The 288,358-nt window shown below is 36.6% G+C and overlaps 15 protein-coding genes across 41 annotated transcripts in view; 8 read left to right on the forward strand and 7 right to left on the reverse strand.

Annotated features, from left to right (window-relative positions):
- The window catches only part of LOC109072297 (cytochrome P450 4V2-like), a 6,766-nt gene extending 935 nt beyond the window's left edge, over positions 1-5,831 (reverse strand). Inside the window, exons 1-11 of the mRNA XM_042716681.1 lie at positions 5,589-5,831; positions 4,675-4,787; positions 3,855-3,940; positions 3,262-3,452; positions 3,035-3,104; positions 1,985-2,111; positions 1,729-1,902; positions 1,266-1,368; positions 995-1,129; positions 168-347; positions 1-48 (exon numbers count right to left, since the gene is read on the reverse strand). The exon at positions 1-48 is cut by the window's left edge and continues 935 nt beyond it. Coding sequence (XP_042572615.1) covers positions 1-48; positions 168-347; positions 995-1,129; positions 1,266-1,368; positions 1,729-1,902; positions 1,985-2,111; positions 3,035-3,104; positions 3,262-3,452; positions 3,855-3,940; positions 4,675-4,787; positions 5,589-5,781 — 1,420 coding nt within the window. The 5' untranslated portion in view covers positions 5,782-5,831. The remainder of the gene's footprint in view (positions 49-167; positions 348-994; positions 1,130-1,265; positions 1,369-1,728; positions 1,903-1,984; positions 2,112-3,034; positions 3,105-3,261; positions 3,453-3,854; positions 3,941-4,674; positions 4,788-5,588) is intronic.
- Positions 5,832-35,830: 29,999 nt separating this feature from the next.
- LOC109073253 (toll-like receptor 3) lies at positions 35,831-42,030 on the reverse strand. The gene is made up of 5 exons (XM_042716682.1): positions 41,810-42,030; positions 41,147-41,624; positions 40,451-40,645; positions 38,082-39,931; positions 35,831-36,140 (listed from the first exon to the last, which is right to left on the reverse strand). The coding sequence occupies exons 2-5, from the start codon at positions 41,585-41,587 to the stop codon at positions 35,912-35,914; spliced, it is 2,715 nt and encodes a 904-aa protein (XP_042572616.1). The 5' UTR covers positions 41,588-41,624; positions 41,810-42,030; the 3' UTR covers positions 35,831-35,911.
- A 3,721-nt stretch (positions 42,031-45,751) lies between these two features.
- Positions 45,752-117,435, forward strand: LOC109096659 (sorbin and SH3 domain-containing protein 2-like). Of its 8 annotated transcripts, XM_042716685.1 has the most exons (26): positions 45,752-45,889; positions 46,968-47,593; positions 83,582-83,637; positions 86,322-86,348; positions 86,682-86,806; positions 87,143-87,718; positions 88,825-89,211; positions 90,797-90,917; positions 92,733-92,908; positions 93,946-94,012; positions 94,119-94,169; positions 96,014-96,206; positions 96,469-96,583; positions 99,001-99,084; positions 101,173-101,229; positions 103,221-103,267; positions 103,907-104,082; positions 104,538-106,223; positions 107,065-107,126; positions 107,437-107,483; positions 108,252-108,366; positions 108,466-108,594; positions 108,705-108,875; positions 113,958-113,995; positions 114,104-114,210; positions 115,045-117,435. In XM_042716685.1, the coding sequence occupies exons 3-26, from the start codon at positions 83,628-83,630 to the stop codon at positions 115,104-115,106; spliced, it is 4,629 nt and encodes a 1,542-aa protein (XP_042572619.1). In that variant the 5' UTR covers positions 45,752-45,889; positions 46,968-47,593; positions 83,582-83,627; the 3' UTR covers positions 115,107-117,435. The 8 variants fall into 8 exon arrangements, with proteins under 8 accessions (XP_042572619.1, XP_042572620.1, XP_042572618.1 ...); XM_042716686.1 differs by lacking the exons at positions 45,752-45,889; positions 46,968-47,593 and adding an exon at positions 63,357-63,865 and having other exon boundaries at positions 108,469-108,594; XM_042716684.1 differs by lacking the exons at positions 45,752-45,889; positions 46,968-47,593 and adding an exon at positions 63,360-63,865.
- LOC122135877 (inverted formin-2-like) lies at positions 108,882-113,951 on the forward strand. Its single transcript, XM_042716692.1, has 2 exons — positions 108,882-109,817; positions 110,836-113,951. Exons 1-2 carry the CDS (start codon positions 109,176-109,178, stop codon positions 111,817-111,819), a joined length of 1,626 nt encoding a protein of 541 aa, XP_042572626.1. The 5' UTR covers positions 108,882-109,175; the 3' UTR covers positions 111,820-113,951.
- Positions 117,436-119,831: 2,396 nt separating the features above from the next.
- LOC109096650 (PDZ and LIM domain protein 3-like) lies at positions 119,832-125,831 on the forward strand. The gene is made up of 7 exons (XM_019110279.2): positions 119,832-120,043; positions 123,145-123,296; positions 123,515-123,599; positions 123,684-123,871; positions 124,029-124,162; positions 125,195-125,306; positions 125,408-125,831. The coding sequence occupies exons 1-7, from the start codon at positions 119,951-119,953 to the stop codon at positions 125,574-125,576; spliced, it is 933 nt and encodes a 310-aa protein (XP_018965824.2). The 5' UTR covers positions 119,832-119,950; the 3' UTR covers positions 125,577-125,831.
- A 1,410-nt stretch (positions 125,832-127,241) lies between these two features.
- On the forward strand, positions 127,242-128,096 carry LOC122135755 (uncharacterized protein PFB0765w-like). The gene has a single exon (XM_042715969.1). The coding sequence runs from the start codon at positions 127,242-127,244 to the stop codon at positions 128,094-128,096; it is 855 nt and encodes a 284-aa protein (XP_042571903.1).
- A 663-nt stretch (positions 128,097-128,759) lies between these two features.
- Positions 128,760-139,521, forward strand: LOC109096625 (ufm1-specific protease 2-like). 15 transcript variants are annotated; one of them, XR_006153724.1, is made up of 12 exons: positions 128,760-129,124; positions 132,623-132,794; positions 133,150-134,650; positions 134,752-134,889; positions 134,970-136,939; positions 137,025-137,075; positions 137,936-138,096; positions 138,302-138,380; positions 138,519-138,702; positions 138,815-138,875; positions 138,963-139,117; positions 139,329-139,519. XR_006153724.1 is itself a non-coding variant. In XM_042716695.1 (9 exons), exons 3-9 carry the CDS (start codon positions 136,910-136,912, stop codon positions 139,393-139,395), a joined length of 627 nt encoding a protein of 208 aa, XP_042572629.1. In that variant the 5' UTR covers positions 133,152-134,650; positions 134,752-134,889; positions 134,970-136,909; the 3' UTR covers positions 139,396-139,521. The 15 variants fall into 15 exon arrangements, 1 of the variants encoding a protein (XP_042572629.1); XR_006153723.1 differs by having other exon boundaries at positions 134,970-135,935; positions 136,021-137,075; XR_006153728.1 differs by lacking the exon at positions 137,025-137,075 and having other exon boundaries at positions 134,970-135,935; positions 136,021-136,117.
- A 511-nt stretch (positions 139,522-140,032) lies between these two features.
- LOC109096587 (cilia- and flagella-associated protein 97-like) lies at positions 140,033-153,259 on the forward strand. 3 transcript variants are annotated; one of them, XM_042716693.1, is made up of 7 exons: positions 140,033-140,179; positions 140,617-140,781; positions 140,858-140,982; positions 144,324-145,299; positions 145,374-145,648; positions 149,502-149,649; positions 152,675-153,259. In XM_042716693.1, exons 4-7 carry the CDS (start codon positions 144,366-144,368, stop codon positions 152,764-152,766), a joined length of 1,449 nt encoding a protein of 482 aa, XP_042572627.1. In that variant the 5' UTR covers positions 140,033-140,179; positions 140,617-140,781; positions 140,858-140,982; positions 144,324-144,365; the 3' UTR covers positions 152,767-153,259. The 3 variants fall into 3 exon arrangements, with proteins under 3 accessions (XP_042572627.1, XP_018965759.1, XP_018965749.1); XM_019110214.2 differs by lacking the exons at positions 140,033-140,179; positions 140,617-140,781; positions 140,858-140,982 and adding an exon at positions 143,267-143,422; XM_019110204.2 differs by lacking the exons at positions 140,033-140,179; positions 140,617-140,781; positions 140,858-140,982 and adding an exon at positions 143,299-143,498.
- A 1,226-nt stretch (positions 153,260-154,485) lies between these two features.
- Positions 154,486-156,891, reverse strand: LOC109096573 (ADP/ATP translocase 1). Its single transcript, XM_019110184.2, has 4 exons — positions 156,683-156,891; positions 155,399-155,885; positions 155,171-155,311; positions 154,486-155,074 (listed from the first exon to the last, which is right to left on the reverse strand). The coding sequence occupies exons 1-4, from the start codon at positions 156,791-156,793 to the stop codon at positions 154,917-154,919; spliced, it is 897 nt and encodes a 298-aa protein (XP_018965729.1). The 5' UTR covers positions 156,794-156,891; the 3' UTR covers positions 154,486-154,916.
- Positions 156,892-158,332: 1,441 nt separating this feature from the next.
- On the forward strand, positions 158,333-186,224 carry LOC109091438 (EF-hand calcium-binding domain-containing protein 6-like). The gene is made up of 18 exons (XM_042716696.1): positions 158,333-158,958; positions 160,044-160,138; positions 162,511-162,611; positions 162,684-162,761; positions 162,861-163,001; positions 165,036-165,173; positions 165,292-165,419; positions 165,933-166,075; positions 166,165-166,361; positions 168,183-168,290; positions 168,719-168,784; positions 170,081-170,191; positions 179,092-179,191; positions 180,081-180,205; positions 183,797-184,040; positions 184,144-184,316; positions 185,354-185,501; positions 185,583-186,224. Exons 1-18 carry the CDS (start codon positions 158,640-158,642, stop codon positions 185,844-185,846), a joined length of 2,679 nt encoding a protein of 892 aa, XP_042572630.1. The 5' UTR covers positions 158,333-158,639; the 3' UTR covers positions 185,847-186,224.
- Positions 186,225-190,113: 3,889 nt separating this feature from the next.
- On the reverse strand, positions 190,114-192,193 carry helt (helt bHLH transcription factor). Its single transcript, XM_019112034.2, has 4 exons — positions 191,768-192,193; positions 191,034-191,138; positions 190,832-190,928; positions 190,114-190,653 (listed from the first exon to the last, which is right to left on the reverse strand). The coding sequence occupies exons 1-4, from the start codon at positions 191,795-191,797 to the stop codon at positions 190,205-190,207; spliced, it is 681 nt and encodes a 226-aa protein (XP_018967579.1). The 5' UTR covers positions 191,798-192,193; the 3' UTR covers positions 190,114-190,204.
- A 4,748-nt stretch (positions 192,194-196,941) lies between these two features.
- LOC109091432 (acyl-CoA synthetase long chain family member 1a) lies at positions 196,942-218,095 on the forward strand. Its single transcript, XM_042716698.1, has 21 exons — positions 196,942-197,031; positions 205,587-205,808; positions 207,814-207,928; positions 208,056-208,120; positions 208,283-208,384; positions 208,645-208,744; positions 209,477-209,652; positions 209,761-209,793; positions 209,933-209,984; positions 210,458-210,531; positions 210,966-211,043; positions 212,392-212,526; positions 212,629-212,763; positions 213,894-213,989; positions 214,097-214,169; positions 214,292-214,380; positions 214,635-214,751; positions 215,580-215,723; positions 215,957-216,058; positions 216,177-216,248; positions 217,103-218,095. The coding sequence occupies exons 2-21, from the start codon at positions 205,614-205,616 to the stop codon at positions 217,241-217,243; spliced, it is 2,094 nt and encodes a 697-aa protein (XP_042572632.1). The 5' UTR covers positions 196,942-197,031; positions 205,587-205,613; the 3' UTR covers positions 217,244-218,095.
- Positions 218,096-218,703: 608 nt separating this feature from the next.
- On the reverse strand, positions 218,704-225,423 carry casp3a (caspase 3, apoptosis-related cysteine peptidase a). Its single transcript, XM_019110173.2, has 7 exons — positions 225,261-225,423; positions 224,613-224,819; positions 223,531-223,664; positions 222,695-222,823; positions 221,454-221,629; positions 221,207-221,315; positions 218,704-219,969 (listed from the first exon to the last, which is right to left on the reverse strand). The coding sequence occupies exons 2-7, from the start codon at positions 224,654-224,656 to the stop codon at positions 219,740-219,742; spliced, it is 822 nt and encodes a 273-aa protein (XP_018965718.1). The 5' UTR covers positions 224,657-224,819; positions 225,261-225,423; the 3' UTR covers positions 218,704-219,739.
- A 573-nt stretch (positions 225,424-225,996) lies between these two features.
- On the reverse strand, positions 225,997-228,871 carry LOC109096551 (nascent polypeptide-associated complex subunit alpha, muscle-specific form-like). Its single transcript, XM_042716699.1, has 4 exons — positions 228,768-228,871; positions 226,667-227,975; positions 226,400-226,504; positions 225,997-226,247 (listed from the first exon to the last, which is right to left on the reverse strand). Exons 2-4 carry the CDS (start codon positions 227,873-227,875, stop codon positions 226,134-226,136), a joined length of 1,428 nt encoding a protein of 475 aa, XP_042572633.1. The 5' UTR covers positions 227,876-227,975; positions 228,768-228,871; the 3' UTR covers positions 225,997-226,133.
- Positions 228,872-230,127: 1,256 nt separating this feature from the next.
- LOC109091422 (protocadherin Fat 1-like) overlaps positions 230,128-288,358 on the reverse strand; it is an 87,763-nt gene continuing 29,532 nt past the window's right edge. For 2 of the 4 annotated variants that reach the window (XR_006153735.1, XR_006153734.1), the window contains exons 4-19: positions 275,703-275,764; positions 267,240-267,569; positions 266,502-266,712; positions 266,049-266,117; positions 264,751-264,890; positions 256,668-256,943; positions 256,194-256,404; positions 251,369-255,439; positions 250,524-250,720; positions 249,916-250,069; positions 246,806-247,039; positions 245,276-245,665; positions 244,795-245,009; positions 244,266-244,404; positions 244,032-244,175; positions 243,055-243,192 (exon numbers count right to left, since the gene is read on the reverse strand). Coding sequence is in view for 1 of the 4 variants with exons in the window: in XM_042716700.1 (XP_042572634.1) it covers positions 231,077-231,756; positions 232,677-232,712; positions 233,148-233,210; positions 235,818-235,952; positions 236,071-236,717; positions 237,255-237,365; positions 238,173-238,326; positions 238,406-238,862; positions 239,610-239,767; positions 240,211-240,342; positions 240,433-241,255; positions 242,995-243,192; positions 244,032-244,175; positions 244,249-244,404; positions 244,795-245,009; positions 245,276-245,665; positions 246,806-247,039; positions 249,916-250,069; positions 250,524-250,720; positions 251,369-255,439; positions 256,194-256,404; positions 256,668-256,943; positions 264,751-264,890; positions 266,049-266,117; positions 266,502-266,712; positions 267,240-267,569; positions 275,703-275,764 (10,454 nt within the window). In the remaining 3 variants the exon portion in view is untranslated. Of the gene's footprint in view, positions 231,757-232,676; positions 232,713-233,147; positions 233,211-235,817; positions 235,953-236,070; positions 236,718-237,254; positions 237,366-238,172; positions 238,327-238,405; positions 238,863-239,609; positions 239,768-240,210; positions 240,343-240,432; positions 241,256-242,994; positions 243,193-244,031; positions 244,176-244,248; positions 244,405-244,794; positions 245,010-245,275; positions 245,666-246,805; positions 247,040-249,915; positions 250,070-250,523; positions 250,721-251,368; positions 255,440-256,193; positions 256,405-256,667; positions 256,944-264,750; positions 264,891-266,048; positions 266,118-266,501; positions 266,713-267,239; positions 267,570-275,702; positions 275,765-288,358 lie in introns of those variants that run through there. The other 2 variants (XM_042716700.1, XR_006153736.1) reach the window with 2 other exon arrangements.

The following is a 288,358-nucleotide window of genomic DNA, read 5'->3' on the forward strand; positions in this document are numbered from 1 at the left end:
GAATAGAAGCGAGAATAACCTTTTCCTCCATTATAGCAAAACGCTGACCTGAATACACAAACATAAAACTGTCAGCTATTATAAAAAAATTAATAAAAAAAAAAACCTGGAAGAGTATAGAATGACACATTATTTCCATGTATAATGTTTATGCCTGTAAGTCTCACCGATGCAGTTGCGAAGGCCGGCAGAGAATGGAATGAAGGCATAAGGATGTCGACCAACGCAGTTCTCTGGCAGGAAACGCTCAGGACGGAACTCTTCAGGGTCAGGGAAGTAGCGAGGGTCACGGTGAAGGGAATAAGTTATGATGATGACATTTGCTCCTTTAGGAACTTTATAGCCATCTATAGAAGACACAGATAAATATCATGTCAAATGATACAGTTAATTAATTATAATAGCTTACCAAAACATTAAAATTCTCTCATTACTTATTATTATTTATGTTGTTTTAAATGTGGGTTGTGTTATTTCAGTTGAACGTAAAATAAAAAAAAAAAAATAGAGGATAACCTACAACCTACTTTTTGTTACTGCATGATAAAAATCTAAGTTAAGATCATTTTTGTGTGTGTGTGAGACAGAGAGTGTGTGCGTGTGCGTGTGTGTGTGTGTGTGTGTGCCATAGATTGTGATGTCAAAGCCAGTTTTACCGTGTGTGTGGAAAGAACAGCACTAGAATTTGCAATGATATTTGGGGTGAGTAAATAAGAACAGAATTGAAGTTTGGGTACAGCTACCAGTACAATATTTTTAAAAGAATAATTTATTAAATCATTTATTAAATTTCTCTTATTGAAGTTCACAGAAAGTACAAGGTCATACTGATTCGGGCCTCTTTGTTTGTGAACTATTGCGGTAACTGATGAACATAAAGTGGATGAAAAAAATACTAAACTGTGTAAATTAACAAAGTACCACATTACTCAATGCATGCATGACCCAAGGAATGAATGAATATGTAACAAGTAGACTAATATAAGGAACTCACTGATCTTTGTATCCTCACAGATGGTTCGGGCAAAAAATGGAACAGAAGGGAAGAGACGCAGAGACTCCTTTATCACACACTCCAGATAACGCAGTTTCTTTAGATCCTCTGTGTTAATTGGCCTCTCAGACTCGCCTGACACACACAAAAACATTGCACAATTATTAAAATGAGTTCCAAACAGTTTCAGGCTCTTCAACAAAGTAATGATTTAAACACCTATTCTTGGTGTTTAACTGAATAACATGAACCACAAGTGGGCTTAACGCACCAAAAACCTCAAATAGTTCTTGTTGCGCCTTCCTTTGGACTTCAGGATGGGAGCCTAACAAGTGTATGGCCCAGTTCATGGCAGCCGCTGTTGTGTCATGACCCTGCAAAATGTAGCAAAAAAAGCTACATAAAGGTTTCCTCACCAAGTTACCTTGGTTTCAAAACATTAAAGTTTTATAATTGAGATTCTTTTTAATTAAAAGAATTTTAATACAGTAATCCAGAAAATGAGGATGATAATGACTTAGTTTGCCAAGGCTTGCCTAATAACACACAAAACAAGCACTTTACATTAATAAAAGAACAAACTGTTACAGGACCTTCATATTTAATGGGAATATATATATATTTTTTTTTTTCTCAGAGTTATCATAGCATAGTTTAACCCGCAAGTGCCACTAGCCTGTGTGGTTTTGAGCAGTGAATCATGTTGTTCCTCTCATCATTTTAACAGTTCCTACCTCAAACATAAAGGTGTCCACTTCCTCCTGGATATCTTTGTGAGTTAACTTTTTCCCGTCCTCATCTGTTGTTTTTAACAGCATGTCCAAGAAAGCCCGTCTTTTTCTCATCCCCTGGTCTGATTCACTGTCAGATTCAATGTAGGTAATGTACTCTGTCCTCTCGTTAATCACCTACATGACAGAAAGACACTCAGGTGATCAGAATGCAGCCTTGAACAGACTGAATGTGGTCGGATATTACATAAACACTCACACTCTCTGTGAAGGAGTGAAGGACTTTCAGACTACGGTTGTGTTCTCTGCCTTCACCAAAATAGTTATACACAAAATCAGGCCAGTACCAGGGCATCCTCTGGCGCTTGGTGATGATGTCACTCATTCTGTACCAATCAGAATAATAGAAATTGCAAGTTTTAGTAAATATCATATTCATTCATTGGTAACACTTTATTATAGCTTTCAGTAATGAATCATTAACAAACATTACGCTTAACAGAGCATTAGTTAATACATATTCACAGAGCTTTGCTAATGTACTAATGTATAGATTATTATTTCATGTAAACTGAAATGCTTTCAAATGTCACTAAACTTTTAATTCATGCAATCATGCACTTTTTAAAAATCTTCAAAAGATTTTGACAGATGGTTTACAATGATTAAAAGCTTCTTAATCTACTTTTGAGTGCTAACAAATGTCATTAAACTTCAGTTCACATATTACATAATGCTCTTATTTACATTTACAAATGTTGTTCAAATATAGCTTAATTAGTAATTTTAAGCACTTCACAAATTATTCATGTTAACTCATAACCACAGTCTGTAAATGTCATGAATTCGGTCCTCATTTGTTGCGTAGACTATTTGTTGTGACTACTATTTTCACATCTTAACAGGAGGGGAAAAAACTAGTTTATCATTTATCAAGACAATGTTATATAAACAGACTGAACCATGTTCCCTCATAGTAATCAAACTGACCCCTGTACACTGTTGACCCCTTAACCATCTATTTAGAACTGGAATTATTTTGAAGTATTTTGAAACTTTCAGAACACTAAATATGATGACTGTAGACTGTTTTATAAACACACAAAGTCATCTGTTGCATGGCCTTTGGAATAAACCATGACCAAGGACTGAAAGCTAACTCACCAAGCCAGTTAAACACACACAGTTATTTGCAGAGTTTCAAACCAGTATTGATTTGTACTCGGATGCATAAACCTTAAATCTGTCTAGCATCCACCCTAAAAATGTTTCTTCCATATTAACATTAATAAATGTAAAAAGCACTTACCTGTATACACTGCGCACATACTCAGAATCATGGTTGCTCTGTGCATAGATCTTCTTTCCCATGGCAGTCTCTGAAATGTAACAATTCTGTTTTGAATTTTGATACTTGTCCACATCCTCAAACAAACTAATTTGCATTGCCACCCTCACTAAAAACCAAAACCACCATAAACACACAAACAAAAGATATGTAAATAGACATTCATATGTACAGAAAACTACACAAACCACATATGATGTCTAGGGCACAGAGAGTGATGTAGTTAAAGCAGTTGAAAGGGCCTTTTCCAGCTTGTTTCTCAAGTTTCTCTATGAGCACCTCTGCCTGTTCATTCATCACCTCCAGGAACTCAGTTAGTATAGAGAAATGAAATGTTGGCGTCAGCATCTTACGTCTGTGTCTCCACTTATCCCCAGTACTAACAAAAGAAAATACAGAAGGGAATTTAAGACAGGTGTCTTAGTTATTTGCAAAGGGATAATTATTTGTCTGCTCTTTATTATTGAGCTAAATAGAATCAATATTGAACTGTCTCAAGCTCAATCACAATTCTACTGTCTTCAGTTTAGCTGCCAATCACTGAAATGAACTTGATTTATAAATGATGAACTTTACTCAGTTATTGAATTGAACCCAATCAATACTGACCTAAGCTGCTTTACAGAAGAATGTGGATTAGTCTTATATTGATGAAGCTGGCATCACTGGTTCTGATCTGATACTAACTGACCCTGTTTAATACTGTGAAGTTGCTTTGAAATGTTCCCTACAACTAGAAATTATTTAAAATTAGCCTTTATTAAGTTGGTACACAGTTTACCTTGTGAGTAGTCCTGTTCCCAGCCAGGGGTGCAGAAATTTGTATGCGTAGGCCTTGTCCATGTGAACAGGGTTATTCAGCACTGTCTGTATAAGTGGTAGGATTTGCCAAGAGTGACAAAAAAACAAAACAAAATTGAGGACTTGTAAAGTTGTCTTTGTTACTACTAGGGTTGATGATATATTAAGTATTGTAATAAGTATTCATATGCTTGCAATGTAAAAATGTGAAGTACAATTTTGTTAGGAATATAGAAATAAGCAACATTGTGTTGAATATTACAACACTAGTTTCAAAATCCTTTCTTGTCTCGCAGGTGTGAAACTGTTAAAACAGATGTGTTTAACACATTTTTTATTGTATTTTATTCCTTACATTAAACATTTTAAATCAATTTGGCAACAATGGCTGCCAAACTGAAATAAACTGAAATAATGGTTCCTCTGATCCAGAACTTTACTATCACCACCAAAACTAGTCTTCAATCTGCTTAAACGTTTTCCTTATCCTGTTCTTGAGCTTAATTTACACTTTGCAGCATTGGACTTTAACATACTGAATACTATCTTTGAATATTCTTCTAATCTTTAACGTCTTATGTATTTCTTTGTACATAGATACCATACATATAATATCTTTTTCTTTTAACTAATGCACAGTCATCAACTTTTGTGGTGCCACTAAAAAGAGTTCACTCACTAAGATTATCTTGATCTTCAAACATCCGCTCATATTGTGTAATATACTGTCACTATAGGCCAGAGACCCTGATCACAAGTGAGTGTGCGCGTCTTTCTGTCTACATGCAAGTGGACAATACCTCGATAGTCTCAGCATGGTATAAGATGAGAAATGGGATAGGTCCAATCCATAATTTAAACAGAGGAGCATCCCAGAATTCTTTTGTGTAGCCAACCACCTGACAAAAGAAATCTGAAAGACAGTTTTCAAATTTTATACTTCACTGCATTTGAAGGGTTACTTTAATTCAAGTCACACACTGTGACTTGTTCACAGTTCACAATAACTTGAACTTTCTATGTTAAAATTAAAGACAGGGAATAGCTGTCACATAAGAAACTATATGTTTTGATGTTGTTTTAATTTTAAGAATAGAACAAATTAGAATATATTCTTATACACTTTTTGATGGTCTCTTTTGAACATTGAGTTGAAAATAAGTTGCACTTATGTGTCAGCTATTTCTCATTAGAGAATTAGTATAGACTATGAATAATATCTGATATTGTGATGGTCTTTGCAAGTACATTTCAACTTATTCTAATTCTAGCTCTACCTGTCTACTAATACTCACTCTAATGAGAGTTACTAGATATGTAGCTGGAACGTTACAACAGAATGTGATAAAGGGACCATCGAAATAAAGTGAATCGAAATCTAATTTTTAGAATAGAAATGTAAAAAATATAGATTTAGAATATAACATTAAATTAATGTCATAAACTGCGTCAGCTGCACTGATTTATTGAACAATTAGAAATAGCCTATTCTTTTAAAGAATCATAGCATGTAAAAGTGCACACTTACATTGCTTTTATTGTTCTCATGTATAAGGCCTATTCGTTTTATTTTTGTCATTCTCTAATAATTTGTTTTGAAAAATTATCGTGTATAAATTATATGTGTATTTTATATTTATTGACGAGATTAGAGCAAAAAAAACAACTTAAAGATGCTGGGAAGAAAAATAGACCGATATATTGCTCTTCTCACCTCCCGCGTTCGATTTAAACTGCAGCGCGTCCCCGATGAACGGATATGTGTTTCCAATGCCCGGGACTGGCTTCAGTTCTTTCCAGTTGTGCAGGTAGTTTTTCAGCAGCTGGTAGGTGATATATGTCAAAAGAATAACGCAAACGGTCGTGGCTACGAACCCAAAACTATACACACCGACGAACGGGACCATCTTGCCACTGAGAGGCACGGCGATGCGTGTGTGCCTCTATGAGCTTCCCAGTGTTTTATAATGAATTTGCTACTGGACTTTGGACCATCCTGACAAGTTGCCAAACGCAAGTTCCACAAGCACTGCTACAAATGAATTTACTAAAGAACCGCAGAACCTCTGAAATGGGAAAATTTGGCTGCTGTGTTTATGTTGGGAATTCGTGGAAAGACTACTATAGGCTATGGCTGTTTGTGGCCTGTAAGAAACCTGTATAATCTACATCCCAAGTTAAATCACACACACACACAAACACACACACACAAGTTATCAGAGACATTCATGCTTTTTCGTCATTGGACGGTAGAAAGAAAAGGTAGTCTATACTTTATCATAGTTTGCATAATGTTTACATAATCATGAAAGAATGGTGTTCAGTAAAAAAAAAATCAAAAGTAATGTGTAATTAAATACTCTGAGAGACAGTATTTTGTATTTGAAATACTCAAAAAGTAGTTTATACTCTCAGATAATACAATATCTTTCTTCACAAAAAACAACAACACTATGCTTTTAACACGAAGCTTCTTATTTACATTTCCTTGCATTTGTACATAACACACCTGTACACACAAATACCATATTATATATATATATATATATATATATATATATATATATATATATATATATATATATATATATATATATATATATACATATTACACATAACACACTAATATGCTTCTAATATCCAAATCCGTTAAAGGATTTTTAGGCTGCATTAATTAGGTAAACCGGAACCGGGGACACTTTCCATAATTCAATTAAATTTTTCAATTCAAGTTTATTTGTATAGCGCTTTTTACGATACAAATCATTGCAAAGCAACTTTACAGAAAATTAAGTTTCTACAATATTTAGTAGTAGCTTATCTGCGATGACTGTCAGTTTATGTGCATACGGCAGAAATGTTCAGAAAAATCAATAAAAGGCGTAAACAAACAGACGATTAACACTATTAACACCAAACTTATAGCAAAATGTGGTAGTACTGTATGTTGTCTCTGGGTTAGCATCATCTGAGGTCCTCTGAGGGGTTGGCATCATCTCTTCTCTCTACTCATGAATCCAGAATCCAGACTGTGTAAATCCTAGTTACTACGGGTAAATCCCGTGTCAAAACAGAGAAACAAATAAAGACATAATTAGCGTAGCTGCTGTTCCAAGTAAAATTAATTAGTTTAACCCAAGCTAAAGAATAATAATGTGCATTTTATCAGATATAATTGCAGTCCAAAATTATTAGATGCATTATTTTAATGCTTGGCCAAAGAGGTGTGTTTTTCATCTAGATTTAAACAGAGGAAGTGTGTCTGAACCCTGAACATTATCAGGAAGGCTATTCCAGAGTTTGGGAGCCAAATGCGAAAAACCTCTACCTCCTTGAATGGAATTTGCTATCCATAGGTACTATCAAAAGTCCAGCGTTTTGTGACCTTAATAGGTAGCCAGTGCAGAGACTGTAAAATTGGGGTAATATGATCATATTTTCTTGACCTGGTAAGGACTCTAGCCGCTGCATTTTGGACTACCTGTAGCTTGTTTATTGAAGATGCAGGACAACATACATGCATTACAATAGTAATAACACCCGATGTACTTGCTACATCGTTAGAAGAATGGCATATACGCTAATATATATACAGGTGCTGGTCATATAATTAGAATATCATCAAAATTCCATTCAAAAAGTGAAACTTGTATATTATATTCATTCATTACACACAGACTGATATATTTCAAATGTTTATTTCTTTTAATTTCTATGATTATCACTGACAACTAAGGAAAATCCCAAATTCAGTATCTCAGAAAATTAGAATATTGTGAAAAGGTTCAATATTGAAGACACCTGGTGCCACACTCTAATCAGCTAATTAACTCAAAACACTTGCAAAGGCCTTTAAATGATCTCTCAGTCTAGTTCTGTACTCTACACAATCATGGGGAAGACTGCTGACTTGACAGTTGTCCAAAAGATGACCATTGACACCTTGCACAAGGAGGGCAAGACACAAAAGGTCGTTGCAAAAGAGGCTGACTGTTCACAGAGCTCTGTGTCCAAGCACATTAATAGAGAGGCGAAGGGGAAGGAAAAGATGTGGTAGAAAAAAGTGTACAAGCAATAGGGATAAACGCACCCTGGAGAGGATTGTGAAACAAAACCCATTCAAAAATGTGGGGGAGATTCACAAAGAGTGGACTGCAGCTTGAGTCAGTGCTTCAAGAACCACTACGCACAGACGTATGCAAGCCATGGGTTTCAGCTGTCGTATTCCTTGTGTCAAGCCACTCTTGAACAACAGACAGCGTCAGAAGCGTCTCCCTTCAAAAAGGACTGGACTGCTGCTGAGTGGTCCAAAGTTATGTTCTCTGATGAAAGTAAATTTTCCATTTCCTTTGGAAATCAGGGTTCCAGAGTCTGGAGGAAGAGAGGAGAGGCACACAATCCACGTTGCTTGAGGTCCAGTGTAAAGTTTCCACAGTCAGTGATGGTTTGGGGTGCCATGTCATTTGCTGGTGTTGGTCCACTGTGTTTTCTGATGTCCAAGGTCAACGCAGTCGTATACCAGGAGGTTTTAGAGCGCTTCCTGCTGCTGACGAACTTTATGAAGATGCAGATTTCATTTTCAAACAGGACTTGGCACCTGCACACAGTGCCAAAGCTACCAGTACCTGGTTTAAGGACCATGGTATCCCTGTTCCTAATTGGCCAGCAAATTCGTCTGACCTTAACCCCATAGAAAATCTATGGGGTATTGTGAAGAGGAAGATGCGATATGCCAGGCCCCAAGAATGCAGAAGAGCTGAAGGCCACTATCAGAGCAACCTGGGCTCTCATAACACCTGAGCAGTGCCACAGACTGATCGACTCCATGCCACGCCGCATTGCTACAGTAATTCAGGCAATAGGAGCCACAACTAAGTATTGAGTGCTGTACATGCTCATACTTTTCATGTTCATACTTTTCAGTTGCCCAAGATTTCTAAAAATCCTTTCTTTGTATTGGTCTTAAGTAATATTCTAATTTTCTGAGATACTGAATTTGGGATTTTCCTTAGTTTTCAGTTATAATAATCAAAATTAAAAGAAATAAACATTTAAAATAAATCAGTCTGTGTGTAATGAATGAATATAATATACAAGTTTCACTTTTTGAATAGAAGTAGTGAAATAAATCAACTTTTTGATGATATTCTAATTATATGACCAACACCTGTATATAGTATATAGTGTTCTTTCAATTTTTTTTTATATATTATTATTTCATATTTACTTATTCTATTTTTATCAAGTCAAGTCACCTTTATTTATATAGTGCTTTCTACAAAACAGATTGTGTCAAAGCAACTGAACAACATTAATTAGAAAAACAGTGTCAATAATGCAAAATGACAGTTAAAGGCAGTTCATCATTGAATTCAACAACCACCCAATAAAGCATTACAATAATCTAACCTTGAGGTCATAAATGCATGGATTAATTCATTGTTATAAATTGAAGCAACACCTCCCCCTTTTCCTTTTGGATGCGGCTCTTAACAGTAATCTTGGGGGGTAGACTTATTTAAAATAATGTAATCATCAGGTTTTAGCCAGGTTTCTGTCAAACAGAGCACATCTAGGTTATGATCAGTGATCACATCATTTACAAAAAGTGCTTTTGTAGAAAGGGACCTGATATTCAATAAGCCAAGCTTTATCATTTGTTTATCCGTATTGCATCTGTTTTTTATTTGTTGAATTAAATTGTTACTCTTAAATTGGTTCGGACATTTTTTTGTATTTTCTAGTTTGGGAAACAGACAAAGTCTCTATAGTGTGATATCTAGGTGAAAGAGTTTCTGTGTGCTGAGAATTAACTGACTTCTGTGATGTGAGGCGGCTAACAGACGGTCGGTTTAGCCAGTCCGTCTGCTTCCTGACCTGGGCCCCAGTTAGTCAAGTACAAACTCTAAGACTATGTGCCATATTTCTAGTGAGAAGAGTGGCACCACCCCAGGAGGGATAAAGACCATCTCTTTTCAACAGGTCAGGTCTGCCCCAAAAGCTTGTCCAATTGTCTATGAAACCTATGTTATTCTGCGGGCACCACTTAGACATCCAGCTATTGAGCGATGACAATCTGCTGTGTATCTCATCACCACGGTAAACAGGGAGGGGACCAGAGCATATAACAGTGTCCGACATTGTGCTTGCAAGTTCACACACCTCTTTAATGTTATTTTTAGTGATCTCTGACTGGCGAAGTTGAACATCATTAGCGCTGGCATGAATAACAATCTTACTGTATTACTAGAGCACTTTCATCAGACATTTTTAAATTTGCCAAGATGTCGCACTATGGCTCCCGGTAAACATTGGACTATAGTGGGTGGTGTCTCTATTTTCACATTCCATACAATAGAATCGCCAGTTACTAGAGCACTTTCATCAGATGGTGTTTTGACACACTATACATGTGGCAAGCGGTGCAAATAACAATAGCAAGAGAAGCCATTAAGTGGTGTTTTGACTCTCGACTATGCCACCTCACAGTCACCCAGTCGCCCTGCTGCAGAGGCACTGTTACCGGAACCGAACAATGCACAGGAATCCCTGAGCTAGTCGCATCCAAATCCGTATTCATCACTCACAAAATAACTTCACACAATAAAACCCTGCATTCGTTTCTCTAATTCTGAAATCTTCTCTGTCAGCCTAACTATTTCCCTGCATTTATCACATGTGAATCCCTCGTCGCCAACAGAGAGATATAAACTATACATATGGCAAGCCAAACAAAAAAAAAAAGAAAAACAATCAATCACACACACTGACTAAAGAAAGTAACCACACCACATTTGATTAACTAATCAAAAAAAAAAAAAAACAGAGCGAGAGAGAGGAGAGGAGAGGAAAGGAGAGGAGAGGAGAGGAGCAGAAGAGGAGAGGAGAGGAAATGAGAGGAGAAGAGAAAAAGAAAAGAAAAAAGAAAAAAAAAGCTAACAAATGCTAACATACTGCAGGTGCGCTGCACTCATGGATTTATAAAAAAAAAACCAGCGAAAGGCACAAATGGAAACACTAATGACAAGCTAACAAATGCTAACGTGCTGCAGGTGCGCTGCACTCATGGATTTATAAAAAAAAGCGAATGATAAAATTAATCAGATTAGATTGATAATATTATCTTTGTCTTGTTTTGTCACTGTCATTCTGTGTGTGCTGTGGAAGCCTCTGTTACTATAACATATTCCTTGTATGAGTAAACATATCTGGCAATAAAGCGCTTTCTTCACCTGTGTTAATAGTACTGCCAACTATAGCGTATCATAGTTTTTTGATAGATGCAAGTGAATTAAGACATACTGTTGGATCTGGATAAGTTCAACCCCCCCATTAAGAATATCATTAAGTAATCCATTTTATTAAGTACATGAGTACTTTTTTGCAAAAATAAATAAATAAATAAAAAAAATAACACAATGCAGATTAATATTTTCATAAATAAATCCTGTAATTCGTGTATGGTTCCAACTGGAAAAAAATGAAAGAAGTTCTTTTGGTGCTCAGTTCAAACTGGCTAACTATGTATTAAAATATATACTTTCAGATATAGCTCACAGAATGTTATTACAGGACAGAAGAAAAAGTTGCTTTAGAACTTTATTTGCTAGCTGACAAGTGACGTTAGCTTACTTGGCAAAAGTTAGCTACTTGGTTTTATAGACAAACTGAAAATTTTCAAGTATTAAATTAAAATAAATATTATTGCCAATGTCTGAACAGCATGTAACAAAACTTGAAAAAAACATGAAAAACATGAAAAAAAGCCTTATAGACTAATTATTATTATGTGAATGACTTTTGCTGGGAAAATCCAAAGGAAAGTGTCATTACAGTGTAATTTTAATGAACCTCATCTGCTGACATGATGTCGGGGAATCCCACTGGCTGTTAGGTCTACTATTGAGTGTATGCAAGAGCATAAGCAATAAGTTACTGATCACAGCACAATTATCGGCCACCGGTGTCACTAATAACAATAACTCACTTGTTATGATCAGGGTCTCTGGCCTATAGTGACAGTATATTACACAATATGAGTGGGTGTTTCAAAATAACCTTAGTGAGTGAACTCTTTTTAGTGGCACCACAAAAGTTGATAACTGTGCATTAGATAAAAGAAAAAGATACTATATGTATGGTATCTATGTACAAATAAATATATAAGACGTTAAAGATTTGAAGAATATTCAAAGATACCATTAAGTATGTTAAAGTCCAACGCTGCGAAGTGTAAATTAAGCTCAAGAACAGGATAAGGAAAACATTTAAGCAGATTAAAGACTAGTTTTGGTGGTGATAGTAAAGTTTTGGATCAGAGGAATCATTATTTCAGTTTATTTCAGTTCAGCAGCCATTGTTGCCAAGTTGATTCAAAATGTTTAATGTAAGGAATAAAACACAATAAAAATAAAAAAGTTATCTGTTTTAACAGTCTCAAACCTGCGAGACAAGAAAGGATTTTGAAACTAGTATTTCAATATTCAACACAATGTTGCTTATTTCTATATTCCATAGCCCGCAGGAGTCTCTGAGTCACCCGCCAAGCATGTTCTATAAATCAGAATCAGAATGATCAGAATCAGAATGAGCTTTATTGCCAGGTATGTTTACACATACAAGGAATTTGTTTTAGTGACAGAAGCTCCGCAGTGCAACAGAATGACAGCGACAGAACAAAAAACATAATAAAAGAATAAAAAATACAAAAAATACAAATAAGTAGGTAAGGAATGACAATATACAAATTGACAATTGTATGGCAGGTATATTACAAAGAGCAGTTATGTATGTACAGGTATATTATGTGCAAAAAATTTAAGTGTACACTAAGTATGTGTGTTAGATAAATAAGTGTATGTGTATGTAAATATAAATAGTGTAGTGTGTTCCACAGTTATTATTAAGTGTTCATTAGATTGATTGCCTGAGGGAAGAAACTGTTCCTGTGTCTGGCCGTTCTGGTGCTCAGTGCTCTGTAGCGTCGACCAGATGGCAACAGTTCAAAGAGGGAGTGTGCTGGATGTGAGGGGTCCAGAGTGATTTTGCCAGCCCTTTTGCTCACTCTAAATAAGTACAGTTCTTGAATAGAAGGGAGGGTTGTACCGATGATTCGCTCAGCAGTCTGGACTACCCTCTGTAGTCTTTTGAGGTCAGATTTAGAAGCTGAGCTGAACCAGACAGTTACTGAAGTGCAGAGGATGGATTCAATGATAGTGGAGTAGAACTGTTTCAGCAGCTCCTGTGGCAGGTTAAGCTTTCTCAGCTAGCGAAGGAAGTACAACCTCTGCTGGGCCTTTTTCACAATGGACTCAATGTGAATGTCCCACTTCAGGTCCTGAGAGATAGTGGTACCCAGGAACCTGAATGACTCCACTGCAGTCACAGTGCTGTTCATGATGGTGAGTGGTGGGGGGGGGGGGGGTTTCTTCTGAAGTCCACTGTTTTGAGCGTGTTAAGCTCCAGGTTGTTGAGAGTGCACCAGACAGCCAGCTCTTTAACCTCCTGTCTGTAAGCAGACTCGTCACCGTCCTGAATGAGGCGACGAATAAGTGTGGTGTCGTCTGCAAACTTCAGGAGCTTGACAGAGGGGTCCTTAGATGTGCAAGGTTTTGGATATGCTAAGGAATTGGGATAAATCAGGAAGATTACTTACAAAGCAGTCATATGTGGTAGAAGTGATGGTTCTAACATACTTGTAACAAGGAGTAGAATTTACAGTTTTAGCTGAGATATCATCGCTTGGCTGCATAATTAACACCATCAACATCAATTCCATGTGACAGTATTAAATCTAGAGTATGATTTCGACAATGAGTAGGTCCTGAGACGTGTTGCCTAACCCCAATAGAGTTCTGAATGTCTATGAATGCTGATCCCAATGCATCTATTTTTATTATCAACATGGATATTAAAATCACCAACAATTAAAACTTTATCTGCAGCCAGCACTAACTTGGATATAAAATCAGCACATTCTTTAATAAAGTCTGTATGGTGCCCTGGTGGCCTGTATACAGTAGCCAGTACAAACATCACAGGGTATTTATCATTAACGTGTTTCTCTGGATAATGTTATATGAAGCACCATTACTTCAAACAAGTTATACTTGTAGCCTGCCCTCTGAGAAATACTGAAAACTTTGTTATAAACTGAAGCAACAACACCCCCTTTACCTTTTGGATGTGGCTCATGTTGATAACAGTAATCTTGTGGGGTAGACTCATTTAAAATAATGAAATCATCAGGTTTTAGCCAGGTCTGTCAAACAGAGCACATCTAGGTTATGATCAGTGATCATATCATTTACAAAAAGTGCTTTTGTTGAAAGGGACCTGATATTCAATAAACCAAGCTTTATCATTTGTTTATCCATATTACATCTGTTTTTTTATTTGTTGAACATCAATTAAATTGTTACTTTTAAATTGGTTTAGACGTTTTTTTGTATTTTCTAGTTTGGGAAACAGACACAGTCTCTATTGTGTAATATCTAGGTGAAAGAATCTCTATGTGCTGAGAATTAACTGATTTCTTGAACATGAGGCGGCTAACAGACGGTCGGTTTAGCCAGTCTGTCTGCTTCCTGACCTGGGCCCCAGTTAGTCAAGTACAAACTCTAAAACTATGTGCCATATTTCTAGAGAGAAGAGCGGCACCACCCCAGGAGGGATGAAGACCATCTCTTTTCAACAGGTCAGGTCTGTCCCAAAAACTTGTCCAATTGTCTATGAAACCTATGTTATTCTGCGGGCACCACTTAGACATCCAGCCATTGAGTGATGACAGTCTGCTGTGTATCTCATCACCACAGTAAGCAGGGAGGGGACCAGAGCATATTACAGTGTCTGACATCGTGCTTGCAAGCTCACACACCTCTTTAATGTTATTTTTAGTGATCTCAGACTGGTGAAGTCGAACATCATTAGCGCCGGCATGAATAACAATCTTACTGTATTTACGTTTAGCATTAGCCAGCACTTTTAAATTTGCCAAGATGTCAGGCGCTCTGGCTCCCAGTAAACGTTGGACTATGGTGGCTGGTGTCTCTATTTTCCGTACAATAGAATCACCAATAACAAAAGCACTTTGATCAGGTTTCTCAGTGGGTGCATCACTGAGTGGGGAGAACCTGTATAATGTTTTAATCGGAACAGAAGAGCGGTGTTTTGACCAACGACTATGCCACCTCACAGTCACCCAGGCTCTGTAACCGGAATCAAACAATGTATAGGACTCCCTGAGCTAGTTGCATCCAAAGCCGTATCTACAGATTGTGTATACACAATAAAACACATCCTTTGAAACAAACAAAGAGATAATTGTGTAGACACAATAGAGCCCATGCTGTGTAAGGTACTAGCGTTTTTTGTTTGTTTGTTTGTTTTTTTACATATTTTTTATGCTCAAAGAGATCTCTTCAGACAAACGTTTGTGACCATAACAGTTTCATTTATTCTGCCCTTTAACAAAATACAGTGGAGCAGTGTGGGTAAGAAGCTTTGTTATTTTCTCTTAGGTACTAATTATTTGAGAAAACATGAGTTTTATACTACTTAGTACAAACTTAGGGTGCACAATGTCTATTTTCTAAAGTCTGCATTAATGCTAAACGGTGTAAATGTCTTTTGTTTGAGTATTTAACCAATTGAAATATTTTGTACAATGCAGCCATCCAGTGGTCATTTATTTAACAAGATGAAAACTAATCTTATTTGCTCTGTTTTTTTGTTTTGTTTTGTTTTTTTACTGTATAGGGGAGACCAGGGCAAGTTGACACCTTTTACGCCACTGAATATTTCTTAGCATCAATTTTTTATTTTTTAAGTCTAATGAACATATGGAGATATTGCCATATGTGACAACTATGTGAAAACTAGTCTTGGTCTCCCATATAATGTATAAAAAAAATATCAGTGCTACAAGAAGTCTTTATGATTTATTCTATTTCATGAAACATTAAATGAACATTGTGGTCAAAAGTTTTTTTTTTTTCTGCTTTTATTTCGTTGTGCAGAATAAACAGCAAAACAAAAGTCATGGTGTGTATTTGAAAGTCTAAGCAAGCACATCCCATGGCTTAAGGGAGGAGTACCACACATTTTCAAGTTCCCATTTAACAGGCAAGGAGCTCCTTTAAAACCTACTACAGATCTAACAAAACGTAAAAAATGTTAGTTGCTGAACTGTTGAACGGATCGGTGGTTTTTGTCTCACTTCTACTTGTGCTGACTTATAACATATCAGTTGCTTAAAGATTACATGTATAAATGAAGAGAACTGAAACCTGTCCTAATTTTCAATATACATGTTGCCCCTTATTATTAGAAAATACAGGATTAGTTTTCACTGTTATGCTGATGATACTCAACTATATATATCTCAACAAGACCAGATGAAACTTCTAAATTATCTAAGCTAACAGACTGTTGAAAAAGTAAAAGATTGGATAACCAACAATTTTCTCCTATTACATTCGGATAAGACAGATATATTACTTATTGGACCAAAAAACAGTACACAGAATCTCTTTGCAATTACAAATTGCAACTAGACAGATGTACTGTTACTTCCTCTACAGTCAAAAATCTGGGTGTTATATCACACAGTAACTTGTCTTTTGAAAATCATATTTCCCATGTTACAAAAACAACATTCTTCTGTCTTAGAAACCTTGCCAAGCCACAAACACGTTACCTGTTTCTGATGCAGAAAAGCTATAGTTCATGCAATCATGACCTTTAGACTGGACTATTGTAATGCACTGCTAGCTGGTTGTCCTGCATCTTCAATAAACAAGCTACAGGTAGTCTAAAATGCAGCGAGTCCTTAACAGGTCAAGAAAATATGATCGTATTACCCCAATTTTACAGTCTCTGCACTATTAAGTTCCATATCAGTTACAAAATATTATTACTTACCTACAAGGCCCTTAATAGTTTAGTTCCTGCGTACCTCACTAGTTTTCCACCATGCTACAATCCATCACGCTACCTAAGGACGCAAAACATCTCAGTTACGTATGTAACCACGGTTCCCTGAATAGGGAACGAGATGCTGCGGTGACGTCACCGTATGGGAACACCTTTCGGTGTGACGAATGTCTGAAGCCCTATACCATCCCGCCAATTTTATTGGCCAAATAGCGCTTGGCACCGCCGTACGCATGCGTACGCATAGTATACCTGAGTGCCGCACGCTATTTCGCTCAGATTTCATGAACTGAAGAAATGCTATCAAGGTACGGAACGGCCCGGACCGCAGCATCTCGTTCCCTATTCAGGGAACCGTGGTTACATACGTAACCGAGATGTTCCCTTTCATAGGTCACTTCGATGCTGCGGTGACGTCACCGTATGGGAAACCCTATACCATAACGCCTGACGTACCTGATAGTTGGGATCCAAGGAAAGTATCTGCTCAAGCGGATAGAACCCGGGAGCCAGGAGCCATCCTTCCATCCAGACTGTAAAACTTGACAAAAGTGCTCGGTGAGGACTATCCTGCCGCAGCACAGACATCATATATAGAAAATCCACTGAGAAAAGCTTTCGATGAAACCACTGCTCTTGTGGAATGAGCTCTAATTCCTAAGGGCTAAGCGAGTCTGCGCGCCTCATAGGCTAAAGATATAGTCTCCACCATCCAATGGGACATGCACTGCTTTGTGACAGCATGGCCTCTATTTTTGTGTCCTAACAGACAACAGCTGGTCGGACTCACGCCATGGAGCTGTTCGATCAACATAAGTCTTCAGCGCTCTGACAGGGCAAAGACTCAGATCTCCTAACCCCGCCTCTGAGCCTCCAAGACCACTTGCTGAAAGTGAAAAGGGTTTGAGGCGACCTTAGGGACATAATTAGGCCTCGGTCGCAGCAGTACTTTCACAAACCCTGGTGAAAAGTCCATGCACGAGGGCGAAACAGAAGAGCCTGCAAATCCCCAACTCTCATGAGGGAGGATAAAGCCACAAGAAGAACTGTCTTTAAAGTAGGATTTATTTAATTTTTTACAATTTCCAAGGGCTCGAACGGATGTTCTGATAGACCTTGCAACACAATGAATAAATTCCATGAAGGAACTCGTGCAGGGCGGAAAAGGCCTTAGCCGTCCCAATCCCTGTATAAGCGAGAGACCAGTGGATGATGGCCCACTGAAGTACCACCTATATATTACGTTAGCTGAAAAGGCTGCCACGTAAACTTAAAGAGTGGCTGGTGTTACTTCATCAGAAAAACGGCCTTGAAAAAACTCCAGTACTGAAGCCACGGGGCAGTAAACTGGATCTAAATTATTAATTCCACACCAGGCCGTAAACAGTTTCCATTTGAAAGCATAAAGCGTCTCGTAGAAACTGCCCTAGAATTCATTATAGTCTCGGTGATTCCAACTGAAAAACCGGGACATATTAACTCACTCCGTTCAGAGGCCACGCCAACAGCTTCCATAGATCTGGCCTTGGGTGCCAAATCATCCCTCGTGCTTGCGATAGTAAGTCCTGTCTGAGGGGAATCTCCCACGGAGAGCCAGCTACAGATTGACCAGATCCGCAAACCACGGCTGTGTGGCTCCACACTGTCCAGCCAAATTCTGGATAGCACTGCTGGAATTAGTCGAATTGGAGGAAAAGCATAAGATGGTCCTGGGCCAATCGTGAGCTAACGCATCCAAGCCTAGGGGCGATGGCGGGCATAGGGAGAACCATAGCAGGCAATGTGTAGTCGTGCTCGACACAAATAAGTCCACTTTCACTTCTCCAAATACTTGCCATATAAGGCTACCGTTTGGGGGTGCAACCTCCATTCCCCTTGCTCCAGGCTCTGTCTGGAGAACAAACCTGTTCTGAAGTTCAAGTGCCCAGGGACATGAACCACTCGGATCGACAGAAATCTGTTCTGAGACCAAAGAAGAATAATCCTCGCCAGTCTCCACAGGGGGTGAGAGCGTAATCCTCCTTGCTGATTCAGATACGACACAACCGCTAAAAACTGCCAGCAATTCCAACCTGTTTATCCGATCAGCAGATTCAAGAAATACTGGAGAGCTAGAAAAACTGCCAGCAATTCCAACCTGTTTATATGCCAGCCGCGTTGTGTCACTGTCCATGCTCCGTGGCGTCCTTGACAAACAGTTCCCCAACTGGTCAAAGACGCGTCCGTCGTGCTACCCTTACGAAAAAGAAGTTTATTCAAGTGTGCTATTAGTATACTTCTTTTAACCTAAAAATAGGAAAGTATGCTTTAGTTTTACTTTTTATGTACTTCTCAGAAATGGGCTTTATTTACTTCTCAGAAATATACTTAAAATGACATTTAAGTATACTTGACTTATGCTTACAAAAAGTCTAAATATACTTGAACTTTAGTTAAGTATACTTAATAAAATAAACTTGAAGTATACTACTTTTTGGTAAGGGTAGTCTCGCGGGAAGCACAAATACCCAGCTGAACTCCAGTTTGAAGGAATTTATCTGACATCCATGGTTTTATCGACATAACACACCTCCGTGTCACCGAAATCGTACAATGCGGAAAACAACGGGGTGAAATGTTTTGGCTTTTCGTCCACCCTGAAAATGGGCGCATGTGAAGCAAGCCCAGACGGATTACAGGGGATGCCGCTACCATTAGGCCCAGAAGTCTGAGGCACAAACTCACCGTCACTGCGCAACCTGCTATGAAATGGCGCAGGCATAACGTGAGAGACTGAACGCGCGGGAGAGATAGTCTTGTTTTCATCGCGTGAGAGTCCAAGTCTATTCCCAGAAGGTTATCCGCTGAGAGGGAATTAAAACACACTTCTGGAAATTTGTGCATAAGCCCAGGCTGTTTAGATGATTCAGCACAAGATCCCGATGGAAGTGTGCTTGAGTCTGCGATTGTGCTAACACCAGCCAATCGTCCAGGTAATTCAATACACGAATGCCCTGGAGCCACAACGGGGCCAGAACTGTGTCCATGCATTTCGAAAATACTCGATGAGCCAAGGCTAAACCGAAGGGAAGAACACAGTATTGATACACTTTGCCCTCTAAAGCGAATTTGAGGAACTTCCTGTGTCTCTTGATGAGCAAGATTCAAACGGCGTAAAAACACATTTATTTCGTGACAAACCAAATGTTTGGTTGAATCTGAGACAGAATAGACTTTACCGTTAACATCTTGATTTTGCTCATCCTGTGTGCAAGATTCAAACGGCGTAAATCGCCACTTTTTTTTTTACTTCAAGTTTATTTTATTAATGTAAACCCTTACCAAAAAGTAGTATACTTCAAGTTTATTTTATTAAGTATACTTAAGTAAAGTTCAAGTATATATTTGAGTTTTTGTAAGTATAAGTCAACTATACTTAAAATGTCATTTTAAGTATATTTCTGAGAAGTAAATAAAGCCAATTTCTGAGAAGTACATAAAAAGTAAACTAAAAGCATACTTTCCTATTTTTAGGTTAAAAGAAGTATACTAATAGCACACTTGAATAAACTTCTTTTTCGTAAGGGAAACCTGACTCCATCTGAGAGGGGTGTACTTTTATAGCCCCTATTCCCAGCAGAGATGGCATCTAATGCTGCAGCACCACGATTTCCTTTGGTTTAACAACCATGGGAAGATTTCCGTGGCAAAGAGGCGGGCCTTTCTGAACTGAATGGTGTATCCGTGATGAATTGTGCATAACACCCATAGTGAAAATGCCGGGCAAGCGCTACCCTGCGGCCCGGAAAACGTAGTGGTTTCCAAGCCTCCGCCTGCAGCGTTCCCACATGCATTAATGTCCGAGCATGGAAAGCTCACAGCGTCCGTAAGCAAGGAAAGCGCATGTGTCAAAGTCACTACGTTTCGTTGTGTATAATCCTGAAGTGTATCCACGGCAGGATTTAATCCAACAAGATAAACATCAGGCCACACCACTAGCGAGAACGTGGCAGCTGTGTGAGCCGTCATAAACGGGCAGTCTTTGTCAGCCTCTTGTGCTGTCCCTCAAACTCTGAAGGCTGGATTGTGCAGAGTGTCTGAGGGGGCGCTCAAGTGATAGCTCGATCCAATGATGCTCGAGGTGCCTTTGCTGCGAGACAGTCAATGTTAGAGCGTGGGGACTGCAGTGAGAGGGTTGGATGTGCATTAGCAGTCCAACAGCACTCTCTAGTGGAGGGCACAGTCCCTGACGAACAGCAGAAGTATCAGGAACTGCTGTAAGGGGATTGAGGACGAGAGGCTTTTGCCGTCCAACTCAGGTTTTCTGGAATGTCGGCGAGATTATCCAAGGTGGCGCTCGACCGTTAACATCCCCGTCACAGAACGGTTCACTGCTCAGGCAGAATGTTTTGGTAGCACTTAGCGCCAAATCTGTTGCCCCCCGCAGCTTTTTCACCGGTTGTGATATCTTTCTCGTTAAGAACCGCCATCAAGTGAAGTATATTTGCTGAGATTAGACGCGACGCGACACACCTTCGAGAGTGGGCGAGACTTTAGGCCGCGGCCGAGTTCGGCTAGAAAGTTCGTGCACCGGCGGCACCGCTGAATAACCGCGGTCCGCCATGTCAGCAATGGTGGCGAAACCCGCGGCGTTCGTGACGCGCACTGATTAAGGCTGCTTCCAAGACCTCGAAACCTCTTGGTGGAGGTCCGTGAAGAAGGGTAGCGGCTCATGGGGGGGGGGATAGTTTATCAACCACGCGGGTAACCACATTCAACAGCTCACTGAGAAAGGGGAGGCGCGTTTCTCCTGTCCACTCGGAGGGAGAGAACCGCATGTGCTGGCCAAAGCGTACTCTGAGTCCGAAGCCGCGGTGGACAAACATAGTTTGTAAAGCAAATCTGCTGATTTAACACACTTAAGTGGGAGAGAGAGCGAAGTGGAAAAACTCCAGCGCATCACTGTCCTCATAGTCCAAGCCGCACACATCGCCCCAAACCACCGCCTCTTGCGGCGCCTCGGCGACCGCAGAAGCGTAACGGCGGGGGTAGATGCGAGGCAACCTAGAGAAAATACACTCCCGAGCGCAGAACTGTAGAACAACATGTAGAGAGGCTGCTAAACGAACCTCTCATGAGTGCCTCCCCGTGATAAACCCGTATACGGCTCTTACCTTACATTGATTCATCGCGTCCGCGAAGAGGAGTTGAACACTGCTCGAAGAAAAAAATGCTGAGAACGCGAGATGGTTTCCTTAGGGCACAGATGATTCGCTTTCCTGAAGGAAATGAAATCTGAGCGAAATAGCGCGCGGCACTCAGGTATACTATGCGGACGCATGCGTAAGGTGGTGCCAAGTGCTATTTGGCCAATAAAATTGGCGGGATGGTATAGGGCTTCAGACATTCGTCACACCGAAAGGTGTTCCCATACGGTGACGTCACAATAGAACGCTCCACAGCAACAGTTGCCCCATGTGGACCTAGGTAGTACCTAGGATAGCAAAGTCCACTAAAGGAGGAAAAGCTTTTCGCATTTGGCTCCCAAACTCTGGAACAGCATTCCTGATAACGTTCGGGGTTCAGACACACTCCCTCTGTTTAAATCTAGATTAAAGACTCATCTCATTGTCCAGGCATTCAAATAATGCATCTCATAATCTTGGACTGTTATGTCTGATCAAATGTGCATTATTATTCTTTAGCTTGGGTTAAACAAATAAATTTTACTTTGTTAGAACAACAGCTAATTACATGTATGTCTCTATTTGTTTTTGCCACGGGATTGACATCCAGGCCCGCATTCAGTGCCAAGCAAGGAGGGGGCCAGTGATTGGCGGTGATTGGATCAGTAGCGCCAATCGCCAAATCCCCACCATGCCCCTCACTTTTTAGCGTTTTATTTAGTGGAATTTTTCCTTAAATTCCATGCATCACCATTAAAGATTAAAACGTCACATTTGAATTTGGTTTACCAATTAAATGCATTTTGACTTTTGAACGAACTGTGGACATAGCCCATCATCAAAGAAAACGTGTCAGATAAAGTGACGTGACAGCCGACAAAAGGGGACGCTAATGCAATCTATTTTTGCTTATAAGAAACCGAAACTGCCGTATACGGCCCGCAATGTCTTTAGTATGGCCCCCTGGATCATTTTAGACTCGGATCATCGATTTTAAAATATTTGAAATGTAAGTCACTTAAAGATTGCTTACAGTTTATGATGTTAATACTAACGTCGCTAGTTTCCAGCCGCTCCCCGTATTCACCCCATATTAATATCAAATGAACTCTAATGTAAACAACATTCCCTAACATTAGCAAATAATAAATGAAAAACTAACCGTGAAAACACCATTTTCCAGTCAAGATGCTACGCACAAACAACTTTTACCAAGTTCAAGAGGATACTTATATGTTTGGAGTGTTTGGACATGTGTTATTTAAATCGTCATCACACCACTACGCACAAACAACAGGGATGTCAGAGTTGCACTTGCCTCAAATTTCAAAGGTAAAATGCATTGTCAACATTAGTTTTTTGCCAAGTGCATGACAGAAATGTTTGCACTGAACTATGTTCTTAGGGTTTCCGCGGGTCCTTAAAAAGTCTTCAGTTAAATCGTTTAAATTTAAGGCCATGTAAACTCTAAAATTATACAGATTTTTTTTTTTATTATAAGAGATCTTACATTTGGGGATAGAAAATCAAGAATTGCAATATAGATTATTATGTAGATTAAACTTCAAAAGGCTATGATTTCACTGAATAAACTTGAGCACTGCACGTTTCAAAGTCAGGCGCGCTGCTTTGTTCTGCCGTTACCGGGGAAACTGTTAACGTTAGTTCCGAAAGTGAAACTTGCTGACAGAGAAAGAATTTGCTTTTTCATTAAGACAGTCTGCTATTTTTGCTACATATTTAAAAAATGTGAACCAGTGGATCGACAAAAATCTAATGCATTATAAAAATCTAAACAATTATGACACTAAGATATATTTATGTAATTTAATATAATAATTGATTAATAATAGCCTAATTGTTTACATTGATATAATAATTGATACTTTTGACTCTTCCCTTCTCTTAAAAATTGTTTAAAGGCTGAAATGTGAAGTGCAGGTCTTAAAAGGTTTTTAAAGCTCTTAAATTTTATTTTTAAAAATCCTGCAGTTACCCGGTTATTTTATGGTACCAGTTGGAATAACTATTTATTTATTTATTTATTTTTAATAAGCCCTTTTAAACTGTCCTCTTATGTTGTTTTGAGAATGTTCTGTAATAAAAAAACAGGACCTCTGTAAATTTGTTAGTTGCAAATTTACAGACAATGCAACTGAGATGTCTAAATATCGTTATTACACCCAAATAAAAAAACAACAAAATTAACCACCCAACCTCATGTCGCTGCACAAGTTTTATAGTTAATAAAATCTTTCAAAACAAATGACATAAATTATACTTTAATTTCCTTCAATAAAATGGAAATTGAGTAAGACGATGTAAAAGGTGTGTGAACGTGGATTAGTAATCTGGCCTTTGGTAATTATTTTAAAATCCCAGGTCACCCCTACTCATCAAAGTTGAGCATTATTTTAAAATCCCAGGACACCCCTAGTCCAAACATTCACTGCTATTTATTACTATGCATTGTCTGACATGAATTTCCATTCATTCATAAAGAGCAGCGATTCTACAATGGGTTACATTTGGGAGATAGGCATATTGAGTTAGAAAATAGAGTAAATGAAATCACCTGTAAGGTGATAAGTCTGATTAACAAGTCACACAGAGAGAGAGAGAGAGAGAGAGAGAGAGAGAGAGAGACATGTGAATACTAAAATTGAAGAATTCTGTTGTTTCAGGTTTCTAGATTTTATGCTTTCTAGATTTTCATATACATTTTGCATCCTGCTCTTTTTCTATAGATTTCAAGTATTTTAGTTCATGCAATAATACATTTATTTCAATCTCCTGAACAAAAATAGAAACCATCACATAATTTGTAATGGTTTTACTAGTGATAATTAAATTGTATTGGTTTTAATGGAAACTGTAATGGTGCCTGTTGGTGTCTACTGTTAATTGATGGCCTTCTGTTGGTGGCTTTTGTTAAAACCATTAAATCCTATGTAATATTTCCCAAAAAACACACTACATGATACCATTATTTAATGGTTTTAATGGTTAAAAGTTGATGGTTTGTAGTGGTATTTGTAGTGGAAATCATTAGAATTTATGTGATAGTTTCTATTGTTTTTGTCAGCAGGGTCACCATGGGTTTTGTGATGTTATTTGCCATAAATACAACAGAATTGCTGTAATATTGTGATATAGTAGTTTTGGTGGGCCTATTCGGGAGAAATCCAGGGCCGTTTTTCACTCCCAGTCCGTCCCTGATTTATCAGGTGATCGCTGCGCCTAATGTCTGCATTCACCTCTCTTCACTTCATTCTGGTGTAAAAATGTCTACTATTCTAAAAAAAAAAAAAAAAAAAAAAAAAAAAATGGTGAGAAAAAAAATGAGGAGAGTGGGGAAAACATGAGTTAGTGATGATGGATTGGGACCGAACTGGAAAAAAATGAAAGAAGTTCTTTTGGTGCTCAGTGCAAACTTCTGAATGTTTTGTAAATGTTCAAACCATCCAGTTGGCTAAGTATGTATTAAAATATATAGACTATCAGAAATTGCTCACTGAATGTTATTACAGGACAGAAGAAAAATTTGGTGCTCAGTGCAAATTTCTGAATGTTTTGTAAATGTTCAAACCATCCAGTTTTTTTAATGTAGGAAGAACATTCTTCTGAATGTTTTGTAAATGTTCAAACCATCCAGTTTTTTTAATGTAGGAAGAACATTCTAATCTACCATTGTCGTAACATTTTGAGAACCTTATATTTAAATGTTCTCTCTATGTTTGAAACACCTATATTTTATGTTATGAATTTTTTTTTTTTACTGATTATACAAACATTGGACAAACGTTCCCTTTGATCTTTTATACCTTTTATGACATTATTTCGTAATGATTTGTAAAAATCCAAAACGTCCAGTCTTTTTATTTTTTGAGTAACATTTTTTCTTGGTTATGTGAACTTTACAGGAACATACCAATCTACTATTGTCATAATGTTATGAGAACCTTATATTTGAATGTTCTCTCTTAATGTTATGTAAACATTAGAAACGTCCAGTTTTCTTAATGTTCGAGAAACATTTTTTACCATTGTCATAACTATCAGGAGTGCGGGTGAAAGACGAGGCAAGGACTCAGTAATGCAGAAGATAATATTTTATTAATAATAAAAATAAAAAAAAATATAACAAAAACTACCCCGTGAGGGGAAAATCTCAGCTGGCAATTTGACAGGCTGGATAGGATAGGATAGGATAGGATAGGATAGGATAGGATAGGATAGGATAGGATCATGACACAACCTAACGGCAACACAGGTAAAGCTGCCGCGTGCATCAATGAGTGCACACATGAGCAGCTTCAGCGCTCACCTGGAGCCCCTATTTTCTTTCTGGGTGATTTTAATCATTGCAAGCTAGAAACCGTATTAGCAGGCTTTGAACAATATGTGTGCCTTGACACCAGGAGAACAAAAATCTTGGACAAATGTTATGGCAGTGTCAAAAATGCATATGTAGCTAAGTCAAAGCCCCCTCTGTACAAATCAGACCATAATATTCTACATCTGATTCCTTCTTATAAGTCCATTTTTAAGACATATAAACCAGAGTTCAAAAAGGTTAATATATGGACAGAAGATTCTATGGAAACACTTAAGGGCTGTTTTTTTTTTTGTGCACAGATTGGTCCATATTTCACCAATTAGAGCTTGACGAGTCCACTGACACAATAACTTTATTAACTTTTGTGTAGATAATGTGATAGAAAAAAAGGATGTGGTTGTCTATCCTAACAACAAGCCATAAATTACAAAGGACATTAAAGAGTGCATAAATAATAAAAAGCTGTCATTTAGGAACAGGGATAAGGTAGGACTTTTAGTGGCACAGAAAGAATTAAAAAATTGAAAAAGGCAAAGGAACACAACAAAGCAATCTAACAAACACATTATACATACTTCTAACACAAGAAAACTTTGGGAAACAATGAAATTGGTCACTAACGTGAACCCTGCTAAAAACATGTTACAACATTAGACAACCTACAAAGAGCAAATGAGCTAAATGAGTTTTATTTGAGATTTGAAGCACAAAATGACTTAGAGAAATGTCATAGCATATTACAGTCATTGCCTGATACCAAAGATACCCTCTGGGTAGAAGTAGACCCATGTGATGTCCAGCACCTTTTCAGGTGCTTGCGCACCAACAAGGCTACTGGGCCAGATGGGTTACTAGCTTTCTTGTTAAAAAATAAAACCAATTCCTAAAAAAACCTGGTGTATCTTCAAAAAACGACATACATATCTCTTGATACCTACACTGTGCCAGCTCTGTGGAAAACGTCATACATAACACCAGTTCCTAAAAAAACCTGGTGTATTGTCAAAAAATTACCTTCGTCCTGTGGCTTTAACTTCAAATGTCGGGAAGTGTTTTGAGAAATTCGTAATCTCAGTGTTGGAAAAAGAAGTAGAGCCACTATTAGACACCTGTCAGTTTGCCCATATAGGCAGAAGTACTGAGGATACTGTTCTTAGCATTGTTCATCTTGTCTCTAAGCATCTTGAGAACACTAAAGCCTATGCTCGTATTTTATTTGTTGATTTTAGTTCAGCATTTAATACAGTGCAGACACATCTGCTTTCAGAGAAGCTGCATGGCATGGGTGTCAGTACTTTTTTTTTTTTAAGTAACAGAACTCAGCAGGTTAGGTTCAGTGGGACACTTTCTGAGGTCATATATAGCAGCACAGGAGTGCCACTAGGTTGTGTTTCATCGCCTGTGCTTTTTGCTTTATACACAAATGACTGCAGGAGCACATATATTAATAATTATATCATGAAATATGCTGATGAAACTGTCATTTTAAGTCTCTTACACAAAGACATGGACCTATCATCTTACCACAGTGAAATAGATACTTTCATTCAGTGGTGTGACAAGAATTGTCATGTGTTAAATGTAAATAAGACACAAGAAATGGTCCTTGACCCAATAATTGTATCTGAATACAAGCCTGTGATCATTAAAGACACAGTGATACAGCAATTGACATCTTACAGATACCTGGGGTTTTATATGGACAATGTTCTTTGTTGGAAAACACACATTGACAGTCTGTGCACACGACTACAACAGAGGCTTTATTTTGTTAAGAAGGCTGAGACTGTATGTCCGATAAGAACATATCTTGCGTGTTTTTTATCAGACCACGCTTGAAAGTCTTATTCGCTACGGAATCACAGTCTGGTTTGGAAACTTGTCTGTTCAACTGAAAGACAAATTGGCTCATATCCACAAAACAGCTAAGAAAATCATAGGAATAAAACAATATGAGCCCATACAAACTCTATATGAACAAGCAACGATGAGAAGAGCAATAAGTATCAGTACTGATGCCAAACATCTTCTTTTTAGCGAATACCAGACACTGCCATCGGGAAAGAGACTAAGAGTGCCAATGCGTAAAACTAATAGACTGAAGCTTTCATATGTTCCTGCCTCGATAAAAATGCTGAATTCTACCAAAAATAATGCTCATATAACATATTAGCACTTTGTGTTTTGCACTGTATGTATTTTACATCTTAGACTTATACAGTGTTGTATTTTTCTATTTTTTATTATTATTATTATTATTATTATTATTATTGTCTGTTCAGAACAACACTGTAGCACTTTGCCCAAGACAAATTTCCCTTCTGGTACAAATAAAGTTTATCCTATCCTATCCTAACATGCAGCTACTGAGAATACTCATAAGCCATGTGTTCACACAAGACATGACAACTTGAAAGCATGCAGCCAATGAAGAACACAAGCTGCGTGCTACACAGCACAAGACAAAACATAACATGAAAGCACGCAGCCAATAAAAACACAACACAACCCACATGGACAGAGAAGCGCACAGCCAGAGCGAACTTGAGACTGCACGGTCACAAGAAGACAGAACATGGAGCGTTAGAGTCCAAATCCCGACACAAAACGAAACTGAACAAGACATGAGTGCCAGGATCACAATAATAGTCATTCAGTTAACATGTTGTCTGATTAACTCATTACAGGTCCTTCTCAAAAAATTAGCATATTGTGAAAAAGTTCATTATTTCATTACAGGTCCTTCTCAAAAAATTAGCATATTGTGAAAAAGTTCATTATTTTCCATAATGTAATGATAAAAATTCAACTTTCATATATTTTAGATTCATTGCACACCAACTGAAATATTTCAGGTCTTTTATTATTGTTTTAATACTGATGATTTTGGCATACAGCTCATGAAAACCCAAAATTCCTATCTCAAAAAATTAGCATATCATGAAAAGGTTCTCTAAACGAGCTATTAACCTAATCATCTGAATCAACTAATTAACTCTAAACACATGCAAAAGATTCCTGAGGCTTTTAAAAACTCCCAGCCTGGTTCATTACTCAAAACCACAATCATGGGTCAGACTGCCGACCTGACTGCTGTCCAGAAGGCCATCATTGACACCCTCAAGCGAGAGGGTAAGACACAGAAAGAAATTTCTGAACGAATAGGCTGTTCCCAGAGTGCTGTATCAAGGCACCTCAGTGGGAAGTCTGTGGGAAGGAAAAAGTGTGGCAAAAAAACGCTGCACAACGAGGAAGAGGTGACTGGACCCTGAGGAAGATTGTGGAGAAGGGACCGATTCCAGACCTTGGGGGACCTGCGGAAGCAGTGGACTGAGTCTGGAGTAGAAACATCCAGAGCCACCGTGCACAGGCGTGTGCAGGAAATGGGCTACAGGTGCCGCATTCCCCACAGAGAAGCAGCACTGGACTGTTGCTCAGTGGTCCAAAGTACTTTTTTTCGGATGAAAGCAAATTTTGCATGTCATTCGGAAATCAAGGTGCCAGAGTCTGGAGGAAGACTGGGGAGAAGGAAATGCCAAAATGCCTGAAGTCCAGCGTCAAGTACCCACAGTCAGTGATGGTCTGGGGTGCCCTGTCAGCTGCTGGTGTTGGTCCACTGTGTTTTATCAAGGGCAGGGTCAATGCAGCTAGCTATCAGGAGATTTTGGAGCACTTCATGCTTCCATCTGCTGAAAAGCTTTATGGAGATGAAGATTTCGTTTTTCAGCACGACCTGGCACCTGCTCACAGTGCCAAAACCACTGGTAAATGGTTTACTGACCATGGTATTACTGTGCTCAATTGGCCTACCAACTCTCCTGACCTGAACCCCATAGAGAATCTGTAGGATATTGTGAAGAGAAAGTTGAGAGACGCAAGACCCAACACTCTGGATGAGCTTAAGGCCGCTATCGAAGCATCCTGGGCCTCCATAACACCTCAGCAGTGCCACAGGCTGATTGCCTCCATGCCACGCCGCATTGAAGTAGTCATTTCTGCAAAAGGATTCCCGACCAAGTATTGAGTGCATAACTGAACATAATTATTTGAAGGTTGACTTTTTTTGTATTAAAAAAACTCTTTTCTTTTATTGGTCGGATGAAATATGCTAATTTTTTGAGATACGAATTTTGGGTTTTTCATGAGCTGTATGCCAAAATCATCAGTATTAAAACAATAAAAGACCTGAAATATTGTCAGTTGGTGTGCAATGAATCTAAAATATATGAAATTTTAATTTTTTATCATTACATTATGGAAAATAATGAACTTTTTCACAATATGCTAATTTTTTTGAGAAGGACCTGTATATTTCTGAAAACTTTTTCTATCAACATTATGAGAATGTTTCTTAAATACATATGCTGTAAGAAAGTTTTATTTTAACATGATCAATTAACATGTACTTGAACATTCAAATATGTTCTGAGAATGTTGTTATAAGAACTTTTTTTTTTTTTTTTTACGTCAAGAACAATTATCAGGTACAAATCACATCAATCACATCAAAACAAATCACATGGCTAAGTTGGTAGCACTGTTGCCTCAAAGTAAGAAGGTTCCTGGTATGAGACTGGGTCAGGAGGTCTTTCTGTGTGAAGTTTGCATGTTCTCCCTGTGTCAGTTTTACTGTGTCAGTGGGTTTACTCCGGTTTCCTCCCACAGTCCAAAATAACATGCAGGTGAGGTTCACAGAAGATGTGAAATTTCCCTTCTCCCAACACGCGTGTGTCTAGATCAACTTGTGTGGATTAACTTGCATATAAATTAATTTGTTCTCGCCATGAATATACTGTAGCCATGCTGAAATGGGGTTAAAAAGAAAAACAAACAATAGGACATTCAGAGATAATTACATCAAAAGGTTATAGACCATATTCTCTTACCATTACGAGAACCTTAATCATGAACAAAAAGAAATGTTCTTGTTAAAGATATATGTGCTTGGATGCACTGGTTGGCCGACATCTAATCCTCAACCTCGATCAGAAGGTTTATAGGCAAAAATTCGAGACAGCTTCCGTTCTCAAGCATTGATTTATTCCAATAATCCAGCAGTTTGGGTTAGATACAGTTTGCATAACTGAGTGTTTGTGTGTGTGGTCTCTGAAATAAATAACAACAATAAATTAAATAAGCTTCTCAAATATCAAGTACAATGCTTGCAAATATATCACAATATATAAAGCAATACTAAATTGAGAACTGATGCATGCAGACTGAAATTACAAAAATGCCCACTAGGCGGAGCTCTTGCTCCACTAATAGAACAAACGCAACGACACGATATGGTGCTGAATACAATCAAATAAGTCTCGTTATACATATCGTAAACAACACAATCAAACTGTAATATTAATATAATAACAGCACAAAATATTCCAGCGATCCATTTCAGCATCATTAATATATGTATTTGCAGTGAACACCTAACTTTATCACGTATTTGTCCATCTGTTAATCTAAACTCTCTTAGCACGTGCGTAAATATCACGGCAAACAATATAGCATTGAATATGCATACAAACGTCTATATATATATATATATACACATTCACATAATAATGTATATTAGAGGCAAACTTACGTTGTCATGAACGCACACATATCAAAACAAACTATAATCTGTCTCGTTGCAGCGGCAGAACGGTCTTTTTACTGAACTTGTCTGTGCATGTTCCTGACTCCGCCCACATGTGATGTCACCAACTAATTCAAAATAAGAGTTCAACAGGGATTTTACACAGTTCTAGATTATTGTTCTAAGACCGTTTACTCTTAACATTACAAAAAACTCAATAGGTACAAATAATATCAAAAAAGTTCCGATATGTTGTTCTAAGAACGTTTTCTCTGACCATTACAAGAACCTCAATCGTGTACAAATATCAGAGACAAGAGACAGCGATAGTGTTTTTTCTCTGACCATTACAAGAACCTCAATCGTGTAAAAATAAAATAAAAAAACATTCTGAGAATGTTGTTATAATAATGTTTTCTCGTAACTTTACGAAAATGTAAATCAACCTTTAATAACTGTGAGAAACGAGACCAGGATCCAACTGCGGATGAACGAATTAAGAGTTTATTAGATCTGAGGATAACGAAACCGCCAGCACTCCGTCAGGAAGACTTCACCGGCATCAGCCAGACAGCGGCGAGGGAAAGTGACGAGCCCGCAGTGGAGTCCAGCGTCCAAGCCGAGAGAGAGGTGAGCCGAGTCGGCTGCTAGTTGGTGCTGGCCTCAGCAAGAGAGAGAACAGGGCAGACAAACTCCCCAGAGTCCTAGAGTTATCAGGCAGACAGAGAGGGCAAAAACAGGGACACCAGACCGACAAGACAGGGAAAAATCAAATGAATAAAGCAGGGTCAAAAAACCTCAGAAAGCAAGGTGAAGGTTAGCGCTTCTAACAATGCTTACGGACCGACACAAGACAGCAAACACCAGGGCATGATAAAGGGAAGATAATCAGCGTAAAACGGGGTGCAGGTGAGGGAGAATACGTTAACAGGGATAACAAGAGGGGCGGAGAAACATAACAGTGATCGTGAAACACCTGGCGAGCCACCAAAACAAAACCCATCCTATCCAAAAAAAAAATAACATAAGATCTCAATGTGATTCTTGCAATAACATAATTAGAACATCCTATAAACATTATTTTAAGAATGTTCTGTCCTAACCTTTAAATACCTTTGAAAAAATGTTAATGGAAGTTGTGGGAATGTTCCTTGTTAGCTGGGTTACTTGCTAGCTGACAAAAGTTAGCTATTTGTTTCTATAGACAAACTGAAATTTTTCAAGTATCAAATAAAAATAAATATTATTGCCAATGTCTGAACAGCATGTAATAAAACTTAACGATTGTAGTTATTATGTGAATAATAAGGTGGTTTTGCTGGGAAAATCCAAGGGAAACTGTCATTACAGTGTCATTTTAATGAACCTCATCTGTCGACATGATGTTGGGAATCCCACTGGCCGTTGCTCGCTGGCATTAGGTCTACTATGGAGTGTGTGCAAGAGCATGAGCAATAAGTTACTGACCACAGCTCAATTAATGGCCACCAGTGTCACTAATAACAAGGGTTTCTGAATTGTGCATAGAGTTTTATACATTTTCAGGAGTTAATCTTTACTGTTGACAAAGAAATAGCTTGAGCCAATCTTTTGAGTAGGATTAGGTGGCATGGCAATACAGTTTCACAGGACTGCTTAATTTTTGGCATGCTTATAAAGAAACGATAAAGGAGAGATAAAGAAATATGAAAAAATAAAGCGTAGAAATGCTTGGTGGTATTCAAGTAAAAATAAATTAGAAGAAATATGGATAAGTATATATTGGATATATTGTCTAGTGTTAGGGTTAACAAATATTGTTTGTATTTTTAAATTACAAATTACTTGTATTTTAATTAAATACATTTCTCACACCAGTATTTTTGTATTTTATTTAAATACATTTGATGAGGTTGTATTTATAATTTGTAACTAAATACTTTTTTATGTAATTGTGCCCATCTCTGTCAGTAGGGTGAATTATATTAATTTTAAGTGATTATATCCAAAAATCTTTCTCAAGCATTAGAAAGAGCAGACATAACTGAGAAATTACTTAAAGGTAGGCTTAGCAGGTGTACAATGAATTTTACAATTTCACTTCATTTTCCTGCTGAGGAGACAAATGTCAGGACATGAGTGAAAGCTAGCTTTTATTTAGCTATTCTGAACGGATGTCTGGATTTAAGAATGCGTCCATGTTTATAGCTTACATACATGCATGCAAAGCACAACATACAATGAAGTTAGGATAGGCTACCTAATGTAACTATCCAGAGTTTGGTTACTGTTTTTTTTTTGTTGTTGTTGTTGTTGTTTGTTTTCTTTTGTGTGTGTGTGTGTGGTGGTGGTGGGGTAGCATTCTCCCTTGTATATAGCCAGGTATAGTGGGAGAAGAAGTCAGTGTTGTTTGGTGAAGGGGAAGCATGGTTTTTCACCCTTGGTTCACCCAAACTGTTCAGAGTCCAGATTGAGAAACTTTGGTTTCAAGCTCAATTTTTTTATATTTTTTTATTATAAATGGTAAAATAACTCATTTTCAAACTGATCATAGATCATCTAAATAAAGCAGACACGTAAACCAAACCAGTTAAAATATATTCCATATTATTATATTTTTATATTATATCCTGTAACAGTAATATTGTTTGCACTTACCTCTTCTGTTAGACCTAAAGTTGAACGTGTTGCCTAGAAACGGGTAAATTGGACTAATCCCAGGGACAGGTTTCAGTTCTCTCCATTTATACATGGTATCTTTAAGCAACTATATGTTATGAAAGTCAGCACAAGTAGAAGTGAGACAAAAAAACCACCGATCCGTTTAACTGTTTACCAACTAGCATTTTTAAGGATTTGTTAGATCTGTAGTAGGTTTTAGAGGAGCTCCTCATCTGTTAAATGAGACTTGAAAATGTGTGGTACTCCTCCCTTAAGCCATGGGATGTGCTTGCTTAGACTTTCAAATACACACCATGACTTTTGTTTTGCTGTTTATTTTGCACAAGCAGAATAAAAGAAGAAAAACCAAACAATTTGATCACAATTTTCATTTAATGTTGCATGAAAATGAATAAATCATAAAGACTTCTTGTAGCGCTGATATTTTAGTAATGCTTTTTTATTTTTTTATTTTTATACATTATATGGGAGACCAAGACTAGTTATCACATGGGAAACTTGTCACATATGGCAATATCTCCATATGTTCATTAGACTTAAAAAATAAAAACCGATGCTAAGAAATATTAAGTGGCGTAAAAGGTGTCAACTTGCCCTGGTCTCCCCTATACAGTAAAAAAAAAAAAAAAAAAAATTATTAGTTTTCATCTTGTTAAATAAATGACCACTGGATGGCAGCATTGTACAAACTATTTCAATTGGTTAAATAAACAAAAGACATTTACACCGTTTAGCATCAACACAGACTTTAGGAAACAGACAAAGTGCAAAGTAGGTTTGTACTAAGTAGTATACATCTCATGTTTTCTCAAATAATTAGTACCTAAGAGAAAATACCAAAGTTTCTTACCCACACTGCTCCACTGAACAGAGAATGCAAGTAGGATTTTAGTACAAATATTGAGGACCTAGCACAAATTAAACAAGTATATATATATATATATATATATATATATATATATATATATATATGTGTGTGTGTGTGTATATGTATAGCATATAAACCGCTAGCATATAAACCGCTAGTACCTTAAACTGCGTGGGCTCTATTTATCTAGTTTGGAGGCGCAATGGTATTATTCTATGGTGATTACTACAGAGGATAAAAAGGTATAGTGAAACTTTTCATGTGAGTGCACATTTAGCTTTTTCCTTAAAAGGCCATTGGATGTCATGTCTAGTACTGTAAGTGGTGTTTGCTTGGAAGCAGCACTCTATAATCTCACTTGCACAAGTAGGATTTTAGTACAAATATTGAGGACCTAGCACAAAAAACAGAGAATGCAAGTAGGATTTTAGTACAAATATTGAGGACCTAGCACAAATTAAACAAGCTTTTTATATGAAAAAAAAAAATTCTAGTTGACCCTGTTGGTAGAAGTTAGTGCTGAGCAGAGTTTCTGATGGAAAGCTGGGATTCGTTCCCTGTGTAAAGGCCAGTTGAGGACACAGTGAGGTTTCAACATGCCACGACGAAGATACAGAGAACGGTTCAGATTGTAATCAGTTACATCTTGCAAAAAAATCAGAATCAGTGAGTCACGATTGTCCTCCATTACCTGGTGAAGTGCATGATGGGCTTTGAATCTGAAAGTAGGAGAAGGAGAAAGTGTAAATACTTCTCGAATTGGGTAAACCACCTGTGCATTTCAGTAAATTCCAGAAAAGGAAGCATGCATTTGGTGAAGGTGTTTTTTTGAGGATCTGAATGTACACCTTAAAGCTGTGTTCCCAAAGTGGGGGCCGCGACCCCCCGAGACCCCGGTGCAGGGGTCGCGAGATGATTTCTTTAAAAAAACGTGGAAAAAATATATAGGCCCTATATATTTTTGTTGCAATTAATTTAACCCTTTCGCACGTACGATCACACCGGTGTGATCAGTCTAGGCTGGTCCCTGGAGTGTACGATCACACCGGTCAGTGCATGATGTGAAATTCAAATGTGCTCTCCCGCGTTGGCTGGTGCTGAGCCAGAGACAGGCGCGCTCAGAGCTGTCATCACAACTTTTCAGTTTTTCAACCACATAATGTTTATTTTAGGTTTCAGACATATAAGTACTAAAAAAAAAACAATACATTTAGAGTTTGTAAAATACACACTGATGTCAAAGGAAGAGGCAATTATAATCCTTTCCATTATAATTAGACACGTTTTATTCATATAAGATACACATTGTGTAAGTAGCTTTAAACTTTACTCTATTATTCTCCCAGTTCACCAGCCACTTACTTTTATGTATTTCGGGAGAAGTGGATGAATTCACGTGTTGTAAATCCAATAGATCCGATTCTCTGAACTGCGTCTGCGGCACAAACTAAGATGGCGGCACCCATCGTGCATACAGCTCAACTAACGCGATCGTTATAAAGGTGTTTAAACAACAAAATCGAACAAATTTGTGAATATTTTGAATAAAAAAGGAAAAATGACATAAAAGCAGATCATCATTCATTCAGCTCTGTTGGGGGGGGGGGGTATTTTAAATTTACATGTGAAAGGGTTAATTCAATACTTGTTAAATGGTGTTTGCAGAAAAGTCTGATACAAATAAAAAAATATAAAATATATATATATATATTAATTCAATTTGTAATTTTGTCTCAGACATTACGAGATTACGTCAGCGTCAATCACAATCAAGTTAGTTTAGCATTTATTGTATACATAAATACTGAATCTGGATGGGTGCATTTAATCATTTAGCAGACGCTTTTATCCAAAGCGGGTGCATTGCAGATATGTTTGCATTTTATGAACCATTCATATTTTCAAAGCTTTAACTTGATAAATGCATCTTTGGCATTGCATTTTTCAGCTTTATGCACACTTAATATCTAATGCAAGCACATTTATATTATGTTATATTTTATTGTAGTGTTATAAATGCACACAAACACAAGTAGCTTCAAGATATTATGACATTATGACATTGAAATGTTTGTTGTAAATGAGGGGCATCGTTTTAATGTGTAAACCTGACATTGATATTGCATTATATGTGTGACACTGAGAGAAATGAGGAAGAATTATTCAGCATGACACAGAAATGCTTTACCGAGTAATTAGTGTTTCTGACACGTTGACCGTCGGATTAACATGAGCGTGTGTGTGTGAGCCGCTCAGAACTACTTGACTGGTTCCTGATGGCAGAATAATGACCGAGTTCAACCCAACATAGCTGCACAGTTACTTTCCGAGAGAGAACAGGTGGATATCGAACGGCTCATGCAGAATTGTAACACTGATTTTGCACGTAGAACAATAAAATATAACTTTGTGTGCTTTGAGACTGGGCATAAAATCGATTTGCTGTACATTTCACGCGACAGGAGGGGTTGTTGAGGTGGGATGGGGGAGGTGCGGGGTCGCGGGGCAGCAGTGCATTTATCATGGGGGTCGCGGGCTAAGAAGTTTGGGAACCCCTGCCTTAAAGAATCTAGACTGGTCAGTGGTTTGCACTGGTCACAACATATATTAGTAGATAGCTTTTTGAATCAGTTATAGATAATAAGGACAATTTTACTTACCGCCTACACCAAGGATCCTTCAGAAGCATTTCTGTAATGACAAAAATTATTTTCCTGGATTGTCCCATGTTTTCAACAATGGTGTCAAGTTGAGAAAAGCCAGGTACTGCATCTCTGTCTTCAAGAAAAAAATTGAATTTTTCATCTTCTAGGGGAAGCAAGCTTCGTTCCACCCATGGTCTGTCCTCAGCACTGTGGATGATATATGCATCATATGCATATCTACCCTCAGTAATGCTTTCATCCTTCAGTGACCCCAGCATACGGTTCACCATTATGCTCCAGAAGAACTGGATTCTCCATCCTTGGAAGTGTAGCAGGAAAGCTGTGAATAACAACATCAACACTGCTGTGCTACTCAAAATGTACAGGGCCTTAAAAGGTGTCATATCCTTGCAGGACAATGGGTCAAAGTCCATAACAGAGCGGTTAAAGTAGGCATTTGGGGTGTTACACATATAACTTTGAGGGAACCCAGGAACGCTGACATTGGTGGAGTTAAGCCACTCAGAGAACCACAGGATGCTCTCGCAGGTGCAGTCAAAGGGGTTGTGGTCCATGTAGAGATCTGTCAGGTTGGAAAGTGGCACACCAAACGTGACCCGTTGAACAGATGTTATAAGGTTCTTTTGAAGATGCAAATACTTTAAAGTCTGTAGGTCATCAAAAACAGAGGCATGCAGCTGATCCAAGAGATTACCACGGAGACTTAGCTCCTGTAACTCAAAGAAGCCGCGCAAAGCATTAAGTGGAATCTCATCTAAACCATTGTAATCCAGATTCAGAACAGACAGTTTTGTGGCATCCTTGAGGAACAACACTGGACCACCAGGGTTGGCCGTCTTCCACAACCTAGCCAAGTTGTTGTGCTGCATTTTCAGTACCTTCAGATGGTACAATCCTTTCAGCAAGCCAGCATTTATGTTTGCAATATTGTTATTACTGAGATCTAGAATTGTGAGGTTGACAAGTGGCCTAAACGGAGAAGGTTCCATATCTAGGGTACCTTTTAAGGCACGGCCAAGCTTTAGAGTCCTTAATGTAGGGACATGGATGAATGACGTATTGGTAAGGGAAATACTTTGCTGGTTTAAAGACATGTCAATCTCTTTAATGTTAGAAAGGCCCTCTAACTCATCTCCTTTCAGCTGCTGATTAATGAAATTGTGACTAAGTAGGAGTGTAGTGAGGTTGCCCAAACTTGAAAAGGCCCGAGGCGCCAACTTGTTGATACCCATGGCAGTAAGATTAAGAGTCTGAAGCTGTGGAGATTCTTGCAAAGAAGCAAATGTTGTGTTCGTGACTGTCTTCAACCCTGTGATGCTCCAACTCAAGTCCAGTGTCTTCAGGTGCAGAAGCCCAGAAAAGATATGTTCAGTTATCTCTCGGAATGCAGTATTTGCCATGCATAGATGCTCTAATTGGACTAAATGGTGGAAAGAGAAGTCTTCAATAACTGGTAAAGACGAACTATGACTTTTAATCAGTGCTTTCTGCAGGTTAAGCTGTCTCAGGTTTCCCAATCCAAGGAAGGTGTCCTTAGTTAGTTGTTTAAGGGAGTTATGCTCCAGGGATAAACTTTCCAGTCTGGGAAACCACTGAAAGGTGCCATCACCAATCTTCGTCATTGAGTTGCTGCTGAGGTCGAGCACTGTGATGTTAGTCTTGTCTAGACCTTGGAAAGTTGTGTTTGAGAGGGTGACCTGTTGAGTGTTCTTAAGGGAAAGGTTTCGCAAAGCTGTGCCAGCAAGCTCTTCACAAAGACTGGGGATAAACTGAAGGCTGATCTTGCTGTAGTCCAGCACTAAGTCAGAAAGTCTAGCAATAGTCTGGAAACAGCCATTCTCTACCTAGGTTAACAAAACAATTGAAAAAGAAGAAAAAGGTTTGTTGGAGTGAGAACGACAGAGCTAAACCAGGTTTAAGAAACTACACATTATAGCATTGTGTTGGTTCACATGCAAAGTTATACTCGATCTACAAATTATTGTAGATAATAACTTAATTGACTGTCCCTTAGGTTTAGTTCAAGTTGAATTTGTTTGTTAATCTAATGCTAAAAAAGCACCTGACAATACTACATTTCATAAATTAGCATGATGTTTTCAGGTCATGTCAGTAATCAGAGTAAAAAGTTATTCAATATTATTTCACAAAAAAACATCACAGCAAAGTCCAATTGTCTGAGCACCAAAAATAGAAATGTAGTCCAAACAGCTTTCCAAGAAAGATAAGGTTAGATGTGAGTAAACACACACTGTGGCAAACATGCATGGAAGTGTCTGAAATTCTGAAGGGGTTTTATATATAGATACTCATGTGCTTTCAGTGAAAGTAACCTGACATGTGTCACATTCTGTTCCTCTTACCTTTTTAAGAGACAGAGACGAGAGTATCAGAACCCGAAATGCAGAGGAATTGCTGAGGAATGAGAAGTCGTTTTTTTGCAGTACAGAAATTTCATTTCCAGAGAGAACAAGGGTCACCAGGTTTGGCAGCTGAGGTTGTGTGCCCAGTTTGGCCGATTTAAGTGTGTTACGAGATACATCCAACCACGTCAAACTCTACATAGAGAGGAAAATGTTAATGAAATGTATCATCTATAAGACCATAACAGACAAAAAAAAAAAAAAAAGTTTATTCTGGTTAGAGGCCACAGCACGAATCAGTTATTGGCTTTTCACTGTTAGTCAGAGTTTTACCAGTATGAAAACAAGGTTTAAATCTCTTCTTCTCTCATATGAACAGGCAACAGAGAAAGGGACAGAGCGTGTTAATTGTGAACAAACCAATGAGGCTGCACACAGTGTTTTCAGTTACACATGCATTATTATCATTCATATCATTAAATTATTATCATTCATATTCATGACAGTACTGATCGTGTCTCTATGGTTACACACACAATTAATCATAATAGCCTGTCCCTCTATGTAAATATTAGTGCTAGATAACACTGTAGCTAGGAGGCACCAAACTGAATTATACTGTAAACAAACACATAAAAAGCCACCTCAAACTTTTTACTGCATTTAATCATTACTAAAATGTCTTCATAAACATACCTTAAGAACAGAGAAGGGCTCCCCTTTTAGCTTCAGCCTATTGTCAGACAGGTCAAGTCGTATTAAATTAAAGCAGTTTTTCAGGTCTTTCTCGCTTATCAAATGCACTTCATTGTGTTGCATATTAAGACTTTGCAGGTGTGGCAGAGAAAGACATAGATCCTCTTCTATGACAGTTAAAGAGTTGTAGCTGGCATCTATATTCATCAGATTTGAATACAAATGCAGAGAAGACAGATTTTTTAGTCTATTGTGAGACACATCCAATGTGGTGATATTTTGGGGTAAGTCCGTTGGAACTGCATCCAGATTCATATGACTACAGTCTACTTTGGTATTCCCAATTGTACATTTTGACTTGTGTGGGTATGCAGTGCCTGCACAGTGGCCATGGAAACACATACAGAACAAGGGCAACAATATGAGCTTCATCAGTTCCATATATTTCCCCGCCTTCCTATTTTTTCCTCAAGTCAAGCTGTAACGAACATAACAGTAGCCTATTACTAACAACAATATTTCATTTACAGTTTATACACAGTGCCATTTGCTAGAAAATAATTCTGTTAATCAAAATAAAAAGTAATTCAACTGCATAATACTTTTTAACAACTGCGTTAACTGCGCAACTGAGTTTTAATGCGTGTGAGATCATGGACTTACATGAATTGTGACGATCTAAATTCCTTCGTTGAGCTCAAATATCAGCATGGTTAAAGTGTTTCAAGTGTGAAGCAACTCAAGACAGTCCTCTTGTATAGCTATATAATCTTTGCATGGGGAAAATAACCTTCAATGAGAAAGAGTTCCTCTTTTCTTAAGAAGTGAAACAAACGAAGAGGCGGATCCTCTCCCGCAGACGTGTCCTAGATATCAAACTTCGTCACTCAAATTCGACACAGAGCTCGAGTGATAACTTATATTTGATTACACGTTCCTCTCATTATTTGAATGCACATTCGATCGGATTTCAAAATTCTTCAAGACAACTGAAATCGCATCTTGCAGTTTCTTGTGTCAGCGACTAAAATAACCAACTACCTTATATTGTCAAATGAACGTGCGATACATTTTACATCACTTCTGCTATTCCTAATATAGTTTTGCATCTTAATATTTTTATTGGCCTCAAAAAAAAAAAAAAGGAACTGAGTAAACCGAGAGGGATTTTCCCTTTTTACCTTATACTTTGCAGACTCTCGAGCTCTCGAGACGTTAAAAATAATTAATTGCACTATATATTTTTAGTTCATTTCGATTATTTATTAATTAAAATATATAACAACAAAATAAATTAAATACATAATAAAAAAATCAGCTTGTCTTATATCAATATTCAAATGGAACGTCGCTTCAGCAGTAATTCAGCAAAATGTCCGGCTGGGGGCGCCACAGATTTCAAAATGAGAATAAATAAAAATAAACACACACACACACACACACACACACACACACACGTTTGTTTTTGTGAAAAGTGGGGACATCCCATAGGCGTAATTGTTTCGCCCTACACCAACACTACACCTAACCCTAGCCCTCACAGGAAACTTTGTGTCATATTTCAGATTTTCAATACACTCCATTCTGTGTGATTTCTATGCGTTTTGAAAAGTGGGGACATGGAGTAATGTCCTGAAAAGACACCTTCTCCTTGTAATACCTATGTTATACCCTTGTCATTATACAAATTTGTGTCCTGATATGTCACAAAAACACGCGCGCGCGCACACACACACACACACACACACTTAGGGCTTCCGTAATGTAATGTTTTATAATTAAAAAAATAAATAAATCTGTATTTGAATACGAATATGAAAATATGAATCTCGTAGCATTGCTTACTATTTAGCCTACTTGAATTAATAGTTTGTATAATATATTGGATAGTATAGCCTATAGTTAAACATGAAATGTTTAAATTCGGAAAATGTCATTAGAACTCAGCATTTGGTTTCATAAGACAATGAACACCTTGGTGTCAAGAGTTCAGCAAAGAAAGTGTCTTGAGGAAGGTCTGTGGTTCTTAAGAATTTGTATTCTGATGTGGGCTGTTACCTAGCAACTGCAGCAGGAAGTGGAAGGGCACTTGGAATCTGATGACTCATTGACAAACAGCAGGATACCACTCTCTGCATCAGTATAACTCATGGCATTGAGACAGAAGACCTTTCAGGATGTTTATTCCATCAGCATTTGTTAAATACAGATAAAATAATAAGAATAACACCAGATTTGTACTGGTCATGACAGTGTGTTTAATGCTCCTTTTTTTTAATTATTTTTTCAGCCGCATCAATATAACCTGTCTTTTCTTTTCCTTTTACACCAAATAACTCTCCATACTATAGTGACTGAACAATGCTGGAAAGGTATTTATGTGTGTGCATTTGTGTCCTTTCATGGTCAGCAATTATTCACTCCACACAAGTGATCAATATTCTGTGTGTGATGCTGGTCAACCTGTGCCTGTTTCGCTGATGCGGTTAACAGTAACATGCAGCTATTCTCATAGATAGTTACTGCAGGCAATCCATCCATTCAGACTTTAATGTATGCTCTGTGTGTATAGAATCAGTGGTATAATGCCTATACCATTAGAAATTTTGCATAATTTATGGAGTGTATGAATTTGCATGTAAAAGGATGAGGTTGAAGCTAGTTCATTTACCAGTGACTGTGCAGATCAGAGCTTATATTCTCTTGTTATAAGAGCATCGGGTGCAGTAATGAAACGGTGGAGTTTGTGTTAGCAGATGCATCCAGCTGATAACGTCATTTTTATATATACATAAAAAAAATCACTTATGGTCTCAGACTTGCAAACTCTTTTGACATATAGGCCTGCTTTATTTAGCATTATTATGTTATTAATAAAAGGATACAGGTTACACGTAGAGGCTGCATTCTCAGCTTGTGAATGTGAATAACAGTATTAGATCAATAACAGATTAATAACTGTCAATAATAGATAACATGGCCAGTACAAATGTTCATTATATCCATTTGTCATTATTTTATTTTAAACAATACTTTGGATTTACAACAGTCTTTTCCCCGTATGACTTAAATAATCTCCGAAGCTGCCTCTGTACCTGTTTAGTTCATGCATAATTGAAGTGATAACATAATATGCTTTCTTTCTCTTCATCTCTCTAGAAAGAACTCCTCTTTTGTGTCTTCCTTTTATCTCTTCTCTCAACAATCTCTTTCAGTGTGTTATTCCCAAGCATTCTCTTTCAAAGTTCAGAACAGAAAGATCTGACCCTTGATGACATTGAAGTAAAAAAGTCAAAATGCAATATGCAATGCTTTTTTTTATATATCTATACACTGTAAAAAAAAGTCTGTAGTTTTTACAAAATATATATATATATATATATATATACAGCCAATTAGCCAATAAGATATATATGACAATTGTAAGGTAATTTATAAGAAGAATAATTAAGAAGAATACGAATAATTAAGGAGAATAATTAAGATTAAGATTTTAAAGTATATTTTGCTAACCAAGGCTGCAAATATTGTGAAATAGTATTACAATAAAATAGATATATGTTTTCTATATCTATTTTAATATATTTAATATATTGATATAATATCTATTAACATCTATCTATACATTAAAATATTGGTAAAAAATATTTCACAAAATTAAAGTTTTTACTGTATTTTGACCGGTATTTTAACTGGTAGTGTATATATAATTACTGTATATATAATTTCATGGCATTGTATAGATTACCAATGAGAGTGGTGTATACTCCTCTGATAGCATCCCTCAGTTTATGTTGCTTCTCTCTCCCTAGGGGAAAAAGGAAAGCAAGTAGAAAATCACAAGAGAAGACGACTGAGTCGAGCCGAAAGGTGGTCTTCCTGTTATCAGCAGTCGTATGTCTCCCAGATTTGATCTGTTGCCATTTATCGGTACAAAGATCTGCACTGTGGCCTTTACAGATTGAGGGATGCAGATGAAAAATATTCCTACAGGGAGATAGGAAGAAAAGAGAGGTTTCGAGAAAATTGACGGACAATTAAGTAAGAGAGAAAAGAAACTGAGAGAGAGCAAGAGCAAACCTTGCAGAAATCAGCTGTGCACTGGAGTCAGCAATGGAGAGGAAGACGGAGAGAGCTGTTGTGGGAGAACATTACTGTTACATTCACAAGCCGGAATCTACTTATGAAGAAACACATACTTGGATACAGTAGGACATTTCTTTACGTCCACGTGTCAAAGTCCACTCATGTAGATGGAATAACCACAACGGCTACAAAGAAATCACAGTATGGTTCAGAAAGACAAACAAAGAGAGCTAATGAATGCCTTACAGTGGTTTTGAAGTAATCCCTCAATCTGAGTATCACATACAGTATACACACAGACAATACACTGTGTGCTGGTGCCAAGTCCTGTTGGAAAATGAAATCTGCATCTCCATAAAGTTGGTCAGCAGCAGGAAGCATGAAGTGCTCTAAACCTTCCTGGTATACTGCTGCGTTGACCTTGGACCTCAGAAAACACAGTGGAACAACACCAGCAGATGACATGGCACCTCAAACCATCACTGACTGTGGAAACTTTACACTGGACCTCAAGCAGCGTGGATTGTGTGTGCCTCTCCTCTCTTCCTCCAGACCCTGGGACCCTGATTTCCAAAGGAAATGGAAAATTTACTTACATCAGAGAACATAAATTTGGACGACTCAGCAGCAGTCCAGTCCTTTTTGTCTTTAGCCCAGGTGAGATGCTTCTGACACTGTTGTTCAAGAGTGGCTTGACACAAGGAATCCGACAGCTGAAACCCATGTCTTGCATATGTCTGTGCGTAGTGGTTCTTGAAGCACTGACTCCAGCTGCAGTCCACTCTTTGTGAATCTCCCCCACATTTTTGAATGGGTTTTGTTTCACAATCCTCTCCAGGGTGCGGTTATCCCTATTGCTTGTACACTTTTTTCTACCACATCTTTTCCTTTCCTTCGCCTCTCTCTTAATGTGCTTGGACACAGAGCTCTGTGAACAGCCAGCCTCTTTTGCAATGACCTTTTGTGTCTTGACCTCCTTGTGCAAGGTGTCAATGGTCGTATTTTGGACAACTGTCAAGTCAGCAGTCTTCCCCATCATTGTGTAACCTACAGAACTAGACTGAGAGACCATTTAAAGGCCTTTGCAGGTGTTTTGAGTTAATTAGCTGATTAGAGTGTGGCACCAGGTGTCTTCAATATTGAACCTTTTCACAATATTCTAATTCTCTGAGATACTGAATTTGGGATTTTCCCTAGTTGTCAGTTATAATCATCAAAATTAAAAGAAATAAACATTTGAAATATATCAGCCAGTGTGTAATGAATGAATATAATATACAAGTTTCACTTTTTGAATGGAATTAGTGAAATCAACTTTTTGATGATATTCTAATTATATGACCAGCACCTGTATATATAATTTCATATCATTGTATAAATTACCAATGATAGAGATGTAATAATTAAGATTTGTAATGTTAAGTATTTTATGCTAACCAAGGCTGCAAATATTGTGAAATAGTATTACAGTAAAATAGATATATGTTTTCTACATATATTTTAATATATTTAATATATTGATATAATATCTATTAACATCTATCTATACATTAAAATATTGGTAAAAATATTTCACAAAATTAAAGTTTTTACTGTATTTTGACCGGTATTTTAACTGGTAGTGTATATATAATTACTGTATATATAATTTCATGGCATTGTTTAAATTACCAATCAGAGAGGTGTATACTCCTCTGATAGCATCCCTCAGTTTATGTTGCTTCTCTCTCCCTAGGGGAAAAAGGAAAGCAAGTAGAAAATCACAAGAGAAGACGACTGAGTCGAGCCGAAAGGTGGTCTTCCTGCTGTCAGCAGTCGTATGTCTCCCAGATTTGATCTGTTGCCATTTATCGGTACAAAGATCTGCACTGTGGCCTTTACAGATTGAGGGATGCAGATGAAAAATATTCCTACAGGGAGATAGGAAGAAAAGAGAGGTTTCGAGAAAATTGACGGACAATTAAGTAAGAGAGAAAAGAAACTGAGACAGAGCAAGAGCAAACCTTGCAGAAATCAGCTGTGCACTGGAGTCAGCAATGGAGAGAAAGACGGAGAGAGCTGTTGTGGGAGAACATTACTGTTACATTCACAAGCCGGAATCTACTTATGAAGAAACACATACTTGGATACAGTAGGACATTTCTTTACGTCCACGTGTCAAAGTCCACTCATGTAGATGGAATAACCACAACGGCTACAAAGAAATCACAGTATGTTTCAGAAAGACAAACAAAGAGAGCTAATGAATGAATGCCTAACAGTGGTTTTGAAGTAATCCCTCAATCTGAGCATCACATACAGTATACACACAGACAATATACAAGCTCTCCGGATTTGGATTGTACTGCAACTTTAGACAAGGTAAGAGATCTCTATCTATCTATCTATCTATCTATCTATCTATCTATCTATCTATCTATCTATCTATCTATCTATCTATCTATCTATCTATCTATCTATCTATCTATCTAAATGTGTGTGTTTACACTTTTCCTAGAGTATTACATTGTGGTAGAAAGCCTGCATTCTATTTTGCTGACAATTGGTGTTTAGAGGTCATCTTACTCTATTGTATGTGTTTGTGAGTGTGCAGAGTGTTGATGTTGTGCTGAAAAAATGGAATTGCTGTGGGTTAATAGCGGTGGCCAGTTTCATTCGTACTGGTTAAGAAATGGTAATGAAATAGAGACAGGACATGTAAAGGCAGATCTACTGTGGATATCTAATAACTGAACATGCCTCAGCAGAGCATCAATCACCTGATAAAATGTCTTTTCATGGGAAGGTCAGGAAGACGTTGCAGTATATGGGCCATAAACCCCCATAGCTTTATATGTGGATAATTGGTAGAGTCGGTGCTTTGAGCTCATTGTGCTTTTTTTTTTTTTTTTTTTTTTTTTAAAAAAAAACAATAGCTCATGGTGCTTTTTTCACATCAGGAGCTGCAGTGTAAGCCAATCGCTGACTCAGCCACACAAACACACACACACACACACTCACTCACTCACTCACTCACTCACTCACTCACTCACACGCACATAATGTGCCCCCTGGGGCAGCAGGGCATCAATACTACACCCGGATCAGCAGCATAGCTCAGCACAGAACAGAGCAGAGCAGAAACACAGCCTCTAATACAACACAAAACAGCAAGAGTAACATTAAACTGTATAGGAGACACCAGTCAGATTTCATTGAAGGCTTTGCATGAAATGGTCTGACTTACAGAAAGACCCTTGAGTATCCTCACATCTAATTTTTCTGTTGAGACTGACTTTACTTTGTGTTTGGGGTCCCAGAGCCCCCAATAATGTGTGGGTAAAATAATAATAATAATAATTTTATTATATAAATTATAATTAACCAATACTACTACTACTACTACTGCTAATAAAGAACATCATCATCATCATCATCATTATTATCATCAGTTTTCATATAATACTATTTTTATTAGTGTTGTTGCTGCTGCTGTATTTAATAACTATATAAGTATAATTAATATTTTAATGTTAAAATTAAAATGTGTGCATTTTGTTAAATCAGTTCTCATAAAAAATTGAAGTCAAATAAAATAAAATAAAATATAAAATTAAATTAAATTAAATAATAAAGGGCATGATTATTGCTGTTGAATTTAATCATTATCAATTATTAATATACTAATTATAATAGATCATAACAAGTTCATATGTTTAGTTATCATAAAATTAATAAAAATGGAAATCATTTTTATTATTGTTGAATTTAATAATTCTAAATTAGTGATATTTTATTCTTCAATATATTATATTGAAGGGGGGGTTCAGTGGGCAGAATTCAGTAAGGAGACAGCTGTAGGGAAAAAGCTGTTCCTGAGTCTGCTGGTCCTTGTCCGGAGGCTCCTGAAGCGCCTCCCGGAGGGCAGGACGTTAGACAGTCTATGGTCAAGGTGAGAGGAGTCCTTAAGAATGCTGCGAGCTCAACGTAGACAGCGTTTTCTCTGGATGTCCTCAATAGCAGGAAGTGTTTTCCCCGTGATGCGTTGGGCGGTTTTCACCACCCTCTGCAGTGCCTTGCGGTCAGCAGTTGAGCAGTTCCCATACCAGACTGTGATACAACTGGTCAGGATGCTCTCGATCGCACACCGGTAAAAGTTCACCAGGATGGCTGAAGACAGCTGGTTCTTCTTCAGTGTCCTAAGGAATAAGAGGTGCTGGTGAGCCTTCTTGACCAGGCTGGAGGTGTTTGTGGTCCAGGACAGGTCCTCCAAGATGGTGGTTCCCAGGAACTTTAAGCTGGAGACATGTTCAACAACCATCCTGTTAATGTGGATGGGGTCATGCGTGCTTCCTTTCTTCTTCCTGAAGTCCACAATGAGCTCCTTTGTCTTGCTGGTGTTAAGGCACCATGCGGCCAGGTGCTGTACCTCCTCCCTGTAGGCAGTCTTATCGTTATCTCTGATGAGGGAATCACCGTGGTGTCATCTGCAAACTTGATGGAGTTGGATCCATGCACAGGCTTGCACTCGTGGGTGTAGAGGGAGTAGAGGAAAGGGCTCAGCACACAGCCCTGTGGTACGCCGGTGTTGAGTGTGATTGTGGTGGACCAGGTGTGGCCTGACCTAACATGCTGATGGTCAGCTTGGAGGGAATGACAGTGTTAAATGCTGAGCTGAAGTCGACAAACAACATCCGTACATATGTGTTGTTATTGTACAGAGTGCAGCACTGATGCATACTGCATCCTCTGTGCTTTATGTGTGCTTTATATATATATATATATATATATATATATATATATATATATATATATATATATATATATATATATATATAAAGAATTATGGAAAATCTTTATCTTTTGAGCCAATGTGTCAATTTTTTTTTTTTTTTTTTTTTTTTTTGAGATATCAAGTATCATAGAAATAAAATATGAGGGTTAACATCATACAGTTAGTCTGATTTACAAGCACAGAGAATAAGCACTTCATAAGGCTGTTGTATTGTATTGTATTTAACTCTTTCAGTTAAGTTTTATTTCTTGATTTCTCATTCTGGGAAGGTCAGACATAACAAATGCTCAACAAACATGCTCTTTTACTCTGATTAGTTAAAGGAAGTTGAACAGTAGTTGACCCTCCCAGGAAATTCCACTTTGTTTGCTGTGGAATGTGTGGGAATGCATTCTTTGATCCATTCATTGCATTCTTGTCCTGCCAGACTTCTACATCGGTGAAAAACATATCCGTCCTCAATCCTTTTTTGGCTACGATGGCGATAATGTGAGTCTGATAGGATAATGCTTTTATTCATGTGACAGAAGATATAGAGCTGCTACCAAACAAGGGAAAGAAAAGAAACCAGATTCCATTCAATACAGCTGCTCAGAACCCCCTAATCCTGTTCATCAGACTGAAAAAAAGTCATTTATTATGCCAAACAAAGATTTAGATGGAGAATGAGAAACTGTATATTTAGATTTTTTTTCAATAGATAATAAATCCCCTATTGTGATGTCTCTTTTATGGGCTGCTAGAATTGATTGAGCCATTAACTAATTACTAACCAGTGGAAAAGTCAGCCCACTTGACCTTCTACTGTATCTCCCTCTTGGTGACCATGAATTTGTCATGTAGGACACCATAGTTAGTAATTGTGATCTTACAAAGCCATACCTTTGACTAAACCCAGTAAAGTCTAGAATCTATATATATATTACTTCTTGTAATACCTTTTAAAGACAATTGTTTCCAGGCAGACTAATAAAAAAAAACCTTGTCCTAACCTAAATATAAAATCTGTCTGACTGGAATATTATTCCAGGATCAAGAAGGATGTTGATGTTGGAACACATCCTATTTGGCAAAATCACAGTGAGCCTTTCGTCTCCATCTGTGATTTAAGAGAGATGAGATGTTCTAACAGTCTTACAGATCAGGCAGACACTCACACAATGCTTTACTAAAACAGACATAATGTTGTGTTTTCTGTTTAATGTGCTTGTACAAATGCGTGGGTGTATTTACATCCATATTGTGGCAGAGCAATCCAATTGTCAGCTCCATCTCCTTATGCCAGTGTGCCACAGCGCCGATCCTCAGCATCTGTACTGCTAATGAGAGAGCGGTAGAGAGCAGGGAAAAAGCTTATTTTTTCTTGAGTAAATGAATCTAAGTACAGTTCACTGTAAATGACCTGCAGCTCTAAATAGTGTGCATTTGCATAGTGAGTGTGTGCGTGTCTCTTGCTGTCTGAGTGTGTAGGTGCTAGCCGGCATAAGTGTGGGAGAGATGCTGATTGCTAAGTGCCGCTGTGAGCTGGCTCTATTATTATGCTCTATTATTCTGCAGATGTGGCTTTGATGCCTTGTGAGTGAAGCATGCTAAGTGTGAGTGTGTGAACCACACCCTGGCATGGCAGACCATTCCATGTCATTATTCCAGCCGTTTATTTTTACATTCATCACAGACAAAGGATGTGTGTGTACAAAAAATGGTCAACCAAAATGTGTGTGTCTGTTTGTGTGTGTGTGTGTTTGTGTGTGTGTGTGTGTGTGTGTGTGTGTGTGTGTGTGTGTGTGTGTGTGTGTGTGTCTGTGAGGGCAAAAATGCTTGCATCAAAAGTTTGAATGCCTAGTACATACTTAAAATTACTGGAAAATTAATTGGAAAACAATTAGTGACTCATTTAGATAAAAAATGCTATAATTTAAAAATGCTGTCCTTCTATCCATCTTTCAATCAGTCAGTCAGTCAGTCAGTCAGTCAGTCAATAAGTCAATCAATTATTCTATCTATCTATCTATCTATCTATCTATCTATCTATCTATCTATCTATCATTGTATATTTGTTGTCTATCTATATATCATTTTATCATACCTGTCTATCATTTTATAATAATAAATAATAATACATTTTATTTAAAGGCGCCTTTCATGGCACTCAAGGACACCTTACACAATTCATTAAAAAAAGACATTACTCAATCAAACCAGTACAACAACAAACATTGAATCACATAAAAGCCTGCCTAAACAGATATGTTTTAAGACGAGATTTAAAAAAACTGAGAGACTAGAACTGCTGCGAACTTCTACAGGAAGAGAGTTCCATAAATGGGGAGCAGCAAAGCCAAAAGCACGTGACCCCAGAGAAGTTGTCCGAGTGCGTGGCTGAACAAGTGTAAGTGCAGAAGCAGATCTTAGAGTGCGGGAAGGAGTGTGTATATGAAGAAGATCATGGAGATATGAAGGAGCCAAATTGTTAAGTGCTTTGTAAGTTAAAAGTAAAATTTTAAAATTCACACGGAATTTAACCGGGAGCCAATGCAGCTTCTGTAAAACAGGAGAAATGTGTTCAAAAGTGGAAGTTTTGGTAATGACTCGAGCTGCAGCATTCTGTACTAACTGTAATTTATGAAGAGATTTGGAAGGAAGCCCATAAAACAAAGCATTACAATAGTCGATTCTTGATGTTACAAGAGCATGCACAAGCGTAGCAGTACTCCTGAGTGAAAGGACAGGGCGCAGACGACTTATACTGCGAATATGGAAAAATGCAGAACGGGTAACACTATTTATGTGAGATTCAAAAAGACAAAGTTGTGTCAAAAATGACACCTAAACTTTTGACCTGATTCGATAGAGGAACAGAACAATTATTTACTTCCAGAGAAGAAATATTCGACTTACTTATTGTATTTTTTTGAACCAACAAGAAGAATTTCTGTTTTACTGCTGTTCAATTGTAGAAAATTACTTGAAAACCAATCTTTTAATTCACTTAGGCGCTCACCAAGAGCAGAAGAGGGAAACTTAGAAGAAGGTTTAGAAGACAGGTAAAGTTGGGTGTCGTCAGCATAACAATGAAAGTGGATATCATATTTCCTAAAAATGCTGCCAATAGGTAAAAGATAAATAATAAACAGAAGAGGTCCTAAAACAGAGCCCTGGGGATACACCAGTGACAACATAAGTGGGTTTTGATTTAAACTGTTTAAGTTGTACAAATTGAATGCGATCTGTAAGATAAGAACCAAACCAGCTTAAAGCCATACCAGTAATTCCAATAGATTCCAGCCTGCTCAAAAGTATGGGATGTGAAATGGTGTCAAATGCTGCACAAAGGTCAAGAAGTATAAGTATTGATAGAAGACCAGCACCAGCCGCTAGTAATAGATCATTAGAAATCTTTACAAGTGCAGTTTCAACACTGTGAAAAAGCACGAAACCCTGATTGTAACTGCTCATATAAACTATTGCAAGAGAGATGTTCGCGGAGCTGATGAGCAACAATTTTTTCCAGGATTTTTGACAGAAACGGTAGATTTGAAATAGGTTGAAAATTAGCAAAATTCTTTGTGTCTCTGTCCCAGGTTTCTTAAGAATAGGCGTTATAACAGCAGTTTTAAGTGCAGTAGGGACAGTGCCAGTAAGAAGTGATGCATGCATAATATCAGTGATTAAAGAGGAAAGAAATGATAAACCAGCTTTAACCAAGTGAGTCGGTAATGGATCCAATTGACAGGTGACAGATTTAGATTTTTGTACAATGGAACAAATGTCCTCAACTGTTGGAATTTTAAAAACAGAAAATGAAAATAAGGGAGATGGCGCAAAGCTAGAATGAGTTTTGTTCCGATCAGGGTTTGGTGAAACCAATTGCTGATGGATGTGTTCAATTTTCTTATTAAAAAATAGCATAAATGCTTCACACAATTCTGTAGAGTTTATATCCCCGTTAGAACACTCAGGTGGCTTTAAAATAGTGTTAATCACAGAGAATAAAGATTTTTGGTTTCCTACACCAGATCCAATTAAACCTGCATAATAATCTGATTTCGCTGTGGAAAGAGCAGTCTTATAAACTTGCATGTGATCAGCATACAAATCTTTATGAACTACAAGTCCAGTCTTGGAGTACAAGCGTTCTAATCGACGCCCTTTGACTTTTAGCAGACGAAGATCCGATGTAAACCAGGGTGCAGAGTTGACAAACGAAACATTCCTGGTTTTCAGTGGAGCACAAGTGTCGAGGATCATTTGAAGATTGTCATTATAATGCTGGATTAAATCTTCAAGATTCCCTGAAAGGTCTTTGTGGGAAAGTGTGGACAAACATTCCCCAAGGATTGAGGGATCAATGTTCTTAATATTACGAAATGTGATTGTACACCTCAAATTAGGCTTGAACACAGATAAAGAAACATTAAAAGACACCAGCAAGTGGTCTGACAGTGATAAGTCAGAAGTAGTGCAATTTCCAGGAATCACACCTGAACAGCAGACTAAATCTAGAGTATGACCTTTTGAATGAGTTGGGACATTGATAAATTGCTGTAGTCCAAAACTATCTAGGCATGATAAAAACTCTCTAGAAATTGAATTTTCTGTATTATCCACATGGATATTAAAATCACCAACCAAAACCACGTTTGGAGACAATGAACAAAGAGAAGTTAAAAATGTTGAAAATTCCTGTTGGAATACAGAATTGGCCTTCGGAGGCCTGTAAACAATAGCTATGATAGTTGGTACAAATCCATTGATTTGCAAAACAACAGATTCAAAGGAAGTATAGTCAGTTTCAGGAAGAGTTGTAACTTTCCATTTTTCCTTATATAGTACTGCAAGCCCCCCGCCCCCAGACAACAGTGCGTGGTTTACAGATAAAAGCATATCCAGGAGGAACAGAATAGTTCAAATGATAAAAGTCATTACTTTTTTGCCAAGTCTCAGTCAGACATAGAAAGTCAAACTTACGATCAAAAAGCAGATCATTCACGAAAGGACCTTTATCAGAGATTGATTGAATATTCCATAATCCAAATGAAAGATCGTTCTTACCATCGATAAAAGTGATCGTCTTAGTTGGCTTGACTAAGACACTGTGATCAATAGTCCGAACATGTTTCCTTGGAGGACGAGGGCTCGTGGACCAAATGGAAGGAATTCCACTTGGAGAGACAACCTTAAAACTCAGGCGAGATCCACGATGAACATATTTACGGCGTGGTGTAAAAGCAATATCCTGATGTAGGTTTAAAGCAGACGGATGCTCGCCGTAGTGCACGCGTAGCTGCAACAATTCCGCTACCGAGTATTGATAGAGCGGATACACAGGATGAAAGATTGAGCAAAGGACAATCCACACAATTGAAATCCAGATAGTCAGTTTAACGATCATCATTGCCGCAGCTGAAGGAAGATAGAAGAAAAGTCCGGCAGCCTCGAACCAAATCGACAGGTGAGCAGGAATCCAGCAATGCCGGCAACAGTCTCAGGTCAGGTAACAGCAAAATCTCAGTGAATCTTGGTGAATCCAAAATCGTGCACAAACATCCAAAAAATGTATGTATTTCAGGCAGGTGAATAAAAAACACAGTGAAATAAAACGTAGTCTAAAAGTTAGAACGTTAATATCGTTCAAAGTTCCTCAGAGCAGCGGCTGCAAAAAGAGCCATAACTCTCAACATCAAAAACTTTTCGAAACTTCCAAACATATGTCTATTTATCTATCTTTTATCTAAATACTTTTCGAAATTTCCAAACAATGTGTTGTCAAACCAACATTTGCTTGACAAACTTTGTTTTTCTAAGTAAAAATTAGTTATAAACATCTATGAATTTCATTTTATTTCTACTACCTACAAGATTAGCCTATATTTATTAAAAATGACTTTATATAAAAACATAGAAGTCTATAGTGTGCTCTCATTTAGACAGCAAGGTAAATGTGTTTGTGCATGTGTGCATTCATGTGTGAAAGTGGAAATCATTCCCCTTCCCCCAAACACTCTCATCTCTCAGCTGTGAAAGTGATGGAGATGTTAAACATGACAGAGTCTCACCCTCTGTTGCAGTCTTCTCACTTCTGCTCTCTTCTTTTCCCTCTCAGTCTGTTTCTTTTGGTGTTCTCTCTCCCATTGCATCCCGTCATAATGTCTCTCTTTTTCTCACTGTCTCAGTATCAGGCACTGAATTTATTGTTAATTCATATTCAGACTGGATGCTTTCAAAACCAGAGTGTCTAGAAGGGTTGAAGTAGATGGGTATAAATAGCCAGTGTGTATGTGTGGTCAGAGACCTTGAGGTCTGTACAGTGGCAAGAGTGTGTTTAAGAGGGTAGTTATGTAACACTAGTGATGTAGGACTAAAGGGCCCTAAGACGTTTGTGTCATGATTCAGATGGCCACTGTAGTAAAATTAACAATGTCAGAACACCAAGACAGACTTATAACACTGTTTACTTAAACACACTCTGTGTTTGTTTTAGCACCCGGCTCACTAAAGAAATCATGCAAATCAGGTAACGGTGAAAACAGGCAACTATGGAAGCTGTTTCCACCTCAGAGTAAAAAAAGAAAAGGTAATTATGACCTTTATATTCGCAATTGCAACTTTATTTCTCCCAATTGTGCCTTTTTTTTCACTGATACCTCATAATGTTATTTAAAATCACACCTTATTTTAAAATTCATCTTACAATTACTTTTTAAAATGTTTAACTCTGAGGCAGAATACATTATTAAATAACAGTGCAAAATCTGCTAAGATATTGCATGGTGCATGTTTTGTGTTTAACCTCCATTTTTATTCTGATGAGGGGAGAGAGAGAAAGAGTGATAATCCACTTCACCACAGCTAGTGGAAGATCAATACTGCACAGTTTCATTCTGCTTGAATGCAAAGCCAATAAAGTTTAACATGATAGACAAAGGGGAGGAAAGAAACAAATGCAGAGAATGAGACAAAAGACTAATCAACCAACAACAGAGGAAAGATTTAACGCTATAACATTATTTTAATGAACAAATCAACATTTCTTTCTTTATACTCTTTAAAATATGTCAAATAAACTGAATTTCATGATAATTTAGTGAAAAGGCTGGATGTTTTTTTTTTGTGTGTCAAAGTACAAAAGTTGCTATATATATATATATATATATATATATATATATATATATATATATATATATATATATATATATATATATATACAGGTGCTAGTCATATAATTAGAATATCATCAAAAAGTTGATTTATTTTATTAATTCCATTCAAAAAGTGAAACTTGTATAATATATTCATTCATTACACACAGACTGATATATTTAAAATGAAAATTTCCTTCAAAATTTATTATAATAACAAACAACAAATAAATATATATACAGTCGTGGCCAAAAGTTTTGAGAATTACATAAATATTGGAAATTGGAAAAGTTGCTGCTTAAGTTTTTATAATAGCAATTTGCATATACTCAAGAATGTTACGAAGAGTGATCAGATGAATTGCATAGTCCTTCTTTGCCATGAAAATTTACTTAATCCCAAAAAAACCTTTCCACTGCATTTCATTGCTGTCATTAAAGGACCTGCTGAGATCATTTCAGTAATCATCTTGTTAACTCAGGTAAGAATGTTGACGAGCACAAGGCTGGAGATCATTATGTCAGGCTGACTGGGTTAGAATGGCAGACTTGACATGTTAAAAGGAGGGTGATGCTTGAAATCATTGTTCTTCCATTGTTAACCATGGTGACCTGCAAAGAAACGCGTGCAGCCATCATTGCGTTGCATAAAAATGGCTTCACAGGCAAGGATATTGTGGCTACTAAGATTGCACCTAAATCAACAATTTATAGGTTCATCAAGAACTTCAAGGAAAGAGGTTCAATTCTTGTAAAGAAGGGTTCAGGGCATCCAAGAAAGTCCAGCAAGCGCCAGGATCGTCTCCTAAAGAGGATTCAGCTGCGGGATCGGAGTGCCACCAGTGCAGAGCTTGCTCAGGAATGGCAGCAGGCAGGTGTGAGCCCATCTGCACGCACAGTGAGGCGAAGACTTTTGGAAAATGGCCTGGTGTCAAGAAGGGCAGCAAAGAAGCCACTTCTCTCCAAAAAAAACATCAGTGACAGATTGATCTTCTGCAGAAAGTATAGTGAATGGACTGCTGAGGACTGGAGCAAAGTCATATTCTCCGATGAAGCCCCTTTCCGATTGTTTGTGGCATCTGGAAAAAGGCTTGTCCGGAGAAGAAAAGGCGAGCGCTACCATCAGTCCTGTGTCATGCCAACAGTAAAGCATCCTGACACCATTCATGTGTGGGGTTGCTTCTCGTCCAAGGGAGTGGGCTCACTCACAATTCTGCCCAAAAACACAGCCATGAATAAAGAATTGTACCAAAACACCCTCCAACAGCAACTTCTTCCAACAACCCAACAACAGTTTGGTGAAGAACAATGCATTTTCCAGCACGATGGAGCACCGTGCCATAAGGCAAAAGTGATAACTAAGTGGCTCGGGGACCAGAATGTTGAAATTTTGGGTCCATGGCCTGGAAACTCCCCCAGATCTTAATCCCCATTGAGAACTTGTGGTCAATCCTCAAGAGGCGGGTGGACAAACAAAAACCCACTAATTCTGACAAACTCCAAGAAGTAATTATGAAAGAATGGGTTGGCTATCAGTCAGGATTTGGCCCAGAAGTTGATTGAGAGCATGCCCAGTCGAATTGCAGAGGTCCTGAAAAAGAAGTGCCAACACTGCTAATACTGACTCTTTGCATATATGTCATGTAATTGTCGCTAAAAGCCTTTGAAACGTATGAAGTGCTTGTAATTATATTTCAGTACATCACAGAAACAACTGAAACAAAGATCTGAAAGCAGTTTAGCAGCAAACTTTTTGAAAACTAATATTTATGTAATTCTCAAAACTTTTGGCCACGACTGTACATGTGTGGGTGCTTCTGCAACTACGGGAACTTTTGACTTTCCAAAATGTAAAAAAAAAATAAAAAAAATCAACCCCTGTGAATTAAAAATTTAACCATCAGAATCTGTAATGCATGTAAAAAGGTCAACAAAATTGCACGTCATAAAGATTTTAATCTGGAACATGTTTATTTTTTATGTTTTTCAACTCTTTTTCTTATAAAATGTCCTTACCGCAACGTTACAATAATGCTCATTTTATACATTTTTCTTTTTTAATTTCTATAAAAATGTGATATATTTCAATAGCTTTTTCAAATGTTGTGCAGTTTGGTAAATACTGATATAAAAAAAAAAACATACAAAATAGGGTATTTCATGGTTTTCTCTATGCCATGTAAAATTTAGACAGTAACCTTAGATGTCAGTTGTTTCCATACACTCTGAAGATAACATATTTAGCTTTTTATGACAGATGTTGCAATTTCAATGTGTAAATCATATTAACTTAAATGTTAACATATATATTTTTTGCAAATAAAAATATGAAAAAAAGCAGAGCTGCGGTAATGACTTCTGTGTGAAGATAAGGTAATGAAGACTTTGTGAAATTACTTGGTGTCAGTGCAAGTCCGAAATGGCTGCAGTATTAGCCAGCACAACATAAAAAATCGAGTGCACATTCAGTAAAGGTTCCACAATCTAAAGATCAAAGGTGAGCTAAAGAGCTCTTGAATCCATTCATTACTCTTAGAAAAATGACCTCATGCTGGAATGTTCTTGTCTAGAATGCTACGTGGCTAAAGCTAAGCAGACAGAGATAAAGCCACGCTATCAAGTCCAGGGAATGTGAAGTGAACAGTAGCAGGAGATAAGGGTGTTATTTTTTCCTGTGTATTTCATCACATATTGCAGACGCAACAAAGTGTGCCTGTGTGTATGTGTGAACAGAGAGCATGCAAGCTACATTCCATGGTATTTTTGGTGCTCACATGTGAGATAATTAGAGACTAGTGGATGACGTCATGCTGTAAGTGGAGGGCTGTGACATGTGATGTGCTGTGTGTGTATGTGGGTACTCATCCGTGTGTTTTCAGGGTGTATACTGTTCCACAGTGTAAATTAGCTTGGTTTTAACCCAGCTACCAAAAAAGAGGCACAAATGTTACTTTAGATTCAGTCTAGCTTATTTAAATTTGTAATTTGAACACAAAAACAACTCCTAGCTGAAAAATTCACTTGTATGTTTTAGAAGCTAGTATGCTAGTGTCCTTCCCTGATCCTCTGATTTAGCTTAAACAGAAAAACCTTTATTAGCTTCACAAGAAAGACCAGGGATGACCAGGATAACCAAACAGTTGCTAGTAGCCATTGACTTTCCTCTACTATGAAAGTCAGTGGCTACCAGCAACTTTTTGGTTACCGACGTTCTTCAAAATATCTTTTTTTTTTTCCCCATACAGGTTTGGAACAACTTGAGGGTGAGTAAATGATGATAAAATTTTAATTTTTGGGTGGATTATGTTGTTTTCAAAATTTTTGAATACATTATTAAAATCAAAAGTTGTACTGTTGATATTATTTTATGTAGCTGTGCTAACATGAACCAACAATGAACATTTGTATTTTTATTCATTATCGTTATCCCACTGAGATCCCATGTGTTGATGACGGGCCCCTTTGAAAACATCCCCTCAATGTCATGGTGAATTTTCCAACTCAGATAACCAAGAGACCTGGCTAGCTGCTAAGACTAAACACATACTCAAACACATAGACACATGTACACTCAATCATATTCTATTGCAAAGGTCAGCTATGAGTGAAGCGATTATATTTGGACATCTTTGATCTACAGTAGTCTGAGGTGTTACTGATGTGGGGTATTTGAGACTCAGTCTCCACGCCAGTATAACAGTGCAGTGGGGAATTTGTGACAGAGCTGAAATCTCACTGTAAATGCCCGCTCTTGTTATTTCTCCTTATTGCTCTTATGAGATTATTATTATGAGGTAGCAATGTTTTAGAAACAGTTATTGTAAAAAATAGACAAGTACAGAAAAATACATGGTTTAGATATTTTAATGATGCATGTCCTGCATCTACTGTCTGTCTGAATCCCACCAGACCATGGCTAAATGTCTTCTGAGGAAAAACATTTTAAAATTTCATGAGAACGTGGCATCCATCCACAAAGCCCCTGGATTTGCCATGTACCAGTGACTTCTAAAACAGTGCAGTTGTAATTTACATTATATTATATTATATTATATTATATTATATTATATTATATTATATTATATTATATTATATTATATGTTGAGTGCAATATGTCATTCCTGGCTAAGAGGGAAATTAACAGCAACTTGTTATACATTAGAGTGAGGATCAGAGCCACTGTATCAGAGGAAACATTACTGTACCTTTAAATTCTTTTGATTTATTGTTTAGTGTTATGTAATAAATTTTGCAATTTTAATCTGAAACAAAAAAATGTCATTTAATATGCTTTAGTGCATGTAAGAACACGTTTAATTCATTGTTTAGCTTAAAAAAATAGATAATGAGCAAATCTAAGCAGATAATGAGGAAAAAAGACAATGAGGTGCATTGTAATTTTAGCTTTCAGACTCCATTCTGTGGCTGTGACATTATAATTATACACTGGCAAAGATGAAACCATTCAGTTAGTTAAATCCTGTATACATGATAAGATAAGCTATCAGAATTCCAGTTAACAGCTGCTCTGAATGATGTATTCCCATTGCTATCAATCCTCATAATGCACAGGGGTTCTGAGGGAGAATATAAAGACTACAAGTGTTATAAATCAGTAAGTAAATGCTTTGTGAAGTTTGGTTTGCCTGGTTTTGAATTTCTAAGGTCTGTTTGGATTAGCAGGTGTGTATTTGTGAGGGATGCTGTATGACTTGGTCTTTTAATATGTAGGTCAAATTATAGGGAAACCCACCATGCTGCCACTGAATAATATATTAGCGTGTGTGTGTGTGTGTGTGAGTGTGTGTGTGTGTGGCAGAATGAGCCTTGGTAGAGTCTTGTTTAATATGTGCACTACTTGCACTGTAAAAGATATTTTAAAATGTACTAGACATAGTATAAACTCTAAATTAATTGGTTTTGCCTATGGTAACAATGGCACAGTGTCACTTACCTTTTATATGGTGACATAATCTGTGCACATCCAAATCACATTTGTGATGTTTTTTTTTTTCTATTTAAGCAAATGAGTTGATTAGAAAAGCACAGGTAAAGCGAGGCACTCTTTTATTTTATCATTTGCATTATTTTAATACATAGTCCAAATGGCTTGGTCCCTCGCACATTAAGAAATAATGAAATAAAATAGTAATAACTAATATTAAGAAATATTAAATACATAAACCTGAAAGTCTTCAAAACACACAGGCCCCAAATCACAGGCATTACACATAGGCAAACTGGGACACATTTATAAAGTAGGACAACTAGTTCTTCCAAATACGGCAATATTTGATTTTATATGTAATCAATAAAATAAATAAATAATAATCAAAATTTTATTAGATTTACAAAATCAGATTCTGATCTTTTTTTTTTACTAGCTGCTGTCCTGACCTATTCTTCCCATAGTCATACAGCATCCCTCACAAATGCACAACTACCAATCCATTATTATTATTATTATTATTATTATTATTATTACCAACAAGATACCTTAAGAATACCTTTACAAAATGTCCTAAGCTTCTAGACTTCTAAACTATAGAGCAAGAAATAATATTTCTGTGATGGTCAAGTATAACTAGAATTTATTTCTTCTCCATCAAAATTACATAAACGCTGTCCACAAAACACCCCAGTTCGCTAAATCACTGTTGTCAGTTTCAAGGTTTCACTAAAGAAGAAGAAAATATTTGAAAATTGAAAATGGAGGGAAAAAAAAATCAGATTTACCATTAAAAAAGGCTTTGTCACTGTATATTACAGTGTTTCCCAGCACTGCTGTCAAAATGTTGTATGACATGCTGCCAAATTATATCAGATCTAAAGAAGTCCTCTTGTGTCATATATTTCAGAGTGAATTAAATGTGGATGTTTAGTAATGAAAGAATATGCAGTAATAAAGGTTATCAAGCATATCCACCAAGAATCTGGTTCTTCAGGATTTTTTATTTTTTTTGCAATTATTATCTCCACATTCCTACAGACAACTAGTAGTCCTAAATTGGTGGCAAATCAAAGGGTAGCAGTAATATTCTGTCATACATTTCAATTTAACTTTTCATCAAACTTCGAGATTTGTACAGCAGTTCAGTGCGGTCTTTTTGCCCTTGAGTGGCAGAGGTGACCTCAGCATCATCATCTCATATCACAGTCCGCGTTCCCAGATTGAAGTGTTCTGGTTGCCATGACTACTGAGAACATGTGAGGGACCAATGCGCGGCGCTCCTCTCCATCTCACTCTATAGGCTGTGATATAAAATACTCCTCAAGCGACGATTGGATGATGTCTGGATAAAGTCTCTATTAAGGACTAAGCTCTCGCGCTCGTGACGTGTGCAAGCATCGCGTCGTTTTGAGTATGCAAAACGAATGTGATCTTGCCTTTCCATATCCTCCTCCTCCTTCTGGAGCCGATAAGGAGAGGCGTTTCATCATGTGTAAAGAGACAGTTTTACCGCAATGCTATTTCAATAGCTCTCCAGCTCCGTGCGAGAGCCACTGACCCAAGAGGAAAGGGTGGTGCCGCGCACTGGCACAGTCCATGCGCGTTTACGCGTTTATTTGGAGTCGGCTCAGCAGAGAAGAAGCGATTGGAGCAGGTGTGCGCTTTCAGTCTGGATTCAGACCTCTTCTCTCTCGTCTCTGACTTTGATGGACTTACGTGCAGCGCGTTAACTGCGGTGGATGACTCCATATGCGTGCTTATTGCTCAGGGTAAGAACGCTTGTTTCTCGGTCACACGCTGACAGAAGCACAGCGGCGCAGACAGAATGAGAAGAGTGCGATTACAAAGGCAGATTTCAAAGACAAATTTCAGAAACAACTTGAGAAGGCATTTTAAATGTAGTTTCAGAGAATACAACACTCAGCTGCAGATTTTATTTCCAGAGGCAGATTCAGAGTTAGATTCCAAAGGAAGATATTAGTAATGTTAGTAGCATATTGCAGAAGCACAACATTCCATCTGGAGATTTCAATACATTGTTGAACATTAAATAGATACTTAAATAACTGATCCTTTAACAGGAATGCGTAAAGCAAAAATGCACTATTTATGACCAAGTTGGTGACCTCAAACCGTAATGTACAGCTATCATATGTTGTAACACTTTCTCATCACCTATTTTTTATTCTCTGCAGCTCTCAGTTTGCAGTAGCTGGCGTTGGTTACATCGTTAAAGTAGCACTGCTGCACATTTGGATGGTGCTGCATTACTCTAGGATTCCAGCTTCCTTTTAAGATGTTTTGCTCTCTGATTCTGATATGTTGTAGCCTAATAGTTAACCCAGCAAGTTTAGTCAGAAGTGATAGAATTGTGTCAGTTTTGTCCTAATTCCGAATTCAGATGCGTTTGGCGTGTGGACTGAGTTTGTGTAGAGAGTGAAACTGATTACCCGTAACTCAATCTGGCGTGACCTTCCTCGACAACAAAGAGCGCTTGTGTCCCACAATCTTGCGCCAAGATCTTTTGGCTTAATTGATTAACATAACAATTAAGAGGCTTGTCATTACCAGCTCATTAGCGAGGTCCAGTGGGCGGTGGAAGTAATGAACGATCAGTGTTCTTATCACGGATGATGGTCAAGTGTGCATGGGATGTTATTTCTTAAAAATTCCATTTTGAGCCTGTTACACCGTTGTTGGCACTGTTTCCACTTGCGCAGTGTCAAGTCTCTATTTTGAGCCTGTTACACCGTTGTTGTTGTTGTTTTTTGCGTAGTGTCAAGCCTCTTTTTGTAAGTTGGAAAAAAGATGTATTTATATAATATACAAATTATATATTTTAATACATTCTCTGAAATATAAATATACACTGTAATATATAAATTATTATATAAATTATATATTTCTCTATTTTATTTATTTAAAATTGTATTTAAATGTTATAGTAATAATAATATTTAACATTATGTAATTATACAACATTTACAATAGGCTATAATTGTATATAATAATGACATGATATATTACAATGTAATATATATACGTGTGTGTGTGTGTGTGTGTGTGTAAGATATCTTAATGAATAACAACTTATTAATAATTCATTAAAAATAACTTTAAAAGAATAGCCTACTTAATATCGTTATTAATAATAATAATTAATATTATGTATATATTTCTTTATATAAAATAGCATTTATTTATATATATATTTTAACAAATAAATAGATTTATTTATTTGTAGTACTTAATATAATTAATGGTAATCATTTGTGTTATGTAAGTATATAGCATTTATTTTTACATGTATTCAGTAAAATTGTAATACTATAATTGTATTTTGCAATAATAATAATAGTAATAATAATGATTATTATTATTGTTACTATTATTATGTTTGCTTTAGTTTATTTTTTAAGATATAAATATTTGTTTCCGAATTATTTGTGTTTTTATGTTTTATTATACTTGTAGTTTCTTCAAATGGTGGATGTAACTAACTCTCTATCTCACTTTATCTCCGGATATCAGTATTGCACATTCATTTAGATACTGTTCTTGTGGGAGATTAACTAGCAGGGAAAGGGCACGCCAGGTAATTTAGTCACACCATTGACCTCACACTGAAATTTAATACTTACATAATTATGAAATAAAACATAATTATGACATAAATCTAATAATTTGAAGGTTTTCAATAGATTAATTTGATTAACTTGCATATGAAGGTGATGCAGTTTACTAGTCACCATCATTCTAAAGTATGTACAGTAGCACATAAGGCTATACGGATATGAAACTGAAAGCTTTCAGTCACAGCATCTACATAATTAAGGAGTCTATTAAAAATGCTGCTCTGGGGCAAAACAAGAGGCAAATGAAGCTCTCTCTGTAGTTATTCAACATTAATTCCTCATCATTCATATTTAATGCAAGCTATATGGCTCATTCTCAAAGTTTATGAACACTGTGTGTGCTCTCTAGAAAACTGCTATGAAACAGTGTGTTCAGTAAGAAAGTAATCTGAATTCTTTACAAAAGGTAAGGACATCTGACAGGCAGACAGACACATGCATGTAGCGCAACAGTGTCAAAAAGGTGTGAAGTGCTAAAGAAAGCATGTGTTTGAGGGATGAGATGTGCCTGCCTGAAGCCAAGGTGTCTGTATACATTTGTCTAATGTTACTGGGTAGAGATCCCTAGAATAGTGCTGGATAAAGTGCAGATTATTCTCTACATACATAGGGCCATGGTGTCTGTAGGAGTAAGAAGAATATTCATTGGACACATGGGAAATGCTTTGATCACTACGTTAAGAGAAACCTGGATCCTATGTCCCAATGGATTTTGTTCTCTTAAGAACTTTCTCTAACTGCGAGGTTAAGTAGTATCATTGAAATAATATAATTATTGGAAAACTGTTTTTATTTAATATTATAAAACAGTTCAACTTTTTTTCTTTTTCATTTTAGTTAAGGTTTTAGTAATTGTATTAAGTGTTTATTAATTTTTATTTAAATTATAGTTATTTTATTTAAATATCTATATATACATTGTATTAATTTTCATTTAAGTTTTAGTTATTTTAATACATCAAGTTAAACTTCATGAAAATGTGAAATGTTGCTTTGACAACTAGCTGAAATGTATATATTTTTAATTATTTTATACTATTAATGTTTATTTTTTATTAATATTTTATTTCAATAAATTACATTTTTTGTTTTTATTTTTATTTTAGTTAACTATAATAACCCTGGCTATGAATGCATTTTACAGTACATGAACCATATAGCTTTGCATATAACGTTTACATATATAAGGTCAAAAAATATTCATAAGTAATTAAGTGGATAACTTCCATTTAAAACATATTTAATCGTATTAAAATGCCATGTTATTTAATTGAATTATTCCATTTTAAATTGTTTAATATAAATGAACATATCTCACATTGTACACTGAATAAACCTTAAGCATTACAACCTTGAATAGACAAATACATTATTTTAAGTGTCATTTTGCACATGTAATTTTGATGCACTTAGCAACTTAACAGTAGATTTATAGTGATTTAAAGTGCTATTTAATGTATGTTGCTTTTGACAAACAGGACATGAAAAGTATACTTTTATCTCACACTCCATTTATCTCTATCTAAAACTAGTGCTGCCATAGGGCAAATGGCAATACAGTAGCAGTGACTGCTGTATCGACCCACAGATATATGATTATACATGTGTTTACTCAACAGCAATGCTTTTTATAACCTCTCACTTGCCGTGTCAGGAATGTTTGGCTGGTATTCACTCTGATAATGGATTGGGTGTTGAGATGGGTCAGCAGAGGTAGTGTCTATCCATTCCCTCCACTGTGTATTTAAGCAAGAGTTTGTTGAATTTTAGACATTTTTTGTTGCATAATTTGTATAAGTTTAGTGAGGAAATGGAGTGGAAATGGAAGATACATAACTTGTGAAGTATACATAGCATCATGTTGAACTGATGATGTAAATGAAATAACACAAAAATCAATGGATTAGGATCAGCTTTCCTCTTTCCCATTCTTTGTTGTCTTTTATTGGCGTGATCTCTTCTCTTGAGCACCCCTCATTTGTATCATTCCCAACTGTAGTTTTATCAGGCTACTGGAACATTTTCTCACCATTACATCATTGGTGTGCGTAGTATCAGTTTGCAGCTTGTTGCGATAGCACAGTCATCCCTGGCATGTGCAGGACCTGTGATCACATCCCTTTTATCAAGCGGGCCGTTGTATAAGAGGTCACATCATACATCACTTCAGTCTAAACTTACACACCGACTCATACATACAGTATAGACGGCTGAATCTACACCTTACACTGAATGATAATATAAGGCTGATGTCTTCCATAATGGACCAAATAACTGCTACAGCTACAACACAGATTTATTAAATGGTTTATCAAATCATTGACTTGATTGTTTAGAGTCAGCTATCCTTTGTGCATAACCTGATCTCACAGGAAAACTTGTATGAATTTGTATGAATTCTTACAGTGTGAATTCGATGAAAAAGAGATTGTACAAACTGTACGTGATTGTACGAATCAGTCACCAATTTGCCACAACAGCAAATTAAGGCAAAAAAAATAATAAATAAATAAAAAATTCATTCTTTAACATTGTGTGAACTAATTCAGATTTTTTGAGTAGATTTAAGTTCAGTACACATGCATAATTAGGTTTAATTATAGAATTTTATAAGATATGTTACATAATCTTAAATGACTGTTTGGTACATCTGCATCTGCCTTTAGCATAAAGACTGCTCACTGTTTGACTTCAATGTCATTATAGAAATTTTGATTCATATTTTAATTGGCCGAGATACAACTATTTTGACATCTAGAATCTGAGGGTGCAAAAAAAAAATCTAAATATTGAGAAAATCGCCTTTAAAGCTGTTCAAATGAAGTTCTTAGCAATGCATGTTACTAATCAAAAATTACTTTTTCATATATTTACGGTTGAAAATTTAAAAAAAACCTCAATGAAAAATAACCTTAACTAAAAACCCAAATAATTTTTGAAAAAAAAGAAAAATCTAAAATTTTAACCCATGCAATGTATTGTTGGCTAATGCTACAAATTTACCTGTGCTACTTATTACTGATTTTGTGGTCCAGGGTCACATATACAATGTGTGTGTGTGTGCGTGCACATGCGTGCGGGCGGGCGTGTGTGTGAATTTTTTAGTTGCTTTAATGTAGTTGTAAAGCTGCTTACACTAACACTAAAAACAGCTGCACACACAAATCCACACATATTAGCCTGAGTACAGTTCTTCATCAGCAGACAGCATTTTGATGTGGTGATGTATGTGTCTCTTAAATGCTAGGTCAGTAGGTATGCACATTTCACAAACTGCTCTCTTGAACATTATGAGTCTCTCTTTGGGACCGTAATTTAAATGTGAAGCAAAATCGCTTGACACTTTAAGGTGCTTTATGGCTTGTTAAATTTCCCTGAGGTCATTAAGCTGCTTGCAACGGATGTGAAGAGGTTGGGTCACTGATTCAGACGTGACAGGTGGAGCCATACAGACCCCATAAGGGAACTTTCTAGGCACTACAGAAGCATGTCCGTCTACCAAAATAGACCTATCTGATCTCTCGCTCTCTTTTTCTCTCACCCCACCTATCTTTCACTGTCTAACCCTCCTGTCCCCCAGGAGTGGTGCTCTGCTCTGGACTTGAAAAGAATAGCCTTAGGACAGAGGAAAAATCTAATTTAAAAAATAAAACTAAAAGGTGAAAAAAAAAAAAAAAAGTGCCATGCTAAAATTTCTTTTAGTACAAGAACGAAAAAGGAATTTATATGACGTTATAATAATGCATGATCATTCCCTCTGCATCCCCTCTCCCCCCTTACCCTCCCCCCATCTCCCCCCATCCCCTCTTAATTCTATCTCAAATCAATGCTGATCACGCATCTTTTACTAGAGTGAAATGGCATTGTCTCTTCATGTGTCTGACTGCATCTCTATTAAAAAAAAAAAAAACAAAACATATAAAAGAAAACTTGAACGGTCTTCCCACGCTTCAGAGTGGCTGGTTTGCAGTTTTTTTGGCTCTATAGATCAGGTTGATATTATTTCTGAATAATTGAAAGAGATGTTCTCTGTTCCAAAACCAAGTGAAGCACTAAAGAAGCAGAGTAGTGGCTCTTCCCACGCTTCAGATCGATTTCTCCAAATGGTACACTGTTTAATTATGCTGCTGCCTAACCTTGTTTTAGCCCAATTCTAAGGGAGATTCTAAGACCATCCCAGAATGCATTTCAACAAGATGGAGCAGGAAATGAGATGAATGCTGATAATAAAACTTATTTTATACAATACTGAAAAGTATCAATAAAAAATAGGTCAGAGTAATTAAAATGTATGATCTTACCAAATATTTGTTTGTGCTATGTATTTTTTATGCTTAGTATTCACCTTATTTTTAACATACAGTAAGAGTAGGCATGGCCATCTTTATCTTTGCAAGTCTTCTGCTATCAGCCGCTTCTAGTTATTTGAGCTGTACAAATACAATCCTTTATGCCACTTTATTATGTTATCACATTATTTTAATCAATTATCATAGTCATAAAAACACTAGTTTGTTCCAGAAATAGTTGTACCATTTACTGCACTTTAAAATACACTTAATATTCTATAATATGGCAATACTTCAGTAAGGATGACCCTACTGTCTTCAATAGAGCTGCTATTACTTTATTACAAATTTGATTAATTTTGCAGCATTGGACTGAACTGAATCAACACTAAACTGACTTGAGCTGAATAAAGACACTATTGTCTCCTGTAGAGTTGCTTATAGCTAAACTGAACTCTTTTCATAATTGTTTTTTTTACAAAGTTATTGATCACAAATTAATCGAACACAAAACAAACAACAATAAAAATACCTAACATGAACAACAACAGGTACTATAGCCTTTGACTCTTTTACAACAGAATTTGAAACTGTCTCATATTTAATGAAGTTTGCATCATTAATTCTGTAATTTTCCTGTTTATAACTGTAAAGCCGCTTTGAAACAATCTATATTGTATAAAGTGCTATATAAATAAAGGTGACTTGACTTGACTATACCAGCTAATGGATTAGAAGGCATATAAAAAAATCATGTCGTTAATTTAAAAAATAAAAAATAAAAAATAAAAAAATCATGTTGTTAATTTAAGAATATATTTACTGAATTTTATTATCAGGTCTGTAGAGTGTAGAGCGTGTTCCAAATCAATCACAAATCAAGTTTCCATGATGCTATGCTGTTAGAAGGTAGATGCCTAGCTAAGTAGCAAGGAGCTCTCTAGATTTTGACTGGCATGGATATTAAAAAACAAATTACTCTATCTTTATAATTTCACTGAGTCAATGAAGTCAGAGTTAAAGAGCAGGTACACTTCTATAGATGTGACTGGTGAGTAGGTCAGTGCAGTGCAAGTCATATTGCTGCAAAATCTGCAGTGAGTCTCCCAGGAGGATTGCAGCATTTCAGCCTGTGCTACTGTTATGTATAGAAGATAAAAACACAGTTGTCATTATTGTTTCAGAGTATTTCAAATACTGCTATATTCAAACACAATTAAACATGACTACCTTTCAAACACCAAAATAACTAAAGTGAAGTGCATCTGCTATTTTCTTTCTTTCTTTCTTTCTTTCTTTCTTTCTTTCTTTCTTTCTTTCTTTCCATAGATGACAGAATAAAGCCAGTGTAAAAACAAGGTTGTGGTTCAAGCCCAACACGTTCCTAGAAATAGAACACAAAAAGTCAGCCCTGCAGTTTAAACCAGAGACGTCAAATGAAACCAAAGTATCAAATAAAACAAATCTTTTTAAACAACCCCCTATACAAAAACAAAAACACTTTAATATTATAAAATAAACTAAAGCACTGTGAAACTGTGAAGTTGCTCAGATTTTGAGATATTTAGATTTTGCTTCCATAAATTAAATGTTTCATTTTTGGATTTTATTAAAGAAATGTGAGGAGGAATAATTGCTGTAAATCAATCTGTTCTTACATAGTCACAATCAGATTGACACAACATTCCGTGCAAGGTCACACTTTATATTAGGTGGCCTTAGCTACTGTGTACTTACATTTAAATTAATCATTTGATACAATGTATTGATTGTGTACATACATGTTTTTACATTGTACTTATATTTTAAAAATACCTGCATGTAATTACATCTGTACTTAATTTCTGTAATTACATTTACAAACCCGATTCCAAAAAAGTTGGGACACTGTATAAATTGTGAGTAAAAAAGGAATGGAATAATTTACAAATCTCATAAACTTATATTTTATTCACAATAGAATATAGATAACATATCAAATGTTGAAAGTGAGACATTTTGAAATGTCATGCCAAATATTGGCTCATTTTGGATTTCATGAGAGCTACACATTCCAAAAAAGTTGGGACAGGTAGCAATAAGAGGCCAGAAAAGTTAAATGTACATATAAGGAACAGCTGGAGGACCAATTTGCATCTTATAAGGTCAATTGGCAACATAACAAGAGCCTCTAAGAGTGGCAGTGTCTCTCAGAAGTCAAGATGGGCAGAGGATCAACAATTCCCCCAAAGCTGCGGCGAAAAATAGTGGAGCAATATCAGAAAGAAGTTTCTCAGAGAAAAATTGCAAAGAGTTTGAAGTTATCATCATCTACAGTGCATAATATCATCCAAAGATTCAGAGATTCTGGAACAATCTCTGTGCGTAAGGGTCAAGGCCGGAAAACCATACTGGATGCCCGTGATCTTCGGGCCCTTAGACATCACTGCATCACATACAAGAATGCTACTGTAATGGAAATCACAACATGGGCTCAGGAATACATCAAGAAAAAACATTGTCGGTGAACACAATCCACCGTGCCACTCGCTGTTTGCCAGCTACAAAATTTAAAGTTCTCTCCATAAAACCTGGACTAAAAATCACAGAAGCGCAAGCGTTTTCTCTGGGCCAAGGCTCATTTAAAATGGACTGTGGCAAAGTGGAATCAAAATTTAAAGTTCTTTTTGGAAAACTGGGACGCCATGTCATCTGGACTAAAGAGGACAAGGACAACCCAAGTTCTAGAACAACATATGCTCCCATCCAGACGTCGTCTCTTTCAGGGAAGACCTTGCATTTTCCAGCATGACAATGCCAGACCACGTACTGCATCAATTACAAACATAATGACTTCGTAGAAGAAGGATCCGGGTACTGAAATGGGCAGTCTGCAATCCAGATCTTTCACCCATAGAAAACATTTGGTGCATCATAAAGAGGAAGATCCGACAAAGAAGACATAAGACAGTTGAGCAACTAGAAGCCTGTTTTAGACAAGAATGGGAAAAACATTCCTATTCCTAAACTTGAGCAACTTGTCTCCTCAGTGCCCAGACGTTTGGCAGGCTGTTATAAAAAAGAAGAGGGGATGCCACACAGTGGTAAACATGGCCTTGTCCCAACTTTTTGGAGATGTGTTGATGCCATGAAATTTAAAATAAACTTATTTTTCCCTTAAAATGATACATTTTCTCAGTTTAAACATTTGTTATGTCATCTATGTTGTATTCTGAATAAAATATGGAAATTTGAAACTTCCACATCATTGCATTCTGTTTTTATTCACAATTTGTACAATGTCCCAACTTTTTTGGAATCGGGTTTGTATAATTACACTGTTGACCTCACCCTTAAACCTACCCATACCACCATATTTGTCCCTAACCTTACTCGTATCCCACCTCAATAGCAGCAAAAGTGTTTTGTAGTACAATATTAACACGATAAGTACATTGTATTTATTTTTTTAATGTAAGTACATAGTAGTTAAGGCTTTCAAAATGATAGGATGAAGGACTGTGTTATCAATGAACTTTCAAAATGATAATATTAATGATTATCTCTAATGATAGGATGAAGGATGTCTGCTGTCGTTATTTCTGTGTGCATGTTTGTGTGTGTCTTTAGTTAGTCTCTCAGTGTCGAACTGGAACGTCACCTTGACTTCGTCACCCCTAAAGTACATAGAAAATGAGATCTCTGGTTGCTTTACACATGCACCCACACAAACAACAACACATCCACATGCACCATCTAATACTACATCTCGTTCTCTCCCAGTAACAGCTGGAATAATTCTCTGCAATTTTAATGATTTATCTGATGGGTACAGTAGCAGATCCAAGTAGCTCTGTCATTGACTTTAAACAAATGAGGCTAACTCATTGTAACCCACTGTTATTTGACTTTCTCTGTGTTTGTGTATTAGAGATAAAGTAGATGGAAAGGGAGAGTGAGAGGATGTGTGCAACGGCTCTTTATGTGTATTTTCCCTCTCTTCCTCATTCCTCTGTTTGTGTTTGATTTGTTTAAGCTCACTAGCTTTCACCACAACAAAGGCCTCAAAAGGGAACAGTGAGTTTGAGTTTCAGTGGCCTGGGAATACTTGTAAACCTGGCCAAACAGGGCATGCACACACACACACACACACACACACACACACACACACACACACACACACACACACACACACACACACATTCAGTAGCTTAAATAGGAACAAACAATACAATTCTATTGTTTTATGTTTGACTAATTATAAATAATGCCGACTAACCCAAATACTCATACTCTGACCAATATATATATACTCAACCAACAAACAATTTGTTACCAGTAAGACTAATACTTTTTTACTCACAGTAACAAAACATAAAGAAACTAGTATGTGCTTTTACAATGCTATTCAATTCTTTTGAGCTTTCAACTTATCAAAGAATCCAGAAAATACAATTATCTTGGTTTCCACAAAAACATTAAACTGAAGTCAGCTGATAATAATATTAGGAAATGTTTCTTAATCAGTAAATCAGCATATTAAAGTAGAAAATAGTTATTTAAAATATTTTCCTTTATGCTATATTTTCGACCAAATAAATGCTTGGTGAGCATAAGAGACTTTCAGAAACATTAAAAAAGTTTATACACCCAAACATTTGAACATACTTAAGTATTATCACATTGACCAAAAGTATGCCCTCCAAACACTTGTAGAAATGTATTTTTGTAGATGACTGAGCATGCTTTTCAGAAAGGATAGCCGTGCAAGGCTTTATATTTAGACTCATCGTATCAGTGGAATTTGTACTGGAGTGGATGGGTGACCTTTTTCACAGACTGAAGTATGATGGATGGATTGCAGGTGATTCCGTTCAAGCTTCCTCTGTCTGCCCTTTTCCTATAATTGAAGTGAAGTGTGTGATGTGGTCTGTTGTATGCCATCCAATGACTTTTAGGACTTTCCCATCTGAAGCAAGTTTCTAAAGAGAGTTTGTGTAGTACATAGATGAGGAGACCGTAACGTAGCCAGTGGAATATTTCACACCTTTGCGTTGTTTTTCCAAAGGCAGATCACTGTATTGTATGTGATTTTCAGAGTACATGCTATTTATTATGAACTGATTTCAGCACAATCATGATGTGTTTTATAAATATGACTATTTGGATTCAGAGAAATCACAGAGAAATAACCACCATTGTGTGTAAGACTCATGGACTCTATCTTGAGATTTCTAATGTCATTTTATAATGAAAAACCCTGTTGGGCAATGGAAATAACGAAGTGAGAAGAAAAAAATCATGAGCATGAATGCATGTACCTTTTACCATATTTAAGACATTAATTGCATATCTTAAAATGTGTGAGTTTTAGCAACAGTCTGCACATTTGCTGCATGAGTCTGTGTAGTGTTTGCCTCTATTTGGTGTGTGCGAATAAAAGAGACATTGTTCATGTTCCTGTAATGAGCTAAACTCTTCCCATCTTTTATAGTGCACACAAACCACAGCAATTAGTTCAATTAGCACTGAGCCCTAATGAAGTTTACACTGTGGTATGTATGTGTGTGAGGAACTGCTCTTTGTTAATATCCTGCCCTGAAGGAGCTCATTCGTCTTACATAATACTGCATGCCACAGGCTCTCACAGAATTTCTAATTTCTCTGTCCTCGTGGTTTATGTTGTTTAATTACCCTCCTGTCTCTCTCCCTGTTTTCATCCTCTTCATATTCTGCTGAAGCATATTCATTCTTTATTCTTTACTGCATAATACAATTGTGCAAATTTTTCATTTCACCAAATTTGATTTTTTTTCTATAGCTCAAGGCTATATATACTTATTTGTCTCTTATTTCTCTATATGAGATGCTTTTATTGTCCCCGAGCACCGTAATTTACCTTTTCCTCAAATCATCACTTCTTTCCCTGGGCATGAATATCTGTTGGCTCTGTGAGGAGTAACATGAGGTTATCATGATGAATATGTCATCAGGCCCTACATCCTCTGTAGGGATGCTGCATTACATAATTAAATCACCCTACAGTACAGTGGCTTCTAAAGTATTACTCTTTAATTCAGTGGTTTTTAAGATCCAGCATGTACATCCAATGTGTAGAGGAGTTTGTTTCTTCATCAGAAAAGATTTTGAGAAATGTAGCATTAGATCACTTGCTAACCAATGGATCTTCTGCAGTGAATGGGTGCCGTTTGAATGAGAGTTCAAATAGCTGATAAAAACATCACAATAATCCACAAGTAATCCACACAACTGCTATGAGAAGCTGTGTGTTTGTAATAATGTGTAAATTATTACAATAAACTTCAAACTGTTGTTTCTGGCCAAAATACAAGTCCTCTATCCAGTTTCTCTAATGGAAAAGTTGTCTCACCTGAATCAGGAGAGAAATATGCACAGATCAAGCACGGTTTTAAAGCAAAACAGTCAGAACCAGTTCTAAACGAATGTATTGGTGGATTTTGTTGTGAAAGGACAACTGGGGGATGGATTATGGATTATGGACTAGTATTTTGGCCAGAAGCATCTCCTTGAAACAATCATTTTGATGGCATCCATTCACTGCACTTTGTGAGCAAGTGATGTAATCCTATACATATTACCAAATCTGTCAACAAAGAAGCAAACTAATAGGTCTAATAGTAACTTCTTTGCAGTAAATGAAAAGTAATTTAAGTAATGTTAATGAAAGTAAATTAAACATTGTGTGGCTATTCTTTTCCTATTCTGTTTAATATAGCAACAGGAATAGAGAATGTAGTAGATTATTATTTTGGATTGAGTTTATCTAAAAACAATTTTTTTAAACCAGCAGTTTCATTAGCCTTTATGCTCTTGTTTTGTTTTGGAGATCATAAGGTTAAAGCTCCAGGGAAACAGAAGTGCCTGGTTGCAGTTAACTAGAATATCTGTGGTCAGTAGGGAAACCAAGAGAGCAATCTGGACCCAGCAGCTGGTATTTAACCACCCAGAGCCTCTTAAAATCCTTTTTGCAACTCTTGATAAAATGTTTTTAAGGTCTAAGGCTTTGACAAATATCCCACAAAAATGTACTAAGCAAATATCTTGGAACTGTTTCAGAAGCTTGTTCTGAGACAAAACAAAATGGATTCTTCCTTATTTGGATGGGTCTTGTGTTCGGAAAGGGACTCAAGATTTTCTGTGTCTGCATTCAGATTTATGTTCTGGCTAGAAATTCTGAAAGAAGGATATGGTTGCTGTCCTCAGTATTGAACTGATTTTGCATTTAAGTGGTATGTGTTTGGTTGGTCACCACCAAAAAGTGACTTAATGTGAAAATAAATGTAATGTAATGCAGGAATACATTCAGAAAAAAACTGCTTGTTCCTAACTTATCAAAGAGTGAAACTCTAGAGACAGGTGAGTCTGGTAGTTAAAACAGTTTATCTACTGCTCTTTTCTTGTACAGCTTTAAATAGGGGCATACACGACACACACATACATACACACACACATGCACACACACACACACACACACACACACACACACACACACACACACACACACACACACACACACACACAATCTTAAGTGGTGACAGTCTGTAAGTGTGCCCGCCATGGTGGCCCTGACATGTATATTGACTTCAGTTATTTTGAACTTCCTTGTTTTAAACATAAACCTCACTCATGTTTGCTAGATTTATTGTTTGAAAGAGTCTGATAATAGACATTTTTTTGCTTCCAAAAGTCAATTAATCTTGTTTTAAATATTTTAGATATTTAGCATATTTCCTGATAAACAGAGTCAAATAGGCCTACTGATTCTTTCTTTCTTTCTGTCTTTCTGATTTTGAACATAACTTGTTTTCTTTTTCTGTTTCCTTTTTTTCTTCTTTTCCTTTTCCTTTTCTTTTGCAAATAATGCATGTTTTTTTTTCTGTCTGTGTTTGGTTTCCCATGATTTGTTGAGAATATGAGTATAACACATGGGCAGAATGTCATATGTTTTATAATGGTTTATTTCTGCATGCAAAATCTCTTTGTGGCTGTGGCTTTCACCATTATAGAATTTTCTATGTCTTTCACAGTAGCCGGAATCTGAATCACGTTCCAATCATATCGGTTAAAATAATATGAGGCAGCACAGAACTGAATTAAACTTGACTGATAGAGCTCTGCTTTATTTCACAGCATTATTGTTTTCTGAGTTCCTCGTGTAACCATACTGCCCTGTGTCACTCAGTTAACCACATGATACAGTAAATATAACTTAATTCTACCGTAAACCACATTGTCCTTTAAAAAAGAAAATTAATCATAAATAACTCTGCAGTACTAGAGCACTGTCAGCAGGACTACTTTCCAAAATCATTTTGTCAATTTGCTCTAACATTATTATTTGTTGGCTTGATTTTTGTCACAATGGGCATTAGGGCAGTACTGACCAAAAAATTTAACAGTAAGTGATTCATAATGAGTCAATTAAAACTTTTTTCAAAATTGTATAGAAGAAAGACTTTTTGATCAATGGTAATAAATTCCCACCGGATTCCCATTGCATTCTTACTTCCTGTGGCATTTAGCATTATATTATTAGCATTTAGCATTGTGGTAAAGCACTGCTTTTGTGTAAACTCAGTTAAAAGAACTGGTTTAGTTCAAAACATGAGCCTAGTTTACTTGCTGTGTACTGTGCCAGACACTTCACTGCACTAATAGGAAGTGGAATGTGGTTTGTGGCGCTACGGGTGAAGCCACTAATGAATCAGCGTCTCTGACAGAGAGAAGCAGAGAGTCTGTGGTTTGGGCAGGGACGGAGCAGGCAGAAGTGTAAAGGATCTTTTAGGCTCTTTTAGGCAAAACTTTTAGGCACATACTTGTTTGGGCATCCAATAGAACACTAATGACAACTTTGGTGTAACTTTAGAAACCCACACAGCCTTTCACATCTCTCTAATGGCACAAACACACACGCACAACAGCAAAACAACCTCTTATAGCCTCCTCCTCTCACTCCCACTAGCTTTAGATAGAATAGCTAATCACGCTAAACATCACCAATCATTTTGTTGTTCCAGCTCAAGCTTGATGTTGTCCTCCCCTGTTTTGTAGATTCTGTCATCAAGTTATGTAGAGTTGATTTATTTAGCTGACTTGAATTCTCTGGGCCTTTTAAATCTGTCATGGTGGTTTAAAAATATTGCGAAATAAATTCTTTGGTGGACGATAGTGGCCTATTCGGAATGATTTTATTTATGCTTACAAGACAAACGCACATTCACTTATACACACAGCAGATTCGTAATGTATCACCCTTCTACATTTACCTTACCAGATGTTATAAATGGCATTAAAATTACCTTATTACAGAGACATGCTCTCTGCCACCAGTTCTGTCATATAAAGAAGATTAAGTGTTACTGCTTATTAAGAGCCATTCTTTACTGTACCTCTCAGGAAAATATCATCAATAGAGGCCATGTTTGATTAAGTGCATAACAGTCCTAAAGCGGTTTCTGTTAAGAATCACAAGGCTTTAATAGGTGCTTAGAAATATTTGCAAATGCTGCCAAATCCTCTAAATAACAGCTACAGGCTTAATGGAATAATTCATTCAAAATTAATGCAAAACATGAATATTATTTCAGCTGTTTTATATGAAAGAATAAAAAACAACATTGGATTCCTTTGACTTAAATTCTAACAAACTATCCCTTTGGAGAAGTTGATGGATGCATTTAGATGTATAAATAGCAAATATATCTGTAGTACTGTCAGATGTAAAATATTTTCTGTCATGTTGTTCATATTGATGTTCTCATGGTTGTCGGAACTCCTCTGAATCAGCTGTCAGATCAGTTTCCTGCAGAGAGACTATATTCATGATCACAAACTGTTTTTGAGAAGCATGCAAGAACTTTATGATGGATTTCACAATTTGAGATTGCGTTTCCTCCTTTGTCTCATATTGCTCTAGTATTGCTTCCTAGATTTTACTCCTTCACAAAATGAGAAAGATCCCTAGAGAACTCATACGGTCTTCACAACACTCCTTTATGTAACACTTTGGAATTGGACAGCATATGAACATACACTATCGTTCACAAGTTTGGGGTCTGTAAGGATTTATTCTGAGACTCATTCTGACATTTATGATGTTACAAAAGGTATTTATTTAAAATAAATGCTCTTTTGAACTTTCTGTTCATCCAAGATATTTTTTTAAGGTAAGTGGTTGCAAACAATTTATTTTAGCTACATTTAAAAAAAACAACAAAAAAAAAAAAAAACATTGAAAGTTAGTCAACTAAATTTGTTTATTTAAATGTAACTAAAATAAATTGATTGCAACCACTTACCTTAAAAAAAAACTTTTTTTTTTTTTTCAGTGCACCTGTTTCCAGATAGGTCTATTAATTTAAATAACAAATTAACAAACAATAAAAAAGATTACAAACATTACATTTCTGAATAAAATAATTGTATACACTTTAGTTCTATATAATAGGCTATATTTTATGAATTATGATGAGGAAAAAGGCTTACGTGCCTTGAATGGGTTACATTTACCATAGAATGATGAAACGAAAATTAAAATATAGGCTACAAATGACATTTTAAATGACTTCTGTTTCGGAGTAAATAAAGCCGTATTTCATTTTCGTTTTAACTGCTAGACAGGTTTTTTATAAAGACAGGTAGTAGCAACAGTTTTCTTGTATGTCGATGTTGTATGTGTATTCATATTAGTTGAGCAGATGTGCATTAGTTACCACTCACTTTTGCCCAGGCCCGCCCATAAATAAAATTCTGCCTATGCTTCTGCCATAGGCTGTGTGAGTGTGTGTGGAAAGAGAATTTAAGAGACCACAAATGAGTGTATTACCACTACCTCCTGGTTAAAAATGTTTCAATTAACAATCTGAAGTGTGAAAGCCCATATGTGTGCAAGAAAATAGCTAAGAACAACTTTATTAGTGTCTAAGTGCTTTCATGAAAGCTGCAAGTAAATGCTCAAAGCTACTGACAAAGTCTGTACTGAGCTGCCTTCGGATATTTGTGCCAAAAATGGAATATTTGAAAACACAAATATCTTCCAGCTGAGCCTTGTCAAACAATGGAGAATTACAGTATTCATGGTGAAGTGTATAGCCGTGGCAACTAGTCCATTACATAACGGAAATGCCAGCTTAATTGCGTGTTAACGCAAGCTGCAGATGGCATTGAATGTTTGTCACACTCAAGTGCACCCAGAGGGCTTTGCACTAATATTGCCAGTAACTAATCAGGTGCTCAAAGCTGCAGCTGTGGATTAGAATATAACATTTTGAGGTTGGATGGAAAGAACTTGATTTTACCCATCGGGAATTGGATTGTAAAAAAGTTGAAGTCACATATACCACAATGAAACCAAATGGATGATTGGAAGGAGTAGAAAAATAATAAAAAAATTTGATATTAGTAAGAGTGTAGCATGTTTGTCAGTTGATTCGTTTTTGTCTGGGGGGGGGGGGGGGGTTGTATCCGAGCAATGCAGTGTGTTCTGCTACTGAATGATTCTGTGTTCTGGATTCAATGGCACATTAATAAAGACAACAGCCATCACCTACTGGCAGTTTTTAGCTTCGTATTTATTTATCCATTTTTCCATGACAAGCTCAAACCAACCAACCAAGGTACTATCTCAAAAACACACTCTGCAAAATGTGGTCGAATTGCCGTTATCAAAAAAAAAAAAAAGAAAAACAATTCCAAAAAAATATTGAGATATAATTTTTGTCAATACCTTCGGGGGAAAAAATACCTTTTCCTAGTTTTCTTGTAAATTATATTGTATTTTGTATTATATTGTAGTTAATATTAATGCAATTGTGAGCCATTGAAAAGTAGTAACAATTTCGCCCACGTTAGAGGGCATTTTCTCTAATCCATCCCTCAACCTAAAATGAGTTTGACCCCCATGATGTTGAGTATGAGTATTTTTTGAAATATGCAACCCAATCTCATGAGATAACTGTTTTACTTTTTTTCTAAATTGATGGCAAATTTGTATGACTGAGCATGAAAGTCCACCCCTAAGCCTAACCCTCAGTGAAGCGTAAGATTATATAAAAATGTATGAATAAGTTTGTACAAATTATTAAGAATTCTCCACCGCTTCACCAAACCCCTAAAATAGTGTGTTGGAAATAGGACAGCATCATAGTAAAATAGTAAATTGGTACTGGATTGCAGAGATGATCCTCAAATATGTGTTTTGCTTCCATTTCCTGATGTCCCAGAGACTCATTCTTTTTAAAGATGCTTCAGACTATTATTAGTGCTTTTAGTGTATTTATTTTGGGCCCACCAAGTTTGGGAAGAATCTTTATGGCATTAGCTGGGTCACACAACACCTTATGAAAATACTTCTAGAGAGTTCTTCTACTTTCTACATTAGTTTCAAGGTATAGGGGACAATTGAAAAGTACATAGCAACTTAATGAATGTATTGAGATTTGTTTTCGGCAGTCTATGATCTGATGTCTTACGCTATAGTGTGTCAGCTTCATCTAACCAAGACTTTATTCATTTAATATGACAAGCTAAAAAGTTTAATGGTTAAAAAGCAATATGGAATTCTGGGTCACATTAGGACCACAATTGTGCCATAGCTTAAGTTACTGAGATTCAAATAGTGTTGACAACGTTTTCACTCCCTGGGTGTAGAACGTTTCTCCTGGCAAGTTATAAATCTGTCAGTGGCAAAGGGATATCTGACAACTGGATTTTATTTTTATGTCTAAATGCTCTCTCTCTTTCTCTCTCTCTCTCTCTCTCTCTCTCTCTCTCTCTCTAATCCATTATGTCTGCTCCCTGTTAGCCTCAGTGAACATGAGATGCACGTTATCAGTTATTGTAAGGAGTGTGTTTGGAAATCCTCAACTGTTGCTATTCAGAAGTGGAGCAACTTCATCATAACATTATCTTGACATAAATTCTATCTCTTATCTTGTTAAAATGTCTATTGGGAAACATTATTTAGTATTCATATGAGACAGATACAAATGATTTGATGAGATTCCACACATCCACGCACATTCCACACCTCATGCTTCATGTTTGCAAATATTGAGAGTGACGAGAGAGAGAGAGTGAAATATGTGTGTAGTGCACTGTAAAATTAACACATCGCAGGCACATTGAGTGTATTCCTGGTGTCCAGACTGTCTGGTGTCAGTCAGAGTATTACTACATACTAGACACACACATACAGTACACTGACGCCACCGTTTCTAGCTGTTGTCTGTCATGGATCCATATTAAGGACTATGTCTCCATTTGATACACAACAAACATGTTTAAAACAGAATATCCTCTATATCTGTTACTCTGAATAAATATAACCTGTACTAGTCATAGAACTGCTAGATAAAAATACACGGTCACTAAACAGTTTAGGCACTTTAGCATGTGGTATTGGGCATTAAACAACCAGACAGTGCATGCTAATAAATTGGCTTGCTAATACATAAGATATAAATTAAGCGTCTATTTACTGTATGTAAATGAAAATGAATTGATTCTGAGATTATTAAGAATAGCTTGATGTGTTTTGCAGGTGAAAGTGTCCTTCCTCAGAACACAGATCAGTGGAGATCTTCATCATGAATACAGGTAAGTCCATTATTAAAATACTTGTGTAATTTTTAGCCACTAGGGCAACAAAACAATTATTGTGCACTTTTAATCAAATGTTGTGTTAACATTGTAACATTAAGTGTCAAGAAAGACATACAGTAAGTGCTTCTGGTTCGTCTATCACAATAAAAGGTGAAACTAAATGCATTGCATTGTGGGATATGGTATAATATTCTACACAGTAATCTCTGTTCTGCTCATGCTTATTTTGAAAAATAATATTATTGGTCCAAAATCAGGCTCCACGTATGTTATATAAAATGTGTTCACATCATGCCTGGTTTGGAAACAATGTGTTTATAATCTCTCATTTTTTACAGAATTTTGCAAAGTTGTTTGCTTTCTGTAAAGCAATATTAACCTTTAATTGCTATAACACAATATCGTTCAAAAGTTTAGGGTTAGTAAGATTATAATTTTTTTTAAGAAGTCTCTTATGTTCAACAATGACATTTATTTGATCAAAAATACAGTAAGAAGTGAATTTTATCACAATTAAAATGAACTGTTTTCTGTTTTGATATATTTTAAAATGTAATTTATTCCTACAATTGCAAAGCTTAATTATTCCAGTCTTTAGTGTCACATGATCCTTCAGAAAGGGAAACTGATAATTTCAAATATTTTTTACATTCTACGTTTTTACGATCACTTTTGAACTATTTAATGCATTCTTGCTTAAAAAAAAAACTTTTGAATGCTTAATTTTATTTATTTATTTATTTTTTTGCATTATCTTTGGTGCAATAATGTTGCATTAACAATGCATGTGCTTTGCTTTCTGTTTGTTTTGCATGTGTGCTTCTGCATGTGCATGTGCAAACAAACATACTACAGATAACGGAGGACATGCTCATAAAAGAGCATCCCTGTCGCTCACTCTCTGGCCTGTGAAGAAGGTCCAGAGCTCACCCAACCTGTACACTGCTGCAGGTATCAGTGATGGAGCAGGGCTATCTAAGCCAGCTCTTTAAAATAGACTTTTTAGAAGGTTGAATCTCCTTTTGCTTACAGTTGTTTCATCTACCTTAGTTATTTAAATGGATTTTCTCCCCGGTGTTCTATTTGTGTTATGTGTGGTTGTTTTACATGTGTTCACTACATCTGTTGTGTTCCATATTTGTCTTACTACATTTGCCAATATTTTTTTGTTTTTTTGAATTATTATTATGTTTTATGCCCTTAGATCTTAGAAGATGAGAAAAGAGGTTTTAGATTTCAATATACTGTCAATATACAGTATATATTGAAATTTAAAGGAATAATTTTAAAGGCCAAATACATGTTGCCTATTTAATATGTTTTACTTTCTATTATACATACAGATTTACACAAATGTTTCACATCTGTAAATGTTTAACATCTTTAAATTAAGCCTGTCAATTTACCAAGTTAATTTATTTAAGATAAAACTTAATAAAAATAAAATTTCTAATTTATTTAAAAATAAAATATTCACAAAATCAATAAATATTAAAGTTAACTTTCTAATGGATTGATAGCGCTACATTAAATAAGAGCTTTTGATGCAATTATAATATACTAGTGATAAAAGGGACATTTTCTCATTTTCTCTGAATGTAAGCTTTTCTCTTCTATAATATTTCCTAATGAATGTAATCTAATCTCCCTTCTGAATTAAAAAATAATGATCAGTCTACAGTCAGCTATGTTGAATACTATGTGTTGTATGCTGTAGAGACAGCATATATTAATTAAATCAATAAAAACCATTTACCCTTTCAAAAAACTAAAAAAAAAAAAAAAAAAAAAAAAAAAAAAAAAAACTAAAAAAAATTAAAAAAAAAAACACACACACACCCAATGAGATTTTAATGTAAAAATAAAAAGACTTGCTGCCATTTTTCTGTGGTGATAGTTAGAAGGATCCAGGCATTTTCACATATTCTGCTGGTTGAGTGAGTCTGCTGAAAAAGTGACATGCTGTCAAGACCTGCCAGAGATATGACAACATAGCCACAGACAGGCAGTCAAGCATTCATTCACAGATGCACAGTTGTACTCTTTTAATGCTGAATTGTTTTAGGCATGGACTGGTTTGACAAAATACAGCAGATGTTTGAATATCAACATGGAGACCATGCCCTTCATTTTTACTTGTAATAGCCCATACAATGCTGCAACCTCTATCATTATGAATATTTTGCAAGGACCAGAATTAATTGTTGTAAAATATAATAGATTTGTTCAAAATTTAAGCTTGTGTTCTTCCAATCATCATTATGAAGGTAGTAGGTATTTCAAACTTTGTGTGGTCTTACTAGCGGTCTCTTTCTTTCTCTGTGTTCAGTAGAAGTTTCTGCTCTGTATTCTTCTTGTTTTCTGTAATTCTGCATCACTCTTTTCATTCCCATATTGTGGCCTTTATGCACCAATGGCAGGACCATCTCACATGGTGTAATAAGCAATATAAGACATAACTAAAGAAAAACAGCTTAGTAGTTCAAAATATAGGCATAGCATAGGAGTATTAAGAAGAAAACCTTATCCATGTTCTCCCTTAGTTTCAATGGGTATGACATTTCTGCAGGTTTTGTGTCTTTTGTCATATGTTTGTCTTGCTTTTCTTAGGTCATTCTGTGGTGTTATCATGGTAAATGCATTTTATGCTTATTTTAATGCATCTTTACTTTCCACAGGTAGTGATTCCCAGTCATCAGATTCAGGCAAGTGTTTGTTGGATGTGTTTATATAAATATTGATGTGTACTATACAGTGGACATATGAAGTATTTGGGCACTTAAGAGTCATTTTACTACATAAAAAAATGCATTTTAGTATTTTGTAAATATGTTTATTGTAGTTACTAATATTTTGAAGTAGCTTTTTTATATTTTCAGTTTGTCGATTTTTGTTTTAGTTTTAGTGATTTAGTTTTGTACTTATGTCATTTTTAAACAAACATATATATGTTTGTAGCCATATATGTCTGTGTGTATGTGTTTGTGTGTGTGTATGGGGGGGGTGTTTATTTATTAATTTATTTTATTTGTGAGTAGATGCCTGGCGTTCACGCAGTGTGTCTGAGGGGTTAAGGAATGGAGATGCCAGCAGCTCGTCCTTGACTGCTAAAGGCTTCCGCAGCATTAAACCCAACCTACAAGATAAGAAATCTCCCACACCGGTACACATTCATTCATAATACTTTTTTTAAAATAAGCTATTAATGCATTCCTGCTTCTTGATCATATGCTGTTAGATTTTGCACCCTGTTCATTTCTTTTTGACAACAAACAATCCTCTGCTTTCTTATTATGTGCTACTTTGAAATTATTTTGCTTCACAACTGTTTGGATTAATATTGGTCATGGTCTTTTTCCAATATGATAACGTCTTTCTAGAGGATTCATATCAAGTGTGATTTTCTTGAACCCTAAAGCAGTCGATTTGAAATATCTCTGAGAAAATGTGCTTTATTTAAACTGACTTTACATATTTGAATTGACCTTTTCTCTATCAGGTCCCCTTGCCTCCCCCTCGGAGAGAGAGCTATCACATGACCCCTAACCCCCCATCTTACAGTTCCCTTGCAATGCTGTCAGACACCTCCCTCTCTTCCCCACAGAGTAACGATGTCATTTCCTCAGGCTCTTACACCATCCAATCTAGTGCCACCTCCTCATACTCATACTCTAAGAACACCCAAACCTCCACTAGCACCTCTGGAGCCCCCCTTGAGGAGCCCCCCTTGTCCCAACAGGCTAATGCTAACAGTTTTATCACTCGGGTTCTGGGGAACAAATTGTCATCTTCAAAATTCTCAAGTGACCAACTAAATGCAGCACCTAACAAGATGAACATGATTAAAACTGACCCTAAGTCTAAAACTAAGCCATCTGCTTCCTCACCTCAAGACCCCACTGCTACTTCTGAAACACACGTAGCTTCTCTCTCCATCCAGTTAGTTCCTCGCAGTCCAGAACCTCAAGCAGAGGCCCAATCAGGGCTTGAGACTAAATCCAGGACAAACGCAGTGGACCCCGGTGACCCCATGCGAGCCCCTGTTGTACCACCAAGACCAGCAAGCAGTTTGGTGGTATTACTGTCATTTATTTACAGTGATAATGTACACTTATACTACTGGTCAAAAATTTGGAATAATGACATTTTTAGAGTCTCTTATGCTCACCAAGGCTGCATTTATTTGATTAAAACTACAGTAGAAACAGAACTACTGTGATAAATACCATTTAAAACTGCATTCTTTTTGAATATATTACTGTGATGACAAAGCTACATTTTCAACAGCCATTTCTCCAGTTCGCAATGTCACATGATCCTTCAGACATCATTCTAATATGCTGATTTGTTGCTCCATTATTGTTATTTATTATTGGTATTCAGTCATTAATACTTTTTCTTATTATTATCAGTTTAAAACACTGAACTCTCTGCTGAATGTTGAGGATTCTTTAAATAGAAAATTCAGATGAACAGCATTTATTTGAAATAGAAATCTTTACACATTATAAAGTGTCTTTACTGTCACTTTTGTTGAATATAAGTAATACATTTTTTATAATTTAACATTTTTAAATTATTATTATTATTATTATAAATCTTATTTACCTTATTTACCTCCAACTATGGAATGGTAGTGTGTCACAGTTTCCACAAAAAAATAAATAAATAACAAAGAATAAAAAAATAAATAATTAAGCGGCAAGGTTTTCAACACTGATAACAAGAAATGTTTCTTAAGCACCATATAAGCACATTAATGACTTCTATATTAAATATAAAACAGTTATTTTAAATTATAATAATATTTCTAAATTTTACTGTTTCTCATCAAATAAATGCAGCCTTGGGGAAATCTTAATTATTCCAAATTTTTGGGTGTCTCTATTTCTTACAGTATACTGACTGAGTGTGACCCATTAAGCATTCATTCATCTTCATCTGAAGTGAACATACACAGACAGCTTTATGACAGAACATGTGTTTACTGCTAATTACTATTTTATTTTATTTTTCCAGCAAACTTTTATTCCTTCCCACAGTTTCACTTGTTCTTCTTCACTCAACATGGTTCAATCCGCCTGTGCCCGTATGTCACTTCTTGCTCACCGGCTTTGCTTTATGTTTACTTTCAATTCTTGTCTTCCTTCCCTTTTATTCCCTTCCACCGTCCTCCATCAGCATGAGTTTTCCCCTGTAAGAGGGAGCACCGGGCCGCTCTCTTCTGGACCGCCCTCCCCAGACCCTTCAGCTCGCCGGTCACCGTATAGCCGGGCCAGTCAGGATTCCCCTGACTTCCTGTCAGGGCTATTGCCCAAAGCCCTGTCGCCGACACCCTACACCCCTCTGGAACGTTCTGGGCTAATGTCGGCCTCACCTGCCCCGTCACCAGTAACCGTGTCAGCGCTGAGTCATTATTCATCATCCACAGCTGGGCTGGAGGAGCTGCAGATCTGTGGCATGGACTCCTCCCCCGCAGGCACACCCACCCCATCCCCTACACTCAGCCACGCCTCCAACGCCCCTGACGAGCTTTCTGCCGCCCCGTCAGCTGCCATGGGCACTAACGTAACTATCACGCTCAACTGGCGCACCTCACTCCAGTCTGGTGTCACGTTTGTTTGAATCTGCTTGTGTTTGTGTGTCCTCACTAGTCTTTCAGTGCTATTGAATGTCTAACTTTGAGTCACATGCTTGAAGGTGGCTGCTTTGTCTTTTGTTTTATGCTTGATTTTCTCTCTGTTTTATGTATGCAGTATTTCATTGTATGCTATGTATGTTGTTTCCTATTTAAATTACACATGCACACATAATGTGACATGTTTTAAATACAGTATTAAAAACTGTATCAGGAAAAACAAATACTGTATGTGTATGTATGTATATATATATATATATATATATATATATATATATATATATATATATATATATACATATATATATATACTGTATACAACTGGCAATCATTTTCTGCTAAAAATATATTGTAATTTGCTACTGCTGCTGTAATGTTTATTAATATATAAACGTGCACTACTGTTCTAAAGTTTTAAGTCAGTAAGATTTTTATTGCAAACTATTTTTTTATTGATCCTTATGCAAGGCTTCATTTATTTTATCAAAAATACAGTTTTTGTACAAAATACAATTTAAATAATGCAATTAATTCCTGTGATGTCAAAGCTATATTTTTAGCAGCCGTTACTCCAGTCTTTGGTGTCAATTATTATATCATAATATGCTGATATGGTGCTCACAAAACATTTCTTATAAATATCAATGTTAAAGTCTTGCTGCTTAATATTTTTTGTGGAAACCCATGATGCATTTTTAAGATACTTTGATTTATAGAAGTTCAAAAGAACATTTCAAATATAAATCTTTTTAGCAATATAAATATCTTTAGTGTCACTTTTTGATTCATTGAATGCATTCTTGTCAAATAAAATGATTCATGTCTTATTCAAAAATAATAAAAAATAAAAATAAATCCTACTGACCACAAACATTTAAATGATAATGTATATATAATATTTCATACTATATATTAATAGAAGTATGAAATCCATGTATGTGTATGAAGAAAGAGGACATTTTAATTTAATGTAGACTTTAGGGTTCTTATGATGACCTGTGATTTTCTATGTGACCTTTCATGAAGTTTGTTTGAGATTAACATTTGCATTTTATATTGTTGCTGTTGACTGAAGACTTGAACTTCTTTGGAATATGAATGTATAATGGTACCATATTCCAGTGTTAACACTCTTTCTTACCTAGATTGTCCTGCACTCATTATCTACTGAAGGTTCTTTCAAAGTGTGTTTGTTGTCATGTAGTCTAACAGTTTTTCAGTTACCTCTTCATTTGTCATCCATCATTCCACTTACAGTATGTTACTACAGAAGCACCAACATCTGATCACAACCTTTATCTTTTTTGTAATAGAATTATCCTCAGTAATGACATTTCTCACATGCATTTGTTGTACAGTATCTTTTGATGTGTGCTCTCTTGTCTTACATTTCTCATTCTTCTAACTTTTTATTGACTCATAGCTGTCACCCACTCATACTTGTTTGACCTAAAGTGACTCTACAAATTACATATTTCCATCTCTTGTAAAACTGTTTTTTTTTATGTTGCCCAGGGTCAGATGGCAGTGAACGGAAGCTCTCAATCTCAGAGGCCCTTCTCTCCGCCCGTGTACCCACCTCCACCCCCAACCCTCAGCCCAGGCCTGGTAAAGATCCAGCAGGGTCGTAGTTCAGGTGAGAGGAAAGTCCCACACAGACCTCTGGCTAGTATTGCAAAGCAAAGTTTTGACTATCAGCCAAATGTTGCTTATTCAGGCCTAAAACCGCCTACTTAGACTGGAATAGGATGTCTGAACCACATGTAAAAGTAGTTTTTGTCTGTGATGCAGACATAAAAAGAGAAAAAGTAACTGCATTAGACAAAATCTATATCAAAATAGTCGTAGATACTACTTTTTGTTTGAAACTTACTTCAAGACTATTTTGCATTATGTGATAGTAAAGTGTCAATGGCACTTCAAAATCTATCACAACTACTAAGGCAACCCAAATAAGAAAAAAATTTAGACATACTCTTTGGTGTACTGTTTTTCACATACTAAATAGTAGGGATGTGCCCAAATCCGAAAGGTAATGACATGTACTACGGCACCCCTAAAGGGAATAAATATGAGATATGCAAGAAAAATATATTTCAATACTTCCTCTCACAATTATATCATTGAGTAATTATCCTGTATATAAATTGCGGGCATCAGGGAGCCATTGTTAATATGCAGGACAATGAGATCACTTATGAATGCGCATTTGCTTTTTACTTTCGAGATTCGCGTTCACATGTAGCCTACTTTACTCTCTCTGTTTATGTGGTAAGTGAAATTTTATGTACTGTTATGTAAAAGGCAATCGCTAGCAAGCGGCTAACCATGTCCCTTTAGTGGCTCTGTAGAACACATTATTCGTTTTCCATGCCTTACCACATACAGATTCGCTGTTCGCGCACATCCCTACTAAATAGTATGGAAGTAAGCCTATTTGGACACATTAAATGTTTTCTAAAAAAACACTTTCCTCAACTGTCTTTATGTCCTTCTATTGATTGAGTCCTAGTTTTGACGCTCTTAAATAATGGATTTGTAATGCACAATTCTTGTTAGTGGATGCCAGTTAACGGTGCAGTCCGGTCCTCGGGATATGATGCATTTGCATCCATTAGGCCAGACCAGAGCAATCAATACCTGAACAGAGGGAAACTGAGGAGAGGCAAAGCTCTGACACTTTGGTTGGGATTTGCTTAGGAAGACAAATACATACCATTGTTGTAGTAGTTTAAAGAAAAGATGCTGACAAATAGTTTGCTGTAGTGTTTCCTCATGTCATTGTCTTTTTGCTAATGCTAACTTAGCATAGATGTGAAGGAATAAAAGTAGCTGTCTCATTTATGCTGTGTCATACATATTTCATAGTTCAGGGTGCTTAGTCAGGGTGAGAGCTTGTGCCATGTCAGTGTTCCTGCTCTATTAGATCAGACTTGACTGTGGCTGTCCAGCTCAGACTTCTGTCACTATATATATTTTTGGGCTGACAGTGTGTAATATTTGCCATGATTATGCCATCTGATGCATTATAGATTGCTCTCGTCAAAGGCAGTTTTTGATCGCTTAGTGTGACATTCTCACGGATGGCCAATTAATTGCCTTTCTGATTAATATTAGCTACCAATGAAATAATGACAGTAACAAATTTTGAGTCCTGCAGTGTGGCTGTATCTATGGCAGCAGTCTAATGAAGAGCCAGTAGCAGCACAGCAATCAATGATGTGTGTGTGAGGGAGAGATGTTCACTTAAAAAGGTTGATACTAGGTTGTCACACTGTCTGCCCTCACTGTTACCCAGGAACTCACTGGGGACACAATTTGAAAAGAATCAATTGTAAAGGAAAAAAAAAAAAAAAAAAAAATTTCACAGCACTTTTTTTTTTTTATCTGTCTCTAACCTTTCTCTCTCTCTCTCTCTCTCTCTCTCTCTCTCTCTCTCTCTCTCACTCAGAGGGTTCAGAGACAGTTAAGAGAGAGACAGTTATCTCTGGTCAGACAGTGGTCAGTAGCTCTGTGCCCATCGCTCGTTTCTCAGAGGAAGAGAAGAAGGTGTCCATCATAAAAGCACCACATTACGAAGGCATTGGACCAGTGGATGAGTCAGGCATTCCCATCGCCATCCGAACGGTAAGTGATATCCAGACATTTTTAAGGGAACCTTTAAATTTATTTCACCCATGTTTCACTATAGTAAATTTGAGTTCATTATATATACATTATTTGTCATTAATGTGTCAGTATTCAGTATGCTAAGTATTTAGTGATTTTTTTTTTTTTTGTCTTTAAAGTTATGACTGATATATTTACAGATAAGTATTTTTATAAGTAAAAGGCTTTTCACTGTTTCACATTCAGACAAACTGCCAGTCTGCGAGTTACATCCTTACGTGTATGTTTGTTGCAACAAAGGACTGTCTTTAGGAATGAGTCATTGAATCATTTATTCAACCGATTAGTTCAAGACACTGATTAACTTATGAAAGAGACAGCTGTTTGATGCTCGGAAGATGTGAGTGGTTTTGACTTTATTTGCAAATATTTTTGTAATGATAATTCCATGTATTGAACTGTTTATATAAATGTACTAGCAATGAGATTTAGAGTTGATGGTGCTATACAACAAGGCACAGAAATAGAAACCCAAAAAAATATTGACAGAATATTCTGGTGCTTATCGCGCTTGTGACTGATTAATACAAAAACTGAGATTTACATGAAGTTTTATTACCTGTTGCTTTATCAAAACAAATCCAAGCTCTCTTTCTTGCTTTCTGAATGTTTTTAAACAGCACAACATCTGTTCACTGTCACTGGTCAGTTTAAAACAACAGACCAGCTGTTAATGATCTGTTTTGAGGGCATTTTTTTTCTTGATTTGTGTCTAAGTTGTTTTGACATTTGATCCTCTTATTGTGGTTAGAGGAATGCTTCTGAGCTCTCAGCAGGTCAGACTGTCTGTGAATGTGTGTGTTTGTGAGAAGAAGAGAACATTCCTGGCTCTTTCCTGGAAGGTTACTATGATACTCCCTGTCTCTCTCTCTCACTCTGTGCTCTGGTGATTTTGTTGGTTGTCAGGTAATGACAAATGCTGTTAGCTGTTTGTGCGCTTAACCAGCAAACCGACAGGGCAAAACACTTGTGTGTGTGTGTGTGCTTCTGTTTAGACTGTGGACAGACCCAAGGACTGGTACAAGACCATGTTCAAACAGATCCACACGGTTCATAAAGCAGGTGAGTGAGTAACATAACACACAGAACTCATCCTGCATTACTCACAAACAAACACTAACAAACACAAACATTTGATTTTATTTCTGTTTAATGTTGTTTTCACCAGATGATGACTATGCAGACACATATAATGCAACATACGCTGTCATAAACAATGGTAAGTTAAATCTAAAGATCTGATATTAACTTTCATGTCTGCTTAATCCAACATATGTACAGTATGTAGTAAAAGTTTATCATGTCTGTGTTCCTTTATGTGAGAAGGGTTTTATATATATATATATATATATATATATATATATATATATATATATATATATATACATATATATATATGAAGAGTTTGGTTCCAAAACGCGATAAACTCCATTTAAAAAAAAATTGAGATTCCGCCAAAATCAGTATTGTATCTGGTCGGTATTGAAAAGTCTATTTTTAATTTTACGCAAAATGTGATATCTGCCGAAGTATTCTGTCATGTTTTCTCCCTTTTTTCCAAACTGCGACAAACGCCAGGCTCCTTTCTATGCAGAATGCGATATATCTGCTCAACCAATCACAGCACATCATTCCACGTACTGTAAACAGTAACAACCAATCACAGCGCACCATTCCAAGCACTCTAGACAGTAATGGTGGCGCTCTGAATACACTCGGCATCCTAGTTTTCCTCATCTACTTTGTACTTTGTGATCAACAAACAAAGGGCTGCATGATAAATCGCATGTGATTGTCATGCGCATCTCATCAGTAAAGACAGTTCTGTGATAAATCTCCATCGCATGCTTTCAGATGGAGCAGCATTTAATACACAGAGCCGTACATCACTGACAAGTTATGCAATATCACGTTCATAATCGTTGATATGTCACATTCAATTATGAAAGCAATATTGCGTAGCAGTGTTTTTATTAATGCCATTAATGTTTTTGTTAATACAGCGTATAGTACTAGTCAACTAAATGAATGTAACATAGCAAAGATGAATACACTTTTGGTAGCTAGTTGAATGTAAGGGAAATATCATTTTGGAATTTCTGTGGTTTAATGTTCATGTATGTTCATGATGAATTTTTTTTTTTTTTTTTTTATTGTTCTAATTAATTTATAGCATTAACAAAATGACCCATTTAATTCATTTTTGGAGTGATGACTGATTCAATGTATTTTTAGTCCAGTGCCTGTATATAAGATTAGTATTGACCAAGTTCAGAGCCTGTCATATGTGGATCAACTTACTATGCTGTGTATTTTCAACAGTTTCAATATGAAAAACAACTTTTATATTGATTCAGTGAAAAAAAAAACACGTGTCATGGATTTATTGCATTTTGGGAAAAAATAATACAATTTAATAAAAAATCTTTGAAAATCAAAATCTGGATTTGAATAAACCTAAATATACTATAACAAAAAGATTCAAACAGAAAACATTAAACATAAAATAGTCATTAAAAAATTTTCAAAAAAATTTTCCTCAAATTGATCAAAATGCATTTATTATGTTTTGGAACCATATATATATTTGCATATATCAGCATTGCTTCAGAGGAATAAATTATATTTTAAAGTATATTAAAATAGAAAATGTTATTTTAAATTGCAATAATATTTCACAAAATTACTTTTTTTCTGTATTTTTGATCAAATAGATATAGCCTTGATGGGTATAAGAAAATTCTTTAAAAACATTAAAAATCTTACTGATCCCAAATTTCTGAACAGCAGTATAATTTTATATTTTTGCATTACATTATATATTGTATTTTAAAAAAGAAAAGAAAAAAAGTGATGTTTGCTTTAAAAGAGCAATTTACTTTGTTACTATATTTTTTTATATAAATCCAGACTTGATGAGCATGAGACTTACAACCCCAGACTTTAGGTGGTAGTGTACAATCATATGTTTATATTTTGCTGTAATGTCCAAATATGTATAGCAACTGTACATTTGTTTTATTGATCTGTTATATTACTCTGATATTTGTGCTTCTGTTTTAGAAAATTACCCTCCTGTCCATGCCCACCCGCCGCCTCGAACGCACACCTACCGGCCTCTCTCTAGAAATACCTCAGAAACACCAGACGGTGCCGCCCACCGGGAGCTCTCGCCATCTCCTGTGCCCCCTCCACCCCCTCCGATGCCCTCTCTTCTCCAGCTCCGCTCACGAGACATGGACAGAGAGAAAGACCCGTAAGACACCTGACCTCATGAGCTACATTGTAAAAAGAATAATGATTATTAAAGTGCATTTTGCAGGAAAATATTATTGCAGTTTCTACTTCAAAATTGCACATTTAATTCAAGCGGTTAATTGCCATTTCTTAATTGTTTGTGAAATTTCTGGTTGAAAATTGTTTAAAAGTAAATGCTGTGCCACATATTTTTCAGTGTGCAGGCTTCTGATTGGTTAAAAACAACTCTGATTGGTTCTTATTCTTATTCTCATCTACAGAAATGAGTGGGGTCCTCCAGATCGAAGAGTGGACACACGTAAATACCGAGCGGAACCACGGAGCATCTTTGAATATGAGCCTGGCAAATCCTCCATCCTTGAGCAAGAAAGGCCTGTGAGTAATCTTATTTAATTTAATCATTATATCTAAGTGATTATTATTCATACATTTCATTTAAATTGGTGTAAAAATCCTCACATAACATGGACCCGAGATTGCAAAGGTCTAAAAGCAATCCTGTTTCATTTTACTTTAGAGTAATTCAGTGCTGTTCCAGTCTGTTTAATCACAAAATCAAACATACAAGGTAATGCTCCTACGCAGATTAGACCTTGTCCTGGATTAAATTGCTCTGTCAGCAGAGACTTGTCTTTTGAATATTGTTAGCTCTATGTAAATCCAAATTTGTGTCCCAGAAACTGTAAAAAGTTTTGAAGAAGTAGCTCACCAAAAACTATTTACTCACCTTCATGTTGTTCCAGACTTGTGTGGAACACAAACACGTACATTCAAATATGACGCATCACACCAGGTTTTTTGACGATGTTAGTGGTTCACACACGTTTCTCATTGATGTCATTCATATCTGCGGTGCCATATTTTCAGTAAATAATGACAAAGTGTGGTCTGTTTCTCAGAAAAAGCTATCATTTGACCTCAAAACGATGTTTCATCCATGAAATAAATATTTATTTTTATAATTAATCATTTACAGCTTTTTTTGTTGTTGTTTTTTTTTGTAAACTCCTTCTTTAGTTTCTGTATGTTTTATGTTGACAATTTTTGTGCTTCTCTCTTTATCTTATGTACACAGAACCATTCAAAAGTATTGGTCAGTAAGATTTTTCTTAAAAAATAAATTAGTACTTTTATTCAGCAAGCAGTTAAATTAATAAAAAATGACAGTAAAGATATTGATAACGTTACAAAGATTTCTGTTTCAAATATGAATCATGGTTTTCACAAAAATATTAAGCAGCAACTGTTCAACATTAACAATTAGAAAAAGAAAAGTTGAATTATGTTTGATTATATGACACTGAATACTGGAGTAATGGTTGCTTTGCCATCACAGGAATAAATTGCAGTTTAAAACACATTAAAATAGACGACACTTACTTTATATTGCGGTAATATTTAACAGTTTGTTTTAACTGTCTCTCAAAAAATCTTACTGACCCCAAATTTTCGAACAGCAATGTACGGTAATTACCATGCCATCCAGTCTTATGAAAACTCTCAATTTCATTGTAGCCTGTACAGCTATTTGAGTACCGCTTTATTAAGGTGTTTAAGGCCCAACTTACTGTTTACTACAGTGTCAAACTGCAATTTCCCAGCCTGCTGATTGGACATGTGTTAAGGCTGTGTTTTCCATCTGTTTCATGGGTCGTTTGACCAAATAATGGACTATCAGCCATGAGTTTGCTTATCATGAGCAATGTGGGGCTGCAGCAAGCTTTCTTTTCCTTTGTGTTTTAGTTCATGTAGTAGGTAAAATATTGGTAAAGGTTTGCACTAAAAGCAGTCAATTAGAGCCATTGTGCTTTGTGAGGGGACGATGCAGTTTTGAATTTTGCCAGCAATACAGTATGTCCCAATCTCCCCCTAATAATGTCTCACTCTACTGTGTTTGTCTAATAAAGCAAAACAAATGAAATGCCCCAATAGAGGAATTCCTTCTGTGTGTTATGTCCCCTTTAAAAGCAGTTGAACTTTTGTTTTGCAATGCAGATGTAAAATACTGGAAGGGAGTCAGACAAAGCGGTGCAGTGGTTCGGTTTAGGGAACAATGAGATAGAAATGTCAGGAGGCTGAATCATTGCACTGCCCTCAGCACAAACACAGTGGATGTGGCGGTAGGAGATGTCTCAGGTGGCAAAATGAGTGGGCAGATTTCTCAGCATGTACAGTCATAGCTTGAGGAAGAGAGAGAGACTTTAGAGAGAAGAGGGGAAGAAGCACAATGTCTCCATCTTTTGGACAGTACTGAAAGGCACACTCATATCAAAGGGATAGTTCACACAAAAATTAAACTTTTACTCACCATCATGTCATTTCAAACCTGTATGACTTTCTTTCTTCTGCTGAACACAAAAGAAGATATTTGAAAGAACGCTGATAATTAAACAGCTTTCAGTTGTCATCCAAGACAATGGGTACCAAAATTGTTTGGTTAACAAAATTCTTCAAAATATCTTCTCTCTTGCATAGAAAACAACATATTTGGAAGAAATGTGGTAACCAAACAGTTCCAGGTTTTGAATTACATGAGAGTGGGCTTTTTTTTTTTTTGGGGGGGGGGGGGGTCTCTTTAAGTCATATTAATTGTTATGATTTATCATTACATATTTTGTGTGTGTGTGTGAGAGAGAGTGTTGATGACCCACAACATCATCCTCCTCTGTTCTTTGCTCACCAGTCTTTGCACACATTTTGGTCTTCCTAACCCTGATTTCCATCTCTCTTTTCCTTTCATTGTTTTTCTTCTTTCCCTGACTTCTCTTTTTCTATGTTGCTTCTTGCTCCAGATGTTTGATATAAACCCAGATGACATAGATTTAGAGAATGAGCCTTGGTTTAAATTCTTTTCCGAGTTGGAGTTTGGACGGCCGGTAAGTTGAGTGAGGGTGCCGCAGGTTGGCATGCTGTAGGCTGTAATCTCCTTGTCCGGTACACACATGCTGTTGTGGAATGACAAGCTGTGTGTGTGTGTGTGTGTGTGTGTGTGTGTGTGTGTGTGTGTGTGTGTGTGTGTGTGTGTGTGTGTGTGTGTGTGTGTGTGTGTGTGTGTGTGTGTGTGTGTGTGTGTGTGGTTTTTAAAATTCATGTTCTGACTTGTTCAGAACTTGGTGTTATATGCACACTGAAAACAGAAAAAAAGACATTTAACATCACCATGATAACAATTTGCACAGTAACAATGCTAGAGGCAGTGGGTGAGGCATCAAACACAGATATGTCTGATGTTAAATCCCAAGGCTAATATTTAAAGTAAATATTCATGCTCTGTTTTCAAAACTCTCACCAAAAGAGCAACTTTATCCGTACTTGTGCTCAATTTATGGGGTACAATGTTGTCTTTATAAGGATGTCATTGGTTTTTTAAAAGTTTTAATTTGAGTGTGTAACATTGCGTTTTTGCTTTGGCTCTATTTGCAGTATCACACGCCTGTTCTGTTCTGTTGCTTAAAGCTCTTACAGCTGCAGAACCTGTGCAGAAAACACTATCAAGTCAAGTTTAACTTCTTTTTTTTTCTTTTATTAAAAATGAAAAGACTTTGGATAATACAGTGACCCTAAAAAGGATTTGGACACTTAATCCATGCATCCAGCATATAAACATTGGACTTTCAAGCTGAACATTTTCACATCAAGAAGATCTAAATACTAAAAAAACTGTACAAAATTGTAAAAACCAATTTTCTGGTTGCCAAATTAGTTAAGCATGTATTCTACTACTAGAATGCAACCAATTATTAATGATTGGGTGGCCAAAGGTAAAATAAAAGTTCACAAGTTCCCCTTAAATGTATGAGCGCTATTATAATTATTATTTATTTATTATGTATAATTTTAAAGTATTAATTCTGATGGAGATGCATCGCCGTCAATATCTATGGAGATGTATGTTGTGTGCACTCATCAAGTCACTTATGCTCACCAAAGCGACATTTATTTGATCAAAAATACAGTAAAAACAGTAATATTATTATTTTTTTAGTATGTGTAATATTATTACAATTTGAATACATTTTATAATTTATTAATTTATTTCTGTGATGGCAAAGCTGAATTTTCAGCAGTCATTACTCCAGTCGTCAGTGTTGCATGATTCTTTAATAAACAGAAAGTACAAAAGAACAGCATTTATTTGAAATAATAAACTTTTGTAACATTATGAATATCAATGAAAGTATTATTATTATTATTACTTTTTTAAACATATCTGACCCCCTAACAAAGTGTAAGTGATTCATGAAAAGGCAGTAAATTGTTTATATAAATAGAAAAACAATGTTGATAACTTCTCACAAAATTATCATCATTTCCTGCTTCCCTTTTCATTTAACATTGTATTATTAGCAATTAGAATTGTGCGCCATATTAACATGTATTAAAAAAATCATATTAACCCCGGATTTTCAATGTTGCCAATATCCCCTAAAATAATATTAGGTAACTAAGAGGAGTGTAATTTGTTCCAAAGTTAGAAATTCTTTTTTTTTTGTTTTATCTAATGCAATAAAATTCATTTAAATATATTTTGTATGCCACTGTATGTTCATAAATGAGATATTTATGCACAGTTCCTACAGCTTTTATAAACACACACTTCCTGGCTTGTTTACTGAATGAGTTTGCTGCTACCATGTGTAAACAAGCAAAACGTGTGAAACATTTCTGTAGTTTCATCATTGTGTGTATTATATGTACACACAAGTAGCAGTGTGTGTGTAAGGTAGGTGAAGCATGTGTGGGCACTTGTGTAGTCGATTACCTACTAACACACCAAGATTCACTGTATTCACCCTTCGTTTGTTTGTACACTGTGTGTGTTTTGTGTGATCTCTGTTTCTCCATGCCCTAATGTTGTCACTCTCTCCACATGTGTCTTTTGACCATGATGCACCTGCTTTTCCACCTCATCTTCACCTCTTCACCTCTGTGCTGTTCGTTCGTTCGGGTGGTGGGGCATCCAGCCTCCTAAAAAGAGGTTGGATTATAATCCTGACTACTCCACACATGCTGTGGCACAGGTAAATCTACCTTCCTGTCCGTCCATCAGTCTTTCTTTGCTGTTTGTTTGCACTATATCTCCGTCTTTCTCTTTTCCTAAAGCTTTTTCTCCTGCCCCATCATTTATTTAACAGACAGCAAATGCAAAAAAAATTGACCCATATACTTTAAAAAAAAAATCAATTTTGTTTTAGTTAATTAGCGTACACTACTCTGTTGAGTGAAAATTGTTTCTATACCATTTTTTTTTTCAGTGACAAGAAAATACTATTCAGTGTTTCTGTTTTTTGTAGTTGTTACCCTAGTGAAAAATAAATATACTTAAATGTATTTGAAATACATTTATTTCATGCTAAGTATACTACAAATGCATTTTCATAATTGTGTACTTAATAAAATGTCCTGCGATTGTACTTTTAGTATACTAAACTGGTATACTTAAAGTCTGCTAAATTAGAACAACTGATTTTGTACTTTTTTGTAGAAGTAGTGCTGAAGTGCAATTAAAGATATACTTAGTACATTTTACTGTGCTAAAGTGGAACTATTACAAGTATACTTCAGGTAAACTTTAAATATTTTGCATTTAAAGTCCGATATTATTCAAAGATCATACAATCCTCATCAAAAGTGACATTAAAACACATTTTAGACTTATAAGAAAATTGTATTGTGCACAAGTAATATGCAAAGTAAAGTTTAATTAGAATTTCTTTATCAGTAAGTCTCGAGTTATCTGTCAGTAAATATGTTAATAGATTTGAACTATACTTAGTATGAAATAAATGTATTTTAAATATATTACTTTTTTACTAGGGTGTCTTTACTAGAAATCTGTGAGTTAGAATGTTCAAGATAAAATCTGCGCTGCATATGTACATTTTAATGTAAACTAAACAAACTCTCTGTTTAATAAAACAAATACAAAACTAAATGTGAAACAATTAGTTAACATAATAAAAGTCCCTTTATTTGAGCTTTTAGCAGACACTACTGAAAAATACTTTTTCATAACTGTTTTTTTTAATCAGATTGTATTTTTGTATATTTTATTTTGACCTAAGATTTACTTTCTCTGCTAATTATGCTAACTTTTTTTTTTAAGGGATAGTTCATCCAAAAAATGTAAATGCTGTCATCATTTGCTCACCCTCATGTCGTTCCAAACCTGTATGACTTAATCTTTCTAGCAAAACACAGAAGAAGATATTTTGAAACATGCTCTTTAAACACTGATTCAACTTCGGTTTGACTTTCATTGTATAGACATTTCTTAGAATATACTAATTTATGTTCCACAGGAAAAAAAAATCATACAGGTTTGGAATGACATGGGGATCTCTCTTGCAGTTTTCCTCTGATGAATGAATGTGTTTATGTGCATGTTTGTGTTGTGAGGTTTTCATAGGTTTTTTATTTTAAAATATGTCGTTTGAGAAGAGTAACATGCTCAAAAGTAATACTGAAATGCATTCTCTCCTGTGCCTGTGAATTGGCTTTTTATTTATCTTCCTATTTGACCTAGGATCAGCATCGGTGTGTTAAAAATGCTGTGTTGTCAGTAAGGGATGTCCTTTCTTTTCTCTGATCCAAGTCGCATGGATAAGCCAGAATGAACACCAGAGACTGCTGTATTGTGCTCAGATTAGTTCAAATTCACCCTAGGGTGTGTGAAAGGAAAGGAGGCGTGGCAATCCTGGACAACATAATAGACAGGGCTTCTTGTGACCTGGTGACACGTGCAGCCTTTCTGGATCTGTACTGTTTTGTTCTCTGGCTTTTGTTGGGCTCTGCTTACTGTGGGGCCCTGGCCCTTTTTATTCTTACAGGAGGTCAAAGTTCTTTTTCATAGTCCTTCAAGGTGGGATTGAGAGATGTGGAACCCTCGTTGGTCATGGCTGTCTTTGCGCATGCGGGGGGGAAGGTTTTGATTGTAGCGCAGCACGGGAGTGTTACACTTCTTTGTTCCCATGGATCTCACTCTTCTCTTTTGTTGTCTGCTCTCTTTCAGTCATCCCTCTATCTCTCGCCTTCTGAACGGCCTGACGGGACTACAAGGTAAGCTTCCCTTTCATTCAGATATCAGCTTTTCTCACTCGGGCTCTTTATGAGGCTCTTTTTATTCTTAGAGAGATGCCTATTGGATATCCATTGGAGGACAGAACCTGAGGATCCTCAGTTTAATTTAATTTACTCAGGTCTTGAAAGCTCTGCCACTGTTTATTTTTTTGCTGTGTGTATATATATGAATTTGACATCCCATACTGTTGTGTGTATTTGAGTATTAATTGTTTGTACCCCTACAGATCATTTCTAGCTCAAAAACACTTGCTGTTCATATGGAATCTATAGAGTACAGTATATGGGAAGCCATATTTAGGACTATTTAATGGGTAGAAGATCCTGTATTCAGAGTGTCATTGTCAATATAAGTAAAAGGGTTTATTGTCCACTAGCTGAATCATTTTGGGTGATGTTTCCATTTTCAAAAATGGCATAAATAGCTTAGTCATTTGTATTATAAAATTACACAGCTAGACCCTTTATTATGTATTTTAGGCCTTAAATGTTTTATAAAAAGTTCCATCAAAATATTCAGTATAAATTATTAATTCTATAAAACTTTAAAGTCATTAATAATGTTTTCCTTTGGTTATTTTATTTCATTATTGATCTGGGATTTTGGGGGATTCTTAGTTCTCCAAGTGACTACACGAAAAGGCGAAAGTCGGAACCATCTGTCACTCAAGCCAACACAGGAAGTGAGCAGAATGCCAGTCAAGTGTTTTCCCGCCCACTGGACTCCAATAAAGCACAGACACTGAAGAAGCCCACCATACGTTCCTCGCCCTCCTCACCATCCAGACCCAAAGGTAATTCAGACACACTCAAACTCAACAGAGGGTGCTAGACTGATCAAATCTTGTTGAAGAAATTTAGATTATGCATTATTGTCTAATGACATATTACATTAGTACTCCATTATTTTGTGCAGAGGAACTGTTTGATGAATTTGTTCTGTTACCATTCTATCTGTATGTTTTGTTTGATTTGTGCCAGAAACCGAAAAGACCGCACTTCTCTTGTTCTATCATTAGATCATCACATTTGTGGTTGTTACCTGTGTACAATTTTTGTACATGATCGTAACTGCCTGAGACTGCATATTCTCCTTTGTCTATCTTAACTATACTGACACATTCTCACTAACTGTCACTTTGACTGATATGTTTTCTCTCGCGTTGTCATTTTCTGTCAGCTAAGCTCACTAACCAGCTTTCCTGTCTCCTCTTTGTCATGCTGCATTGGATGTTATTTTAATTCACAGCTGGAGACGCTAGTGAGTCACTCTCCTCCTGTATGAGCTCTCCAGGTATGGAGCGCCCTTCCTCTCGTCTCTCCTCAGACTCCCTCACTATCTCCACACCAACCTGGCGTGGCTCCAAGCGCTCCATCTGCTTCAAGAACGGTTGGCAGACAGGCCGGCATGAAGCTGCGGAGACTTGGAGTAGCGTTGACGATGAATCTGTCGTGACTCCTTCATCACCACGGCTCAAATCACGCAGCTGTGATGATTTGTTGTCCGACGGACATGGTGCTAATAATGACAAGAGAGCGTCCACTTCTGTGACTACCACTCGCTCTGAAAGTGCAGGTTCATTGCTTGACGAAGACGCTCCACAGAAGCCTCAAGTAAAAAGTCTTACCTCATCTCCCAGGGGGCGCCGACATCACCGGCGTAAGATGCCACACGATGCTCCAGGTTTCCTTCAGCTCTACAAGAAAATGCACCACATAGACCGAGAGCAGCTATTGCCCTCAGAGGTGATTCGTTCTGTACGTGCACGAATCCTTGAGCTGGAACGGCTACAACAACAACAGAGGCACAACCTCCACGGCTGGGCACCTTTCGGTAATGAGGTACCACAACATATGGTCCCAAACCGTATATCGGAATATGAACAGCTCATCCAGAAATCCAAGTCCATGCCAGACCTTGGTGACGAAAATGCCCCATCAGGCACCACCACACCAGGGTCCTCGAGGGCCAGCAGCTGTCCCAAACGACGCTTTTCTGTGGAATCACTTTTGGAGGAGGAAGATCCTCCAGAAAGGGCTCGAAGTCCCCCTGAGGGACAGCCAAGACCGGGACCAGACAGCAGAAGCCTGGTGCCAGTTCATGGGAAGAACCAGAGGCAGCATCAAGACTACTCAGACAGTGAGCAGGACGCTTGTGCCTCCGAAATGAGTGACATCCACATAGAAGGGTCTTCACTGTGTAGCGAGAGTGACCTGGATCATTGCTCACTTACCTCATCGGAAAGCTTCTTTGGTTCTGGGCAGCATCACCATCATGGACACCATCATCATGGACACCGTTACCACCGCCACCATCACCTACACCAGAGTGTGGGTCAGAGTCAAGGTTACCAACACCGCCACCTCATCAGCTCCTGTAAGGGTCGCTGCCCGGCTTCCTATACACGATTCACCACCATGCTAAAACACGAGCGACAACAGGAAAGGGCTCGGCAGGAGTCCCACCCTGCCACTACATCTCCACTAGCCCAACAGTCACCCAGTGAGTCAGGCCTTTCCAAACTGGCCTTCCTGGTCAGCCCTGTGCCTTTCCGCCGAAAACGAGGCTCCCCGCCAACCCAACGGCGACACTGCAGAAGTGGTCGGCCAAAATCCAAAACCGCAATTTATGAGGCTTTAGATGCCGCTTTGCAGGACATTTATGACCACATAAGGGCGGAAAGGGGGCAGGGACCAGCAAGGATGCCAGATGATAGCATATTGCGGCGGTTATTGGAGGAGTTGCTACCAGACGTGCCCAAGCGTAGCTCCTCCTTGCGGGCTCAGAGAGCGTCTGGCTCCCCCTCCTCGCTCCATGTCCACCAGCCTTACCATGGAGCCCACCAATGTGCCTCCTACCAGCAGCAACACCACCATACAGACGCCTCCAACAACAACCAGCATAATGCTAATGCTAATGTGCACTGCTACTCAGGTGCAGCTAGTTCTCAAGAGTTTTTCTTTTGTTTCAAATCATTATTGCAAAATTCCTCACGTCATTACCTCAAGCATTCCCTACCGAAAACATGCAAGTGCTTTTACTTCTTTTTCACCTAAATAGAATGCGTTATTATCATGGCACCAAGTGTCCAATTAGGTATTTGGAATATTTTTCTACTTACAATATAGTGTATTTAGATTGACTGGGTTTTTTTTTTTTCTTTTTTTTTTCAACTCGTTTTTTTGTGACATTCTCATTAGAAAGTATTTGATTGGACAAAAATCAGTTTTCAATGTTTTTGTTCTTTTTAGAGTACATTAGCTTATAGTTAGCTTTAATGCTAACACAAAAGCACTGATTATGAATACATGGAAGATTTTATTTCATTCTGTTTATTTATAATGGTACAAGTGGAAAAGAAGTATTAGCAGTTCATGGGGCAATAAATGTTTGTCCAGTATATGCATGATGTGTTTTACCGAGCTTCATTTTCCCTTTTGATTTTGTGCCCTTGCCATTGTGTTTTGTTTGTTTGTTTTTGCTGATGTATGAAAAACTGTTGTAAAGGTGTGTATTTGCTTTCTTTGTATGTACTATATTTTGTATGCATTTTTTAACACATGGTTCTATGATGACTAATATTTGGGCCATTTTTTTAGGTCAAGTGCATGCCATTCTGTGTCATATTGTGTATATCCAGATCATTTATTTATTTATTTATTTTACTCTAAATTTGAAATAAATATTTGTATAATTTTTACGTAGTCTCATTTTCCTTTTGACACCAGTGGAATGCATGTGGTACCACTAAATAATTTTCTTTCTGTTTCCACAGATCAGGGCTCTGATACAGGACGTCTCACACCACAAAGCAGAAGACCCACGCCAGAAAGAGAGGTAGAAATGCTGCTTTACTCATATCTATTTTTCATGTGTTTACATGAAGTAGTTTTCATTTAATTAGAACAATGTTTTGAAACTCGCAGGGCAAACATCTCTGATTAGTGAATAAGTATATGGCGATCTTAAATCCTGAACCCTTATTGTGCTATGCCATAAATCCCATGACCCTGTAACCTTAATTTTGGTCAAGGTCTGTATATGGCTTGGCTGTGCATATGTTGGATAGCTGATGGTCTTTTTGCTTGCCTCGTGGGTATCCTCTAAACAGATGACCTATCTTACATTGTCTTCTCTCCTCCATCAGAAACAGTCAACCAGGGCTATTTATGATTTTAAAGCTCAGTCTGCCAAGTGAGTATATATAAAGAAATCTGAGAGACACTGTCTGGCGCATGCAAATAACATCACAGCATCTCACTGAATTTGAATTCGCAAAGGGCTGTGTCAGCTTTTTGTTTGTGAAAGTGTGTTTAATTCTACTCCTGTCCATCCATCCACAGCTTTTTCTTTCATTTTGTTTTGCATTTTCCTTTGTGCAGTTTGCTTCTTGCATATTAACTTGCTTTATGTCAAATTGGTCTCTGCATCAGCAATTCTGCTCTGAGCTCAGCGTCGTTGCATGAAATTGTCAGCTTGCATGAAAATCATTAAAGAATTTCAAGACTCATGAATTTTAGCCTGAAATTTGCATATCACCAAATTCACTGGGTAATGCGTTAGAAAAAAGAAAAGGTCCCACACTGTTGTAGTTTGCAGATATTTAATAAACAACAGTGTTTCCAATGCCAACTGAGGAAGAAATGCTCTTAATAAATAAAGATTTAACGCTAAAACACAATACATATACATATACAACATATTATATTATATTATATTATATTATATTATATTATATTATATTATATTATATTATATTATATTATATTATATTATATTATATTATATTATATTATATTTGGTGAATATTTTCATCTCAGATTGGTTGTTTCAGTAGAAAAAACAGAAATGTGACTTATACAGAAGATAGATTCAGATGTACTTCACTGGTATACATTTTCTCTTTATTGTATATGTAATGAATGTTTATGGTCACATATGCATGTTTATTGCACATTGCAGGGAAATTTCCTTTAAGAAAGGTGATGCTGTCAACATCATCAGACAGATTGACAGTAACTGGTATGAGGGGGAACACAGAGGACGGATTGGGATTTTCCCCATCTCTTATGTTGAGGTAAATTTTAAATAATCTATTTTATTTAACTAAATGCTGACACATGCTTAATCACATTCCCTCTTGCTTTCTCATTATTTCTCTTATTTTCTCCTTCAGAAGGTGGCGTCTCCAGAGCGGAGGCAGCCTGTCAGGCCTCCTCCTCCGGCTCAGGTTCGAGAGATGGGAGAGGCCATAGCACGATACAACTTCAGTGCTGACACTAACGTGGAGCTTTCTCTTAGAAAGGCAAGTGTAAAGCCCTGTATCACACTATCATCTTTCATTCGTGCACTTTCTATCATACCCGACCATGAATTGCATATTTAAAGCATGTATGCATGTTTTTGCTGTTGTAGGGGGAGCGAGTGATCCTTCTAAGGAAGGTGGATCAGAACTGGTATGAAGGAAAGATTCCTGGTTCAAACAAGCAGGGCATTTTCCCAGTGTCCTATGTCGATGTGATCAAGGGCTCTCCTTCCAAGAGCCCCAGTCACCAAGGAGACACGCACACATACAGGGCACATAAGGTAAGTCTTTAGCACTGGTTTTGGACCACATCCACATCACATCCACAAAATAAGTCCAATAAGTCTCCCTGCTTTCTTTTTCCTTTGCTCAAGGACTATACAGAGTCCTCCCATTTGCAGTGTCTTGATTCTGCCACTAAGACACACCTTCAAACAGTCACTAGCGAATGGCTGTCTCTCACATTGGGTGTCTCCACCACTTACCCATCTTCCTGTGGCAGTCCAGTCCCACCTACCCCTCCTCCATTACCCAGCAATCTACACTACACTGGCCCCCAGTCCCCTGCTCCACTTGTGCAAATGTTCACCCCACCAAAAAACCTTTCCTCAAAATGCTCCCCTTTTTCTAGCCAAGGACCAATCACTTCAGAGTCCTCAAATATTTTGCTTCATTTCCATGAACATCTCAACAGAGATAAACTGACAGCAATAGATGTACCAGAAACATTCGGTTTACCAGTGAAACGGATTACAGACCATAATCAAGCTCTGTTAAGAATGGAACGAAAGGGGCATGATGGTAAAAAGTTCTTAGAAGATATGTATTTAAAGGAGCAAAGCTTGAAAAAAAACTATGACCCATCCAAGCTAATAAACAAACCTGATCCATATGATGAACTTATGTCAATGTTTCTGAAAAATCAACTCTATAATGAACTTGAATTACGATTGGCCAGTCGATCAAAAAACAATCGAGAAGTATTAGCTGATAAGTCAATGTCCTTCAGTGCAAGCCACAAATCAGAAAATATACTGGATAAACATCATGATATCTATGAGAAAAAGGCTGAGGAGCTGCTGTCAGTCATTTTGAATGAGAAAACAGAGATTTACAGTCCTGTAGCTGCTATAAAATGGGAGGAACTTCCTGAGTTGTACATAAAGGAAGAGGAGGATGAAACAAACAACAGATCAGGCTTGGAGAGTGTTTCAAAAAAAGAGGTAGAACACGCAGTGTGACAAAAGCATGATAGTCTGGTGGCGTGAAAACTCTTTATAACCTTAAGTTTAACCATACATTTTTAAATTCTGAAAACTTTTAAAAACAGTTTTATACAAAACATTATTTGCATGTTCATTGACTAAATTAAAGGGGCCATATTAAACATGTTTGTTTTTTTTTTTCTTTAAATTCCACAAATGTATGCCCACTCCATGATTATAACGTTCTGTTATATTATAAGCATATGCTGCAGTTATTGTTGTCTGCTGCTTCAAATGCTCAAGCACTTTAAAGATGGATTCTTATTGGATGTCAATGTTTTTATCATTCATGAGTTCTAATCAGCGGTAAATTCCATCAGGTGTGTGATTTCACATAGAGCAGCTGTTACTACACAGAGCCGATGTTAACTGACAAGCTGCGCAAATCCATACTGATAATGAATGTGGATTTGCGCAGCTTGTCAGTTAACAACAGCTCTGTGTAGCAACAGCTGCTCTATGTGAAATCAAGCACCTGATGGAATTAACCGCTGATTAGAGAACCGGCTTTACTGACGAGATGCACATTAATTATCGGCCGATATTTATCGTGCACCCCTAGTTTACGAAAAAGTGTCTAGATCACAATTTTGCTTAAAAAAAAATAGGGGAACACTACTATTACTATCTACTATTAGGAAACAATATTTACAGATTTTATATTTATTTTCAGGGCAATAGAGCTTATTTTCCCCCGAAATTTCTCTTTGCCACAGTGTTTAATAGAGTCTCATTCTCATTATTGTTAAAAAAAAAACAGGTGTTGATATTTAAAATGATGGTTACGTGGTAAAGATTTCTGAACAGAAATATATAGTCTGCCTCAATACTATTTCAAAAGATCAGGGAAAATCCTGTTTACTATGATATGGCCCCTTTAATAGTCTTGGTCACACTAGTCGTTTGTGTAACTTTGACAATCTAGTTCAAAGTTGAAAAGGTTGTAGTTGAACAGCTCTGTCTTTCTCTTTGCCAGGCTGACTCCTCCTCCATCACTCCATCTCTGCCATTCTCCACCTCCCCCATGCCTAATTCCTCCCTTACTCTCTCTTCCACTAGTTTTTCTCCACCACACATTGAATCATCTGCCTCTGCTGTTCACTATTCTCCACCATCTTTTTCCAAAGCTTCTTCATGTACTCCTCCTCTTTCTCTTCCTCTTGCTTCATCTCTTCCTTTGGTGCCCTATTCCTCCTCTGTCCTCCAAACCTCAGTTGTTTCTTCTCCCTCAGACTCTCCTCTCCCTCCATTATCTCTCTCCACTCCTCCTCCTTCACCTCCTCTGTCTCCTCCAAACTCCCCAATCCCTCTTCCTCCTCCTCCTTCATCGACTCTCAGTATTCCTACTCCTTTGCTTTCTTCTTTCCCTTCTAACAATCAATCATCTCCTTCTCCACCTCCCTCATTTCCGCAACCCCTTCCTCCATCTGTCCTCTCTCAGCTTTCCTCTCCTACTTCCACTCATATTCTCTCAAATATCCCTTCCTCCCACTCTTCTTCTCCTCATCTCTCCCCAATCCCCCCATCTCCTCCTTCATCTCCTATTCCTTCTTTGCATCCTCCTCTTTATTCCTCCTGCCAGCCTCTTCTACCAACTATTCCAGCCTCTCCACCCTCCACTCCCTCTCCTCCTCCATCTTCTTCAGACCAAATCCCATCTCCTCCCAGGTCTCCTTCACTCCTCACCTCTCCTCCTCCCTCCTCTGTGCCTGTAGTCTCCACTCAGCCCTCTATTCCTCCTCTCTCACCACGTTCACAGCCTCGTTCTCCTAAGATTAAGGTAAAAAGAATGAACAAAACAATGTATTCAGGGCTGCTGTGTGGTGCATGTGATACAACCTGTAATGTTTTCAACATTAAACAACCCTTAAATGTAAGATCATATCTGGATATGAACCTTGAACCCTCACGAAAAAAAATAAATAAAAAGCCTTGTGTTGCAGTAGAAGTATTAATTTGACACAATGATAAGGGTTATAAGTAAGGTCTTAAAGGTCTAGTTGACCCCAAAATGAAAATTTTGTTTTTATTTATTTATCTTCATATTGTTCCAAACCACCAATAGAAATACCAAGCTGCCACGCTGTTCCTGATGAGCAAAGCCAAGCTGCAACATATGAACCACTTTTATGGTGCCATTATGGTGTTTTCTATTGCCATGCAAAATATATCAATACAATATCGATTATGAATTGGTTTATTTATCCTTATTGACTGAAATTTGATATTTTATTGTGCATACTGAATTAAGGGCTGCCCCCTAATAGTTGAGTCGACTAATCGTTAATCGACCAGAAGAGGCTTGGTTGACCAAAATTTTATTAGTAGCTAAGTCGCAGAAAAAAATAAATAAATTCACATTAGCGAAGTCACACAGTTTGTGACAGATCGTTAACAGTAGTCTATGGTGATACAGTACATCAGGCAGGACATCCAAATGCTCGCCTATCATTCATCGACCTCAAATATGGCTTATCATCTGAAATATGTATTAGCAACTTTACATGGCTGCTCACTAATGTTAACCTAGAGAAATGTGCACTACTGAAGTGTCTGTGCGGAGTGTGGAAGATAAACAGTAGTGCTCACTGCAGGACAGATGGAGGCGCTGGTGCATCTTGCTCTTAAAATAGTCCCTCATTTTTGGTCATACAGATAACAGTAATAAATCTTTCAAATCTGTAAAGACTCTACATTAATTTTTGTGCACTCACAATAACAAAAAAATGCACTTTTGTAAAATAATGAAAGCAAACAGGATGCACTTTCTGCCGTCTCGGTCTCTGTGAACTTGAGCACAAAACTCTGTGTATATATGAAGTATATCTATAGAGAGTGAAATGCCTACTTTCAAATGAACCAATTCAAATGGAAAATGTGTTGCCGACTTCATCTCTTAAGTCGAACACAAAGAAAGCATCAAATTATTAAAATGTTAATGCAGTCTACTTACTGTTTTTACCCCGACACATTCATAATCATTCCTTCTGCGGTGAACTGTGGCATGCTTGATGCATGTGCTTGAGCTCTTATTAGGCTATGTAGGCAATTAAAGGCTCATTATAATGATTTAAATGGTTTATTAATAAACATGCAATTAGCCGTCTAATGCTTCAAATGAACGACTGCTAATCGACCAGAAACATCCTTCGTCAAGGGCAGCCCAAGAATTTAGCTAAATAATTTTGATGGCTAAATTCATTTGCAGCTTTTAAAATTATTGTTTTAGTTATTAGTGTTTATTTTTGATTAACTGATACAAAACAGTATATAATTTTAAGATTAGCAACTTCTTGGTAATCAGTCATAATCAGACTTTTTTACTAAGTGACTGATTTTTCGGTATCAGACAGGATTTTAATATCTGTGCATTCTTGCCTTTCTGTCCTTATAAGATCTTAACAGCTAGTGGTTACTATGGCTTTTTATTGCAAGATATATGACAGTTTTTATATTCCTCATTCCATTATTTTAAATATGGCATGTATTAATAGTGTGAGTGAGAAGTCTGCTTTTTTATATGTATAACTATGTCTATCACTTGCCCAAATTTGGACTGAAGTTATCATGATCCTATTAATTCAAGACTCTGGAATGACTAAACTAAAATAGAATTAACATTGGTATTGAGATTAAGTCTGAGAATGAGGTTGTAAATAACACTGAGATGGATTTTGTATGGGCCTGCTGATCTCTGATTGGTTGCCTTGAATTTGATTCTTGCAGACAGTTTATAGGCAGGAAGTGGTGGTTGAGGGTAAACCACCACGTAGCCCCATTTCCACCAGGAGGCGCTGTTTATCTCCCTGTTTATCACCCAGTAGAGCAAGAAGGGTAGGATGGAGTGTGCTGTGATACTAGCAGCAGTGCAGACTGGGAAATGAAGTCCTTTCTAATCCCTTTTATTTTATTCTCTGGTCGCTTCATGGGTGGATTTCCTCTTTGTGTGTATTGTAACACAACAGGTCTTCTCTAAACTATGTGATGACGATGAAGTCTCACAGAATGACATCCTGTGCCTGGATTTGGCATGATATTCTGACACCTTAAAGCTTTATATGCACACCATACTGACACTTTCCTCTCTCTTTCTCTCAGAAAATGATGCAGGATTCTCAGCATTCAGGTGGTGACCCGTAAGTACACTTTTCAGTTTTTCAGACACTTTTCACTGTTATTTTGTTTATTCACTGTCTGAACATAAACAGCAAATTAAAAAATGTATATTATTTTAATTTCACTTACTTCCAAGTTGTGTACAACTATGTGCCTCGTAATGAGGATGAGCTGGAACTGAAGGATGGGGACATTATTGATGTTATCGAGAAATGTGATGATGGCTGGTTTGTGGGTACGTTTTTTTTTAGTTATTACAGCGCCTATGCAAATGGTATATATTTTTTTTATTAATGAGACTACTCAATATGACTTAGTAAATTAAATATGTGTACACTACCATTAAAATTTTGGGGGTCAGTAATATTTGAGATTAAGTCTGAGAATGAGGTTGTAAAATATATGTTACAAAACATATATTTTAAATAAATACTGTGCTTTTGAACTTTCTATTCATCAAGTTACAAAACATATATTTTAAATAAATACTGTGCTTTTGAACTTTCTATTCATCAAAGAATCCTGAACATTTTTTTTAAAATGTCAACATTGATGATAATAATAATAAGTACTTGAGAACCAAATCAACATATTAGTATGAAGAAGGCTCCTGAACACTGAGTAATGGCTTCTAAAACTTAGGTTTTGCCATCACAGGAATACATTACATTTTAAAATATATTGGAATAGAATAAAGAGCACATTGAATAGAAATAACAGCTATTGAATTGAATTGAATTGAACAGCTTGAATTTTAGTAATTTTTCACGATATTACTCATTTTACTGTATTTTTGATCAAATAAATGCAGCTTTGGTGAGTATGTAAGTAATACAAGTGCATATAAGTGTTCTTAAAAAACATCAAATAAATTAATGCATGATTTGAGTTAGTTTTTTTACTGTAATTTAAACTTTAACTATACAGTAATGTAGATAATGTGATTGACCAATCCAAGTCAAGTATCCCAAAGTGCCATGTAATTATAATAATGTACATTGTACATTATGTTATTATCTATCATGCAGTATACAGTGTAATCATGCTTTGCGTTGTCTCTTTTTTTCAGGTACCTCTCGGAGAACCAAGTTATTTGGAACGTTCCCAGGAAACTATGTTAAACCGCTTTAACAAAAAGGAAGAAATGGCACAAATACGGCCACTCCAGTGCCTACTGTGTAGGGCCAACAAGGCACCTCACCTTTGAGAAAGTGTATGTGTACATGTGTGAGTGTGTTCACAACCATTTTAGCTCTGTCATGTCCACAAACACAAACCACTGAAGTTTATTTCACTTTGAGCTCTTTTTTTTTGTGCCATCACAGAGTCTCCTTGCTGTTCCTTCATCTACTATTCTGACAACAGCACATTCATTAATGTTTTTCCTGTTATATTGACATGCTCAGAGTTAGTATGGAGAGGATTCAGGCAGCCATGGTATTTAGTGAGGTCAGTAGATCAATATAAATGGTAGACACATGGGAAAGTGTGTCTGAGAAGAAACCTCAGGCATCAGTGTTCAACTGAGTGTGTGTATGTGTGTGTGAGTATTGTGTATTAAACAGTACAAAGTTAATAGCAATAGAGACCACTGGTTATAGATGAGGATTGATAGTTTTATTACAATGAGATCATGAGATCATGGACAATTGTGAAATTGCTCATTCCCCTTGTGTGTGGCCAAAATAAATAAGTGATAGGAACAGATGTGCTTTAAACAATTGTATAGGTAACAATACTTTTGCCATACAGAATTACAAAATAACTGTCATGGAGCAATTTTGCTATTGTTGAAGTGGCAATCATTCATATAGGATAATGTTCGTATAATAATCAGTGCATTGTGGTTATTTGTATAAGTTGTCTTCAAAAGAAAGTGCATTGACATTCTGGAAAGTAAAGATGCTTTTATGGAATTTGGTAACAAATATTTGATTAGTGAACTTTTTTCTAATGTTTACTTGTGAATTTTATGAACGGACTTGAGTTTTAGAATTGTAAACCAGGTGTCAGTGAACCACCTGACTTTAATACAGTAAAAAAAAAAAAAAAAAAAAAAAAAAAAAAAAAACACACACACACACACATGTTAATCAAGATTAAATCATTGCTTGTTTTAGTAATGAATGGCAACAATGTTACAACAACAAGGTGAGCCTGCTATGATGTTTCAATTTCTTATTTGTTAACCTAAATTAACTAGTTTATCTAAAATGTAATAATTTCTTTTTTTTTTTTTTTTTGAAAGTTTGATCTCTGATATAAAACTTAAATGATGTCATTTATCTGCCACGTTTCTCATGAGATTCACTCTTTTAAAATTGCATCATATAACGCAATAGAGAGAGCTGTTGGTCTTTGATGAAAGTTTGTATGCTCGTCTGACGTTCAAAATGTTATGTTTAGTTTTTCGAAGGATTCGTATATCAGTATTTTCTGCACTAAGTGTATCACTTTTTGTGTTCTCATCTGAAAGCATAAAGCTTGTGTTGCATCGGCTTTTACAAGTATGTATATTCAGTATAAGGAAAAGTGTGTCTATGAATTTCACAGACAGCAGAGCAATCTTAAAGCACCTTAAACATTTATTATTATTTTTTATTTTTTTTTTTAAGATGAAGTGTGTAAGAATGTGAGTAATAAAATATTGTCTCCTTTCGTAGCTTAATATGCAGGGACAACTAAGTAAACCATTCATAGGTTGAATAATTTATAGCTTTGTTCAATTGAGCACAATCAGTGGTTTGAGTTTGGGGCAGGGCTTTCTGTTTGCCCGACCAGTGGCAGATGGGAAGTGTTATGAAAACCTGTTTGAAAACAATTGCAATAATGTTTGATGACACAGAAATTACACACTTCAGCTTTAAATGTTTTAATCACACTGTTTGCATTTTCCAGCTTCACTGCTGTGTTTGCTGATTCTTTATATGTCCTTTTGTATTGTACTGTACATGAGTTTCACTTACATTATAAAGCCCTTCCTTTCTCACTTTTGGTTTCTTTCATCGTTTTAGTCCTTAATATTTCATCCCTTGTGCCAAATTTATTCTTCAACTTCTTTGGTGCAAAAAAAGAAAGAAAATGTATGCAAAAAAAAATAGGCAAAAAGGATTTTGGGGGACTAATAAAGGACTTTCTTCAACACAGAATAGAGACTGGTGCACACTATGGTCAAACTGGAGTTGGGAGATTTTTGTCACAGTTTGCAAACTACTGTCCTCTACTAAAGACAGTGGATTTTTTTGGAAGATATTTTTGCCTTTTTCCATATAGCCTTTTGACTGAACAACATATAGTGTTATTTGATGTGTGTGCTTGATGAGCTGGTGAGCTTGAGAGAATCAAGTTTAACCTGTTCACTTTCAAATAAAGCTTTCTCCCTCTCTTTCTTTCTCTATCTCTCTCCCTCTGTCTCTGGTCTTTTGTTTTGTTCTATATCCAATAAATTTCTGCTCAGTTATTTGAGCCTCTCTGTTTATCGTTGCCTGTACAAGCTGTGGGTTTATAATTTTTATATTAATTTCAAGTATTTTGCAACCTTTTTAGTTTTTAGTTGGACCAAAAAAAAGAAAAGAAGAAAGAAAGAAAGAAAAAAAGAAACAAAGCAATTGTTATTTATTGTAAAAACAACAAGAAAATAATTTCACTAATGGACGTTAAGTAGCTTTTACATGGCATTAAATGATAAAACTACAACATTTATTAGTATTGTATTACTATTAATATTGTTTATGTTTGTTTGTAGTTTATATTTAAATTGTTAAATTTAAATTTACAGTTAAACAGTTAAATTGTTGTTTATGTCTTTGTAGTTACCAAGGCTGCATTTCTTTGATAAAAATGCAGCAAATACAGTTTTATAGGGAAATATTATTAACTGTTCTGTATTTTAATATATATTTTAAAATGTAATTCATATATGATTCAAAGCTAAATTATCAGCAGGCATTGCTGCAGTCTTTAGTGTTTAGTATAAAGTCTTTAGAGGAAATCGTCTATTATGATTATTTGAAGTTTAAGAAATTGTTATCAATATATTCTTCTTCTTATTTTTATGCTGCTTAATATTTTTTTGGAAAGAATAGAAAGTTCAAAAGAATAGCATTTATTTGGAATGGAAAAGTCTTTACTGTCACTTTTGATCGACTTAATGCTGAATATGAGTATTCATTTCTGTGAAATGTTAACACACAGGTCAAGATTTTAGCTGTAGCCAAAAAAAAAAAAAAAAAAGGATCCGATTTACCATCATTGACTTATTCTGTTTGGCCATATCCCCGAAAACCTTTTATGGAATAAATCAATCAGGCCCGTTGAAATCTAATTTCTGGCAATGTTTTTGGGGTTACATTGTTACACTGTTGTTAAAGCTGAATATACATGTATTATAATAGAGTTATAATAACAGTTAATAAACAGTTATTTATTTGTATATATTTAACGTGGACTGTATCAAAAGATTGAAAAGTAGGAATGGACCAGATAAGATGAGAGGAGAAGGAAGCCCAACTGTTTGTGTCTGAGAAAAGCAATGGAAGGAAACAGACAAGAGGATGTCTGCCTTGAGTTTTTAATTACTATACAGATTGGAAGAGTATAATCAGGCCACACAAGAGGAGAAGATTTAAAAATGAGAGAAACTGAGCAGGGCTCTTCAAAACTAAATGTGTAATACAGTGAGAGCTAGATTGGTAATAGAAGAATGTGCCTGTGAGACTTCACAAGCCTCCACATTGTTGACTCACCAAATAAGGGCAGAAGCAGTGAGTCCATGGGGACCAGGGCAGGCAGCAGGGTCCTGCCTCCATCTCTGGCAGCTGTATGTTTCTATGTAGCTCTGATTGAAGATCAGTCATTCTTATACTAGCAGTAAAGGGAGCCTTGAACTAATGCTTAACCCTCTTAAGCTAGAAAAAATGGCCACACATTGGCTGTTCATGGTCATTTTTAAATCTTAAACAGCAAGGATGTGTCTTTTTTTTATGAACACTTAGACTCTTTAAATAAAGTACATATAATAAAATAAAGTACTGGTGTCTTGTTAAAATTGCATATGTATCTAAAAAAAAAAAAAAAACTTGGATTGAGGAAGCAATAAATCAACAAAAGTGAAACTGATCCAAAATGATGAGAAGACCAAAAAGGTTGTTCCAAGAAATTGGTGGAAAATGACCACCCTTGAAGTAATAGTTGACCACCCTTATGTTGTCCAAAATAGCCTATGTATAATTTTCTTTCTCACATTCTAAACCAATTATAGGCCTATAACAAGTATGCAAGTTACTATATAATTGAAAAGTAAGTAAATAAATAAACAACTGTTTGTCTATATTTCCTCAGAAGTTTTTTTTTTATTATTAAAATTTATTTATTTTGTCTTTCATTTTGCACTAGTGTATGCATATTTCAAAATAGACAGACAGCCAGACAGACAGCCAGACAGACAGCCAGACAGATAGATAGATAGATAGATAGATAGATAGATAGATAGATAGATAGATAGATAGATAGATAGATAGATAGATAGATAGATAGATAGATAGATAGATAGATAGATAGATAATATTTAGACAATAAAAATTTTGACAACTTTTTGTTGGGTGGAAAAGAGCAGCTTGGACATTTCTTTGTACAATCTCTTCATTTAAACTGGAAAAAACAAGGCTTGGCATGCACATTAATGTAAATTGAGGTGGTTAAGATTGGTGATGTGATAAGACAGATTAAGATGTAAATGAAGAGAAAGTGGCTAAGAAATGTAGTGAGTGAAATGACGGTGGCAGAGGAGAGGCAGAGATGAACAGACAGATAGAGAGGGAAGAGCATTATGAAAAAGGAAAAAAGAGAGAGAGAAAGATATAAAGAGAGAGATAGACCTCACTTTGGAGGAGTGGTCTTCTGTCTCCTCTAAAAGTTTTTGAGTTGAATTCACCATCACACTCGAGACACACACGACACACACACCTGCTGTGGATATGCCGTTCTCTGTTGTGCTGGATGGACATGCACCGTGGGGCTTTCGACTTATTGGAGGACGGGACTTCAGCCAACCCCTCACCATCGCCAAAGTGAGTGTGTGTGTGCGTGTAGATTCACCAGATTAGGATTTAATTCAGTTGTAATTCACTGAAAAACAAAAGTGCAATGTGTGTTGTAAAGAACTTTCTCGTGCCCACAAGGGCATCTAACTCATTTATAGAAATAGCTTCTTACATCACCAGTATAGATATAAAAAATACACGTAATCAGACAGCAGACATGACAGTTGAATCACTGATCTGTTTTAGGAAGTACGTTCATATGGCCTATATTAATTATTTTTCTCATTGATTGTGTATTTATGTAGATAAGTTATAAAAAAATATATAAATAAATGTAAAAATGTATTTCCTTTAGAAAAGGAAAACAATATGATCATTTATATAATAAAAACAACAACAATAATTATTAGTAGTATTATTATTGTTGTTTTTGTCATTGTTGGTGTTTTTATTAGTATTATTATTATCATTATATGGGCATATATCTATATAAATATAAAAATAAAGGACATTTCACAGTGTCTCACAATAAATAATACTGATAAAGAATTAATAAAATCCATAAAACACAAACGGGCTGTGTAAAAGAAAAGAAACAAGACAATTTGATAGCAAAACTGTATACAACAAAATCTGACATGAATTGAGGATTGCAGTTTGTCATCAAAAGAATGTTATATGGGGGAGAACAATGGCTATCCTCATGCTCTATTTATGTGTGTAGCTAAAATTGTTGATGAATCATTGACACTGGACCTAACATTTGGTTCCTCACACCTGTTGTGGCAGTGGATTTGTGTATTCTACGTCTAAACAAATGTCAGAGAGAGTCCAAAAGAGAGAGAAAGAGAGATAGGAGCACAGTCTGATTCAAACAGTTCTGGTGTTGTTGTTTTTTTGGAGGAATATCCTGGTTGTGCTTATCCAAACTGAGGCTTTTGCCAAACAGTCATATAATAAGCCTTTCAAAAAAGCTTCTTAAAACTCACATGTAATGAAAACTGAATCTTCACACAATGATCTAGATACAATAAAAAATAAAGGATTGTTTAAATAACTTTTACTGTATGGTTACAACCTATTACATGATCAAAAGTCCAGTATTGAAATACACAATAAAGTTATTGTGCTGATCTGTTTGTACAGAGGTTTTATGCCTCTGTTCTTTGTGCAGCTCTAGTTTTGGATTTCCACTTTGCTTTAATGAGATTTCACACTTGGAACATTCTCTGCTCACTCTGCGGTTCAGCATGACACTGTTGCTTAATCTCAACTTTGTGCAGCCATTTTTGGTCAAACACCCTCCTGTTCTCTGTCTCTGGGCTTTTGCTTTAACCAAAATCTAAGAATGTAACCTGTAGGCCTCAGAAATGGCAATAAACAGTGTGGAAGATTTGTAGGCATCAGAAATTGCAATAAACAGTGTGGAACTGCTTCAGGAGATGGAAAATTGGTTTTAATAAAAACTGAGGTATTTTTTTTATATATCTGTTTAGTTCAAGTGAATTCTGGAAACTGAGAGTTTAAAATTTATCAAGTTTGAAACTGGATTTTATAGAACTGGATGATATAAAATTACATAAACATTACAATGTTGTTTGATTTATGCTTAAAACAGGCTTGATATATTATGCAGTTGTAGTTCTGAACAAGACTGATCTTGTTTTAAGGATGTTGAGATATTTAACTAGAAAAAAAGACATAAATACTGAATAAAAATCTTTTGTTTTATATTGTGAAAATCATCTTGATTGTGTCTGTTTTGATCTGTTAGTGGAGCAAATGCCTTCTGGTGGACTATATTTGAGCATATAAAGTATAAAAGTACTCTTACATTTAAAAATCAAATTAAAAAGAAAGCCGCTCTGCAGTACTAAAAGTACATCTGGGATGAATGGATAAGAGACTATATAAGAAACATATTGAGGTTCTTGATCCTTCTTTGTGCTTGCTGATAAAGAGCTTATTTACTGTAGGAGTCAGGATCTGATCCATTTCCCCACTGCACCCAGAATGCCTTATGATATATGAACGATATGATGGATGCACCTTTACATTTGGTTCTTATAGCATTATGCATGCCATTCTGCTCATGTAATGCAAGTCAAATAATGCATAGCATGTGCAGTCCAATACAACTCTCCTACAACTCATAACACCAAGAACTCATAACATCACTACTGCAGAGCTTCTCTGGAGACTGTTATTTTCCCCAGCATGTTTACTGTGGAGAGTAGTTTACATGAGTGCACATACCAATGACAAGGACTTACACATACAAATTCAGACACACACACACACACAGAGAGAGAGAGAGAGGGAGAGAGAGAGAGAGAGAGAGAGAGAGAGATACTGGTTTCCATGTTTTATGGGGACATTCAATGGACTTAATGGCTTTTCTATGTATAAACTGCATTTACTATCGCCTTACCCTCACCCTAAACTTACCCCTCACACAAAATTGTCTGCATTTTTAGTTTTTCAAAACACTTAATTTTGTATTATTTATAAGCTGTATTCCTCATGGGGACTAAAAATGTCCCCACAAGGTCAAAATTTACTAGTATTACTATCCTTGTGGTGACTTCTGGTTCCCATGACATACCAGGTCCACACACACACACATTATAGGGATAGTTTAGGGATAAGTCTTAGTAAAATTACATTTAAATGCTTAATGATCAACGCTCTTTAGTTTTTATTGTGAGGAGCAAAACATACAAAGCAACGATACATTGATAATTGAGAGATTTACAAATAAATGTTCCTTAAAAGTCTTGTGAATCATATTTGCTATTCACATTTCAACATAATATTTCAAAATCTCTTGATAATAATCACTTGATGATAATAAGAAGGATTAAATCAAGTTAACCTAAAATGCTTCAGTTAAGGAAATATTACATCTTGAAATATTACTATTCTAAAAAGCGTTTTGCTTGCTGAAAAAAAAACAAACTATCAATAAGATTGAAGAAGTAATTAATTGAAGAAGAAAAAAAGAAGAATTTACTTTTTAAACATCTTTTGTATATTAAACATAAGTAAGAACGGGAATTGGAGCTTTGCCATTTGCTAACACTTTCAGTTTGCTCCTGCTTATGTTGTCTACAATTTTGTGTTTTCAGATATCACCAGGAAGTAAAGCTTCCAGAGTCAACCTCTCTCCTGGAGACATCATCTTAGTGATAAATGGAGTTTCTGCAGAAAACATGATGCACTCTGAGGCGCAGAATCTAATCAAGGATGCCACCTACCAGCTCACACTTACCGTAGAGAGGTCAGAAGTCATATGAATGTGCTTGGGTAGAACTTGCTGGACAGCAGCACATCATTTTGCACACTGCACCACATGATGGTAGTGTGCATTAGCTGGCAGTTGATGTGTATTAGCTTTTTAAGAGTTTTGGGGTTTTGAATGTATTTGAATAATTATAAACAGACCAAATAGGAAAAGCAAGAAATAATTACAAATGTGATCATATTATTGTTTTGCAGACCAGAGACTAAGCTGTGGTCACCAAGTGTCACTGAACAAAACAAAAGCCATCCGTTTAAAATTAACATAGAGGCAGAGAGACAAGTATGTGTCTTCATATTTTGTGTATGACATCCATCTGTATCATGTGGTTTGATGTGATCTAATGCTTATAATTTTACCTGACAGGAGTACAGACCAATAGGAACAGCCCATAATCGAAAGGCTTCACCCATGGTGGCCGCAGCCAACATCAATGAAACACGTCAGGTGGTGAGCCCAACCTACAACTCCCCTATTGGCCTTTACTCATCAGGCAATATCCAGGACGCCTTACAAGGGCAACTCAAGGGCCTCATCCATAGCAAACCAGAAAGGTGAATGTTCAGCACTTCATACTTGATCCAGAATTCAAATCAGTTAATGATCAGAACATTGGGTATTTTTTTATTGTCAGGAATCACTGCTCGGTTATCATTGTTTATTGAAATATAACATCCAGTTTGATTCTACGTTGAAATTATGTGTGTGTAGTCCCAGGAAACTTCACAATATAGAGGAGTCCGAAGTATATCGGATGCTGCAAAGAGATCAAGATGAGGATGAACCCCATGAACCGCGACAGTCGGGATCCTTTAAAGCATTACAGAGCTTCATCGACAGTGAGGGTATGACAAACGCACATTAACAGTAACAGATAGACACAAAAACAAGAGAGACTGTATATTTAATACACCTTATGCAACATGCACTCTTGGATGTGCACTACACACTGAAAAAATGGGGTAGGATTTACTTTGAAACAATTTTCACTCATAAATTGCTAGTAAATTTAAAAATAATTGGAAGAAATGGCAAGTTCAACACATTCATATATTGAATTAAATGTGCCATTTTAAGTAGAAGAACTGAAATAATACTTTCTTGTAAAACATACTCCAGTGATATTTGTTTTATATACAAATGCATTTTTTTTACAGTATACAAGATACTATACACAATGCAAGAGTGAGAACATTGGAATATTTGGTAAAACATTTTTCTGACCTATTTTAGGTGTCATTAAGAGAAAAATGGCATTTTTGCTCATATCAGATATGGTGACGTTTCCTCTGAATAGTGCACATGTAAACAAATGTGTTCCTGGACCACAAAACCAGTCTTAAGTGTACATTTTTTTAAATTGAGATTTATATGTCTTCTGAAAGCTGAATAAATACTCTTTCTATTGATGTATGGTTTGTTAGGACGGGACAATATTTGGCTGAGATACAACTATTTGAAAATCTGGAATCTGAGGGTGCAAAAAAATCTAAATATTGAGAAACTCGCCTTTAAATTTGTCCCAGTGAAGTTCTTAGCAATGCATATTACTAATCAAAAATTAAGTTTTGATATATTTACAGTAGAAAATTTACAAAAAATTTTCATGGAACATGATCTTTACTTAATATCCTAATGATTTTTGGCATAAAAGAAAAATCGATAATTTTGACCCATACAATGTATTTTTGGCTATTACTACAAATATACCCCAGTGACTTAAGACCAGTGGTCCAGGGTCACAAATAATAGAATTGCAGTGTTTAGGGTACCTACATTAAACAGTACTTCCAAAATCAGCAAGTGGATTGGATTCATTCATCTTTACAAAATGTAAACATGACTGATAATAGAATTCAGATCTTATTGATTGGCAGGTACACGTCCATTAGTGACAAGGAAAGTCCGTGCCCCTATGACCAAGTCATCTGCTCCTGCGGGGAACTTGCACAAGCTACCAATGTGTGATAAGTGTGGTAACGGCATAATGTAAGTCAGGCCACAGGAAGTTCATTTTTATTCAGGAATTAAGAATGTTACATTTATCTCTATGGCTATCTTTGATTAGTTCTGTCTGTCTGTTTTCTCAGTGGGACGGTTGTGAAGGTTCAGGATAAGTTTCGTCATCCAGACTGTTTTGTGTGCGCTGAATGTGAAGAAAACCTAAAGCAGAAAGGATACTACTTTATAGATGATGAGCTATACTGTGAAACCCATGCTCATGCCAGGGCAAAACCTCCTGAGAGTCCAGACCTTTGACTTTCTCATTGTTCTGAAGGCACATACTACAAGTCAGCTACTCGGTGTACGAACATCTTGTTTTAACCACAGGCATAAAATTTTACCACAATTCAAGCACAATCATGTCAACCAGGTACTGAGAGACACATTTATGGATAGTGCATAGTTGTGTCACGTGTGCTGGGACGCAGTATTTTGCACTTACTTTATAGGAATAGGATGTATTGACTGAAATATGTTTGTATGAATAAAGGTTTTGTTATTTGAGAATCATAATATCTCTTATCGGGTGTGTTTGAGCAGAAAAGGGGAGCATGTCCAACAAGACTCAGAACAAGTGGTTTTGTGTCTTTACATCACTGCCGTCAAGTCTGATATGCCTGCAGGTCACAGGAAGAATTTGCTGATTCAACAGGCTAAACGTTAAGAGTAACAATTAAGCATTTATTAATTTCAGTTCTGAATTCCTTCTTTGTTCTGTCCTTACTTGTAGCGAAAAGCAAGCTGTGGAATTTTACTGCCACCTGGAGTGATGTAGTGCCCTTCCATGGTATACAGTGTATAGCCAAATATGTTTAATCAATACCAACAAATAATATTTTTTTTTTAAAGCTTGAAAAAAAAAAAAAAAACATTTTCACCCAAGTAAAATTACCTTATTTTAATTCATTCTGTTTTCTCCATACATCACGTTACTTCAGTTATGCCCTTCACTTCTTTATACTTCTTCACTGTTGCCTCTTACAGGCAACTTGGACATAGATGTTGCAGAAGCTGAAAAATATTAAAAAAATTGCTGTTATAACAAAAATATTTGCACTAGACTGCATGCTGTATATTTATTAAACGATCAGCAGGTGCCAGGATCTACATCTAACGTTAGCTGCAGGGATCATGTTTTGAACCTAACAATTTACATACCCAAATTGATCAATCGTCAAAATTACCCTTTGGTCATACAGGAAATGAAACAATATTGAACTAACACCCGGCTAATATCTTAAATTGATTAAAAATAAATAAAAACAAAAGGTCATGAGGCGACGTAGGCTACTGCAGTGACCCGAAACCGCACGAGAGGAGACTAGCATGTTACCATAGATATACTCAAATTAATGTAGGCCTAAATGTGAGTCGAAGCAAGAAGCCTAAGCGAATTAAAGTGTCCTCCACTTTGCGGTAATGTATTTTTTCACCCACAGATAGAATCAGGATAACCTAATGAGGCAAATATTACAAATTATTAGGTGATAAATAGCCTAATAAAGTGAGTTGGCATCTTGCACAAAGTTAGCTACGTAAGTAATAATTAGCCTAAATAATAGGTTATAAATGTGTTTTTAACTTTACTCCTGCTCTGTTTATATTATTCTTTATCTATATTTAGATATTAAATGAAACCTTGGTTATAAACTAATAACTAATTATGGTTAGTTATCTTTAGGCTATTTGCATTATTGGTGTGAACGGACCTGAAATTACTTTTACTCAGTTGAATCAAGTTGTTTGTTGGTTGGTTTACACAGTTGTGATAACACATGATATTGAGGTAAATTAGGTTATCCTTTTCAGGAATCAGACACAAAAGAAAAGAAGTGTCTTGTAGTAGTTAACTTAAGGAGAAAGCAAATAGCTCTAAATAGATCTGATAAAGAACACACCTCTCCCAAAGACACAGATATCATGGAGAAGTCCAGATTTTTAGATGGCAGTACACCATGTGGGTTAAATACTAACCCTGCAATGCAAACAAGAGCAGGAGGAGACCATGCTATGGACAGCAAGTCTAAATACACAAACCTTAAAGGCACTGTGCGTCTTATGGAGGATAGCTTGAATAAGAAAGAACAAGAAGCAAGCTGTGCTACCCATAAGTGTCCATTTGAGGCGTATTTAGAAAAGTGCACACGATCAGAGAAAGAAAATCTAGAAGTTAAGAAGAAGCTTAAAAAGATGGAGACCTATTCAAGAGAATGCAAAACAGAGCTGCAGAGATTTGTGAAGAGGTTTAAAGAGTTTAAAAACATCAACAAAGACCTGGATACGAAGAACAAACAACTTATCATTAAAAACCAGCAAATGAGGAAAAGAATTACAGCGGTCTTAAAGCAGAACAGACCTCAATCTGAAGATCTGAAGAGACTCCCATGCCATGAACACCAGGAGAAGCAAAAACTTAAAGTCTTTGTGCTCCGAGAGAGGGTGAATAACTTAACAGAACCAGTCAGGAAATCTCATGGAATGAAACAGGATTCAGAAATGACCAAAGAGAGAAAGATCCTAACTCAGCTACAACAGCAAAACCAGACTCAAAGAGAGAGAGTCGACCACAGCGGCCAGGATAGAGCAGAGAGAGTTCAGGAGGAGCTGGATGAACTAGTGCAGACTGAGAGGAATCTACTGTGGCAGGAAGTAAAGAGGCTCCATAAGGAATATATGCTGAAAGAAAACAACAAAGCTGCCGGTCTCATGGAAACCCCTGAGAGCCTTGCTTTACAGTCCACCACAGTAAAGCCCACCAGTTCAGCATCCAGGTAAGACTAGTTGAAACAAAGAGTAAAATTGATGAAAATTTGTGTTTACTACTTACAAGTTGACTTTATTTTTGAATGATAGGAGAAGACACAACATAGCAGACAAAGGTTCGATTTAAAGACTTAGAGCCATGAAGAACGATGAAATACAAAGACCTGGAAAAAATATCAGAGAACTGAATGGTTACTGAAACAGAGAATTCATATGTTAACTAGAAATAATAGCCCGTAAAAGTGGCTATAAAAGAGGCTGCTTTTTGTTATTTTAAATTGTATTAAATTGTTATTTTATTTTGTATCATTATTATTCCTTCTAAAATAATCTGATCTGATAAAAAAGTTCATTAACAATATTCTGTCATTAAATATTAAATATTATTATCATGGTTTCATAACTGTTTTTGCTATTTTTCTCTCTCAACTATTGGGTGTTTTTACTGTTGAAGTCTAAAAAATAAAATAAATAAACATTCCCAAGCAAAATTACTTGTTATGAAGAAAAAGTAATTTCTTTATTTACTTTTCTTACAATCAATTTTTAAAATGGCAAAGTAGGCTACAATATTTTTTTTGTCATTTTCTTTTATTTGGATCATTTACACATTGAGCAGTCACATTTAGGTCAGCAGGGGGCAGTAAGAGTGTACTTTACCTGTAAGACGAAATCAATTTACTCGAGGAAGATGAGATGGTCCTCACTGCCTTTCTTTTACTATTTTTTGTCTATGCTCACTGCAGAAAAAAAGCATCGGAGTTTCGCCTCTTGGTTTTCTATACTCTTTGCTGCAGAACACAAGTGGAACTACTCCCACTTTATTAACTTCCACCGGATAATCCTGCATACATGTTTTTTTTCTCTTCCTCTTTTCCCTCTTTCCCGTTAATGCTTCACACTCCAGTCCAGTTGGTGGAGGAAGTACACCACAAGTTGGCTTGTCAACCCCCATTAAATCGTACAAGAAGAAAAAGAAGAACCTGCATCCATATTTGTAAAGTTGCAACCCGTTGTGGCCTACGTTTAATCTTATCAATGTAAGTCTGCATTTGATTAATAATATAGTCGAGATGAATTCATAATGTAGTGTACGCCTGTAAGTGATGATAAGCAGTGTTGGGCAGTAACTAGTTACTAGTAACTTAGTTACTGTGGTAATATAACTTTTTTGCAGTAACTAGCAGTGTAACTAATTACTAATAAGATTTCAGTAATAATATTACAGTTACCATCCATAAAACAGCTTAGTGACTTTTGATGCCTCAACCCTGCAGATTTAAAATCCAACAAACATATAATTCCTAGATGTATTTTCATAATTTGAAAATATGCAACATTGAAATATGGAAAATCGTACATTCAGCAGATAGAAATATTACATTATATTGATTTTGTCAGGAAAAAAGATGATCTGAACACTGTTTTGTAAGTGGTGCCTTTACTTTACTCTAGCATTACATCCCTCTAATCAGCATGTGGTACATTCTATTAATATAATTCTAAATCTTTTTGGAAAATTAAACAGTTTCCTACAAACTTATGTGATTTGATAAAATACTAAATTACATATAATTGTATATGGGTAATAAAGAAATTAGCTTCAAGCTACATATGACAATTAATTAGATTAATACAACACTTCTACTTGAATGTCACTATCAGTCACTATTAAGTGATTGTAATAACTTCTGACTGCGATCCAGTGTGGATTTTGGTCAAATGATGAGGCAGAAATATGTTGTTAGTAACATTCTAGAAGAATTTTATGTGGAAGATACACAGTTACAACTTCTGTGGGGCGTGAGTCTGTCATTCATATAATGTAAGTGGATTGGAATCATGACTTTGAGAGTCATAAATCATACACAAACAAAACCAAAATAAACCCTGCGGCTCGTGATGATACATTGATGTGTAAAGACACAAAATGATCATTCTGTGCAAGAAATCCTGATAAACAGTAATAAAAGACCAAGCCAGGCATGACCAAGCCTGCATTTTTTACATATTAAGCGTTCACGTCTTCTTTTTCAGCCTGCTGCATGAGGTGTCTTCTTCTTGCTTTACGGTGGATCGCAGACTTATAAGTGCATTACCACCACCTATCTCTCAAATGTACCACTGACACTCTATCTACAATCTCAATTTTCAGTTCCGAAAAACGGTTCTGGTGTGACACGTGACCAAGCGCTGTGAGCAGCCTTATGCCGGCGTTTCCCGTAAAAGATGTCACAAACCAAATAACAGAAATGCCGTCCTGCCTCTTTAATTACTGTGCACATTGTTTCCAGTGACGCACACTCCACAGACGTGTCAAACCCGTCAAAATAAAAGTTTAGTTTAACGTGAAGAAAGTGTCAAAAATATATTACTATTTAGCAGTCTTAAGACTTAATGTAACAACAATGCATCTACTACTACTACTAAATATTAATAAATCTTTATTTTTAAAGGAATAATCACTTTTGTTTTCTTTCAAATTTTAACAGTAAACCTCTGTTGTGCAAAAATAAAAGGGTTTTTCATTTGATTACGATAAATGAAATTGTTTTATGCCTTCATCTGATTACCAGAAAAATTAAGAAGAAAAAAATTAATAAGAACATTTATTATGGCCTTATTATTGTTTCAAAAAGGACCCTATACAAAAAAAAGAAAAGGTTTAAAATACAGGCCTGTGGCTCTTAATTTCTTTTTTTAAATTCACCATTTGTAAACTGATGTTTACTGTTCATTTTTTAGAAATATCAATAGCATTTGTATTAAAACTATACTCACTGAATGTAATAAAAAACAAATACAAATAAAATAAAATCGAGAATCGAACCAATAATCAAATCAAATCGAGAGCTTGTGAATTTGAATCGAATTGGAACATCAGGGATAGCCATTTTTAAATAAATTTAGTAGCAGAGCTACTGCAAGCGATTATTTTTTTTTTGTGCTGCAAATCCATTTATCCTTTGCTGAAACTTCCTCGTCTTCATGGAGAGCGCAGGCCATGGTTGCTTAGCAACGGCAGACGCCTCCGGAGCTCAACTGCCCTAAAGCTTTGGAAAAAAGCAGAAAGCGGCACGCCTAGCGTTTTCCACGCATTTTTAGGTGGGATGTGTGAACGCCACTGTATGTTGTGCTCATGATACCACTATGTGGGTTGGGGAAGTGGTTAGTGTTCCCGATTGGCAAGTTGCCAGAATCTGTCACCTTAGGTTCGAATCCCGGGTGAAGCATGTTTATAATTATAATAAATATTTGAAAGTTGTGTTTTTATTGTTCTGTTCCTGTAATGTGTTGTAAAATCTCTCTGACAAACAGTAATAAAAGACCAAGCCAGGCATGACCAAGCCAGCATAAATAAACAGTAATAAAAGACCAAGCCAGGCATGACCAAGCCTGCATTTTTTACATATTAAGATTTTTACTTAAATATATTAATTGTTCTGCTGCATTAACTCCACTTTTATACTTTGCGGGAGTTAGGTTAAGAAAGATGTGCGATAGTGTGGTTTGTTTCCCGACCCTGCTGATCAGATTCTTCTTCTGGTATTAATGGCAGTTGGCGGAACAACTTGAATGGTGCATTCCCGCCACCTCGAAAATCGAAACACTTGTGAAACGCCCCGATGCTTTGATTCGCCTTAGTCATGTGACATGGGTGTTTTGAACATAGACTTTAAAAAACATGGACGTAGTGTCCGTGACGTCACTCGTAGGTTTCCGTAGAGCGTTTTTGAAGCTCAAAGTGGGTGGAGCCAACCGTCGCCATCTTGACACAGCGTCACTTCCGGGTAAGCAAAAATGTGCAAAAAGGCGGGAGCTGGTTGCTGAAACCTCACCTACCTAGCTCGACGGTGTCAGCAGCGGAAATCCACCTGTCACTCAAGTGGTCACGCCCTTAATTATGCAGAACTTTAAGGCTTAATATAATTTAAATGGATGAGTTATAAAAAATTCACCCCCCTAACAGTTGTCATGAAGGGCAAAATTAGCTATATAGACCAAAACCACTTTTTGAACCAGGCTGTAAAGTTGGGCATTTTAACATGGGGAGTCTATGGGATTGACTCCCTTTTGCAGCCAGCCTCAAGCGGCCAGCTGACGAATTACAGTTTAAGTCACTTCCATGTTGGCCTCAAGAGAGAGAACGGGAGGTTGCCGCTTGGTTTTGAATCACACTTCAGAGCAGTGTTTTGAAACATCTGAACTTCAGGATCTCGACACAGTGTCAAAATGTCAGTTTCGCGTCAGCCATCCCTAGTAATGATCACAGTTAAAGATGTCAGCTAAATGTAAAGATAACAGCTAGCGTGCACGTGTATAACTCTGCAGTGGTGGCCTATCTAATTAAGTTAGCTAACTTGGTTAAACTAATTATCGTTGGAAATACAGTTGGTATGTTTAGATGTTTATAGCTATGGTAAGCTAACATGTGGACTGTTGTCAGCGAGGTAGTTTACATGTTACCCACTAGCCAGGTTACTCATCGCTAACTTGGCAAGAAATAACATTTGAAATACATTTAACATTGCCCATAGATGCACAGAACAGTGTTGCGGCATGAGAAGATTGCCCTTCAGAGATGCCAAAGCTGTTGCTCTAATTACCATTGCCCCTTCTGCGGACCAAAAGTGTTCAAACCCTCCATGAATCATCATGTGGTGCAGAATCATGTCTGCAACCACTTATCTTTGGCAGTACAGCATGAAGGCAAGTTGACATTGATTTATTTATTTTTTATTCATAGTCATTGTTAATATTATTTTACTGATGTTAACGGTTGCTCATTAGCCTAATTTGTTTAATGTAAGCGTTGTAATGCTTGAATAATACAATAACGTATTGTTGACCTTTTTTTTAGCATGCATCTTTCATTATCCTATGTCATAAGTCATACACTGATTTAAGTTATCTTATCAGTAATATAGTCATAATCCAATTAATGCATTAATTGTTCATTTATTTAACCAGATATATCATGCCTGCATTACGACAACTTATGCCACTTTAACAAAAAAATGCCCTTTATTTACTGTAAAAATATATATTTTGTTTTCATTTTCAGAATTCCTGATTGTCAAGTGCAACTTGCAGTGTAGAGAACAGGCACATTTTCACTGTTGTTATTGCCCAAACACAGTTATAAGGAAAGTCCAGATTGTAAAACATTTAGCATCATGCAAAAAAAGACAAGTTCCACCTACAGAACCAGCCACTGTTGAGCCAGCAATCAGTGAACCAATTGTTACCTGTGAACCCGTTGTCCCCAGTGCATCAGTTGCCAACAGTGAACCAATTGTTCCCAGTGCACCAGTTGCCTTTAAAGAATCAGCTGTGGCTGAAGGTGTCCACTTGCCTGTTAAATCCCTGCTCGTTCCCAAAAAATTGCGTATTCAGAAAAAAGTGCAGTGCGGTCAGTGTGGAATAACTGTCAACAAGAAAAATCTAGATGTTCATGTTAAAAGAAAACACACTGGTAAGATCTGTGATGTTACAGAAGATCGTCACCTACCTTCACAGTGCATCGACCCAGTGAGTGGTATATATGCGGTTGAAAAGTCATTTCGCAGACCATGTTCTGTAATCCACGTACAGAAAAAAAACTCGGGTCCACATCCAGTTGTCACATGTGAATTGGATCAATGCATTTCCAGTGTAGACTTTGCCGCTCAAAGTGGCTTCCAGCACTTTGAGTGTATACATTTGAAGTCACTGCAGTTATGTCCATGGCCCAACAGTATACCAGTTGTCCTTGATGAAGATGTCCTGGCAGACATAATAGCTCCAAATGAGTTTGGGGAACAGACCAAGACAAACTGTGTGGCTACTAAGGCAGCAGCAAGTGCGGCTGGTGTTCCACTGTCTGTTGAGTTGACCATTGGAGGTCCTTCTACAAAGAAGTATATTTCTGTGTATGAACCCAAAGTGTCATACTACAGCAGACTTGGTAGAGTCATTGCCTCCTATGACAGCACTCGCAACACATGGCATTGTCCCTGTGCAAAGCCAAGAAGATCTTGTTTGCACAAAAACATAGCCAGGTGGCATCTTTTTCAGCTACACAGGCAGTTGTTTGTATCATCATTTGTCGACAGACCTGAACAGTGCCTAACACAAGAACATGCTAGTTGAGGTGGTCCTCAATGCAGAACTCAAGATCCAGGGGCGTGGTTGAATCCAGATCCAATTCCTCCCTCCTTAGATACACCTAAACCTACCCTTATCCATCCCCTGATCCCTAAACCCACCAAACTCCACCATCTCCACCCCCTAGATATGGATCCAACCACACCCCCTGGATCTTGAGTTCTGTAGTGAGGGGCTACTGGGCTTGTCAGGGAAGTACCAGATTGAAATATCCCCCTAGTGGTGAAGTTCTCAAACAGTTGGTGTATTACCTGATGAAAAACAAAACTCCCCCAGAAATACATCATAGGCTCAGTGACATTCCCAAACACCTTGTGCCAAAGGAGACTGTTTGCTCTGAATGTCCGGGCAATGTGGACCTAAGCCAGTGTTGATTACTTCTAAAGGAAAACTTATAACATACACTGGCATTGTTGAGGGTAAGTATGAGTAAAATCTATCTAATTCGTGTAACATCACTATGTTTAGCTGTTTGAATTAATTCTTTTTTTTTTAGATTGAATACTTTTTTTTTAAACAGGATTTTCTACATACTACCGCATGTGCAGCAACTGTGGTCTAAAATACCTTTATCAAAAGTGGACTGATGGTCTTCGCAATTTTGATGGTCATTTGCTGATGTCATTACACATGCATTATCCTGCACCATTCACTCCAGGTTTGATATTATTGAAGGAATTAATTATATGGTGTTCTTTTAAAATGTCTATATGCTACTAACTAATCTTGTCAAAACAGACTCATCATGCCATCAGCAGAGCTGTCGAGGTTTTGGAGACCACAACACAACAGAAATTTCCAAGTAAAGACTAAATCCTTCATGCATGCATGCATTTTAAAAGCACTGACAGACCACAAATACACATACTCCTGTGTCAAGTGCGGCTACCATCCAGCATTTGTTGTGATGGATCTTCACAAAAAGGTGACTTTTAATATGTCTGGTAGGTCATAACAAAATTAGAGCTACTTAATAATAAAAATACATGTTCTTTGTTTCATTGAGAATTTTTATTACAGTGAGTGACATTCCTGCAATAGTATGATGGTTGAGTCAATATAAACGACTTTTGGGCATCCCTGACTGCCAAAATAGCCTGTTGGGCAGTAAGGAGTTATTTTATGTTTATGCGTCAAGCATAGCTACAATAACTGCATTACACTAAATTGAGCAAAGGAAGGTACTACCCAAATGTGTATCTATTTTGAAGGTTTCACTATTTTACTTATTGATAAAGTAAATTTTTTTCAGGTGCTCGTCAAAATATTTTTTTTGTCACCATCATACAACTACTGGGCTCCTTGGATAGGTCCCAACACCAGAAAAGATACAGTTTTAAATACTGAGTATGCCCCAATTAATGCCCCAAGACCAGCTACTGAAGATGCCAAACTTGGTTACCGAACAGAGGCTAGAAGAAGTGCTTACCAATCTTAAGGTTATTTTGTTGTTTTGCTTTTAGCAGAATGTGTCCCTTTAAGACCTTATTTGGGATGACTAAAAGAGCCCACTACTGAAAATAACAAGCTGGCTGTTGAGCTGAAAGTAAATCTCCTTTGGCTGAAGGGAAAGAAGGACAATGTGGACCCAGACTGTCACTCAGTTACAGGTTCAGCTGAACATTATGCACTTTTTCGATCTGTTTCATGAAATGAACACAAAAGATGCTCGAGATGCAGATAAAAGTGGCCAAATTATAATGGGTAACTCGGTTCATTTTCAACTACAATTTCTTTCTATATCTTTATGCCTGTTATGCCATGTTGGTTATATTACATTATATTACAGAAGCCACAGCCTCAGATGGTGCATCTGCATCCTTGGCTAGGCTGATGTGTGCTAAAAGAGAAAAGACTTACGGCACTGGGAATGCCCAAAGACTTTGGTAAATGCACTTTTGACAGTATTCAGTGGACCTGTTGATTGTCATGATTTCTCAACACTTGTTTGTGCTCCGCAATGTGGAATATACAAGACCAATGCACTGGTCTATTTGCATTTGATTGATTTACATATATTCACATGTTATGAAGCCCATGTTCAGGTTTTCTTCTAATATTTAGGGACTGTTTTTTTCCGAGTTTAGTACTAGGTTTGGGACTGTTATTTGTCCCCTGTTCTGTGCAAGGTTTGAGACTGTGCTTTTGTCGTCCGCTGTTAAGTGCAAAGTTTTGGCAGTATTAACTGCTTTGTGTACTTTTTAATGTTTGCTGATGTGATGGTCCTTGCTTAAAAGATCCAACACTATCTCTATCGTAAAAACTGAGACTGATTTATTCAGAAATGTGGCCATTCTTACATTCCATTTTGAAATTCCTCCTTCTACACCCAAATCTGTTGAAATTCAGTAGTTAGCACTAGGAAGGTTATATAAAGATTGGGTTTAGGCCTTGTCAACCAATGAAAGAATGGCATGTAGGAGTTGAATCAGGATGTATGTGGAAGTAAAGACCATCTCTGAGCTTTTTTCTTTTCTTTTTTTTTTTTATTAGTGTGTTTGCTTTCTGCTTGTGTATGCTTTCCCTCTGCAACAGTAGACAACACAGTACATGTCAAACTTGCTGCTGCAGCCCAGTTAGCGGGTTGTCAGAATCAGACCTATAGAGGTGGATGGTACGTTTAAAATGGTTTTCAACTTTTAAGAAGTTTTAACTGTGTATCTGTTCTCTTTTGGAGCATGATCACAAAAAAGCTCGTTAAAAACAAGGTACATAACACTCAGCATTCAACACTGCTTTTTGACAACTGTAATCAATACAAAATTTATATAGTACGTTTTGGATTTTTGCCAGGATATTCCATTGCAGAGAGACAGCTTGGACTGTGGAGTGTTCATGCTAATGGTATGTTACAAATGAAGCTACAAGTTAACCTTACCTGACTGCAGTGCATTTATCATAGAATTCTATGTGTAAGTTCTAATTTTGAAAGCCCCTCTAATGTTTGTATGTTATTCTGTTAGCGATTAGTCAGTGTGCTTATGATGTGCTCCCAATGTGGTTATCCTTGTGTTTCATGTTAATAGTTTTCTCACCGTATTGAGTGTTTTAATTTGTGTTAATAAAGGGTTTTTTTTCTTTTCTTTTTTTTCTGTTTCATTGTGTTGGTAATGCATTTTGCATGCATTTATTTAAGTGAGATTATGTAAATTAAGTCAGATGCCCTTGGGAAGTAATTTATAAATAAAAAATTACAGAAGACAACCTGATAGTGCTGCTATACTTTATTCATATACAGTTTTATAATAATGTTTAAGTAGAAACGTTATTTAATATCACTCCAATAAAAGCATCACTTATTTATGTACTTGACTATTTGAAGTCAAAATGGATTACTGAAAGGAATAAAGAATCAGCCAATCAAAGAATACATTTGTTTTAAAGAAATATTTATTCTTACATGTAACAAGAAACTACGGGCTTTTCAGGGATGGTGACACGTAAGATTCTATTTTTATTTAGATAGTTATAATGTTTTAAAGTTAATGCAAACGTTTCTTCAAATAAAAATATTAAAATACTTGGTTATTGCCCGTAATTATATGTGCCCATTACTACATTGTACAAACTACATTGTTTGTAACTAAGCATTTAAACGTTATAAAAAAAAAAAAAAAACAAGTTTGTATTTTCCGTCACAAGAATAACTTGGTGCGGAAACGATAGTATGACGTGAATCTGACATATGTCCATTCAAAATGCAGTGGGAGGAGCTACAACTCCGCCTCCTGGTTCTTGTGTTCTGCAGTGAGGGACTACTGGGGACCATAGACAGTAAAAGGAACGTGTTATTATACGTCATCAAATATGTCAGCCTCCTGGTGATAGCAGCTGAATTTGATCATCGATCGAGGGAATTAAAATGGTAATAAGCTATTTTCAAACAAACTGTTGTTGAAAACAAAACGCCTTCTTCGTGAAACCATAGTTGCATACAATGTTAATATAGTATGAACTAGCATTTTGTCAACATATGCTTCAGAGAGAATTACTTACTGTAACGAACAGCGAGAACTATAAGCTTAAGTATTTTAATCTTATGTAGTTGATGTGTGTTTTGATTTCCCCAGGTTCATTCAGAAGAGTGCGACATAATATTTCGATTGAAAGGAATCTTGGAGTTTGCTTGCCAGCTTGACAATCCAAATGGTAAAGCTCAAATTATAAAAGAATTAGCTTGATTTTTAAAACTTAGAATTTTTTTAATTAATTTTCTTTTATAAAAAGCAAATACATATATGCTGGTTATGAAAGGAGAAAAAGAGACTCCATGTTCTCTTTTTGCAGATGCACAAAGTCAAGGCACAATATCAAAAGGTTTCCAGGGTCTCCAATCCAAAGTATCATCCAAAAATATTGTTTTAACTGTCTGTAACAGTCCAGTATTAATATGGCCTAACGCTGGTTTCCAGTCAAACGTGGAAAGCTTGACAGAAGCATCATCATGTGGAGATATTCTGCAGTATATAAAGTATGTATTCTTATGCCTTTCATATCTTTAATGTTTGTATATGGCAAATGTAGAGTATTATGCACAGTAAGGAGGTTAATAAAGTATAATACTTTCTTGTTGCTGTTCACAGGTCAGATGATGGTGGGAGCAAGAAGTCATCAAAAAAGAAAGATAAGAAAAAATCTGGACCTGTGAGAGTTTTTCTCTAGAGTATTTGAAAGGCAGTAACCGTTAACAGTCACTCTAACAGTAACTCTCTGCTGTCTATCTTTATTTAGACTGTAGTGAATATGAAGCTGTTGTTTGAGGTCACAGAACCTGCTGGGAATGAAGCTCCTAGTCTCATCCGAGTGAGCACACAGCAGCACTGTGTGAAGATGCCACTGCCTTTAGACTGTGTTCTGTCTGTGACCACTGATGAGAGCCTGGCAACGTGAGTGCTTTTTATTTTTTGGCTCAGGTTTTCTTAAAATCATAAGGTTTGTAAGGAAGTGGTTTTAATGCTATGATTTCAATGCTAATTTCACTGTTGTGAAGTTCAGCATAATCATTATTTGTGTGTGTTCACACTTGTGTGTGTGTGTGTGTGTGTGTGTGTGTGTGTGTGTGTGTGTGTGTGTGTGTGTGTGTGTGTGATTGTTCAGTGTGTGTACAGGGCTGGTGAAGGCATTAAATAAGCAGTTAGCAGACATGGAAGAGGTGGTGCTATGATACAGGAAGGGCTCCTCTTTCCTGGTGCCACAGCCATTTCACTTTCAACTGCCTGAACCAGCTGGGTTCACTACTGTAATCTACCCTGCAGGAGTGCCAGACAGCCAGCTACAGGCCGCCAGAGAGGCAAGACATGAGCACATGTACTACGTTCAAAGGTTTAGTGCAGGGGTGTTCAAACTCAGTGCTGGAGGGCCAGTCTCCTGTAATACAGTTTTCACAAAAATATTAAACAGCACAATTGTTTTCAGCATTGATAATAATAATAATATATTTTTCTTGAGCACCAAATCACCATATTAGTATGATTTCTGAAGGATCTTGTGACGCTGAAGACTGAAGTCATGGCTGCTGAAAATTCAGCTTTGTTATCACAGGAAAAAATTAAATTCTAAACCTTCCTATAAAAGAAAATATTTACTTTAAATTGTGATAATTTTTCATTTTATTACTGTTTAACCTGTAATGTTGTTAAAATAAATGCAGCCTTAGTGAGCATAAGAGGCCTGGACCCATCTATTCAAAAAATAAACTTGCTGACCACAGACTTTTAAACAATATCTTAATCTTAAGAATTGTTATTTATAAGTGACTCACATGAGTGCTCTCGAAACAGGTAAACTTCCTTTGTGTGTAGGATCTGCACAGGAGGTTTAAGTTGCCAAGTGACAGGCCGTACCTGAGACGTGCCAATGCCTTTCATTTCCCTGATGCAGCCTATAAAGATGGTTACCTCCGCAATCCCCACATACACCTGAACCCACCCAACATTGAGGACGCTAAGGTGAGACTATGCTTTAATGGAATAGTTCACCCACAAATTAAATTCATTTGTTCCAAATCTGTTATCTTATTGTTACTATTTTTTTTATTTATCTTTTTTATCTGTGCAACACAAAAGAATAGTTCACACTGCTCTTTTTTTATACAGAGGCAGTTCAATTATTGTTATATTAAGTTATATCATTGTTTTAAATGAGAAACAGATCAGATCTTCCCATTGGCATATTTGGCTTGTTAACTTAAAGATTGGAAAAATTGATGATAAATGCCAAAGAAAATTGCACGGGTGGTGAGCAAATGATGGCAACATTTTCATTTATGTGTGAACTACCCATTTTAAGGTGTTTTAATGTTCATGAGAACTTTTTAAAGAGCAAAATCTCTTGATTCCAAAAGTAAAGTTTAGCCATTAACTAACTAGCCATTTTCTCTCTGTAGCAGTATCTGGTGCAGGGTGTGTACAGTTATCATCACTACATGCAGGATCGTGTGGATGATGATGGCTGGGGATGTGCATATCGTTCCCTTCAGACTATCTGCTCCTGGTTTCAGCAGCAAGGATATGTTGAGACAGCTGTGCCCACACACACGCAGATCCAGCAGGTAAACAACATTGTCACTCAATGGGATGTGCTTTCTTGTTATATATATTTAAGAGGAACATTTGTTGCTTTTTCAGGCTCTTGTGGATGTTGGGGATAAAGAGCCACGGTTTGTGGGTTCACGTCAGTGGATTGGCTCCATCGAAGTTCAGGCTGTCCTTAACCAGCTGCTGGGGGTCACCTCAAAGATCATGTTTGTCAGGTATGTCAACTGTTTAATGTGTTTGTTTATTATGTTTATTTTTTAGGTTGGTAATACATTTTTCTTCTTTAATGGTCTCAACAAATCATACTGGAGTAGATTCAGAAAAACTGAATTTTGGTTAAAGGCTGGAATACACTATTTTTATTTTTTATTTTATTATAACAAATTTTAAAACTCTAGGCATCATTCACTTGCCTTCTTTGGGCATCATACACTAAACAACTAAGGATCACACAGTACCAGACACAGAAATATGTGGTCTAAAATGAGCTCAAAATATGAAACATATTTGATATCCTTGGATGGATGCTTAAGCTGAGAATCTGTGAAATCTGTTATCTGCGACAAATTTGCTCCAAGTCTATGGAAGCAGATTTGTCTCAAATATAATTCACGCAAAAAACACGATTCACACATGCGTAGACAATTTCACATGCATGAAACCTAATTCACGTACACAAAAAAAATTCACGTGCGTGAAAAAAAATATATATTCACAAAAAGCAATTCACATGCGCAAAATAAAATTATATATTCATAAAATACATTTCACAAATGTAAAACACAATTCGTAGATATACAACTGTGCACAAAACACTTTGAATGTTTAAAATGTACGAGTGTCTGAATGTACAAATCGTCATTTACTACGAATCCACTCGGATTTGTGTGTGTGACTTTCCTGGCAGAGCTCTCTTCCCATGTGGGTCTGTCGTACTCTTTAGCCAATCAGATGCGAGCTTACCATTCAACCAATCATATCATAAGCCACTGAGAGTGCATTCAAGGAGAGTAGTTTTGCACATGTTCAGATGAAGTCACAATAATGGCAGAAGCTTCCTTTGTTTGAGTCTGCGTGTCAGAAACGGAAGTGCTAAAAATCGCTAAAAATGGGCTTCACTTGTCTCAATTGAGTTCCAATTGGGTCGCTGTGTCCATTTCTTTAACTGTCTATGGGATTACTGATGTAAAGGCTTAATTTCCGTTCTAATTAATCCATATTGCGCAAAAGGTGCGCAGAATCGTGCTCCTTGAATGCACTCTCAGTGGCTTATGACATGAACAATTGAAAATAAACCACTAAACATATATTCTAAAAAGAAACAACGACACCCGAGGAAACATGGAAGAGTCAAAGAGGTTTCGTGGTGGGGATGGTGGATTTGCATGTCTTGCCTGGTGTGAGGATGATGGATCTGCCATGCCACTTGTGCCAAGCAAACATGAAAGAGGCTTTGAGGGAATGTTATGTGCTGCACGCCCACAATCTAGCAGAATGCCAGCCTTTAAGAATGAGTTGGCAGCAGCATCAGCAAACATGTACAGTTGTCATATACTGCAACAGGCTATACTATAACAGACACAGTTAATGCTTGTTTAACAGCTTGAGTAATATTACAAAGAAGATTAACAAAATGCAGCCCACCTAGTTAGAGATGGTTGATTTGTCACTGACATAAACAAATAAATGAATGCATGATGCATCGCATGCAATTTAGTCCAAAACAATATTAAGACACTAAAAAAATGACATTAAAGATTTAAATTGACTTGCATTTAATAGCATTTTAATATTCTTAATGTTCTTTTCTTTTTAATGTATTGATATGAATGTAATAATGTAGTTAAGGCAGCTATTCATTCATTCGTACATGGGACATCTATGGCAAGGGGTTTCAAACTGGGGTCATCAGCCATTACTCCACTCCTCAGTGTCATATCAATGTTGGAAACAATTGTGCCTTTTAAGATTTTTTTGGAACCTGCATGTGATACTTTTTTGCTGGCTTATTTTAAAAAAAGGTTAAAGAGAATGGCATTTATTCAAAATATAAATACAAAAATGAAATATTTTCTAACATAAGTCTTCACTATCAATTTTTATCAATTTAACACATCCTTGCTGAATAAAAGTATTAATTTCTTTCTCATAAAAGAAATTAGCCTACGCAACCCAAACTTTTGAACAGTAGTGAACTTTCTATTCATCAAAGAATCCCAAAAAAAAAGCATCACAGGTTTCCTAAAAAAAAAAAAAAAAAAAAAACTGTATAATAAAAAAAAAAGAATGAACAACTGTTTTCAACCTTTATTCAAAAACATAAGTGAATAATAACACATCTCAAAACAACTTTAAAAAAAACAGCAGTCGTTAACAAACAAACTTTAAATAATTTGTTCGCATTGCAATATATCAGACCAGTAATAAGCAGAGAAGTACAAAAGAACTGAAGTGAAAATACACACAGCAGACTGCCCTGTCCTTGCTGCACGAAACTATTTAAGGAAATGACGTCACCTAGTTACAGTAGCTAACGAACCCAAACACACTCTTCTGTGCAGCGAGGTGGACAGCTAAAACAGCCTGTTTTAACTCTTTTCTTCAAACTCTGCCTTTCTGAACAGCATTTCGAGATATACAGATAAATAAAATGAAGTACGTCAGCGTTGTGTTTTGCAGATTTAGTCTGACAGTGTCGCGGTCGCGCATGTTTTGATGTGACTTTCAAAAGGTAGGCGTTGCTAACTAACGTTAGCTGTATGACTTCGCGTAGGCGTGCGCGAGTTTTGCATTTGTACATAAGTGTATGGTCTAATTAGTAATTAAATAAAATATGTACACTAAACATAGCAGAGCTAGCCTGTCTGATTCTGTGGCAGCATTGCTTGTTAAAGCGTTTGTCATAGAAACATGTCCCCTGTGTGTGTATTGTGAGCATGTTCAGATACACTGCTCTCACCTCTGCCTTGTAAATGTTAATTGAGCTTTTTCCCGTTGGCTCAACAGCTTTGAAAGATTCTCCAGTGTATTGTTTTTATTCATGCAAGGAGACAATAGAGAGGCACTGATTATCGGTTTAAATAGTCATTTCTGTTAGATCGTTTATCAGTAACTTACCTTAATATTGAGTGTACTCTTATTTGTTTGTTTGTTTGTTTGTTTATAGGATTGTGTTATGTCTGGCCATGTGTGAACTCCCATGACTTCCAGTTATTTGTGATTTACTGGACAAGGATTAATGTTTAGAATTAAAAATAAAAATAAAATTAGTTTGGTGAGAGCCCATTGTTGGCCCCTGTTTAAGAACCACTGCTTTGGAAAATTATTATTATTATTATTATTATTATTATTATTATTTTACATTATCTTAAGACCTCCTTGTTAGTTTGGTGAGAGCCCATTGTTGGCCCCTGTTTAAGAACCACTGCTTTAGAAAATGTAGAAGTTGTTCAGACAATTCATTTCTCCGCTTGCACGAAGCATTATCAGAGTTGTTGGTAGAAGTTTGGTTTATTTATTTATTTTTACTGCAACATCTTTTTCTTTTTCCATTCAGGTTCCATTGAATGAGGGCATATTTGGAAGACACACTTCAGAAATGTACAGCCCCAAAGAGCTAGAGGGAGAAGTTGACCACTCGTTCTTTGACAGTGACTGTGAAGTTAGTGGACTTGCTTCTGAGGATGGGCAGCTCAATAAACAGAAGGCCATGGAAAGACAAGATGAGAAAACAGGTAAAGAAACCCATGTTTCAATGGATCAGATACGAAGTGAAGCTCAAAGTGTAAGGAACCGTAAAGATGAAGCCAAACTGGAGGATGATTCAAACCGGAGCAGCAAGGGGCAAAGTGAAGAGACAGAATATGAAAGAGAGCGACAAAGTAGTGATGGATTTTTCAAAGGCTCTTCATCACTCCCAAGTGCCAAAAGCTCAGAGATTGTGAACAACAGCCGATCAGATGAAGGATCTAGTCTGCATTCATACTCATCTGATGAGGAAAGAGAGCTGGATGATGATTTTAAACTCAGTAAAACCAATGTTACTGTTAACAGCGATGATGATGGGTACCATCGTAGTGACGATGAAAGTGAGGAGGATGTGAGATCGCCAGTCACACGATCAATAAAACATAAGGACGTGTCCCACGGAACACCTAAAAAATCTGCTGGAAAATTCCACAAGCTGAGCCATAGCCGTTTATCATCATCTGACCCTGAGTCCTCCCTCAGTAGTGAAGAGAGAAGCTCTTTTCAGTCTCAGAAATCACCTGTAAAACATCAGCGGGTCGGTTCAGCTTACCAGAAAGAACGACAAAAAGAAACGGCAGAATCTGAAGACACAGTTACTGATGTTACCCCTCTCTCGACACCAAATGTTAGTCCTTTCCAGTCCATTGATGTGGTTCTGCCCTCTGAACCTGTGGCAACAGATGTTCAACCGCAACAACAGCCCAGTGTTACTGAGAAGATGGTTGTGAATGATGTTTCGGATGGTCAGGACAGTATAAGTTCCGAAGGAGAGGATGGACCAGGTTTGTGCTGTGAATTGAGATGTTTTTGTTGTTGTTGTGGTTGTTTCTTAAGAGTCTCTTTTTCTCCCTTGCAGTGTTTTTAAATGTAGAGAAACAATTTAACAGAGTACTTATGGTCTCCAGTCCTGGCAGTGTTGGCAGCAGCCGTAAGAACTGTTCCTTCACAAAGGAAGAGGTACGGGAGATCGACCGGGAGAACCGGCGGCTATTATGTGAACTGTCCCGGTCATCGGCACATTCACGTAGCTCCAAAACCAGCAGTCGCAGGAGTAGTGAACCACCCATACGCCTTTACCACAACACCCTCAACAGACAACGAGAGCAAGAGAGAATTCAGAAGGAAAACCTGGTCAGTCTTTTATTAACGTAACAAGAAAATATTCTCTCTCCCTCCATTAGAGGGAGCTATTCCCCATCTTTTTAGTTACGCAGTGAAGTCCACTCAAACATTAGATTAGACTTGAAGCACACTGAGAGCAACTCCTATTTTAAGAGGGAAACTTCAATTACTTTGTCAGCCTCAGTCAAGCAAGAGATTTTATATTTGAGTGTGCTGTTGTTGAGCATATGCATGTACACCACCATTCGATGTTTGTAAAGATTTTTTCAAAGATTTATTTAAAGTATACTTTGTTCAGCAAGGATGCATTCAGTTGATCAAAAGTGACAGTAAATATTTGTCTTACCAAACAACATTTCACAAAAACATAATTGCACAAAAAAGGCTTTTCTTGTGAACTTTCTATTCAAAGATTTCCACAAAAATATAGAGCAGCACAACTTTTTTAATTGGTAGTTCACTCAAAAATGACATTATTAGTCCCTCATCTTGTTCCAAACCCGTAAGATCTTTGTTCATCTTTGGAACTCAAAGATATTTTTGATGAAATCTGAGTACTTTCTGACTCTTTATAGACAGCAATTTTCTAGACCTATAAAGGTAGTAATGACATTGTTAAAGGGGTGGTTGGTTTTTGATTTCACTTTTTTAAGTGTAGTTAGTGTGTAATGTTGCTGTTTGAGCATAAACAATATCTGCAAAGTAACAACGCTGAAAGTTCAATGCAAACGGAAATTCTGTCAGTTTAATGCCTACAAATACGACTGGTAGGGACTACAACGAGCTATTTCCCAGGCTGTTGATATCACAAACCCAGAAATGTACATAAACCCCACCCCCGGGAACATGCAACAAAAGGGGCGAGGCCATGCTGCGCTGCTTTAGGGAAGAGGAAGAGTCGTTGCCTCACCGTCAAAACTAGGGGTGCACCAAAAAAATCTATTCATATATGAATCATGATTCTGTCTTCTAACGATTCTAATGGATTCACAATTTTCAAAAGCAATGTTCTTAATCCTGTTCCTCACGTCCCCCTGCTCTGCAGACACTCTACTCTGCACCCCCCCCTCTCTTTCTCTCTCTCTCTCTCTCTCTCTCTCTCTCTCTCATTCAGATTATCAGGTCAGCTCCATCAATGAACTGTGTTCCAATTATACACTTTTCTGTATAGACAGACAGAGAGATATTTTTCCACATAGCTACGAGAAGCGTTTAACATCTGAGAAGTACGCGTTTGCCATGGTAGCGAACAGTACTTGCTGGCAAACACTTTTTACTGTTACAAAATAAACAAATACTTTACAAAAATGCTACAATGCAATCATGTATTTTGCTGAATTACAGCTTTAATCAGGATAAAACCATATATTAGAAGCAAACATAAGCAGTAGCATTTTCAAATAACAGCGTATCTAAAAGTATGAGACAACAACAAACAAAAAACATACCATTCTGAAACGTGCTTGCTTGAACAGGTTATGCGCGATCCTCTTAACTAATATTCTCTGGTTCTCATTTGGAGTCAAATTGATAAGTAGGTGGTTTAGCGAATCAAAACACACTGGACCAGTTAGCCAATCTAAGCCCATTGTTTATTTCTGAGGGAGGTGCTTCATAAAACCAGGAAATCATCAGAGGGTTCATAGGAGAAGGGACAGAGCGGTGTAGAATAAATTTTGCGAAAAATAATGTTTTTTTTTTTTTTTTTTTTAATGGAACTTAATGCTTGCGAAAAAATTCATTTTTTTGTTAAAGTCATTTTCTTTGTGCACAAAAAGTATTATTGTAACTTCATAACTACTGGTTGAACTACTGATGTCACATGGACTATTTTAATGATGTCCTTACTACCTTCTGGGCCTTGAACGTGGTAGTTGCACTGCTGTCTATGGAGGGTCAGAAAGCTCTCGGATATAATCAAAAATATCTTAATTTGTGTTCTGAAGATGATCGAAGTTCTTAAGGGTTTGGAACGACATAAGAGTGAGTAATTAATTACAGAATTATCATTTTTGGGTGAACTAACCCTTTAAAATTAATAATAAGAAATGTTTCTTTACCACAAAATCAGCATATTTAAATGATTTCTATAGGATCATGTGACACTATCTAGTCTAACGGCTGCTGAAAATTCAGCTTTGCCATCACAGGAATTAATTACATCAATTACATTAATTGCATAAATACAGATTTAATGAGCATAAGAGCCTTTCAAAATAATAATAATAAAAAAAATCCTACCACCCCCAGACTTTGAATGGTAGTGTATTTTTGGATTCTGTTTTTCTACTAGTATTCATTGATGTAATAGTGTTCTGACAGAGTGTTTATTTTAGTATTCTGTGAAAGTGTGTGTGCATGGGGTAGGGGCGCTGTCAGCCACAGCCAGTAAAAGCAGAGAGACAGTAACCACCTGACTGAGACGAGAAGAGACAGGTGGAAGCAGTTTTGCACACATGCTGGACTTGACATTTTTCTGGATTCACCCCCTAGCTCCAGTGATAGAGAACGTATTACGCAAACTCTTTTCCGTTTTTTCCCCCCTTGCAATAAAATACTGTCTAATTTAAAGGGATGCTGTAGTTCTCTCTGAACCTCACTTGCTCACTGTTACACATGCATATTCTCTTGCTTGCTCTGTCAGCCATATTTTTTCTTTTTCAGAATTATTATATTTTTTATTATTGAATTTTTCTTTCGCCCATCCTTATAGACCTCACAGTTCCTTAGAGAGTCGGGCCCTCCTCTCTATCAGTTTTTATTGAATAAAATATAAATAAAATACCCCTTAATCAGTAGAAACAGGGAATACGAGCCGTGACTCAGACTGCATGTTCCACCATGTCTTGTTAGCATTTTACTGCCTAGCAACTAATGCTGGAACACAAGAACGAGTACAAGACAGCCACTCTCTTTCTTTAAGAGCAGTGAGCGAGCTGTCCTCCAACTTCACCTTTACTCTATTTCCAGTCCCAGCTCTTTTCATGGGTTTTGCTTACTGAGAGGTTTCCGAAGGGCTGTTTGTACCGATGTACGGAGGCATGACAGCCTGTGACATTCTGATCCTTGTGCACTGGTTATTTTTATTCTCAATGGCTCACTGTGGCTTTTCAGAGTGCATAGTTGTAGGCACACTACTCTCTTGGTTATCCTGTTTGAGGCTAGTTAATATGACTTTATAGATGTCCAAAAGATTTTAGTATTAGGATAAATCACAAAATATGTAAAGAAAATTTCTACTGTCATATTTCAACCTTAAAAAAAAAGTAAAATGTTTTGCTAAAATAAAGTCTATTTAAGGACATTTGTGGTATTTTTGTGACAATTAAGCACATATTTCTCCCAAATTCTCATTACTGTAATGCAAAAAAATTATTATTATTATTAATTATAACAATTTTATACAGTATAAAAGTATTCATAAGTAATAGTCAAATTATGAATTTAATTGTAATTTTAAATTTGTAACTTTAATTTAAATTAGTACACATTGTCATTAACATAATTTTCTTCATCTGTCTTTTTTTTTTTTTTTTTTTAGCAATTATTATACAACAATTATTTGGCCAAGCTAAATGAAGAGAATCTTGGCCAGCCTGCTAATAGTAATAATTAATTTGTAATAATAATTAATGTTGTAATTCAGCATGCTCATACAGTATGTTGAATTCAGTTCAGAAAGTGAATTTAATTTCTGATCTGGCTGTGATTACTGCATAACACAAGGTTTAATAGGAAGTATACTCAACCAATAATTTTTAATGAATCAATTGATTTGTTGGCAGCAAAATATTCACTACTTCAAAAGGGTTTTTCTTTTAGACATGTATGTTATTGTATGTGTAAATATGTGTGGTTTCAGGCATTCCTGAAGCGTCTAGAATCTGTGAAGCCCACTCCTGGCATGACCCGAGATGAACAACTAGCTGATTACCAGCGGCAGTGCCAATACCTGGGAACACACAATACAGCTATTCCACCAGTCAAACTCAAGTCCAGGAAAACATCTGGTACTTTCTTACACACAACATGCACTTTTAAGCCATAGTTTGTATAAAGCACTTTAAATGAAGAGAGTATGTTCAGTTATCTGCATTTCATTTCTATTACATTATTCCAAATTCAGCTGCGTGTTGCAGATCTAAAATAAATAAATAAATAATAATAATTACTTGGGCTAATGTATATGTTAAAATGTATATCTCATATAATATAGAAATATCCTGCATTCTGTAGTGCTTAAAATATATAATATAGTGCATTCTGTTTGCATTCATTTTTCTCTTCTGAGAAGAAATTTTCTTTCTTTAAGACATATCTTTTTTTTTTTCAATTCCAATATAATATTGTTGTCACATGACCAGCGGTGCACTTGCTGCGTTCTGAAATGTTTCATTTTTCTAATTTAATTTTTTATGTTTTTAATGTTTTATTAACGTCTACACCTTCATAGCCTTAAACTTACCCTTTACAATAATGAAATACTAATTAATGTTGTACAGTGTGACAAATTAGGCTGTATTTATGTGTGCATGCCCAGTAGAGCCAAACGTATCCCTTCTAGCTTTAACTGCGCGCATGCGTCATATCCGAGCTTTCCGTGTGTGCGCTGGAATCAGTCATTTTAATTTTTGACCACAGACATGATGTCAGCAAACAGCAGCATTATAAAGTAAATTAAATGTTAATAAAGTACGTAAAAAATTATTTTATACTACAGCTCCAAACTCGGTCCTAGAGGGCCGGTGTCCTGCAGAGTTTAGCTCCAACCCTAATAAAACACACTTGAACCAGCTAATCAAGCTCTTACTAGACACACAACTTCCAGATAGGTGTGTTAAGGCCAGTTGAAGCTAAACTCTGCAGGGCATAGGCACTCCAGAATCTAGTTTGGAGACCCCTATCCTACAGAGTTGTTACTTTGCACATGCTTTTTGATCATTACAAATAATAATGTAAAATTATTGAGAAGGGTCTGGCTGCAGGCTTGCACTTGCACTCTCAGGCTTGCACTCTCTGACACTTGTGCTTCCGCTAGCGACGTCACTTGCAGTCTTTATTTTTTTATTTTGTTCTATTTATTGATAACTTTTTGTTTGAATCACTCAACATTTTACAACAGTAGCCAAGTGGTGAAGACAAGAAAAAAGAAACTAAATTACAATGTCACTTGCAATCGCTACTTGCACTCTCCGCTACCTGTGACGTCACTTGCAATCGACACAAATCCTCTATGCACAAATCGTGCATGTTGCCAATGGAGACAAGAAGCTGTGGTGGTGATTAAACGATTAAAACTAATTTAGTACCTGCAAGAAAAAGACAAGACCGGCAAATCCGTGGCCACAGAAACAGCAGAATATGTACGCAATGCGCAAAGTCTTTCGTTAAGCGTTTTCCTCCTGTAGAAAAACAAACACTTAATATGGCATTATGTATTAAGATACATTAAGTTCAATTAAAAGACCAAATTCAATATATAGTTATTATTTAATATACTACAAGGCAAGCAGATGGCTATGAACACAATGCGCAAACTTTGTCCTCCCATAAAGTAAACCGCTTAATGTGGCCTAATAACAGACTAAGATGATAAAGACAATTCAGTAGGCCTAGCCTATATGTCTTGTTGTTGACTCAATGTATATACAGACCAGCAAATAAGAACGTGCATTAAGTGATTTTAAAAGGATCAACTCCGTACAGGCAAGTAGACGAGTACAGAACGCAGTGCGTTAAATTGTACATTAAACGTTTTCCTCCTATAGAAAATCATTATAAATAAAACACATAATGTAACTTAATGGACAAAGACAGTGATATAAACGAGTTGTAGACAATTTATTCTATATGGGAAAATGCTTGAAGTGAAACTATGCGTATTGTTTATTCTGGGCTCACCTGCGTGCCTGTACATATTAGTTATGTTTTAATAATGAAGAGGAGTATATTGAGTTTGGTCTTTATCATCGTAGTCCATTATGCCACATTTTGTGGTATGTGAGGAAAAATACTATATACATATTCATTATATTAATGAACTGTATATTTAATTTGATATTTATATAGCATCTTAATACATTAAGCCATTTTAAGTGTTTATGTTTTTCTACAGGAGGTAAACGCTTAGCGAGAGACTTTAAGCAAGCGTTCATATTCTGCTGTTCTGTGGCCACGGATTCGCCGGTCTTGTCTTTTTCTTGCAGCACCCTGTACGTTATAGTACTGAATTAGTTTTAATCATTTAATCACCACCACAGCTTCTTGTCTCCATTGGCAACATGCACGATTTGTGTTGATTGCGAGTGACGTCACAGGTAGCGGAGAGTGCAAGTAGCGATTGCAAGTGACATTGTAATTTAGTTTATTTTTTCTTGTCTTCGCCACCTGGCTACTGTTGTAAAATGTTGGGAAATTCAAACAAAAAGTAATAAAAAAAATCAACAAAATAAAGACTGCAAGTGATGTCACTAGCGGAAGTGCAAGTGTCTGGAATTATTTTCTTAGAACACTACGTCTGAGAGTGCAAGTGTCTGAGAGTGCAAGTGTCTGAGAGTGCAAGTGCAAGCCTGCAGCCAGACCCTCTTGAAATTATTTTCTTAGAATAGGAGATATGCTGTCTCTCGCATCACATACATTATCAATAGTTAAGTATGTGGTATTAAACATTATCCTCCTTCATTTCCTTAAACTGTATACAATATATTTTTAAACTTTGACTTGACTTGGTCTCGATTAGTCCTGGTCTTGGACTTGTCTTGGACTCGACAAAGCTGGACTTGACTACAGCTCTACTTCTGGATCCTTTCTTTTATACAGTATATAATATATTTGCTCGGTAGGCCTTTGTCCTTTATTTACTGAAAAACAAGAGTCTAACTAGTGAAATTTGTGTATTGAACTCAAACCACTTTTGTAATGTCTAAATGCTTTAATTGCATTTCATGCATTTAATTTTGTTAAACATATTTAATATACCTCAAACCTCAAATTAACAGTACCAGTAACACAACTCTTGTCTTTCCATGAATACAGGAAGGACTTCAAGACCTGGCAGTAGTCCTCACAAATCTAGACCGGGAACTGCTAAACTCAGCAGAACAACACCACGGCCTGCTTGGTCCTGATCCTCAAAATTTTCCTTCTCTTTCTCTACCCTTAACACTTTCACTTACATGTTCTGCTAAGTAGAAAATATGACTGCAGGTCACAACACAAATCCTTCTGGATAAATGTTGCAAAACGGCTTGAGCTCATGGTAATTTGTCCAGATGTGGAGTGATATAAATTAAAATACTTCACAGAAAATCTACACAGCTCAACAATCTGCTAAATTATTTGATGGTGTGCAGTTTTTTTATATATGTAATGTTTAGCTTTGGTAGGAGACTAAATGAATTCAATCAATACTGCTCGGGACCATACAGTGTGACAATCCATTTTCTGAGACATTCAAAAGTACACGAGTGCCTGTATTTTTGACAGACAGCAAAAAGACTGTATGTGTGTTTAAGTTGTGTATTGTAAAGCCATTGCTGCAGTTATCAGAATAATTAATTACGTGATACATCTGTCAGAAACGAAGTCTAATGTGAAATAAAGCTTTATTAGTTATGGTAATTTTCAGTGTTACATTTTTCAGAAAGTAAAAGTGATTTGTTTATTGACCCAGCTGTATGACACTTGAATACTTGGCATGCTGATATGAAGTGACACACATGCTCAGACAGCATGTGTCCCGTCTGTTACAATTAATGTAACAATGCTAGTTATTCACCTGTCACTCCTAAAGTGCTTTTGAAAAGGCTGACTGACACTTGCTGACACATGGCAGACTATAAAGCTAATTATGCAAGCACACAGACTGGCATAGTAGTAATTTATGAGGAAGACTCTGTTATGTTGTTTTACTCACAGTTACGCTGTAACTAGTTATTGTTACTGGCTTTTACTCAGCTATCACTGTGATTTTGACACTTTAATGCAGTTATAAGCACTACATTATATATTTCTTTGCATATCCTTATTTAATGCACATTCAACATTAAGTAATTATTTATTTACTTTTAAGGAATTTGTAATCTTATATTAGTGTTATAATATAAAATATAATTTTATGCTTTGTTATATTAAAATATTATATTATGATATTGTGATGTTATACACTATACTGTTTGGGGTTGGTAAGATATTTTAATGTTTCTAATGTAAAAGAGGTTTCTTAGGCTCACCAAGGCTGCATTTATTTGATTAAAATACAGTAAAAACAATAATATTAAGACATTTCTTACAATTTGTGATAACTAACTAAAAGTAAATTATTTTATGATGGCAAAGCTGAAATTTTAATAGCCATTACTCAAGTCTTCAGTGCCATGTGATTCTTCAGAAATCTTTCTAAAATGCTTATTTGGTTCTCAAGTGATTTTGGTTCTCAAGTTAAAGTTTTTTTAATATTGTCAGTGTTAAAAACAGTTGTTCTGCTTAATATTTTTGGGAAAACCGTGATACAGGATTCTTTGATGAATAGAAAATTCAAAAGAACCGCATTTATTAGAATTTTTGAATTATTTAATGCATCCTTGATAAATAGAAGTACTGATTTCTCACTTACCCCAAACTTTGAACGGTAGTGTATGTACTGTATATTGTGTAATATGAGACTGAAGAAATTTCAACAGATATTCATGAATTCTGTTCATGTAAATGTTTGTGAAGGAATTTGAACTAATATGAGTCCTTTACACAGCTGACACCAAACTTTTGACTTTGTTATAATAAATTTGTAAAATCTGACAGCGAGACGTATAATAATGTCACAGAAAGAAACCACAAGCACCAAGGAGTTGTATTTTCAGCTTTATTCTTATTAAAAGAGCACATAAGGTGGAATACACCACAAGAACAGTCAGCTTTCCAGTGTACAGCCACTTGCTTCTGGGAATAAATGTGTTCAGCTAGCTACAGAAGAGAAAAGCCACTGTAGAACTTTATGGATTGATTCGAATAAATAAATGAGAGAAAAAAAAATCACTTTCAACCTGACCAGACTGAAAGTCATCTAAATCTGAGGGGCAGTAGGTAGATTTAAATATATTTACAAGTGTTGGGGTGGAGGCTGCAGTGGCCACCTACGATCACATGATCTCAGTCCACCCCAGGGCCAGCTTGGCTAAGTACACTTACTTCTCCCTGGTTGTTAACACTCCACACAATTAAGACACACACAGCGCTCAGGGTTTTCTTTGGTGGGATGGACATGATGGATGGAGAATGTTTATGTGAACTTCTTGATCTCGTCGTACAGGACAAGCACAAAAGCGCCACCCATGCCTCTGAGCACGTTAGACCACGCACCCTTGAAGAAAGCTTTGGGTCCCTCATCCTTGGTGATCTTCTTCCAACAGTCGATTGTGCCCTTGTACATAATGTCAGCTTGGGAAAAAAAAGTATGCGTTAGACTGATCGTCAAGCAGCTTTTATTTTCATACAAAAAAAGTTTGTGCCAAACTGCCTGATCTCTTGGCCTACCTCCTTTGCGTCCGGACTGCATCATCATACGACGTCTGACGGTGTCGAAGGGATATGAAATGATACCGGCAGCAGCTGTGACAGTCTGGGCAATCATCCAGCTGATGACAATGTGCGTGTTCTTGGGGTCTGGGAGCATACCTGAGTGACAGAGGTAGGCAATGTCATTGAGGTGTATTTGACAGGCAGTTTTTTTTCCACGTCAGATGTTTCCCATTAGTTGCTTACCTTTAGCTGTATCATAGACACCGAAGTAAGCAGCTCTGTAGATAATAATGCCCTGGACAGACACGTTGAAGCCAAGGTAGAGACCCTTAATACCATCAGACTTGAAGATCTTGGTAAGGCAGTTCCCGAGACCACTGAACTCTCTCTCCGCTGCACCTTTGCCGATATCAGCAGCAAGCCTTGTTCTGGCGAAGTCGAGAGGGTAGACGAAGCACAGAGAGGTGGCACCGGCGGCACCACCAGAGGCCAGGTTACCAGCAAAGTAACGCCAGAACTGGGTCTTCTGGTCCACTCCTCCAAGGAAGACCTTCTTGTACTTGTCCTTGAAGGCAAAGTTGAGGGCTTGTGTGGGGAAGTATCTGATGACATTGGCGAGGTTGCCTCTCCAGAAGGACAGGAATCCCTGCTCTTTGGGAATTCTCACTACGCAGTCGATGATCCCTTTGTACTGTTTGTCAACTGTGATCTGTCTGCTGGCATGCTGGACCTGTGAAGCAGGAGTTGGATTGGTAAATGGAAGTTGGCACACTTTATATCACTGTGATCACACCATATATGAATTTTGTTCATATGTTGTGGGTTATCGAGATTTAATTTATGGTTATGTGTCAATGCTGCATGATCATCTTGTATGGGAAACGCCAAAAGCTGTCTCTGATTTGGAATAAAAATAGTTTAATTCTTTACACTCAGGGATCAGCCTGACCACGTGCGCGAGCTGCACTTGGCGTCATACCCCACTTGTGCGCGGGGTTTGAGTATTGGGTTGCAGCCTCCAGACTATTTTTAACTTTAAACTTACACCAAATATCGCTGCTCTTCACAGTCACGATCTTAACACATATGATTGGCCTTTATGAACTCTGGCACTGATGGAAAGAGTGACGCAAGTCGTCAAGGTCAAATATTTAAATGTATTATTATTAATAGTAGTAGTATTCACAATTGTTTTGGGAAATGCACTACTTAAATGAAAAATAACATTAATTTAAAAACATTAATTAAACTGACTCTGTGCTGAAATAACACTTTTTGGCAGTTCTTAGAAACGCTTTATAAAGTAGCACCATGGACAGCGCCATAAATTGTATATCCATTATCAGTAAAACCCTTACTTTTGGTTAGTCTGCTATGTTTAATTGATTAATTTACTAAAAACTTGTAATGCAAGTTCATGGCTCCCTCTTTTTAATCTATGCAGCTGTGACTCACATGCAATTTTTTGAGCTATTTAATATAACTGTGAATAATTATTCATTATTTTATCCTGATTTTAAAACGTACCTGCAATAACAGTTTGACTCTTTCAATTGGGGCCACAGCTGTCTTGGAGATGGCAGCGGCCACACCACCGGCCAAGAAATCCTTCAAGAAGCTGATCACCGCGTCAGACATGATGTCCTATCTCCTGAATGACAATCTCACCAGCAGTAAGAACCCCAGCAGCGACGCCCTTTCAAATGGACGAGTGCTCGTGTTTGCTCCTAATATATCGGGACTCATTATCGCGAGAGGAGCAGATGATGGATCCACGAGAGACCAAACAGAATCTCGAAGCTGAATAAATATCCCGGGTCATAGGCTAATAAGTCTTACGTAAGTAAATTAATGTCCAGGGTCATGGAACTGGGGACGTTTAAAGGACAAATGTTATTTCTCACATAGCCCACAAATGAATTACCATAAAACTATTCGATTCATAACTGATGGGAAAACGTTTTAGAGCTATGTAATAAAATTATAATAGGCTACATTTGTAAGCAGAAATAATTTTACCACACAGCATTGTCAACACTGCATTAGATGTTTACAGGAATGTTACTTCAATTGTTTATTTTTGTGTGTGTGTGTGTGTGTGTGTGTGTGTGTGTGTGTGTGTGATTTTGTGCTGATTCCAATGAACATAGGCATGGCATTTCATTCAAACTTACTGCCAATTATTAGTTACTGCATTTGATTGGTTCCTGATGTTTACATGAAAAAATTATCAAGAAACTACTTTGAGAACTAGGCCTGTTCCACTTTTTCTGAACTCACCGTATTCTACCATAAATTTCACTTTGAGGTTAAACGACCTCCACGTGTGTCACGTGACAGATTGTCCGTAAGACCCATGGAACTTTTTTTTTGGCACCCATTTTTAAAGATACACTTATTTATAGTGACAAAAAAGCTTAGTTTATTATTTATTGTTATTATGTAGTCGTAATGCTTAGATGCTTGATTATTTAGGTTTTAACCCAAATAGGCTTAGCCTATATAACGTCCAATTTTGAATGGTAATTATGTGTGTGGTCACACTTACAGTCTAATTATATATTCGTTTTGAATAATATGGACTGATTTGTGGCAACTTTACAGTTTGTGAGTAATATTGCTATTTCAATACTTATTTTAAATTGATGTGTAACATGGGCATTGAATAGTGTTTAAATGTGTGTTCACTGCACAAACTCCTGCGCATTCAGACTGGAGTTTTTGATATTTGAATCCACTACCCCATCTTCCCCCTCTGTCTGTTAGTTAGGTCTGTTTCCTGGCTACAGAATAGCGGTATTATCCTTGAGGTGTTTTGAAAGTTACTAAAAACAAAGCAGGAGACAATTCTTTACAACACAATGGAAGTTTGAGAGGGTGCAGGCTGTAATAACACATCAGCACAAATTACAGAACAAAGCTATATAATTCTCGTTCTCTCTCCCTTGAAGCTGGAATATTATGCTAAGAAATTAATATGCATGCAAAAAAAAAAAAAAAAAAAAAACAACGGATTCCAAAACTTACTTTGAAATTTGTTTATTAATGTAGCCTAATGATTTAAAATAAACCTGCTCATTATTTAAAAGTGCTAACGTTTACTTTTACGGATTAGGTTAGGATTAATTACCTACACTCCAAAAAAAAAAAAAAAAAAAAAAAAAAAAAGGCTAAAGGATACTCTTGATACTCTTGATGGTCTCGTGTACGAACATCACGCGCATTTAGATTTGCTTGTGCAATCTGCAACCCTAGGCTCGAGCGCTTGCTGTTGCTAATGGCAACTTGGCCAGTCTTCTGTAAAGCAGTAAGCTTACAGTGTCTCTTTAAAAACTATTCAACACTTTTGAGAGTTAAGCCATTATAAAGCGCCTGAGCTCGATGCGTAAATTATCATATTAAATCATCTTTCTTAGCGCATAACGCACTTTGGAAAAGGGTTTCTCAGAAGAGTTGTGTTCAGACTTAAATCCCTTCAGTCAGGATGTCCACGGTGGCTGTTGTGCGGCTCCCGGTCATTCAGCACCCTTCATCAAGACTTGGAGATCCAGAGCTCATCTCTCTCCGGGGTTATTCCACGGACTGCGGCAGAGATCGGAGATGCTGGATGCCTCAGAGAGGAACCAGACCTCAGTCTCCAGGGACAGAAAGCCTGGACTCTGCTTTTCGCAGTGAGAGCAGAAGAAGTGATATCAGTTCTCTGATGGAAAAAGGAAAAAGAGGAGGATTAGATATTCCAGAGCAAATCTCTGAGGCAGATGAAATCTTCCAAGACCAGGATAAAACCAGAATACCTGCCTTCCGTGAGTCACTAGCCTGATGTTTATGAAGCTCGTTATAATAGCACCTAGAGCTGGTGATAATGTAATGGAAAGCTTATGCAGGTCTGATGTAATTCAGATTTTCAGCACTAGAAGCAGCGCCAGAGAACTGATAAACTGCTGACTGTGAAACATTTATATAGGGTTTAGATGTGCCACCGAACTAATGTAGATCACGGCTGCTTTTTACATTTTACGCAATTAGAAATAAGTTCCGTAAACGATCCTTTTAGCTAATTTTCAGGTGAAAAATACGTGGGGAAAAAGATAGAAATGTAGGCTACCTAAAGCATTTGCAGCCCTCAGTAGATTGGTGGCAAATTATGAGATAATTTCAGAATTCGAAACAACATAAATCAATTTACAAAACATACGGTCAGTCTTTAAATTATTTTAGTGAAGTTCATTGAAAAAAGTCAATCAGACATGGCGGGAAAAATACGTTTATGAATTCGTTCACTGTTTGAAAAAATGCAAATATTAAAAATAAACACAGATAAATAGGAAAAAAAGATTACTGTAGTACGTTTTACAAGAAAATAGCCTACTATTTCAGTCAAAATTTTGTGTTTAGTTCAGTGTAGTGGCTAGTAGCCTGCTTGCCCATTCCAGGACGAAAACTGCTTCTACTAGGCTACTTTTTCAGTGTTCAAGAGACTACAGAACCAAAATTCATGAAAATCATTTGATTTTGGCATGTTTTTAAAGTTTACTGGTTCTTAACCAATTACTAAAGTTTCACGATTGCTTTCCACGTTTTAGTCCACACGAGGGCGCTGTCTCATCAGGGGAATGAATTGTCTGGTGGTCAGTGAAACTTTTAAAGCTCTTTCTTGCTCAGTCTATAGTTACTTATTGTATGAATACTTATAATGCATTTAAAGGACTAATATCCAGTATAGCAACATACATAGTACCAGAAAACAAAACGATATTTTTAATTTACATAATATTTGCATATTTTCAAATGACCAGGTTTGAAAAAATGTTGCTATTTACCTTGGTCACCGATTCCTAATGAGTGTATTTAATGCTGTAATTTTTCTGTTTTTTTGTGCTTGATATAGGTCATAGGGCAGCATCAGAAAATCGCTCCATAAGCAGAGTGTCTCATACAACTTGTTCCAGCACTGGGCCATGGATGACCGATCAAACAGATCAGGTACACACATTTAAATCAGGAATGATATGTTATTTTATGATATTTATTCAAGAATGATATTTATTTTAAATACTGAATAGTTAGGTTTTATGCTATATAAAAGAAAAAAAAGATATATTGTTTATTAATAATAATTATTTAATCTGCATTTTTTTAAATCAAAATGCTGTACTGTGCCGTAATATTGTGAAATATAATTACAATTTAAATTAACAATTTTTTACTTTAATATTTATTAAAATGTAATTTATTCCTGTGATGGTAAATCTGAATTTTTAGCAGCCATTACTCCAGTCAGTGTCACATAAAATCATACTAATATGCTGATTTAGTGCTCAAGTAACATTTCTTATTATTATCAATGTTGAAGACAGTTAATAATTTTGAGGAAACCGTGATACACTTCTAATAATACTAATAATAATAATACTAATAATAATATTTATTATTATTATTATTATTATTAAACTGACTAAAAGTGAAGTGCATTTAAAGACATTTATAATGTTAGAAAGTATTTCTATTTCAAATAAATAGTGTTTTTTTTTTCCATCAAAGAATACTGAAAAATATAGAACAGAAAACAGTTCTTTTCAACTTTAATAATATTTAATATTGACGTTTTTACTGTATTTGATCAAATAAATGCAGCTTTGGTAAGTGTAAGAGAAGACTTTCAAAAACCTACAAAAAAAAAAAAAAAATCCCATTTATTCCAGACTTTGTATGTGGATTGAGGTGCTATTATTGCTATAAGTCATATTAGTGCTGAGGAAGAAAGTTTCTTTGTTTGTTCTTTTTTTGACAATTTATTTAATTCAATAAAATGAATATATATATATATATATATATATATATATATATATATATATATATATATATATATATATATATATATATATAATTCACATATGTTTTGGAGCACTGTACAAGTTTGCATAGCTTTCCATTCACATATTCTCCATGCAGTATAATTCTGGATGCAGTGCATGAATACAGGCATATTTTCAAGTATCCCCATGTGCTTTCCTCTCAGTTACCAAATTGCTGTCCTGCGTTCCTCCTTTTGACATCAAAGCCTGGCGTTATCTCATTGAGAAACAGAGCTACTGCTCATGAAGAATAAAACATAAGAACTAATAAAATCTCAGCTGCAGCTCAGTGGTTAACACCGGGTTTACCCAAGAGAGATATTAGCAAAGAGAAATAAAGACAAGGAGAAGGAGGGAGTACATGTGCAAATGGGTCTGTGAGAGAGAAAGTCCTGCAAATCTGCAGGTGTCTGTCTTCTAGAGGGGGTGTTGTGTGTGATTAACCCTGCCAGTCTTATCCCTGGGGTCCTGTCTGTCTGACCGACTGAACCCAGCACACAGGCCCCCTCGACTCCGCCTGGTCACGAGAGCTGCCTTAGGCACACAGTGGGGGTACAAACACACACACACACACACACACACACACACACACACACACACACACACACACACAAACACACACACACACACACCCGTCACAAGAGTCAGAGTGGGTGTATGGATAAACACACAACCCCTTCATCCCATCCTGCTCACAAAAGAAGCTCAAAATGCTGTCACTCATCATATTTAATACATTCAGTCCTTTAAAATCTTTCGGTTACTGCAGTTTTTAAATGAATCTGCATGCTGCCCATAGGATGGAGATGACCTCTGTTATTATTACACAGTTTAGTTTAGAACAGATCTTCTGTGATCAGTTTATGATTGTTCAGTTCATTTATCTTAGTCAAATTTTATCTGCATAAATGTGGATGATAGGAGTTACTAAATATATCTAAAAAAGACTTATAAATATTTTGGTCATTTGGTCAACTCATAAGCGTCAATCTTTTTGGGAACTGGACTACATTTGTCATATGATTCTGAATTACTAAAACAACCAGCTCACTGAAAGTCATTCGAGCAAACAATGAAAACAATGGCCTTGATCAATTAAAAAAAAAAAAAAAAAAAAAAAACTGGCCAATTAGAATCATTCATTCAGGAGTTGATCTGGTTCATAATATTATTTCATTGAAGAATCTTTCAATCATGCTGTGTTTTTGATTCACAAAAAAAAAAAAAAAAAAAAAAAAACATTCATTCAAACTCTATTCTTTCATGTATGGCAATTGATTTACTGTAATATATAATTTCCAGAGAAGTAAATAAAAAACAAATTCAGTGTGTGAGGATTGCAAGTGAAAGTGTGTGTTTCTGGAAAGAAAAATCATGTTGAGAATATTGAGTTTTAACCTCTTGATTTTTGTATAATGCATTATAAAAAAAAGAAAAAGAAAGAAAGAAATACAGAATCAACACTAAACCAATAAACCAAATTCACTCTTTCTTTTAAAGCTGAAAGTTGAGCTAAAAGAGCGCATTCAAAATACAGGAGCTCTGATCCTCAAAATCCTGTTCAAGAATAACCACCCTGATGGCAAACCTCTGGTCAACAGGTGAAAACAGACACACACAGATGTAAATATCAGATTTGTCCCCCATTGTCTTATAGTTAATTGTTTTCCTAGATCTGCTTTACTTGAAATCCTTACAAATTTCCTAAGGAGGCCTGTCACAGCTAAACAGCTGAAAAACCTTCTATCTTGGTAAGTAATGACAATGCTCTAACAATTCTTAAAATAAAAATTATGTTGTTGCAAGATCCATATAATTAAAAGATACAATGTCTCGCTCCCTCTGTGCAGTCTGCACCTATCTGACCGAGTGCTTATCAGTTTTGAGGAGTTTTATGGTGCCCTGAAAGACCCAGACTCCAATAAAAGTAACCCCGCAGGTCTTACAATTCCTCAGACAATGGCCCTGCTGAGAGGACCTGCACGCAGCAGGTGAGATCTCTGCAGTCCTGACACTACTATAGTTTTGCTGAAATGAATGGTCAGTTAACTTAAGAGGTATCCCATGTTGAATATTATATTCTTTGTTGTCATGTGGGAAAGTGAAGAATAAAATATCAAAATGTTTTATTATCAAAATATCAAAAGCTGCTTCATAAACAATTATTTCAAATCACCTAATTAAAAAAAAATGCTTTGTGTATAATGAGGAGGACATTGAAACTTGCAGGATGTTTTAATGGTATAAAGACTTGTATATGCCATAAGGCAAATTTTATTTCTCATGGTATGACCCCTTAAATAGCACTTTCTGCAAATTATATCGTCATGCCAGCAGGTGTCAGTATTTCAGTGACTCTTTGAATCATTGACTCAACCAATTTGTTCAAAAACACAGATTCATTCAAAATATACATACAGGAAACGCACTACTCTTGGAAGTGCAATTCAACTTTCGCTTTGATTGGAACTATTTTTGTTAGCAGAACAAAAATAGGCAAGAACAGGGCTAAAATACTTTGTGTTTAGTGTAAGTTATCTTCTAATTTATTTAGCAGTCAAAGTTTCTCTTTTGTACTGTTTTGTTTACTATTCCACAAGGCCACCAATATTCAGAACAACAGAGGATTGAAACATATAGTCTGTATAGCGATGTATTCTTAGACAAGATCTGGATCAGTGTTTTTACTTCTGTTTTTAGCATTCTAATTAAGGTTATGTTACTACGACCAAATTTAAATATTTTTGACTTATTGGGGGCCCACATGATGTTTGCAGAGGTTCCGGCCCTCTCATTGAGAACCACTGATTTAGCATAATTTATAGATTTCAATTTGTTTGATATTTTGTATCTAATGCAACAATCTGGTATTTAAATGTATTTGTAGACTTAATCTACACTTGATGATGATTTTTGAAAAAGAAAGGTATCACACAAACAGTGCCCTAGAAAGAGATAACGGTTCAGAAACTGAGACAGTGAACTGCTCGCACTCAAAGTTCACCAGCAGGGAGCTCAGAGTGCGTCTTGTGCCCAGGGTAGACAGAAAGCAAAAGGATGATCAGCAAAGCAGCTTGCTGTTCTGGCACCCCCTCCATTTCTCCCTCTCTGTACTACTGTAACTATTGTACTTAACTGTTTAAAGCATCAGTGTAATACAATAAGGTTGTAGAGGGAGTGTGCGAGAGTGTGAAAGTTTGTTTGGTGTGTGTGTGTGTGTCATACTGATTGCATAAGACCTGGTCAGACCAAGACACACTCCAGCCATGAGTAAAAAAAAAAATTAAATCTCTGTGACTAATCTCACACATTTTCCCTCTCTTTCTTACAGACACATTGAATATAAGTGTCCAAGTGAGAGATGAGAAAGATAGGATGAGGGAAAGAAAAAAGACTGAATAAAAAGACAGCAAGAGAGGGATAAAGATGAAAGCCTGACAGGAAAGAAGAGAAATGTAGCACACATAAAAAATGTGCAAAAGGCAGATTTATAGGTCCAAAAGGGTTGAAAATAGAAAGAAAGGATAAGTGAAAGACACAAAGGGACATTATAAGGACAATCATATGTATGATTGACAGTATGTGTATGTGTGAGAGAGAGACAAAGAGAGGAGAAACAAAAAAAAGGACTTTTAAACAATTTCTTCAATGCTCCTAGAGGGTCTCTCTCACACCCCCACACACTCAAATAAATATATAAATAAATATATATATATATATATATATATATATATATATATATATATATATATATATATATATATATATATACATACATATATATATATATATGGTAACAAAAGCGAAGAAAAATAAAAAAAATAAGAAAAGTATAATGAACTAAGTATTCAGCAAGGATGCATTAAATTGATGAAATGTGACAGTAAAGACATTTGTATCTTACAAAAGATTTCTATTTCAAATGAATGCTGTTCTTCTGAATTTTCTATTAATCAAGAAAGTATTTTTTAAACATGAAAAATTTGCTCCCGAGTAGCTGTAGCTGTGTATTTCTCCTACTGTAGGTTTCTGGAGAGTGTAGATGTTTTATGCAAGTCAGACAATCTTACTGAAAGCTGGATTTCTGCTCCAGAGTTCAGAAATATTCTCAACAAACTCAAGCTTCACCTGAAAGATCCTGATTTTGAAAAATTATGGAAAAGGTTTGAATTGACTTATTTGTTCATTTATTTATTATTAATTTATTAATTCTGCCATCAAATCGCTTCACAGATTTTAGAATAAAATTGTAATAAAAAATTCTCAATCTCTATTAAACAGGTTAGATATGGATGGACTTGGTGCAGTTAAGCAGACGATTTTTCTAAAGAAATTGGGATTGAGCAGAAGGACTGAACCAAACAATGAGAGAAACACTTCTATTACTGTTAAAGCTGAAGACACCAAAGGTAAAACTTATGATAATATAATTTGTAGACTTACTAGTACTGTTTCATGAGCTGAATCATTATTATTTTTTATTATAAAGTATCCTCAGCTGTCAGTTAACAAAATAATCAAAAATCAAATTTATCAACAGTAGTCTGTAGAACTGTTTGTGTCCAATCACTTTTATAATTAAAAGAAAACAGAAGTTAAATTATTATTGTACTAAAATTATTAATTGAAGTAATCATAGATAAATAGCATTGATAGTCTCAGAAATAGAGGGGCACGTTTTGCACTGGTTTTGGAGACTAGCAGCTTTAGTTTGCTTTATACTGATGTGTAGTTGAGCAACAGTCCACCTATAGAGGGTGCTGTGGTCCTGTTTCGTCAGGGATATTCTCTTTAGGGATTTAGCCTTTGCCTGGTTTCATATGAGCTCATCAGATGATTAAATTAATCAGAGACCTGTTATTAGAAAGTTTAAATAGTAATGTAATACACAATTTCCTGTCATACCTTCCTCTTTCTCTCAGCTCCTGGTAGGACACTCTCTAAGGCGGAAGAGGAGCGTCACACATCTATCACCGTAGAGGCATGGCTGAAGGACAGATTTAGGGAAGGAGCTCAGAGGATGAAAACTGAGTTTGATAAACTGGATCCTGAGAACAGTGGAAAGGTAGCAAATGGCATCAGACATCACAAACAGACTAGTACAAAAATGTTAGTCATATTTATTTGTGTAAATATCCTGCGTTCTGTTCGTAGGTGAGGGGTGCAGACTTTCTGCAGGTGCTGAGGAAGTTTGACCTGCATCTGAAGAGAGAGCACCTGGGTCTGTTTTTGTCTCGGTGTGGTTTGAAGCTAAAAAAGGGTTGTGTACAGTACTTGAACTTTCTGCGCACCTTCCAGGACAGAAGTTCAGATGGCATCACTCATAAGATCATCTCCAACCCAAAACACCGGTCAGATTTACATCATAGCAATATGATAATAATATTTATTTATATGAAGCTTTGATCCCTTCAGGTTCAAAACACCTGCAAAAATATGCTTAATCAGTGGCAAGAGAAGCCATTCCTAATATTTCCATAGGGGCATAGATATAAATTAACTGTCCATATTCAAGTGGATTAATACAGGCATATGCCAGTTGTCTTATTCGTATTTCTAAAAACAAGAATTTTGATTTAATTTGGATATGACAATCACTTTGCTGGATTTACACAACACATATATAATTCAATTGTAATCTAAATTTAATATCAGAATATTTATCAGAATTTTGCAAGGAGAACACTTCACCTTTGAACACTACTATTTAAATGTATGGGGTAAGATTTTATTTTTGAAAGAAATGAATAGTTATATTCATCAAAGATTTATTAAATGAATCTAATTTACAATGCTACAAACAATTAAAAATGTTTCTATTTTATTTTGAACTTTTTATTCATCTTTTATTCATATCAATCAATGTCAGTTTCCACAAAAATATTAAGCAGTACAAATGTTTCAACATTGATAATAACAATAAATGGACCACAAAATCAGTCTTCAGTCGCTGGGGTATATTTGTAGTAATAGCCAACAATACATTGTATGGGTCAAAATTAAAAATCATTCGGACATTAAGTAAAGATCATGTTCCATGAAGATATTTAGTAAATTTCCTAATGTAAGTATATCAAAACTTTGATTTTTTTGATAAGTATTATGCATTGCTAAGGACTTCATTTGGACAACTTTAAAAGCGATTTTTTTTTTTGCACCCTCAGATTTCAGATTTTCAAATAATTGTATCTCAGCCAAATATTTTCCTATCCTAACAAACCATCAATGGAAAGCTTATTTATTCAGCTTTCAGATTATGTATATATCTCAATTTGGAAAAAAAAAATTGACCCTTATGACTGGTTTTGTGGTCCAGGGTCACAAATGTTACATGAGCACCAAATCAGCATATTAGAACAATTTTTAAAGGCTTGTGTGACACTGAAGTCTGAAGTAATGATGCTGAAAATTCAGCTTTGCCATCACAGCAATAAATTGCATTTTTAAAATATATTAAAATAGAAAATAGTTATTTTAAATTGAAAAAATATTTCACAATATTACTGTTTTTATTGTATTTTTTATCAAATTACTTTAATAGAATTCAGTGTATATTGTGGGATTTAACTGAAACTGAACATTACCACAAAATTGATTTTGATGAGTGTAGATAGTTCTGTTCTGTCATCAGTAACAGTGCAGTGTGGAAACAGAAACTCTGAGTCTTTTCTGTGCTTACACAGAGCCCAAATTACACAGAAGCATCCAGAGAAAGTGATCTTTAAGCCATGTAGTCAAACTCTTTCCATTTCTAACAAGCTTACAGCCCATAGTTCTCCCCTGCCCTGGGTCACCCAGCACATAGGGATCAGTAAACAGCTGCTGAACACTAGGCCTAGACTGACTGTGTTTGGTTTGATTGAGGTGGTCCACAGCTTAAAGGATTGGCAGATGAATAAAATGGGGCAGGCAAACAGTTGCAATGTTTAGAACCTTTCACCATAGTGACAAAATACAGTGGCCCCAAAAAGTATTAGGATACTAAAGCCACTCTTTACAATCTATGAATTTTATTGCAGAAGATAATAAACAAAATATTAGATCAAATGCAATTTGTAAACAAAAGATAGAACTTTACTCCAGACTAACTTCACTGGCTCAGAGTTGTTTGTAGTGCATGTTTGAACCTTAATCGTTTTTATATTCTCCAGAAAAATTATCATTTTCTGCAGGTTTCATTCTGATGAGAACATCAGTTGTGTTTCCTCTCTAAGTGCCATAGAGGCCAAATTAACCCGCCTGTTTCAGTCAGAGTACCTCTCACTCCTCCAGACCTTTCAGTGAGTACGATCCCATTCTCTCTCTCCATCTCTTTTTCTTCTTTCTACTCTTTCTCCCCTTTTCTCCTTGTGACCCCATTAACACTCTCTAAATTGAGAACAGGTATCTTTTGTCTCTCTTTTAACTCACAAGATGTTTCACTAAATTTTGGGTCGAAGGTTGGCACTTTTTCGGTCTATTTAATTATAACTTTGCACTGTTACTAAGAACCTCATCACAGAAACCCTTCTGCTCAAATGAGTTTCCTTCTGAAGACTTTTAACTCCAGATCCTCTAACTAGAAGCATCTCTCTTGAGTTTCAAAAGCATATTATCTTACCTACAGCTTATGCATTTAGAAAATGCTTTAATGCTGTTTAAAAAAATTGAATGTAATTTAATTTACAAATATATGTGTGTGTTTCTCTGTATGTATGTATTTGTATAGGAACATTGACAAGCTTAATAAAGGGACCGTTAGTAAAGAAGAATTCCGAGCTGCTATGGAGAGCAGGTATACTATTTCTATCTCTAATTAAGCTACATGATTATTGTAGGCATACAGAAGTTGTTTTTCTCAATTGTTGTGACAGAAATTGCACGTTCACATGGTCTAATCGAGTCATACTTTCAGAATATTTGCTTTAAAAATTCCGTCATCATCAGTACTCTCATTTGGTGACATCAAAATGACAAATAATTAAATTCCATACATCCAGAGGTTTTGAGAACAGTGTTCTTCAGCATTCATACTTTTTATCACATTTGAATTTAAGTGACTTTCCTAGTTGTTTGTCTACAGGTAGGTAGGTAGGTAGGTATGTCCACCTGATAAAATATTTTAGAGTTTGACATAGCTTGAAAAGCATAATTCTCATTAACTATTTATTATAGAACATCAATTAATTTTTTATTATTATTATTATTATTTTTTTTTTACACTTTTACAAATCCCTCATATATCCAGGTTTTCAAGACTGAGAATCCCGTTCCAAGGATTTGTTGTTGAGGCGTCCAATTAAATTAGGAAATACAATGTCATCTTACATTTAAATTTTTAAAAGTTTTAAATTATCTTTATTAATATTAGATCATTTTAAACCATCTTGCAGCTCCCTTGAAAGTTTGAAAAGGCCCCCTTTTGGGCTCTGGCCCCCTGTTTGAGAACCACTGACTGTACTAGACTGACATCTGCATGTGATGAATTACTAAGTATTTTTCTTTGGTCACGTCTTATCTTGCCTACTGCAAGTAAACCAGGACTGTGACTGGTGCCCCCTCAAGAAAGACCCTTCCTTATCTGGGTCTAAATGGATTGATAACCTAATTTAGTCATATTATGAAAGTTTTAAACTCCCTGTCTTTTCTCTCTGTCCTTTAAAACACATTTACCTAACCATAATCCTCTTTGTTTGAGTATATAGTATTGTAGTCAGTGTGGACCATGTCTGTCTGTTCCGAAGGACAAGCTCACATTTTTATTCATAATCTTTGATAAGTTTATTTGTCTTTATCTGTGTTTTCTGGAGCGAGTGATGGTTGTAGTTTGTGTGAGTGAATATTTGAGAGTGTGCATACGTGTATGTAAAGTCTAATCCCTTGATTGACTGGCCACTGTGTGTCCAGATCTGTGCGATGGCCGGGTGAAGAGGGCAGTTGACCTTATGACCTCTTGACTCTGCAGTGTGCGAGAGGGTCAATAAGTGGTGTATGCTTAAGGCCTGCTGGACTGGCCGGCCCTGATGAGTGGATTCTCGGCTGTGGTGACATCAGTGATCTCATGCTGACCTTCCTCTGACCTTCTCCACAGGTTTGGCCTAGAGATTTCCGACCCTCAATTTGAGCAGCTGTTGGACAGGCTCCCTCTTGACCGCCACGGAAATGTGCAGTACCCGATCTTCATGGCAGCCTTTGACACCAGGTACAGACCCTTTTGACCGGTCAGGTCAGCATTTGTTGTATCACTGTTCACGGCACGCTAGCTTTGGATTTGTTGAATGTTATTCCATACTGCAAAAATTAATTAGCATAGAAGTAGTACCACATATATATTACAAATGTAATTGACTAAGAAGGATTTGACTAATAGACTCCATTGTTATTAACTTTTTAACATTTTTATAGGGTCTTGCAATATGTTTCAGAGATTTAAAATAATATTTTATACTGTAGAGCTCAATGACTGATGGGGAAATAATAAGGAATTTGGAATTGCATAAAACATAGTTTAATTAATTTATTTAGATATTTCGATTCATGACCATCCATTTCTGAAAATAGTCTCCAACTAAAAGGCACTGAATAGAAATTGTATACACTGAACTATTTTTTTTTTCCATTTTATATAATTCTGTATACAACACAATTCATGTTTAACATAGACATGCCACACTGACGTTTCTATGTTTAACCTTTAAATAGTTAAATCACTATTTTAGCTGATGATTTTATTGTCTGGCCAAATACTGAAAATCTAAAAGAAAATATAATTCTGTGAAAATAAAAAATGAAGGGACAGCAAAAAGTAAGCGACTTTTCTTTTGCAAAATGTTCTTATGCACTATTATTACTAACCAGTTTTTACTATGTTTAAAATGATTTAGAACAACATCAAAATTATATTGTATCTAACTCTACGTAAACAATTAAATTATATTGTATCTAACTAAACCTAAGTAATGAATTATATTGTATCTAACTCTACGTGAGGTATTATTTGTGTGTGTGTGTGTGTGTGTGTGTGTGTGTGTGTGTGTGTGTGTGTGTTTTGTAAATATAGCTACAACAGTTTGTGTCATTTGTATTCAGGAAGAGGGAAGAGATTAGGTCTATAGTGACATCATGCTTCAGGGTGGCTCTTTTCTTTGCCTTTGTATTTTTGTCATTGTGTTTGACTGGTATGGATGCCACAGAAAGAAATACGTTAGCCTAAAAATGAATAATGTTTAGGTTTATATAACAGTTTTATATATGTGTACAAATGTATGCATAACACTGATTAACTTATATGATTGAAGCTAATTTGCAAGAACAGTCATCCTAGAATTTAACAAGCAAATATGGTATGTATTTGTTTTACAAGTTTGTAAGTCAGTAAGATTTACATTTCAGTAATTTTCTTGACAGTTACCCTGGCATAAAGAATTTTAATTTCAATTACCAAACAATTGCCGAATCGACAGAGCTTGTAAGATATCGTAATATATAAATGTAGATTTAAACACAATGTTTTGAATTCAAACTGATGCTGCTGAAAACAGCGGTGAACTGGTGACGAAGTAAATGCAGCATGTGGAACAAGGAACAAGTAAACAGAGAAATAAGAGAATAACCAAATATGGTATGTATTTGTTGCAGTGAGCATATCACTTTATGTGTTTGTGTGAAGATGCTTAAAAATGGTTGGATATGAGGATTAGGTTCTGACCACCCTGGGGGACCCATGTGAACTCCCCTAACCACCTAATGAATGACCAACAATAACCAACGCAGTGTAAACGTTTCTTAAATAGAACAGGGTAATGAATTTTAATCTGCTAGAGTAGCATCTCTGAGACATTCTGTTTGAGTGTGTGTGTTTGTGTTTCTAGGGTGTGTGCATGCATCAAATGGGGGTAGGGTATAAGCTTAGCTGCTCATTTTATTTTCTCTCTCAGTGTGTGTAGGGGATAAAGACCTAGAAAACCAGCCTGGCTTAGTTGACAGGTGACAAGGGTTATACTGAATGGGGATTTTGTAATATTAACAGTGGGGAAAAAGCCCATGCACCAAGGGATCTCCTGAATAGAGAGAAAGAAAACTTTAAAACTTCTATACTCATGGAGAACAGTGAGAAGGCCGACCAGTGACAGCTACTAACTCACGCTCTCTCCTTCTTGCTCTCCCTCTGTCCCATGAGAAATGCTAAATCATTCATGCTAAAGCGGCCCGATCCCAGTGTCACTAGTTCCTGTGTGGCATTTCCTCTGTTTGGGTGAAACTTTGACATGTTAGTCAAACAGAGCTTTAGCTGTCAACATTCAGACCTCACCAGATTACCATCGCTCACATCCTGCTCCAGCTTTCTTCTGAGTTTAATCACATTATTGTACCTTATATTGGACATTTAATAGCAACAATACAAAATAAATACATTTGTGTTCATGTGTGTAGTTTGAAATCATGTTTTTTTATACATAGATCCAGTTTATTTGTTACTAGACCTCTGAAATGTCAGATTTTGCTGATAACTTGAAGTTTTTATCAGCCAGATGTTAGGAAGAGCAGATGTACTACTGGCCGTTTTCAACCCCTTTTCTCTTAATATAATAGGGGCTTAACAGTACACAAATATGACTTGGACCATGGGGGGGAAATTCTTAATATAATAGGGGCTTAACACCACACAAACATACATGTACTACTGGCCGTTTTCAACCCCTTTTCTCTTAATATAATAGGGGCTTAACAGTACACAAATATGACAGTTTGGTATGTACCTAGGTTTTGACATCACGGTTTGCTATGGTTTCGGTACAACAGGGGGAAAACTAAACATAACATTGCTTTTTTATTATTATTATTAAGCAGTGGTTTACTGAACAAATGTCTCTTTCTTTAAATAAATTCAGTTATAATTACAATTTTCTTAGGAATAAAAATCTAGCCTACCTCCTCAGTTTATGTTCTAAACTATAGGGGCCCTTTTACATTTATATAAGGTTGCAATTAACAACAGAGCCCAAACCTAAATTTAATTACTATTTATTTTTAAATATAATAATGAACACTCAACTTAAACAAAATGTATTCAAACATTTAAATACCACATAATGCAGTTTTTAACAACTTCTAAATTATAACATTTCTATTTGTTGTTGAAATATATTCATTTGCACAGTGGTTGTCATAACTTGTACAGATTTATGTATTCCCTCTGCACATTTACTGCTCAAAAAGTACAGCTGAAGTCAAAAGTTTACATATACCTTGCGAATCTGCAAAATGTTCATTATTTTACCAAAATAAGAGGAATCATACAAAATGCATGTTGTTTATTTAGTACTCACCTGAATAAGCTATCTCACATAAAATATGTTTACATATAGTCCACAAGAGAAAATAATAGTTGAATTTATAAAATGACTGATTCTTAATACTGTGTTCCTACCTGAATGATCCACAGCCTTTTTATTTTTTTTAAGTGACAGTTGTTTGTGTGTCCCTTGTTTGTCCTGAACCGTTAAACTGCCTTCTTTTATTAAAAAATAAAAATAAAAAAAACCCTCAGGTCCCATATTTTTTTTGTGTATCTGAACCCTTTCCAACAATGATTGTATGATTTTGAGATCCATCTTTTCACACTGAGGACAACTGAGGGTTCAAACTATAACAAACAAAACAACAACAACAAAAAACAAAGCAGCTGTGCGTCATTTAGGTAACAACACAGCATTAAGAATCAAGTGCACTGTATACGTATAAACTTTTGAGGGGGGTCATTTTTATAAATTCAACTATTATTTTCTCTTGTGGACTATATGTAAACATCTTTTATGTGATGTATCTTATTCAGGTCAGTACTAAATAAACAAGAACATGCATATTGTATGATCCCCCTTGTTTTGGTAAAGTAATTAACATTTTGCAGATTCTACTGTATAAAGATCTGATTAATATACTATCAGTTATTTACTTTTTGATGATCTCTAGCATGAAAGATTTAACTATATTACATTGTTAAAAAGTTTGGTGTATTTTTTTTTATTCATAAAAAAGTGACAGTTAAGACATAATGCTACAGACAATTTCTATTTAAAATAAATGCTATTATTTTGAACTGTGTGTACCTCAAAGAAATCAGCATATTAGAATGATTTATGAAGGATCATGTGTTTAACACTGAATTCAGCTTTGTCATTACAGGAATACATTGCATTTTAAAATATATTCAACTAGAAAACAGTTTTTAAATCTTACTAATATTTAACAACAAACAGATATTTTTAAACTGTGTTTTTCAAGTAATGAAGCCTTGGTGAACATAGGAGATTTATTTTGAAAAATATTTGAAAAATCTTACTGATCCCAAACAATACAATACAATACAATACAATACAATACAATACAATACAATACAATACAATATAATAGAATATAATAGCATATAATAGAATATAATATAATATAATATAATATAATTTTATATTATATTCCCCTTTCAGGTTCCTTTAAGAAACTAAATCTGGAAATTCATTTTTTTTTATATCGAAATTTTTGAGATGCTAGTAAGTGCCTTGAGGTATAGTGCTATTCATGAAAATGAATTTCACACATTACTATATTCCTTTTGCACATTTACTACTCAAAAAGTCAAGATCTGATGAATATATCATCAGTTATTTACTTTTTGATGACCTCCATTATGAAAGATTTAACAATATTAGTGTTTTTCTACTGTAAACATCTGGTAATTAGAAGATTTGTAGAGTTTATCAGCCTCAATTTAGCTCGATTTGTCTTCCTCTCTCTATGGTTTTAAAGGGTTGTTGGGCCCCTCACAGTTTGTGTGGTCCCTATGGTGCGACCGAGAAACCAAGCAGTCATAGGATGGGTAGATGTCAGATCTTCGTGTGGGAACCTCAGACGTCAAAATCCCAGATATCCCACCCTAATCTCCAGCAAAAACATTTTGTTTTTCCTCTTTCTCTCCCTTCAGTCCCTCTCTCTCTTTCCTTTCCTCCCTCCACCCATTTAGGGCTTTAATTTTTATTCATGGGGTGTGAAGGGGTTGAGACGGGGGTGTGGGGACAGGATCGGGATGGAAGGGGATAACTCCTTGAGCTGGGTCCAGGGCTCAGACCAGCGCTGCTGACAATGGCCTCAGTGTTGTGCTGGGTGTTGTGAGCAGGCCGTTTGGACATTCTTCCCCTGTCAGTGGAAGCAGATCTGGGAGGTAGTGGTGCCCAGGATTACCATCTCATTAATAGCAGCCATGACTTTTGTTCAAAGAAGGACTTGTGTAATGTTGCCGTGTGGATGATGGGTAATCCGCTGAAGCTGCAGCTGTAGGGGAAACTGGACACACACACAAACACACACAAATTGGGACTATACAATGTGACTCCTTGTATGAAAGCGGGCATTGAAAACATACATAAAATTATGGATATCGATATTGACAGACAAACTGACCATCAAACAAAAACAACCTAAAAAGCAATTTTAATATCAAAATTGCATTACACAAATTATGAGGCAGAGTGACTGGGCAAAGACAGTAGCGGTCAGTGGTCATATATACAGTATATATTTATATATATTAGTGCTGTCAAACGATTAATTGCGATTAATCACACCCAAAATAAAAGTATTTGTTTACATAACATATATGAGTGTGCTGTTTATATTTATTATCTATATATATAAATACACACACATGCAAAAAAGTGTTATGTTTATATATTAAAAATATTTTTATATAATATAAATTATATGATTATAAATATATACATGTATATAAAAAGACAATTAATGTTAAAAAAAAAAAAACATTTTTATTTCAAATAAATGCGTTCTTTTAAACTTTATATACGTCAAAAAAAGCAGTGCAACTGTTTTCAATATTGATATATTAGATATCATATTAGAATGATTTGTGAATTATTTGTGATCATGTGACACTGAAGGTTGGATTAATGGCTGCTGAAAAGTCTGCTTTGTCCTAACAGGAATAAATTACATTTTAAAATATATTCAAATTGGGAAAGTCATATTAACTTATAATAATATTTCACAATATTACTTTATTTTTGAGGAAATAAATGTAGCATTGATAATCATTAAAGAGACTTTTTATTTTTCAAAAATGTTTAAAAATCCAACCAACCCCAAACTTTTGAACAGTTGTGTATTTATTGGATTATTTTTATATTTTGGTTGTTGCTGTGTGGATGGTTTCTAGAATGCTTGTTTATGTCAAATCTTAGGACTGATTGCTTGGAAAACTAATAGCACACTTTTTTTTACAAGTGTATCATTCACATCATATATCAAAGCTGTTTATTTTGTGGAACTCAAAAGAAGATATTTTGAAGAACATTCCAGCTGTTTTTGTTCATACAATGAAAGGTTCAAAACTGCAAACAGGATTGGAAAGACATCAGAGTGAGTAAATGATGACAATTTTAATTTTTGGGTAAATTATCTTTTTAAAGCGACTCTCACAAACACACAGCCATTCTCAGTCTGAGCCCCTGCAGCTCACTCATGTGGCTCTTGTAGTCTCTTTCACACATTCCTCTCTCCACACACACGTCTCCTGCTCTCAGATGGTGGCCCAGATTAAACAGAACAATACAGTGCAAACGTGATAAATGTGCATCTACTTATTCCTCTCTTTCACTCCCTCACTCAGTCCATCCATTCTCAGACGAGATGAAATGAAAGCAAAATAAGCAGCCCATTCATTCAGCAGTTATCTCTGTGGGCATCTCATCTCTGCGAGTGATGGGACTCTTTCCTCCCTCAAATTCCCTCTTCTTTTAATTTCAAATCCTTCCATCTCTGCTTGTGGAGAACAGTGGGTCAGCAAGGAGTTCAAGCGACCCCTCGTCTGTTAAAACAACATGCTGTCTCTCCTCTCTGAAGATCAGTCGTCTGAGGCAGAGAGGGGGTCTGCCAATGACTCTGAATCAGATCTGAACTTGGGTGGCAATCTGAAATACATGTATATTAATCTAAGTAATAGAGCATGTAAAAAACAAGTCTAAATTCAAGAGCCATCACACAGTTTGAACTCGCAGAACTAAGCAGATGTGGGGCAGTTTTTAAGGCAAATTATACCTTTGCATAATAACACTTTTTTATGGTCCAATTCTCATTTAATTAGCATGCATGTTAATATCATATTGGCTGTTTATTAGTACTTATAAAGCAAACATTATTGCCTTATTCTGTGTGACCATGTTCTAGATCCCTTAACCCGACCCAATACCTAAACTAAACAACTACCTTACTAACTATTACTAAGTATCACAAACTTAACAACTACCTTACTAACTATTAATAAGCAACAAATTAGGAGTTTGAGGGAAAACTCTTAAAAGTGAATGTGTTCCCTATTCTAAAATGTTACCAGTTGTTTACTTATTTATTTGTAGAAAACCTTTAATAAAAAAAAAAAACGAGTAATTGGAGGATTTTACATGATTAAGAATTAGGTTAAACTGAATGTGTTGCTGCTCTCTAAGAATTTTTTTTCCATATCTATATAAACTTTTGCATACTGCACTAAGTGATATATTCTTCCTGGGGCAAAGTGAAGTTTTTATTTTTTTAAGTCTGTTGATATCAGTTTTTTTTAAAAAAGACAACAACTTTATTTTAAGCAGATCATATTCGAAAACATTATAAAAATGTTCAGTCTGATCCTCTGTCTAAGATGTATCAATTTACTTAAAAGTTTTGAATTTCTTTTTTCAGCTTTACTAGCAAGTCAACTTAAGAGCCATGTGCCCCCTAATGGACATAAAAGAGACACATTTGAATTACCTTGAAGGGTTTATTTTGAGAACAAATGCAAAAGCTGCTAATGTTTGTACAGTTTAGAAAGCTTTTATTTGACATTACTACTATTTACTACTAGTTTATTATTATTATTTTTATTATTATTCAATTGTTTTTTTAGTTCAAATGAAATGAAAAAAAAAAAAAAAACTTTATTTTAAATTGAATTACAGTGGATCTTTAACTCATTAAATTTTTTCAGTTTGTCTGTGAAACGCTAGTGTGTTTATTTGGCTTTATGCCAAAGTCACGTCCTGCTGTGTTAGTTTTGTGGCAGGGCTGTTGGACATGGGATTCCTGCTGAGATGTCCGTGGGTGGGTCACAAGGTCTCTTCCCTCGGCATCCAAGAGGTCCACTAATAGACTCAACCGCTAAATATGATGAATTCTCAGTATTTAGATCTATATTTGTTCTTCTGACAAGCAGTTTGGCAAATGGAGACTCACTCTTTGTCTAGTAGCATTTTTCAGGATCTTTTCTCGCAGAGCTTTTAGTAAACACTTATTTTACCATACAGTCATGGCCTATTGCTATTCCTGGCTCATTCAGGTCAGCTTAACTGTTGAAAAGAGCAGTCAGTCTTGAGAAAATCCTGAAGGCACGTTCACGTTGTCATCAACACAATGCACAAACACAAACATAATGCCTCTTGCAGTCAGTGTCACTGCTGTTTGTCTCTTTGAACTGCTATCAACATTATTTGAAGAATCTGTGTCTTTTAAATCTCACCATCTTTCTCTGTCCCTCCTTTCTATTTCTTCCTTTACACAGTGTGACTAACTCTGCTCTAGCCCGTGACCTCTCAAGCCAGCAGTCCGCCCACCTCGTTCGGACTGTGGCCCTAAGATGGCCCAGACCGCTGCCCTATAGCCTAGGGAGTGGTTGTCCTCTCTTGAGCACAAAAGAGCCACAGCTATCCGCTCAGCCAAGTCTGGCCCCCATCAACTTATCCAAGCGCACAGGGAACACATTAACCGAGGCTGGGCTTTGTGCATCTGGCTTTTCTCATGTGCTAACACTTCAAGATCATCAGGTGTCTGCCTGGTTTGACCACTTCAGTTACTCTCAAAGCGGTCAGCGCAGCAAGGCCGTTTCCATGTCAGGTCTTGTAGCTCTTCCTGTTCGCCACTCAAGCGAGAACGGCACAAAGCCATTCGCTCGTTCTTAGGGTTTCTCTGGGCTTCTCTTGTATAATATGAGGTAAAAATTAAAGATCTAAAATCCAAAGTTATAGCCTCAAGAACTTTTCTTTTTGCTGCTTCTTGCTCCCTCAGGAAAGGAGTTCCCAGCCTCTTCCAGGCAGCCGCCCAGCCTGCCTTGAACCATGATTCAGGCGAGGAGAAGGGCTCAGAGGACGATCGGAGTGACCATGAGGTATAATCTCATGTTATTTCATAAAAAAAGTAAATTTTTAGATGTACAATGCTGATTTCAACCTAAAGCGTTCAAAAGTTTGGGGTTGGTAATGTTTTTCAAAGAAGTCCCTTATGCTCACTAAGACTGCAATTATTTGATAAAAAATGTCATATTATTAACAGTAATATTGTGAGATTTTATTGCAACGTAGAATAACATGTTTTCTGTTTTAATATATTTCACATTGTAATTTATTCCCATGATGGCAAATCTGAATTAAAGCAAAATTTTCAGCAGCCATTACTCCGGCCTTCATTGTCACATGATCAAGAAATTATTCTAATATGCTGATTTGGTGCTCAAAAAATGTGTTGAAAACAGTTGTCCTCCTTAATATTTTTGTGGAAACTGTGATCATTTTATCAGGATTCTTTGATGAATAGAGTGATCAAAAGAGCGAGATTTATTTGAAACTGATTTTTTTTTTGTAACAATATAACCTTCACTTTTGATCAATTGAATGTGTCATTGCTAAATAAAAGTATTAATTTCTTAAAAATAAAACTACGTTTGAATAATAGTGTAGATTCTCTCAGAAAAAAAAAATTCTAGAACCATCAGAAAAATCTGAAATATCACAGAGATTTATAATACAGGTAAAAACAACTGTGAAGCAGAATGTCTGTAAAAAAAAAATCTTAATAATTACTATAATCCTTTTTGTAATAATAATATAAATAATAATAACATCTATTATTATTACAGTTTCTTGAACATTTTTGTCGTATATTGTTTAAGGGTATAATACACATAACATTACACTGTACCGTATATTTAAACTAAATCCTTTACATCAAGTAAAACTCTTCCAGATCAGTACCATTAATGCACCTTTATTGCGTTTCAGCTGTTTAGTCTGGTGAAGAATTTGGTGGCAAATCGTTACAGGGATGTGCTAAGAGAGTTTGAAGAACTGGATGAGAAAAACACCAGACGTCTTACTCAGGAGGACATGTACCAGTTACTTAAAAGGTGATGTGCCACTTACACAAAAGAAAAAATATTCCCTTACATTGGTTTTCTTCCATATGCCATAGCTTTTATTGTCTGGTCACAATACAAACCTGTAGAGCATAATAGTAATACTAACAGCCTATGTGATGCATGAATATCAAATGAATAATTGATTTGTTTTCAGCCATAATGTCTTTATTAGTCTTTTATTAGTTACTTCAGTTTATAGTCAGTACTTCAGAAGATTATCTGCAGGGCATTTATATAGTTGTCTCACACACACTATTGAAGAATATGCTGGAATGTGGAATGCATTGCTCCTCATTGTCTTTAACACCATGCCAAATCACTGAGTCTTTCTCGGGGGTGTTCAGTCCTGGGTGTCTCCCAGAGTCAGTGGTCATGACACAAGCATCCCTTGTGTGTCTCACAAGACCTATGCGGTCCACCCGAGTCTCCCAGCCCTGGGTCTTACAGAACTCTTGCACTCTTTTGTCTCCTAAGACAATGGCAACGGAAAGCAGGCCTTTTCTCTTGGCAAATGATGCCTTAATTGTGCAAGTTAACAACCTACTCTCTTTTTTTCCCATGAATAACAATGTGTTTGGTGTACGGAGGCTGAGAGAGCTGTTGGCACGGTGAAGATCTGAGGCTGTTGGTTTTCTATGGTCTACTGCACGCTTGTTTAGATGTTCCCATGCCTGCTTCAGTTTTAGCTACACTGCTGTACTGTCCTGTGTATCTGTATTGCTCAGTTAGTGTTGCTTGCAACCATTAATATTATTATTGCACATATAGTTTTTTTTAGCCCTAATTATTATACTTGTGACTCGTCCTGCAAAATATTTTTGCTACATACAGTAATTAATAAAAGTTTACTTATTTTAAGTTTAAAAGCAAAGGAAAATCCTAGCAACCACAGAGCAACCACATAGCCCAGGCAAATCATCAATTTTCAAAAATTTAGGCAAATTAACATTAAAAAAAATTTTTTAAGAAAAAATAAATTTTATAATCATTAATATTAAAAAATAAAATAAATAAAAAATTAAAAAGTAGAATTAATAAATAATATACATTATAAATTAAAAAGTAGATATGATTGATTGATTTATTTCTTTATTTTTCTTAATTTTTTTTTTGTATGACAAGTAAATGACTTGGTGCTTACTGGTCAAATCACACTAATATTGATTTTAAAGTTCAATGCATTTTTAAACAAAATTTCATTGCTTAATAATAAAAGATTATACCAAACTTCTCCATATACATTTGGATTTCTCTAGACTTTTACACCAGCTTTGAATTTATGCCCCACCAAAAATATCAAAATGAATTCATATGAAATAAATTGCATGACATTCCATGATGTTGATTGTGGAAGAAATTTATTCTTGTCATTGTCTGTATAAATTGCATTTTGCATCATGTAATTGGTCTTTAAGCTCTTCTAACTGTCATCTATTTTTATATCAACCCTTAACCCTCTTTCCTTTAACAACTTGTCTTCTACGCCTCTCCCATATACCGTATTTCTCTTTTCTTTCTTGTCTGTGAACTTAACACGTTGTTGTGGTGACCTGAGTTAAGAGTCCTGAACTCTTCTGAACTGTTCAGCCAATGTGAGAAACTCCTCCATTTCTATAAATTATTTATCTATTTATTTACTCTCGTCCCTCCCCTCCCTATGCTGTTTTTCCAGCTCTTCCTTTGACCCTTTTGTCATTCATTTTCTGCATCACCCTCTTTTATCTCTCTATTCATTTTTTGGATGGAATATGGCGGCAGGCCTAAAAGGAGTCGTGGTCTGAATGGGGGGCATCGCGAGTGGATTTGCATAATCTGTGGCGTGGCACTGGTGCACAGACACAGAGAGAGACGGTGCCAACCAGTCCAAGGTGAACTGAACTCTCCTCGCCAGCTCAGAGATTAGTGACACTAACAGGCTTTACAGCAGCCGAGTTCACAGAGGGTTTGGCTGACATATCAGTGCCAACTTCTCTGGCTCCCACAGTGAGCACTGTGTGTGTGTGCGCATGTGTGTCTGGTGAGAAACTGTTGCTTCTTTGATTTGATTCTTACAAGGCAGAGACAAATGCATATGTGTATGTTCACACATACTGTATCAGTGCCACATATACAATAAGGCCCAAACTGAACTGAAGAAACCTACTGAAGCTCCAGAGAAATTTAGTCTTCTAGATTCAATGTTTAGCAATAACTTAAGAATTATGATTTTGTTTCAAAAGTGTTTTCAAAATTTCTACCAAATATAAAGATCTACCACCAGTAAGTCAGACTTGAATAATGTGATCTGTTCGGGAGAGCAGGGATAATTGTGTCTTTGCTGTTTTGTGCGGTCAGATTAGCTAAATTTCACATTGCAAAAAAAGGTCCATTGCCTATTGTCAGTAGCATAGAGATGTATGATGCAAAACTCACACAGAAGTCAATTTCAAACCAAGCAGTTTTCTGTTGGTCAATAGAGAGAATTTGCAGGACTAACTTGAACCAGTTGCGAAATAAGCACACAATTTCAGATTGCATGGATTCCTATAGAAATAACCAAACCAAATATTTACCAAACAATGGTAAATGTGACCACATCTTTACTCTGAAAAGACTAAAACAATTAAATATAATGTAATTCATTAAGTACAATTAAAAGTACACAAAGGTCAATGATACATTCAAAACACATATGTTGTCTAAATGTAACAATGAATGAAAAATGATTAAATATATTTAGTAAAAATATATACTAATATTAGTCAGTACATCAAACATCGATGAACACTGAACGTATCCTCAGATTATGAAGGCCAGACTTTAAGAATGATTTCTGCAGGATCATGTGACGCTGAAGACTAGAGTAATTCAGCTTTGCCATTTTGCCAGGAATAAATTACATTTTAAAATATATTAAAATAGAAAATTTATTTAAAGTTGTAATATTTCACAGTATTACTGTTTTTTTTTACTGTATTTTCAAACAAATATATGCAGTCTTGTTAAGCATAAGAGACCCGCTTTCAAACTTTCAAAAAATATCTGAGTGACCCCACATTTTTTGAAAGAGTGTATAGTGTATTTAGTGTATATAGAATTATAGTATATAGTTAAATAAAACATAATCTAACCGAATAAGTACAATATTTTAATACAGCACATGCTTTATTGTAAATATAATGTACAACATTTATGTAACCTTTTTATTTAAATATCCATGAGCTGTCTTTGTGTGTGAATCTCTCAACGTCGCACCGTTGCTTTTAAAAGGTTTGCTGTCAGATCCCCTTATAGTGTGTTTTCTCACAGTACTGTCCTTTCTTTAGGCGTGACACTGTGTTTGTGTATTTGTGCAAGAGAAACTGTTGCTTCTATGCTGTTGGTTGCCAAGTTTTAGCTTAAATGCAGCTCAGATAAATAAGGTGGGGGGGGGGGGGTCCTGTGGGGTGTGCAGGGCTTTAAAGGGTACAGTGTTTGCATTCTTCTAAGAATTTGAGGTGTATTCTTTACATTCATGAATCCCACTATTATCTCCCTTTCCCTCTCCCCATCATTTATCCCTCTGTCCTTGTTTGTCATTCCTTCTCTTGCCCTGCTCAGGTTAGAGCTCCATCCTGAGGTAACTCGTGGAGAGGTCCGGAGGTTGTGGTCCTCATTGTTCACTCAGCAGGATGGATCTGTGGACTTTCAACAGTTTATACATCACTTTGGCCCGTCTCCCAAATCCTGCTGTTACCCCAATGCCAAGCACAATCCCCCCAAACGTGGAGACAATGACTTGATGCGCCTCTCCAAAAGACTCAACTGCGTCTCAGATATACTAGTGGATGCTCTACGGGCCAAGGTGGGGGTGTGGAAATACCTCGGGATGGTGTAAAGTTCTTTGAGCTGAGATATGATTATGTTATTTAGACAATTTTATGAACCGGTTTCTCTCTCACAAACAGGTGGAGTTGTCTGTTTCTGAGCTCTGGACTGAGTTCTCCGAAATGGATTTTTCTGGAACAGGTTTTGTTAGCAATGATGAATTTAAAGACATCCTTATGAGTCTCTGTGTTCATCTCAGCCAGTATGAGTGTGATCTGTTGGCCAAGAAGTTTGACATCAACCATGATGGCAGGTAGATACACTTACATTAGGGAAGGCCAAAACAGATAAATAAATAAATCAAAACATTCATGCATAAATAAATATATAAATGGGTGAACAAGGAGATATGATATGATTATCTAACACTTTGCTTGAAGCCTTTATATACTGTATAATGCAGTATTAAAGTATTTTAATGCATTAATTATGTCTTAATATATATAATGCATATCTATAATGCTATAATGCATTTCTAATAATTATTACACCTTTAGAAAGTATAAAGCATTAAAACACATGACAAGCAGTTAATTTCAGATGTAATTTGCAAATATTCAAATGCATTTTAACTTTGGTTAAAGTTATTTATGAAAAGATGTAATGCATTACAATGCACATTATGAATATCTTTAAAATGGATTATACAAAAAGGCTTCAAGTGTTACCAAATAAAAAAAAATTGATACTTCATTAAACGTGCTCAAGACCCTTCTTCAGCTTCACATTTTGTATAGTGCATAATAAAGTCTATTTGTGAATAAAATAACTGATAATTTGTGACCGGGTCTAAAACCAACAATGTTTTATCCATTGCAAGTAAATTGGCATGAACAATTGTGAAAGAATATGATCATATTTGTAACACTTTAGTATAGGGACCAGTTCTGACTATTAACTAGTTGCTTATTAGCATGCCTTTTATTAACGTATTGGCTGTTTATTACAGCTTATAAAGCACATATTCTGCATGACCATATTCTACATCCCTAATCCTTCCCAATACCTAAACTTAACAACTACCTTACTAATTATTAATAAGCAGCAAATTAAGAATTATTGAGGCAAAGCTCGTTATTGGTGTGTTAATAGCAAGAATTGGATAATAAAGTGTGACCATAATATTATTGGTAATATTGATAGCTATTAATGTCTTGAAGCACTGAAAACACAAGTATCAAGATGTGTTTGTGATGAAGCCTATCAAACTTTTATCAAAAAATAAATCTATTAGATGAGACATAACTGAGCATTTCAGGTCCTCATGGATTTTTTTTCTTGTCATATCAGCGTATCCTACACAGAATTCCTCAAGCCTTTTCTATCCCAGAGTCAAATATGGAAGCATGGATCCAACATGGCAGCTGCTCTGCAGACTCCCAGAGAAACTAAAGAAGTTGCCACTCTGGAAACATTAAGTCGCAAGATCAGGAAAAAGGTTATGCATTGTTTATAGGCGATGATATGTGTGAATGAATGTGAAAAGTTTACATTTTCCTCTTGTGTTTTGGTGTTGTAGCTCCAGCGTAAGGCCAGGGCTCTTAGCAAGGCCTGTGCCCGGCTGGATGGCTCCGGCACTGGGCTTCTGTCTGCAGCTGAGCTGGGTGCTGTGCTACAGCTGTTTGGAGTGTGTCAGAGCCAGGAAGAGCTGAAGAGTGTGTTCTCTACCCTTCATACACACCCGTCTGGACACCTAGACTACCGCCCGCTCCTAATGGACAAACACAGGACATCCAGTCACAACCAGCAGACCAAGCACCAGCTCAGCCACAGGAGTCAATAGGTCAGAGGTTTAAAACAAATGATAGCTACATTGTTGGCAAGTGAGATGCAAGATAATATTTCAAATAAACATATTAACCCTACTGGCTTCATCCATAAATAAAGACACACAATCAATATTCAAGTTATAATCATGACATTAATATTGTATTGCTTTATATTAGATCTGATTAGAATCAAATGAACTGTATTTCATTGCTTTACAGTGTAGTGTGTGTTCATGTTTTCAGAGCAGTGCGTAATAAAATTGAGTCAAATAAAAAGAGTTTGTCAACTGATTTTACTGCAAATTGATTAACATTTTAATTACACTAAACTGAATTTGCTTTCAGTCTCTTAGATATGAAATACTTTTGTGATATGCTATACTACTTCTAAAACACATTTTAAACAACCTTTTGAACAATATTTGGCATGTTATTTGTACTATATAAATTTTTCGCAGGACTGTTTAAAAAAATGTATGTGTCTGGTGCTTATTCTTCTCTTTAAAATTAATTGCTTTAGACAGATAAATTAAAGAAAGAAGAATGAAATCAAGAAGGAATATGAATATAAAAAATATGAATATAAAAATGTCTTCATTTCTAAATACAAATTACTCAAAGAGATGATCCAGTCAAATTTGGACTACTATAGATCTGAGAAGGCTCTCAGGCTGATGTCACTTGTCAAAGTGTCAGTCATACTGAGTGAACACGGGAATATGAAGCACCACACCACCACACTGCTGTTTCATGCACCACACCGCAGTGTCAGATCTGTTTAGTTTAGAAAAGACCCACAGTTTTCTCAACAAAATCACTTGTGTATTAAGAAAACTTCTGATGAGAAGAAACTTTCTTGGCTGCTTTCTTTGGCATTTTAAGATATTTTACATGACAATAGAATAAAACCCTAAGCCATTTTAGCTCTGCTTCATTTCTTTTGATTCATAATGTGTGATGAAGCTAAAGAACTCTAATTTTACCAGCTTTTCTCCCTCCGCTTAACACAGTGTTCCCTCTGCGGATTTAGACTAATATTGGCTTGTTGGTCACTCAGTGCTCTTTCATCGCTTTCGTCTTTCATGGCATTATCGTTTTTCCCATCTGCATGCCCTCTTTGTTTTTTATTCCTCTTCTCTCCTCTTTTCCGCACCACGTTTTGAACACAGTTTGGCAAACAGCTTGTGTTACTCACCCAATCATCTGTTTATCCATCAGTTACTTGCTCTGACAGTTGGATGACAGACACCAGCATTTTTCTTCCCAAAATTGCTAATGCAGGTGTTTGTGTTGTACATGCACTAAGACAGATCCTAGATTTCACTTTGGACATTGGAGGGTCTTGGTGAGCTTTGATGTATCTACTATCATCAAAACAATTTTTATTAAATTAATTCTTTAAGCAAGGATGCATTAAATTGATCAAAAACTACAGTAAAATATTTATTTCAAGTAAATTCTGTTAAAAATTTTTTTGTGTGATTTCAGAAGGGTCATGTGACACTGAAGACTAGAGTGATGGCAGCTGAAAATTTGGCTTTGCCATCAAAAGGAATAAATTACATTTTTAAATATATTAAAATAAGGGAAACAGATTTGAAATTATAATCATATTTTTCAATGTTACTGTTTCACCATATTTTTGATTAATTAAATTCAGCCTTGGTGAGCATTAGAGACTTCTTTCAAAAATAAATAAATTATAAAAACTAATTTTTAAATATAATATAATAAATTATATAATATATATGTTAGTGTTAGTATATAATATAATATAAATAATATAATATAATATAATATAATATAATATAATATAATATAATATAATATAATATAATATATTAATATAATGCATCTGAGTGTGTGGTTGTGTCCTGCATCCCAGTCTCATGCCTGAATTCTGGCCCTCTGTTTAGGAGCTTTGATTTTTAAGGGGCTGATTATTTTTCTTCAGGTCCACTCAAGGATGAAGCCCAAGGAACCCAAAATTGTCTTCCTTTCAACTCCATCACAATGGAGCAACCCCCACCAAAGTACCACAACTTCTCCCTCCTTCTCCAGAATCCCTCTTCCTCTGGCTCCCTTTTCTCTTTCCTTGGTGCTTTTTTGAAAGCTGGTGCCATACAACTTACTTAAAGAAGGACTTAACGGCGATGGGATGAATTCAGGCTTTGAGAAGGAGGGGTCCCAGGCATAAGTCACCTATCAGGACAGAATCACACCTGTTTTGTACCCATCATGATATTCTAGGATAGTATGTCCCTTTAGCTCTTTATCTTTATTTTTCTCTCGGATGACCTCTTAGTAATATCTCTTACTTATATTATTTTCTGTTACAAAATGGGGTGTCAGAAGTGTGCGGGACGGGGGTGGAGAGAGGGGCGTGGCTCGCTGCTTCTATGCCATTGTAGAGGCCAAAGAGAGTGAACCCTCTACAGTTAAAGAGGGTGGGACACAAGTGCCAACATCTCAGAAACAATCAGCGTCATGGCTGACTGGAACCTGGTAAAATGATATGCAATGTGGGTAGAATTCTTTTATATTCCACTATGGTGGCCGTCTTTCCCTTAAGCTAATCCTGGCCACAGTGAACAACTGTCTGTCTGATTTGCTTAAGTCAAGTATGGAAATGGCACATATTGTCAAGACTGATTCACATATCACATATATTAGGGCACTGTGTAATATGGCTTTAGCATATATAGCTGTGCATTATTTACAGTCAATATAACACACTGTAAAAGTAAATTACTGTGGTGGTTTATATAACCCATTAAAGTGTAATGGTAATTAATAGGGTCATTTAAAATGTTAAAAAAGAATAGTTCTTTTGAATTACTAACAGCTTTATATTTCAACAGTTTTTAAATAAATGAAATAATGTGTTACTTTTATTAGTAGTAAAATATTAAGGATTACTGGGAAATTTGTTTTTGTATGCAAAATGAAGATTTAATTGATGTAGAAAATTGCAAAAAAGTTGTATGTTTGTGAGAGAGAGGGAAAGGCAAAGACTGACATCACAAGAATAAGTTTGTGAACCCTTATGGTTTTCTGCATTGCTTATTCATGAACTTAATCTAACTCACAATTATAGACAAACACAGTCTGACTTAACTAATAACACAAACAGCTTTACTTTTCACACTTGAAGATTCTCAGTTTTGCTGAAGACATTGTGTAGGTGTGGAATGTAACTGAAGCTTTGTGTTTCGACAGTCAATCCAGGAGATAAGATAAATAAAAGCACACAAAGCCTGTTGATAAATATCTAGAAAGATGGGTGAATGTGAACTATGCCATACTCATTTTATGAGTAAGCAATGCAGAAATGCAGCTATTTTAAAATTGTTCACAAACTCATTACTGCGACTGTAGCCTATATGAACACTGCCTCTGTTAAAATTGCCCGTGTTAAAACACATTATGTCCATTACACTCCCACCCTAGAATATTTAGTATTAAGCAGTTTGATTTGCTATTTGCATCCTATTTAAATATAGGTGGAAGAGACACTGGGATAGGATGGGGGCTGGATTTGTGTCCAAATGGATTCCCCTAAAAATAGGCTTATTGTCAATCAAGGGGTCTCAGGCCAGCAGACCATTACGCCAAGGGTTAATCTTAAGAGACAATACAGTCTAGAAAGACAAATTTAGCCATGGTATCTTCATAAGAATTTGTGCATGTCACAACTGAAATTAAGCATTTGATTTTCTTGCAATGTTGTGCAATAAAATATTTGAATGATGGACGAATAAATATTTAGGTATTAAGGTGACATTCTCATAAAAACTTATTTATTTTTCATTTTATTTAATTTCATTATTTATTATAAAAATTGGCCTACAATTTTCCTCTTCTAACATAATGCAATGCTTCAGAACCATAGTGAATGCATAAATGTTCCCTAAACCTATTTGCTATCCTATGCTCAGTTCAAAATATCAGAATAAATGAAAAAATAGCTTGTTTTCTTACAATGTGACAATATTTGAAAGGAGCTGGACAGATTTTAAATGCAGAATAAAATTTGATTATGCATTTAAGAAAACTTGATTCATAAAAACCATCACAGTGTCTAATACCTTGTTCATGCCCATTTTTCCCGGCTAAAATTATGCTCAAATTATGAATTAGGCTATTTAGTTTATTTATTAAAAAGAGCGCAAAGGTTTACAGTACTGGTTTTGTTATCTGAATACTAGCGGATTCAGAAGATCCCAAAGAGAACACACTACATCAACGATTCCTATTTCCAACATCGTGCCAAACACAGAATCTTATTCAAACATCATTTATTTCATGATACATCTACTTATTAAAATAAAACATGTAAACATATATAAATTAAGGACATCTGCAGACGTATTTACAGAGCAGCGTGTTGTGCACTGTGTAAGCTGAAGGCATTGTGTGGGTGTGAGTGCCCGATGAAGTTCATGTAATGGTGATCGAGTCCCTGAACCGGTGACAAGTATCCGCTGTGCTGAGACATCGCAGGGTACGCGAGCGTGGGGCTGCGCGCCGAGCTGTGCCAGGAAAAGTGTCCAGGAGGGCTCTGCTGAAACACTGACTCGGTTGGACTTGGACTCTGGTACTCCAGCTGGCACAGAAGGTCCGTAGGGTCTGGAGAGATGGTACCTAACGAGCCGAACACGGGCTCGGTAACGACTTTGGACTGCAGGAAGGCGAGGATCCGTGCGTACTTGGTGTCTTTGGTCTCCATTCGCTCCACGGTGGTCAGATAGTGAACGAGGTTCTTCATGCACTCGTGATAGCCGTAGTGAAAGTAATTCGCAAACTCTGTCAGCAGTTCTCCTGCGAAAACAAAGAATGTTGTTAGAGATCAGCAGGGAAATAAGGGCTGGATTTGATGTTTTAAAAAATGAATAATTTGACTTTCACGATGTGAGTGAGGAATCCTATTTCAAATGTGTTAATAGATGTATTTAAATCTGTTAATCTCTTAAGTGGTTTCTCGGTATTTCTCACACACCTTTCTCTCTCCCGCGCGGAAAATCTGCGGAGTGGAGCGCGCGCAGATACTGCACAGTCATTTCCAGAATTTCTGCTTTCTCGAGTTTCCCAGAATTCTATTTTAATAAACGAAGCCTGTCAGTCATCATATATGCACTAACAATTAATGCAGAAATGGAAACTTAGCGCACTTAAACTCATTGAACGTTTCAGCTGCGCACCTGTTTAGCCAGTGCCATAGGAACGGTCTTTCCCAGCTCGTTTAGACATCTGTTGATTCGGTCTCTTCTTCTTTTCTCAATGACCTTGTGAGAAACAGGAGTTTTCTGTGGGAAGAGAACATAAAAGATAATAGTGAGTAAAGGGGTGAAAAGTGCCACTACTAAACACAAAATTAGCTTGGTTGCATTGTGTGCTGGATAAGTTGTACTAAATGGAAAAAGCAGTCAACGAATATGGAATTCATAATGTAACTCGGGAAGATAATCTATTCGTTCCAAAAAAAAAAAAGGCCTACAATAAATTACATTTGTCATATACATAAGATGTGAGTCATATGGAGAGCCGCGCTGCGCTCTCTTTCCCTGCGCGCAAAACATAGCCTACATACATAACGGAAAGCGCTTTTACATCGCAATAAAGTGAATAAATATAATTCATTTAATTAGCATAAAACACTGGCTTGCATTAAATTCAAAACCAGGGAAATCAAGTAATATCTACCGGTCTATAGCCTACCCTTATATAGTCTTCTGAAAATGCGCGCGAGCAATACTGAAATGCTTGTTTCGGTAGAAATTATCAATATTGTGCAATTCTGGAAAAAGCTGACATCACGCGAAACATGTTAATTAGTTATAACAGCCGTAGAAAAATCTAAATAAAACATTCAAGGAGTATTTGGACTGCATGCAGTTACTGGCATCATGTGTGCGCCACTAAAGTATCCACATACCTTGCGATCCTTCATCTTAGACGCCATCATTTGATAAAAAACTAGAAAAAAATGATAGAATTGTGAAATTATTGTAGCTAGACTAGTAGGTTCTGCTGTTTCCAGACGCTACAGACTGAGATGAGCAGACTGGAGGCAGCCGCTTATAAAGCGCTGGCGCATTCATGCTCCTAAATTATTCCATAGGATTAAAGGCGAGCTTTTGGTTAATGTGTGCACTTAGGATCAGTTAAAGAAATAGCAAAACCTGAAGCTGTGGGCTAGCGGGGGGCAGACCTACTTTGTTAATCCACGTGGCCTATCTAAAGACACGTGATAGGTTGTAGAATATTATTTGCAGAGTAGCAGGCCTTGCTGGAGATGACTCGCGAGCGAGCGCAGCGCAGCGCGCGCAATGAAAACAAAGCCCCCGGAGCAAGGCGTCTCTTTCTGTTCCACGTCACGTTTCTCACACGATCGCTTGTTTATGGGTCCCAGCAAGCCATCTTAACTTCCATCCCGAGCCTGTCTCAGGTTTAAAGCCTGTCTACTGTTATTATAGTAATTAAGTAAGCACATAATAGGCTGTTCCGCCGAGTTCAGGGGAGATCTTTTGGAGACGGAGTCCCCCCGTTTGTTCGCGGCGTTTCTCACACGACTTGGTGACACGTCCATCTTTCATGGGCTACGGCCGGGTTTTTGTTTACATTCTCTAGTTTTGTTAGGGGCCTCGGCAGGTGTGGGGACCCGGCCTGGCACACGAGCGGCCCCTCCGACCATGTTAGAGACTCCAGACGTCTTTGGCACACGAGGGTTACCCACCGCTGGATTCCCTTCAGAGGGGCTCAATTTGTATCCTATTATCCTATAAGAAAATGTCTATTGAGCGGAATGAATAGTTTCATTGGCCTAAATTTTAATAATGCAGTGAAAGAAAAGAAAAGGAGAAATAAAGAAGAATGCAGCTGGTCTTGACGCGCATTATTCTCCGTCACCTGCGCCTAGAGACCTCTATTCATTTGCCTAATTTCGGTCAACTTAACAAACTTTGGGAGAAATTATTCTGGTATTGTTGTGAAGGGTGAAGCTTTCTGATCGAATTAACAGCATGTTTTGATCCGGTAAATGCCATTAGAAAGAAAGAAACAATCGCGTATAGAGGGGTCTGGGTAACGCGCCAAGTGGCGACGCCAAAGCGCAATTCATGCCACAGGGGACTTTTGTACCCCCACATTGCTCAAGTTTGTGCCCAACAAAGGGCATTATTTTATACTTGAATACATTTCATACAATAATTGGCTGTTTTCATCAAACATATTTTCACAGCAAGGTTAACAACAGGTTTATTGTGTTCTCCCAGGCTCCCAGCCTCGGACTTCATGCGCCAAAACGCCTGTATCTTACGCTTTTTTTCACTGGGAACGTTTTAATCCTGAAGGTTAGCTATGCTTTAAAGTGCGAGATCGTTGCATCGTGGAGGGAAAAATCAAAGTTGTGAGGATTTTTTTCCCTTTTTTCTTTTCTTTCTTTTAAAGAATCCAAGCCCTTTGGATATCCAAAGCAACGGAGACTTTTTATACAGCGCGCAAAAGAAAAGCACCAGTGAAACAGACGAAAGCATAAAATCCCATTACATTTATTGTTGAATTTACCACAAGATTTTATGCAAACGCTCTTTGGAGCAGACACAACAAACCTTTTTAACTTGCTTTCGGATTCTTAAGTTCTGTAATGTGACTATTTATGTTTTTTTTTTTTTTTTTTTTTTTGTAAACGTGTGTTGTGCATTGAAGAAGAGCAATACGTCAACAGAATTTTCTCCTATCACAATGTAATTTAATTGTCCAACATTACACCAAACAAACTAATACAAAAAAGCCTACTGTATTGTAACATCTTAAGAATGAGCTGATATTTCACATTCATGTTTCTTTGGAAGTAACATTTAAAGATCAAAAAAGAATGCTATAGGTTATATGTAAAAGACAATTGTGCATTGTGTTTCTCAAACGCCTGGTTTTAAATGTTTTCATACGTTGACATATATATGACATATATAAAATACTACAACTGTGTTTCTTAAACGCCTGATTTTAAATGTTTTTACACATTCCTGATATATTTTCATACAAATATTACACTGCGTAAAATATTCCGATGCATTTTTTTATCGTTATAGATTATTGTCGATATGTATTTTAAAATTATTAAATATATTATAACGTTAAATGTATATTTTGTACTTTATAAAGAGTAAAAACTACAAAATAACCAAACTCATATTTGTTTTAGTTTGTTTTATTGTCAAGTGCGTACGTAACCTTTTAAACCTTTTTAAAATAATTATATTTATGACTGTCATGTTCACTGTAAAAAAAGCTGTGACATTTATGGTAAAATACTGGCAGCTGTGGTTGCCAGAACTTCTCCGTTAAAAATATAGTAGCAACATTTTAGGTTTTACAGACTTAACCTAAATTCACAATAAAAAACGTATTTCATTAACTGATGTAATGTTAATAAACCAGCATATTGAAGTACTAATATCTGTTTTAAACCATTGTAATACTGATAACCACCAAAAACAGGTGGTGATGAAAAAGTCACATGATGAATGAAAGCTCATCACAAACAACTCTTCTACAAGCTGAAGAGTGAACTTTATATATACATACATAAAGTATATGAACAATGTAAATAAAACAAACACAAAATACCAAAAAAAAAAAAAATAAACAAATATGAACAATGTCATTCACACAAACACTAAACACCACATGATACTGAAATAATGCAATAAACATTAATTTTAACAACATTAGATGCAAGATAAAACCCTAATGTACACAACTGATAAGAAAAAACTAAGAAGAAACATAGTTATTTCATAAAAACATAAAATATGAATTGTCATGCAGAGATTTTTGGGAGTGTCAGTTTACAGGTTTTCACTGTAAATTATACAATGACTTCTTTTTCTTTAATTCTTTTTCACTTCCAAAACCTGTAATTTTAACAGTATTTTACTGTAAAATTACATTAAATGTAATTACAGTTATATAGTATGGAAACTTACTGATAACCAATTAAAAGGTTTTTACTGTAGCATTTTAACAGTCTTTTACTGTTATAAAAAATATTAGGCCTATAAAACATTTGGAATTATAATACTAATAAAAAATACTAATAAATGGAATAATGAATGGACAAAAATATTAAGTTATAAAAATTTATAAATCTGGGTAAAGGTGTTTGTCATAAAATCTACTAACTGTCGTATCAGTGTTTCATTGCTGTGCCATATAGCTGTTTAAAGCTGTCTAAACACGCTTCTGTATGGGGATCACAGTCTTAAAGAGGGGCTACCTGAAAGCTGAACTCTGTCTGTAAGGATCTATCCATGTGAAAGAGAATTAGAGGAGCGCAGTCATGCATGTCACCCTGATTACAGCAGTACAGTTCGCCTTATTTCCCAACCAACCTAAGACGTTTTCACAGACACACTAACCAGTCTGTGCCTTTTTGGACAGGAGGGGATGCTTTCGTTTGTGTGAAGGGTTGCCACGGCAAATCTTTTAAAGAGTGGTTTAAAAAGTCCTGCTCATTGCCCTGTGCTACTGCCTTTACACTTTACATTTCTCTCTCTCTCTCTCTTTTAAACTTCTGATTGATAAAACATCACTTTTTTCAAGTGTAATAATGACTTTTGGATTAAAATAAATAAATAGCCTAAATCAATATTGATCATTTACATTATATTGTTTGCTTGTAATGATCATGACCTTCTCAGAACTTGATTAGAAAACTTATAGTTAAAGCAAATGTTTGAAGATGCCTTTTGCGTGACTTCGATGGAAAGGTTAATTACTAAAGCTCCATCGTGTGGCGATTTCAACAAAACTTACACGCCGACTTTGAAGTCATTGTCTTAAAAATATTTTGAAATTTGAATTCTGTTTATTAAAAATGTATATTAATTTATGACTTTTTATTAGTATGATTGTTTGGGTCGGACAATAGTTTCAACATTATTAACTTATTACTTTTATTAGCTCTTTATTTTAATTATCAACTAAGCAGTTTTTTAGCTGCAATTGCATCTGCAAGTACCCATAACACGCATACTATAAACTTTTGTCATTTAGTATGTCCCGCACATTTGTTAGATTTGAAATTCCTACGTTGATGGGAAAAAATGTTGATCCTCCAGACGATGTGTTGTCATGCGAGAGGCTGTGACCCGTGATGACCCCAGGCCAGAGACACACACAATCCTTTAGCTTCGCGCGCCACCGTGAGTCTCCTCTGCATCACTTCACACGAGACATTCAGCATTGTTCGTGCATCACAATAGAGCATCCTTAATATTCAGAAAAATCGTCCGAAATCATATATAAATCTATTCCTCACTGAATAAATTTAAAGGGGCGAAACATAGCTTTCCTCGTGTCTCGTTTTAATTTATCCTAAACATGAATACCGTCTTGTTCACTAGAGGGAGACATAGATATTGTCATATGTAGAAAACTAAACTCTTGTTGAAAGAAAGAAAGAAAGAAAGAAAGAAAGAAAGAAAGAAAGAAAGAAAGAAAGAAAGAAAGAAAGAAAGAAAAAATGAGCACTTTTGATACACTTCTCAGATCTCAGTTTATCTTTCGTATCTAAGCAGATAGTTTAACCTTGAACATTTGTGTGGGAGGATTTTTCATTTTTTTATTGTAAGTGAAAAATGAAATGCATAAATTGTAGGCTAATAAAGCTTATTACTAGGAATAAAGTTTATTAAAACACAAAAAAGTTCTTTATATAGGTTATGGTCAACAGAGAAGGCGTAATTATTGATCATGTAGCTAGACTAGTAATGGTACTTATATAGCTAATAGTGTCTCATATTTATTAGGATACTAATACATGGATACATGGTGTATAGAAAATAACATCTTGCAATATTACTGAACGTCGCAGCTCATATTTATCAACATCACAACAGTGCATATTTCGTCTTATAACTTATATTTATTAGGATACTTCACCTCATGGTGTATAGAAAAAACACTGAAGCTTCATCTGGCTTTATTTGTGAATATCGCAGTTTATATTTATCAACATTACAACAGCGCGTATGCAAATTTCCCTAAAAAATAGCCAATTAAACTCGTACGCGTAAAGATATGAAATAGGTGTTCTGATTGGTCGAGCGCCCGGTTTCCTATCTGAAGACAGCTCGGAGAGCCATACACGCCTCCAAATAACAGCTGTGTGGACGCTACAGTTACACCATACAGGTTTGTGCAATTCTACCTTAATCTTGGCTGGATTCATATTATTATTTCAGTAGATGGAAATCAATAACGCTTAAAAACATTCAAACCGTGCACATTAAATAAATATATCACGTAGAAAAGCGTTCAAATGCAAAATTGGGCGTCACTACATCTGCTCAGCCTCATATGCATGCTCAGTTTAACACATAAATGCAGCGATGATGCCACGTTTGGGGATGTTTTTATGCAGCGAGTCCTTTTTGAAGCAGAATAGCGTTGTAGAATTAAGTCAGACTCATTTGGTTCAGTCAGTTCTTTTGAACAGTGCGTTTCAACCGTAGACTGTAATGGTTTCAACCAGTTTCAATGCAAAATTACTTCTGGCTTGCAATTGTTGCATAATAAATACTACGCCTACTGTAAATAATATGTAATAACAAATAGTATTAAATTTTGCTCTGTTCTGTATGTGTCTCATACAGGTCCAGTGCGCTTTATCTGTGTAATTTCTAATATTAACGCTATTAAAAGTAACTTCCACATCAATCAAAATCCTCGGTTCACTCCAAATGATTATACCATCAGCTCAATCATAGGTCGAATCGATTTTTTTATGTAGTAAATGAATTGATTTATTAGCTTACGAATCGCTTGGACCAATTCCTTCCAAATCGTGATCGAATCGCGCAGATTTTTTTTCTAAACAATTTCAGTCGATTAATTGAAAAGATCCGACTCAAAAGAAGAAATCAATCACGAATTGGACAGCGCAAAGCACGAGTGAGCGCAGGAAGAGCGCTTCCACATCTTGTGTATTTAGCAGAAAATAAAATAGAGAATGTTAAAACCTTTTCCCACAATATATAGCTAGGTATAAGTGTTAACCCGGCATGCATTTCCTTGGCACTGTTCTGTCAGAGATGGCTGAAGTTCAGCGGAGGATCGTGTGAAGACAAAGAGAGGGGCGGAGATGGAGCGTGTTTGGAGACGCTTGTCGGTGCTTCGCGCGCTCTATTGTTAGTTAATTAGTTAATATAGGACGGAATCGGACATGGAAACAATGCAGCTCTTGTTGTCCACGACATGTTTTCGCATCACTTTTTGTCAAGTAACCTCCCATTTGCTTTTTTTCCATATCACATATCACTGGCCATCATCACAAATTATAGGCGTCATCATGAACTAACCATTTAACCTGCAATGCCTGACATGCAATTTATTTGATGCAAAAATAAAAAAAAAGGATTAGAGGTTCACAGAGAACATCCAAATATAACATGGTTATGCAACAGGTTTGCAGACGAGAAGACCTCTTAACACAGTTAATTTGGCCTCATTTTGTTGATGCAGTGGCTGAAAGATGGACTTATTTTTGATTCATAATCACATCAGGGGAATTATATGTATGTAATTTATTACTTAAAAGTTCACACTTTTCCTCTATTTTAAAAAGCAGAAGAGATAATGTAAGAATTAGTGTCAAATGGGCAAAGTTTTGCACGAAACACTAGAAAGATATATTTTGATATTTTTTCAATAAACTTTTTTTTCAGCATTTTTTGTGGCTAAGAAATGGTTCACACAGCTTGTCTGCTCTATGACTATGAGATGACTCATTCTCATCAAATCAGTTAAGTAAGTGCATGATTTGTGTGTGTGTGAAACAGAAGGTGATAGCGTGTGAATATGTTGTGGTTTTAAACTGTAGAGTTGTGGTATATGAGCAGCAGACTCACTCAAGAATGTTTGGAATTTTGGCCGTCTAGCAGTCTGAGGTTATGCTGGTTTCATTTCCTTCTGTTTTCCTTCATGCAGACAGTTTGTTCTGCATCTTTGGGTTTTGTGGTCACGTTACCCTTCTTTCAAGGTTAAGGTTACATAGAAATTTTTCCTTCTTGTTCTTTGTATTGATAGTTTGCATATTCTATAGACCATTTTGCCAGAATCGGTTATAATTTTTTCTATCAGTATTAGGCTGATGATACACAGGGCAACTTTTTGAGCAATGTTGCCTTCAGTGGGCAATGAGGTGAGACACAGGGCCCACGACTGATCTAAATTATCCAGATAGAAATTTGTTACCCATTCTCGATGGGAAAGTTCCCAAGCAACATTGCTCGAAAAAATTTGCCCAGCAAAACTGCTCCAAAAGTCACCTTGTCAATCATCAGCCTTAAAGTAAAAGGGAAGCAATTCACTGAGGATAGTTGCCCCACTTCAGAATAACACCTGTTGCTGTGGTTACCAATCCAAATGTGTTCTCATCTGTTATTTAATATATTTAACAGGTTTACAGATAAAAGCGCCTGTCTCGAATTTCAGATCTTCCATTTCTATTGTAAGTCTTCTCACAAAAGCCAAAACTGCCCTCTGGGCTTCTATAGAAAATGGTTTGTATTATGTGCTGCTCCACTTTTAAACATGTTATAGAAAGCTTTAGGTGTGGTTCAGCTAGAAAGAGTTCAAACATGACCAAGCCCATTTCAGACCATAACCTTTAGCCTGGACTCCCTTTATTTCTAGCTTCTGAAAGACTAATTTTCGTGAACTAATGAGATTCTGAAAACTTGCGGAATGAGAGCCTAGAAAACACAAATACGGTGTATAGTTGTGAACACACTCACTCTGTGTCTGTAATTTAGACTGTTTAATGACTGGTGAAATAATCTTGATGTAAGTTGGTAGTAAATGTACGGTGGCCAAGAAGTGCAAAACAGATTGAAATTCTGAAAACAAAATAACGCAAATACAAATCTAAAAAACTAAATAACAATTCAGAAAAAAACACAACAACAATTCAGAAAACATTATAACAAGTCAGAAAACGCAATGACAAATTTGAAAAGGTGTTTTCTGAATTGTTGTTGTCTTTCTGAATTGTTATTTTGTTTTTTAGATTTGCACTTGCATTTGTAATTTGTTTTGTTTTCAGAATTGTAATCTGTTTTGCACTTCCAGGCCCCCATATAAATGGGTTGTAAATGCTGTTGAATGTATAGCAGCTTTAAGGAATAGGAGTGGGTGCCATCAGAATGAGTTCAAACAGCTAATAAAAACAAAACAATAATCCACAAGTAATCCAAATGACTCCAGTCCACCTATTAAAATCTGCGAAAAGCTGCATGTTTGTAACAAAATCCATCAAGACGTTTTTAACTTTACACCATTCCTATATCCATAATATTACTTTTTCTAGTTGAAAAAGTTGTCTCATCTCAATTAGGAGAGAAATATTTACAGATCAAGCACCGTTTACAGTCCAAAAACGGTTCTGAACAATTATGTCTTGTATGTGAGAGGACAACAAAGGATTGACTTTTTTACTGGAGGAAGTGATATTATGAATTATGGATTTATGCTCTGGCCAGAAATAAAAGTGTACCTATTCACTGCAATTCATTGGTGAGCAAGTGATGTAATGCTAAATTTCTCCAAATATGCAGAAACAAACTCATCTACATCTTGGATGGCATGAGGGTGGATACATTTTCATCTTTTTTTTTTTTTTTTTTTGTCATGACTAAACTATTCCTTCAAAGAGTAATAGTATTAATGTGGTAATTTTCTCTCTTACAGAATGTGGCATTGTTCTTCTCCTTGTGCTTCTTGTCTATTAATGTACGTGTTGATGATCTTGTGGCTAGGTCGCTGTCAGTCATTTGCTTTTGTCTCTTTTTAATAGCTTCTTTCTATAACACCCAAACAAATCAGTCTCTGTTCTCGACTGAATTGGGTCAATGGCTCAGACATTATGTCATATATTTTTTAATTTATCCATGAAAGCTATTAATATATTGTATACATATTTTATAAAACTAATGGACAATAAAATGATAGTGTTCCTTAATTACATTTTGGCTCTTGCTTTTAAGATGATCAGTGCTATTATTATTACAGCCATGATGGAACTGCAAGTCTCTCATACAATCCAGTCCCTTGGATTACATTGCTCTTCTCTGATTATCAATACATAGACTGACAAAAAGAACTATCTAGATCAGTGTGCTTTAGCTCTCTTTCCTTTAGGGTGTCCATGAATAATTCAACAGCTGTTATGATGCCCTGACAGACTGGAGAACAGGAAATGTATTTGACAATATTTTTTATTTATTTATTTTTTAACCACAATCCTTAGTCAAAAAAAAAATAAAAATAATAATCTCTAAATCTGATTGGGCCGCTGATGGAGTAATGCAGTTGAGGGTTATGCATGTCAGTGTTAAGAGATACAAATCCTGGAATTACAGTACATATTATAGTGGGATACTAAGTGCCAAATGTCCAGTTTGACTTCTCAGAAATGTAAAAAAGCAGAGGTGCTGTAATGCAGAAAAAATAACCAGTTAAAAGGTCTGACAGAGAAGGCATTGCATTGTTGATGCATTTCCAATTAAAATGGAAATGGGATGATCTTTTATAAAACTGCAAATAGCTTTTATATGTCACAGTTTGATAAAATCATATATATATATATATATATATATATATATATATATATATATATATATATATATATATATATATATATATATATATATATATATATATATATATATAAAAATATATATGTATATGTATATGTAAATGCAATAATCAATTAACATATGTATATGTGTATGTGTGTGTGTGTTTCTGTCATGAGTTTGGTATCCTGATTGCCATTTGTCAGAGCAGCTGTTTGTTCTAGCTTTTTTGTCTCTTTTTTTCCACTGGGTTCCATTTATGTGACATAATGCTTTACAGAGCTTTCTCAGCCTGCAATATCTTTTTAATATCTCAGTTGTTTCTCTCATTCAGCATTAAGAGTAAATGCAGATCCCTTTGTTAGAATCTTCTGTTACTCAAAAGTTTTTGAAAATTTGTTTCTTGATTTGTATCTAATTGTAATTTTTCTAAAAAAAAAAAAAAAAAAAAATCAGGTTAAACATCCGAGGTCAAGTTGATGCTTAAATGAATCCTCATTAAAAGGTTTTTCATGCATGTTGAGTTATTTACACTGTTAAAGAGTTGGATTCTCATGCTAAACATGGCCAAGGTATAAAAAAAATAAATTAATAATAATAATAATAATAATAATAATAATAACAAACTGTTTAGATGTGTTACTTGAGTATTTCTGTGCCAAATACACTTCTTACAAGTTTAAGTTGTGTGAGTTATAAAAACTTAATCTCTCTCCCACCCTCACAATCCCTCTCTCAGTGGGCTGATTGTGCACTCTCACTGTCTTTCTCTCAGTGGGCTGGTTGTCAGTGTAGCTCTGTCATTGGATTATACTGTCTGCATCCCAAGTATGGAGAGAGGTTAGTTTTTACTTCGAGGACAAGCACTGCCAGTCCTGCCATGTGATCAGCATGACATTTCCCATCTGTGAGCCAGATACACACAGCTGCTGGCACTAACATTTACACACACACACACACACACACACACACACACACACACACACACACACACACCGTCAATTTAACCCTCTTAGAAGAAACAGTCTCGTGGACATAAGCATACAGTACATTTTTCAGGAATGACTCAATTCATGTTTATACTAACAATGTGCAGCCTCACACAGATGTTTAAACCTTCAATGACATTGAAGAATGATTTTAAAAGTGAATTCAGCATGCAGTGTTATATCTTATTGAAATCGTTTAACCTGCAGCAGTAAATTATAGAAAAAATCACTAATATCAACCAATAACCAATATGATGCTGTTATACTGTATATCTGGTCCTTTGGAAATGAAATAAGATTTTTATTATTTTTTCTACATTACAAAAGTGAGTGAAAATGTTTCATGCTAATGAGAATTTGGGGGCAAATGATCTTATGTGTTATGATGACCAGTGTCATTTTAGTATTATTCATATGCTAGTATTTAATAATATTTTGAATATTTAATTTTAGTTTATTTTAGTGATTTTTGTATTTTTTATTTTTTTTTTTTACATATTTGTATTTATTTAATTTATTTTTATTGTGACTTCAAGTTAAACTTAGTTTAATCTGATACTTTATTTTAGCTTAATTTCAGTTACTGAAAATGTTTTAATAGTTTTAGTTAACAATTAGGCCAGACGAATATAATTGTAACTTCTTTTGATTTTTAGTGTCAAATGTAAGCTGCACATGCTCTTGACAAATTCAGTGAGAGTTGTGAGGGAGCTTACATTCTGCCACATGTGGAATGTCTTCCTTTTTTTTCTCTTTATGTTTGTGAATTACTGCATTGTGTTTGAGTAGAGGAGTGTTTGAGCTGCCACGCATCTCTTGTTCTCGTATTACAGAGCAGATCTGCTGTTCATCAGGAATTTCACACACAAACACAGCAATGTCACCGCTAGCGTCTTTGGATTGGATTTGTATGCTTATGTTTCTGAGATAAGAAAAGCAACAATACGCTTTGTATTGATGTGTGGCATGCCAGCAACTCCATGTGTTTTGATGCATTTCAAAAGACCCACTTCATACACACACACACACACGATTGCATCTGCTAAAACAGACTACAGGGTTTAAATACTGAAGCCAGAGGGTAAAAAACATTCAGCATGAAATGAGAAGTGGGAGACGAATGAAAACTAGAAAGGAAGAAATTGAGATGGAAAATTCAGTGACAGTTTAGAGTGAGAGAAAAAGAGAGAGACCCACCTTGTGGTATTGCTGTCTGTGAGGGTCATTCTGCTATTCATATCCAGTAGTTTCCTTCAGGTCACTTTAACTACTACAACAGGCACACGCTGAAAGCGTCCCTTAAATAAACATAATATTACCATATAGGCTATTACTTTTTATTTTATTGGCTTATTTGTGTTTTGTGAAATTAATTCAGTTTTTGGTAGCCATATAGAGTGATGATAAAGTGAAATTGTTCTGTATGTTACTGTCGTCCTTTATGGTACAGTGAAATACATTTAGTATCGAAATAATTTTCACTCAGAAATTGCTAGGAAATTTTACAAACAATTAAAAAGAAAAGTAACTTGTTGAACATAAAACATAAAATTTTAAAGTAGAAAATCTGAAATTGTATTTTTTATAAAATGTTCTCTAGTAATATTTTATTTACAAAAAAAAACTAAAAGCATTTGCTTCCATTCATTGATTTGATGGATTTATAACAATCGATTTAAGATGTAAAAATAATACGAAATGTTGTTAATCATAAGATTGTAATAAAATATTAATTCTGCACTTATATGAATTTTTTATATCTTTGTGAAGATTCTGTTGCTTACAATTATGTGATGCCAAATGGAACAAATACCCTACACAAGTTTGTAATAATTTAGATATTTTAATGTTGTTAATTTTTTAGTTTTTATGCTCACCAAGGCTTAAGTAAAAACAGTATTATTGTGAAACATCATTACAATTTAAATGAAATGTTTTCTGCAAAATATGCAATTTATTCCTGTGATGGTAAAGCTGAATTTTCAGCAGCCACTACAGCAGTCTTCAGTGTCACACGATCCTTCAGAAATCATATTAATACGCCTGATTTGTGCTTAGTATTTTTATGTAGACAGTGATATACAGTACTACCTTTCAAAAAGACTGGAGTTAAATAAACTGTAATAATATTTCACAATATTACTGTTTGACTATATTTTTTAATCAGATAAATAAATAGTGTAAATGTGAGAAGTCTGCGTATGTCACACAGACCACTGAGGTGAAAGCCCGCCATATTATCTACAACATATTAAGAGTTCTTCTCACAGGATTTAGCACTTATTTTCACTCTCAGTGTGAAGACCAAGTGGTTTCAGAGATATTATCAGCAAACACCTCACTGATACAAAGAAGCTGCCACCCTTCAGAGGAGATTTTCAGCTTTGTTGTTAGAGCAGTGAAGTCTCTGAGGTCTCAGCTTAATGAAGGACCCTCTTTCTGTCTGTAATTAGTCTTCACTTCCATGAGGAGAGACTGTGCAGAGAAACACAGCTAGAGGCTATGGGCTGATGCAGATGAAATATTTATTGCCTTTTTTATTATAGCCCCATTTTCTGCTCATATAGAGCTGTCAATAAAAATACATATAAATCAAACAATACAACTTAAATATCTATCAAATTATTAAATTTAAAATCTGAATGTGTGTGTATATTATCAAATTTAAAATTTCAGATATTACACAGTTTGTTGAAAAAGGAAAAAAAAATATCACATTATAATGTACAAAATAGAAGATACATGTATAAAAATATACTGATTAAAAAAGCTCTTAGAAGAACAATATAGTTTTTATAATAATTATAAACAATAAATTAGAATAATATTTTCTGATGAAAATAATTATAGCAGGAATATAATGGTGCATTCTAAGTCTACTGTATCAAGAAATAAATATTAAATTATTCTTCAACTACAATCTCCTGCTTTATTCATTTTTGTACAAAATGTGTTTTTCTTCGTCAGTCAGTCAATATGCGTTAACACCGAAATAGTGCCAAATATTTATCATAAATATACCCATGTAGCATTCACTTAAATAGATGAATTTCAAAGTGATTTTCAGCTTACAATCAGGCTTTTTGTACCACTAAATTCCTCCTCCTGTGTTTTCTTCTTTCAGACTTGAGCAAGCTGAATTGGCAGAGCCATGCAGGCCCAGGATCTGATCCGGCACCTGCGGTTACCTGAGCTGGACGACTTGAGGCAGTATGTGCGCAGTTTACCCATCAACACCCTCATGGGCATGGGCGCTTTCGCTGCCATCACCACATACTGGCTGGCCACTCGGCCCAAAGCACTTAAACCACCCTGTGACCTCTCCATGCAGTCTGTGGAGGTACAGGTAAGTGTCAGAACTTCCTCAAAAGTTTTACACTGCAAAACCAATTTGAAAATCAATGGTGAGGTGAAATTGTCCAGGGTAAGAAAAGTCTTTCAAAATCAGGCTGTGTATAAAATGTCTGGTCTGCAGACTTTTCTTTTTCCAAGCCACATAAACAGAAAGGACCCATATGATCTACATGCAAAACAGACAACCACCATTTAGATGATAACATTAATACTCTAAAGCAATCAGGTCTTAGTGCAGAAAACATTTGCTGTTTCTTGGGGACAGTGCATTTTTTGTGCTTTTTATAATTTATAATACACAGTTGCACTTGAGGATATCTTGTTTCCATGTAACTGACCTCCTCAAACAAAGCTGTTGAATGTGTTTCTTCATTGAAAATGCTCATTGTGGCTCATTGTGTTTACCCCAGCATGCGAAAAGGTTACCAGCTGTATGTCACAAAACTGTCTTTTTGTATGCATCTATGAACTCTTTCCTGAGTTACCCAGTGCTTTTTATAATTTATTTTTACATGCAATCAGGTCTTAGTGCAGAAAACATTTGCTGTTTCTTGGGGACAGTGCATTTTTTGTGCTTTTTATACTTTATTTTTACATTTAATCATTTAGCAGATGCCTTTATGCAAAGCGACTTACAAATGATGAGAACAATAGAAACAATCAGACAAATCTCAGCTAGTCTAGCACAGTACACATAGCAAGTTTTTTTTTTTTTTTTTTTTTTTAATGACTACGTCTACTTCCTGCCAGTAAAAGAAAATCTTTAAAAAAAAGTATATACAGTACCATTCGAAAATATTACTATGGTAAAAAAAAAAAAAAAAAAAAAAAAAAAAGATTTCTATAAATGATCTTCCTTTCAAAATCAAATCAAAAAAAAAACAACTAAATAAAAAAAAAAAAATAAAAAAAAAAAAAAAAATTAAATGTTTTAATGGTTTCCAGAAAAACATTAAGCAGCACAACTATTTTTAACACTTTTAATACTGATGATGATTAACCACTTAATTAGCATTAGAATGATTTCTGAAGGATCATGTGACACTGTTGACTGAAATATATACATAAATTTACATTTATGCCTTTGGCAGATACTTTTATCAAAAGCGACATTGCATTTAAGTTATAGTTTGCATTTTATCAGTTCTTGTTTTCTCTGGGAATCGAACCCATGACCCATTGTTAATGACATGCTCTACTGTTTGAGCCAAAGGAAAAAAAATAAAAATAAATAATATTTCACAATATTACAGTTTTTACTGTATTTTCTTCAAACAAATGCGGACTTGGTGAGCATAAAAAAAAACATAAAAACTAACTTGCCAAACACAGTTGAATGGTAGTGTATGTGTGTTGAAAACACTGGGACAGCCAGGTAGAGTTATTTTTAAAGTGGTCTTTTCATCACATTCCTCTATGTCTTGTTCTGTCATCACATGCTTTTTAAGTGTATAGCAGTTTTGTGTGTATATGTGTAAGTGCACAGACTGTAACTTTGCTTTGGATACAAATAATTACAGCTTCTTTCACCCAGACAAGTATAATTGTAGAAGCATGTCTTTGATCTCTGTCTCTGTCTTAGCTTGAAAGAGTTTGTGTATTCTCACCATTTCTTGTGTGTTTGCTATGGTAACACCCTGAAGTATGAGTCAGATCTACTGTGGAGCGATCATCTGTAAATTCCTTTAGCATGAAGTCTTCCTTTCCTCTGCTGTTAATGGCCTAGTCTTTTTTATTTTTTTATTTTTATCAAAATCTAATCCTAATGCTGCTGTAAGCATTGTTTATGCATAAATGCTATTAATGTTTAGTTCTGGTCCTCAGATTTCATTGGCTGGCATTATGGTGTTACAAGATTTCTAATGTACATTTTAAAACCACTGTTTGCAGCACTGTTTCTGTTCATGCTTTTCCAGATTAGCTGTCTGGTGTGAAGTAAGGAGTTATTATCTAATTGTTTGGTACATAATACCATAGTTTTTGATTTTGTTTTTCAGGGTAGTGAATATGCTCGTCGGTCTATTCTACAGGACAGTGACACATACATGACATACTACTACAAAGACGCTCAGACAATGTATGAATTTTTCTTACGAGGACTACGAGTGTCAAGTAAGTCAAATAGCTGTTTGCCTCAAGTCGTTAAGATAAAATCACCAGTAGTTCACCCAAAAAAAGAAGCTCTTTTTTTTGTCATCATGTGTGATATCTTTTACATTTTTGTGATTTATTTTTATAGATAATGGTCCTTGTTTGGGATCTCGTAAGCCGGGCAAGCCATATAATTGGCTTTCATATAAAGAGGTAAGATTTCTCTAGAGCAAAATTGATTGAAACCTTATTCCATAACTAGTTTAGCCGTTTTTTCTCTGTTTGTTTACTGAACCCTGTCTCATTTGTGTTTTATCAGATATGGCTGTGCATTTAAGTAAGTTATGTATTTTCATATGCTGTTTATGTGTGTAGGTAGCAGACAGGGCAGAGTTCGCAGGTTCAGCATTACTCCACAGAGGTCACAGTCAAACAGGAGACAAATACATTGGCATCTTTGCACAGAACAGGCCAGAGGTAATCACATGCACACAGACACAGATTTCTGAAGCTGTCTACCTCAAACATGATGGTTTTGATGATCAAAATATCATGTAATTAATTACTTCCTTTACACATTGATGGACAAGCTTGATTGCTACATTGATTGCTTTGCTTATTCTACAGCAGATGTGGCAACACTTTATAATTGTTTTGTTCATTTTAGATTAATTCTATATAAGATAACCAAGTATGTACATTCCACAACTGATTAAGTTTTGTGTACATTTCTGCAGTGGACGATTTCAGAGCTGGCATGTTACACATATTCACTGGTGGCAGTGCCACTGTATGATACACTTGGTACAGAGGCCATCAGCTATATCATTGACAAAGGTGAGCAAGCACACAGCATTTTTTTCCCAATTCTGTGCAATAGTTTCATATTTCCCTTATATTCATTTTTTAACTATGCAAATAAATACTAGGACTTTCAAAATAGTATGTAGCACCATTTCTGTGTCCTATTCTAGAAAAGTGTTTTGTTCACTGTAATAGAAAATCCTACTAATTAGAGCATTAGTAATCCTATTTCAATCATGAGAACTCTTGGAATAGTTTTAGCATGATAATGGATTTGACAATATTAATGTACTAGGTCTCGGATGGCTAGATCAACTATTCACGCTGCTACTGCAGAGCATACATCCCATAGCAGATCTAGACAGGTGGAGCTTGGGGAGGTGGAGGGTTTTAAAGGAACTCTGATAGGAACGCTGCAGGGCCAGCTTACAGCAAACACTGAACCAGGTTATTTAAAAGTTCAGCAAGCAATCTGATTAGCTAAATGTATCTGATTGAACCAGCAGAGGCCAGTCAACATGCAAACATGTACAATCATGATGTGATTAGACTGCATCTAAAGAATCTATCAGCCTTGCGCCATTCAGACTGAACTTGATATTATCTAAATTATTTTAAAATGCTTCATATTTAATCCCATTTAAGTATTTAATTAATTACTAGAACTATTTTTAATTTCATTTGAAGATTTTAAAGAAGATGGAAATTGTTGACATTGTGACATGTTGAAATTGTAAGAAATTTGTAACTGAGCCTTTGTTGTAGCCACCATCTCCACTGTGATCTGTGACATTGCGGATAAGGCTCGTCTGATCCTGGACTGTGTGTCTGGCCAGAAGCACAGCATCACAACCATAGTAATCATGGAGAACTTTGACAGTGAACTGATTGCACAAGCAAAACAGAAAGGCATTGAGATCCTGAGCCTCAAGGAGCTGGAGGTTTGATTATACACACACAAACACACACACAGTTAGACACCCTTGGTAAGCAGTGATCTCATTAATCTTGTATTTGTGCTTCACTAAATGAAGTCTTTCTTTTGGCAGGCTATTGGCAAAGCGAACTACAAGACACCCATTGTGAGTAAAACTGAGTGCTGTATTGATTTACAGACTTGTAACTTTATATGTGAATAGTGAATTGATTATTTGATTGCTTTATTATTGTTTTTGTGCTTCATGGTAAGTTAATGAATCTTAGTTTTGATTTTATTTCTAGCCACCTAAACCAGAGGACCTGGCACTGATTGGCTTCACAAGTGGAACTACAGGTAAAAGTGTTTATATATGTATTTAACTATTTAATTGTGATTAAATAGACAGAATCATTTTGAAGGTTTCAAGATTTTCAGTGAATAACGACTATTCTTTTAGAAGGCTTTAGAAGACTTATAGCAACTGAGTCATACAAAACATTTTTATGATACATTTATGATGTTTATTTATTTATTTTATTTTGGAGTTTGACAACCCTAGTCCTAATTCATTTTTAACTAATTTAAAAAGAAAAATCAAAAAAACAAATCAAAAAAAAAAAAAAAAAAAAAGAAAATAAAAACAGTTTAAAAATACATTTAGAGAAGTTAATTTTGTCTGTCCAATTTCTTTCCTTTTCTTTTTCTTTTACAATCAATACACATAGAGCACATATTTCATTTCTCTTTCAGATGTTGCCTCATCATATCCTGTCACATTTTTAGTGCTCCAACTTAGAGAATAAAATTAATCTTTTTTTTTTCAACAGGGAATCCAAAGGGAGCAATGATCACACATGGAAATGTTGTTTCGAATTGTTCTGCTTTCATTAAAGTTACAGAGGTAAGCCAAGAGATTTTTTAAAATAAATTTAAAAAAAAAAAAAAAGTAAATTATTTCTTGGAAAACTATCAAAAAACTAGCAAAAATGACAACCAGTGAGATTTAAATGACAGATCATATCTGTGAAGTTTTTAGGAGCATCTTTCCTTCATTTTGTTTGTCAGTTAATACATGTTAGTAAATGTTTTCTTCGAATCAAGTTCTGTCTTTCTGTTATGTTCACCTCTTCTTGTGCCTCATTTCCTCATTGAATTATCTGTTTCCTGTCCTGTGTTGATGTGTATGTATATTTGTATGTGTGTGTGGTTAGGGGTTGCTGAAACCTAGTCCTCAAGATGTTATCATCTCCTTCTTACCGCTAGCGCATATGTTTGAAAGAGTAGTAGAGGTACGCTGTATTTCACACTGCACATGTGTGTGTGTGTGTTTTACAGGTTCACTGCATGCTCAACCAGACAGACATTCACATTTCTTACCTACCACTAGCACACATGTTTGAGAGAGTGGTCGAGGTATGTATTATGCATGCACACCGTCATTGAACAATTGTTTCATATATTTTCCATACAAAAAATAAAAAACTCAGTCATCAATTAATCCAAAGATAAACAAAACCCAAAAATTAAAATTCTATCATCAACAACTAACATCATCAAAACAACATTACACTTCATAACATGTTAATTGATGGGCTACACTTTTCATCAGCTTAAAAATTTCCTGAATGTACTCACTTTTAGGCCATCTGAGATGTAGATGAATTTGTTTCTTCGTTAGAACAAATTTGGAGAAATTTAGCATTGCATCACTTACTCACAAGTGGATCCTCTTCAGTAAATGGGTGCCGTCAGAATGGGGGTCCAAACAGCTGATAAAAACATCATAATAATCCATAAATAATCCACATGACTCCAATCCATAAATTAATGTCCTGTAAAGTGAAAAGTGGTGTGTTTGTAAGAAACAAATCCATCAGTAAGACATTTTTAACCGATTCCGGTGGAGTCCTCAACCCGTAATGCTTCCTCCAGTGAAAAAGTCAACTCTTCTGAATCAGGGGAGAAAATGCGCAGATCAAGCAGCATTTACAGTCAAAAACAGTCCAAAATAGTTCTAAAAAATAGTTCGGGGAAGTTGTGGCCTAGTGGTTAGAGAGTTTGACTCTTAACCCTAAGGTTGTGGGTTTGAGTCTCGGGCCCAGCAATACCACGACTGAGGTGCCCTTGAGCAAGGCACCGAACCCCCAACTGCTCCCCGGGCGCCGCAGCATAAATGGCTGCCCACTGCTCCGGGTGTGTGTTCATGGTGTGTGTGTTCACTGCTGTGTGTGTGCACTTTGGATGGGTTAAACGCAGAGCACAAATTCTGAGTATGGGTCACCATACTTGGCATTAGCGGCTTAATGCTATAAAAAATAACGAATATGTTTGTTGAATTTGATTTGAGAAGACAACAGAGTATGAACTTTTTCACTGGAGGATGTGTTATTATGTATTATGTACTGGTGTTTTGGCCGGAAGATATTGTTTCAAGTTAAAATGCCTTAATGATGGGATTTGTTTTCGCACCTTCATAACATGTTAATTGATGGGCTACACTTTTCATCAGCTGTTTGAACTGTTCTCATTCTGATGGCACCCAGAAGATACATGGGTAAGCAAGATATTCTAAATCTGTTCCGATGAAGAAAGAAACTCATCTACATCTTGGATGGTCTGAGAATGAGCACATTTTCAGCAAACATTAATTTTTGGGTGAACTATTACTTTAAATACGTGATATTATAATTTCTTGACTGTGCCTATGTAGAAATTAACTGGCATTATATTCTTGTTGCATAATTGATTTTTGTGTATGTAGGGTGTGCTTCTGGTCCACGGGGCCAGGATTGGATATTTTCAGGGTGATATCCGTCTGTTGATGGATGATCTGAAGACTCTTAAGCCCACTATATTCCCTGTAGTGCCCAGACTACTCAACCGAATGTTCGATAAGGTACTTGTGTTAAGTTATACACACATAAACTGTTTGCACTGAAGTCTGTACTTAAATACACTTGGTGATCTTTGCTCATTATACATTCGTGTGTTTGCATTGATCTTCGGACAGGCAAACACTCCTCTCAAAAGATGGCTTCTGGATTTTGCCACCAGCAGGAAAGAGGCGGAGCTTAAAAGTGGAGTTGTCAGGAAGGATAGCATGTGGGATAAACTGATCTTTAGCAAAGTGCAGGTAACCAGATGAAATGGAGAAAGAGTGTGTAGAGCCCAAGGACAGAACAATCAGATGAAACCATAGAGCACCTATAAAGACTCTGTTGCCTAGCAACACACAAATTCCAAAATACTCAGCATCCAAATGTCTGACATTTATAAAGCAAAAAAAAAAAAATCAAGGGAAATCACGACTCATCTAAGGGCTTGTTCACACCAAGGACAATAACTATAAATGTACAGTTTAAAGATCATTCTAATTCTATGAGAACATGGAAGTACACACCACAACTATAACAATACGGATGCAAAGGAGCAATATTGTTGGAATTTTTTTGCTGATGAATGATAAAAAAAAAAACATTAATAGCCAATCAGAATTCACTGAAGCATTTAAAGTGGCAGATGACATAACTGCAGAGTGTGCTTATACTAAACAGAATGTTGTCTGTTGGTGTGAATGGAAATTATATTGTTTATAGTTACATTTATAGTTATCGGTTAGCATTCTTGGTGTTTTGTCAAGTTTTTGAAAGTTTCCCATGCTCACCAAGTCTACATTTATTTAATCAATATAAAGGTATATTATGAAATATTATTACAAATGAAAATAACTGTTTTCTATTTGAATATATTTTAAAATTTCATTTATTCTTGTTGTGGCAGAGCTGAATTTTCAGCATTGTTACTCCAGTCTTCAGTATCACACAATCCTTCAGAAATCATTCTAACATGCTGATTTGCTGCTCAGGAAACATTTTTTCCTCATGAAAACCATTGTACTATTGTGTATTATTTTTGTGGGAAGTGATACATTGTTCTTCAGGGTTCTTTGATTTATAGAAGGTTCAAAAGAACAGCATTCAATAGAATTCTCATAACTCTCACCAACACAAAATACCACAATATTAAGCCATGCTATAAATAGATTAAAAAATATAAGAAGCTCATATAGTTTTTCATGCTTATGTCAAATCTACAATAGCTTGCTCAGAACTCTCACCTAGATATAAAATGCGATTGTTATTTAATTGAACTCTATAACCTTTTAGTAACTAAATCCTGCATTAACATAACACTCCAAACTGAACTGTGACAACTATTTTCTGCTACGGTGTATACATAAATCTGACTCCTGTGACCCTACAGGCCAGTCTGGGTGGACGTGTGAGGCTTATGATCACAGGAGCCGCTCCGGTCTCTCCCACCGTCCTCACCTTCCTGCGAGCAGCTCTGGGCTGCCAGGTACACACACACACACACACACACCTCTGTTCTCCCGCTAATCAGTATTCCCACAACTGGTTTTAAGTTTATTGTTTTTTGTTGTTGTTTTGATTATTATTTTTTAGTTTTATGAGGGTTATGGGCAGACAGAGTGTACCGCAGGCTGCACTATGTCACTTCCTGGAGATTGGACAGCAGGTAAAACAGTGTCAGTGTACTGTACACATATTAACACACAAAACCAAACAGACACACCTCGGATGGTGTACAGTATAAACAGCCTGCGCAGTAACACAAACTCTCCTGGTCTCTGCTCTCAGGTCATGTGGGAGCACCACTGCCCTGTAACTTCGTTAAGCTTGTGGACGTGGCTGAGATGAATTATTTTGCAGCAAATGGAGAGGGAGAGGTTCGTCAACAGTTAAAATATTGAATTTTAAAGGAATGTTCTGGGTTCAATATAAGTTGAGCTCTTTTTGTGGCATAATGCCTAATCTTCAGCCCAATATGTGGTATAATGCTAATGGTGTACCTCTCAATTAACTGGTGTGTGTGTGTGTGTGTGTGTGTGTGTGTGTGTGTGTGTGTGTGTGTGTGTGTGTGTGTGTAGCAGTGTGTGTGTGTGTGTGTGTGTGTGTGTGTGTGTGTGTGTGTTTTCGACAGGTGTGTGTGAAAGGATCAAATGTGTTTCAAGGTTACCTGAAGGACCAAGAGCAAACCTCAGAAGCCATAGATAAAGACGGCTGGCTGCACACTGGAGATGTCGGCAAATGGCTTCCGGTAAATTTCACATCTTCTCTTAGCACTTCTGCTCCTTATTTACTTTCATTTGTAACTTTTTAGTCTGCCAATTCAGTACCAATATAATCAGTGTCCTTATTTCTGTAAATCTTCTGCATGATTCAGTGAATCAGAATCATTTTTAAATGAACTGACATCAACCCAGTTACTGACTCACTAATGATATTTAATCTTCATTTTACCCTTTACAATTTTCTTTCGAAAAGTCTCTTATGCTCACCTAAGCTGTATAAGTTGGTCAAAAATACAGGAAAAAAATATTTGAAGTCCATATCACAGGTATAACAATAATGACAAGATGAACAATATCATTGAAATTGAATTGAAATCATTGAGAAGGATTTTTCAGCCGAACAAAAAACAATAACATCTCCAGACTTTAAAGCACTCAAGCATTTGTATTAGCAGATGAAATAACTGTAGCATAAACACACACTAATATATTTATTGTTATAGTTATCTTTATGGGTATCATTCTTTGTATGAAAGGGCCTTAACTTGTGAGTAAATGTCTTGTCTCTTATGCTCACCATGCATTCTAAAAAAAATAATGTCCAAGAAAATTGGTTTTAGAATTTTTTTGAAAAATTTACTTATTAATGCTTGTGAGTCCACTGAAACTCATACTTGAAACTTCACCAGCTCCTCTAAATACAACTGTAAGTGAAGCATTTAACTTTTGTACAATCTTTCCAAATTGTTGCACAATTTAAAAAATATTTTCAAACTAATTCTTGCGTTTTAAGAGAGCAGAACCCTTCCCTCTTCTTTTAATTAGTTAGTGAAGTTGAGTATTTATTGTTTTAGAATGGGACTCTGAAGATTATAGACAGGAAGAAACACATCTTTAAGCTGGCCCAGGGTGAATACATCGCTCCAGAGAAGATTGAGAACATCTACATCCGCAGTGATCCAGTGGCTCAGGTCTTTGTACATGGAGACAGTCTGCAGGTGAGAGACTGGACTAAATGACAGTGGCTTCCACATAGCAGTGAATCAGAGTGTGGATGTGCTTTCCCAGACACCAACCAGTGTCGGCCCAGATCCAGCACACATCTAGCACGCATGGATTTCACGCTGGCCGGATCTGGGCCAACACTATGTTGCTGTCTGTGTTAGCATAAGTGTGGGTATATGTGCTATTATAGATCAGTGGAGTAAACCCGTCCTGTGTCTGTTTGTAGGCTTGTTTAGTGGGCATTGTGGTTCCTGATCCAGATTTTCTGCCTGGATGGGCAAAGAAAAGAGGCATTGAGGGATCCTATACTGAAATGTGCAAAAGCAAGGTACAACACTTTGGATTTGGAGGCTTTGGATTCATATTTGATGACATTGTTTATATTTTTAATTTGTTGAAATATGAGGACTTGTACCCTCCCTGACTTCTGATATTGTTTTAACCAGGAACTGAAAAATGCCATCCTGGAAGATATCATTCGGCTAGGGAAAGAAGCTGGACTGAAGTCCTTTGAACAGGTTCATATACAAAACTAGCTCTTTTACTTCTTGACAGCTCCACCACAAATCACAAACCTTCACATACCATAAAATGTTTTACACTATTTATCTGTTCATTTCTTGTTATTTGTTTTATTTGTTGTGAATACTGATCCACAAAACACAGAAGTACTAGAGCAAGGGTCTTTTTCAGTTTAATGGAAGTCCATTAAATTTAAAGGTGCTGTATGTAAGATTTTGACTCTACTAAAGCATAAAAATACCATAATACAGTATGTTTGCAGAAGAAACATGCTAAGTTAACACAATGCTACAGTCAGTTATTCTCCTTTGAAAATGTGCGTTCTGGGAGGAATCTCCCAAATCAGACTGATTTGTTTTGGTTTGTGAAACCCGCCCACTGCCAGTTTACCTAATTGTATTTCAGCACTAGTTGGTAGAAAACACAGCGTATTTAAATTCATTCATCTTCAAGTGCTCTGATTCCTGTTTGTGTCGTCAAACTGGCAACCTGCGTGTGCTTCAAGTCTGAGGAGGAGGGGCCCAGTGAAAAAACCCTCTCCAATATTTAGAATTTGGACTGCAATACCTAGTTCAACCACTCGGTGTCAATCCTACATACAGCACCTTTAATGTAGTGTGGTCCATTAACCCATAAATAACACTAGGAATGTTAATGATAATTCAAATTTTTTTCTAAATATGGTTGATTTGTCCAATAACCTTACAATAATAATAAATATTACAATTATTTTAGAACAATATTCTATTATTATACTTATAATATTTAAGCTATGTTATATATTATTAACATACTAAAAATGATTGTACATTTTTTTATCTAATCTCTTTGTGCGTGTGTGTGTGTGTAGGTGAGAGACATTGCCCTGCACATGGAAATGTTCTCTGTTCAGAATGGACTTCTCACACCAACACTGAAAGCAAAGAGAGCCGAGTTGAGAAACCACTTCAAACAGCAGACTGACCAGCTCTATGCTAAAATCAAAATGTGAACAAAGAAAGAGAGAGAGACCCCGTCCACACTGAGAGTGACTGAACTAGAACATACTTGCAGTGTGGTGATGATTATGAAAGAGGTTCTCCAGTTCTGACGTGTTGTTGTCACTCACACAGTGAGCAAGGAGGAGAGAAGGACCAGGTGGTTCCAGTGGTTCTACCACTTGGATGTGCCGCAGTCATCTCAAAAGAGGTGAAGTATAGTCCTGCCAGTGAAGCACATACCAAACATTTCATGAGCCCTGCTATTCATCTGTGATGACAATTCAAGAAAACTGGAAGTGAACCACCCCAATGCCTTAGGCCAGTGAATGCCTTGAGTCTAATAACCGAGAGCACACCTGCAAGATCATATAAAACAGAACAGACTGAGACAGCCGATATTCATATGCCACAAAGTGCTGACAGGTTTCTGATTTGTAAACCATGTGCAGATATTTTCATTAAAACTTATTTAAAACATAGTGATTTCCATTAAACTTCTGTAAATGGATATTTATCAGTGTTTACTATTTAAATGTATGGTCTTGATTGTTACTCAAAATGCTTTTGTTATGGTAAACCATGTTTAAAATATTTAAGGTCTTTTCCATATCTGAATACATGATTTCCACTGAAATTGACAGTGATATGACATTGGTTCACACAAATTAGTTCTTGATACTCAGATTCCACTAACAGCACTTTGAAATCTCAAATGTGCCTCTCTCCTGGAGATTAATGCTTGTATATAGGTTATCTATTTATATTTGTACATCTTTATTGTATTCTGGTTCATGTAAATTGTGCAAACAGTTATCTGTAGCATGTGGTTGTTGACGAGAGAAATAAACTGATGTCATTCTCTCGATAGTGTTTGGGTTCCCGTTCATTTACTTTGGTAATGATTCCAGTGCCTGTATTTAAAAAAAAAAATATGAGCATTGCATAATGGAATTGCAGTATTTCTGGTTTATATTTCACAGAAATGCCTATACAGTGGGAATGATATTAGAATGAGTATATACTGTGTATATATATATAAAATAATGATTTTCTTATATATATATGAACGAATGAAACTCAAAAGTCAATGAGGCATATAGTTGCATAAATGGCTAAAAAACTCCCCTCCTAGCTTCTGTTGTCACTCACTCTAACCTGAGCCTACGGCTATATTGACACACCTGAACAAGCTTTCTAAATACGAACACCCATCTTGAAATTCAAGAAACTAGTCTCACTGGCTGCCAGTGTCCCACACACTTTATAGTCACAGGGAAAAATATAATTTTCCCAACCTGCCTAAATATTAAAGATGGTAATAGGAACCAACAAACACCCAGTATAGATGCAACTATCCTCTGGAAATACATTTGTACAGTCTCCAATCATCAGTCGATTAATAAAGCATGTTCTAAAATGTCTTTAAATACATGCTCAACACTCAGTCTTAATGAAACACCTACTCTCAGAATCTCAGTGAAATATGTATTATCATCCAGAACACTACAGAGCTGTTTAAATACATACAAGAGCACTAGCTTATACACAAGAAAGCATATATGTACAGTAAACAAGATTGTACAATAAACATGAACAGTATGCTTTATATATATATATATATATATATATATATATATATGCATACATTAGGAACATCTCACACACACAATGCATGCACACATGCATGACCTCAACTGAAAGAATTCTATGTGATTTTTCTCAGGTGATTAATGCTATCATGCTATTCATAATCATCTTGAAGAGACTAATTAAAGAGCAGTCCAGATTAAATATAATTTAAGCACTATGGTAATATTGGTGTCTAACACCACAAAAAGTGTGTTTGTTTTGGTTGTTTACCCCCTAGACTACAATGTAAATACATAGCTGTCAATTTGAGTTTTATTTTTCTGTAGAAATGGACTAGGTCACCGAAACAGTAAAAAAAAATGCTTTATTGTGTCCTAATGGAAACCTGCACATGACATTTCAGAAGTAGCACCAAAATCTGTTAACATGGTTCAGTGACTGGCACTTGGGAATAGTTCTGATTGCTGTTCTTTGCTTTTCACGTTAAATTAGCACACTGGCTTTGCTTCAAATTAAGATGATCTCAACAATTTAATGCCCAACTACGATTCCCATTTCAACAGTCAAACTAGTGCAATAGCCTATTAAAATCCCTGATTACTGTAATTTAAAAAATCCCAACCTCTCCTGCCACTGTTGATTGTTCATTATTAGATTTTAATTAGAAACCCAGAGGCAAAATGGTATATAGTCAAGAGGTAAACAAAAACCTGAGTACCTGCTTTCACATACAGTATTTTAAATGCCAATAAGAACCATAACACCAGTCCTGAGACAGAGAAATTCCAAAGTGAGCATGACCAGCAAATGTTACTGTGAAAAAAGGGTCTTAAACTCAACCCTAAATCTATATCCTATAGCTGTGCTGTTTACAGAAAAGCTGAAATACAAGAAGCTTTAATAGTTCCCTTGTCCCTTCAAGCAGTGAAGTACATCTCTTTGGTGAGCATCGAGACAATGCAGGGGATCTGTTTCCTAGCATCAAAGACAGGCTGGTTGGAGGTTGACTCAAAGTCGAGTGCCACTTTATGGTTGACCCTGGTCATGATCTGCATGAGCTCTAGTTCTTTGCCATACTTTGCCATCATTTCACAAAGGGACTGAATGAACCAAGAACCGCTCATGGTGTTTCTCCAAGAGTAGTAACCTGACAGAGGAAAGAAACCCGTTAAGAAAAAAGTCTTGACATGTAAAGTACTAAAATAATCTTCATTAGGATTTTCTCAGCAAATACAAATATATACTTAACTGATTAATTCAACAGCAGCACATCATACAATTAATTTTATTACAATTAAAAATTAACTGACAGCACTAAAAATAAAAAATAAAATACTGTGTAAAAAAAAAAAATAAAAAAAATAAAAATGTTGCTCCTTAACATTTCTTTGGAAACTAGGGGTGTGCGATATTGACAAAAAATAATATTATCTTTTGAGTCATCTTCTTACATTCAATCAGTGAATTAGAATAAAGAGACATTTAGGCTGTTACCAAGCAAATGAATGCAGTATCAACAAAATTATTCTTTGCAATGCAGAGGAAACACAGAAGCTGCGTCTGAAGAGGCATTTAGATTTATTTACACACTGTTTAATGCAGGACATAAATGCTTTTAACCTGCAGTTACAAATGCATACTTTTTTTTATATTAAACATAAAACGTTGAATACTGATATTTGAAATTATTTAAATAATAAAAGATACTTTAAATGTAACATTAAAACCGCCAGTAGGTGGCAGCAAGTGCTGCAAATAGCGCAACAACAGGAAATATGGCGTCTAAAACTTAAACCTCAAAAAAAAAATCAATAATTGAACTGTTGTAAAAAAAAATCAATATTACATTTGTAATCATGATCATTTTTGGAGAAAAACGTCACTCTTAGTGAGAAATTGATTAACAATATGAAGTGGTATAAATATACATTTTCTGCCCCCATATCTTGAATTTGTGATCTAAATGCATTTTATTAGATGGAATCATGCAGTGAAAAAACACACTTAAATATCCGATCAATAATAAATACATCAATTAATGCATCAAAGTACTCTATAGGGGTGTTTTAAATAGCTTTTACAAAATTCTAAAAGATGAATTACAAACAAAACAACAATTACGCTATTATTGCAGACGATATATATCGCACACCCCTAGTGGAAATTGTGATGCATTTTTTCCAGATTTTTTGATTAATACAAAGTTCAACAGAAGACTAGTTTTATAACATTATAATTGTCTTTACTATTTCTTTTGATGAATTGAATGTGTTCTTGCTGAATAAATGTATTAACTACTTTTAAAAAAATCTTACCAACTTCAAACTTTTTGTGAATATTTTATCTGATACTCACAGGAAGTGTTTGTGTGTGTGTGTCTGTACCTGGTGCCGTAGAGTACGCATAGAGGAAGTCTGCCTCCACAGGAATCCTCACAGAATTATCGGAGACGTCAGCCTCCACACCAGGATCCAGTTCTGTACCTCTACAAGCCTAAATAAACATAACCAGCATAAATCTCAAGAGTGGAAACAAGCGCTCCAAGCCAGCACATTATAAACATCAACCCAGAAAAAAACTCACTCATTTTAATGCACACACATAAGAGGACAGCAGAAATTCTGGACGTACCTGTATGAAGAAAAGTTTAGGCTTTCCCACTAGTGATGGGCAACGGTCTCCTCTGAAAAGGCTAGTTAAGGTCTTGAGCTCCACAGAAGTATCAGTACCGTAAAACAATCCCTCATCTCCATGACTGAGCATTACACACACTAACGAAGCACAGCGGCTGTGGTCGTTATGGGCAACTGTGATAGAACAACAAACAGCCATGTATACTTGATACAATTGATCAAAAAAACAAACAAAAAAAACGTATAATTAACAACTACCATAACACCTGGGTACAGGCAACTAATTCAGTGTAATTTGGTAATATTTAATTTATAACACCAACAGGCCTATTTTAATTATTAACAGGCCTAGTTTAATTTTAATAATTTCTTAGACCATGGTCTGTCTGAATACTCGATTCTGATTTACTGGCAGGTTTGCATTAAAAGTTTAACGCACAGGTAGTTCCAAGTTAGTTTATTCACCGTTCTATATTATTATTATATTATTGTGCAGCATTAATTGATGCATACAAACTACCCCCCCACCACCACCCACACAGAGCAGGGTTTCTACAGATGTGAACAAGTTAAATTTTAAGACTTTTTAAGACCTTTTTAATGAGATAGAGGTTGGAGATCGCAGATTGCGTGGGGCACACACAGAAACTTGTTGTCAACGCTGCCCCACGACTTGAATTAAATAGCCTTAATACTAGATCGTTACATTATATCATACCTCCTCAGCAACGAGATTTTTGAAGTAACTATTATTTATTGTTTGTAGATTGACGCGAAGACGCAGGTAACACACACACAACTGTCGTCTCTATCTCTATCAATCAATCGATCGATAATTAGTTAAATGCTATATAAAATTAAATACTATAATTCATTCAAAAAATATGATCTTACTGCACTATTTCATCTCTGAATCTGATTTGAAGTGGGCAGAATGCTAGAGCTAACAAGATATAACTGACAAAATAACTGTAATTTTTACCTTTCCGGTCAAACATTGCGCTGAAAATAACATTAACAGCTTTAAATTGTCAATGCTGGATAATGACCATGGTATAAGCAGGATAATGCACAGCTAGCTGTGCATTAAATTGTTTAATGCACAGCTAGCCGTGCATTATCCCTTACTAAAGACCTGATCTCAACAACAGCCATTTTTGGGATTTTAAGATTCATCTACTGATACGGAGGCAAAGAGCTAAGAGACAGAATATAAGAATTTATTTGAATGCACCATACCTGCTGTTAAAACCTGCATAATCTGTGCAACTGTCTGATCATTGTAGACTTTCACAGTGTATCCTAGCTTCTGAAACACATTCAATACATTTCCTGCATCTACATCAGTACCGTTCCGTTGGTTCATGCCTGAAAGAAGTGAAGAACAGGTTACTATATGACTACGAAAAAAAAAGAAAAGATTTACATGACAAATATGCACAATACTGTATAATATTTTCATAAGACATTGATTATTGATAATAGTGAAATAGATCAATAGATATATATACGGAACCCCAAATTAATACCTTTCTTTCATACTTCCAATTATAAAGCTATAACACTCCACCCCAAAAATTAAATAAAATTTACTCAACTATATTTGCACAACCCTCACCTGAAGTTATAGTTAATTTTAACCCTGACTGTATTCTCTTAATCCCACAAATGCTAGATAATGTTATTCAAATTTCTAAAAATTAATTTGCTTTCAAATACTATTTATACAAACATTCATTTTTTTTATAATTTTTGTACTTCTTTCCCATCGTTGTTACACTTGTGGCGCTCCCAGTTAAAAATGACTATCCTACAAACTCATGCTATAGGCTACTATTGGATTCAATCGTCAATATTTTATACTGGCCATTTGACAATTATAGGCCATGATCAAAATAAAAATCATCTGTATCAGCAAGAATTTTGATATTGGTACATCCCTGCCTAGAGTCTATTCTGTTCACCATTCGGTTCATAAGGTAAATGCATTTAAATAAATCATCTGTGTTTGATGAGCATTTGAACTGACAGCTTTCACAAAAACAACACCTTCAACAGCACAAAACAAGTGTTACCTGTCCTGCGATCAAAGTTCTTGTTATTGATGATGATGCAGTGGCCAATGCTGGGGTAGTTCAGACTGTACCTGTAGGCATGTGACTGAGCCTTAGCATCAACCTGCACTCCTGATGCCCCATCCTTACCAGCACTGGACAAACAGATCACATGCAGCAATATTAACCCTTTGATGCACAAGCTATGAAAACCCCTCATTTAAGACCCATGTTGTGCATTAGAAGGGTAGTGATACAAAAATGATTTTTATTCAAAAAGTAAGAAATAAAAAATAAAAAATAATGATTTGTGATGATCAAAAAACAAGTTAAAAGAGAAATTCCTGGAATTCTGAATCATAAAATAAATTTATTGCAAACATATAGAAAATTTAAGACCCATATTGTGCATCAAAGGATTAAACTCTATTTAATATGAGAAATTAATATAAGTGGTAGACCGAATTTGTGTGGGCCTGTTCTCTCATTTAATTTATATTGTATTAAATTTTGGACTATATGTTTATGGAAGTTTATGGACTAAACATAATATGTGACCCTGGACCACAAAACCAGTCTTAAAATGCAAGGGTATGTTTGCAGCACAGGGAATAGTTAACAATAACAATATATTATGGTCAAAATAATCAATTTTACGCCAAAAATCATTAGGATATTAAGTAAAGATCATGTTCTATTAAGATATTTTGTAAATTTGTAATATGAATTGCAAAGGGCTTCATTTGGACAACTTTAAAGGCAATTTGCTCAATATTTTGATTTTTTTGCACCCTCAGATTCCATATTCAAATAGTTGTATCTTGGCCAAATATTGTTTCCTCACCTAACAACCATACATCAATGGAAAGTTATTGATTCAGCTTTCAGATGATGTATAACTTAAAAAAATTGACCCTTATGACGTTAAAATTCACGTTATTAGGCCTAAATGCTTTAAATAAGCAGGAACAAGTCAGTTTACATATGCAAACAACATGGTAACAAAAAGAAAATCAAGTGTTAGTGAATTTAATACTGTTTCTGTTTTGAACTGTCAATCACTTTCGAAAGCTGCATAGCAACAGTCGTCAAGATCATCTTACTCTGTTGTGTCCTGGCGCCGCGCGTCCACGCAGTCTCCGTTCATCTCCAAACGTTTAACGAGCACTCTTTTTAAGTTAATAAAAGCGTCTCTATTGGTAGCTGTTCGAAGTGTCTGGAGACGTTATAACGGGCTCTCGGCAGAATGACGACCACGCCCGCAGGCCGGTTGGATGACTTTATGTTGTCGTCGATGAGCCAGTGAGAAGCTGCACGAGAGGAGAGAAACACAACATATTTCGACGTCACACCCTTTAAGAGCTGTGCAGAAAAAAACAAAAAACAAACCCAAGACTTGGGCGAGCATATTGAGAACCAGCAAGATTTATTATTGCTGCAGATAATTCACATAATGGCTGTGTTCCAAACTAGCGAGTTCACATAGCGCTCAGCCACGCGCTCTACTCTAGGTGTGGTCTCTGGAGGTTTTAAGTCACAGCCATAAATTAATTACTCTAGTGGACAAGTGAATCAAAGCATTTATTGCAATGCAGCGTGTCTTTAATATCTGTAAAAATATTAAAGCTATGCATCCGTATGCATGGCGTTTGTTTGTCTGCTTATGAATGTTCGGACGGACAAGAAGTGAAGACTTTCAAAACACAACACTTGAAACCCAAATGTTTGAAAACAATAAAATCGATGCTTACCAAATACGTGAAAATATCCTGTTATTGGAAGCTTATAGTGTACAGGATTCCGAAAACAAAGCGGTTACTCAGCATCCAGGAAGTGTGCTCAGGCTGTCAGTTGCCACTACAGTACTTCGAAGCCTTTGCCCTTGTCTATTGCGCTACAATATCGCCCTCTGCTGGATAGATGGCTTCTTACACATGAACAGGAGCCTTTGAGGTAAAAGCTTACTCAGTTACCCACTGAGCCCTTTATCAGTTATGTACTAAACAACCATTTAACATGTTTTCATTCAAATAAACCAATTAAATAAAATGTGGCTCTGGAAACACGTGCATATTCTGATGATGCCTTGCATCTTTTCGTTGTCATTTTAAAAATGTGACCCTGGACCACAAAAACAAATCAATTTTTTGAAACTCAGATTTATACGTTATCTGAAAGCTAAATAAATAAGCTTTCCATTGACATATTTTTAGGATTTGACAATATTTGGCCGAGATACAACTCTTTGAAAATCTGGAATCAAAATATTGAGAAAATCGCCTTCAAAGTTCTTAGCAATGCATTTTACTAATCAAAAATTAGGTTTTACGGTAGGAAATTTACAAAATATCTTCATGGAACATGATCTTTACTTAATATCCTAATGACTTTTGGCTTGAAAGAAAAATCAGTCATTTTGACCTATAGAGTGTATTGTTGGCTATCGCTACAAATATAGCTTATGACAGGTTTTGTGGTCTAGGGTCACAAATATTAAAAATATTAAAATGTGGTTTAGGCTTTACTGTGTCCATATTAATAATACTGAAATGTAAGACTACCGTTTTCTATTTTGACATAAAATATTTAACACCACAGTTTATTCATGTGTATTGTTTTACATTTTATTTGTGCATATAAACAAGGTGTTGTTCCCTTGTTCTTTTTATAGCATCTTTAGGCTCTTTTCCCACACGTTGCTTCTTTGGCAGAAGGAGCTGAATCACATCTTCACTGTCCTGTTGAAGGAACAGACATCATAATGCAATGCACAGGCAGGTTTAATTTGAGTTTCTAAAGATCACTTCATATCATTAAAGGATTTTAAATAGAGATATTATATATTTTTAATAAATCTGAAAAGTAGAAATGAGAAATAAAAGTGACCTACAGATCTTTCGGAGCTCCATGGGCATGGCCTCTTCAGGATGTGCTGGTGTGTGTCTTTTCTCACACAGATTTTGTGCGGAGGTGGCTGAACCACATCTGCATTTTCCTGTTGAAAGAACAGACTTCATCATGTAATGGGCTGGTGGAATGAGAGACAAAGTGTAAACATCAATTCTAATGAAAAGCAATACGAAAGATTTGAAATAGAGATGTTATTTATGTATTTAACGTATCTGAAAAGTAAAAATGAAAGACAGGAGGAACTTACCAAATCTCCAGTGCTCCATGGGCACAGTCTCTTCAGAATGGATTTGGTTGCTCCCTGTAGAGACACAGAGAGTCTTGGTGATCTCTTGAGGGACATGGCAGGCATATGTGCATCGTTTAAGGATGCAGTGGTCACAGGTGCTCCCTCCTGGGACGAGGCAGGCACCGCCGCTTTCTCTGGGGACCTGGCAGGGACAAGTACTTCCTCAGCAGTTGCAGTGGACACTGGTGCTTCTTCTTGGGATGAGGCAGGCATTAGTGCTTTCGTTTGAGATGAGGTGTGCACAGGCCCTTTCTTTGGGGACAAGGAGAGCACAGGTACTTCCCCCGTGGATGAGGCAGGCACTGCTGCTCCTTTTGGAGTCTTAGCAGGTCTTGATGGTAGTCCTGGCCCCTTTGGGGGCCTTAGGGGCAAAGGTGTCAAGATAACATCCTTTTTTAGAAAAAGTCTCATATTTTCGGAGACTTTCATTTTTCCCCTAAATCGGTTTCTGGCAGGCAGAGGTGCTCCCTGTGGGGACCCATCTGCCACGAGTGACGAAGTGGAAACAGATTCTTCCTCTTGAGGCGAGGAGGCCACTGGTGGTTCTTTAGGCACTGGCGCTTCCACTTGGGCTGAGGCGGGCACTGGGGCCTCCTCTGGGGACCTGGTAGGAACAGGTGCTTCTCCAGGGGATGAGGCAGGGACTGGTGCTCCATTCGGATACTTGGCAGGCTTTGGTGGTGGTCCCTTTGGGGGCCTTAGTGGCAAGGGTGTCAAGATGGCATCCCTTACAGAAAGTCTCATGTTTTGGGGTATTTTCAGTTTTCCCTTCAGTTGCTTCCTGGAAGGCATAGGTGCTCCCTGCGGGGACCCATCTGCCACCAGCACTTCCTCAAGGGACAAGATAGGCACTGGGACTTCCTGTTGACCAACGGTGGCCACTAGTGCCGCTTCAGGGAACAAGCCTGGCACAGGTACTTCCTCTTGGTCTTTCTCAGGGGACCTGGCAGGCACAAGCTCTCCCTGTTGGTACTGAGGAGTAACAGGCGCTCCTTGCGGGGCCTCCACTATTTCCCGCCACTGGCCTGAAGTGAGGTCCCCACACTCTTTCTTAGATGATGAGCGCAAAAGATCATCCAGTTCCATTATTGCCCACCACCGCCCTGCGAGGAGGGCCGTGATGAGCTCATCATGCTCATCAATGGGGCTGTAGTGCATGGCTGACATGCTCAGTATGGTGGATGAGTGTCTTTGGTGGTGGTAAGACAGGTTATCGAAAAAAACTCTGAAGGCTGTTTGTGTGCAACAATTAGCTGTTTGTGAAACACTGTGGAAGAAAGAGAAGAGCTTAGTAAGCCCAGAGCAGTTTGCTTTAGTGTTTTAAAATTATTCACATTATACAAAAATCATATTCAATTCACATTAATTTGATAAATTGTAATCAATTTACTTGACCTCAAAAATTCTAAACAACTCAAACAGCCTCAAACAGGCTATATGGCGCTAACAAGGGCAATTTCTTGGATTTGATTCCCTGGGAATGCATGAACTGATAAACTGTATATAGGCTACCTTGAATTCGATGTCGCTTTGAATAAAAATATTGTCTGACAACTGCGTAACTATAAAATAAAAAAATTATGTGCATAACGTCGATGCCTAGAGAATAGGCTAATGTGAAAATCGCTAACGTACATTAAAAAAAAGTTTTATTTGTCCATAAAAGCGGTTGTGTCTAGTCTATTTAGTTAATTTTTACTTCATTATTGGAATTATTAGGCTACTTTTATTTGTAAAAATACTCAAGTAAGACTAGAGCACAGGTAAAAAGTCAAAGGATATCAGTAACGGCCTTGACTACACTGATCGGAGGGATTATTACGCGTTAATAATTATCAAGAGTATTTTAAGATATCAAAGAATATCATTTGTGTGCGTTATAAAAATCATAATAGGCTAATTAATTAGTGGTTTATGTATCAGCCTACCTGAAAATTCCTCACAGACAGCCACACACACACACACACGCACGCACGCACGCACACACACACACACACACACACACACATATATATATTAAAAGAAACATCCCCAAACCTTAAGTGAAGAGTATACTCACAATCACTCGCCGACTCCCAACAAAATCCAATCTCATGTGGACTCAAATTAATGCTCACCGAACGTTCTAAATTAATTTGCGACATAATGGCTTAGAACTGCATCAATAAAAAAAAATACAAATATCACACATTCCCACTTAATTATAACCAATCCCCGTATAATCAATTAACATGCATGCAAAATACAAATTTCCCCCCTTCGTACTTGTTTATAAGTAATCGGCTTTTAATCAATTAACGTGCATGCAGGAGCAAGTAAAGCTGCCACAATCCCTGAAAAATTACTGAAGGATCATATTGTCATAGGCTACTACTAGCCTACTTGTTATCATCAAGCACTACAAACTCAACGAGTCTGTCAACTGATAGGGCAATAAAGCACATTTTTTATATATAGGTTATAATTCACTATAGTTTTAGCCCCTGAAATGATTTGAAACAGGCAAAAGTGTATATCAAAACAAGCAGCAGGCTATTTATAGATGTCATATACACAAGGGAAATAAAATAAAATAAAATAAAATAAAATACAGGAAGACCAGTTTGTCAGAATGTAGTTGTCAGAATGACCCCCCAAAACAATGCACATTTCAGACTTTTAATTAAATGTTTAGGCTTCTATAATAAAATCATAATCAATAAAATCAGATCAGGTGTTATTCAACAGCTTTGCTCTGTGGTCATTCATTCATTCGTTCTTTATTTATGGCGTCAGTGTTGGAAAACATTATGCCAGTAGGTGGCGACAAGTGAGCATGTTTACGCGCGAGTCATTTGAATCACTTTAACGAATGCATCACCAATTCGTTTAAAAAGTATTTTAGGAACGAAGCAAGTGACTTTATGAACAGTCACTGAATCATTTAGGAAAACACACTACTATTGAAGCATTGTGTTGTTTGGTGTTGCAACAGTTCTGCTCTGGTTTTGTGTGGTTCGTTAGAAATCATTCTAAATAATGGTTATTATTATTATATAAGTTGGAAAAAGTTTTTGCTGTTTAATATTTTTCTGTTTTCTGGAAAGACAAATATTTATTTGGAATGGAAATAATTTGTAAGATGGTGAGCATAAGAAATGTCTTTCAAAAACATTAAACGGCTATTATTTATTTATTTTCATGCCATAATGGAGCTGTTAAAATCCATAGAAAATTAAATGCACTGTAATTAAGGGTCCCTAAAGATGTTTGTTTCCCTTATTGTTGCTGTTACAGTTGCTGACAAGAATCATGCATGTATATTGCTATCAACAGAGCATGCTCTAATCATAGATCAGAACACATTCAAGCATTGATCTCTCTTTATAAATGTGAAGTATAGAAGTATAAAAAGTAAATGAATGCATGCAAGACAAACACCCATTTTAGAGAATAATTTATTGCCAGTAGTAAAGCAGTTAAGCTAGTGGCAGTATTTAATAAAAATCACAAAACAAGACCATAGCATTGCTCACACACACGCAGACCCTGAAAAAGTCACATGTCTGTGAATAATCTCGCACTATAAATATATTGGGTCCCATTTTCATGGTCAAAAAATAAAGATGTTCCAAAGTCACAATTTACAAACAACAAATAAAAACAAAACAAAACATAACACGTCACAAGAATATGTAGATGTCCTTTCAGAAATGAACGTGTTATTTTTTTTTTAAGATTCTCTTACGCTTTTTTCTTTGCTTGTGAATGAACATACAGTAAGGCTGATACTGACACACCATTTGAGTTGGTACACTACTTTTTCCTGTCTTTCTTTTTGGAAAAAAAAGCAAAACATATCTACAAAAACCTAGGTAAAACCTTGAAATCAAAACTGTACATTAACATTTACATTACAAATGAATGAGGATTTGTATAAAAAAATCAGTTTGCATGGTTATATCTATACAAATACAGATATCACCTTGATGCTTGAAATGATGCTTTTTTCTAATATCCATGACAATATATCAGTTATATTTTCTGTGTAAATTGTACATCTCAACATGATCGTGTGCATGATGATCAATGTATTATTTGGCACAGCCAAGTCTAATGCTCTCCCCAATACTGTTAAATAATAATATTATTAATAACAGCCCACAAGAGCTAGCGAAGAGAACTCATTTTTAATTAAGTCTTTTCGAATCCTCTCTCCCGAGTGAGATACAGATGAATACAATGTGTGCGTTTGGATGTTTGGCATTTACGTTAAGTGTAAGACTACGTTTGTGTACTGTGTATGTTGTGTGGTTATGGTTTGAACACACAGTCAAGTCTCCTGTAGCAGGGTTTCATTTAGGCACTTTTGATATTCTGGATCCAGTGTCAGACTTCAGTATGCTGCTGCTGCTGATGTTGAGAGTCCAGCGGCGGTATGACGAGCCTCTGAAACTGCGCTCCCTCCTCCTCTCCACCGCTCTCATAATCGCTCATCATCACTTCTGACTCCTCGCAGCAGGCAGACATGTCCGAGCAGGACGCCGTGGACGTGTAGAGCGACAGCGACATGTTATCGGCAGCAGGGGGATCGAAGTCACAGCCGTAGCCCAGCGGGAATCCTCCGCGCCGGTATCCTCCGGTGGAGGACGATGTGAGGGTGCCGGTGGGGTTGGTCTGGGGTTCGGGGTCTGACGAGTAATGGTGGTGGGGAAGGAATTGGGTGAGGCTGTAGAGTTGGGGTAAGGGGGGGCGTTGGCGTACTCCGGACCCTCCAGGACTAGAGGGGGTGCTGTTTAATGCTCGCGTGGTGGGCTGCAATGTGTCGTAGCGCTCTCCGTACTCCGGCACAGGCGGAGGAGGGGGCAGGTCATCGTGGGAAGGAAAGTTGTCGGGTGGGGGAGGGAAGTCGTTTTCGATGTCGTATCCACCAGGATAGTAGTCCGTGTCCAGCAGGGCGGGGTCACTGTAAAGGGTGGGTGGGGCCTCCACTACCTCATACTGAGGAAACTCCTGGATTCCAGGAAGTTGAACGCTCGGCATCCAGTCAGATGTGTCCCAATGATAGCCTGTCGGACAAAAATAATAATAAATATCACAGTGCCACAATACAAAAAAAATAATATTATGATTAGATTAGGTAATACACATTGAAAAAAAAAAGGGCTTTTGTCAGTTCAACTTCAGAGAGGTCAATTTGAATTTTGAAAAATGGCTTTCATAACCAATTTTAAACTTAAATATTTAATATAATTAATATTGAATATTAATATTAAAGTAGTATAAAAAACACAAGTTGAGCAAGAAATTAGAAAAACGATGCTAGCCACCAATCCATTCTTTTAATGCTTCCGCCATAACTATTATTACACTAATGTTAAGTTGCATCACAAAGACGTTTTTATTTAGAATAATATGCACTTGTTTCTATACTAAACAGTAATAATTCCAATTTATTCTGTGAATAGAAGTTGAATTGAATTTGAACCATTCAGTTAATACCAGCCAAGTCATTTAAAACCAACAGCATGCAATATCAGTATCACACCAACACAATACAAATCATTCAGCACAGCACAAATATTACAGGAGTGCACACAAATATACACATCACACATGTACATTTAACTCTGAATATGTCTATTGATTGTGGATTTACAAAACAACATTGACAATATGACTGTTAGTCAATGCTTTCAAAGATCCATTTGTCCATTTTTAGGGAATTTGTGGGAGACAACAAGTTAGACTGGAAACACTCTCTCACACACGCACACACAAAAACTTTGACACGAAGCTGTGACAAAAATTGCACAAACCCCATTCATACCCCATTGATTTGAAAAGGAGAGATAATTTGACACTATTTTTGTCACAGATTTTGTAGGCATGCAGAGTTTTGTTACATTGAAGGGCGTAACCAAGCCAAAATAAAACAAAATTTAATCGGAAGGCTTCAGGCAAATTGTACAAAATAAAAATAAATCACCTCTTGGGTTCTTGTGTTCATGAGCCGAGAAAGACTCTTTAGATAAAAGGCAAACAGAATTGCAGAGAAAAGAGAGAGTTAGAGAAAATGTCAAATACTACGAGATCGAAAAACACTGTGGAAAAAAAGAGTGCAGGACAAGGTGGATACAAATTCAGGAACCATGAAGGTATGACACGATCTTCATGCCATTTGCTTGCACAGAAACATGGTGGGAAGGTGAAATCAGTCTTGGTAAGATTGCAGTTTTCCACCTCAATTTAACTGAACAATCATGTGCCACTGAAATCAAATGAGGCACCTGATTGGCTAATGAGGCATTTGATCAAATTTTTTAAGATGTGTTTAGTCATTTTTAATTTCTTTGTCTTTGTAGATATAATTTAGGTGAAGAAAATGGCATTTTTGAGACCCACCAAACACTAACGACACAGATACCCAATAATCAGCATTGAAGCAGCAAAATACTACCTTCTTTCTCCACCGAGTCAACAACAGAGCTGACAAGGTGGATTACTGTCACTAGGGAGGCGTAAAAAGGGCAGATAAGAGAAATCTAACATTAATTTTTCAGAAGTAAACATGGCAGGAAAGAAACACTGGAAGGCAAGATTGCAAGGGAGAGAGGAAACAGAGACAAAAGTGTTTCTCACGATGAGACATTGCATTCTGACATCTGACAAAACTGATGGATTTGAACTGATTGACTGGCACTGTCAGAACAACAGATACTAACTGGATTTATGGGATTTTGGCTTCTGCAAAGGGTGTGATCTAAGAGATGGGTTAATGGCAGAGGGATTCGGTTGTGTCGGTAAGGCAAACGCCTGGGTTGAGCTCTGGTGAAGGACAGTGGGAGTGACGGCTGATGTTGTGCTCATGATTACACACATTAACAGAGTGATGAAAGGAAAGATCAGGGAAATTCTCAAAGATAAAAGAGAACAAAGCCCCAAACTAAAACCAGCAAATGGAGAAAAATTAAAGAAGCAGGGTTCACACTTTAGAGGAAAAAAGGTACATGGCCGTAAGAAAATATTAATTATTTATTCAATATAATGCATTAGTGTTTATCAGAGATTCAGTGGGGGAGTTGTTAGGTCAAGGTCAGGGGTTGAAAAGGTCAAATGAGGGTCAAGAGTCAATGGTTAGATGACTGCAGTCCCCTTCACATGACTCATGTCAGGTCAAATGACATTTGAAAAATCATCTAGCAGGTTCAGACATGATTGTTCAGCGCTGCTAATGCATTCATTGTTTAGAGAGCAACAACAGAATTTGAGATGAGGTTTAAAAAGTTATTGTCTTTTTTATATATTATATTGGTGATGCTTAAATAGGACAAACCGAGAGATTTAACGTCTCTTAGTTTTCACACAAGTTTTTGTTTGAATTAAACTAATGCTGCTAAAGTCAAATATAGTTAGATCAAAAACCTACTGAAATAAGAGCTAAAACTTAAATTAAATAATGCCAAATAGGAATATGTAGATTAAATATGACAAAAGCATATAAAATTACTAAAAGATAAACATTAAATGAAAAGAAAAAAGCTAATTCAAAATATTAATAAATAATATAAAGAATACTAAAATAAAACATCCTGGCATCCTGACCCATCCCTAGTTTAAATACATTTCTCAACACAACTATCATTTGTTGCTTTGATCAGCCAATAAAAAGCTGACTTATTCTTGAAGTACTGTTACAAGGTTTGACCTGACCGCAAAATAGTGCATGGATATGCTATAGCTAGACAGTTTGTTCCAAACAGTTCTGTCATAAGTCATGTGAAAAGTCCTTCAGATACAGTAATCGGGGTCAACAGAAACATTGTTTTGTGTGTGCTGGAGACCCATCATGTGTACTTTTCATACCCTGCTTTTACACTCTGAGCTGATGTCTTCAACCATCCATTGGCTTCATTAAGAGACACAAAGAAAGGAAGGGGAAAAAAAGAAGAGAAAAGATCCGAAATATGAATTTCTCACAGAGAATTAATAAAGATCATTTTCAGATGTTGCCTTGAAATTATGAAAAACTTATGAGAAGTTGCTCTTGGCAATGGTAAAAGAAAAAGATGAGGGGGCTTAGAGGGAAGACAAGCTTTTTTCTTTTTATGCATTGAGAATTTCGCAGGGCCTTTAGTGATCGCTTCCTTCCAGCATGGGCAAGTGTTCACTTACGAGCAGGCCTCTATTTAAAACCTTGCTCGGTGTCTGTGGTGCGATTTGATCCAAATGGGAGCTGAAGCCCCAGTGCAGCGATAAGGAAGAGAGAGAGAAATGACATAACACATGACCCAAAAACATATCACCCTTTACGCTCGGTTACATCAGTAAAATAAAGACAGACAGGGTTAGCAGATGTTCAAAAAAAAAAAAAAACTGTATAGGGGTCTGTCAACTAAAAGAACATTTAGATTATGTTTGGAATAGAATATTAGTGAGGATTCTACACTATGTATGTACTCTGCTGACGCACTGGAGCTCACGTCTCACACTATCTTTATTAACAAACCCCATATTTGAAGTCTAAACAAGTACATTCTCGCCTAAAAAACTACATTCTGTGACACAAAAACAGTATTATTTTTAAATTACAGTAGATTTGAGCGTCCGCCATAACACTCATTGTGAGAAATACAGCAAGCAGAGTGATACAAATTGTGAAAGGGTGTTCCTGTAGCGATACCAGTACAATATCTCACGGTTCTCAACCAATCAGATTTGAGAACAAGAACGAACTGTTGTATAAAAATAAATATCTTTTTGAATTAGAAGAGTTTGCAGGTGTGGCTAACGTAATGTTTTTTTTCCTATACAACTGTTTCTTTGCCAAATGTTTTGTTTAAATTAATACGCAGCATTTGTTGTATGCTGTCCGTATGTATCCCAGTATAAAGTACACTAGGTGTTTCCATTCCAAACATAGCCTTTTTTGTCTGTTAAAGAAGTATTCTTTCAATAATATTTTTTCAGCTTGTTTACAGAGAAACATACAGTATAAATCATTCTGATATCTAAACATGTCACAGAAGTATTTCACATACTGTATATTCTGTAGTTTAACTGGCTGGTTATGATCTATCAGTCATCTAAGATGAGTAAAAGCAAATGCATTCTATTCCATACATACCATTGTCGTCACATGACTCGGACTGGAAGGAGCTAAGAGAGTGGACCTCAGACATGCTGCCTCTGGTGTTGTAAGGATGACAGGCGCTGTCCTCTACCGGTTTCTTACTTAGACAAGGATCCAAGTCCACTACTTTAGCTGTGAGGAGAAGAAAACAGTCACACAAACTTTACCTCACATTCAGAGTCCATGAAATAGATTGTCTTAGCAAGTCACAAGCACGACATTTGGATTCCAGATGGGTTTCTGTACATACCATCGTAGTCGTAATCCCAGCTGGGCTTCTGTATGGAGTCACTGTCAGACACGGAGTTGGAGGGTGGGGGAGGAGGCAGGTTAGGTGCCACACTACAGACAGCCACCGTCTTCCTGTGCCCATGCACTGAATCGGGGTTGAATGTGCTGAATTCTGGGTGCTCCGGTATGGCTGAGCCCTCAAATGAGTTGCGGTCCAGATTGTTGCGGGAGTCGCTTGGAATGCTGGGAGTGTAGGAGATGGGCCGTACAGGGACCTGTGGTGGGATGTCGGAGTAGATGTTCTTGTTGAGTTTGGAGTCAAAGTACGGCCGATGGAGGAAGGCATGCGAGGCTCCTGTGCCTACGCCAAGCTTGTCGTCATCGTCAGATTTGGACTTTGAGCGCCGGCAAATGCGCTTGCGAACCACTACGAAGAGTATGACGAGAATGAAGATGCTGGCAACGAAGACAACGATTCCGATTACTTCCTCGAGGCCGATGTTCCAAGAGGTGGAGACAAATTCGTTGCGGATTTCGGAACGGAGTTCACAATGCTGCCCACTGAAGCCCGCAGAGCAGTTACAGTTGAAGGAGCCGTACGTGTTCTGGCAGTGACCACCATTGCCACAAGGCTTCTTCAGACACTCATCTACATCACTGAGGCACCTAAACACACATACAAGCATGTACTGTAAATACACAGCTGCATATTCAGTCTACACTTTCAAACATTTGAAGTAAGATTTATGTAATGTTTCTGAAAGATGTCTCTAAGTCTTGCCAAGGCTGAATACAGTAAAAACAGGAATATTATGAACTATTATAACAAATTTAAATAACTGTTTTCTATTAGAATATATTTTTAAATGTAATTTATACCTGTAATGTCAAAGCTGAATTTTTAGCAGCCATTATCCCATGAAAGTTGAGAAATCACTCTAATATGCTAATTATTCAAATAATAGAAAGTTCAACAGAACAGTATTTACTTAAAATGGAAATCTGTCAATTTTAATCAATTTAATGCATCCTTGCTGAATAGAAAATATATATATATATTTTTTTTCATTTAAAAAGTCTCATCTAGGTATCATCTCATGAGAAGCAGCATCTCATAAAGAAACTTTTTTCATGCCCATTTAATATATGTTTGACTTATTCAATCATGTCTCACAGGTTTATTAGATGGGTCAAAAGATGTACCTGTCTCCTTGGAAACCCAGCTCACACTCACACACAGGACCATCCAGGCTATCAATGCACTTGCCGCTGTTCTTACACGGGTTATCTGTGCAATATGGACCCAGCTGACACCTGGTTGAAAATTAAAAAAGAGCCAAAATGTCATTCAGAAACTTCACACATGCACAACTTTAGATAAACTTTAAATAGGAAGAACTGTGTTTGGATAGTTTTTAATTGCATTAGAAATTTCTCAAAGAGAAAATTGATTCTGTCTTACTAAATTAAATCTGATTATCAATCACATCGCCTCCCAAAGCTTCTGATTAAATTTCCAATTTAATAGGAATTACTGAGAATGCCGCATGGATTTCTGAAGTATTTTTCTTTAGCTTGAGTCACACCATGCATATTAATGAAGTTTAATTTATGAAAACATTGACAGAGCTTACTTTCATTTGCCCTACATATGGAGCATACAAAATGTCATTAAAATGGAAAAAGAACTAATTTAATGAAATATCAAACTTTAAAAATAATTAGACAGAGAGGAACATGGTGTAATGCTATAAGGTCAATGTAAAATTTTAATTGAATTAAAAGTTTTAGGAACAAATCTCAGATTTAACATTTAAAATAAAAAAAGAATGAAATTTAGACACATTTATAACAGTGTCATATAATGGAGTTTATTGAATGTTTCTGTATTCAGACAGTGTACAGTTATCCAAAAAATACCTGGGCACGAAAGTATGCTTTTAAGGGGTCACATGATGCGATTTCAAGTTTAAAATTCTCTTTGGAGTGTTATAATAAAATGAATTTGCACCTACATATATTAAAAATGACCAAGACTTCACATCATTTGATTTCAGGTACAATGAAAGTATTGCTCAGTGTCAGAATAACTTCTGTGATCACAAGTGCATGTGTTCTCACCGTTGGCCAGAGTACTGTCCTCTGCACTGGCAATAGAAGTCTCCTCCTTGTGGGATACATGTGCCTCCATAGAGGCAGGGATTAGAGGCACAGGGGCTGATAGTGACTTCACAGTGAGTGCCCATGAACGCAGCAGTGCACTTACAGAAATACCCTACAACACAAAACAGAGCACAACATATCAGTCAGTCTCTCAAACTCAAACCAAACAAACCAAAAATGGCCACACATACCTCCGTTAGGCAGTGATGAACATGTGCCTCCATTGGTACAGGGGTTACTGGAGCAGCCCTGGAGTGGAGGAGCCAAGCTACAACCGGGAGCCGCCTCAACCAGCTCCTCCAGGACTGAGTGACCTCCTCGAACCTGAGACAGCGGCAGCTCCCTCCCATTAAACACTATCCCCTCAAGACAACCCCGCAGCCCATTTACCACAAGTCTTCCTGAGCCAGATGTTGGCCGTGCATGACCCCCGAAGTACATGCTGGTGTCCAGGTTGAGGGTGCGGAGAGTTCCCGGAGCTTTGCCAGATGCGGCGTGGACCTGATCTAGAACCAGTCTAGCGTAGTTACCATCTACCTCAAGAGAGACAGTGTGCCACTGTCCGTCACTGACCTGGGTACTGTGCACAGACACCACACCAGGACCACTGCCGCAGTCAAACTTGTACTGCAGGCGGCCGTTCACAATCTGAAACACACACAGATAGTTTTGTCTTTCATGCTGCCCCTATATAAGAATGGCAAACACGTTGAGTCAATTCAAATATTTAGTATCTCAAATCCACATTTAGCAAACTGACATTATATATTCATATTTCTAATCTAAAATAAAATATTAGCTCTCGCAAACCTGTCCATTAAGCTGTATGTTGTACGCATAAATATATAAAGGAGGGTCTCTCCAAACCTATTAAGTCACCTAAACAGACAACCAAGGTCATTTAAAGAACATGCAATGATTCTGGGCATGCTATTTTTTGCATATTTTGGGCATCTAGGCATATTCTGTGTCAGCACCATTTTTGGACAGAAAACAAACTTATGACGGCCAAAAATGCCTGCCTGTAAAAATTTATGTCTAAGTAGGCAGTTTATTAGTTATTTTTAAACAGCCAAAAAGATGACTCTGTGAAGTACTTCAGGTGTGATATTGAAGTATTCTGGCAAGAGCCGATTGATTAAACAGATGAAATGAGGAATGATGCTTAAGGGATAAGCAGAAACAGATTATTATAATGTAAGAGCAGAGAGATGACACTGCTTGCACTTCAGTCCCAGACTCCTTTGCTCTTTTTGTCAGCTGTGTGGTTTTCCGTCACCAAAGTGGAATGCATGAGAAAGAGCTCCCCTCTCTTCTCTCAGCTCCAGAATAAGTCTCATTCTGTTTTCTCTTCTTTTTTTGGAAGGATCGAAGGGGTTAAGAGTACACACTCACCTCTAGTATGCTGTAGTCTGTGCCTTTGGCATACATGACAGTAGCGTGGGTGGAAAATGTTCTCAGTCTGAGGGACAGCTTCATTTCTTCCTTATTCTCGTTCTCCATCAGCCTGTACCGTGCATATCCATTTCCGCTGAACGTCAATGACTGACGCTCTAAAACACAGAGCAAACTTATAAGTGATGTTATCATAATGTCCACACCCAACACTACATTTCTAATGCAGGAAAACTAAACGTCCATTTCATGAACAAAACATTAGTGCTTGCAATGCTGTAAAAAACACAAACCAATCAGAATTCATTATGCAATGACATCATCAGTTCAATTTGAAACCGCTAACATGCAAATAATAAAATCTAATTAAACATATTAAACACTTTAACATCATATAAATGATACCAAAATAACACTGATTTCCATGCATGACTGGGTCCCTTCATTTCATATACATCTATTGTTTTGTACTATAAATACAGCAGGACAAGTTTAACTCAAGTAATATGGATACTTTGAGCAAGTAGCACTAATAAAAGAATGGACTTCAATACGGTGCTTTAATAGAGAGTGTGAGTTGCATTAATATATGTGTTCATACCTGAGCACTCTTCCTGTTTTCCTTCAGGACAGATACATTTGAATTTGGTGTGTGTGGGGTCTTCTACACACTCCATGCCATCAGGACAGGGGCTTCCCTCACAGAGTTTACTCAGGACAGGACACTCAGCTCCTATAATCACACGTAAAAGGGTTATCATTACTCTAGACTGGAAGTGAAATACATCTTTGAAATACTTGGGTGTCTGTATATCTGTGTTACCTTCACAGAGACATTTGGAAGTGCGCATGTGACGTGGCGTAACAAAACTAATCCTTGCCGTGCTGTAGGCCGACACTGCTCCCGTCTCCAAGGAAACGGTTTCTTGGCAGTAACTAAGAGGACAGTCCAAACCAGCACAGAGTTTCTTCACAACTCGTACAATACGGACTCCAGTCATCTCTTCGATTACCCCAACTGAGGCGTTCAGCTTCCTGTACACCACCTCCTGGGGTTGGAATGGACTTCCTGACCTTTCTAGAGCTAGAAGTACTTCTAGGTCACCGGAGGCATCGGCAGCAGGTTGCAAGCTGACTAACTGCACATCTCCACGTCTGACACCGGCGATGTTCCGTAAAGCCCGCAAAAAGTTACGCCAATAATCTCCGATAAACTCCTCCGGTGCTATTGCAGAGAATCGCACCGCGATGGAGTTATCGAGCGCTTGTGCTGTTGCCTGCCGAACGTGAATATTGACTCGGGCAGCTGCAGTAAAACGGGAATCTGTCACTGTAATGTTAAGGACGTATTGACCAGCATCCAGATTCCCACGGGCTACAAGTTTCCCATCAGCAGGAGAGACAGAGAACAGGCCAGAGTTTTCAGAGGTGGAGGAACTATCGGGTGTGAGGCTGTAGGTTAGAGTGTCGTAAACATCCTGATCAGTGGCGTGGATTTTACCCAAGACCCCGCCTGAATATTCGTCAGTTGCCGTGGTGATAAAGATGTCCAGGGGAAGAATGACAGGAGGGTAGATGCTCTCCTCGATCAAACGTAAACTCACAAATGCTGTGGAGACCAATGGTGGCCGACCGCTGTCTGTTACCTAGAGCAAAAGAGTCAAGAGATTTAGGATTAAGAATTGCAACAATTAGAAATCATTAGTTTTATACTTAGGTATCAAGGTTTAAAGGAGACTTATTATGCCCCTTTTTACAATATGTAATGTAAGTCTCATGTGTCCCCAGAATATGTCTGTGAAGTTTCAGCTCAAAATACCCCACAGATAATTTATTATATAAATTTGAAAATGCCTATTTTGAGTGGAAGCAAAAACACACTGTCTTCGTGCACATTTCTTTAAATGCAAATGAGCTGCTGCTCCCCGCCACCTTTTCCAGAATAGGGCTGTGCTTTTAAAGCTAGTACCTCAGATACTCTGCTAAAAAAACATGCTTGATTTTGATTATCATGTCTATCACGTTGAAATCATGCGTTTTAAACCATATTAGTTTAAACTTCTGATATGTGATTTTCTGAGCGCACACATTCAAAGCACACGCAAAGAAAGCGGCTGTCTAAGCGACTAAACTAAGTTCTCTTTCATGTCTTATTGCACTTAAACTGTCAAATACACGTTTATATTAAAAACACAAAAGTTACTAAAACAGTTGGTTTTGTCTGGGAAGATTAAAAGCTCAACAATCTGTGTGGATCTTGCAGAGAAAGGCTTACCAAAAAAAAAATAATAATAATTACTGGCTTATTCTTTGTCATGTTTCCTGGGTTAGTAGATGCACTTGGGACCTGATTATAGCACTTTAACACAGAAAAAGTCAGATTTTCTTAATATGTCACCTTTAATATTTGGACACTAATTTGTGGTAATTATGTTTGCTTTAGCAAGCACTGGTAAGTATTAACAGAAGTAAGAACTCATAAATGAGTCAGTTTCAAAACAGTTTTGTTATCATACCTCCTATGATATATCACACTTTACAGCATAGAACAGCAAGCACTATAAATGTTGTTAAATAAAACAATAGATTATTAGTCTTCTAACATATGGTGCCAAATTATCAAGTCAGCTGTTTGAAGTGTAACTGAGTATTAAGGGCAGAATGACTTTGGCACTTATTTTCTGCCTCTCCATGTTCTGTCCTCTTGTATCACTTTGCCTCCCAATTCACAATCCAAATATTTACTTCTGTTCTGTCCTCTTGTATCACTTGCCTCCCATTTCACAATCCCTATTAATTTCACCATTTTACAAAACGGGTGCAATTTGCAGCCCTAATAAAACATTAATGAAAAAGTTAAAAAAAATATTAAATATACATAAATTTGTGACAATATATTAAAAAAAATTCCATAAATCAAAAATAAACAAAAAAACAAACCCTGATACTGAAAAAAAAAATTCAATAAATCAAAAATATACATAACAGCATCTGTCCTTTGAAAAAGTCAAATGCAATTTACAAAGACTTAAAGACATCTTTTGTTTAAAAACTTTCAATTTACTATCAAAATTGAAAAGTGGCCCATTGTATAGAATAACCTCCTGCTGAACAAAGGAAACAGAACACCTAAAAGAAGAGGAGACTGGGAATAAGACAGCTGTAATGATTTTCTTACAGGTCCTCTCCTCTGCTCAGGTTTTCATGGCTGCTCCTTCATCATACTCTATTGACCATGCCTGGCCTGTGTTGGGAGTACTGAACAAGCACTGCTTCACCTAACCTCAGCTCTACTCTATCCCTTCAGACCTCCAGTGATAACTGAACAAGACCCCTACAGTTTCAGTGAGAGTTGGAGAATCAGAGGGAGATATTGAGGTTTCACCTGGGCCTGCAGGAGGTAGAACTCTTGGGTCTGGCGGCTCAGAGTTGCTGCAGAGACCAGCATGCCCTGAGAAGTGATTTGGAAGGCATCGCCCTCGTTCCCACTGATGATAGAAAATGTGAAAGGAGGTCCATTGTGGGAGGCATCACGGTCAGACACGGTCAGCTGGAGAATACTGGTACCGACTGGCTGGTTCTCCTATACAACATATGTAGAAAGCGTTAAAGGTTTTTTCATTTAGACCTACAGACATTTCTGGTGACTAATAAAGATTTTTCCTTAGAGCAATGTTTCAAAAGGCAAATGGGAACAGTATTCAAAATGCATTTAACTTCCATAATGATGAATTTCAGGGTGAAACACAATAATCTGTGAGAAATAATGCAGGGAGTCCTATTTTCTAGGACATATCAACTATTATCTACTGATATTTGTTTACATCATGAAAAGTAGACTAGAATATTATTGCTTACTGTTTTTGGTCAAGATAGTTAATTAGTAAGTTCATGTACATTTTTATATTTTCTATTAATATACTTTTCTTTTTTTTTTTTTTTTTACTTATTTCAGTGATTTTATTAAAGAGATTTTTAATTAGCTTTTTTTTTAGATCTTGAGTTTTCATTTTAATTTTAGTTTTGGTAATTTCACATGCTTTTATTTTGTATTTTTTATATATTTTTTTTTAACAGTATTTCAACCTAAACTAAAAAGCTAAAGATTTGAAAGCTTAGGTGTTCAGATTAACTAAATTTCTTTTCTGAATGAAAAACATCTTTACGTTTTAGTGTATTTTAACTGACAATAACAAGAATGCACTGTTTTTTTCATTTTCTAATGTTAGGACACGTCAATATTAAGAATTGTTACTTTTTGCAGCTGTTTTTGAATACAAAAACATATTCTATGTGAACACCCCAATGCATCTGTGTATAGTGACCTTTAACTAGAATAACAGTGAATTCCTTAGAATAAGCAGGCATTGTAGAGATTGTTGACAGTGAAATCACTGTATCGTCTCCTCTGAGGAATCAGACCTGTATAATGATGCTGTAGTTTGCTTGAGAGAACAGAGGTGGGTTATCGTTTATGTCTGAGACATCTATGTTGACTGTAGCACTGCTGGAACGAGCCGGGCTTCCATTGTCAGAGGCCAACACAGTCAGAGTGTAACCTGAAGTCTAAAAAACAAACAAAACAAAATCTCATCATTAGGTTTCAGGAACAGACTTCCAATGAACCTGCTACAGAGACACCTGAGTGTTCTGTACCTTCTCTCCTGTCGAGCTGGCGGGCCACCTTGACCTCTCCTCTAATGGGGTCGATGGTGAAAGGACTGCCTTGATTGCCATCAATGATAGAGAAGCGCACCTGATTACTGGATGGACCATCTGCATCATCAGCCATGACCTTCACACACAGAGAAACACACACCTGGTTAAGATAAAGATTACCACAGACTCAGGTATGCAACACCCCCGCCTTTCGCCCTTCTTGCCTCACGAGTCGGTAACTATTGGCTGAGACTCTCAAGGGAAATTAGAAGACATGCAAGTGAAACAGAGCTGGCTATCAAAGCCTCACTTTCACACTGACAATTTATATTCAGCATGATAAGGCATGAACATCTCTAATAAATGACCAGAGTGAGAGCGAGACTGCAGATTAAAGATTGATGTGGGTCGCCGAGCTTTAGTTTTACATTGGGCTATGTTGATTTTAGGAGATGATGTAACACAGAGACCTGAGCAGGGCACAATAAAATCAGAAGTGCTTCAGAAAGAGAAGCCGATGACTCACAGTGAGCACGGTCTTTCCCAGTTCTGCGTCTTCGCTGATCACAGCAGAGTAAATATCTTGGTTGAAGATGGGGCTGTTGTCGTTTACATCAGTCAGGTTAATGTTCACTGTGGCCATGTCGCTGAGCGGTGGCGTTCCTCCATCTGTAGCCTCCACTGTTAGATAAAACTCATGTGCCGTTTCGTAGTCCAAAGGCTCGATCACGAAAACACCGCCTGGGAAGAAAAGGACAATGAGATGTCAAGGTACATGAAAATATCGAAATAATAAAGTATTTATTTTCCATATAATTAAATAAATTAATAAAGTAAAGAATGAATAAAATAACCAAATAAACAAACAAATAAATTAATAAAATGATTGGAAAAACAAACAAACAAACAAACAAAAACTGTTTCTAATATGTAATAGAAAACAACTGGAGTAAGGACGATAAGGAAAGGTTTGGGTGAAGTGCTCTTGGGTGGGCTGTTGTGTTTACCTGTATGGGGGTCGACGCGGAACGCTCCTCTCTCGTTTCCATTGATAATGGAGTATGTAATCTCAGCACCTTCTTCTGTGTCTCGGCTGGCTGCGTGTACTTGCAACACCTGGGTGCCCACCGGAATGTCTTCTGCGATGGTGGCAGTGTACTCGCGCCGCTCAAACACTGGAGGGTTGTCGTTGATGTCCAGGATGGAAACACTGACAGTAGTGAGGGAGGAGAGACGGCGTGGGCTCCCACGGTCGGTGACGCGAGCACGGAGGGTGTAGAGTGACTGAAGCTCACGGTCCAGAGGATGATCCAGACGCACGACTCCTGTCTCCTCATCGATGGAGAACACACCATCAGCAGAGTCCAGCAGTGAATAGAGGACCTCTGCGTTAGAACCTAAATATAGTGATATAGTGAAATATATGATTAATACAGACATTTAACCCCAAACTTCTGAACAATTACACAATAAAACTTGCTCTAACTGTAATATTTGTGAATTATTCCTTCATTTAATGCACAACTGAAACTCGCAATTTTGACCCTCTATTGCTGTTGTCATATTTGCTACTAAGGAAGGACAAACAATTCATAAAGACTGCCAACAAATCAATACAATTTGCAGATTAAGAAGCTCTCGAATTAATGGCAAAGCCTCCAGCAGTTATAATCATTTGCAAGAACCTATAGTGTGTCTGTGTCTTTGTCTCATTTGCTTAACTATAATGACTTATAAATTCATCCTACAAAAGATTTTGTTGTAAAACCTCTGGTCCTGAGCTGCATATTAAGAAGTGAGTGAGTGCCACTTATTATATTGGGGAAAGCACACACACAAACAAACAAGACGAAGATAGAGTACACTAATCCCTCTAATGCAGTTTTGAGTAAGCCTCATTTGTGGCTTGCTAGTACAATCCTATCTATCAAGACACACTCTCTCATTATAGCCAGTTAACACAATCTCTTGTGCTCTACAAAGTTTCAGTCAGACCAAATTACTGGAATGAAGCTGCTTTATGGCAGTTCAGTATGCATGTAAGTCTACTGATCACTTGACAAACACCTTCTTATGATCATTTAAAGTCTATGATGCAGCTAGCTAGTTGTAAGCTAGTCTCATAGACCTCCACTATAAGTGCAGGTAAAAGCATGTCATAGGAGCGATCAATATAGTTTAACTAGTAGTATTTTACAACTTTAGGGGTTTCAAAAAGTAACCAGTGATCTGAAGGTTGTGTGAGGTAAGAATAAGAGATCGGCTGTGTTTAGGCAAGACTAAGTGAAATAGGAATGTACACAGAGCACAAAATGTGTCTGTTTGAGGACATGGAGTGCAGAACAAAAGATGATAAGAGAGTAATCCATGCAAATGAAAATCAGAGAGACGTCAGGAAAAAATCCCGGTGGATTTTTACAGGACATACTATTGCAAAATTGGAGAATATTTAGGGAAACACTTATATACAAACACAATTTCTATTTTGATATATTTTTAAATAAATATATCATTGATCTGGGTATTTAAGATCTTACCTGTGTCCAGGTCTGAGGCATACAGGCGAGCCACAGGTGTGTTTATCTCTGTGTTTTCGAACACAGTGAAGGTGTAGGGGTCAGAGGTGAACTGTGGAGCGTTGTCATTGACATCTTCGACTGTGATTTCAACTTCTGCTTCACAAAAGCGTCCACCTCCATCCAGAGCACGCACCTTCATCTTGTGTGCCTCCTCTTCTTCACGGTCCAGAGGGAGCAGTGTTTTTAATTCACCTGATAAATCAAAAACACACTTTACACTGTGTCCTAACAAGAATGTCACAAGAGATAACAGCTATTCCATGTAAATAATGAGTTTTTGTTCTAACCAGCTGTGACCACGGTGTCATGCTGAGTTGCCCTGCCCATTGAGAAATGGTCATAGCTGTGTCAGACTGTTTTGCATTTAAAGGTAAACTCTTTTAAACTTTTGGTCACACAACACAATGTCACCTTCAAAAAACTTTGGTTTTTTTTGTGTCTTTGCAATCATTTTCATCAAACAATGTTGTTCAAAACCCATAAGACTTTCATTCATCTTTGAAATGCAAATTAAGATATTTTTAATGAATGCCAAGAGATTTTATTTAGGATTTACCATATTTAATGTGAACTATGTATGTGCACTGATCAATGTTTTTATCTAAATAAAATCCTTAATTAAATCGTTCATCACAATGTTTACAATGACTTTAGTGGACTTTTTGAAGCATCAAAGTTTTGGTTGCAAGGACTTTAACTAGAGGGACAGAAATCTCTCAGGTCCTATTAGAAATATATGTAAAAACTGGCTTGGAAAACTTACAGAATTTTCATTTTTGGGTGAACTAACCCATTAATTAATTAGCAATTTCTGTGAATTTATGTATACTCTAGTTCGAAGAATCCCTGATGCTTCTTCCGCACATTTAAACAGTTTATTGCTCTCTCATTCTTCATGTTTGCAAAGCTTCTTCATGTACATTTATTATAGTTGTCACTTTCTAAAAAAAACCCAAATTCACTCCCCATCAATCACTTCTAACATCAGCTGACACTGCACTAATGAACAAAACACAATCCAATTCCACTTTAAACTTATCTCATCTGTCAAGTCAAGTCAAGAGGACACTCTAAAAACGCCCTCAAAAAAATAAATAAAATAAAAAGCAGCGAGAGAAGGAGTAAGTAATCTCTTTTATGAGTAAATGATCCAACCTAATAATTTTAGCAAGCATAAGCTACGTTCCATTGGGACGGTCACTGATTTAAAACTGCCCTTTTGTGTGCCAGCTGTTTGGTGTCGACCTTTTAGCTGGAGTGCATCTCGAATGCAGGGTGTCCAAAAGTTCCCCCTCGAGGGAAGCTAAAACCATCCTTGCGCTGAGCGGCTTTAAGAAATAGAAAAGATTAAAGAGGAGAGGGATGGTGAGAAATGAGAGAAATAGCAAGGGAGAAGAAAGTGCAGGCGGCATGTGGGCTGCTCGGAGAGTGAACTGAGAAAAGAAGCAAAGGGAAAGTCACCCTTGGAAAAGCAGCCGCCAGCTTTCAGGGGTCTGGTTGGCTCGCATGAGAGCACACTTGGCATTGCTAACTTGCAATAATGCAACTCTTCTTTTCCATGACGAAACGAAGGGGGAAAAAAGCGAAGCAAAGAAATTCTCTGTGCACACTAAACAGTAGCGAACAGTAGCGCTCCTTCAGTTTGCGAGCCAGCATTCCCTGCCTTCACACTTGGTGTTATCAAAGAGCCAGTGAGTAGCGCCTTTACAATAGCTTTTGTGTTGTAGCAGTGTGATGCTGTCACAAACCCACTGTTGATTTCTGCTCTCTTTCCGCCTGGAACTGATGTTTAATTCACACAGTTGAGAGTTAATAGCTGAAGTGGGGCAACACTTGAAATGTTTTATTAAAATATTTTGTGTGAATAAAACAGGCAAGTAAAAAAATAAAATAAAAGAAGAACAATACTGGGAACAGAATTCCACGGTATTCGCTGTAAAACAGTAATAAAAGCCCAAGGGTGTACACCCTTCCCTGGAATTATACAAGTAATTAAATTAGAAATCATTACAGTTTTAAATGGGATGTGTGTTTGACTGCAGGCAAAAGTAAATGATGTTGAAAATGTTCTGTGTGTATGAAGCATATTTTTGTCTGGCTATTGAGACAATGGTCTTAGCCTGTTCAGTGTTTTAGATGTTAATGTTTTAGAAAGAATGCTCATCAAGCTTGCATGTATTTAATAAAAAAAATGAGTAAAAACAGCAATATTAATGTGAATAAAGCAAAATATTATTAAAACATTAAATTAATGATTTTCCATTTTAATAAATTTTAAAATGTAATGGCAAAGCCATTACTGAGAAAAATGTCTTATTATCACTGTAGACACTTTCAATATTTTGTGAAAACAGTGATACATTTTCTTTCAGTTCTTTAATGAATGTAAAATTCAATAGAACAGGATTTATTTGGTATAGAAATAAGTTTTTACTCACTTTTGATCAATTTAATGCTTTTGTGCTGAACAGCATAAATTAATCTTACTGACTGCAAACTGTTCAACATTAGTGTGTGTGTGTGTGTGTGTGTGTGTGCGTGTGTGTGTGTGTGTGTGTGTGTGTGTGTTTGTGTGTGTGTGTGTGTGTGTGTGTGTGTGTGTGTGTGTGTGTGTGTGTGTGTGTGTGTGTGTGTGTGTGTGTGTGTGTGTGTGTGTGTTAGTGCTGTCAAATGATTAATCGCATCCAAAATAAAAGTTTTTGTTTACATAATATATGTGGGTGTACTGTGTATATTTATTATGTATATATAAATGCACAAACATGCATGTATATATTTAAGAAAATACATTATGTTTATATTTTAAATATATTTCTATATAATATAAGTTATATTAATATAAATATATACATGTAAAGATCTTCTAAATATATACTGTATGCATGTGTATTTATATATATACATAATAAATGTACACAGTACACACATATATTATGTAAACAAAAACTTTTATTTTGGATGCGATTAATCGTGATTAATCACTTGACAGTACTAGTGTATAAATATAATAAACTATGTACTAATACTAAATATATATAGCTATACAAATACTAAATACTAATGTGTACCTGTCTCAGAGTCGATGCTAAAGTGCTCTGATCCAGCCCCGAGCAGCTCATAGGAGATCTGTGCATTGGAACGGATGTCAGCATCTGTGGCAGAGACCTGCAGGATGAGCCTACCAGCAGGGGAATCCTCTGGGACACTTTCCATATAGAATGACTGCAAAGAACAGAAAGGGAGGCATGTGACAAGCAGAAGTGACTTCACAAATGGGATGACAGGGCCAAAAAGAAGAGAAATGAAAGTGAAGAAAAAGGAGTTTGGTGGTAATTGTGACCCCAAATTGAAAAAAGTGCTAAAAGATTTTCACCGCAGGAGTTCTATTAAATTAACATTATTCAAAAAGGAACACAATATGTAAAAGAAGCACATTAGCTCTCACAAAACCCTTTCACAGTGCAAAATCACTCTCTTTGTTTCTTAAATGCTGCATTTCACATAAGGACCTTTTCAAATCCCTCATGACATTCTCTCTTTCTCTCCAAGTCTCGTCCCATTTAGCATGCACAGCGGGTAGGCTGCACCCTCCCCTTAACTGACAGAATCAGACTACATGACATTTTGCTGCAATGCACTTCCCACACACACATACACACAAAACTAACATTCATACCTTCTCGCAAATTGGGCTGTTGTCATTGGCATCCAAGACCTTGACTTCAACCACAGCCTTGGCTGTGAAGGTCCCGTCAGTGGCCGTAACGTTCAGCAAGTAATTGTCTTTCTCCTCCCTGTCGAGAGGCTTCCGCACCGAAACCTTCCACTCGCCTTGAGTATGCTCAATGCCAAACTGCCCCAAGGGGTCTCCACCTTTAGAGAGCACACATGAGAAACGTCAGTCAAACTAATGAATGCGAATGGCAAATAAAATTACTATTTATTTGTGTGGTTTCCTGTTGTAAGTGCAGTAGCTACAGTAATGGCTCAATTTATAACTGCTTATATTTCACAAGTTATTGTGAGATATCTGTGCCATGTATACTCTACGCCATCCATAAAGCTTTACTTCTTGTTTGCTTGGACTTCACAATATTAAAACAAAGCGTCTATGTAAATAAATGGCTGTGTGACTTGTTCACACTACAATTAGGCGAAGACGAGTTGATGTAATGAGACCGTTCCCTGCCAGAAAGTGCCCATCTCATCTCACGCTTGGCATCGATGTTCACGTTAATTAATTATCACCAGAGCTGAAACATTCTTGCTTTGTTTCAAAAGTGTCATTGGGAAAATTATCCAGTTTCCTATTTATAATCTCTTGACAATGTTATAGCACATCATAGGATATTTTGGTTTAGCTGTAAGTGGTTTGCCAAAAATTATTCATTGTTGGTACTATAAATTATTTCATCATAAATTAGTGAAATTAAACAATTCCATCAAATAATACTGAAATGACAATGGTGGCATGTAATAGCTAAAATTAAACTAGAAGTAAAAAATCAACATAAGACTTACCTGTGATAAAGTAGTTGATTTGCTTGTTACTTTCCTCTGTGTCCAGGTCTGTAGTGCTAAGAATGGCAATGACTCCACCAGGTGGGTCATCTTCGCTTACTGTGCCCTTATAGATCTCTGCTGTGAACCTTGGTGGGTTGTCATTCACATCTACCACTGTGACATCCACCTTGGTACTGGCAATCAGCTGGACTTTGTCTCCACGGTCAGTGGCTAAGACTGAAACAGTGTACTTGTTTTTCTTCTCACGGTCAAGTTCCTTTAATGTGGTAATCCATCCAGTTTCACTGTTAATGGCAAACAATTCTGCAATGTCCTTTGTCTCTTGGTTGGGATCAAGATTGTAAACCACATGGCCATTAGTGCCCGAGTCCAAGTCTGTGGCCTTTACCTGTATAACAGAGGTGCCACCTGGGAGATTCTCCACAACGTAGGCTTCATAAGGGTTTGACTCAAAGAGCGGTCGATTATCATTGACATCCTTGACCTGGATACTGATGTCCACAGCAGAGACAACTTTGTTACCATCATATTCGCTTTGTGCTTGTAGGGTTAGCTGATACCATTTGGTGCTCTCGTGGTCAAGCTTCTTCTCCAGCTTCAAAGATCCTGAGCTGGGGTCAACCACAAATACCTCATCTTGGTTGCTCTCAGGAGTATTCCCTTTCACCAAGCTGTAAAAGACTGGCTGACCACTTTCAGTCTGAATGACATCTATTTCTGAACCAAGAGGAAGATCTTCATCTATGGCAAACCTGTAGTGGGACTCTATGAACTTTGGCACCGGGACCTCGGGAACAAGAATCCTGACATAAACGGGAACGACAGAGGACTTGGCAGGATTTCCGCCATCTTTTGCTCGTACAATAAATGTGTAGAGCTGGTTCTCCAATCCAATGAGGCTTTCCTTTGTTACAATGACCCCACTAAACGGGTGAATTTCGAAATTCTCCTCAACACTGTCTGCGTCTCCTTCAATAGAATAGGTGATGTCTGCATTACTACCTTCATCCATGTCGGACGCTGCAATCTTTAGTATGATTGTTCCTCTTGGCATGTCAGAAGCAACATTAACTCTGTAATCAGCAGCTCTGAACTGCGGGGCATTATCATTGATATCAGTTAAGATCACATTTACAGTGCAGAACCCAACTTTGCCACCACCATCTTTAGCAATCAAAGAAATTGGAATTACTTTTTCCAGTGCATTCTCTCGGTCAAGACTCTCCAAAGTAAAGATCTCTCCATTTTCAGAGATTGAGAACTTGTCTTTTGCAATGTCATTGACTATATGATAAGTTAGTCTCCCATATGTACCAGAGTCCTCATCTGTTGCTTGAGCCTCAGCTACCAACGTTCCAACTGGTGAGTTCTCAAGAAGCTCAACCACATAATCCACCTGGTTGAATGTAGGATTGTGGAAGTTAGCACTAATAACATTTACCTTGACAATAGCTGAACTTCTGAATACACCATCTGATACAGACACATTGATGTTGTAGAGGGACTCCATATGGGGTTTCCGGTGGTTTGATATGACTATTGCCCCAGTGTTTGGATCCACTGCAAAGTTTTGCCCCTCATTTCCAGATATAATTGAGAATTCAAGTTTACCACTATCTGAGCTGTCAGCATCAGAAGCCTGAACCTGGGTGACAAAGTGGCCACGAGGTGCCAGTTCACTGACCGTAGCTTGATAGACATTCTGTGAGAACACTGGAGTGTTGTCGTTAAGGTCTGTTACATCAATTAACACAATGACCTCACTGGAAAGGGCAGGTACTCCACCATCAACTGCTCTAATTATCAGCTTATGTGAGGGTTTTTCTTCATGGTCAAGCATCTGAGCAGTCCAGATTGTGCCCGTGTCACGATCAATGCTAAAGTATTCAGAGCTCTTATCTTTATCTTCAACGATCTGATAAAAGAGCACTTGGTTGTTACCAGTATCAGTATCTGTAGCTGATACTTGTAGTACGGACGTGCCAATCACTGATGCTTCCGAAAGACTTGCATTGTACAGTTTGCAATGGAACACAGGTGGGTTGTCATTAACGTCTTCCAAGATTACGTCAACAAAGACTTCAGCTTTGGCACCGGTTAGTGAGTCGGTGGCCCTTACGCTGAGTTTATAGGCTGGGTGGGTCTCGAAATCCAAAGGCTTTACAACCTGAATGACACCAGTATTGAAGTTGATGGAGAACTGATTGAGAGGGTCCCCTTCTGTGATTGTGTACACTATTCTAGGGCCTTCAGAGTCATTAGCCTGGATGTGTACAACAGGTGTCAGTAACGGAATGTTCTCTGGGATCTCCAGACTGTAGAAGGCTTTCTCAAACACAGGCATTGCTTTGTTTACAACCATTATTGGCACTTCAACAGATGAGGAAAGTGCTGGTTCACCTCCATCTCTGGCTACAACCGTGATTACAAATTCAGTGTTAAGGGAGTCTTTTTCAAGCTTTTTTGTTAGTGAGATTTCACCATCCATGCTGATCTGAATAAACTCATTTAGCTCCTGAAGATGGTAGCTAATCTCAGCATTTCTGTCAACATCTGCATCAACCGCAGTCACTTTTGTGATGATGTGACCCACTTCTGTGTCAACCTGCACCAGTGCCTGATAGGGTAAATTGACAAACACCGGTGGGTTGTCATTGACATCCTCGATTACCACAGTGACAAGGACATGGGCTATGTCAGATGACTTGTCTTCTCTGGTCACCTCCACCACAATATCAAATATGCCTTGCTCTTCTCGATCAAAGGGTATGCCTGTAGAGGAGAGTACTCCTGAAGTACGGCTTATTGTAAATCTCTTATCAGGGTTCAGAATGGTATAAAACAAAGGTTCACTAACTTGGTTTCCCACTGCAACTATTACAGCTAAAGTCTTCTTCTCTAAGGAATTTTCTGGTACAGAGGCCTTGTATGATTCTTGGGTGAACCTCAGAGTACTCTCCTTATTCTCTCTGACATTTATTTTTACCAAAGCTGTTTTAGAAAACCTGCCTTCAGACACCCTTACTCTGAGCTCATACCTGCTTCTAAGCTGAGTGACATTTTGAATAGTGATAACCCCTGTGACCGGGTCCATTTTAAACTTCTCTCCAATATTGCCTTCGACAATAGAGTAAAAGAGCCTTGAATTTGGACCTGAGTCTGCATCTGTGGCATTGACTGTGATCACTTCCACTCCTTTGTAAGTTGGCACTAAGACTGTGGTTTCATATAGATCTTGGTTGAACTGAGGCGGGCAGTCATTGACGTCCAGGACCTCAATAGTCACGTTAGCAGCCTTCTCTGCAAAATGACGGGGGATTCCCATGTCGTGGACTTGTACAGAAAAGCGAAACACAGATCTTTGCTCATAATCCAATTCACTGATGGTTCGGATTGCACCAGTACTAGAGTCGATGGCAAAGTAATTATGGGCAAATGGCTCAACAATCTGATAGACCAGTCTAGAGTTAACATCATGGTCAGTGTCTAAAGCACGGATGACAAGTGGTGTGTTGTCTTTGGTGAGGACTACACTGTTCACTGGAGAAGACTCGCTGACCATTCCTGTGAACTCCTCTTGAATAAATATAGGTGCATTATCATTCTCATCTTTCAAGTGAATCAGTAGAGTAGTGTTACTAGCCAGACCGGCCATGTTGGTTCCCTGAATGGTTAGTTTGTATGATGGAATAGTCTCGTAATCCAAAACTGAATGGGTCACAACAACTCCAGAGTTGGGGTTAATGTCAAATGCTCCATTCACATTTCCGTCTTTGATCTGATAGAACACTGATGATTGGCTGTTGGCGGTCACTAGACTCACAAAGGCTCCAGGCAGAGCAGTTTCGCTGACTTCAGCAGAAAACTCCTTCTCTTCAAATTTAGGGATGGCATTGTCAGAAATAGTGACAGTTATGTCCACAGCAGCAGTAGCACTAAGTGGTGGTGTGCCTTTGTCAGAGGCTTTCACAGTTAGCTCAAATCGGTTCTTGTTGCTACGGTCCAGCTCCTTTGCCACAGTGATGGTGCCCAGGATAGTATCAATAGCAAATGTATTGGCCACATTTCCTAGGAAGGAATATGACAAATATACATCAAACACTTGCTAAAAGGATTAGATTTGATTTTCAGAACTCTTTAGAACTCTTTAATTTAAACGTTTGGTGTCAAATTGCTTTAAAGAATCAATTTAATTTAAGAAAATCATGGATGCATTGATATAAAGTTAAAATTGACATGCAATTTGCTTGTTTCGCTTTATCTATAATGAACATTTGAGTTTGTCAAAGACAGTAAGCATCTAATCAACTGCCTGAGCGTGAGTCAGTATGTGACCTGAACAATGTTTGCTGTCTCTCTCTCACACATACACACGCACACACACACACACACACACACACACACACACACACACACACACACACACACACACACACACATACAATACATTTCAATTAGCTTCTGTAATCTCAGACATTTCAAATATGTGCATTCTCAAAAGGCCTCTTGGCGTCATATCTGTGCTATGTTCTGCTTTCAAAATTCTCAGTTTGATGGACTGCAGGACCCTTGGCTGCCACATTCAATATCTCCAACATTTTTAACTCTGAGTGGCCATCATTGGCCACTCCTGTGGATCTCTTAGCAATATCCTGTGTTAAAACAAAGAACTAGACAGTATAGGTTTATATGCTCTGTCTGTTTCTAATTACTATTGGCTTTCCCATATTCAGACATTTCATACGTCATTTGTATACAATATGTAGTTTTCTGGACAAATTGGATAAAAGTCGAGAGCATTCAAATCAATCAGATGGATTACCTGACTCAATGCTATAGATGATCTCAGCATTCTGCCCTTTGTCTTTGTCGAGAGCAGAGACCTGAAGCACTGCAGAGCCAGTTGCAGCAGACTCAAACACACGGCCCACATACGGTGAACCAGAAAACCAAGGTGCATTGTCATTGGTGTCCTGCACATTTACAATCACACGCACCAGGTTCCGCTTCACAGGAATGTCCTGATCTCGTACCTGCAGTGTGGAGGGCAGAGGAAGGGGTATATAAAAAGCAATTCTCCAGTAATTTCAACACTTCAGTTACAAGCTTATGTGAAACAAATAAAACGCTTTACATTCAGGAGATTCATCTCTGTGTCGATAGAATTAAAGAGAAAACAATCTGCCAGGATAGTTTATGGTGAAGGATGGCTGACTGGCTAACATTTCTAAATCAGACAGAAAAATCAATTGGACAGATGATGCTGTAAAGCAGGTAGCAGACCACATGATCTTACCATGACAGTTAGTGTATGTTGGTGCATGGTTTCATGGTCTAGTCTCTCTGCAGTGTACAACACCCCAGTTCCAGGATCTAGTCTGAACTTGCGTAGACTGAACGGGTCAGTGCTACTGAGGAGGGTGTAGGTCAGCTTGTTCTTCTCATCCTGGTCTGTAGCTGTAATCTGTAACACCTCTGTGTCAGGTGGGGTATCTTCAGGGACATTCACTTCATACTTAGACTTAGAGAACTGGGGGCGATGATTGTTGGTGTCGATCACTTTAATAAGAACCTGTAAAAACAAATGATAAGTAAATAAATAAGACCTTGTTTAATGACCTAGTTACAGTAGGACAATTTATTTTAATGACTTTTAATAGCAAGTACGTTTTGGGTTAAATTTGAAGTTTATTTCTATGATAACATGATTAGTATTCTACAATGAATGGTTAAAACCATAACATACACTAAACAAATTAAATATCTGGCTAACAACAATCACTGCAAGTGGGGAAAAAGAAACGTAAACGAGAATAAATGTGTCCTAAATATATCAATGCTCTTAAAAGATCCATTAAAACACCCACATACAACCTACTTGGCAAAACTCTGGAACAGAACTGTTAATTTACAAAATAGAGAGAAAGATCAGCAGGTCAGTAAGGACAGGCCAGTTTAACAACCATCTAGTGATTAATGAAGTTGAATAGTGAGTTTATCTATATTTTGATATGTGTTACTGCAAATTATTTCAAAAGGATGAATTAAAAGACAAAACCTCACATCTCTGTGCCTGTCAGCTCAGGTAAACCCTCTCAGGTAAGCTTTGTGTCTAAATTCATTCTCTTTAAAGCTCCGCCGCCAGAGCCATCAAAGCACTGCTTTCGTAACAAATGAATTGCTTTCAACAATATATTTCTAGACAATTACTACTAGACTACAAATAACCTGCTGTGAGCAAGGTTATGCATAATCTGCAGGTATCTGTTTGTTTGAGAGAACTGTGATGGTTTAGTGCAAAAGTTGAATGACGTGTTATTATAGTTGTCTGAATATCTGTCAGTTACCACATTAAATATAATGCTGCACTGTCTGATCAATGTTTAGATCACATGATTCAAAAACTAATCACAACATATAACACAACAACCAACTACTAATACTATACACAAAACATACAAATGACAAAAAAAAAATAAAAAAAAAAAAAATTGCACATCATGACACTGAACTTATGTTTGCCATCTTAGACCTCAGGGGTTTAGAACTCTTATCACAGATGCTTTGATATTAACAAGATCAAACCTGTAATAATTTAAATGCCTGGTTACTTATGACTTACATTTAGCAATTAATGTTAAAAACCCAGCATGAATTCAAATGAGTTGTGGCTAGTTCTGATAACACTGCATGTTGACATTTTCTTTGGTTACAAATTATTGTATCGTGAATGCACAAGGATGTGTTTCATTAACAGTTTAAAGTCCTGCAGTGAGTGAAATGCCAAGGTTATTCCACTGCATACTTATGAGTCTTTTGACTCTTTAGCAATTCTCAATACACACACTTCTTGTACATAGGCTAATCCAGTAATGTCATTCTGAGACAAAAAAAAAAAAAATTCACACATTTATCATCTTTTTTTAAATTAAAGTCAACCATTTATTTGCATTCTAGGTGAGGATTAGTGAGTGGACAGGAAGCTCCACACTCAACACAACCAAAGCAGTTAGAATTGATGTGTAGAATGAGTGTGTGCTTAAATAATCTGTCTTCATACGATCAGACATGATTTTGTAAAGCCAGGATGGAGAACAAAGAAGGTGAAATGGACTTGATCGTTAAAGTTAGACATGCATTCCACCAGGGGGCGCTGTTTTACATAAAACAAACAAAAGCTTACAGTTCTGTGGATCCACTGATTCAAACCAGAATTCTCACAAATAGATTGGGCACATATGTGTTTTCAAGTGACTGGTCGGGAGAGAAAGTTGGAATATGTGGGACAGTTCTGGTATATCACAGAGTTATAACTGAATGAGTTACCTAGCAGCAACCAGCAAAAATTGCATCTTCTAGAAAGCCTTATACTTTATTTGCATCGTATTTGCATCATATTTACAAACATCTGAGATTCTCATAGACCCTAAACGTAGGATGAGTGACTGTGCTACAGTCATGCTGTATGTCAATAAATATAAATACATTAAAACCTTATAAATATATTACACATGCACACATAATCCTAACTGATAATATTCAATACATTTCCGAGGGCTCAATTACAGAAGAAGCAGGTCTTGTAAACAAGCATTTCTTCTGGCATTTCTCAGTGTGGTCACTCTGAGAAATACCCAGTGTGTACATGTTTTAATGTTTTTAAAATGCTATTTATTTCTATGATAACAAAGCAGCTGAATTTTCAGTGTCACATGATTCTTCAGAAATCATTCTAATATGATGATTTGGTGCTGATTAATCATTTCTAATTAACATCACAGTTGAAAAGAGTTTTGAAATAGATTTTTTAAACAACGTAGAAGCATTAACTGTCACTTTTGATCAATTTAACGCATCCTTGTGGAATAAAAGTATTCATTTCATTTTTTTTAATCTTACAGACCCCAAACTTAAATATTAAAAAATTAGAATTAAATCTATTTTTGATGTCTTAAAATTATGCTGATTCACTATTAGCTTTTGTAATAGTTTTGAATTCTTCATAAAACATAATTGCTGTCTAATACTTATTTCTTTTTGGAACATATATTTCTCAACCATGTTAGACAAATACAGCCAAAAATAACATTTAAAAAAATCTTAGCTGTTAGCTGCCACTTGCTCTCAGCTCAAGATTAGACCATGTGGGTGTGTAAGTGTGGGCAACACTCACACTTGTCCTGACAGCATCAGCACGTCCCCTGTCCCTGAAGAACATGTTTGGTTTTATCGAATGCCAAAGGTCGGAGAAGAGAAATCTTTGCCTTTTTTTCTCTCTTCTCTTGCCTTCTTTCTCACACCTTACCCTGGAGACGTGTCACCTGGCCCTGGCAGCCTGGCTTTTTTTGTAATTCATGCCAACACAGACAGTCAACTGAAAGCACCGGAGTAAATGGATGAAGCTAGTAGCTTGTATTTGTTTATATCCTGCCTGCTTTCAATGATGCTTTGGAATCAGCACGACAGGCTTCATGACTGTAATGTAAATGTATGGGAATAAACTCAAAGAAGCTCCACTAATGTCTAACACACACAGAGAAAGAAGGACAGATGGAGGGATTCGAGAGGGAGTGGTGAGTGAGGGAGTGATTAAAGCAAAAGATCAGAGAGTGTGAATGACAGATGAAGAAGGATGCGCGTGTGAAAGACAGAAAAGGAGAAAGATGAGGAACAGAAGTGAGGCACAAGAAGAAAGAGCAAGAGAGCAAAAAGGACTGTAACACTATATGAAAATGAGTTCTGTATGTGTGAAAGTGGTATATATACACATACATCAGATGATCCCTGAGGGGGGCTATTCCAGAAGCTAGCAGCCTATTATTGAAGAGAAATTCCTGCTATAAACTCCTACCACTTACACTATGCATGCAAACGCATTAACTCCCACACATGGACATCCGATAGACTGGGTTTAAACATCTCAGATGCAAAAAAAAAAAAAAAAAAAAAAAAAAAAAAAAAAAATATATAAATATATATATATATATATAGTGCTGCTATATATATATATATATATATATATATATATATATACATACCAGTATATATATATATATATGGGCAACAACAACAGCAACATGGAACATACCAGTGCTACTTTTAGCAAGAGATTTAATTTCAATTGCATTTTAAAACTGCTCACATTTTAGGCTTTTTGAAAATTGTTTCGTTTTGCAGCTGTAATCAAATTTGCTCAGCTGATCTCCAATGCTTGACCCTCGTGGCTGCCTCAATGCCTTGTTTGTCTCAAGAAGGGTGTTGCTGAATCACAAGCATGCACATACCTTGAAAACTCTCTTATGCAATTACATGCATACTATTTATTGGATTTAACATCTTTATTGTTCCAGAGACATAGGTATTTTTGATGTTCTGAAAGTATGGGATCAGTACTTTTTTCTGGAAAACTGATACTTTTATTCAGTAAGGATGCGTTAAATTGACCAAAAGACACAGTAAAATCATTTACAATGTTACAACAAAAAAAGTTCACATTTGCACATTAATTTTCACTAGCAAATGTAAGTAGAGCTTTGAGTTATCCAGTCATTTTCGGCTAAGGAAAAACCCAGTGATGGATATTGTTCTATAGAGCGTTCCCTCAAAAGAAATCACAGGCAGAAATGGGCACTGTTCACCCAGATCCCCATATTTCTTTGTATGTGACATGTCTTATGGAAATTGACTTTGGCACAGTCGCAAACACATAGAGTTGCCACACATTCTCTCAGAAGGCCTAAAATAGGATTACACCCAGCATACATTTTCCTCCCCCTCTGCATTCTTTTCTTCCTTTCCAAAATAATCATAATCCCTCATTGCCTGTCTGAAATGTGGTGCTTTTGTTGAGATTGGGGTGAAAGAGAGATAAAAAAAAAAAAAGTGTGGAGATAAATGGCAAAAACAATGAAAATAGAGCATGGAGAAGGTCTGGCAAGCCCATGTGGAATACACATGACTTTGATTTAAACAAAGATATGCGGCTCCATGAGGAGGAGAGAGCTAATCGCTTCAGGAGAGGGTCACTAGACATACAAAGGCAAAATCAGAGCCTGAATGCAGATTTGTGATTAAAAATGTGTGTTAGTCGGGTTGCAAGGGTAACAATTTCATACAAATAAATAAAATCCCCTCCTTGTCAGCTGTAATCTGTTCAAGACTGTGTTTTCTTTCAAACACAACTGGCGCATGATATTGTTGCAGATATACTCACTGGATCACATGCTAAAATTGACTTTGGCTATGAGAAGCACTTGTTTTGGAACAGCTGCATCCAAATACAACAAGGTTCCAAACACATTAGTTGGTCAATGAAGAAATCAAAGATGAAACACTTTTCAAACAGGTTTCAAAACAGCCTGCAGACATGCACTTAATATCGTCTCTTTAATGTTTTAAGGGCAAATATTTGCCTGATTTGTTCGTTTGGCCTCATTTTCTTTCTAGCACCTGCCTTAGCATTTACAGCGGTATTTGAAAGTGTTGAGTATAAACTGACTTTTGTCATTACTAATAAGCCAACAGACTGAAAACTCCTGTCAGGGTGGTCTAATGTACCGAGGACGCCTGCAAAGGAAAAACAAACTGTCTTTCCTAGTCTAGTACAGTTAGACCAGTACTGAGACACCTGGAAAATGTTAAAACAAGATATTTGATAGGGGTTTTATTTATAGTATCAGTTAGAAGAAAAAGTCTGGGTCATGTTTCACCACAAAAAAGGAAAAAGAAAATTCTGAATTGCATTTTAATTATAATTATATTTAATATTTTGCAAAAAGAATATGCTGTCTCAAAGAATCTGAATCATGCAAAAAATAACTCTCATATATTATGAATGATATTATTAAGTAACTATAGACATTATAGTAATGAAAAGTCAAATAAATACATTTTCTGTAATTTTAAGGACCAATTATCTCAATTTAATAGTTGCTTATTAACATGCATATTACTAGCATATTGGCTGTTTATTAGCACTTACAGTACAAAGCACACATTAATGCCTTATTCTGCATGACCATACTTTAGACTGCACTCTGTGCCCTGTGAATGTGACAACTGTAACTGATTCGACTTGAACGGTTTTAGGGCCCAACAATGGCTTTAGCTAAGCAGGGCTGATCGAGAGAGGCTTTGAAGAGCTGCAGTGCAAAGACTAAAAGTGTCATGTCACTGTCTTTGTGTTTGTAAATTTTGTCAATAAGAGGGAGGGAGAGTTGGATGGTAGGGGCTTCTGTTCAGGATATTCGTGGCGGTAATTTTGCGTGCAGGAATGTATGTGTGCGGTGGTATCATTGGCCACAGTGGTCTGCTTGATCACAAGAGAGTTCCGACAGTGTTGCCTAAACATATCCTGGGAGGGGGGTTGGGGAGCCGGTCACAATGCAGGCTCTGTTCAAGAGAGTGAGGGCACAAACAGGGCCCTCAACCAGAGAGCCTCGCTCTTCAGTGACCTCTTTAGGACCATATGCAAAGATTTATTCACGATCCAACAGGAAATCAGCAGATAAACAGTGCAGCCTGTTTGGAGATGACATAAATGATGTAGAGACGACCAGGGGCAATGTGTTTTACACTTTCTGCCATATGCTGAGTAGAGCAAAGTTCGAAATAAACTGACAGTAAGTCTGAAAAACCTTGCAGAATCAGCTTCATAATGCACATTACTGAAAGGTGTGGTTAATGTTCTCATGGGATAAACATATAACTGAATTAAAGAAAGACAGTCAGACTGTCAGAGAAAGCAAAATGAAAATGCAGGGAGCCAGACGGCTTCATCCTACTCACACGCTCCAGGAATGAGACAATGGAAGATTCCAGGAACCCTGGCCAAAAACTCTCCGTCCGGCAGGCCAAGGAATGTCTGCCAGCATGTTGTGACGTGAGGTATTTGAAGAACATTTAGGGAACCTTCAGACATCAAAAAATATCTACAATAGCTAACCTGAATCTAACCAGAAAAATTGCCTAAAGCTTGCTAGTTTGAACCTTTTCCTAGTCCATCTTATAATCTGGCACACACAGAACTTGTGCAGAATGTATCTACAAATATACCTCAAAATGTCATTGCAAAAAATGTATTTGGATTAATGACTTTTGCTTGACTCATCTACATTTAGGGCTGTGACGGTCACCGTGACAACCACGTCACGGTTGTCTACTGCCACCGGCGGTATTGCACGTGACGTCACGCACTCTACACACACTTGTTTTGTATACGAGTGCAATAACAGTAATAGCTGCAAATTGTTTTATTTAGACTATGAATCAATGGTAATTTACAAATGACCTCAAATGCCATACACAGCGTTTCCTTTAGATTGGCAGGTTTGAGTGCAGGAAAATACAGTTTATGCATTCAGCAAATTGATTTTGTGTTGGGCGATGGACCTTGTTGGAAAACCAAATAATATATCGCCCATCTGGTGCCATCTCCATTCATGTCACCCGTCCGCATTTGTCTTCAAGTTCCCGTGATCGCAAACGCCTGGCTGGTCAGGTTTGGTGAGGCTTTCTCCAAACTGGCCAAATACAAATGAGACAGCGATAAATGAAAGATGTTAACAAGAAATGTGCCAACGATTTATATTTCAAAGAGAGCGTGTGCAGACAAGGAGTTAATGCAGCCACTTACAGCGGGATTTATACTTTCGCCTGGCTCCGCTTCGCGAGCCTCTGCTGAATGTGTGCACACCTTCCCAAATAGACAAGGCTTTTTTCAGTGAGCCGTGTCTACACCGGACGCGACACCACGTCGCAACAGGTTTGTCTAGTGTCTACACAGGACATTTGAACTCTAGTTTTATTTTAGTGTTTTAGTGTTTCGCTGACGGAAGGGTTAAAATAGACACGCATGCTTGTTAGATGAGTGAGCCTCATTTATTATTATTTGCAAATGTGTTCATATACTATATATATATTATATATATATATATATATATATATATATATATATATATATATATATATATATATATATATATATATATACATATATTATTAAATTATTAGCTTATTCAGGAAATAGCCACTTGCAGTAGTTGGTTCATTACCACCGCAGTGGTAAAAATCTGCCACCGTCACAGCCCTATCTACATCCGAATTAATAGCAAGATGTTGTGCTCCTTTTTTAATCCTGAAGCTTATTCAGGAAAGACCTTTGGGACCTACAGTGCCAATGCAGCCAATGAAGGAAACTTAATATGGAAAGTTGAGAATGCTTAGGTTGCTTTTCCTTCCTTGCCACCAGAGAAATATACACGTACAAAGAAAATAAGGCATTTTTTTCCCCTCATAGTGATCTCAAAAAGAAGCCCATGCCTCTATGGTGAACACACAATGCTCTGCTTCCATAAACACTTCATTAGCAATTCAATTACCTGCGTGCTGACAGATCTGGTGCCATCTGTTGCATCCACCGTCAGGTTATAATGGGATTTCTGCTCTGCGTCCAGCGCTTGGGCCACAATCACTGTCCCACTTGCCTTCCCCACCTCAAATCGACTGTCAGAATTACCACCTGTTGAGAGGAGGTTTTCACCACAACCAAAATGGACAGGAAATTAGACAGCCATCATCACAAGTTAGGCAGTTGAAGACAGGACAGAGAGAAAGAGAATGGCACAGGTGGCAAAAGTCAGAGTGTCACGTTTGAGTTTCCGCAGCAACTGTTTCTCACTTTTTGTGTATGCCACAATAATGGCTGACTGACATACATTCTGCCATATTGCTGCCTTAGTCTGTGAAAACCCAAAAGATAATACAGGGTCCACAATAAAAAAACGAGGAAAAATATTTAAATAATGTAGTTGTAAAAAATTATTTCACTATTTGACTTTTTTTGCACAATTGTTTGACAATATTAGTAAGTAGTGAAGCAGGTTTGTTAAATATATTTTAAGAAATAATATTTAAAGACTATGGTCTTGTTTCAAGAATTACATTCTTTTTTTCTTTAAATTAGGACTAGATACAATGAAGCTTTCTTTAAGTTCTTTATAATAGTTATGTCCCCAAAAAGAAATAAAAATACATTATAATAAAGGAAAAAAATTCCTAATAAAAGAGGTGCGTGACCTATACAGACTTTACCTGCATTTTTAAATCTTTATTTGGCATTTTGAGATAAGAGTAACCGCATGGCATTAAAAACAGCAACAGTATTGCCAATGAATGCTTTCTGTATTTTCTATGAAAACACTGTTCATTTGATTTCTGCAATTTTATGTGCATTTGCTATCATTAATTCATATTATACAAATGTATAAGTCACCTTTCATTTTTTATCTTACCATCACACAATCAACCAAAACAAGTATGTTTTTTTTTTTTTTTTGATTATATGACCAAACACAAATATAACAATAATAAAAACACCATACATGAAAGAAAATGAGAGCACTGGGCCTTCAAAGTGAACAACACTAAGTGCATAGGCTGGCAAGGAAAACAAGCCACTCTTTATTTATCTCCTAGAGTGGACAGAGACAAATAATTTTGATTTAATGATTTAAATGTAACTCTTTCATTGCCAGCTCATAAGCACTTGAAAAAGAAACAACACTTGGGACCTGGTTCAACCAATGTGAAACAGTCACAACACAGCATGAGTACAAAAGCACATGACAGATCTCAAAATGGCCACGCACAGTAGAATTAGGAGATCTGCGGCAGATACCTTCTGCAGTGCAGTTCAAGTCGCAAGCCATCTGAATGATGTAAAACAGCTCTTTAGCCTCCATGTCCTCTTCCAAAGCCAAGAAGAGGAGCAAGGGACAAACAAGAAGAGGAAATCGGGAGGAGAGAAGCAGAAGAAACCAAACCATTCCAAAAGTAAGAAGTAGAAGAGAGAGAGAAAGTAAAAGTTGTCAGTGAAAGTTTGGTTAAAAGATAAAGGGACAGGAAGAGGATGCAAACTATTAAGTCATATTATGACAGTTCTATTGAGAAGATAAGCACAAAGATAGAGGTTATTTCATGCAAAGAAACTTCCTCCAAAGAGATTCATTAAAAGATTTAATCATCTTAGTTTGTTAAAAATCTGTGAACTAACAAAGACGCTCATTAGAATTCAAGCTTCAGCATGTAAAGTGCAAACCAACACAACTTTCAAAACCTATTTCCACCATACCTGTTATTTCAAACCAGACTGGTGTTTCCATAGATTCCATAGTGATGACCCCGACCATGTGTGCTACGGGGTCACTCTCCATGACAGAAAAGGAGTAAAATGGCTCATCAAATGCCAGAGGGACTTCGCTCGGCTCCGGCTTGGGGATCCATTCAATGTGTAGACGGCAGGTGGATGATTTCTGGGGTCGACCATTATCCACTGCTTTAATCTGGTGGATAAATGTTGAACAGAATAGGTCAAATCAAATAATACAATTGCAATGTAAAAAACAGAACAAATTTGAAATCCAAACCAAAATGAAAAAGAAACAAATGTAAGAGATACCAATATGGCACACTTTAAGCCCAGTCAGGGAGAGATACTACTAAATGCGAGAAATACAAAATTCTACCAGAACACCTGTCACTATGACTTTGGAAAGCGACAGATGTTAGGCAATGAAACAATGGGAGGTCTGGCAAAAAATGTCAACGGCCACATGGGTCGGCAGGAAGTTCACTTTACACTCGTAAAACTTCCATCAAAGGGACATTCAGGAAAAATGTAGTGTGTGTCAAATCTGAGAGCTCATAATCACGGCCTCCTCAAACGCTGTAACTCAAGCTAGTAAGCAAATACATTCGCAATAAAAAGGATCCAGTTTTTCATATCTTGCTATTTGCACATTTCTAATCTTTCAAAAAGTGCAAATACAAACTGAAAGTGTATGTGCTATAGAAATGTCAACATCCTCACCGTTAAGATGTCATAATCTCCAGCAGAAGAAAACTTCTTAAAGGAAACCATTCCAGTTTTGGGTTCAATGAAGAACTTTCCCTGTTCGTCTCCGTCCTCGATGCTGTAGGAAATCTCAGCGTTTGGCCCTTCATCTCGATCTGAAGCGATAACGCGGTACACAGGATCTCTCCTGAGTGCACGCTCTTTCTCTGGCTTTTCACGCTCGGGGAGTTTGATTTTGTAGACTTTCTCCATAAACTGTGGTTTGTTGTCATTCTCGTCCAGGACTTTGACGATGACACGGACGGTAGTGGACTTCACAGGAATGCCTTGATCAGATACTGTGATCTGTAACATAAGAATATTGAATGCAAATTATTTTAAAGATTTTCCTCAAGATTTAGTTGTCAAAAGAATATTTATCTATATTTTAAAAACAAAATATGATTTCACAATCTTTTTACTTCAAAATATTGTGTTCAATTGGGTCTTACTTGCTTTAGACCCTTACTTTACTTACTTTTTTGAAACAATTTTCACTCAGAAACTGTCACAAAATATTGCAAAGTACATCCCACATCAAACAATAGATGGATATGAATAGACAGACAGGTAGACAGATTATAGAGCGTACTCTTTAGACCAATTAGGTGCCTAGTTGTTCAGACAATCCACAGACTAGTTGGTTTTGGAAATATGTACCTTTGCACATCCCTTCTTAAAAGTTTGATTTGTTTGGGTAGAAAGCTTCAGGGGGCTGATAGAAAAGCCTGTAATCGAGGGGGCGGAAAGATTCATTCACTGAGTTCTAGTTTTCTTCTTTCCTTTCATGTCGAATAACCCCAAAACCCATGAGAGCCGGTGTCATAATGAACATTTTCAATTAGAGTGACAAAACGAGCGGAACTAAGAGAGGTGCACGGGACAATAATAGAACACACTCAAGAATATCTGACACAAGCGATTGAAAACCTTCATTATAGCGAGAGCTTCAATCAATCGCAGTTCAGAGGTAAAGAAAAATCTCCTGTTCAGAACACGGGGGCAAGTGTTCCTATCTAAGTCAATTGGCTGACAAAATTGAAGTAATTCCCCGTGCGCTTAGCTGTCAAGCAATCTTTTCAGAGACGTGCGGCAAGGCAGGAAGGGTTTCCGGGGGTGAGAACAGACTGTTATGCATTTTTCTGTATGATTGCGGAATGACCACTCTAATATATAATTTCTATATAATTACACCTTAATAAAAAATGATGAAAAAATATAATCATGAATGCGATAGCCAGACAGGTTACGTAGCCTCAAAATAAACGTGATTTTGACTTTTCTCAAAGCTAGTCCAATCGTCTAATCTGACATGATTACTTTAAAAAGACAATAGATCAGTTTAGTTCAGTTCAAAAAAGAACAGATCAAAAGTTCACAAAAATGCAAACCAGTTTTAATAGCAAAGCACTTTTGTCAACAATATTAACAGTAATATGTACAGGAGCTGCTCCAAACAAGCAGAGATGGCAGCATTAAGCAGATGCTGGTGGTTTGTTGAGCATATACTCATGCTCAGAACACTGTGTCCAATCTCAGCTGGTATCCGTTAACCAGCTCATTAATTTCCTCTGGATATCTTCAGTTAATCTTGGAAAATGCCCGTTTGAGACGGCTTAATGGTACGTTGGTGCATAAGCTGATGAATGCAAACACACACAGAGATGCAGACATACACGCTATTTGCTGCTAATGAACTCAGCAGACTTGTGTAGCATGGAATGCAAAATACAAAACTACTGCAGTCTACGGCAGAAGTAGATAAAAACAACAACAACAACAACAAAAAACAGGCCAGCACAGAAAGCATCTGTTCAACACTCTGTAAAAGCAGTCCAGCTTTTGGTGTTAACAGCAAGTAGACCTATAATGTGTATTTGTTTTTAAAGCTGTCCAGTGCCATCCAACTGTTGGCCAAACAGATTTAATTGAACAGGAAGACAAGGGACTGTCAGCTCCAACAGTCCACTCTCCTGAGTCGAGCGTGTTTTTGTATGCCTGCAGTGCACTGCTTTTTTGAAAACCTCTTCCAGCAACTGGAAATAATTCAGAAAGTTGAAATAAAATTTCCAGTTCAATAAAAATACCATGTCTGCTTTGAACATCAATTATATAACAAATATATATTGCCTGAGTCAAATTGTCCACAGGGTTACAGCACATCTCTACTCAACAAAAAGTAAGATTTGTAGTCTTACATTACATTTATGCATTTGGCTTTATGCAAAGTAGCTTACAAATTTTCCCCATGTTTTCCATGGGAAACGAACCCATGATTTTGGTGTCGCTAGCTCCATGCACTACTGTTTGAGCTACCATGATGCTATTAATCACACTTATAGCAGGATACAGTATGTTACAAATCCTGCAAGTATGAGCAATAGTGATGTTTCAATTATGAACAAATTTGTGCTTTTGATAAAATCTTTTAGGCTAACAATTCTCTTTGATTTCTATGCACTGACTCTTAACGTAGAATCTGAATGTCTTTCCATGTCATTCATTAAAAAAAATGGAATAAACTTGGTAACCAAGCCAACCACGTTTGTGAAAGAGGTTCTGTTAACTGATTGACAAACAGAAGGGGATGTGTACAGAGTTCAGAGTTACGAAAAACGAAATGTGTTGGTTGAATGCTTCAATGACTCACTCATAACACACATACCAAAATCTCTACATAGTGCTGTAACAATGTAATCTGCAAAAAGAGATAGTACTGTAAATGAATCAATGACCAAATCCAAACAAATCTTTTAGGGCAGGGTTACCACTCTTTCATGAATACCAGATTCAAGGACTTTTTAAATCACCATTTATTTTATAGCAAGCACCTATCAAATTCACACCCCAGCATATGAAACATCATGAAAGACCTCTTATAGTACAGGTTTCATAAATTTAGACCATTTTGAGCAGTCGTGTTCAAATGAATTTAGGCTACGTCCACACGAAGCCAGAGCTTTCCCCCGGATCCAGATCCCTGTGGACGAAATGGCTATACGATACCAAATTTATGCGTTTGCACGGCACAGAAGAACACAAAGTTGGCTTGCAGGTGTATTTTCAGACATTTAATGAGGCTCAGAGGTGGCCTGAGTGCAATTAACTTCATAAATTCATGTTGAGGTTAATGTTTTAAATGTAAAATTTTGAATATAGAAATATTAAATGAATTAAATAAAAAAAAAAAAACATTCAAAAGAAAATTGAAACAAAAAATTCCAGTATATCACTGAAAAACACATTCATTATAACTTAATCATAAATACAAATTATTCGTTGGAATGACTAATTCATTCAGGAATGAAGCAAGTGACTGGCTTTATGAATGGGTAATTGATTCAGATTCTTTTAAACCCGCATTCATTCATAATTGAAACACCGCTGTGTTTTCTTGGAGATGCGGCTCAGCTGTGACTTTGTTTGAAACTATTTCTGTTGATAAAATAGTGCAAAATCAGGCAACAGTGTTGTTAGTCAGACAATGCAAGTCACTTAACACTTATTTTTCAGTAGCATAAAATACACACAAATTCATTCATTGCTCCACACCATCTCAAACCTTAAAAATTTACTTCAAATACAACACAATAAACCTGAAAAACCCCATCATTACCGCCGTTTCGCTCTGTCTTTGACATAAACCTAAAATTTATTTCAAATTTAATTCAAGCACTTTGAAGGACTAATTATTTCAAATTTAATTCAAGCACTTTGAAGGACTAATATTTGTTTTCAAGTACTTTCCAGGCCTTGAATCCATAGGGCGTGGAAATACCCACTTTTTGGTGTTTTCACAGCACCGGAACTAGGGTCCTGTTCTTAAACACTTTCTTCTCCAATCCAACCAGCGTCCTCCATCCTCCTGTTCTTAACGTTGTTCTTCTTTGTTTCCATTGTTGAAATGACGTCGCTGTCGACCCACACTTCCTAGTACACACTGTCGGTGCGAATGCAACCCTTTAGATGGTAATTTAGTTCGCACAAAATCATCCCAGTATTTTAGTACTGTACATTTAGTTTTGGAACTAAAGTGGTGCGAAAGGCCCTCATGTGTCTGATATTCAAGTACTTTCAAGAAGCGTGGGAACCCTGTTAAGGTGAGATTCAAACGTGTCAGTGGAATAAATCACCAATAATAGGTACAAGCATTTTAAACATTAGAAATCTGTTTTGAGCTTTTGGTGCAGCCAAAGCAGTAACACATTTCACATGCCTGGAAAACAGGCAAAGCAACGCCCTACATCTTCAGACGCTCAGGGTGTATTCCCAGAAATAAATTTCATTTCTTTGCAAATCAACTTAAGTGAATCGTGGGCATATTTTCATGTTTGGTTTTATTAGTTCAAAGAGCAACAGGGCAGACTCTCTGACATGCTGTGCATGCCTCAACATGTTCCAGAGTAGCTCTCTCTCTCTCTCTTTCTGTTCTTTATTTTCTTGAATTTCCCAACCTTCCCCCTCTAGGAGCATTTGCACCTTACACCTTCCTTCCCAGCTCTTAAGTGTGTGTGAAAGTTTGCAGTGCGCTCTCCCATATATTTCTCACACACATACACACTCAAATGCCCTCACCCTGGCCCCATATAACTGCCTCTCCCTCCCCCCAAGCATGTGCTGCCTCCAACTAACCTCAGTGAGCCCCAAGCACCAGCTCATTCCCCTGTCTCCTGCGGTGCTGTGCCCAGCAGGATTTTACTGCCCCTGGGAGAGAGACAGCCAGACTCCTGGGCTAGAGGCTGGGTGAGACAAGACCCCTAGAGGGAAGATGTCAATAAAGAACTTCCTGTTGCTGGACCCCTGACTAAACACCGGCCAAAAACGCAAATTGCTGGGGTTGTCATGACTACAGTGGGCCACTGGAGCCGTGCGGGAAAAAAACAAGGAGAAACAGGATCCAGAAGAATGCGTGTGAACAGTGACTGGACTGATGGTCATTTGTTTATTAGTCTTTCTCTCAGCCGGTCTAAAGCGGCACGGTAATCAAATTAAGCATGAGATCATAACAGTCCCAGAAGGTGTTTAAACAGAGAAGAAGACAGTTGCTTCAAACAGGTTGTGAGAAATGTATCCAAAATTCACAGAATGATCTTTCTGTTTTCATGGACTAGATATCAGACCGACTAGTCAGTCTGCTGAGTTTTGAATTTATTTTCATATTATTATAGTGCCAGTGATTCAAGGATAAATTTAGGGCCGCTGTAATGAACAATTCAGTGTGCCTGTTGAGTTCGCCTAAGACCTCAAAGCGATTCTATTGGCAGAAAGAATTTTTAATGGGTAGTCTATTAACTGTAAAATTGCTTCATGGTTCATGCCGTCTGAACTTTTATCATGACCATTAATATTTTTTATTACACAATAGTATAGAAAGCAAAACTACAGATTTTGAAACAAAACATTTTGTTTATAAATGTTCTTTGTTCTAATAATCTAAAGTCTAATAACCTAATAAACTAACACAACATAACAATAACAACACTAACCATTAGCCTGCTACCTAAGCCTATCTGTTTATCTATCTTAATTTTTACGTAAGAGCAGACATGGTAATTTTTAACTTGAATAAGCAAGGCTTCCAGTGTATTTCGCTTATGCTATGGAAAGTGCTATCATATTTTCATAAATGCACTGGTTTGTTGCACAAATAGTTAACTGTTAACTTTTTAGTTATTTACCTATAGCAGCTAATGATTCAGAATCCTGTGCATTCTCAGGAAATAGCTTACTTTCGCATTGAAAAACAGGGTGAATGATCTACGCAAATGTTATTTTTATTTATTTTTTATTTTTCTGATCAGGCTACCTCTCAAGCTACCTCTTGAAATCCTAGGCTGACTTAACAGGAAGACAGAATTGTTCCCAAACACCAAAATTCTTGAAAGATGGTTAGTACTCAAGCTGAAAGGTGGAATGGTTTTAAGGGGTCACATGATGCGATTTCAAGTTTTCCTTTGTCTTTGGAGTGTTACAAACTGTTCATGCATATATAAGATCCATAAAGTTGTACAGAGTAAAGTCTCAAACCTGAAGAGATATTCTTTATAAAAGTTACGACTCGTCCATATCTACATCACTGTTTTGGACAATTTGCATAACACCGCCCAAATGTTAACACAAAGAAAGAAGGCATAACTTTTGTTCTCGCTGTAGTATTGTTGTCACTGCCGCCATGTTGTGGAGACCCGGTGTTTCCAAATATGGCAAGGGGCATAACATTTCCGTCACATGCTTGAGGTATTTGTCCAATTAAAAACCACTAGATATATAAAATCGATGCATTTCAGAAAGGAATTACATGTAATATAAAAAATAAAAAAATTATTATATAAACCAAATTTTTTAACCTTAAACCACATAAACACATTGCATTATACCAAATACACAAAATAGTGTTATTTTTAGCATTGTCATATGACCCCTTTAAACATCACGCTATCAAGCAGCTTAAACGGACTGCATTTGAAAACAGGTAAAATAACTGGAAGTGAATGACAATTTCAAGCGACAATTGCAAGGCTTCTTGTGTTAAATAAACCCATGGAGACAATAAATGTGGTTTAAAGTCAGGGCTGGATACCAATTTATGCAGTTTCGCTTTTCTATTTAAAAGTGCAATTAAAAGGGTAAAAGACAATGTCAGGTGAAAAGCATTCCTTAAAGCTCCATTCGCTTAAGACAGCTAATATATGGCATCCAAGTCGAATGAAACTACACGCACCACCAAACTCCAATCTCAACAGTTTAAAAAAAAAAGCTTAGTTAATTAAAAACCAGAGGAACAGATTTAACCTTGAGGGGATCTTGGCACTACTAATATTTAGCAGCATTGTTGGCATTAGCTAATTACAAGCCTACTGTCTATCGGTCAGCAGTCTTTGCTTTGAAGTCAAAAGGCGCTCCTCACATCACTGAGGCATGGAGAGAAGAAGGGAGGACAGACAAGTGTATGCTGCAGGGTGTACCATCCTCCCTGGTTTTATTTCCTGTCCGCATCCCTCCTGTCATTTACAATACAATTAGGGTCACAAAAATGGGCATAAAAAACTGGTAAGGGCTGGTGCAAATTAAATGAGATGCCACAGGGTTTGAACTGAATTTGAATCTATAACAATAATTAAAAGAGCATCAATCTGTGCACAACTTGAAGCATCAGCAAACTGCGGTTGGGTTTTTGGCGAAGGAAGGGAGCGGGTGGTAAAGAGTTATTGAGAGAAGGAGAGAGAGAAGGTGATAGAAGCTTGCAGCTCAATTAAAATCCACAAGTATAAACTTTAGCTGGGCAGGGCGACGCTTCCTGTTCTGGCCTGCCTAATCCCGAGACGGTACACTGAGAGAGAACAAAGGCAAACCCTAACATGCATATACACACACACCTACCCTCCACACACACCGGATATCTAAATCCCCTCAGAAGCACTTTGGATGGAATGGAGGGGGAAGAATGCAGTCCGCTCACGTGCACAGTTGAGTTTGGTGGCTTGTGCCTTGGGTCTAAACAATCAAGGCTAAAAGTTTTTTACTCATCTGTTTTCTTCCTTTTTTATTTTCTCCCAAAGAGTTCTCTTTAAAATACATTCTACGTTAAAGCTCAACCAGAACTTTTCTTCCAAAGAGTTCTCTTTAAAATACATTCTATGATAAAGCTCAACCAGAAAATTCTAATTACATTATATTTTGATGTGCGGTCAGTAAGAATTAAAAAAAAAATAACACAAGGATGCATTAAACTGAATAAAAGTGACAGAAAAAATATATTTCAAATGTTGTTCTTTTGAAACTTCTATTCATTCAAGATTGCTGAAAAAAATATATATATCACAGTTTCCACAAATATATTAAGCAGCAGAACTGTTTTCAACACTGATAATATTGAGAAATTTTTCCCAAGCACTAAATCAGCATATTTAGAATGATTTCTGAAGATTCATGTGACACTGATGACTGGAGTAATGGCTGCTGAATATTCAGCTTTGTCATCAGAGTAATAAATTACATGTAAAAGTACATTAAAACAGAAAAAAAGTTGTTTTAAATAGCAATATTACGCTACAATATTACTGTTTTAACTGCATTTTTGATCAAATGAATGCAGCCTTGGTTGTTATAAGAGGCTTCTTCCAAAAACATTAAAAAATCTTACAGACCCCAAACTTATGAATGGTAGCATATACAGTATAGTTGTTTTTAGGTTTAAAAATATAATTTTATATAATGCATTTCCTTTCTTTCTCTCTCTCTTTTTTTGGTGAAAGAAAGGAAAGTACCACAGAAGCTATACAAATAGCTTAACTTTAACCCAGAATATTCCTTAAGAAGAAAGAGAAGAAAAAAAAAGGTTAAAAACCGGGACTTTTTAGGACTTCTCTAAATATGAGTTTCTAGGATTGTCTGCTCTATGGAGTGTTGTGGTCAGTGGATGTATCCAGGTGTTTTTACCTCCAGAATATGCTCATCCTGTTGTTCTCTGTCCAGCTTCCGAGACGTGGTGGTGACCAGACCTGCAAAACATGAACACAATTTATAACCACATTAAAACTTAGCATCTTAAAAGTCTTGTACCCAGACATTCTCAAAAGGGGTTTTGTCAAAATTATTTAGCTTCTGGGTGCAATATTGTGAAGTAAACACACACACACACACATACACAAACGTTAAATACCACATATTCAGCTGCAAAGAACTGCAGAAAGGGCGTTGTGCTTGTGTCAGGACTGTTTTAAAGCTGAACAAACAACCATACTTTAAGCACGTACTCACACTGCCTGAAAACAGACAACACACACCTCACAAACTAACTTCAACCAAACACACAATGCTGATAATAAACACGTTCAAGCACTGAAATGATGAGTGTAATGTCAGTGCAACCGTCACTGCATTTACCCCAATCTGTTCTGGGTGTGGGTTCTTCTGTGGAGGGTTTTAGAAGATTTCTCTCAAGGGCTTTACATTACAGGAAAGTAAGGTCTGAGCACAACAGAAATCCAATTGGAAGTGAATTCAAGTGCTGAACCCAGTGAAGAGAGTATAAACAGGCAGACAGAGATCTAACAACAATGCAAATGAGCGCACGTTTCTCTAAAGAGCGTCTCAATTGCAGATAATAAGCAGACTTGTGTTTCTCCATCAGTATAATTGGGGCAGAGAGCACAACAGACGTTGCCAGCCCCGGCCACACGAGAGACGCCTGCCGACCGTGCAGAAAAATGATTTCCGAAACCAGAAGCCATCAATGGCGCACATGCAGGCAGCAGAAATAGCCCAGCCGCAACACGCCTCCTGCTCCTGGTCTAAACTGTGCTAGGCTGCAAACCAGCTCTCTCTCTCCTTTGCTTTTGCAGTCATACATGGGAATGAAAATAAACTCTGAATGCGGGCAGTCATCAAAATCTCTGCACTTTAAAACATTATATTAAAGGCAAAGCTACATTTATAGACCAAGAACTTGACTGGAATGGAAAAAGACATTAAATAGGGATATTTGAATAGGGACATGTTTTATAGGAACTTTTTTTCACTGTTAGGCTAAAAAGTAATAATATTTAGCTGACATTGTGAATTGATAAAATTTAGGCAGTTTTTAAGTGTCTCCCAGAAATTTTGGTGTTCAGAATACGCAGATATGACTTATATCATTACACACGAGCATATGTGTATAATGCTGAGGTGTACGGCTGCTGGATGGACCTTAAGAACATGCTGCTAAAAAGACGCCCGTGCTCGTACCCACAATCCATTTCTTCCCCGGCCAAAAAAACAGTGGTCTACTGCATTGCGGGCTAAGCGTGGCCAATGAAAATTACAGTTCAGCCATTTTTGGAAAAAGAAAAACAAGGACGTTGAAGCTGGGAGATTCAAATGTGAAGAAAGAAAGAAAAAGAAAGAAAGAAAGAATCATCAAACTAAGGGACGAAGGATGGAATAACCAAACAAACCATGTATTTTCATACTGGTTTAGACTGGTTTACACTCTTAAAAAGGTTACATGAAAAAAAAAAAGGTTTGCACAGTGATGCCATAGAAGAACCATTTTGGAACCTTTCTGTGAACATATCTTAAAAGAACCATTTTTTTCTTTGTGTCAAGAACATCTTAATAATCTAAGAACATTTTTCCATTATAGAGTGCAATAAAAAGGTCCCATGGATGTTGAAGGTTGCTCATGGAACCATCTATGCCGATAAAGAACTTTTATTTTTAATAGTGTATGCTATAGTTTGGTTAGCCGACATCGCTTTTCTAGATAAAGTTAAGTCGACCCAGGAACGTTAATTAGCCTAGTGGGGACTGGGATGAATCGTATCCTGTTTGCAGGAATCTCATTTCATTAGCCATTAGATGATGTTTACCCTCATTGTTTCTGAGAAAGCAAATGAATTTTGGTCAAGGATTTCATTATTTGATCTGTTTGTGTAGTCTGAGGTACTTACAGCTCGAGCATGTTTCACTGAGCACAAGCGCGTGACCCTCGGCTAAAATCGCCTCTGCTAACCACTGAACTCCTACAGTAAACACATAGTGAAATCTTGCATATAATGATAGCGCCACTACACTGTCTCTGGAGAAAAGAAAAGGATAAAATCAGAAAGAAACCAGCAAAAAAAAAGAGCATCCAAGTGTGTGGGTAAATGACACTCTGCCCTTTCCTCTAAAACATTTTTGCTTGGGAGAAAAAAGAAGCGCTATTTTCTCTTTCTGGCTCTCATGAACTCTCCCTCACTTAGACGGAAGGCCATTGATGTACTTTAGAAGAGGTCTGGTTTAGCAGGCAGGAATGCAACACCTCGTATCTGAGACCGAGACGCCACATTCCTCATTAAGGGTCTCGCACACATGTTAAAGCACACACACTTAAAGAAACACATATGCACCTCTCTTAAGCACAGATGAATGTACATACAAAATCACTCTTATGGCCCACTAACAAGCACAAAACAGCTACATAGATAAATGAGCACACACACAAAGACATGCACTACAGTAGGCAGACCTGGGCAACATTCCCAAATGAACCCTAACCCTCCTCCCTATTCTAACACATACTGCGTTTGTGAATAGGAGCCATTTCAGAGTGAAAAGGACAGAGAGAGAAGGGCAACACTTGAGGTTGAGAAAGAAGTCTTTGCTGGGTTTGTGTCTCTCAGAAAGAGCCTCACATTAGCCTTACACCATTAACCTCCTGCAGAACACTCAATAGAGCCTATCAAAGAAACACTCTGCCACACTCGCACACACAAATATTTGCTCAGATAAGTCAAAAACATGCAAATGCCTAAAGATTTCTGGTTAGTTTATTAATAATTTGTTTTCCACAACTATACTAATGAGTAAATTCACATTAAATAGTGTACAAATGACCTGTAAAAGCCGTTTATGCTGACAGTGTTTTGTAGCTAAAAAGTAAGCTGAAGTAATTAATTTTTAATCAGAGTTCACAAATGGAGATGACACAAGCAACAGCGGCAACTACTAGGGATTCACTGGTTATTATTGTCATGTCATGCTAAGTAAAACTAAATAAAATAAATAGAAATTAAAAACTAAAATAAAACACTAAAAAAAACAACAATAAAGTTTTGTGTATTTGTGAGTGTACAGTATGGGTTTGTAAATGTAGTCAATTAAATGATGACGTTTCCAGGCATTTCTCAAACTAGGACCTCTCAAACTCATCGGCGGATAAACCAGACATCATCTGAATAAATCCCATCAGTCTTGTCAAGTGGCTTCAGCTCAGTCTCCACATTTAGCAACCAAAGGCCCTTGGAAATGGGGCAGCTGATGGTAGGAAATTCCTATCTGAGAGTGACTAAGATTACGAACAATGAGTTTTTAGACCTCCGCTCTATGCGGTGTACTAACTCCATTTAGAGTGTGGGTCACGAAGAGAGAGAGAGAGAGAGAATGAACAAGAATAAAGAGACAAATCCCTGGCAGATAATGTCTCTTTCAAAACATTCTCTTTGATTTGAGTATTCCTGAGCTCAAGGCTCACTCATGCATGGGGACGACCTGGATTTACAACACTAAATCTCTGCATTCCCACCTCTGTGTGAGCATAGCAAGGTCATATTGGCATTAAGACCGCAGCATTGATTTTTCTATATCACAAGGTATAGCACACTGCCACAAAATATGTATATGTCCTGTCCTTTAAGGGTGAAGTGTTTTTGTGCCAAAAACAATTGAAAAAACCATCAATTGCCGCTTTTCCTCTGCGTGGAACGACTCGGCTCAGCACATCACAGCACGGATCAGTTTGCATTTTCAACTGCAGTTTAGTACCGCTTTAGAGTGGGCAGGATTATTCACGCCGTTATAGTTGCACCGCCTCTACTGCCGTGACTCCTGAAAAATGTTTTCATTCCGCGTTGCCCCGTCAAGCTCTCGCTGGATCCGCTCCTCTGCTATCAACGAGTGAAACGTCTATACTTCCACAACAGACAACGAAACAGCCATTTTTTGGTTGTCAAAAAAAGGTGCGCTCATTCAAATCAGTTGTATTCGATCCTTTGCTGGCTGTTCTGATTTAAATCTAGCAGTTCTGTTGTGTTCAGTGACGCAGGTAATGACAATTCTCTCCAGCCAATCAGTGATCAGCAAAGTTTACATGTCACGTTTTGGTAACAGTACGGTTCGCTTGGAGCTTCCACCGAGGTGGTACTGAAAAAAGTACCAGGTACCTGGTACTGTTCCCAGTGTAAAACCCCCCAAAATGAACCATACGGAACCGTACTGTGCTGTACCATGCATATATATATATATATATATATATATATATATATATATATATATATATATATATATATATATATATATATATATATATATATGGTTAACACAAGCTCAAGATATTTTCACACTTTCTTCTATGACATAAAATACATCAACAATATCCCACTCGTGTTTTTTAAGCTTTAACTTCCACTAAGGCTGTGACTAACAAGTGGCTAAATGGGACTAAACAGGTTTTAAGGGACATTAAATGTTATCACACCAAACAGAAAAACTCATCTACTCACTAGTATTGTTTTTACAGTATCATTGCATTTATACTCACACATTTGCTAGCTATTTAAACTTCACCTATAAAACTTGTAGATTTTAAAAACTGAAAGAGTTGTTGGAAGCTGAGTGGGGGTGATGTTAAAGTCATGTGACCATTTTGGAGTCTGTTAGCCTAGCATCAGCTTTTCACAACTTCTGATTATATTTTAAGGGAACCAGGGTGATGCTAACTTCACATTTATGAAGATTATCTTGATTAACAAAATGTTTAAGAATCATAAACTTATCAGGGTTTGCATATAACCACCTTTACTCAAACTTCAACCTCAAACAATACTTCCCTCCAATAAGGGAACCAGGGTGATGCTAACTTCAGGGTTTGCTTATATGTCCCTGTTCTGACAGTTCAACCTCAAACATGCCTTTGGTCCAATCAGAAGTTGACATGTCAGGTCATTTAATCAAACAGTCATAGTGGAAGTCACTTTAAATGGCTTACTTATAATTGCATATTAAACTGGAATAGAAGAGATTACCCTAGCCATGAGGGGGGAAATGCATACTAATATTCACAAGCTTCTCTTACAATGGCAAATCACATTGTTTATTATTTGTTCATGTAACATATGCAAAGATTCTGTCAGAGGTCAAATGCTTTCATGGACTCGTGCTTGTTTGGCTGGGTTGAATATCAGGCAAATTTCTGGTGTGTGAAATCCGTAGGTTAGCAGTAAACAAGCAGGACAGGTGTGCTGGTGGATATGCTTCACAAGCCTCTAAAACCCTGCAACTTTATCCTCAGGAATGAGTGAGAAGGAGGGGGAGTGATTTGTGTGTGTATGTGTTTTTTTTTCCCCGCACTTCGCTTTAGTTTTCCATCCTTAATAACCTTTTGTACCTCGAGCCAACTGTGGGAGCCTAAAAGACAGGAAGTCGTTGGACATAGTATCCATTTCTTTTCAAGCTTTCCCTACTTTGGGTTGAACCCTTTGAAAAGAGTGTATGGCATTGTTGTATAACAACCCACATTTTCCCCCTCTTTTTATTCCTTTTAAAAAAAAACATGGCCTTGCTGAAAGTTGATAGGAAAGTGGAAAGGAGGAGAAAGGAGAGGAAAGGAGGCCTTGTGAATCACTGCAGCTATATCCTCCTTTCACTCCAATTAAACAAGCAGAGTGGAGCTCAAAGGCACAGAGGTGGCTCGTAGACTTCTAATTACCTGAGCTGATTTCTATCCCAGCAGTCAGTGCACTTGATACTGTCAGTAAAGCGAGCTAAAACTACTCTGGTAAGAGGACAAAGAGAGAGCTAATGCAGATATCAGGTATTACACCAGAGAGCTCAGATTTTCAGAAATCTGTGTGTGTGTGTGTCTGTGTGTGTGTGTGTGTGTGTGGTTTGTACACCAGAACAAGAGCCATGTGCATTGTACGGAGCACAATTCTTTCTGCTTGTGCCTTCCAGCTAAAGAAATGATTCCCATACTCACACTACTAGCATACTCATGGTCCAAAATTAACACTCCACATGTGCAGTGTGATTTTAGTATTATTAATATACTATTATTGTACATGTGGTTTATTTTAATTTTAATTTTCATATTTTAAGTTAAAATGTTTATTAAAATTCATTTTAATTTTAGTTTGTTTTAATTGTTGTTATATATATTTAAATATGTCAATACTGCTTTAATTCATTTTCATTTTACTTTTAGTGATTTTAGAATTTTAAAGTTTTCCCATTTATTATCAAATTTTATTTCAGGTTCATTTCACATTACTAAAATTATTTTAATAGTTTTAGTTTACAATAACAACACTGACCATATGGTGAATACAAGTAAAAATTGGTTTTCGTAAAGTTAAATGGAGTTACTGAATCTCAGTTTTAATCTAGTCAACAAAATTACTGACAAAAATGTCAAAAAATGTTTTGTTCACGATAGTGAATGTAAGACAAGACAAAAAAAATGCATTATGATGTTAAACATTTTTAACACTGAAAAAAGAGAAAAAAGTTAACATTTAAATATCACTAAAATGTTTTACTCACTAAAATTAAATAAGATAAAAATTTAAAGTCTAAAATTACTAAATTATATATATAGAAAAATAATCTAAATTTAACACGATTACACTCAACTTCTCAATTTCTGAATTGCAAATGATAAAAGACAAAAATTTCACAAGAAAAAGCCTGACAACCTGACTAAACTTGGTCGGTTACTTTTTGGAATTGAAACATATGCTTCGTAAAATATAAGACATTTTTATTTTTATCTGGCATGTGAAATAAATATGTATTACAATAAACATTTCTACAAAAGAGCAGCATATGACACATCAAGTGGTAAAATTTTTATTTGTCATATTCGGGTTCTTTTGACTTTTTCATGTTTGAGAGACTTAAAGTCATAGTCCTATAAAAATGAAAATTCTATCATCATTCATTCCAAACCTCTATGACTGACCTTCTTCTGCAGAACACAAAATGTTAGAAACCCAACAACACTGCAGCCCACTGACTTCCATTGTAGGGATAAAAACATGGAGATATTTCTCAAAATACATTTTATGTTTTACAAAAGAAAAAGTCACACCGGTTTGAAATAAGAGTAAATGATGACAGATTTTTCTTTTTGGGTGAACTATCCCTTTAAGCTGAAAATGCTCTTGTCATGAAGCATACACTGATATTTGATCCCTGTCTCTCCACACATGCGCTTCTACTCTGAGAAATGAGTAGTCACGTTCACTTGCGCAAATACACCAGCTCACATAAAACCTTTTCCTTTATCACATCATTCGAAGTCCAACTCAGCAGGGTGCTTTCGTAAACCTGGCTGAAAGCAGCTTTAAGGCAGATAGGTTAATTTCTCTTCACCGACAGGTAAAGCATGAAAAGGATCTCTCTTACACATACGCTTGAGCAAAAAAAGCATAGTGCAGTCATTCAGAGAAAGCATTTCACAAGGGCAAACGAAAAGACGGAGAGACTAGCGAACCACCCACACACCTCACACAAAGCAAAGGCCTCTGGGAAAGACCTTAAAGATACAGAGAAAGGGAGAAAATGATGGTGTGAAAGAATGGTGGGACAAAAGTACCATGTAAGCTAATGCATGAACGCTTATGCAGGAACACACACGTGTATGTACAAACACACCACATTTATGCAAGCTCACACCCACACACTCACTTTATCACTTTAACTGACCTGTGCAGAAGGGATTGAGAACAGTATGAGCAGGTTAACCAGACTCAGACTCTTTTGCATGACCTGACTCAAAGACGGGAACAATCCGTTCACCTGCAGTGCGTGTCATTATCCTCAGCTACACTCGCTGAACCAATCTGTGCTCACAGCGCCTCTGAATGCAGCTCTAGGACAAAACATTAATTCAGTAGGGATCCTTGTTTCTCTGCCAGGTATCTGCCCTGGAAAATTCTAGTGTGTTTTGTTGAGGACGGCTGTGGCACACAGGTGTCAGAGAAAATTACAGTCTTCAGATGTTATGAGCTGGAGTTTTAAGGCAGCTGTATTCTGCATATTCTTTATTGCCTGACTGTCTTTTACCTGAAGTCCTGTGTGTGTGTGTGTGTGTGTGTGTGTGTGTGTGTGTGTGTGTGTGTGTGTGTGTGTGTGTGTGTGTGTGTGTGTGTGTGTGTGTGTGTGTGTGTGTGTATTTATATATATATATAGAGAGAGAGAGGTATACACATAAATAGACATTTCAATAAATTACCTAATATAGATATTTATTTTTTTAACTATCTATCCATCCATGCATCCGTCCATCCACATATAACACATACATACATCTACATGCATACATACATACATAAATAAGATATAACAGATGGATGGAGAAATTAAGTAATTTAAATTAAATAGCATTGTGCACATTATGCAAATGTGCTTATATATCAAATATAGAGGTTATAGTTATGTCTATTTTTTTTAGTTGTTTTGCAGCTTATTTTCTAGAAATGCTCTTATTGTACTGGTGTAGAGGCTTTGTGTTGTGCACATTTGAGTATTTATATATGGTACAATAAACTCTTTTCAAAAGATCAAGGAAATCCTGTTTTTCATGACATGTTCCCTTCAGTGAAACACAAAAGCAGCAATAAGACCTGTTTATTGTTGCCCAACCCCCCCCCCCAAAAGAAAAACTCTCATCAAAGCCCTTAGTTACCTCATACACACACAAACAACTAAACCAACCAATCAATATCATCCAAGGTGCTTTTGTGACCAAGCAGACAAAAATGTCAGCTGAGAAATAAACAATCAAACTCCAAGGCTGCAGATGTGCTCTTCACCAATCTACCAGCGAACCAACAAACAAGTTTATTCTGCTTCTTCCCACAGGTCCTATTTTTTGCAGGGCAGCTTTGTAGACGCGCCAGCACAGGGCTCTGCTGTTTCTGAGCATGTAATTACTGAGGTTTGGCCTGCTGTATATTTAACTGCTTTATCGTCAGGCGTGACGGTTTGGGCAAAAAATAAAAAACTAATAATAGAGGTCAGCGGTGATAACAATTAAACTCCAGATTCAACGAAGCATTCATGGAAACCTTGTTCAAATATAAACAATGTAGGTAGCTATGGTGTTATTGCAACCTGTGATAAATGTTATGAGTTAATTGCTTGATGCTTTGAAGCGCATGAAGCGCTTTTAAGTGCAAAGAAATTATGAATTGTTGAAATGACTACTGTAGTATATTGTTACCAGTGGTGGGCCTTTAGGGTCAGCAGGGCCTTCTAAAAAATAAAACTGTGTGAAAAATATTTTTATTATTATTACTTGGGTATCATTTTCATTTGTGTGAAGTCCACAAATGGCCTATGCTGTGATTAGTTTTGTTTAGGTTGAACTGGAATATCTTACATAAAGTCTGCGGCCAGAACTACAGACAGTACTACCCTTTTGTTCAAAGACATCGCATCTGATTTGTAATGAGCATTAGTGACAGAATCATCAGCCAATCAAATGTTGACGTTGAATCACAGCATGCCCTCTGGGTCTAGCGACGTGCCCAGTGCTACCCCCAGCATTTAGTTGGGAATTTCCAAGGTATGAAAGTGAAATTCAACTAAAAGAAAATGACAGCCGCAGTTGCCGGCACCTACACCAGATCTACTAAATGCCTTTTTCAAGGCGCTCTTTTGCAGACAAAAGAGGAATAACTGAGAAAGGATAAACTACTCAAACTGAATTCACTAACAAAGGTTTTGTGCACCATTTCAAAGACTGCAACTATGAGTGCTGTGAGTGGCTAACAGCTAGCACCGAGCACAACAAGTTATTTGGCCATGTTTACTTTTTAATATGAGTAAGGGACATGGTATGACAGATGCACAGACTTTATTTACAAGTGACAGGTGAGTGCTTTATTATTTAGTACTGAATCATGCACATTGTTATAGAGGTGTATGTGGTGGTTGGTAATCCTGTGAGGATGTCCAGCATTTGTACAGTTTTGCTGCTGTGGGTGGGTCGTTATTGAGTGACGTGAATGTGCATTGTGACCCGTGTATTGTGATTTACTTTTACTGACCCATGTAGGGAAATTTACTCTGCATTTAACCCACCCCAATCTAGCCTACTGTTGAAATTGTTGATCAGCTGTCATTGTTGTTGGGAGCCTGTGTGCAGCATATTATGCGAATTATATGCATATGGTTGCGTTAACTGTTACAGAGATGTGTAAGATAGATGTCTAAGGGTATGTAGTTTACAGTTGCTTACTGAAGGCCCTGACTGAAACCCCACGGAACACTACTGATTGTTACTGTCTGCACACTCTTTCTCTTTCACATAAGTACACACAAAATGGCTGTTGGTACCCGTGTATAGAGATTTAGTATGCATCACTTACTGGAGCCCTGCTTAAGAGAATTCTCCGTGACACATCTCAATGTTTAGTTTAGATTTATCTCCCATTGTTTTTAAGGCAGTCACTGAAATCTAACCCAAACTTTAATTTATTAGAGGCAGTCACTTAAATGTTTCCTTTATTAATAAACAAATAGTGACTGAAACATTTCATTTTCATTCTGAGACTGTTTAGTGTTTTTCCCCTCATTTTCATTCTGAGTTAATAAGTGAAATCTTCCATTCTCCCTATGGGCTCAAAACTCAAACAGCAAGTCATTATGATTAAATGGATTATACTCCTGGTTATTGTGAAATGCTTAGTAAAGCAGGGACAGCGTCATCTTGTTCATTCATCATCCACAGTAAGCCTATGCAAATCTGTGCTAAAGGAAATTCAAGCAGCCAAACCAATCAACCTTGAGACAGTGCTATCTTAGTATTTCAATACTATTAAAGTGTTTATTGATAGTTTAAATTAGCTTTTATTTTTATATTTTCAGTTTTAATTTTAGTTTTACACATTTATTCAGCTTTTGTTTAAATATTTTTTTTATTATTATTTCAATTAGTTCCAAAGGCAACATTTCTAATTTCAAAAATTCTAATTCTTAGACATTTTATTTCAGATTTATTACAAGTAACGGAAAATACAATAGTTTTAGTTGTAGTTAACAATAGCAACAGTGCCTTGAGGCTGAATTCTAATCATTTCACTGACTGAAAACCACTGTCATATTTTTTATTTTTTATTATTTATTTTTAGAAACCACTCAAGTAAATGGAACATCTGTACAGAAAAGACCTCCTTCAATGAACTTTATTCACTGGCAGACATGTGCACGCTGTGCAGCTGTATGTTATCTAGGAAGAGACAGACCCATCCATGATTACTCCCAGTTATATTATATTATGTCTGAGTCTGTAAGTGTTTGGGTGGGTGAGCACCCTGTGCTTTTGACAAAAGATGTACCGTCTACATTACATACTGATATGGTTGTACAAGATCAGCTGTGCTTTGCAGAGCCCTTCTGGAGATCTGATATGGACTTGCAAGATGACAAAATATTTCAGGAACTTCTGTGAACCATCTCTGTTAATCACTACGAATGAAGAACTTCCGGCCTTAAAACTAAAAGTGTTGCAAAAGCACTTTTTTCTTAAATAGAGTCTTATCTCTTACTCTTGGTAACACACACAAACAGGCACTTTAATAACCCACACATATCCGCCACTCCTGGAATGGTTAATATTCTACTAAAAAGTCAGACTGCTTTAATTTTCCTCTCTTTTTTCCTCCCTTTCCTTAATTTCTTTTTTTCTTTCTTTCCCTGGAGCAGATCCAAGTGTGGAACCGTTACTGAGAGAACACAGTCTGCTGGAGGACAAACCCTTATTTGGTCTGAAAACTCTCATTGGCCAATGCTAGCAAAAATAACCTTTGTTATTTGACATTTGTGTATGTAACTGCATGGAGAAAAAAGACCACACAAGTCAGTAAAACACTGTGAGAGAGGCTGGCCACCAACTTTCACAGACTGGCCAAAACCTTCAACTCAAATAAAACTTCAGGGCCAGTTTCTCATACTGACTGCTTTCAGGTTCACAAATCATAAAAAATCATCATTTCATATAATTGTACCCACATACTCACTTCATTCAAATAAAGCTTGAGGATTTCAGAGAAGTGTACCCATAGGAAAGAAAAATTACAAATTAAATCTCTTTATAATCTTAAATGTTCCTCATAGGCAGTAATGAGACTGAATGTAGAACAAATGTTTTTCCTAAGAAAAAGATCTAATAATGTCACACACAGGAGTTTCAGAAGAGATCTCAAAATGTCTCAAATTTTGCTCAAATTTGCCAAAATTCTAAAAATCTTAATTCTCATAAAATTCTTAATATGTAGCTCAGTACTCTTACTGTACACTACAATTCAGTGTTGCTTTTTTTTTTCAGCAAGGATGCATCAAGCTGATTAAAATGACAGTAAAGACATTTAAAATGTTTGATTTGATTGTAATAATAGAGAAATAATTATAAAAACTGAAATGTTTGATTTGATTGTAATAATAATTTACAATATTTTTTTTTTCATTAACAATTAGTTTATTGAGATGTAAAATTATGCCAGTATATTACAACAATATTATAAAATAAAATAGTTAGATCTATTTTACATAATAACAATAAATTAAAC

The sequence above is a fragment of the Cyprinus carpio genome, chromosome B1, assembly GCF_018340385.1.
Source record: "Cyprinus carpio isolate SPL01 chromosome B1, ASM1834038v1, whole genome shotgun sequence".
Lineage (NCBI taxonomy): Eukaryota > Metazoa > Chordata > Actinopteri > Cypriniformes > Cyprinidae > Cyprinus > Cyprinus carpio.

What these genes read in the sequence shown, in the direction of transcription:
- LOC109091432 (XM_042716698.1), top strand. Translation starts at nt 205,614, where the DNA reads ATGCAGGCCCAGGATCTGATCCGGCACCTGCGGTTACCTGAGCTGGAC. An exon ending in CTTTCATTAAAGTTACAGAG is followed by an intron (nt 210,532 to 210,965) that starts GTAAGCCAAGAG and finishes TGTGTTTTACAG; the next exon opens with GTTCACTGCATGCTCAACCA. An exon ending in CAGCAAATGGAGAGGGAGAG is followed by an intron (nt 214,381 to 214,634) that starts GTTCGTCAACAG and finishes TGTTTTCGACAG; the next exon opens with GTGTGTGTGAAAGGATCAAA.
- LOC109096625 (XM_042716695.1), top strand. Translation starts at nt 136,910, where the DNA reads ATGATCACAAAAAAGCTCGTTAAAAACAAG. An exon ending in CCAGCTTGACAATCCAAATG is followed by an intron (nt 138,381 to 138,518) that starts GTAAAGCTCAAA and finishes CTCTTTTTGCAG; the next exon opens with ATGCACAAAGTCAAGGCACA. An exon ending in ACTGATGAGAGCCTGGCAAC is followed by an intron (nt 139,118 to 139,328) that starts GTGAGTGCTTTT and finishes GTGATTGTTCAG; the next exon opens with TGTGTGTACAGGGCTGGTGA.
- LOC122135877 (XM_042716692.1), top strand. Translation starts at nt 109,176, where the DNA reads ATGTTCACCCCACCAAAAAACCTTTCCTCAAAATGCTCCCCTTTTTCT. An exon ending in AGAGTGTTTCAAAAAAAGAG is followed by an intron (nt 109,818 to 110,835) that starts GTAGAACACGCA and finishes TCTCTTTGCCAG; the next exon opens with GCTGACTCCTCCTCCATCAC.
- helt (XM_019112034.2), bottom strand. Translation starts at nt 191,797, where the DNA reads ATGATGGCGTCTAAGATGAAGGATCGCAAG. An exon ending in CTAAGATGAAGGATCGCAAG is followed by an intron (nt 191,139 to 191,767) that starts GTATGTGGATAC and finishes CTCTTCCCACAG; the next exon opens with AAAACTCCTGTTTCTCACAA. An exon ending in TCCGCGCGGGAGAGAGAAAG is followed by an intron (nt 190,654 to 190,831) that starts GTGTGTGAGAAA and finishes TTGTTTTCGCAG; the next exon opens with GAGAACTGCTGACAGAGTTT.
- LOC109096573 (XM_019110184.2), bottom strand. Translation starts at nt 156,793, where the DNA reads ATGTCTGACGCGGTGATCAGCTTCTTGAAGGATTTCTTGGCCGGTGGT. An exon ending in TGTCTATGATACAGCTAAAG is followed by an intron (nt 155,312 to 155,398) that starts GTAAGCAACTAA and finishes TCTGTCACTCAG; the next exon opens with GTATGCTCCCAGACCCCAAG. An exon ending in GCAGTCCGGACGCAAAGGAG is followed by an intron (nt 155,075 to 155,170) that starts GTAGGCCAAGAG and finishes TTTTTTCCCAAG; the next exon opens with CTGACATTATGTACAAGGGC.
- LOC109096650 (XM_019110279.2), top strand. Translation starts at nt 119,951, where the DNA reads ATGCCGTTCTCTGTTGTGCTGGATGGACATGCACCGTGGGGCTTTCGA. An exon ending in CTCACACTTACCGTAGAGAG is followed by an intron (nt 123,297 to 123,514) that starts GTCAGAAGTCAT and finishes ATTGTTTTGCAG; the next exon opens with ACCAGAGACTAAGCTGTGGT. An exon ending in AAGTGTGGTAACGGCATAAT is followed by an intron (nt 125,307 to 125,407) that starts GTAAGTCAGGCC and finishes CTGTTTTCTCAG; the next exon opens with TGGGACGGTTGTGAAGGTTC.
- LOC109073253 (XM_042716682.1), bottom strand. Translation starts at nt 41,587, where the DNA reads ATGGAACTGATGAAGCTCATATTGTTGCCCTTGTTCTGTATGTGTTTC. An exon ending in CGTCTCTGTCTCTTAAAAAG is followed by an intron (nt 39,932 to 40,450) that starts GTAAGAGGAACA and finishes TTGTTAACCTAG; the next exon opens with GTAGAGAATGGCTGTTTCCA. An exon ending in AAGGATCCTTGGTGTAGGCG is followed by an intron (nt 36,141 to 38,081) that starts GTAAGTAAAATT and finishes TCCTACTTTCAG; the next exon opens with ATTCAAAGCCCATCATGCAC.
- LOC109096659 (XM_042716685.1), top strand. An exon ending in AGTTGGAGTTTGGACGGCCG is followed by an intron (nt 99,085 to 101,172) that starts GTAAGTTGAGTG and finishes TGGGGCATCCAG; the next exon opens with CCTCCTAAAAAGAGGTTGGA. An exon ending in CGGCCTGACGGGACTACAAG is followed by an intron (nt 103,268 to 103,906) that starts GTAAGCTTCCCT and finishes GGGGATTCTTAG; the next exon opens with TTCTCCAAGTGACTACACGA.
- LOC122135755 (XM_042715969.1), top strand. Translation starts at nt 127,242, where the DNA reads ATGGAGAAGTCCAGATTTTTAGATGGCAGTACACCATGTGGGTTAAAT.
- LOC109091438 (XM_042716696.1), top strand. Translation starts at nt 158,640, where the DNA reads ATGTCCACGGTGGCTGTTGTGCGGCTCCCGGTCATTCAGCACCCTTCA. An exon ending in TGACCGATCAAACAGATCAG is followed by an intron (nt 160,139 to 162,510) that starts GTACACACATTT and finishes TTTCTTTTAAAG; the next exon opens with CTGAAAGTTGAGCTAAAAGA. An exon ending in ATGGCAGCCTTTGACACCAG is followed by an intron (nt 170,192 to 179,091) that starts GTACAGACCCTT and finishes TTGCTCCCTCAG; the next exon opens with GAAAGGAGTTCCCAGCCTCT.
- casp3a (XM_019110173.2), bottom strand. Translation starts at nt 224,656, where the DNA reads ATGAACGGAGACTGCGTGGACGCGCGGCGCCAGGACACAACAGA. An exon ending in CTAAACTTTTCTTCATACAG is followed by an intron (nt 221,316 to 221,453) that starts GTACGTCCAGAA and finishes ATGTTTATTTAG; the next exon opens with GCTTGTAGAGGTACAGAACT. An exon ending in TGCGTACTCTACGGCACCAG is followed by an intron (nt 219,970 to 221,206) that starts GTACAGACACAC and finishes TTCCTCTGTCAG; the next exon opens with GTTACTACTCTTGGAGAAAC.
- LOC109096551 (XM_042716699.1), bottom strand. Translation starts at nt 227,875, where the DNA reads ATGTCAGCCATGCACTACAGCCCCATTGATGAGCATGATGAGCTCATC. An exon ending in CATGGAGCACTGGAGATTTG is followed by an intron (nt 226,505 to 226,666) that starts GTAAGTTCCTCC and finishes TTCTTTCAACAG; the next exon opens with GAAAATGCAGATGTGGTTCA. An exon ending in CATGGAGCTCCGAAAGATCT is followed by an intron (nt 226,248 to 226,399) that starts GTAGGTCACTTT and finishes TTCCTTCAACAG; the next exon opens with GACAGTGAAGATGTGATTCA.
- LOC109096587 (XM_042716693.1), top strand. Translation starts at nt 144,366, where the DNA reads ATGTACAGCCCCAAAGAGCTAGAGGGAGAAGTTGACCACTCGTTCTTT. An exon ending in CGAAGGAGAGGATGGACCAG is followed by an intron (nt 145,300 to 145,373) that starts GTTTGTGCTGTG and finishes TCTCCCTTGCAG; the next exon opens with TGTTTTTAAATGTAGAGAAA. An exon ending in GAATTCAGAAGGAAAACCTG is followed by an intron (nt 145,649 to 149,501) that starts GTCAGTCTTTTA and finishes GTGTGGTTTCAG; the next exon opens with GCATTCCTGAAGCGTCTAGA.